Consider the following 219295-nt stretch of genomic DNA (forward strand, 5'->3'; position numbering starts at 1 on the left):
GAGTGTGAGTGTTCGCCTCCACCTCCTGGAGGACGCCAGACTCACGGCCCTGCGTTTATGTCGGCCGCGTCACTTCGTGCTTTGTGTCATATCCAGCGGGACGTTACTCTGATGCTCAGATGGCCCCGGCCACCTTTCCCATCAGCTCCCATGTCCCTCTGTCCTTTGCTTTCTGAGCCCTTCCGTCCTACCAGCACTGCCACACACTCCCCCTGCGTTTTCCCTGCCCCGCCCTCTCATCGGCCGTTTCTCCAGGGAGCCCCCTTTCCGGGTCCACCCTGGCTGAGCTCTCGGCTGACCTGCTCGCCGCCTGGCTCCTTCCCAGAATACCAGGCGTCCTGCCTTGCTCTCCAATATTGGGACGTACGTGGCATGTGGCAGGTTCAATGCACTCCATGAATGTTGCCGAGTAAGTGCGTGAACGGATGGATGGATGAGGCCGAGGTAGCGGGCTGGCACTGCACGGGGCTGGGGCGTCTCCAAGCCCACCAAAGGGACCCCAGAACGCCCTCCTCTGGTGGGAGGGGAGGGGCCTGTACCTTGTCCGCGTGGGACAGGGCCCCTCATCACCTCCTTTTCCTCCCTCTCCCAGCCCCTAGCACAGGAGCTGGGCCAGGTGACCCCATGGGGAGACTCCTGGCACAGAGTAGGTGCTCAGAAAATGTGCCCCGTCTCGCCCTTTGCTCCCAGGACAGAGCTCCGTCAGGCTCTGGCTGACTGTAGCCCCCAGTACCCCCCTTCGTGTCCCTGCCTGGCGGCTCCCGAACAGGACCCTGGGGAGAGCCCGCTGTCCCTCCCCACCCCCACCCCCAATGGCTATCTGCAGCCATCACCAGCTTCTGCAACGCGAGCCTCCGTGGCTGTGGCCCCGGGGAGCAGCTGCGTTCCTCCGGCGGGGATGGAGGCCCCCAGCCCCCCTGCCCTGCTCCAGCGCTGACTGGCTGCCCACCCCCCCCCCCCCCCCGCGGCCTCCCAGTTTCCAGAGCCCGCCTGAGATGGAATTACAGCCCCAGGCCCGCACCTGCGGCTGGCAGCGGTGCCTCCTGGCTCAGCCGGGCCCTGTCTTCCCCTTTCCTCCCAGGGCCAAGCGGGGTCCCAGTTGGGTAGGATGCCTGCCGTGTGCCCAGGGGAAGCGGGGGCTGTGGAGACCCCCCCGTGGGGGTGGGGCAGGGATCAGGGAAGCGTCCTCAGGGAACGACGCCTCCACAGGGATGAACAGGCCAAGGGGGGCTTAGGGAGGAAGGGGGGCGGCAAGGAGAAGACTTGGAGCCGCAGAGGTGGTGGGGTCAGATGATAAAGGGACCCTGGCCAGCCCAGTGGGGAGCCTGGTGCTACCATCCACGCTCAGGCCGGCCTCAGACAGCTGAGCCCTGGGGGCAGGGCCCGCGGTGGGGGGGGGGGAGCTGGGGCGGGCTGGTGGCCCCCAGAGAGAGGCCTGGTGGGGTGGGAGGTGAAGTGCCAGCAGAGGACAAGGTCAGCGGTCAGGCCAAGCTGTTCACAGATCCGCAGGGACAGGCACCAGCTCCACCCACAGCCCCCGGGCTTGCCCAGGCTGCGGCCCACCCCCCAGCTGGCCTGGCTGTGCGCTGCCACTAGGGACAGCGGCTCCGCCCCGTGGTGCCCCCCTGCTCTGCCCGGTTCCCGCGCCGCCCGGGGGGTCAGCCCCACGTCACCTCCAGCTTTCTGCCCCTGCCCTCTGACACCAGCCCCTCCCAGGCACACAGCAGGTGTGGCCCAGCCTCTGTCTGGAGTGAAGGTCAGGAAGGCAGGGCCCTGGTGCGGGCCTGGGGCTGAGGGGGCGGGGGCTCAGGAAGGGAGGGGGCTGGCATTTGGCAGTGGCATTTTGGAAGAACGGTTGCGGGTGAGCGCTTGGAATGGAACGGGGTGACAGTTGGCGGTGGCAGCTGGAGCGGCAGTGGGGCTTGGCAGGGGCGCAGGCCGGGAGGACAGTTGGGGTGGAGCAGCCGTGGGGTTGGCAGGTAGCCTCTGGCTCTGGAGGGAGCTCTCGGGGAGGCCCAGCGGGAGGGCAGGGCCAGCTGGCACCAGACACGGCCGAGCCAGGCCCAGGAGCAGGCTCCAGCCTCAGCCAGGCGGCCCCCAGCCCACGGGTGGGGCTCTGCTGCAGCCCAGGGCCGGCCCCCAGTCCACCCGCGGGGCCCGGCATGACGCGCAGAGGGCGGTTTCTGCGCGCAGCCCGGGCATCCTTAGTCTGCGTCTCCTGCCCTGCCCTCAGCCTCTCTCCCTCCCTGTCCGCTTCCAGCAGGGGCTTGGAGAGGACAGGGACAGGTTCTGGGCAGTTTCCTGGGAGGGGCAGGACTCCCGGGGCTGTTGCCATGGGGACGGCTGAGCAACACCACTGGCTGGAGGATAGACAGGCAGGTTTCCTGACCAGTGATTGCCCTGAAGACAGCCCTAGAGAACCCAGCTGGGGTAGAGGGGGAGACGCTGCCCAGGGGGGGGGGGAGGTGGCAGTGGGGGTGAAGGGCCTGGCGAGGGGGCTGGCCCAGGGGGACACTAGGAAGGGAGAGGTGAAGGGACATTTCTTCCCAAAGCGCCTCTGGGGCTCTGCCTCACAGGAGCAGACCCGGTGTGGGGCTGGGTCCCCTCCCAACAACTCTGCCCCCTGAAGCCACACGGTGTGGGGTGGAGGGCAGGTGGAGGGCTGGCTGAGCACATGGTGCAGGGGGCCCTGCCAGCCAGGCAGCTCTCGGAACTGAGCCTGCCCTTCAAGGGCCCGGGGTCTGCAGGTGGGAGTGAAGGCAGCGCACTCAGAGAGGCAGCCATCGGCAAGTACATCTGTGGGCCTGGCCGCTTCTGCACCTTGGCCCCTGGGTCCCCAGCCCTGGCCTCAGGGATGCTTAATCTCTCCAGGCCCCCAGACCCTCCCTTCCTCAAGGTGTCTCCTGGGCAGGCTCCAGACACGCTCACACATGTGGCTGGGGGTGAACTTCCAGAAGGACCAGCATGTGGCACGGACCACTGACCATCCATTTGTTCATCTGTCTTGTCCTCCAGCAAAGCGAGGGGCAGGAACCACGTCTGGTTCATCGTGGCATCTCAGGCACCTTATTCCCCAGGCCCTCCCAGACTCCCATCTGTTGGCTTTGCTGCCTCTGGGCACCGGGTGCCGTGGTTGAAGAGTGCCACTGAGGCCAACCCCACATGCTTGGTCCTTGCCTGTTGCTAGAGCCACCTCCGGGGCAGAGCTGCCCTCACGGAGGCCACACTTCTACTGATGGTGAAGGACCCACTGGCTGTCAGGTGCAGATCCCTCCTAGGGTCTATGCCAGTATCAGGGGTGAAGTGCAGTGCGTGTCACCTGCTCCAGGGTCCAGGGAACCCCAGCAAGAGTGGAGGCTTTTTGACCAAGCCTGGCGTCTGCCCGCTGGGCACTGGGCACTGATGAACGTGGGGCCCCTGGGTCTGTGCTGCCAGCATCTCCCCATCAGAGCAGATGCACCCAGGTGGCCCCCGGGAGTCCAGCCGCATGACCCTCCACTTCCTCCCAGCTCTGCTGAGAGGCCACACCTGCTACTATTGGCTCTTTTCTGCCTTCTTTTCTTTTCCCTTTCTTTTTTCTTTCCTTCCTCCCTTTGTCCCTTTCTTTTTTCCTCCCTCCCTCTCTCCCTTCCTTCCTATGATAGGGGGTTATTAGCTCCCAGAAGCTTCACTGTCTTCAGTCTTAGGCAAAGCTCGGTCAGAGCTCCCTGGGACGGTCCTTGGTTCCGCCTTTTTGGTCTATCAGCCTCATCCTCAGGCTGCTTGCCCTTCTGTTTGTTCTTGGAAGAGAAGAGAGTCTCAGTCCGCAGTCACTGGCAGGGCTGCTGGGGTCGGGAGGGTCGATTCATCATCATGCAGGGCAGGGGAAGGGGAGAGAGAGTTCCAGGACCCCAGGGACTCATTCCAGAACTCAGTAAGACTTTCTACCAAGACCAGAAGCCCTAGGCTAACAGGTGGGGTGAGCCCTGGTACTGGCTCTCGTGGGCAGGCCTCCTGAGCAATGGCTGAGCACCACTGCGTGCTCCACCAGGGCAGCCTCTGCAGCTCTCCGTTCTGCAGGGACCATGGACGCGGCATCCTAGCAATGCTGTTCTTCGTGGAGAGTGGCTGGGGGTCGAACCTTCTTGGTGGTGAGGGGGGCTCTCTCCGGGGGCGGGGGGCAGCCATCAGGGGAAGGGTCCTCCTCTGTCTGGCGGCCGCCCTCCTCAGTCTCCCCAGCATTCTTTGCTCCATGGGCTACAACTGCACTCCAGGCAGGCGGGTGGGGGAGGACCCCCGCAGAGAGTGCCCTCTGTCTCCTCAGGGAGGACAGAGTGACCGGCCAGACCCTCCTGGAGGCCGAGAGGCAGCCACTTCTGAGGATGGCTGTACCCAGCCCCCACCTGAGAGGGCCCAGGAAACGTGGGCCTGCGGTGCCAGACCCGGGGTCCTCCGGAGGAAAGGCCTGGGAGGGGCCCTGTGCCGGCAGGGCCAGCGCAGGCAGCGGGGAGTGGGGTAAGGGTGTCTGCACAGCCATTTCCAGGCGCCGGCTGCAGTGAGGGAGTGTCCCAGCCTTTCATCGCTGGCTGCCAGACCGCGGCCGCCCTTGTTCACTGAAGGAGAATCCACCCCCCCCACAAGCCTGCCCTCCCCCAGCAGCCCAGTGAATGCCTCCTTACACATCCTGAGAAAGCATCCATAATGGCCCGCCGCCTCCCACCTTCCCAGGAATTCCGCGGCGCTGGGCCCGTAGGGAGGTAGGGAGCAGACGGCCTGAGGCGCCTCCCCATTGGATGGCCAGGTCGTGCTCGACTCCCTTGCCGCGGCTGGCCAGCCACAGGCTCACCTCCCTTCCCACCGTCGCGTCCGGGAGAGGAAGCGAGGTGGCCTTTGCCCCCGCACAGGCCAGCCAAGAATGCGGGGCCACGCTTCCCATTCTGCCCGCCCGAGGACTGGAGGACAGCGGGGGCGAGAAGGGACGCGCAGGGCCCATCTCGGGCAGCACGATTCGAGATCGCTTGCGGGGGAAGCGGGGCACCCGCTGCTTCGCAGGACCCCGCACCCCCCAGACAGACCTCGCGGGGGGAAGGACCGACGCGCGCGCGACCGCCGACGCTCCTCAGTTGGCCAAACTCAAGCCCCGGTGGCAGGCACTGTCCCGTGGCCCCTGCCCCGCGGTGCGCCTCTCGCTGGGCGCGCCGAGGTCCCCGACAGCGCGGCCCCGAGCCCCTGGGCGCCGTGGGAGCGCTTATTCTCTGCACAGCGCGCAGCCAGCACAACCGGCGGGGAAGGCGCGAAGTTTGCGAGACACGCGCGGCGCGTCTGTGCGTTGGGGGGCGCGGACAGCTTGCGGCCCGGGGACCCCGCGCCCCCGAGGAACAGGCGCGTGGGCAACGCCAGGGGCGCAGTCCGGGCAGGGTTGGGTTGCCCTCGTCCCGACCCGCATCTCCCATCGGTGGTCTCCCGGCTGCTGGGTCCCCGTGGGAAGGGGCTCGGGCGCCTGGAGACCCCACGCCGCGCCGCCCCCGCCCCCCGCCAGCCCCGCAGAGGGGGCTTCCCACAATTCCGAGCGAGCTCCAGCCCGCACTTCCGCTGTCCGGCCGCCCACGGGGGGGCGGAGGCGAACCGACCCCCGCCGAGGCCCCCTCCGCCCCGCGAGCGGAGCCGGCCGACCGAGGGGCGGGGCGGTGGCCGGGCCGGCGGGGCGGGGCCCGGGGCGGTGGCCGGGGCCGGGGCCGGGGCGCGGGCCAATCAGCAGCGGCCGGGCGCGCGCCGGGGGGCGGGGTCAGGGTCCGCAGGCGGGGCGCGCGCGCGGGCGGCGGGGGCCGCGGGGTTGGAGCGGCGCGGGGGCGCGCGCCGGCCTGACGGACAGACGGACCGACAGACGGACACAGCAGCCGAGGCGAGCGCGCAGCTCGGACCCGCCCGGACGCAGCGCTCGCCCGGCGGCCGCGGCGATCACCCGCGCTGGTCCGGCGGCCGCGGCGCCCGCCCTCGCCCGCGCCCCATGGGGTCACAGGTAAGCGGCGCCGGCTCATTGTCCGCGGCCGGGCCGGCGCATCGCGGCGGGGCCGGGGCTCGGGCCGAGCCGGCTGCTCCGGGCCGGGGCCGCTCCGAGTCGGGCGCGTCCCCGCCGCCTGCCCCTCGCGCCCCGCCGCGCCCCGCCCCGCGGGGGCGCCCTCCCGAAGGCGGTCGGCGCGCCCGGCTGCGGCTCCGGGGGTGGCGGTAGCGACCCCCGCCCGGCCCCCTCCGGTCCCTGAGCTCCGGTGGCGCGGGCGGGGCGGGGCGGGCGAGGGCGACGCGGGGTCCCCGCGGGGCTGCGCGCGGAGGCGGAGGCGGCGGCGGCGACGGGGCTGCCCCGCGCCCCTCGCCCTCGGCGCCTCCTGCCGCCGCCGCCGCGGTCCCTCCCCCGTCACCTCCGAAAGGGGAATTTTCCAGCTGGTAATTTCTGCTGCGTCAACGCCCGGCCCCAGGAGGCAGCCCGGGGGCGTCCTGGCGCCCCCCGCCCGCTCCGCCCCGCGCGCCCCCCGCCCGCGCCTGCGAGCCGCACCCGGACCCGCCCGCGCCGAGTTTGCCAGGAGTCTGAACTGCGGGAGGTGGGCGCGGCGGCTCCCCGCGCCCCGCCGGGCCTTGGGGGTCATTGTCTCCCCCTGAAGCCGGGCACCGGCCTCGTCTCCATTTTAATTACGGGCTGAACCTGGGCGCAGGGGCCCCGAGGCCGGGCGGCTAGAGAAGCGCGGAGGGGACGGGGCGCGCAGAGCGGACGGGGCGCGCGGAGGGAGCGGGGTCCGCCGCGAGCAGCGTCTTTGTTTCTCTGTAAATAGACATGTCAGTTTCACAGGGTAGCAAGAGTCACTGTCTGACAACTCAATCCCGATGGCAAATGGGGGATTTTCTGCACCAGGAATAGGGTTCTGGCTAGTTGGGGTTCCTCCGCCCCTGCTAACAAATTCATTATTTGTAGGTTTAACGGAGCACGCACAATAGGGCTGGACGGAGGAGCCTGGGTACAAACCAAATGGGCAAAGAACTGATATTTTCTGACACCGAGGAAATACAAACAAAAGAAAGTTTGACCGAGATTCGCAGCGAATTTCCTCACGCTTTCCGTGTTCCAATCTCAGCGACGCGTTTGTCGTGGATTGCGGAGGCAAGATTGTTATCAGCATTGTTTACAGAAATGCTAATTAGGCAACGGGTTTAGCGAACCCGGCTGGGCGCAGACACCTGTGCGGAGTCCTCGCGTGCGTTTTAATTGTATCAGTTGTAGAATCTTTCATACTGCATTTATCATCAAAGCTAACTTCCCTTTTGGGTAGCAGAATGTGGATTTACTTTGTCGCTGGCCTGCGTGCTGCCTGTGAAAGCAGTGTTTCCACTCTACAGGAGTGGGAAGTAGTTTGTTCCCTAAAGGCAAATTTACGGAAGGGTTTTGCACATGAATAATGAAGTAAACAATAGAATTTTATCATAGTAGACTCGTTCTACTTGCTGTATTTCATGGTAGTTTTAGGTGCTGTGAACTGAAAACTTTGGGACACCTTGCTATTACAGAAAGGACTAAGTGAGGGGCGTACTGAGGCAGAAGTTGCTAGATTTAAGTAGGAACTTAGACACTATGTTCCCCTAAAAAGCTAGTAATTATTTTTATATCCTTTACTGAAGGGAAGGAGGTGTGTGTGTGGAGTTTACTCTGAGAGTTCTCTTTAGGGAGTGGTGGAATGGACGCATTTAGGCTAAACCCAAAATTCAGCCTTTCCTGGAGGCCAGCCTCCAGACAGGATTTCATTAGGCCTCATTGACATCATCCTGCATGAAAGAATTTTGTTTTGATGAGATAAGTTCTGTTCAGGTTTAGCTATTTCGTGTTTGAAAATGAGCTGTTTTTCCACGTCCAGTTTCTGATGTTCAGGACTGGCAGACTGTTGGCTGCAGGGGCTCTTGGGTGCTGTGTGTCCCTGCTCTGTCACCCAGGGTCAGGGGGCCACCGCCCTCTCCTCGGTCACACATTAGCACAGGAAGGTGAGGTCGACCCTGAGAATGGGTGAGACTCCTCCGGGGACCTGGAAGGACACCCTTTTACAGTCAGAAGATGTGTTATTTGCAAACACGTTAAACCAAATATTAACAAACTTTCCAACATTGTCCTTATGTGGGGTTTTTCAAATTAAGGGAAACTGGGCCACTGTGTCCCTGTGGTCTGTGTTTCTGGGGCAGCTGTGCTCCCGCTCTGCTCTCTACCAGAGGTCTTGGACCGGCTGAGGACAGCCCAGCAGAACATCTTCAGCAGGCTCCACGAGCCGTGAACTTGAACTCATTCCTCATTTTGCTGATGCTTTATGTGCCCAGGTGCGCTCTTGGCCTCTGTGTTGAAGTGGGTGGAGAGTTCTTGTGCCCTGGTCTGGGGGCTTCGTGTTCTCATAAAAACGGAGGATTTTTCTTCTGTCTGATTGAATGTATTCTACTTTGAAATCTGTTGAGTGATGGTAGATTGTCAAGAATTCCCTTGTGAATCTGCTCCCTCCCCTGAACAAAAAAGATTCTTCTTCTTGCCACAAGTGTGCTTGAATGGCCTAACTCCCAAGAATAAACAGATGATTGAAAAATCTCTACTGAGGCCACAAGACTCATTTCAGTCTTTGAAATACGGTTGTCTTGTCCTAATCCTGGCTCTCGTGTCCTCTGCTCTTGGCTCTGGCTTTGGTATGACCAGTACAGCTGGGGTCTTCAACCATGGGATCATTGGCGTTTTCCCTCTTTTCTGCCTTTCTAGCTTCAGTACTTTGTGTGCCTGACACGTGCGTACTCGGGCTTCGTGTTCTGGTTTGCTGTTGATGACAGAACACGTCCTCTGGTTCTGCTTGTAGATGGAGAAATCATGGAAAAGAAAAATAACTGTTTCTAACAAACTGAAAAGTTGTTCTAGTAAAGGATAAGGACGAGCTAGACCAGTCAGATCTGACCTTAGTGTGACTTATGCAAAGTTTTCCCTTCAGTATCTCTCAACAGTGCCATTTAACTCTTACTTAGATTTTTAAATGACTAAGTATTTTTAAATGCCATTATTTGGATTTTAAAAATTAGTGACCTAGGCACTTTAGAAAGTTGAGAAACAATGTTAACATATTTTTCAACAGCATTTACAGAGGTTTTGTGTTTTGACAGGTGTGTTTTTTGAGTCATGTTAGAGAGACATTCCCAGAGTTTCTTACTCATGACGATTTTTGACCTTATCAAGGGCTTGCTGTGGACCAGCCTTCAGGCCAGGTTGGGGACAGAGTTCCCACGGAGGGGCCGGTGACCCGTTGGGAAGGGTGGGGGGGCGGGGGCCTACAGGAACCACAGGTGACAGGTGCTAGTGAGAGCTCGGAGCAGGACAGGGTGTAGCCCACCTGGTGGGCTCTCTAAAGACTCTTGGAGGGAAAGGGTGTTCGTGCTGACACCTCTCCCGCCCCTGATGGGCCCATGGCTCCAGCCTCCGGTTCCGGTACGTGTGCAGCAAATTCTGTTCTAACTTCTGCTTTGCCGAGAGTGGGTAGCCAGTGAGAGGGCAGGACTCTTGGGGCCAGGCAGCTTTTGGGGGCTGATTGGCTGTCAGAATGGGGGCGAGAGGTGGTGTAGTTACAAATGACGTCTTCCAAAGCCCGTGTTTCAGCACAGGAATCACTTCCTGAACATCCACGCCCACAGACCACCCTTCGTCTTTGGGGAAAAGTCTCGGGGAAGCTGTCCTTTTCCTGGCCCCCAAGTGGCACCCCAGCACTGCTTGTCTGAGTGGACCAGGTGTGCAGCCCTCTTCTGAAAAGATCCACATTTGTGTATGAAGACTCTCCTGTCAGTGCCGCGTGGTGGCCTGAGGCCCCGCGTCAGACCCCTTCTGTGTAGAGCAGAAAGAAGGCACCTCTGTGTCTTGGGCTGCGAATGGACGGTTCGAGAATCTCAGGCATCCAGAGCCGCCTCTGTGAAGGTGCACACACGTGGGCGGCACGGCCCGGGCGGCTTTGGGCGCGTCACCCTCTGAGCGCGTGTCAGTCGGTGCGAGGGGGGTCTGCCCTGTGTCCTGCGGCCGCCCTGAACGCTGTCCACGGCTGAGCCTGGGGCAGGAGAGCACAGCGAGACCGTCGGTCAGCAGAACACGAGCGCTCCAGACCAGGCGCTCCCCGGCCTGCGGTGCGGGCGTGCTGCTCTCCGGACGGGCTCCCCGGGCCCATCCGCCCCCAGGCACAGAGGTGGCCGCACCGAGTTACACGGGGACGGTGTGGGCGCGGGTGCGGGCAGGAGGGCTTTCTGGAAGCACACTCACAGGACCCGCTGCCGGGCCCGCTGGGCGAGGGAGGGCACCAGGGCTCTGTGTGCACCGGAGAGTTGGTTACAGTGAGAGGGTGGACAGGGTGATGGAGAAGCCACCAGGAGGGTGGCCCAGAAGAACCGGGCGGGGGAGGGTGAGCGTCGGGGGTGCTGCAGACTCCCGGGGGGGGGGGGGGGGGGCCGGGGCGCCGGGGGGAGCTCGGGGGGGGGGGCAAGTGGGCAGCGCATCCGCCTCTGGTGCGAGCGGGTCAGGCCGGCGCCTAGAATGGGCCTTCGCCTACTGCTGTGGCCCCATCCAAGTCTGGAGCAGGTTTATTGTGTTTTCTCATCCCATCCCATCCAAAGTCATGTCGCTTCGAGCAGCAGTTTCCTTTTCCTTAGGAAGTTCAAAGACAGCTCAGAAACGACTCTGCTTCCTCCAGGGGCAGGAGCGAGCGGGCTCCGCGGGGAACGGTCCCAGAATCGCAGGGCCTCTGGCTGCTCAGCCCGGGTCCCCGCCGTCCAGGTCCTGGGCCAGCGACGTCCGCTGCGCTCCGGACGAGGTCGAGGCCGAGACGTCTGATGCTCAGACTCATGCGCGCAGGCGGCCGCCGCCCCTTCCAGGGAACCAGGCTCCTTGGCCTCGGACCCACCCTGAGCCCTGTCCTCTAAAGAAGCCGCCCGTCTGCGCCTGGAACCCGGTCCTGCCCAGCAGCCCTGTGGCGGCCGGCTCCGTGGCCCACACCCTCTCTCGCACCGAAAGTGGAGCAGGCTGGCCAGCCGGAAGTAATGGTGTTTTTCCATTGCCTCTGGTGATACAGAAACATTGTTATTTCATCGCTTTTATTTTGTATGAAGACTTTCCCTCCTCAACCTCAGAGTGTTTTGAAGAACTTTTCAGAAGTTCAGGGACCATGAATCATGACAGGCTCACTAGGTACCTGAAGAAAGTGGTCTTTAATGTTGGGTACCTTGACCTTTCCTATTTCTTTCTTTTTTTTTTTTTTTTGGCCACACCACGCAGCTTGCGGGATCTTAGTTCCCTGACCAGGGATTGAACCTGCGCCCTCGGCAGTGAAAGCACAGAGTCCTAACCACTGGACCGCCAGGGAATTCCCCCTATTCTTTTCTTACGATGTTGGCAGAAAGAGACCGGAACAAGGAGTGACAAGGTGACGGTGTCCTTGGACATCCCTTACCATTGAAGTCACTGAGCTCCACTGGACAGTGTGATACACACTTGGCTGTGGATGGGTGGTCTTTTAAATCTCTTTCCTTCTCTGGTCTGGCGTCTCCATCACCTGCTGCTTCTGATTCCTTTGTGGGGTGGAAATCCCAGCTGCCTGGACCCGGGAGCAGAGGGAGGGTAGACGTTCCCAGTGGTGGCAGTACCACGTGGCTGCGGGGACCGTGGTTCCTCTGTGATGAGCGGGGGGCTGTGGAGCTGGGAGCACTTCTGGGTGTGTGAGTGCCCTTGCGGGCCCGAGAAGCAGGTCAGGAAGGGTTAGTGCCAGGGGACCCGCCTCCGCTGTGGCTGGCAGGTCTGCTCCACTGAGGCTCGGGTGGTCCTTCGAAGACGGGGTGTCTTCCCCTGAGATCAGCAGACTCACCGAGCCTTGGAGAAGCAGCGCAGGGCAAGCGCCGGCTCACCCGATGCAGCCCGTGGGTCACACCGACCTCACGTTTACTTACATTTTTTTTGCCTCGTCTTAAGAAGCAGGAATATCCATGGAGTCGTGAGTTTGGTATCTCAGTTATATCTTTCTTGGTGCACACAGAAACGGACATGTAACTATTAGGGTAGACCATGATTTGTCCCTTTTCCTGCTGGCAGGGAACGTGCACTCCCCGTATCCCCCTCAGCCGCTCGCTGGGAGGGGACCAGCACCCTGGCCCAGGGTCCAGGGGTGAGACTGGACTGTGCGGATGTTGGGTGGGAACCCCTCATGCCCCATCTCAGAGGCCTTTCCTACCGTCTGACCGGGGAGCAGTTGGTGTAAGTTAGGCTGCTGTTTAAATGAGTTCCCTGGGGCTGTCAGAGCACAGGACCACCAGCCTGGCAGCTTAACACAATAGAGCTTTATTCTCTCACAGTCTGGAGGCCAGGAGTCCTAAATCAAGGTGCGGGCAGGGCCACCCTCTCTCTGGAGGCTCCAGGGAAGGGCCCTTCCTGCCTCTGGTGGCTGCTGGCAGTCCTGGGTGCTCATGGCCAAGACACATCCCTCCAACCTCCTGCCCTGGTCTCGTGGCCTTCACCCTGGTGTCCAAATTTCCCTCTCCTTACGAGGACACCAGTCACACTGAATTAGAGTCCACCGTAATGACCTAAGCTTAACTTTATTACATCTGCAAAGACCCTATTTCCAAATGAGGTTACATGCCCCTGCAGTTAGGACTTGAACATATCTTTTGGGGGGACGTGATTCAACCCACTACACCGTTACAGCTTGTATTTGCCTGACACGTTACCACATACATTTCTCAATCCCAGCGTTTCCTGAGGCCTCTTTGTGTGTCTCCAGCTGTCACCTCTCACTCCTGCCCTTCCCTTGCTGGTAGAGCAGACGTGGCCGGTGACAGCGGTATTGGTGAGTTCACCCTGCGGACCTGCACTCACCCCCACGCCTGCAGCAAGCAGGGCTCTTGGTCCAGGGACACAGCAGCCAACAAGGTCCTTGCTCTACTTCCCAGAGGGGAAAGGACAGGGCAGGCAGATGCCGACGACTGCCACGGAGAGGGATGCGGCAGGGCCCGGAGGGAGGGCGTGGGGCGGGGAGCAGAGGCAGAGCCCAGGGTACCCAACGGGGCCACTGGGGTGGGTACATGCTGCCGCCGCTCCAAAGCAGGACCCGACCCCTCCTCTGGACCCCCTCTGCACGGCTGGATACCCATGTGCCTGTCTGCCCCCCAGGTCGGACCCAGGCCTTTCTCGCCCCCAGGCAGCTGGTGAGACTTGTGGCCCCTTTTCTGGATGGCGTTTTTATTGCTTCCTGTAGGAGACACTGGAAAACAAAGTGTAGCAGCTATTGAAACATAGTCTCACAATCTAGAAAACTTTCTTCCACGCTGTAGTAACAAGAGGAACCTCACGTACCATCAAGTAAGGCCGTCGAGTGGCTGGTCTGAAGGCCTGATTCCTACAGTGAAGAGTGTGGAGGTGCCCCGTGGTGACCAGCGGCCGTGGTTGTGGGCAGGGCTGTTGTCCCTGGCGTGTCCTCCACGTTCACGGGTGAAGTCCCTCTACGGTGGGTCCCAAGGTCACCAGGAGCCTGGGGGCCCCACAACCTTGGGAGGCCAGGGTCCCTGCTGTCACTTTGGTTCACCCTCACGGTCACCCCCTGAATGAGGACCCTCGCCTGCTGGGGTGGGACGGGGCGGGTTGCACTAGGGGTGGCGCCTCTGAGATCTTTATTCTGTTTCGTGTTGTTTGTTGAAAAATCGGAGCTGTGGGTCCCACGTGGTGGTCTGGCTGGTGGCATCCTCTGACCGTCAGGAGCCCTGCCCTGTTATCCCGTGAGGGGTCAGTAGGGCCAGGCGGGGGGGACCCATGTGTCTGGTACTCAGGGTCCAAAGTGTGACGGTGACGTCTGCATCGGAATTTCTGACTTAAAAACAAATCACTTTCATATTTGCTGCCTGCTTTGAAAGATGCCTGCTTTGAAAGATACTTGTACCTTCCGTTAAGGAGATGTATATGTTTTGGGTTTTTTTCGTGGTTTTTTTTTTTTTTTTTTTGGTTGTGCTGCAAGGCAGTCGGATCTTAGTTCCCCGACCAGGGACCGAACCCGTGCCCCCTGCATTGGAAGCACAGAGTCCTGACCACTGGACTGCCAGGGAAGTCCCAAGGAGATGTATATGGAATTTTCAAGATAATTATCACCTATATAAGTTTTATTTGAAAAATTCTAGATTTGCCATTGGTTAATAAAGTATAGGAACATCTTGGAATTTTTTTAACATAATTTGTTTGGCAAGATTATTCCTTTCGAATATTTTAATGTTTGTTTGGAGCCATGAGCTATTTTTTTAAAAAATTAATTAATTAATTAATTTATTTTTCGCTGTGTTGGGTCTTCGTTTCTGTGCGAGGGCTTTCTCTAGTTGCGGCAAGCTGGGGCCACTCTTCATCGCGGTGCGCGGGCCTCTCACTATCGCGGCCTCTCTTGTTGCGGAGCACAAGCTCCAGACGCGCAGGCTCAGTAGTTGTGGCTCATGGGCCTAGTTGCTCCGCGGCATGTGGGATCTTCCCAGACCAGGGCTCGAACCCGTGTCCCCTGCATTGGCAGGCAGACTCTCAACCACTGCGCCAGCAGGGAAGCCCCCATGAGCTATTTTTACCTTAGTTTTTTCCCAGGTAAGTCGTTTTTATCCCTGGGTAAAAACCAGCCCTGGGTCTGAAGTGTGTGAGCTGGCCCCTCTAGAGCAGTGGCAGCTGATGAAATAGGTGTATGGATGAGTGATGGGAGCTTAAGTCTAGAATTTGTCTCGTGAGGAAAACACTGGGATTTTGGCCGAGCTGGCGAGGGAAGTGGGGTTTGCTCGTAGTTGTTGCCCAGTTTCCCAAGTCCGGAGAAGGTGAGATTCTCGGGTGTGTTCCTGTCCGCCGCCTGGACCCTGATACCAGCCAGCACAGAATTGCGCTGGGGCAGCCCCGGCCCCAGAGGATGACACGGCGGGTCCCTGCAGGGCTGTCCCCAGCGTGTGCTTACCGGCCGGCGGGTGTGTCCAAGTGGTCATGAGTCCAGCTCAAGGTCCTGGTGGGAAATGTCACGTGGCTGCCACCCCCCTTCCTGGAGTCACTCAGCAATGTCACCGTATTTAAGGGGACCTATAAGGCGGCACAGCATGCCTAGCCGCTTGCTCCTGAGCCTGCGCCTTCCTCCAGGCTCCCAGGAAACACTGGAGAAAGTGCTGGTTGTACCCAGGGCACCGGCGAGGGGTTCCCTCTGCCCCTCGGAAGTCAGGGCCGGGGGCAGGAAGGAGCCGCCTGTGTCCCCGGCGGCCCGCCCCAGGGCAGCCTGAGGTTCTGGATGAGACAGTGCGTCCCTGCGGGGTTCTGGGCCCTGAGGGGTGGCCCGTCCGCTGTCCTTTCAGGCAAGTGTGTGAAAGTCAAGCATGGACCCCCTGCCGTGTAACCCCAGCCCACCCGCGTTCGGGGCCCAGTAGGAGTAGGAAGGTCAGCGTGGGTTCTCTCTGATCAATGCCGATTCTGCCTCCTGGACGTTAGTCTGGTGTCATCCGGCCCCATGTGAGCGGGTGGTGGACAGGCCTTTGATCTCTGAGCCTGTGAATAAGGGACTGGCGTGGAGGAATGGGGTCATTAGAGCACACGTGCCGGGTCCGTGCTGCTCCGATTCCCACTTCTCATGAATTCTCAGCACCCGTGGAAAGCACATTTTTTTGCTCCTCTGAGTTGGGGCTTGTTCGTTCTCAGTGTGTTGGGGTTATTTCCTTGGGGGAGGTTCCAAAAATAGAATCGGGGTGAAGATGCAGCACATGCGTGACTCGGGGCACGAGTTCCAGAAGGACACCTTGCTTCACGGCACGGCCCCTGTGCGGACTTTGTCCTAACCCAGGGGTGCCCACCCCCAGCAAGCGTTGCCTGACCCCCACCCATGCCCTGTGCTGCACGGTTCTGTGGCAGGGAAGGCAAAGCCCCCGGGTGGGTGGGGGACCCCTACCCGTGGGCTGCAGCCACTTGTCACCAGGGCGGGCTGGGGGAACCCCTGTGTCCCCGAGGCCCTCCCCAGGTCAGTGGCAGCTCCCAGTTGGGACCTCGTGAGTCGGGGTTTCATGTCTTAAAGCACCTTGGAGCTGTCCCAGCCGCACTTGACAGAGAGGGGCTTCCCTGGGGGGGAGGCTATCCCTCCCACGCTGGAGGGGGGACAGGGTGCCCTCAACCTCCAGGCCCTCCCTGGAGCCCAAGCCCGGCCCCAGCCAGGGGGCCTCCCCCCAGGGATTCTCCCCAAAGGAGCCCCCACCCCGGGGCCCGCAGCACCTGCTGAGCTGGCGCCCAGCTGAATCCTAGTGGGTCCAGGTAATCCCCATGCTGGGGCCCGTTTCCCGCCAGGTCTGTCCCACCTTGGCCTCCTGCGTCCGTCACACGCCCCTGCCTCAGACCCTGTGGCCTGGCCTGTGCCCCCAGCTGCTGCTGCATCAGCCCACCCTCCCCCCCCCGCCATCAGGGGCCAGTGTGACCTCTTCACTGCTGAGGCCTGGTCAGGTCCGGGACCGCTGGGTCATTGACGTCCATGCTGTTGGAGGGCCGCGTGGTGCAGGTCCTCGTGGCGGACACACACTCTTCATTCACCCAGCAGCCGTCCACCCAGCCTTCATTTATTCAGCATCTAATGAGTGTTTACCGTCTGAAAGGCCTGTGCGGAAGTGATAGTGGGGACTTGGAAACGTCCGATTAGTGGCTGAAATTCCATCGGATGCCAGAGCAAACATTTGTGCTGGTCCAAGCCTGCGTGGTGCTCTCACTGCCGCTAGCCGGAAAATGATGGACCACGTTTCTGCCTGCCCCAGGTCCAGGCCCAGCGACCCATCAGTACTGGGTTTCCCAGGCAGCACCTTAGGTTTCCAGCAATGCAACTTTTAAGAAAAAAGAGACCTATAGGGCTTCCCTGGTGGCACAGTGGTTAAGATTCCGCCTGCCGATGCAGGGGACGTGGGCTCGAACCCTGGTCTGGGAAGATCCCACATGCCACGGAGCAACTAAGCCCGTGCGCCACAACTACTGAGCCTGTGCTCTAGAGCCCTTGAGCCACAACTGCTGAGCCCGCGTGCCACAACTACTGAAGCCCATGTGCCTAGAGCCCGTGCTCCGAAACAAGAGAAGCCACCGCAGTGAGAAGGCCGCGCACTGCAACGAAGAGCAGCCCCCACTCGCCGCAACTAGAGAAAGCCCGTGCGCAGCAACGGAGACCCAACACAGCCAAAAATAAATAAATAAAATAAATTTATAAACAAACAAACAGAAGAGAAAGACCTATTAAAGATTCCAGCAGTTACTTGATGTAAACAAATGTTGCAAAATGTTAAAAAAAAAAGAGTGGTGTTTCTGGTTAAGGGTTAGGTGGAAGTTCTCTGAATTATTCTTGTAACTTTTCCTTAGGTTGGAAAGTGTTTCAAAGTAAAAAGTTGAAAAAGACAACAAAAGATTCCATCCTATGGCTTAAGAACAGGCATTGCTTTTACATTATTTCCTATTTAGATTCTACGTTTTTCTTGGCGGCAGGGAGCACAAGTGTTAGTTAACATCTCCAGTCACAGTGTATCTCAGATTTAAAACCCTTGGAAAGCATTCTTCTGCCTTGTTAAGCTGATCAGCTTTCTTTTTAAGAAAAATTTACAAAAATTTTGAGTGGATGTGTGGCTTTTTCTAGGGCTTTTGTAACAGAGTGCCGCAAACTGATGGCAAACACAACAGAAATGTGTTCCCTCTTAGCAAGGGGTCCAGGGCTGTGCTCCCTCTGGGGGCTCTGGGGTAGGGTCCTTCCTGCCTCTTCAGCTCTTGGGGCCCAGGAGCCCCTGGGCTTGTGGCCACGTCCTTCCCGTCTCTGCCTTTGTCCCTCTGTGCATGTCTGTGTCCAGATTTCCCCCTTTGGTGACACATCAGACCCACTTGGGTCTTAACTTGGTTAAATCTGCCAAGATCCAATTTCCAAATAAGGTCGCATTCACAGGTACTGTCTTTTGGGGACAAAATTCACCCCACGATAGCGAGTGACTCTGTATCCACCCCCCAGCTTTGCTGTGAGCTGTGACTGACGCAGACCATTGGAGCCCACTTCCCAGCCACACCTGCGGTGTCAGCTCTGAATTGCGAGACCCACAGCATGTGGCACTGGGATGTCGTGGGGCGTGTGGCCAGTCGTGGCTGGTCGGGGGCACGGCCTCACGGTCCACCCTCAGGCCCACCCAGGGTCAAGAAGGTGCTGTCTGCTTCTACTTCTGTCAACAGTTAAGATGGAACATTTAAACAATATTTCTTGATTTTAAAACGTAAGATGTCAATGTCCCAGGTTTCAGGTGAAAAAGGTACTACTGTCTTTTTAACAAAATTAATTAGTTAATTAATTAGTTAGTTTATTTTTGGTTGCATTGGGTCTTTGTTGCTGCATGCGGGCTTTTCTCTAGTTGTGGCGAGCGGGGGCTACTCTTTGTGACAGAGCACAGGCTCTAGAGCACAGGCTTCAGTAGTTGTGGCGCACGGGCTTAGTTTCTCAGCGGCATGTGGGATCTTCCCGAACCAGGGCTCGAACCCGTGTCCCCTGCACTGGCAGGCGGTTTCTTAACCACTGCACCCCCAGGGAAGCCCGGTACTGTCGTTTTGTTGACCCCCAAGGGTGTGCACCGGGACTGTTCAGCGTCAAGATGTGGTCCCTGTGTGGAGAAGCTCTCAGATTCGGCGGGAAGGTGTGAAGGTGTCGGGTGACAGAGGCACCTTGCGAGCCTAGTGGGAGGATCCCCTGGAGGCTCCCTGGAGGAGGAGGCAGTGTCTCCAGCTGGGCGCTTGCATCCCTTTCGTATTCCACAGCAGGGATTGCCTTTGTCGCTCCACCTGTAAAACAAGCACGTTTGTATTGCCCGGTGCCCCAGCACAGCCCAAGGGAGCTGATAGTTCAGCTGCCCGTTATGATGAAGCGTGGTTTAGAGACAAAACGTCCAGAATGGGAGTCGAGTGTAGCAGGAGGTGCCTGGGAGCGCAGGTAAAGTGGTGACCTCTTCCTCTTTCTCTCCCCAGTCCCACAAAACAAATTCCCCCCACCAGCTTCCCACCAGCAGAAGTGACAGAGCTCTCGGGCCGACGCGCCCAGCTGGGGCCTTGGCTCTCACTTAGGCCTTTATGGGAGGTCTCCCCTGTCCCTGCCTGGCCTCTTCTGTTCTCTCCCTGCCCCTACACTTGTTCCCAGGGCCCTGGGCACCCTCCCCTGTGCCAGAACCCGAATCAGGACATCTGGGACCCCCCGGGGGGGCTGATCTCCCCTGAGAGTCCAGGTCTCCCCTCAGTGTGTTGGGCCCTGGGCTCTCGGTCTTGGTGGTTAGTGCCACCCTGAGGCCTACACTGGCACCGCCCTGGCTGGTTGCGGGGTCTTTCCCTGGCCCTGCCCCGTCTCATTGTCGCGTGCTCTCTCCCGCCAGATGCCCAAGGTGTTGTGCCGTCTCTGGGCTGCCTGTGTTTTGGCCACCGCTCGCTGCGCTCTGACCATCCTGAAACACAGGGGCTCTTGTGTCCCAGGGTGCTGGGGCCGACTTGTGCGGTTCTTCCGTGGGTCAGGGCCGCGGTCCTCTGGGCCTGGGCTGGAACGGCCTGGGCGGTGGCTCGGTGGCCTGGCACCTCCAGGGTCAGGGCTCGGCTGGGTCGCTGGGGTGGCTGTGTTGTCTCCATGCCAGCGCAGACCTGGAGTGCGAAGGTGGACTCTCTCCAGCCCCCTTGAGGATTGCTTAGCCCCAGGCCAGGGTCAGCGTGGGAGGGCCCCCCCCCCGCGCCGAGGCCCTGAACCCGGGAATGGCAGCTCACGGGGCCTTGGGCGGAGGCCAGCGCCACCTGCAACGTGCTGCTTCCTCCTGGGGCCCTCTCCCCCGCCCCACCCCCAGCCCCTACTCCCTTGTCCTGACTGGCTTGTGCCCCCATCTGGGACGCCTCCCCGATCCTGGCCCCTCCCCAAGCACGGGCGCCCTCGCGGCACCTGTGTGCTGCTCTGGAATCGCGGCTGGGGGGGCCTCGTCCTCAGCCTGGGCGCCAGCACCCAGCGCAGCTCCAGGCTCCTGGGCGCCAGCACCCAGCGCAGCTCCAGGCTCCTGGGCGCCAGCACCCAGCGCAGCTCCAGGCTCCTGGGCGCCAGCACCCAGTGCAGCTCCAGGCTCCTGGGCGCCAGCACCCAGCGCAGCTCCAGGCTCCTGGGCGCCACAGGGGCCGCTTCGGAAACGGCCTGGGGCAACGCCGGTATGTGGGTGAGACCCTGGGACTCTGTGGGTCCTTCCTCGCTGAGAGTGAGAGCTGGGCAGGCGGGGGGGTGGGGGAAGCCGCCCCAACGGTCTTGGAAGGGGGGGTCCCCGCGGTCACAGGACGCGTCTGGCCCTACGCGGTCAGGGTGCGCACCCTGAGAGCGAGGTGACGTTTACGCAGGTAGGAAAGGCGGGGTGGGGGGCACTCCAGCCTGGATGGAGGCGAAGGAACCCAAAGAGGGGGCAGCAAGGGAGAGGGCGGGGCGGGGCGGGGCGGGGCCCATCCTGCCGGCCCAGCTTTGCCTTCTGAGACCACGCAGGTCTCCAGCACCCAAGGGCGTCAGACTGTGGTCACCGGAGAAACTTTGGGCGAAGCCGCCCCCATCAGGCATTAAGGATGACTTCTGTTAACGCACGTGGGGTATTTCTTTCCAGGCAGGAGCTCAGTTTTAAATCTTAAAAGGCAACCATGAACACTGACAATACGATGTATATAAACTGTGGGTTGTAACATGATTTCCCATCGTTGGTGTCTTGACCTTGGGTTTTTCAGAACGTCGTAACCCTCGGGGTGAGGGAAGTAGTGTCCGTGCAGCGAGGGTGCCGGGCTGCCTGGGTCCTGCCCGTGGGCCGCGCGGGGTTAGGCAGCGCGGGCTCTTCTTGTCGGGAAGCATCAGAGTGCTTTTCATCTACGCTGAATCACCCCGTTGGCGTCAGTGGTGTTCCGTGGTAGATATGGTATGTCCTGGGGCTCCTGACAGAAGCCGGGGCTGAATGTCTTAAACGACAGAGATTTATTCCATCGCAGTCCCAGAGGCCAGAAGTTGGAGGGCAAGGGCCGCGCCCCCTCTGTCCCGGGCATCTCTCCAGCTCCTGGTGGTTCCTTGGCTGTGGCCTCATCTCTGTTGTCACATAGCCGTCTCCCTGTGTGGTGTCTGTGTCCCAGTGTCCCCTTCCTATAAGGACACATGTCACGTTGGATCAGGGCCCACCCTAACGACCTTGTCTTAACCAGTTACATCTGCAAGGGCCCTATTTCCAAATAAGGTCACATGCTGAGGTCTGGGGATTAAGACTCCAACTAGTGAGTTTGGGGGATACGGTGCGACCCACAGCAAAAGGCAATAGATATGCACGTTTGTAGTTGAACAAGAATGTTTCCATAAAAATAGATTCTAATCGACCTTGTAATGATTTGCTTACAACAAACTGCTCATCAGAGAGTGTGGTTGGATGGGTTTGCACACGCCTGGGGTCTCCATCCCTCGCTGTCCCCAGGCCCGGCAGCCCCTGACCTGCCTTCTGTCCCCTTCCCTGTAGGTCGCTTTGCAGGTTCCGGTTTCACGGCAGGGACTCCTGCACTGTCTCCTTTGTCCAGCTGCTTTCACGCTGCGTAGTTATCTAGAGATTCACCCGTGTCTTTGTGGAAGGGCCGTTTAGATGGGCTCGGCCGGTTGTGGGGGGTGCATGGAGGAGCGGCCTCGCGGGGCCTGCGGGGAGCAGCTTGGCTTCTGCAGGCCAGCATGGGGCGGCTTGGTTCTAGCACTAAAGGTATCTTGCTTCCGCTTTAAAACAATATTTGCCTGTTAGGTAACATTTGAAGGAAAATTTCAAGGAAGTGTAAATTGAGTGCAATGAAAATGCAGAAGTGAGAAGGGAGATGAAGTTGTGTTGGCAAGGAGGTTCTGTGGGTGTTGGAGGCACTTACCTGTTAGGGTTGGGTTTTTCTGGACTGAGACTTGGTGACTGGCCTGGGGGAGGGGCCGGCCCACCAGGGGCCCAGGTCCCTGTACAGACCTGGGGCTTGTTTGGGTGCAGCAGGACACACGTCCAAATTGCATCCACTGTTTTACATTCTTATTGAAACCAGTTGCCTTCCAGGTGGAGCTCCTTAGGTACCAGAGGAAAAAAATACCCCATCCAGCTCCCGGAATTACTACTTTGAACACACAGTGCAGCAAATGACATATACTCACAGCAGTCTCCACGTTTCATGGTTCTTGTGCATTTTGAGACTTGGCGATTTATTTGGCTTTTGCCCACGAAGCATCAGTGGTCTCATGGACGCGCTGGGTGAATAAGACACATAGCTCCTGCTGATAATTTGTGAAGATGGCTTTTGGTTGAGACCCCTCTACCTTCAGATGCTGTAGGGAAAAGGTTCGGGAGGTGCTCTGGGATTGGGGTGCCGGGGGCTCTGAACCCTGGAAGTGACAGACAGGGGAGCACCCCTGACACCCACATTGGGTACCTGCCGCTCAGAGAGGAGGCTGGCAGAGCAGGTCTGTGCTCACATCTGAGTGCGGCTTGTTTGGGGGAGACCTCAAAGCCCCCCTCACCCCTGGGTCACCGTGCTCAGCAGCCGAGACTTGTGTCTCTCGGGTCGTGGGAGCTGTCTCGCAACAGTGAGACTCGGGGGCCTGGGATGGTGGCGCCCAGCACGCGCTTGGTGGCTCCCCGTCGGCCGGACTCTGGGAATCTCCAAGCCTCAGTTTCCCTGCCTGGCAGCTTGGAGACCACCTCCGCCCTTCCCGGAGGCTGCAGGATTGGAAGTGGGTCCTGCAGCAGGCAGGCTGCCCACTGGGCAGGACAGACCCGCGGCTGCCCCCTTCGTCCCTCGCTGTGGGGTCTCTGGCATGGTCCCTGTGCCCCAGGTTACCCGTGTGAGGGCGGCCAGCCCCGAGCCCCGCACTGTGCAGGACGACGCAGCTTGTGGAGTTCGGTCTGGAACATGGATTCAAGTTGTTCTGGCACCGAAGTGGTCACGTTTCATAAGTGATTCTGTCCGAAACTGAAGTGTCTTGAGATTAGCAAGCTATAAATAAAATAGACAGTAGAGACCCCACAGGAGAAATAAAAACACTGGAGAGATGGTGTGGCTTCCAGGTGGCACGTGGGTCACTTTGGTGAAGTCTCAGGTGCCGGTGTGGCAACGAATGCCCCTTGGTCTCACCCAGCCTTAGCTGCTCCTGTCAGTGTGGCATCTGAGTCCCTGAGGACCGCAGGCTTCTCTCGGAGGGTCCCTTCCTCACAGGGCTGCCCGCGTGGACCCTTGGATGCATGAAAATGCCCTGTGATCTGTGCAGCAGCACAGGTAATTCAGAGATGACAGTCAGGTTATCAGATGTGTGTCCTGTGAACGGGTGTGGGTCCACAGGTGTGTGTTCCCTGAACAGCTGTGTGACCCACGGCCAGGTGCATCTTCACTTGACAGTAGCAGACGCTCTGCTACCCTTTCCCTCAAAGAAAAACTGTGGTGAGCGTGCTTTAGTCTGAAGCCTGCATCTTTCTTATCAGGCCCTCATATGACGTGACTACCCAGGATGCTTCCATTTTTAGGGTCACAGCTGCTGAAATGCAACTGGGCAGCCGCTCTTCTGCTGCAGTCAGGTGGGTGGGACCCTCATGACCTCTTACTGATGTGGAGACATTACCAACTTTGTAATGCAAATTCAGTTATTCCCCTAAAGCTTCCTGGATAAATTGGATAAATTACGTGTATCCTTAATACTTCCATAGCAGACTAATCTGTTTTTTTTTTTTTTTGTCTGCACCGCACGGCACTTGGGATCTTAGTTCCCCAACCGGGGATCGAACCTGTGTGCCCTGCAGTGGGAGCGCGGAGAGTCCTAACCACTGAACTGCCAGGGAAGTCCCCCCAGACTAATCTATTTTTGATTATCATTCCTTTAGATGCCTTTTCTTTTTAGTGTACAGGTGACTTTTTTCCCTAATGAAAATTGTGTTTTCTTGCGACAAAATCTCTGTGAAGTACATAACTGATTTTAAGCTGCTCTGATTGAATATTAACTTATTTTAGAACTTTCCATATGAGTTGAAATTATTTGAGAAATGCAAGCCCCCGAGGTAGTTGTTGCTTCTCTAAAATGGCACTGGCATTTTGCCCCTTTTCAGTGTTCTTCCTAATTCTTAGACTCTCTGTTTCACTGGCGAGTAAAGAGGCTTATTATTCATATAGGAAGCCAGGCGATGAGACATGTCTCTCCCTAACTTGAATGCAGGGTCCTTAGAGCTCTCGGTACCTCCCCCCATATTCGGCCGGAGCTCCGCCTGGACTCTGGGCGTGAAGCCGATGCTTTGAGTTTAAATGGTCGATTTCCTGGTTTGACGCGTGTTTTGGTTCCTCCCTCAGCGTCTGGCTAACCTGAGCCTGTAACGCCAGGTGTGCGGTGTGAAGCCACACCTGGACGGCCTGTCTGTCCCCCTCCCTGCCTCCCACGCCCTGGGGGAGGGGCAGACCGGCGGCTGACCACCCTCGGGGGTGGTCTGCGCACCCAGGGCCGAGCACCCCTGGTGTCAGCTGTGAGCCGAGGGCCCCCGCAGCCAGTTCTGAGCTTGCCTACTCTCCTCGGGGCCCGCCCGCGGGGTCAGGTCCCGCTGCTGTCACACGATTGATCGAAGCAGCGTGTTTCCTTCTGGTCTTTGAGTCGGGGGGCTGGTTGGAGCGGGGGGGGGTCTCTGTTCTCGCCTGGCAGGGCCGGTGCTGGGTGGGCTGTCGAGGGAGACAAGGGAGTGAAAGGCTTGGACCCTCCCCAGCCTCGTTCTCCCAGCCTGGGGACTGTGGGCGTTTCCAGGTGACCTCAGATGATGGTGCGAAACGTAAAGTCTAAAGGAAGGTGTTGCACAAATGAGGCGGCCCCCGCTCTCCGCCCTTCGCCCCCCCACCCCGGGAAAGGTGGACGGACGTCCGCACCTTTGACCAGCTGGAAAACGGTGTGTTTATCAGGGAAGACCTGTCTTCTGCAGGGCATCTTATGTGGTGAGCCTGGCCCCAGGTTTCGTACAGTGAAGTCCTAGCCCCCAGCGCCTCAGAACCTGACCTAGTTTGGATGTGATTTGTACTGAGGTAGTAGGATGGGCCTAATCCGATATGACCGTGTCCTTGTAGGAGGGGACACTGGGACAGACACGCACACAGGGAGACGGCAGAGGCAGAGGTGGGTGACGCTTCCACGAGCCAAGGACACTGAGGATTGCCGGTCACCGCAGAAGCTGACGGAGGCCAGGATGCATCCCCCGGCGGGGCCTTCGGAGGGAGTCCTGCCCGCACCTCGGCCTTGGTCAGGCTCTGGCCTCCAGTCTGGGCGGCACTGAAGTTCTGTTGTTTTGTCTGCCCAGTCGGGTGGCCCCGGGAAACTTTGGGAGCAGCAAAGATCTGGGGAACGAGTCTGGGGAGAGCACCGCGTGGGGCCCAAGTCAAGAAATGATTCGGGCGCTTGGGACCGCGAAGGGGGTTCTCATCGCCTTGGGTCCCTCCCCGCACCAGACACCTTCCTGGGGGCTGAGCTGGTCACAGGGCCTTCTCCCTCTGGGGCTGGCTCGGGCTGGAGTTTGGGAGTTTGTGGACGTCCAACTTCAGTCCTCGCTGTTCTAGAGGTTTTGTTTGTGCAGCATGTTGTTGTCGCTTTGTTTTTAAAGGGTGCTTCTTCAAGGGTGAGGGATGAAGGTGCCCCTGGGTTACTTGGCCTAGATGTTCTGGTTTTCTGTTTGGGGGAGAGAGTCGCTTCGACTGTGGGTGGGTGTTCTTCTCCTTTCTGGAATATTTGTTTGCTCGGAGGGTTGGCTGCAGCGTGTAGGATTCTGTTCAGAGCGCCGTGTGCCCGACGACAGGTGAGCCTCAAACTGGACGCTGGTTCAGGTGCCCACCGTCGAGTGCCCTGTGCCCGGCGGCCGCCCTCCGTGCACCCTCCTAACTCCCTCGGTGCGTGTGTCGACCGTGCGGGTAACCCTTCCGTTCTTGCCCCACAGAGTCCGTAGAAGAGACCACCCCGGGATCCCAGATGAACAACCGGCGGGAAGATATGGAAATCGCGTCCCACTACCGGCACCTGCTCCACGAGCTCAACGAGCAGAGGCAGCACGGCGTCCTGTGCGACGTGTGCGTGGTGGTCGAGGGCAAGGTCTTCAAGGCCCACAAGAACGTCCTGCTCGGCAGCAGCCGCTACTTTAAGACGCTCTACTGCCAGGTGCAGAAGGCGTCCGACCAGGCCACGGTCACGCACCTGGACATCGTCACGGCGCAGGGCTTCAAGGCCATCATCGACTTCATGTACTCCGCCCACCTGGCCCTCACCAGCAGGAACGTCATCGAGGTGATGTCAGCGGCCAGCTTCCTGCAGATGACGGACATCGTGCAGGCCTGCCATGACTTCATCAAGGCCGCGCTGGACATCAGCATCAAGCCGGACGCCTCAGACGAGCTCTCGGAGTTCGAGGTGGGCGCCCCACCCGGCAGCGGCGCGGACGCCCTCATCTCCGCCGTGATGGCCGGGAGGAGCATCTCCCCGTGGCTGGCCCGGCGCACGAGCCCCGCCAACTCCTCCGGGGACTCGGCCATCGCCAGCTGCCACGAGGGCGGGAGCAGCTACGGGAAGGAGGACCAGGAGCCCAAGGCCGACGGCCCCGACGACCTCCCCTCGCAGCCGCTGTGGCCCGGCGACGTGGGCTGCGGGCCCCTGCACGTCAAGGAGGAGCAGCTCTCGCCGACCCACTACGGGGGGAGCGAGCCGCCTTCCGCCGGGGACGCTGCCATTCAGAACTCCTTCTCCGAGCAGGCTGCGGGGGACGGCTGGCAGCCCACGGGCCGGAGGAAGAATCGGAAGAACAAAGACACGGTCCGGCACATCACGCAGCACGCGGAGGACGACAGCCGCGCCGGCTCCCCGCTGCCGTCTTTCCTCCCGACGTCCGGGTGGCCCTTCGGCAGCCGAGACTCAAGTAAGCCTTTCGTTTGTTACAGGCCGGGCTCAGGCGCCCTGGGGCCACGGACAGCCCAAAGGCGCTGTTTGTCGGTGGCCGCGGGGCCGCTCGTTTTGTCCATGAAGTGGCACCTCTCCAGGCTGACGCTGGTGGCTTCCCGCGGGTCACCCCCTTCTGTAGTAAATCGGTGTGAGTGCAGGGAAAGTGGCCGACGCGTCCCAGCGGGCGCGCCAGGGCCGCCGGCACACAGAGGCTGCTGGGCTGGGGATTTTCTGGAGCTGGAAAGGCGGGGTGACACCCGGAAGGAGCCCCAGCATGGGGTGTGGAGGAGCCTCTCGTAGGCACTGGGTGGGGTAACTTAATTTTTAAAGGTGTAAACGTGACAGCGTTAAAAAGATGAAGAAGTGCACGAAGTGACGCGACTCGGGTGGAAGGATAGGACAGGCCAGGCGTGTGGGCTCCGGCCATGGCCATTGTTGTCAACGTGGAAGAAACACCACGTGTGTGTGTTTCGTCCTGGGCACGTGAGGGCTCGTGGCCACAAGCTCCCCTCCCAGTGAGGGGTATTTCCTCGTTGCCAGCAAGTGCGGGTTCTGTGGTCCGCCCGCAGAGCAGCCGGTGGGCGTTACCGCGCAGGGGGGGAGCCCCTTCTGGACCCCGAGTCCGTCAGCCCTGAGGGCTCTCAGCTTAGCTTTGTTGACGCCGGCCTTCACCCTCTGGAGGATGGTTTTGTCTGTCTCCCAGGCTAGTAAACAAATGAAATGTTTCCTAGATGCCAGGTGCTCTTGCTGGCGCCGAGCATGTGATAACTGTGGCTGCACCGAGCTTTCCCGAGTGGCAGATGGGGCCACGAGGGCTGCGTTTGGAGTGAGGAGGGGCTTTGGTGGGACAGGGGTTGGTCCAGAGCAGGCTGGAGGCTTCTCGGCAAGTGACCACGTTGGGGAGGCCCCTCCAGGAAAGGGGTTAGAAGTCAGTGTGGGGGCTCAGAGGTGGACAGAAGGCAGTGAACCGTGGGCACAAGCCCTGAAAGGTGTCTCCAGTGCTAGGCCTGTGCTGGGGTTGGGTGGGCAACCCTGGGGCTCTTGATACACTAGCTTGATTATTGTGGTAAAACATACGTATCATGAACTTCACTCCTTTAACCACTTTTAAGTGTGTTGGCATTAAATACATCGCCACTATCCATCTCCAGAGCTTTCTCACCACCCCCAGGAGACACTGTAGCCTTTCTTGTAGGTTCTCATTCTCATTGCTCCTGTGTGTCCCCAGCCCCGAGCGCTGGGCCAGCCTCCTGCAGGTTCAGCCCAAGCTGGTTTCACCAGTGTCTCCCCCTCGGCAGGATGATTCTGTGTGAGGTGGCGTCCTTAGCGCTGTAGGACATCGGCAGTGCCCTGGCCTCCGCCCACTGGATGCCAGGAGCCGCCCACCCCTGGTCATGACGTTGCCAGTGTCCCTGATGGGAAGCCCCCCGCAGAACCGTTGAGTGTAACTGAACTAAGTCAAAAGAAGGTTAAGTTTCTGAGATGATAGAAAGCCCACCTGTCTCCCTGCCAGCGGTCGGCACGGTGGTCGTCTGTGTCTGCTCTCTCCGTGACGACTAAACGTCCCTTTAGCTCTGACTAAAGCCTGGAGAGCAGCGTCCACAGGGCCTGACTTAAGGAACCTTCTGGGTGGGTCAGGGCCGCAGAGCGTTCCCATCCTGTCCTACACCTGCTGCATCACGAGTCGTCCGGTGGGCTGCGGGGCTGGAGGCTCTAGGTCGGAGAGCCCATCAACACGTTAAGAACGAGGACGCGCCTTAAGCCTGTGGGTTTGATGTTTTAAATGCAGTTGTCGAGCAGAAGGTGTTTTTAGAATCCAACAAGTGATTTCTGCTGGTGTACTCTTGCTAATGTCTGAAATCCCTTGGGTTACCAAGGCAACTGCGAGATTTCCCCTGAGTTGCTAAGACAAGGACCCGAGGTGTGGGCTTGCGTGGGACGGCTCTGCCCGTCACGGTGGCCATTTATTCCTCTGCCCTGGCCCTGGGCTGGGGTTTGGAAGCGTAAATTGTGATCCCCAATGGAGGAGAGTTTGCTTTCATTAAAGATTTATTACATCTCAGAGGAGAGTATTGTTTTATTCTCATCCCGTTTATGGGAGAAAAGGCCCTTTTCCAAAGGAATGTGTCAGGTGGTTCCTGCGTATCCCTCAGGGCGCTTGACGAAGATGCCCCGATGCCCAGCCCTGCAGCAGGGCCGCCCCCCTGTCCCCTGTGTGTCCCCACCTCGGCGTCAGGGACTCTGGGGCCTGTTCGCATTTAAAAGTGATTCTTCCAAGCAGGCAGCCAAGTGCTTTCTAACCCAGTAGCTTCCAAGAAAACATCCATTGAAATGTACCTCCGGGTTACAGCTGTGGGAAACGGCGTTTACACGTGCAGGTGCGATGGACACAGGCCGGGCCCGTGGTAGCTGCCGGCTCCGGCCTCGGCCCCTTGTCTATGATCCCGAGACCGTGAGCCTCCGATGCGGTGGGTTGTACTCGTTCAGAAGCTGGTGCCAGGAGAGCCCAGGTGCCCCATCCGGACATCCCACACGTGTTCCGAAAAGCATCTGCAGAAATAAAGTTCTGAGCTAGAATAAAGCGTGTGCGTCTTGTGAAGGAACTGTTTATCCCTGAACCTCGGTAAGGGCGGACCCTGGCGTCCTGGGATTTTGAAGAGCACGTTGGAAGAGCAGAGCGGGTTCAGGGCTTGCAGGTGGCCCCCGGAGACCCTGGTGGGTGCTCTAAGCTCACAGCTGCCGTCCCGCTGGGACCAGGGCCCAGCCCTCCCCTGCCCAGGTCGGAGGGTCTCCTCCCTCGCAGCTCGATGCTGGGGCTGAAGCCAGGCCGGTAACCCCTCCCTTGGCTGTACCCCCAGATGTTTTCCTTACAGAAATGAGCGGAATTGCCTGGAATTCCTCTGGTCGACCTTGGGGCCGTGCTCAGGGGGCAGCTGCTGCCCCGACACCTCAGCAGTGGTCTTCAGGGGGCGGGCGGTACGTTGGGAACGTACCTGCTGCTGAGAAGGGAGGTGGGGAGGGGCCCTCGTGCTGGCCCAGGAGAGCGGGATCGCTGGGGACGGGGCCTGGGCGAGGGCGGGGCTCGGCCCTGAGACCCTTGGCCTGTGCCCCCCGGCCGCCCAGTCCTGGCCTGAGGCCGCACTTCCGAGTTACCACCTGGATTGAAGAGCCTCGTCACTGTGGCTTTGCTGAATGGCCAGCGGGGCTTCTTTTCTGATGAAATGGAAGTTCCTGGACTTTCTAGAAAGTTCAGTTCATGAAGACAGAGCCCCTGAGGTCTCTCATCATCTAGATGTGGAAGCCGAGGCTGGTCCCCCGGGGCCACCCCCCCCCCCCGACCCCGCCCTGAGGAGGAGCTGGAGGGTCTGGGTCTGGGTGGGTCAGGACAAGGCGGGGCCCCTGGGAGGCGACAGGTGGGCGCGGCCCACGGTCACTCTCGGGACCCCCAAGGCTCCGCTCGAGACAGAGGGACGGGGGTTGGCTGGGGCCCTTCTCTTGGCAGAGCTGTCTGGTAGCTTTTCCATGGCTCATTTGCTGCAGGGTGCGTCTCTGCTCTTCCTGGTCTCGCGGGCGCCCCCTGCTGACCTGACACCGAGGTCACCTGCCTTTGCTGCTTCCAGGCGGGTTCGCAGACATGCCACCACCTCGCTGGGTCCTGTTTTCATTTGAATTTGAGGGGTTTTGTCCTCTTCAACCGAGTGTGTGTTTTCTTCTGATGTTTGGACACTGTGACAGTGACGCCCCCCGGGTGCCGACTGGCGTGGGGACCGAAGCCCCGCAGGCACCCACCTCCCAGGGACAAGGAGGCTCTGGTTGTGTTGAAGTGCCCAGGGAGATGGTCGTATATTTTGTATTTGCTGTATATACGTGTATTTACATACATACACTTAAAAGCACAGCTTAGGAGCTTACATTTAAATGGAGATTCTAAAAGGAGTTGTGAAAGTAATTTTTAACTGTTCATTTGAAAACTTTTATGCTACTGCTTTTTTCAAACTTTTAAAAAATGGAAGCAGAACATGCACATTTGACTCTTCTAAGTCAAATCCCAGATGTTCAGCCGGCAAGGGGGGCATGACCCACCCCCAGACACCCAGACGCCCGTCCTGGGCACCACCTCCCCAGGCAGTGTGTCCTGACTCGGCCTCTGTGTGCTGGTTTCTCCCGGTCATCCTGCTGTTGAGGAGCCCCCGGGGGTGCCCGCCCCTTCCTGAGCCGTGGGCTCTGTCCTGACCTTGATGGGCCTGGCTGCCAGGACCCTCGGTGCATGCCTTCTGGTGCTGGTGGCATGTGTGTTTTTGGTGTAGACCTAGAGGTGTTTCTAGGGGCGTGTCCGTTTCCTGCTGCTATGACAAATCACCGCAGACCTAGTGGCTTGAAGCAGCCCAGCTGTATTATCTGTCGCCCAGATGTCACCGGTTCGCAGGGCTGGATCCTTCTGGGGGCTCAGGGGAGAATCCCAGCATTTTCCAGCTTCCAGAGGCGCCACGTTCCTTGGCCCGTGGCCCCGTGTCACTCGGACCTCAGCTCTGGTGCCGCATCCCCTTCTCTGTCTCTGGCCCTCATGCCTCCCTCTTCCTCTGAGATGGACCCTTGTGTGGACAGGGACCCCTGGACGGGCAGGGTGATCTCCCACCACACTTGCAAAGTCCCTTTTGCCACGTGAGGTGACATGTTCACGGTCTCGGAGATTAAGACCCAGATACCTGGGGACCATCATGGGAACACAGATAATAACGAGGTGTTTTGGTGAAAACTGCCATTCCCTTTCCTATTGTTTTAAGTATGATATACATTCAGTAAACTGCACAGGGCTTCCCTGGTGGAACAGTGGTTAAGAATCCGCCTGCCAATGCAGGGGACACAGGTTCAAGCCCTGGTCCAGGAAGATCCCACATGCCACGGAGCAACTAAGCCCGTGCGCCACAACTACTGAGCCTGCGCTCTAGAGCTCGCGTGCCACAACGACTGAAGCCCACGCGCCTAGAGCCCGTGCTCCACAACAAGAGAAGCCACCGAAATGAGAAGCCCACGCACCACAACAAAGAGGGGCCGCCACTCGCCGCAGCTAGAGAAAAGCCTGTGCACAGCAACAAAGACCCAATGCAGCCTAAAATAAAATAAATAAATTTATTAAAAAAATAAAATAAACTGCACCGATTTCAAGCGTACGGTTTGAATAATTTATTGTCTCTCTCCCTGCCATTTTATTGGGGGAAATATTCACACTTAGAGAAAAGTTGGAAAAACGAAAGTGAGCCTGCCAGCGCTGAGATTCTCCGCCAGCGCTGAGATTCTCTGCCTGCGCTGAGATTCTGCGCCAGCGCTGAGATTCTCCGCCTGCGCTGAGATGCTCGGCCAGTGCTGAGATTGTCCGCCTGCGCTGAGATGCTCCGCCTGCACTGAGATGCTCCGCCTGCGCTGAGATGCTCCGCCTGCGCTGAGATGCTCCGCCAGCGCTGAGATGCTCCGCCAGCGCTCAGATTCTCCGCCTGAGCTGAGATTCTCTGCCAGCGCTGCGATGCTCCGCCAGCGCTGAGATTCTCCGCCTGCTAACGTCTTGCTGCGTTTACATGTTTATGCATCTGACCATCCGAACCCGCCTCGTTCTCTGAATTTCAGGGGGCTGACACCGGCACCTCATCCCAGCACTCCGGCCAGCCTCTCACCGGAGCCCGCATTTCTGAGGCTGGGTCCCCACACCGTACATGTGCCGTTGGATGACAGACGTCCCCCTCAAGACATCCCCTCAGCCTCTGGACACCCCCCCACCCCACCCCGCCTCCTGCCAGCCTGGGGGTCGCAAGGGAGGGCGTCACACAGGGTGTGCTGTGCAGTCCGCTTGTGTCCATTTTGAGATGATGCGGATTTACAGTCACTTGTAAGAAATAATGCAGAGAGAGCCCGTGTACCTGTTAAGCAGCTTCCCCCAATGCTGACGTGTCAGCATCACAGCCAGGAAGCCAACCTGGCCCCGCACGGTCACCACCAGGGGACCCTGGGCTGCTTCCCTCCACAGCCTCGGGAACTTCTCATCTGTCCCTGGCTGTGATTTCCAACATGCTCTCAGGGTTTGCTCAGGCCGTCACGTGCGTCCACAAATCATCCTTTCACTGCCAGACGTTATTCCGTTCTCTGCTGTAACACACCTGCTGATGGACGTTTGGGTTATTTGGGTGATTTCTGGCAATTATGATCAAGCTGCCGTGAACGTCCCAGGACGAGTAGTTGTGTGATTCGTCCGCGTTCCTCCCAGGACTGGGCTGCTGGGCCGTCGGGTAGTGAGCGTGCAAGAAACCAGCGGTGTGTGCGATCTACACTCGTGTCAGCGTCCCGCAAACGTGGATTGGGTTCGTTTTTAAATCTTAGCCGTTCTGGAGGGCGTGGGGGCACCTCCTTATGGTTTTCTTTCTTTTTTTTTTTAACATCTTTGTTGGAGTATAATTGCTTTACAATGGTGTGCTAGTTTCTGCTTTATAACAAAGTGAATCGGCTATACGTATACATATATCCCCACATCCCCTCCCTCTTGCGTCTCCCTCCCTCCCACCCTCCCTATCCCACCCCTCTAGGTGGTCACAAAGCACCAAGCTGATCTCCCTGTGCTTTGCGGCTGCTTCCCACTAGCTATCTATTTTACGTTTGGTAGTGTATATATGTCCATGCCACTCTCTCACTTCGTCCCAGCTTATCCTTCCCCCTCCCTGTGTCCTCAAGTCCATTCTCTACGTCTGCGTCTTTATTCCTGTCCTGCCCCTAGGTTCCTTATGGTTTTCTGAGTGTCTTCTCAGGGGTTCACCAGCCTCCCCTGTCTTCCTTTGAGCGGTCTCTGCTCAGGGCTGTGCATGGTGGTGGGTTTGAGAGCTGGGCCGTCCAGCACCCTGTGCTGGCCGGGGTCCCGCTCTGATGACGAGCGTCGTTTCCTAGTTGCCATTGACCCCTCTTCCTGGGGAAGCGTCTTCTGCTGAGTGGAGCGTCCTCCGAGTGTCCTGGTGGCAAGTCCTTCGTCAGGTGTGTGCTCTGAAAACATTCTCTCTCAGCCTTTGGCTCGTTTCTTCCTGTAACGGTGTCTTTTGAAGAGTGTAGACATTTTAAATTTTGATGAAGGCCAGTATGTGAACTTTTTTCTTTTGTGGTTCATGCTATTCGGGTCTAATCCAAGGGACCTCTGCCTAAGGTCACAAAGGTTTCTCCCGTGGTTCCCCTGGAGGATTGGGCGTGACTGCAGGCCGGGACGCATGCTGATGTTTGCATGTGGCAGGCGAGGGGTCCGCCTTCACGGTCATCTTCTGCATGTGGGGTCCAGCTGTTCTGATACCACCTGCCCGTGGAACTGCCTTACTAGCTGTATATATTTTTTTAATTAAAGAGAATTTCTTGTATGAAGTGAAAACATTTTGGTAGTTAAAGAAAATGAGGTAACTTGAATTTAACTTGGATAAAAGAAGCACTTAAGAAATAATACACCCTAGACACATTAAGTAAGAAGGTAGATTTTGGACAAAGTGCATAATTACAGTTTTTTGAACTTTATTTTGCATTGTTCGTGAGGTCTAGCGGAAGTTAGGACTAAGGTCTGGTTTGAGCTGTAACTCGGGAGGGTGGAGTCCCGCGGGGAGACAGACTTGGCCCCGCAGTTTCCACCCGTCCAGAAAGTTCCGCTGTGTTGCTGTTTGCACATCTGTGTTCGCGGGGTGCCTGTTCCCTGGATGAGAGGCCGCCGGCTGGGCTGGGGCATCTGCAGGAAGCCTCTCAAAGGCAGCTTGGGAACATCTTTGAGAATCGTGAAGAGTGGAGATTTGGGGAAATCTTAGAAACCGAATGTCTGCTTTCGACCAGGCCCTCGTGGTGAGGGGGGCCCTGTCCCATCACCCCCGGCCCTGGACTTGCTCCCTCCTCTGCTGCATCATCTGTTTATTCCCCACTTTGCGGCTCACACAGCGTCTTCTAGTTTACTTGTTTAGAAATTCTGTTTATTTTAATTATAATCTCTTTTCTGCTTTTCAGCTAAAGGTTGTAAGTGAGTGAAATTTTCAAAATGTTATAATGTATCACTTAAAGGAAGAAGGCCCCCCCCCCAAACCCCTTTCTGCTCTAGAATCAATCTTTACATTTAGCACTTGGCACTTTACAGTTAGATGTTGATATTTTTCATCCTGGTTGCCTTGTTTATTAAAAAGAGGTCAGCCTGGGGAAGAAGCCCTGAGCGCCTTTTCCCCTGCCCCGGGCGGTCGGTGTGGGGACATTTCCTGCTGTCACACGCATGTGTGAAATGGCTACACACACTCTGTCCCCTGTCTTGGTGGCCGGTCTCCCCGTCCAGCCGCTAGCAGTGCCGCCCCCCTGCGGCACCATCAGGTGACCCGGAAGGGGTCCACCGCCCCACAGCTAACAGCTGAGCCCGTCGCACCTCATCTGGCCCCTGGTTTGTCAGTTTTTGTTTTTTTTTTTTTTTTTGTAGTTGAATTGCTGGCTCAAAGGGTCTGCACATTTTTAAAAAATATTTTATTATTTTTGGCTGCGTTGGGTCTTTGTTGCTGTGCGCGGGCTTTTCTCTAGTTGCGGTGAGCGGGGGCTACTCTTCGTTGTGGTGCGCAGGCTTCTCATTGCGGTGGCTTCTCTTGTTGCAGAGCACGGGCTGTAGGTGTGCGGCTTCAGTAGTTGTGGCACGTGGACTCAGTAGTTGTGGCGCATGGGCTTAGTTGCTCCGAGGCAACTAAGGCCGGGATCTTCCCGGCCCAGGGCTCGAACCCGTGTCCCCTGCATTGGCAGGCAGATTCTTAACCACTGCGCCACCAGGGAAGTCTCTGTCAGTTTTTTAACATCACCATTTAAGGTTTTTTCCTAAGTCACTGAGTCTAAGTTCGTCACAAAAGACTGTTCAGAGGCAAAATGTTAGATGAGATGTTTTCAGGGTTGTCACTTGGTGGATGAGCTCTAGCAGCTGAAGGAAGGAGCCCCTGGGGTCCTCGCTCAGGAGATGTCCCTGCCTGGAGGGGACTTGGGGACAGTCCTGTGACACACGGTGGCTGATGGCTCGGGCTGGAGGCCGTTCCTGAAGCTCAGGTCCGAGCCTGGCTTCCCAACTCTCCCGGCTCCTGCTGGGATCCACCTGAAAGCAGCACAAAATGAAGTCTGAGTTTAACCCGTGAATGTCAAGTTGCTAAAGAAAAGCCGTTGCTACTGCTAACGGGTAGGACAGCTGTATTGGTCCCAACCCCCCGCCCCCCCCCCCCCAGAGTATTTGGAATGGTTTTAGTTTTTTGATAACAATAATCTAGTAAGAGCCTATTTTGTGGCTTTAGGTAACATCAAACTCTTTATCTATGAAAGGATTTGTTGCAATGTTAACTATTGCTTTCAACTCCCTGTTCTGTTTGTAGAATTTCGTTTTTGACCTCATCGTCTTAATCCCTCCTTTTGAAGTCAAGCTGTGGTCTGCAAGGGCCTGGGAAGGACCTGCTCTCCCTCCTGGCGCCTGGCCGGTGCCCCCAGGCACCTCCCCTGCCCCCTGCCCCTCGCCAGGCTCCCAGCCTGTCTGCCCGGCAGGAGGCTCAGGACCTGGGAGGGCCCAGGGTCGGCCTCACACCCTCTCCCTTCTGGGCACTTTCCTCCGCTTTCTCATTTGAACAAGAAATTCTGGGGAAACTGGGTCTCCCTGCACCTCCAAAGTGGGTGCCAGAGTGAGCGCAGGAGCCCACCCGGGCCAGCGTGGGGCGCCCTAGGCCGTGCTGTGCGTGTGCCCGGCCCATCAGGATGACGTCGGAGAGTCAAGTGCCCTCAGCCCCTCTGGTCTCCTTCACGACTCTCGTCTTCAGAATGACCGGTTCCTTCCAAGCTTCGTTTGACTGGTGTCACCTCTATCCTGGGAGACGTCCCAAGTGCTGTTTCCGGAATTGGGGGCTTGAATTTCGACCTGGGTGCTCAGCAGACAGACCGCAAGGCTTGGGAGATGGAGGGTGCACTCAGGTGCTGGGAGCGTGTCCGCGTGTCCTTTCACGAGCTGCTCGGGGCTGTGCAGCTGGCTCTTCACCGGACCCGCGAGGGCTCTAGGTTAGGTCACTGAGTGACCGCAGGTAGCCTGACAGCCTCACAGGCGTGTCTGGTCTTGATTCCCTGGACGGTGGTACCTTTCCTGAGTCATAAATGTTCATGTGGGGATTTTTCAGTTGACGGCCTTCATTTCCTTCACGGTCACCCTGCATCTCGTGGACCCTCACCGCTCACCCACCAGCATCTTTAGGACGTCGACCCATGAAGTGTGTCTGTGGTTCGTGCTCGCCGGTCCCTCCCGCGTCTCGTCTCACGGCAGTTCTCAGTCGACAGACCCCAGACATCCTTCGAAACCCAACTTTTAGCTTTTCACATGTGGTTGGAATCTTTCAGCTAATCTCGATTTCTTTTACACACTTTTGAACTTAAACTGTTAATATAACTTCATTAAAATTTTGGTTTTGAAACCTGGTGTTTTTTAGTTTTCAGTCTGTTATGGGCTGAATGTTTGTGTCCCCTAAATTCGTATGTTGAATCCCTAACCCTGGTGTGGCTGTATTTGGAGATGGGGCCGGTGAGAAAGTCATCAGGATAAACGGAGGCCCTCGGCATCTGCGTCGCATTGGAGCTTGCCCTCCGTCTGCACACCCACCGAGGTGAGGACAGCGGGGAGGCGGCCGTCTGCAAGCCAGGAAGCAGCCTCCCCCAGGAACGGGGCCCTGCTGGACCCAGATCCTGGCCTTTCCAGCCCCGGAACTGAGACCCACTGAAGTCTTACAGGAGCCCGTGCAGACAGAGGCAAAAAAAGCCTTCATTTCAATTCGATTTAATCCCTACACTTAGTGGCTAGAGATGCAAAATCAGTACTGATATAACATTTAGGAACTGGCAGAAAAATATGAAAAGGCTCACAGTTTGAAAAAAAGAAAGTATCCTTCCGGAGCTTCGGTCAGCAGTAGCCCGATGCTACACCTCGACGGTGTCCTTAGTGTCTCGTAGTGTCCTTAGTGTGACCCATCCAGGTGGAGGCACCCAGGGTGTGCTGCCCTGCGGCACGTGACGCCCCTGGTCAGGGCCCCTGTGATCTCTCAGCCTGTTCCCCGGGGCCCCAGCGCCCCCAGGGCGCTCGACACCTGAGGGGCTCTCTGCTGAGGTGGGCCCTCCCCACACCCCAAAACCCAGTTCCTATGCACCTTGCGTGGACAAATGTGCACTTCCAGTTCGGGAGTGTCTGCGAACATCGGTCAGTGGCCACGTGTCCCCAAGGTGCCTGGGCCCCTGGCTCCTGGCACTGCCTGCCCTGGCTCTTCGGTTCTGATCCTGACTCCTGTTCAAGGACCGCAGTCAGAAATCCAGTCTCTTGCAATTATTGAACTGTTCTGTGAAAGCTGTCTGAGGCATTTTGGGTGAGTCTGGTGGATTGGCTGATGGTGGTTCTTGCCTCCGTGCCCTCTGGGTCTGCAGCTTCGAGTAATTTCCTCCAAAACAAAGGCGCACCACGAAGCAGGCTGGGTCTGAGTTTTCTCGTGTACCCATCAAGGCGGCTAAGGAGTGGCCGAGTCATGGAAGTCGCTCTGCCTCTCTGGGGGCCATCATGGGGCAGGCTGGCTGAGCCCCTTCAGGACAGAGGGGACCCTCTGTCCTCCTGCGTCTCATGGGGAGGCCCACCGGGCTCTCTCCCTCTTCATGTTCGGTTCAGCTGTCTGGAACCTCCTGCGTCTTTGCCTCGGTGCTCAGCACCACCCTAGCGTGCAGGTCTCTGCGGGGAGCTCGTGCGTCCCCAGGACCCCGCCGCCCTTGCCTTGCACACCTGGCTCCGCGGACCGGGTCCTGCGCTTTGTGAGCGGGCGGTCCACCCACCGCCCTCCGCTCACCTCCAAGCATGTGTTTGTGGGAGGAGCCATAGAACCACCACATGGGGCCACCTGTGGTGCCGCCTGGCACCTGCTGACCGCACTTCCCAGGTGCACGAGGCTGTGTCCGGGCGTGATACTCAGGCTGCTTCGGGGTCTCTTTGGTTTCCGCAGCCTTGGGCCCCGCTTCCCTGGGTTCTGAGGAGGGACCTGTCGCTTCCGGGACTGGGTCGTGAGCCCGTCCCACATTTGAGGCTGCCCAGCTTCCCCCCGCCACCAGTGCCTCCTCTGCCCCCCTCCCAAGACAGCCTGGGGGTGGGAGGAGAAGGGTGGCCCATCCCTTTTCCCCCGCCTGCCTTCATCTCCTCTCGGGAATGGTCTTGCTTTCCCATTTCTGTTTTGATTTCTCGAGTCACCACTTGTTCCCAGGGGGGCCCTGGCCAGACAGCAGCTCTCCCTGGGGTCCATCTGGCGCCGGCCCGTTCTGGGGGCACCTCCATGGCCCAGATGGTACAGGAGGCTCCTGGTCCTGCCTGTGCGGCCCTGAGCTAGAGGTTGTCACAAATCCTCTTGTTAGTAGCAGCTTTATTGAGACGTAATTCACACTGCTGACAACTCACCGATTTAAGGTGTGTGATTCGCTGGGTTCTAGTCTATTCACAGGGCTGTGCAGCCGTCACCACAGTCGACTTTAGAACATTTTCATCACCCCAGAAGGAAACCTGCACCCTTAACAGTCACCCCAAGACCCACCCCCTCCATCTCCCCCGGCCCTTGGCAGCTCCCAGTCTCCTTCTGTCCCCATGGATTTGCCTTTTCTAGGTATTTCACGTGAGTGCAATTGGACGGTAGTTGTCCCTTCCACCGGGCATGACGTGTTCGAGGTCCATCCGCATCGTAGCCTGCGCCAGCGCGTCATTCCTTTTTATGGCTGAATCATATTCCTCTGTGTTTGTCCTTCATTGGCAGCTGGGTGTTTGGGCTGCTCCACTTCTGACTGTTACGGGTGCGGTTGCTCTGAGCGCGGACGTGGGTCTTTCCCCTCCTGGACGTCCTCCCACCAGTGGAAATGCCAGGCCACGTGGGAACTTGGTGTCCACCCTTCTGAGGACCCGCCAAGCTCTTGCACCACGGCTGCGTCATTTTACGTTTTTACCAGCAGCCGGGGGGGGCTCCAGGGTCCCACGTCCCATTGGCACTTGTGGGTTGCAGCCGTCCCAGAGGGCCTGGGGACGACCTCCTGGTGCTGAGCTGCGTTTCCCTGACGACGAATGGCGCTGAGCACTGCTCACTGGCCATTTGTGTGTCCTCTTTGGGCAAATATCTGTGCACGTCCTTTGCCCACTTTTAAGCTGGAGTATTTGTCTTTTTGTGGAGCTGTAAAGTCCTCTGTAGTGTCTAGAGAGGCTCTCGTGTCAGGCGTACAGTTTGCAGATATTCTCTCCCACCCATCCTCTCACTGTATTGATGGTGTCCTTTGAGGCCTTCAGGGGTTTAATTTTTGACGAAGTCCAGTTTAATCTGCTTTAGTGCTTGTGCTTTTGGTGTCACAGCTGGGAACCCGTGGCCCAGTCTCAGGCCGCGGAGGTTTTCTAAGAGTTGTGTAGTTTGGGCTTTTTGATCCATTTTGCGTGTTGCCCCTTCTCTGAGAGATGAAAATACCCAGATGCTCAGCCCCGGAGCAGACCCCCGGTCCTGGGTGGGCGCCCACCCCGCCCCCGGGTTCTGGGTTGAGCCCCTCGCGAGGTCTTGGCTGTGACGTCACCGCTGTCCTGGGACCTCGTGGCAGGCCGGGATCGGGCTTGAGGCCAGGCCGCTGGGGTTCAAGACGCTCGTGGCTCCGGCTCCTCCTAAAACTTGCCTGCTTGCTGTTCGGAGGGTCCTGAGTCGCGGGCGAGGTCTCTAATATGTGTTTCCCTCCCCAGACGCGGACTTGACCGTCGCTGAAGCCAGCAGCTCGGACAGCCGCGGGGAGAGGCCCGAGCTCTACACGCACGTGGACGAGGGGCTCCTGGGAGGAGAAGGCAGCTACCCGGGAGCCCCCCTCACCCCCGAGAAGGACGACGCGCTGCACCAGGCCACCGCGGTGGCCAACCTGCGGGCGGCGCTTATGAGTAAGAACAGCCTGCTGGCCCTCAAGGCCGACGTGCTGGCGGATGACAGCTCCCTGCTGCTGGAGTACCTGCCCAAGGGCACCCACTCCCTGTCCCGTAAGTGCCGCGCGGGCGCTGCGCGGGGGCGGGGTGACGCGCCTCGGCCGCGACGGGACAGACGCGCTGAGGGCGCGTGCGTGCGTGTGGGTCGTGGCGGTCGAGGGGCCTTCGGAGAGGAGGCAGCGCTGTCGGGGCGCCGGGAGGGAAGCGGCCGAGGGCTTGTCCAAACGCTCATACTTGAAATCGAGGCATCCAGCCCTAAACCCTGATCGAGCTGGCACGTGCTGGGCCGTGCGGGCCTGGGACTGGGAGCCCCGCGCCCGGGAGGCCTTGGGACGCGGCGGGCTCGGGCTCCCTGTGCTGGCCTCGCCCCCTGCCTGTGCCGCCTCGTCCTGCCTGGGGAGCGTGGCCAGGCTGCGGAGCCTCGCTTTCCGCCAGGCACTGCTGCTGGTGTGTGAGATTTAAAGAGGATTTGGGGGTTGTGTTTACACCTTGAGTGTCTCCAGCTGAATTCCAGTTGCTCACAAGCAAATAGCAGAGTAACCTAAGGAGCGGATGAGGTACAGCGGTGCTGGCCGAGGGTCCCCCGGGCGCCGGCCTGGGCGGGTGCCCCTCCCCCTCGGCTGGGGCGCTCTGAGCGTCACCCACCCTGGGTGCCCGGGGCCTGGGGGCCTGGGGCGGTGTGCCCATGTCCCCGGCGTCCCGAGAGAAGCGCTCTGTTGGGTTGGTGTCTGTGAGGGAGAGTCGGGTGTGGCCCCGTTTCCCTCTTCGGGGCAGAGTGACACACCCCAAAGCAGGCGGCTCTGAGTGCAGAGGGCGTGGGAAGGGCTCCACCCCAGGGCCCTGCGGTCCAAGCGTGTGTGGCTGGCAGGCCTGTGTGGGGGTCCCTGAGCACCCCCGGAGGAAGCAAAGGAAAAGCGGCAGCCAGTGACGGGGGTCTGGGGAACGTGTCTTTCATTTTTGCTCTAATTTTAAAAACAATATTTTCACGAGCGCGAAAATACCCTAAGCATTTGTGATGAAAATTGCTTGTGGCTAATAAAGTCTGACCGTAGAGAACAGCGTCCACATTCTCTTTATTTATCGTGCCGAGTCCGAGGCAGGTGGGACTCCAGGGCGGTTGTAGGACTTGGCTGTGAAGTCAGACCCAGGGGTGGATCCCCCAAGGCTGTTGGACACACTTTAAAAAATACGTTTAGGCCTCGTTTTTTGCATCTGAGAAATGGGAATAGCGTCACTTACACAGTTGTTGTGAATGTGAAACGTGGGACACGTAAGTAAAGTGTGTTTGATAAACGCTCCACGATATTAGTCCATTTCCCGCTCAGCTCAAACCCTGAACTTGTCAGCAGAAACTGTTGGGTTTGTGATGAGCCGGTAGCTTGAGGAGGTGGTCCTAGGGTATCTGCGGTATCTGGGGTTTAGAATCGGCGAGTCCGCAGGTGAACGTCCTGCTGAGGGGACGGCTGGGCAGTTTCACGGACGTCGTGGAAGGAGCAGCCTGGGTGTGTAACTGCAGGGCTGGACACTGGTTCTGGCTCTTTCTGGACGCTCCCAGTTGGTGGGAGTGAACCCCACGTGTCAGAGGCCCTGGGAGGTGGCAGCGGCTCCTTTGTGGCTGAACCGCGTTGTCACGAGGGGGGCGGTTTCTCGGGGTTTCTCCTCCTGTCCCCGCGTCTGGCAGCCTTCTCCTCTGGGGTGGGCCTGATCCCCAGGCCTTTGGTGTTCTGTGCAGAACTGAGCTAGGGATGGGGCCAGGGGTCCAGGTGGCCCGAGGGCACCGGTTGCACCCGCGTTTGGTCAGGCCGTGAGCCGTGAGCCAAGGGTCTGACTGTGGGGGTCTGGGACGAGTGAGGCCCAGGGAGAGATGCTCTCCACCCCCGAGAGTGCCCCCTCCTCCGGCCCTGTCCCTGCAGAGGCCCAGACCCGGCCTGGCAGCACGTGGGGCAGCTGGGTGGAGTCAGAGGGTGAGCGGTGACCCTGTCGGGTGGTCTGTTCCCAGCGGACACGCAATCGGGCAGCCGCACCTGCCCCGGGCACGTCCCCAGGCCCCATGTGCACACACACCCCCCTTCGCAGTTCACAGGGAGCTGGGGGCAGGGGAGTAAAACCCCATGCGCTCTATTTTTAGTACATCCGTGACTAACCCGGGGTGAAGTCGACTGGTGGGTTTTGATATTTTGTTATTTCGATTATGTTTTAACCTCTTTGCTGTAAATACTCTAAATTTCCCACTTTTTTCATTAGTTCTGCCCTTACGAGAGGGTTGAGAAGTTGGCGGCTGGGAGCTGGTGACTTGGGCCGTGTCCAGGGGGCCAGGCATGGGCTCCCATGTTCCCTCGGGCAGAGAGGCTGAAGGGCTTGCTGGAGGAATGGGTTATTTTAGAACATTCTTTTCTGACATCCTAAGTAAAATCTGCCTGTTCTGGGCATACACTAAAATGAGGAATGGAAATATCCAGAGAAGAACTTTATTTTCCAAGATCGTGTGGTCACCTCCCTGTGGCAGGCGTTCCGTCCCCGGCGGGCGGGTGGGCAGGGCCCGCGAGCTGCCTTCCTGCGTTGAGCCGGGACTGGGCAGCCCCTGCGGAGTGCCCGTGGGCGCGTCTGCTCCGTGCTGTTCAGTTCACGGGCGCCGGCTTCTGTGCGCGGACGCGACAAAGCGTCAGGCTCCCCAGAGCCCCTGCATTCACCCCCCGCCACCGCTCTGCTTTCAGACGGGCCACGGTTTCCGTTCAGTTGCAGATGTTGTCAGGGGTCACCGGATGGGAGCGTGCGGATGGGCAGACCCCTCCTGGGTGCCGCCCAGTGGTGACGCAGGCCCTGAGCCCAGGCGACTCCCAGACCGGGGAGCACCGGGGACCTAAAAACACATTCGAAGGAAAACACTGGCTTCACACTGGGCACCAGTGCCGGCAAAGCAGAGTCGCCGCCGCCCGGGCTCCAGTGTGGAGACACCCCCAAGCTCGGTAGGTGCAGAGCCTGCCACGCTTCCTCCGGGGAGGCCCGGAAGGGACATGGGAGCCCTGCGCCGCTGTGCTGGGGGTCCCTCGCCCCTGGTCCGGTTCGAGGGCGTTGGGGGGGCTATTTCCTGACTCCGGCCCCCGGGCTCCTCAGGTTGTTAACAAGGTTTTTCCAGGGCCGGGCCTTTTGTTTTGTGACGTTGGGGGTCCTGTAGGGCCGACGTCCCAGTAGCCATGACTCGTGGTTGGAGGAACAGGGGGAGGGCACGTCCCCGTCGTGATGTCTGACGGTGGCAGCTGTGTGGCGTGGGGTGTGCTGAGCGGGGCTCTCGGCCCTGCTGGGTCGTCCTGGTCTCGAGGTGGCGAGCCCTGCAGTGTGTCAGTGTGGCCTGCCGGGCGTGCAGTGTTGCAGAAGAAAGGGGTGGTGGTCGCAGATGTTCAAATTAAGTGCATCAAACCCGCAGGCTGTGCAGAGCCGTAACCGAAGGTCCTTTCTGGAAGGTTCTGGAGCCTCCGAGAAAAACCGAGTTTCCTTGCTTTCCCAAGTCTGATAGCGTTTGGCTTGGCAATTAAGTTCCACAGATGGTTTCGTTGCTGGATCATCACTCTTTAACTGATTTCTCCATAAGAGGACTTTTGTACTTTTTGTTCTGATTCGGTTTAAGTTGATTCTTTTGCTCTTATTACGTTTGCAGCAGGAGGCTGGCATCCCATTGGTTAAAAGTCACTGTTCACTGAATAGAAACCGTGACCAGCACGTTCATGGCACACAAATGTAGCTGTTTCCCTGAGCTGTGTTTGTGGGTGTGTCTTGATCCGGGAGGGACCTTGAAAAATGCTGAGAGAACATGAGTAACTTTGATTTCACGGGAATGAAGTGGAGATGAAGCAGCCGCTCTGGTTGTTGGGGGCTGAGTGCCCGAGGGGCGGCGCCGTCCCCAGCCTCCCAGAAGCCCCGACCGTCCTGCGCACGTCGCCGCCACAGCTCCGGCGGCAGTCGGGGATTCCTCCTGACGGTGATGGGCGGCGCCGCCCTGTCTGGCTGGAAGGATGTGCTGCTACGGAGGAGAGCTCAGACCTGGGGTGGTGGCGGGCGGGGTCTGCCCTGGACCGGGGGGGCCGCCAGCTGCGGGCTTCCCCCGCCCAGTGTTTCTCCGGGGACGCCCCTGACATCTGTCGGGGAACAGCGGCAGCTGGGTTCGTTCTGATTGTGGCTGAAAGAGTATTTTCTTCTGGTGTTTAAAATGATCAAGGATTTTACTTGAGTCTGGCTTGATACTGGAATCTTAAGCAATCTCTTATGAAAGGGCATTTGATGGAAGTATTACCACCCTTTTAGGTAAATAGTCAGGTCGACACACCATGAAGGACTTTCCAGAAGATCCTTCCTCAAGCACAGGTGAGCGTGTGCCATGTCCACGCCACGGGTTCTGACTTTCTGTGCAGACACCCCGTTGTAATCATGTTGCTTCTGGGAGAGAGACCCCGCCCCAGACAAGTCACGTGTGGACACCCTGGCGCTTGGGAGTGGCGAGCTGATAGAAGCCCCCAAACACCCTCGCCCAGCGAGATCCGGGCCTCGCCACCTGGCAGCACACGGCTCACCGCAAGATGGCCAAGGACGGTGCTTCCTGAACTCTCTACAGCCCGCCAGCTGGTGTCCGTTCACACGGGTGAGACTCGTTTCCTGTGTCCCCAGGGCCTGGCGCCAACCCGAGTCACCTCCCTCCAGCCCCTCCACCCTCCTGCACTCAGAGCCCGGGATGCCCGCTCTGGGGACCGGCCAGACGGAGCCCAGGGAGCCGGCCACCTCCCCAGCCCAGGTAAGACGGGAGGGCGGCCAGCCACGTCGGTGCAGCCCCGGCCAGACGCCCGTCCACCGCGCATGTCCTCGCGGGCATGGCGCCCCAGAACCCGCGTGCTCGGCATGTCCTGGGCGAGCCTGTGTGGTCACAGCTGCTTTCCCGTCCACCCTCCGCTCCACAGTCCCCTCGGCCCCATGTCACTCAAGGTGACACAGGTGTCAGCTTTGCAGTAATAGTTGCAACGTGTTGTATGAAGTTAAATCGGTTTTGATATTTAAATTAAAATATTTTTTGGAGGCATTTCCCCCCCTAATATACAGACTCATACAGCAGCAAGTTAAAAACCCAGTTCCTCAAACTGAGCAGTGCCGGCCTGTCTCCAGCAGGTTTTGCCCCGGTGCCGGTGGCTGCGTGTTTGTCCCGAGGCGTCTGAGATCCACTTCCTGTGCCTCAGGTCACAGCTGGTTATTTAAAGACAGGTCTGTTAGGTTCCATTGTTTCCCTGAAGAAAAAAAATATTTAAGGAGGGAGAACTTGATCACATATTTTGTAATTTGAAATAAATCAAATGCTATCCCCGTGTGTTTGAAAACAGGATGGTTTTGGTGGGAGGGGCAGGCGTTCTGTTGACGTGGATTTTTCGCGCGTCCGTTCATCAAGAATTAACTGCAGCTTCCTTTCCAGACGCGTGGCGGTTTCCGTGTGGTGACTGGACGGGGACACGGTGAGTAGGGGGTGACGCGCGTCTGCACTCCGATCTTCCCAATTCCATCGCGTCCCAACGGCCTGTAACTCATCTGTCTCTCCTTCTAGGTTGATGTCCCTCGGACCGGGAGGCCTGGGCCGAGGGGCGGGCCCCTCCGGAGGTGGCTCCAGCAGGTGCCTGGGGTTTTTCCACGGGGTCCGCCGGCCCGGCCAGGATGACCAGGGTCTCCTTCTGGCTCATTGTGTGGCCAGGAGCACTTTCACGGCCTGGATGGACTTGCCCAGGGCTGCACCCTGAAGTCAGCCAAGGAGCCCCAAGGAGACGGACGCCTCCGCTGCGGACAGTGGTTTTGAGGCGGCCAGGCTGGAACAGGCCCTTGGCACTTGGGGGCGGACGTTTGCATGGGCCTCTCTGCTGCGGGCAGCCTGGCGTTGGGTCCAGGTGGCCAGCGGGTGATGGCAGAGCTGGCACCAGGCGTCGGTGTGAGCCTTTAAAACGGTCACTTCCCGAATCCTTTGCCGGGCCTGGTGAAGGCCTTTCAGTGCCCAGTGGTGGGCAGGTAGGACAGGTGTGCCTCCAGCCTCCAGGCAGTGGGGATTGTGTCGGATCTTGGAACCAAGTGGCTCTGACCCCGTTACTTTCCAGAAAGATGTGAGGATGAAGCCCAGTCTCCACAGCCTCGGTGTGCCCTGCCTGCCACATGTGAGGGAGACAGAGTTACCAAGCTGGCTTCTTTTCAGAAAGGGCACGTTGTCCTTGCTGGAGTCCAGCTGCCCTGGACGCGTTGGGCCCACGTCTGTGGGTGGCTGAGGATGCAGGGACTCCAGGACCCTTGGCCAAGCAGCAGGTGGGCTTAGGAAGGAAGCAGGCGGCCCATTCCAGGGTCCGAATTCCTGGAGTTGCCAGGCCCATTTCCACCCCCCCGTGGCCGTGGCCGTGGCTGTGGCCGTGGTCAGGGCGTGGTCCACGTGCAGCTCAGGCTGCCCACCTGCCCCAGTCACTCCAGTCTTTACAATCATTAGATGAGTTCTGAAGATGGAGAAAAGTTGGGCTTTGAGAGAGGCCCAGGATGCTTGTTGCCAAGGTGACCCCGCCGGAGCAGTGTCCCTGGGAGTTCAAAGACCTGTCGGTGGTGTCACTCCTTCTGAGAGGGTTTATTAAGTGCCTGTTTGCATATAAACAACATTTCTGAGAAAAGGAAGCTTTCCTTTCCTTTTTTTGCTGGTCACGGTGGGATCTTTGGCTGTTAGGTCACAGAGATTGTGTGTCCAGATGGGGTTATGCTGTCGCAGAATGCGCGTGTGCACCACCCACGTTACCTGCGCCCCCGGGGATGCGACCCTGTAGCTGCTTCCCTGTTACTTGCTCGCTTGTGGGACTTTTCCCTGTGTGGATGGAGCGTGACCTGTGCCTGCAAGGAGGCCTGCCCTGTGGAGAGGCCCCGCAGTATTGTGCAAAAAGGCTTTTTGTTAATTTTTTTAAATAATGAAGAAATTTCAGAAAGTTTCCGTTGTACCTAAAAGAAATAGGTTTGTTCATTGAAGCAGTATTTACAATATCCAAGATATGGAAACAACCTGAGTGTCCATCAGTGGATGAATGGGTAAAGAAAATTCAGTGTGTATACACACAAACACACACACACACACACACACACACACACACACACGGGATATTACTCAGCCATAAAAAAAGAATGAAATAATGACATTTGCAGCAACATGGTTGGACCTAGAGTTTATTATACTAAGTGAAATAAGTCAGACAGAGAAAGACAAATACTATATGATTTTACTTACATGTGGAATCTAAAAACAAAAACAAAAACAAACAAACAAAAAAAACAAACAAGCTCATAGATACAGAGAACAAACAGTTTGGTGATTTCCAGGGTGAGGGTGGGAGAAATGAATGAACTGTTTTGGTGCATTTTATAGTTTAAATGAGTTGAATTTCTTTTTAAGATAGAGAAAGAGAGAGAATATCTCTTCTTTTAAAAAAGATGTGTAGATGGTAAAGTGATGGGAACATAGGAAACATTTTAGGATAGACGGCCCCTGAGTTTGTTCTTAGTTCTAATATTATTTCCCTTAAAACAGTACTGTCATCCAGCATATGAAATTTTAAGCAAGTTTGTTTAGGTATTCCATTGCTTACATTTTATTGAATTTCTCATTGAAATATCCTGGCTCAGGAATTGATTTCAAAGAGTTTTTAAAAATTTATCAATATGTAATGTTAATCTTTCTTGAATACAAAGGATTGCAATAATAAAAGGTTGGTAATTTAGGTCTCTTTACAGCCACAAAACTTGCTCCTTGTCTACAAGTTCACTGTGGGCTTCCTGGCCTATTACCACTTTCACAAAATGTGACTGGGTAGCCTCACAAACTCGGGTACCAACCACGTGTTGTAGGGTGTGTCTGCATGCGTGTGTGTATGTGTGTAGAAATGGGGACTCCTACTTGCTTGGGGATACTAACTTACTGTTCAGACTGTATTTAAAATATATAAGAATCCAGTCTGGATCATTGTCAGTTTGGTGGTTGCACATAACTCAGGAGCTAAGAAAAGGCACTAATTTATTTTAAAGAAAGAATTCTGAAATAAAATTTCAAGTTCCAGTTTCAACCATGACTAGCTTGTATTGGGCTTACCCTCCAGGCAAAAACTACCTGAAAAGCTGGCCCCCCAAAACCACACACACATATACACACATGCACACACCTACATACACATATACACACATATAGACACAAATATACACACATATAGACACACACACACACACACACACACACATCCTGGGGAGCAATCAGTGCAGGTGGGACTTGAAGGCTGCAGTCCTTGAGGGAAGGAAGAATCTGTAAAAAAGAGTCCAGCAAACCTGCTGGAACTGAAAATACAATGTGTGAGGCTGGGATCCATTAAGTAGTTTACAGCAGTCTGGGTACCACCCGAGACAGGACGAGGAGACTGGAAGACAGAGCGATGGAGAGGATCCAGGCTGAAGCTTAGGAAAGAAAAGCATGGGGACAAGCAAAGACACACAGAGGAACAGTGAAAATGTCTAATACGTGTGTAATTGGGGTCCAGAGGAGAGAGGAGCGAAAATGGAGCAGAAGCAGTATCTGAAGAGACAATAGCAGAGAACGTTCCAAAACTGATGAAAGACATCAATCCACAGATTCAAGAAGCTCAGCAAACCCAAAGCAGGACGAACACTAAAATAAAACAACAACCAAAAAACAAAACTGGGCATGTTGTAGTCAAACTACTGAAAACCAAAGACAAAAATTAAAATCTTGGGCTTCCCTGGTGGCGCAGTGGTTAAGAATCTGCCTGCCAATGCAGGGAACACGGGTTCGAGCCCTGGTCTGGGAAGATCCCACATGCCACGGAGCAACTAAGCCCATGCGCCACAACTACTGAAGCCCGTGTGCCTAGAGCCCATGCTCTGCAACAAGAGAAGCCACTACAGTAAGAAGCCCGCGCACCGCATCGAAAGGTAGCCCCCGCTTGCCACAACTAGAGAAAGCCCACGCACAGCAACAAAGACCCAACACAGCCAAAAATAAATAAATAAATAAATTTAAAAAATATATAAAGGTTTTTTTAAAAAAAAATATCTTAGAAGCAGCCAGAGGAAAAAAGACATTAAGAGGAACAACATTGAGATTGACATCTGACTTTTCAGTGGAAACGATGGCGCTAGTCTCTGAGGCGCTGCAGAAATGCCGAGACCAGTATTCTATAACCAGAAGAAGTATCCCTCAGAGACCAAGGCTACATGATGACAATGTCACACAAAGAAACAAAACCGAGGGGATTCACTGCCGGCTGACAAGAAGTACTAAAAAACAGCCCTCTATAGAAAGATCTTAATCATTTAAGGCAATATTTACAGCTCCTTGTGGGGTTTTTGACTCAACTAGGAGCATAGCGCATGACACAAACAGCTCAAAGGGTGGGGGGGGCGCGGCGAGCGAGCTTGGCCGTTGGATGAGTCTTGCCTTCTCTACAAAGTTGCAGTGAATAATGGCAAAAATCATCACGTACAGCTCAAAGGCTTATGAAGAAAAAAGTGGAATAATACTTGATTAATTTGAAAGAAAGCAAGCAAGGAAGTTTAAAGGAACAAAAACCATAAAAGGACAGAATAGAACACACATAGGGAGATAGTAGACGTCACCCAACTACACTAATAATCCTGTTATTACCAATGGACTGAACACTGCAGGAAAAAGAAAAGATTATCAGCTTGCTTTTTAAAGAAAATTTGTTGTTTGTAGATAACATGCTTTGTAGATAAGAGCACAGAAAGGTTTCAAGCAAAAAGATAAAAAAGAGAAACCAAGGAAACACCAGCCTACAGAGGCTTATTGATGTCAGCTGCAAAGTAAACTGGGAGGGGTGTTGCTCTAAGGCCACTACACAATGACAAGAGAGTCAGTTCAGTGGGAAACGCAGATCCTGAAATGCATAGGCTTGCTTTTTAAATATATGGAGTGAAAGTTGACAGCACTAAAAGGAGAAAGAAACAAGTCCACAATTAGAGTTGAGGATTTTTAACAAATTTCCTCAGTAATTGATAGATCAGCATACAAAATATCAGTAAGGACGGAGAAGATTTGAACACAGTTTTCAAATATTAACCTTGAATTCCTGGAATAAACCCACTGAGTCACAAGATGCTGTTCTTTTTCTATATAGTTGGACTCAGCTTGCTATTTTGTTTAGGAGTTTTGCATCTTTTTTCAGAGAAGTATTGGCCTATAACAACATGGTTAACCAGGTCGTACATTGCACCAAACAAGTGCAGAACATTCCAAATGCACAGGAAACATTTACAAAATAGACCAAGCGGGAATGAAACACAGGTCTCAGCAGATCCCAAAGGACGAAATCATACAGAGTGTGCTCTCTAACCTCAGTGAAATTAGATTTAAAAAATTAACAACAGAAGGATACTAGAATAAGTCACAATGGAAATTATAAAATATTTTGAACTGAATGATAATGAAAATACAACATATCAAAACTTGTAGGATACACCTAAAGTGGTATTTAAGGGAAATTTATAGCTCTAGTTGCACTTATTAGAAAAGAATGAAAGTTCTAATTTGGGGGGTCAAGAAGTGAGAAAAAGAATAGCAAATTAAACCCAAAGAAAGCAGGAGGAGCAAAACAGAGCAAATATCAATGAAATAGAAAGCAGACGGACAATAGAAAAATGACCAAAGCCAAACGCCGGTACACTGAAAGATGAATGAAACAGACAAACTCCTGTCGCAATGATCAGTAAAAGAGAGGGAGGTTGATTGTCAATAAAAGGTATAAAAAAGATCATTGCTAAGATCCTACGGATGTTAGAATGATGATAAGAGAATATCGTGAACAATTTTGTGCTAATACCTTTGACAAGTTGGAGGAAATGGGCAAATTCCCTGAAAAACACGGTGTATCAAAACTGAGCAGAGGGGAGCCCCGTTGGGCACACGGGGCTGCCCCTGGTTGTCTGGTCGTGGGGTGGTCAGGCTGGGAGTGTGGCTCAGAGCGTGAGAGCTGGTAGAGGACAGCGTGGCTCTGGCTTGGTCGCCAGGAAGCTGTGCTCACAGGCTGGTTATTTATCATCTCTTGGAATGCCCCCCCCCCCCCCCCCCCCCCCCGGCCCCAGGAGGGCAGCCCTGCCGCGGTCACAGGGCCCCAGACGCCGCAGGCTACAGAGACTGGGAGCAGGGTCAGCGCAGACAGTGGAGGATCTGGAGGAGGGACAGACGCCCAGCCTGACAGCGGCCGAGGGGGCCAGGCAAGGAGGCCGTGGACGAGGGTCTGACTGGGCTGTGATGTGGGCCCCTGTCAGGGACACTGGGGCGGGCGGTCTTTCCAACACGGGGACCCGAGTAAGCTGGATGCCGGCGTGGATGAAAGAATGAATCTTGATTCCTGCCTCAGCATTAAGATGGGAATGACCACAAACCTAAACGTGTTTAGAAGGGGACGGTGGTGCTCGTGGTCATGGTGATGGGCAAAAGTGTCTTAAGCACTTCTTAAGAAGCACTCGTGATGAAAGTTTGATAAAAATTTTGTATTAAAAGAATTAACATATGGGACTTCCCTGGCGGTCCAGTGGTTAGGACTCGGCGCTCTCACCGCCGGGGCCTGGGTTCAGTCCCTGGTCGGGAAAGTAAGATCCCGCAGGCCGCACGGCACGGCCAAAAAAAATTTTTTATTAAAATTACTGATTTCTTCACTAAAAGACACCATTGTGAGAGTGCAAAGGCCAGTCGCAGACTAGAGAAAAGGTCTGCGGTAAATACATCTGACGGAGGACCCAGGTTCAGAAGCGTCCATAAAACTAAAACATCAGGGACTTCCCTGGAGGTCCGGTGGTTAAGACTTCGAGCTTCCGATGCAGGGGGTCCGGGTTCAATCCCTGGTCGGGGAACTAAGATCCCCTATGCCATGCGGTGCAGCCAGAAAATTTAAAAAACAAACAAAAAATACCCCCCAAAATAAAACATCAAAGGAAAAGCAACTCAGTGAAGGATCAGAAGACGTGACAAGCACGTCACAGAAGAGGGTGTGCAAATGACCAGGGGCTAGGTGTCGTCGGTGGCTGGGAGATGCCGATTCCACTGGGGCCCAGATGTTCTTCTCAGATGCGCGTCCAGCAGAGGTGAGAGCCTGGCCCACCGCCCGTCGCTGCCGAACGGGCACGGGGTCCTGTGGTCACGTGGATGACAACGCGGCAACGAGCAAGGCCACGCTGGCTCCGTGTTGAGTGAGCAAGGCCACACCTGGGTGTCAGGTCCCCCCAGACCGAGTTGTAGCCCAGCATTTGGTGATGGGGAGCCGAGCGGCCGTCGCCTGGGGTGGGTGGTACTGACCAGCCGCAGGCGCCTGGGTGTGCGGTGTCCTGTTCGGGTGGTGGTTCCTGGGTCTGTCTGCAGGTGAAAACTCACCAAGAGGTACATTTAAGGTGTGTGCACTTCACGTATGGTTCAAAACCTTCCGAAAGCAATTTGGACACATAGCTTCACTGTATTCTGACACACGATAAGTGGCAGCCACGTCAATTTATAAAAGGAAAAACAAAGTTTGGTCCATGTAAGAATCCCTTTCTGAAATGCACTTGAAGTGCAGTGTCTTGGGAATTACAATCAGGAAGAGTACGAATCCAGGACAGTGACGGATCAAAGACTTGAGTGCCCTTCTGGAGAAACCGCCCCTCCGGACTCACCTGCAACCTGCCAGTGCCTTCGGTTTGCTGGCAGTTCCTTGGTGTCTTGGGCGTTATCTTGAAATCGTTCTGGAACGTTCACTGGTCAGTGACGTTTACGACAGGTCTGGTTCTCTGCAGGGCTGGGCGGAGACGTGGCTTCCTCTAAGGCTGTTTTGCTGAGTGGTGTTCTTGTATGTGCATTTCTGCAAAATTGTAGCTCAGTGTTGCTGAACTTCATACTTTAGATAATCTGGTGCCAACTTCTGACGTCGCTTCCTCATTTTCAAGCTTGCCGTTCATCCTGGACACTTGGTTCCAGACAAAAGGGCTCCATTTTTAGGGCAGATTGGTAGAGAGTGTCTGTTTCAATTTGATGCTATTTGTGCTTTTTCATTTATTTCAATTACTTTTTCTCTATGTGGATTTTGAAGGCTTTATTAGTGTGTTTATGAGAGTCAAACTACATGATGTTGAAAGGTTTTCTAAGACATATAGACTGTAAACCACGAGGTATGGAAGTGTTAGCTTCTTTCCCATGTGAAGTTATTTTAATCATAACAGTCAATGAAAACTTTCCTCAGTACTGTTCATCAAAGTAGTGGGTTGCATGGTGCCCTCCACCCAAAAGACACGTGCACATCCTAATTCCTGGTACCTGTGAATGTGACCCTATTTGGAAAAAGGGTCTTTCCAGACATAATTAAATTAAGGATCTTAAGATGACATCACCTTGGAATATCCAGTTGGTCCTAAATCCAGTGATGGGTGTCCTTATAAGGGACAGAAGAGGAGACAAAGACACAGAGGAGAAGCTACGAGAAGACAGAGGCAGAGATGGGAGAGATGCAGCCACAAGCCCAGGGACGCCTGGAGTCACCAGAAGCTGGAAGAGGCAGGAAGGACCCTCCCCTGGAGCCTCTGAAGAGAGTGCGGCCCTGCCCACACCTTGACCTCAGACGTCTGGCCTCCAGGACAGAGAGGACCGGTGTCTGTTGCTTTAAGCTGCCCAGTTTGTGGATATTTGTATTAGCAGGAAACTAATACATTAAGAAAACACCAAAATTTGGGACTTCCCTGGTGGCGCAGTGGTTAAGAATCCGCCTGCCGATGCAGGGCACACGGGTTCGAGCCCTGATCTGGGAAGATCCCACATGCCACGGTGCAACTAAGCCCGTGTGCCACAATTACTGAGCCCATGTGCCACAACTACTGAGCCCACACGCCTAGAGCCTGTGCTCCGCAGCAAGAGAAGCCACTGCAATGAGAAGCCCGCGCACCACAATGAAGAGTAGCCCCCGCTCGCCACAACTAGAGAAAAGCCCGCGTGCAGCAACGAAGACCCAATGCGGCCAAAAAGAGAAAAAGAAAGAAAGAGAAAACAGCAAATTCCTCATCACGGGGTAGGTTCAGAAGCCTGCAGCTGTGTGCCCAGTGGAGGCGTGGGGCGGGGGTCACGCTCACATTCGTGCAGCTGAATTGTGTTTCTGGGGAAAAAATACAGCACTTATGTACAGAGATAAGTGTTTTTTTAACATGTAGGTCTGAATTGTTAAATGCAGGCTAGAATAAATCAGATTTTAATTTTATGTTTATAGAAGCAGAATAGAAAGCAGAAAATAACTCAAAAAATTTATTTGAAATAAAATAACCTAAAAGCTTGTCTCCTCACTTGCCTTTTCCATTGCAGAGCTGTGTTTCGTGCTGACATGAAAACCGGGCTCTGTGCTGGGGAAGCGGTGGGAGGCAGGTGTGGGGGGCCGTGCTGCCGCCTCGTCCACCAGGCAGGTCGGGCCGGGCCTGGGGGTCAGACAGGAAGGGAGGCGTAGAGTGGGGGCTGCCAGGGGCGGTCCGTCCAGACGTGCCAGGCTAGGTGCCCTTCCCTCTGTCCTGTCTTGGACCCCCACCCGGACCCACCTGTCTGCGGGCCCTCCTTGGGGAGGCTGGAGCCGCCACCTGGGAAGGGCTGCTTCCTCGCGGGTCCAAGATGCTCTGGTCGCCCCTGCAGCCGGGACCCCGGCCTACGGCCTTGCAGGGAGCAGTTCTGCTAACAGCGGTGACCGCCGTCTGTGTGCCGCGTACCGGAGCATGGCCTTGGCCCTCAGGAGGAATGAGGGTGCGTGGCCCACGGGGCCCGACGGCCGGCATGGCCCACTTCTCAGGATTTCTCTCCAGGGGCAAAGGTTCTTTTGTAGGCACTTTGTTGAAGCATTGTTCACAAGGGTAAAAAAATGGAAACACTTTACATGTTTGTTGAATAAATCATGGTGTATTCGCACATTTAAGAACTTACAGTTAAAAATCGTAGCATGAAAATGTGGTCACAGCCGTCACACTGTGAACTGTGGCCGCCTTGTGTGAAGGGATACGGGCGACTGTCCACGCCTCTCGCCTCTCGTCTGCCCCAGCTCCCAGCCACAGGCACGTCGAAAGCTCCTACACGTGAGAAAATGCGTTACTTCTTAGGACAGGGCTTGGATTCTCAGAGACACGTGGTGACTGCCCAGGCTTGGTGGGGACGTGGAGCCCCTTCTGTGTGCACAGACGCCGTCAGGCAAGCGGGCGGCCGGGCCTGGGGGTGGCATCGGTCATGAGCTGCGATGGGGTCCGCACAGCCGTCTTGCGGCCGTGGTGGCCTCCCCGGGTGAAGCTGTCCGGCCTGCGCGTGGACAGGGGCCATCCTGGGCGGTGTGTCCCTGGTGCCTGACGTCCGTGGGTGCGGGAGATGCCAGCGTGAGAGCTCTTGGGTCCATGAGAACGGCCAGGCTCCTGGCAGGCCCTGCAGACGGTCTCACTGACCCACGTTCTGGAAAAGGAAGAAATCTGGTTGCTTGATTATTTAGGCACCCTTTAAGATGTCTCAGGAGAAAATGTACGGCTTGTTTAAGAAGCAAAATAAAACGTTACACTCGGTGTTGCCTGGTGTGTTTCAGGGGTGGAGGTGCAGAGTGACCACCAGCCTCTCGATGCTCATGGGGACCTGGGTGTGTCCAGGGCCGTTGGGCTCCGTGTCACTGCACTGCACCTTCCAGTTGGCGCCATTTCCATGGCAACCTGCCCGGGGCTGGGTCTGAGCACCAGAATGGATTGGAGGCCTGGGGCATGCTTCATGCTTCGCGGAGACGGCGGCGAGGGCCCTGCCCCCATGTGATGTGCGGGGCGGCCCGGGCTTGGGGGAACTGGGCAGGATGGAACTGTCCCGTCGTTTGTCCAGTGACCTGGCCGGCTCCCTCGAGCGAGAGGGGCCAGCTTTGGTCACCTTAGCTTCCCCGGCTTCTCCCCACGCTGTGGGCTGTGTCACGTTGCAGCCTCTGTTTTCTTGTCTGCTTCCCTCTGGCACTTCTGGGGGCAGCTGTGACCGTGGCCAGGGCCTGCCAGGCACGGACATTCGGTGGCGTCTGACCAGGGGTCCCGCTGCTGCTGGTGTTCATTCCGCCCGCCTGCCTGCCTTTGGCCTGACCGTCGGGACCCTTGGTCTGTCCCCTGGGTGCTGGTGCTGGGGTGTGGCCGGCGAGCACTGTGGGTGGTGTGAGGGCTGGGGCCTGCTTCCAGATGCCCGAGAGCAGACATCTGCCCCGGGCTCCCTACCCGGGACAAAGTGCCCTCGAGCACTTGGGGGCTCCCAGCAACCCTGGTGAGCTTGGGATGACCAACCCAGGAGGCCTTAGGTCTGAGTCCTGGATGGATGCCCCTTGGCTCAAGAGGGGGTCACTGTGGTGTCCGCGGGGGCTCAGCATAAAGGATGTCACTCGGGGTGAGCTGCCCAGTGCCTGGGCAGAGCGGGACTGACCCCACGGACCCCAACTCCTGACCTCCCCCCTGAGCCCCCTGGAATGTGGCCCCGGCCCGGGGGCCCACGGTATCACTCCCTGAAACATGGGGAGGGACAGTGAGGCCGGACGCTTGCTGCGCATCAGGGGCTGGTGTCCTCTCGCTGGGCCGTGTCCACCAGGTGGCACCCCTGCCCTGGCTGCGGCCATGCGGACACGTGGACGGGGCGGAGACGGGTCCGCACTCCTGTTTCTGTTGATTCCGCGCATGCACTCGTGTGTTTTAGGGGCTGACACGGGAGGTACTGGCTGATCTGAGAAGCGTGCTTTCTTAGAACGTGGGAGCAGCCCTCTCTGCTCTGGGCCAGGCCTGACTGGAGGCTCTGGACCCCCAGCCCCACGGGGACACCTGAGCGCGGGCGGTGGGCGGGCTGTGCAGGGTCCGCAGGCTGACCGGCCGCCACCTATCTTGCAGTGAACGAGTTCACGGTCATCAGGAAGAAGTTCCGCTGCCCCTACTGCAGCTTCTCGGCCATGCACCAGTGCATCCTCAAGAGGCACATGCGCTCCCACACGGGCGAGCGGCCCTACCCCTGCGAGATCTGCGGGAAGAAGTTCACGCGGCGCGAGCACATGAAGCGGCACACGCTGGTGAGCGGGCGCAGGGCCGCGTGGGGGTGGCATGTGGTCAGTGGGGGGTCGGCGTGGGTCAGCATAGGGGTCATCACGGGGGTCAGCGTGGGGTCAGCACAGGGTTGGTCCAGGGCACGCTCTGCATGGGGCTGCGGTGTCCGGGCAGGATGGGGACGTGGGCTGTCCAGGATGCCACGGGAAGCCCTGAAGTGGGGCCCGCCTTGCGGTGGGAAAGACCAGGATAGCGGGGAGGCACCCCAACCCCACATCCCTCCTGAGCAGCTCTGCCCCCGGCCCCAGGTGCAGAAGGCAGGTGAGCACATCTCCCCCCAGCCCCACTCCTCAGCTTCCCCTTTGGGGCCCCCTCTGCTCCAGCCCGGCCTCTGCAGGTGCTCCCTTCCCTGCCAGGACCCTGCCCCCCGGCTCCTGCCACGTGGCCACTTCCTCCGTGCCCCGCCCTGCAATTGCTGTGGGACCCTGGCCCCTCTCCCCTGCAGCCCCTGGAAGGTTCTGACGGCCTGGCTCGCAGCTCAGGAACAGGTGCTGCGCAGATGAATTTGCTTGGCCAGGAAGTGATAGAAAAGGTCACCCTTGAAACAGGGAGGCAGATTCACCAAAACACAGCGTGAGGAACCCTTGGGTGGGTGAGAAACGAGGGAGGCCAGGCGGCTGGGGCATGGGTGGGGAGAGGACGCTGGGGTGATGTCATGAGTGAGGGGACCTCAGGGCCGCACGGGCTGGGCCAGACCCCCGCAGCACCCTGATCCGCTGACCAGCAGGAGGGGAGGAGGGGCGGAGGGGCCACATCCCCGCAGTGAGGGGGGCCGAGGTGAGACCTCAGGGGTGGCCCCAGCGGGGTGAGCCACGCGAGGGAGCGAGGGAGAGCCCACGGCCTGGGCCTCATTCGGGGCTGGGCTCCCCGGGGAGGCTCCCTGAGGCCAGGTGGAAAAGCTGGAGGGGGAGGCAGCCCTCGGAGCCAGGGCCCGGGCTGGCAGACTGCGGGGACGCCTGTGTCCCCCCGAGGGGCAGGTGTGCAGGGCTGGGAGGCAGCTGAGCCTCCCCTGACAGCAGAAGGGCAGCTTGTTCCTGCCCCGCCCGCCCCGGGAGGCTTAGCCAGGGCGCAGGGGGTGGGGGGGCCGTCTCAGCAGCCGCCTCCCCGTGGAGCCGAGTACTGGGTCGCCCCGGCGCCCACATCCTTCCCTGCCCATCCATGCGTTCATTCGGAGGAGTGCCCAGAGGACAGGCTCCGTGGCTCCCCGGGAGCTGTCCCCACCGCCCAGCCCTGCTGTGACCGGACTGGGGTCTTTGTTCTTTGCAGAGGGTCCCGGAAGCCCTGGGTTTAAAATGTAACAAATGAAAAAGACCCAGGAAGGGTCCCGGGAACCATGTGGTTTGAGGCTTTGTTTCTGGAATCAAAACCTGTGAGGCGGCCCAGCTCCTCCTGACGTCCGACCAGGGCGCACCCGGCCTCTCGCCTTGCCTAGGCTGGTTGGCAGCAGTCGCAGGTCCTCGTGGTCGGGTTTCAGGGAAGGCTGTGATGGGGCAGACGTTCACGGTGGTCTGCGGGACCGCTGAGCTGGGAAGCCGAGGGCGCTCGGCCAGGCCCGTCGGTTGGAGAATTCAGAAAGGCAGGAGGCAGCATTCGAGCAGCAATCACGGTCCCCCTGGGACCCCCAACCCTGCCGCCCCGCGGGTTGGGCACTCAGCCCAGCTCTTGGCTGTGCTGATGGCTTCCCAGAAGGCAGGTGCCTCGAGTCCCTCTCGGTCAACGCTGTCCTGGGCTCCCATCACCCGTGCCCCCAGGCCCCCCAGGCCCAAGCCGGGAGCCACCAGAGCCCTGGCCATCCCCTCATGGGGCAAAAGCAGGGGCGGGGCAGAGGTGAGTGCTCCGCCTTGTGTGCTGGGAGGTGTGGGGGCAGCATGACCCCCAGTGCAGATCTGAGCCCTGGGCAAGCCCTGGGCAAGCCCCGGTGGGGGGGGAGACACGGCCGGCCCAGTGCCCAGCAGCCCTCTGGATGGGGACGAGCTTTGGTGGCACCTGCAATTCTGTGCGTTCTGGCTTTGTGCAGCGGCCCCCGGCCAGGGCTAGGGGTCTGAGCAGCCTAGCAGACTGACTGCCACCCACCCAGACCTCACCTTCTGGGCCACTCAATCCTCCCCCTCCACTCAACTGACTGTACGTGCCCCCGCACTGACCGCCGTCCCCCGGCACTGACCTCGTCCCCCCGCACTGACCGCCGTCCCCCCGCACTGACCGCCATCCCCCGGCACTGACCTCGTCCCCCCGCACTGACCACCGTCCCCCCGCACTGACCGCCGTCCCCCACACTGACCGCCGCCCCCACACTGACCGCCGCCCCCACACTGACCGCCGCCCCCCCCGCACTGACCGCCGCCCCCACACTGACCGCCATCCCCCCGCACTGACCATCGTCCCCCCGCACTGACCGCCGCCCCCACACTGACCGCCGCCCCCCCCGCACTGACCGCCGCCCCCCGCACTGACCTCGTCCCCCCGCACTGACCGCCGTCCCCCCGCACTGACCGCCGCCCCCACACTGACCGCCGCCCCCCCGCACTGACCGCCGCCCCCACACTGACCGCCATCCCCCCGCACTGACCATCGTCCCCCCGCACTGACCGCCGCCCCCACACTGACCGCCGCCCCCCCGCACTGACCGCCGCCCCCACACTGACCGCCATCCCCCCACACTGACCATCGTCCCCCCGCACTGACCATCGTCCCCCCGCACTGACCGCCATTCCCCCGCACTGACCATCGTCCCCCCGCACTGACCATCGTCCCCCCCACACTGACCGCCGTCCCCCCGCAGGTGCACAGCAAGGACAAGAAGTACGTGTGCAAGCTGTGTAGCCGCGTGTTCATGTCGGCCGCCAGCGTGGGCATCAAGCACGGCTCGCGGCGCCACGGCGTGTGTGCCGACTGCGCGGGTGGCGGCGGGGCCGGGCCCCTGGATGGCGGCGGCGCCGAGGGCTCCCCTGAGCTGTTCGCGGGCGACGGGCCGTACCTGGAGGACCCCGAGGACCCACGCGGCGAGGGCGAGGAGGAGCTGGGTGAGGACGAGGACGACGTGGGCCTGGCCCCCGAGGACGCACTACTGGGGGACGACAAGGAGGACGAGGACTCGCCGCGGGGGCCTCACAGCCCTGCCCGGGGCACCGACAAGGACTTCACCTGGACCTCCTAGGCTGGGCCGGGCACTGGGCCGCGGCCGCCCCCGCCTGTGTGCGCCCCGGGCCCCCTTCACCTGCTCCCCCCCACCCCTCGAGGACACCCGGGGCTCGGAGGCGGGCGCTGCCCCAGCGCACGGGGCGGGTCTAAGCCCAGGGAGAGCCCTTGTCACCTCCCCCAGCAGGGGCGCGGGCCGGGCATCAGGGGATCCCAGGACGCACCGGTCTGGCGTCGGACGCACCGTGGCCTGTGACCCGGAAAGGGCCAGCGCTGGCTCGGGTCCCAAGTGTGGCCCCGAGGCCCGGGTCCGGGAGCTGTTAGGAGAGTTCTCCTGACCCTGGGCCCCGTCCAGGGCCCCCGCCTCCGCTCCCCCTTCTCAGCCGTGGGGTCACTGCTGGCGGCTGCCGCTGCCCCCCCGCCCTCGAGGGCTGTGCCGTCCGGTGGCAGCCTGCGAGATCCAGGTCTGGCGTCCAGAAAGCCCCGCGGCCCTCCCGCCTCTGGGCTTTGGTGCTCAACACACAGCAGCTGCCGACCTCGGCCCAGGGTGCCCAGGTGCTATCCCCCCACTGAGGCAGCTGGGCGGGGGGCCCAGGTGCTCCCACCGTAGGGGCCTCCTCTTTCTTTGTGTGCACTTCTCTGGGCTGGCTTGCCCCTCCGCCCCACCCGTCCTGCCGCGCCCAGGCCACTCCTGCTGACCGTTCCGGGCGGCTCACCTTCGCTGCTGCTAACACCGGATGGTGTCCCCGACGCCAGTGCTCCCCACGCCACCTGCGGGGGCCGCCCCCTCCCCGGGTGCTCAGTGCCCCGGTTCCGTGAGTAGCTAAGGGAACAGAGGCTGGCACGTAACGTGGTTCTGTTCGGTGTTATCTTTCCCGCTCGACGACACTCGCAGACATGTCTTTCCTTTGGTTCCTTCCCAAGCCCCCTCGCCGTCTTTTAAACGCGCTTACGACCCCCTTCTCTCTCTTTTTTCTGAGAAGCCGGGGCCCCGCCGTGTGCTGTGAGGACACTGTGGCCCAACCCCGGCCTGTCTCCCTTTCAGGCTCGTGACACATACATTCCATCCCCTCCACCCGCCTCGCTTGGGAGCCCCTGCGGGACACCGTGCCAGGGCCCCTTGGGTGCTGAGCTAGAGCCGAAGGAGACACTGGCTTGATTTTCTCTCTCCCCACAACCTGCAAGCCAAATGGCTTTACTGCATTTCTCCCGGGTCCCATCTACTCTTTCTAGGTGGAGAAAGGCAAATCCCACAGAACCCTCCTTAGTAAGTGGCTGGCTGCGTGGACACGGACGGGTGCTGTCCTTGAAGCCCTGCCCGGGGAGAAGTCGCAGCTTCATTTTTTGTTTTGCTTTGTTTTAAACATAGCCACCTTTCTCTCAGTCAGAAGAGGGCTGCCCTCCCATCCTCAGCTGGGGACTCTGCGAACTCCTCAACGCCGGCATCTTTAGGGAAGGGCCGGGCCGGGCCGGGCCGGGGGGCAGGAGCCCGGGGCGGGTTGGGGTGCCTCCGGGGCCAGCGCCCCCGTCTGCCTTTCACAGTGGGGCCCAGCTGAGCCCCTCGGTGGGGCTCCCCACTGTGTACCTTTCCCCCACTTTCTAACCCCTTTTATAAAGACTTACTTTCTTATCAAATGCATTTGGAAACCAGACCTTTGCTACCAAGCGTCTCTGGGTTTTGTATGGGGCCACCTCTCAGCCCGCCGCCCGCACCCCGGGCCACCTTTGCGCCACACTCAGGACCTGCTCGCTCCCGCTCTGGACCGTCCTGGCTGACTTTTAACGGGGCCCTCAGTGCCACAAGGGCATTTTCTTCCTCAAAACAATACCCTGGAAAACCGAGGGTCCCACCTCCCGCCCCCGAGCCCCGTGTGTTCACTATTCTCGTGTGCGGTTAACTTGAGAGCTGGATTTCAGAGATGCAGGCGAACACATCGCCTCCAGAGGCGTGGAGGGAAAGACGTGTAACGAAGGTTTCTTTTTTAACGTGATCTTTTTTTTTTTTTCAAATCTATGTTTAAACTAATAAATATTTTTTTATGAAGCGGAAAAGCGTGTAGATCACATCTCACATTTTGTACCTTTCCGTCTGTGTGCGTCTGTGTTTGGTGTCTGCAACGCCGATGTGGGACGCGGTCCATCGGGTGGCAAGGTCTTTGGGGGTGGGGGAGGGGCGGGGGAACCAAGATTTTGTATCAAGCTCTGGATCCTGACCGGGTTGTATGCTTGAACTCTGGGTTTGGGAACAGTCACAACACTGCCAGGACTGGATAGGGACCTCAACTGAAAGGACACAGCTACTGCTTCCAACTTTGCACATCTTCCTTTTTAAAAAAGAGAACTCTGAAAAAATGCAAAAACTGGAACTTTTTGCAATATTATATTAAAGATAATCTTATTTTCGCTCATTCTGTGACATGTGCAACTCTTAAGAAAGCCATACTTAATGGTGTTTTTATTTTTTAGATCCTATATTGTGTTTTGTATGTGGCCCTTTTTAGAACTACTTGTAGTGAGGGCGCTGTGTGTGTGCTTTTCTTAAATATTTATTTTTTCAACATGCTTTCAACCTGTCAACACAAAACAGACAGAAAAAGGGCAGTGTTTGAAGATTGTTGATCTTTTCTGGGGATAATCTATATTATATCGACTTTATATGAATTATTATAAACCTGTGTTTGTATTGGAGATGTGTTTCATATTTGGGGGAGTCTTTTGTAATTGGTCAGTGGACATCACGGCCGTCGCCTGCTTCCCTGGAGCCATCGACGGCCAACAGCACCTCCTCCCTAGTGGTCTTGAGATTTCTTGTCTGCCGGGCGCACTCCGGGCCCGCCTGTGGGTCTCCTTTCTGTGACGGGATTAGTTAGACTTTCTTGCAAAGCGATCACTTTCAATAAACTGGGAAATTGCTGCTTGAGCAGATGCCTCGTGTGTGTTTCAGACAGCGTCCCCTCCTCCGGCCTCACCCTGGGTAGAGGGGCCAGAGAGTAACCCCCACCCCCAGCCCTTTGTGGCCTGGTTGCTGGCCTCCTCTCTGCCCACCGCCACCCCTGCCCGTGGCGGGGTCCCGGCTCCGTGTCCCTCCCCCCAGGAGGCAGACACAGCTTTTGGAAAAATCCCGAATCTTTAATGTTACTCCTCGCCTGGTTCAGCCCAGACGTGAGACACCTGAGCTTGGCAAACACGGTACAAGTGTCCACCCGGGCCCTCAAACAGTCAGGTTAAGTGCGGGCAGGGGCGCCCCCTCCCCGACACCCCTCAAAGTGCATCGAGGATGGCCCCGTGTGGCCCCAGAGCAGGGCCCGTCACACCCCTGACAAGTTCAGGGCCGACAGGTGGGGGGCGGCCACCCCTGGGGACCCCAGGCCAAGGGGACAGCTGTGAGGTTTGGCATTAGTGCAAAAGGCCGAGAGGCTGGTTTCTTCAGAGGCACTTTGAGTGGTGGGGACCGTCCCCCACCGGTTAAAAAGAAGGCCCTGCAGCTGGGAGAGGCCCCGGCGGGCGGGGCTCAGTCCAGGAAGCGTTGGCAGGCCTTCTTCCAGCGGCAGGCCGTGCACCACAGGTCCCGGTGGTCCATACCATACACTTTCCGACACTTCTTGGCGTCACCTCGGGGCTTCCTGGGGGGACACATGGGGGGCATGGGGTGCTGTTGGGCCGGGAGCCTCCCTGCCCGGTGCCTTCCCCGGCCCCTTTACACACACGCACCTCGGGTTGGCACCGGGCTTGGCGGGCAGGGCTGGCGCGCAGGCCCTGACCGGGATGGGCTGTGGCTCCGGGTGGACGGGTGCCAGGCAGCCCTGAGAGGAGACACTGCTGTGGCCTCGCACCCCTCCAGAGCCACCCGAGGCCTCACCCACCTGGTAAGCGTGGTCACTGGGGCACACCTGGGGGGCGGGCAGGGAGCTCAGCACCGGGGGCGGGGGCAGGGCGGGCGGGCGCAGCAGGCTGGGCAGGGCCGGGGGCTCCAGCGGCTCCAGGCGGGGGAAGGCGGGTGGCACGGAGGCCGTGGGGGACCCTGGGGTCAGGCCAGACAGCCCATCGGTCAGCGAGTCCACACCAACATCCAGCTCCGTGTAGTAGAAGTCCTCCTCGCCGTCGCTCTGCTCCGGCTCTGCCTGCCGCCTGCTGGGGGGCGGGGGGTGGGGTGCGAGCTGACGCAGAGGCCCGCCTGGCGCCCCCCGCCCCGCCCCCGCCCCCGGCCCCGCCGCACCCCAGGTGCACCAGACGGATGTGTCTCTGCATCCCTGACGCCGAGCTCAGCACCTTCCCGCAGCGCTTCCACAGGCACTGGAACAGCCCCTGCAGCGAGCTCTGGGCGACAGGGGGCGGTCAGCCTCGGCGCCCCCCACGTCCACCCCGCTCCAAGGGCTGCCCTGGCTCACCTTCCTCTTCCTCAGGGCAGGCTCCCCGAACAGGAAGTGGGCTGCCTCAGGGGGCAGCGGGGGCGACGGGGTAGATGGAGAGGACTGGTCACTGGTCGGGCCCCAGCCCCCATCCCCGCTGCTGCCGCCGCTGCCCGGTGGCCGCACCGGGGCCTCCCTCCAGGGCTCCAAGCTGGGCTCTGCGGACACACACCGGCGCCAGCATCAGGACTTTTGGGGGCCACGGCTGTGCTGCAGACGCTGCTGGCTACAGGTCCCTGAGTGCAAAGAACCTCTTGGAGGAGGGAGTGGCCGGGAGGAGCTGACCACGGCAGCCCGGGGACGAGCCTCTCCAGCACAGAGAAGGAAAAACAGAAGAGTACGGGGTGGGGAGATGCCTGGCCAGCCAGGTGGAGATGGACAGGTCACAGAGGCCTGCAGGCCTGGGGCACTGCAGCTTTGGCCGCAGGGAGGGGCCATGGGGGTCCTGATGTCGCTTTAGGCCTCAGGAGATGCACTTAGAAGATGGTATTCCAGGTGAGCGGCTCTGCTCGCCCCACAGGGGCTGGGCAGCTTGTAGGGTCCTGGAGGGGCAGTGGTCCTGAGCCCTGCCGCCACCCCCCACCCCAAGCCAGGCCTCTAAGTCTCACCTGTGCTGAAGGCTACAGCCGGGGCCCCCAGCAGGAGGGGGCTGGTGGACAGGCTTGTGAGGGCTGCGGCAGCCATGACCTCGTCCAGCCGGGCTTTTCCTGGGGGGGCTCTGGAGGAGATGGTGATGGGGGGTGGAGGGGTGGGTAGGGCCCAAGAAGTACTCCAGGCCCGTCCCCGTCCCGGCACACGTGCAGGCCTGGGCACGTGTGTGCACCCAGCTCCCTCACTCCAGGAGCCGGGCAGGAGGCCCAGCTCCACCTCCAGCTCGGGTTGCCGAGCTCCAAATCCCCAGGAACCACCGGGAACAGGCCTGGGCTGGGGTCTTTCCAAAGCCCGACTTCTCTGCAGCCTGGGCTTTGTTCCACCGTGGCTCCTTCAGACCCTGTTGCTGGACAGGAGTCTGAGGCCCAGCCGGTGGGGCCAGGCCAGGCCAGGCCCAGCCCAGCCCTCCCCCCAATCACACATTAACCAGGGTTGTGCAACAGCAGCTGCGGGCCTAGCGCCAGACCTGGGAGGGCGGGAGCAGCCAGCAGTCAGCAGCAGCCAGGGGAGACTGGGCTCGAAGCACAAGCGGGTCCCTGGGCCCCAGCGGGCAAGGCCAGAGCCCGCCCCCGCCTGCGCAGCCAGCCCAGGGTGTCAGGCACCTGGGAGGGTTTCTCTCTCTGCAGACAGGGCTGGGGAGACAGCCATCGGGGGCCCCGGGATGCCTGGACGGTCGATTCCACGCGGGCCTCACAGCCTCTTGGGCACAGAGGCTGACAGGCGCCCCCTCCCAGTTCTGCGCTCTGGCCCTCAGGGTTTGGGGAGGAACAAGGCATACTGATACATCGGTCATTTCTGCTTAACTCCTCCAGGGCTGGGGAGCCGAAAGGCAAGGACAGAAACCCAGTGCAGGATGCTGACCTGCCCTCCCCCGAGGCCCCCCTCGCAGGGGTGGGGTCTGGAAGGCTCCAGCAGCCCGCGCCCCATCCACCACCCCTGCACACACAGGCGCACGGGTGCACATGCCCCCTCGGCCTGGCACGCGAACCCCGGCTCACCTATGCCCTGGCACCGGGATGTGCGCCGACGGCGTCGGTGGCCCCGCCGCCCCCGCCCCCGGGGCCCCGAGGTCCGCGGCCCGCGGCTCCGGCTCCTGCGGCAGCGCGAACTCCACGGCAGGGCCCTGCGGACGCGGCCGGCTCAGCGCGGGCATCGGCCGAGTCCCCACCCCCACCGCCACCCCGACCCGCTGGTGCCCGCCCCCAAACCGGCTGCGGCCGGTGCGGCCCCGCCCCCGGCCCCGCCCCCGGCCGCCGCGGCGGGAAGCGCTCCGGGCGCCGGCCCAGCCCCGCCGGACCCACGGACACGCGCGGCGACGCGCCGCCCCCGCCCGCCCCGCCCCGGGGCCCAAAGTTCGTGCAGCCCGACGCCATCTTCGCAGAGGGAACTTTGTCGGCGCCCCCAGCCCGGTACCTGCGGCGGCGCGGGCACCGACACGGGCGCGGCCGCGGGGTCCCGGCCGGCGGCGCGGAGTGGGGGGCGCCCGCAGCCCGGGCCGGGCGCCGAGGGGCGCTCGGCCTCCATGGCCGGCCGGGTACCGAGGCTGCAGCGGCGAGGGCGGACGCTCCGGACGCGGCCCCGGGCCGGGCCGGGCCGGGCTGGGCCGGGCTGGCCGGGCCACCGACCCCCGCCCTGGATCGGCCGCCGCCCGCGCCGCGCCGCCCGGAGGCTGCCGGCCGGCCCCGCCCCCTCCTCGCGGCCGGAGGCCCCGCCCGCCCCGCGTCCATTGGCCCGCCCCGCGCCCATTGGCCCGCCCCGCCCCGCGCCCATTGGCCCACCCCGCGGCCACACCCCGCCCCTGGCAGGCTGCTCCCGCGCTGGCTGCTCCCGCGCCGGTCCGGGAGGGGGCCCGGCTTGTGCCGCCCGCCCGACGGCCCCCGCCCCGGCGCCCCCGTCGCCGGGGCGGGCCGGCTTCCTCGAGGGGTGCCTGTGCGCGAGCTACCGGACCCGGGAGGAGGCCGCGTCTCCTTGGCGGGCTTCCCGGGAGCAGGTTATTCTTTAACGCACGACTGCCCACCTCCCGCGCCCCTTATGTAACTCCAGGGGCTGGGTGGTGGAGCCTTTCCTGTCGTTCAGGGTTCAGGTCCCACCCTGGGGTAGCCACCCTGCGGGCCGGCTCACCGCTCGGAGGAGCCCCTCGGCCTGAGGACCGCCCGCCAGGGCTTGCCTCCCTCCCCACTCGGTCTTCTGAGCCCGACCAGCCGGCGGCCCCAGGTGACAGGGCGCTGGCACCCAGCACCCCCAGCGGGAGGAAGCCCGTTCCCAAGGAGAGGTTTTCACTCCTTCCAGACCCCACCCCGCCAAGCCTTCCAGGCTTTCAAGAAGAGCAGGCTGAGGTATAGCAGTGTTCATGCTCCCTGAGCTGGGGCTTTATTGAGGTCGCACCCCACTCTGGAGGAAGGATCATCTGTACTTGGGTGTTCAGGGCAGAGGGGATGAAGACCCCTCCCCAGGCTTAGACAGGAAGCAGGGGGTCTCCATGCCCTGCACATGTCCTCTCCTGGTAAGAGTTGGAGCTGGGGGGTTCCAGGTACCCAGGAGCCCCCATCTCCTGGATGCTGTCATACACGTTTTCCAGGAGGCTCTTGTCCATGCCCAGGCCCCTGAGAGGGAGGACCTCGTAGGCCAGGTCACTCCCCAGAGCCAAACTCGCTTCCCCACCCTTGGGGTCTGGCTGGTCTGTGGAAGGTCCTGGGTCCCTCCTTTTAGGCTTGCTGACCCTGGAATACAGGATGTCCACCTGGAGAGAGGAAGCCAGTCCAGGGAGGGGTCAGCACCATCCACTCGGCCAAGGATCTGCCCAGTCCCACCCACCCTACCTCACACACTTCACTTCACCTGAGCAGCTGGGGTCGCCTCGACTTTCCCCTGCTCCAGGCCTTGGGGGCCCCGATCTGTTCCCTTGAGCTTCTGGACACACGCATACTCAGCCACCACGGGTATGGCCTCGGGACCAGGCCTGGCACAGCTGCTGGTCAGCTGTGCCCCTGCCCACACCCCAGAGGTGACTGCCAGCCCGGCCCTGGGGATGGCAGCCAGCCCCACATTGGAATAGGTGGCCTCAGGGCCGGTGGAGGGCGTGGCCAGGGGCAGCTCCTGGTGTGCGAAGGCTGCCGGGGGCCTGGTCGTCTTGCCTCTGGACGCCTCCAGCCATTGTGGGCGCAGATCCATGCTGGCAGGCCGTGGGGCTGAGGGTGGGGGCAGGGCAGAGATTACTTGGGGGTCCGGGGACGCCTGCCCACCGCCAGGCCCCAGCCCTTCCACCAGCTCACCTCTGCTGCAGGGCCGGCTGCGGTGCAGCTCATGCAGTTTGGTGTCCAACTTGCCGAGGGAGCAGTGGTGGGGTCGTCTCAGCAGTGAGTGGGGGCAAGGAAGGCTGGCCGGTCCCCTGCTGGCCCCAGGGACACCCTGACACTCACCGCTTCTGCTGGCATTACACTGCCCTGCAGCCCAGACAGCTGCCTCTGTGCCCGCTTCCTGGGTGCAAGAGGGTCATCAGAGCGGGGAGGCAGAGGTGCGGGTCAGAGGCCCGTAGGGACGTGTGTGTAGACAGCGGGTGCTGGGCCTGCCTGAGTCCCGCCCCCTCTGGCTGTAGAGCTGAGCCAGGCCCCACCCGGGCCAGGGATGGTCACACCTGTGGCAGGCTGTGCATGACATCCACAGCCAGAGGAGCAGGGCGAGGCGCCCTAGGCCCCAGAGGGCAGGAGGGGCCGAGGGTACCTGTGGCCTCATCCTGCGAAGCCGTGGATGGGCCTGGGGGCAGAAGACAGGGTGCTGGGGGCTGAGGGACTGGGCACCAACCTGACAGCCCCACTTCTGCACCTTGTGCTGCCGGAAGGTCCCCCACCCACCCCCGTGCTCTGACTCAGCACACAGGAAACCCCAAGGCTCAGCAGCCCCTCCCTCCTATGGAGGCCGAGGGGACACAGCCTCAGCGCCCACCCTCCCGCCTCTGCCCAGGGGCTGCTGGTGAGGGATGAGGCATGCTCTGCCTGGCCCCCATGAGGACCTGAGTTGGCAAGGATGACTCAAGTGATGGCCGAGCACGGGCAGTTGAGGAGGGGCAGGGCAGCTGGGACCTGGCCAAGGCCCCACTGTGGTCACTTAGGCCACACCTGAGAGCTGGGGAGGCCCCCAGGCCACGCCCCAGGCTAGCAAGCCACAGGCCACAGACCCACCTACAGCCATGTCCTACCCAGGCATGGCTCCTGTCCAGGTGATGCCCCCTAGCTGTCCACTACGGAGACTGGCCCCCTGAAGGGCTGGAAAGCTGGGGGTCAGCAGGCAGGAAGGGCTGCTTTGGACACTGACCACCCCACCCCTGGCTCTCCATCCCTCCCCTCCAACTGCCCCTGCCATCGGACGTCTGCTTCCTGGAGTCTTGGCACAGGTGCCAGAAGTGGGGGGCCAGCAGCATGGAGCTGTCTCCGAACGTGGGGGCCAGTCTGCTCAGACCCAGGGAGTGGGCTTTCCTCACCAGAGGGCCCAGGTCCCAATGCCCTGACCTGGTAGTGCCCAGTCTTCCCAGACCCCTGCCCTCAGCTGCCCTAGGAAGGCACCAAGGGGCCCGGGGCCCTGGCCAGGCTGGAAGCCAGAGCCGGCACTCACCAAGGCTGGGGCTGGTGCGCCTCCTCCGCCACCTAGGGTGGCGGGCAGCTTGGGCACCTCGAGCCGCGAGGCCTCTGTGTCGCCCTCGGCCCAGCTCCCCACCTCACTTCCTGCCCGTGCACCACGCCGCGTCTTCTCACGCAGCTGCCACGGCAGCCTCACCCACCTGCTGTGGCCCTGCCTGGGGTCTAGACGGGACTTGGCAGGGGTGTGCTGCGAGCTGGTGCTGATCGGAGGCCCTAAATCATGTTGTCTCCACCCACGATGCAGTGGGTGCGTGTGGGCGACAAAACAGGCGGGCACGGACCCAGGGTGCCAACACCCCCCACCCCGCCGGGTCCTCCTGCCTCAATAACGGCGCTCCCTCTGGGCCCCGCACAGCCACGGTCTCCTTCCATCACCGCAGCACCGGGCTCACCTGTCTGCGGGAGTCAGGCAACGCGGGGGGCACCCTGGGCTGTGGCCGCGTCTGGGAGAGCAGCAGGGATGCCCGTCCTCCCGGGCCCTCTGCCTCTGGGCGGGGTGCTGGGCAGGACCCTCACCCAGGACCCCCCCAGCCCAGCCCCGTGACACAGTGCAAAGACCCCTCCTCCTCAAAGGCCCCACAGCCAGCCGAGCCTCCACTAAAGGACACTGCAACAAAGTCACTTTAATGTCCTTGTTCAGGAGACAGCCCAGGACACTGGTAGGTGGGCTCAATGGTCAAGGAAGTGTCAAGAAGGGACCTGACAGGGACCCCTGCAGCCTGTCTCCTCTCAGCAGTGACCACACGCCTGAGGCCGGCAAGAAGGCCAACTGTGAGGGCTGGCCCCTCTTCTGGTGGCATCCTAGCTGTCGAGCGACAGCTGGTCTTCCTGAGGGCAGCGGGAACCGGGGTCCCTGAGCTCTGTCCATGCCACGTGTGGGGCCCTAGAACTCGGTCATCTTCTTGTGGGTGTCCGCCTTCCTCTGTTCCCTCTGCAGGCCCGCCTCCTGGGCCCGGAGCTGCCCCAGCTGCCGCTGGGCTCCCGCCAGCTTCTCCTGCAGCTGGGCCGCTGTCACGCTGTGCCTGGGGAGGGGCCCGCCATTCAGCACTGCCCATCATCCTCCAGCCCCTCCTCAGACCTAGCCCGCCGCCCTCGGGTCAGGGCGAGCTCTCACCCAGGCACCATGGGCAGGGCCCACACGTACCGGCCAGCATTGCGGGCAAGGGCCTCCTGGATGCCCCGGATGGCTCGCTGGGTCTGCTCGATCTTCTCCTCCGTCTGGAAGAGCTGCAGGCTCAGGGCGCGCTTGGCACTCCTGCTGGCGTGGTACACCTCCTCGCCACTCCTCCTCCCCGGGGGCGCCACCCCCGCCTCCAGGGCCCCAGGAGCCCCGCCTTTCAGCTTCTCGTTCAGGAAGTCAAACACACTGCGAGACGGTGGGCGGCCCCTAGGCCCGCCCCCTCTGCCCCGGCACTTTGGGGGCCTGCTGACGCCAGCCTGGCCGCCCCCGGTCCTCTTCTGCAGGATCTCTGCGCACTGGTCCAGCGACTTGCCTCGCGGCAGCACCACGGCGTGGATGGGCTCCACCCGGCCCTCCGCATGCCGGCCCAGACCTGGGGGTACACCGAGCTGGCACTGCCACTGGACTCTGGGGCCGTGCTGAGGGAGCCCTTCGCCCCCCCGTGCAGCACACACTCACCCTTGCCAAACTCGTAGCCCATCTTGGCGAGGAGTCTGGAGCCGATGCCCCGCGTGTGCACCTCCCAGCCGGCGAAGGCGGAGCTGCAGGTCCCGGGGTCAGCAGCACCAGGTTCCACCACTGCAAGCATCAGAGGGCAACAGCTTCACCCCGCTGCACGCGGGGCATCCTGGGCTCCGGCCAAGGTTAGCCCAAGAGCTCAGCTCTGGGCCAGGGCCAATCCCCGGCACCCCTGGCTCCCTGCCAGTTGCCCAGGGCTGTGTGGTGCGAACGACAGGCAGAGCCTGTGGCAGAGCCCAGCCCTCTCCACACTTCAGGGTCACGACCTGGTCACGTGGTGGCCCCTTTCCTATTCCCTGGAGGTGGGTGCCGCCGTTCCCCTAACAGAGAGCAGTACTTGCCTCTACCTGCCGGCTCAGTCCTCCCCTCCATCAGCATGGACAACTTGGCTAACAGATCCCAGGTGGACAGCCCCCTGGGGGAGGGCCAGACACTGCTAGTCAGTTCCTCTGTCCACCCGCCAGGCCCCCATGCCCTGCAGGAAACCGTCCATTCCTGTGCGTCCCATCCACTCCTGTGGCTCGCGTGGGACTGTCATCATTCTGGGTTTCTGCATCTGTAGGTCTCTGGACCTGCCCCAGACCCATCACGCACCCTCTCCTCTCCCCTGCCCGCTGTGGGGGCCTCGCGCCTGCCCCCCGCCCCGAGTGCGTCCTCGCACTGACCACAGAATGGGACCCCGCCAGCCCGGAGCCCCTCGGGGTGGCAGCAGCTGTACCTCGAGCATAGCTGGGCTCGTCCACGTCACTGCCGTCTGAGTCTGAGGACCCTGCGGGCTCCGTGCGCAGCGGGGGCAGGATGCTGTCCCCCTCCACCACGGCCTCTTTCAACAGCAGAGAGTCAAACTTGACCGTGTAGTAGCCGCTGTCCACATCTGGAGGGGCACAGAGGCAGCAGGGCAGTGGCCTCAACACATGGAAGGAGCCACTCTGGAAGCTGGGAGCAGGGTGGGGCCAAGGTCAAGGCGGGGCCTTGCTCCTCTTGGGCGTGGGGTGGGATCCCAATGCCCGAACAGAGGAGTGGTCAGGCAGGACTAATTTGGAACACATGGGGAGGGCTTCCCAGAAAGGACCCCGTCAGGGAGGCCCCGGGCAGCCTCACCAGTGATCCGCGCTGGGTACCAGAGGCCGTCCTGCCGCTTGGCCAGACACGCAGAGCCGGCCTGCAGGGAGCTCAGGTCCGGGTCCTGGAAGGGGCGCAGCTCATCCACAGAGACCACCTGCCCATGGGAGAACCTGCAGAGAGGGCCACAGGGATGCAGACTCAGATACGGACACCAGGGCCCCATGAGCCGGGAGAATCCAGTCTACCTGCCTGGACACCGCCTGGACAGGGAGACAGACACACACATCTACATCCATATCTGCTGAACACACGTGTACATATGCCACACACACCCATGCACACACACACAACACACACCCACGCGCATATACACTGAACACGTGTACAAACACGCAACACAAACACCCACGCACACACACAATATACACTGAACACATGCGTACACATGTATGCACACAACCCATGCACACGTGTGCACATATACACATCCATGCCCATACATGCATATGTATACACACATGCACAATACACCCACACACATACATATATGCATGCATACATGTGTGCACAAACGCATACGCACACATGCGTACATGTGCACACACATATACACATGCACACAAGTATGCACACGCACACACACTCATGCACACGTGCACATACAAACATGCATGCATACATACGCACACACACATATATGCACACACATGCACACTTACATGGTATACATAAGCACACACCTACACACGTATGCAATACACATGCACACGTGTATGCACATGTGCATAGATGTGTACATATGTGCATGCACATGTATGGACACACACACACTTGTGCTTGTGCTCTCACTCTCAGGATGGACCTGGGTACCCTGAGGACAAGATGCTTCGAGTTTCTCCCCAGCCTTCTGGGCTAGAGTCATGTACACACAGGCACACACACGGCTGGTAGACATCCTTGTGATGAGAGCTCCCTGGCGCCTCTCCACCAGATACAACAGGTCATCAAGGCAAGTGTGTCTGCGTGCTCTCACAGGACTGAGTCCTCCCCAGCCAATTACTGGTTGTAATAGTGCTGCCTTGACTTCTAGATGTCAGTGAAACAGTGAAACCAAAATGAAAACCGGGAGAGAGGGGGTGGGGGAGGAAGTGGGAACAGAGGGCTGCAACCTTTAACTTTGCCAAATAAAGACATGAAGCAACCACGCACACATCTCCTGCTGTGCCCCCATTTCAAGGAGGAAGCGGTTCTAACCCCATGAGAGTAAGCGAAGACGGGCACTCGCTCCGGACACACAGCCAGCCCTGCCGTGGCTGTCCTCCTAGGTGGAGCCCATGGGGAGAAAGGAGAGGAAACGAGGCATTTCAGTCACCTTCCACAAGCAGACAAAGGTGGCCTCGGATGCCTCCCTGGCGGGGTTCTGGCCAGTTCCTTCTCACCCCTGACTCTCCTCAAGCACCCAGGGTACCACCAACGGCCAGTGGCACCAGCAGCTGCAAAACTGGCCCACGTGTCCTGCAGTGGGCACAGTGCTTGAAGAGCCCTCTTCAACCAAGGAAAGAGGCCCAGACTCGGTGAATTTGGCCAAACACCCCCTCAACACACCCAGACACCACAGACGCCAACTAAACCTCCCTGCAAGAATCTTTGGTACTTGTAGAAGCCGTAAAATTTGGTGTCCCCCTTAACCCAGCAAGCGCTTCTAGGGAATGACCCTAAAACAATCATGAAAGTCTGTAAAGACTGAGCCAGAAGGATGTGACCCAAACATGAAAGACTCGGAAATAACCTAAGTTCCCAGCCATGGGGCGTAGTTAACGGCGTGTCCATGAAACGAATGTCAACCAAGAGCACAGGCAGCCTGATCAATGGAATGAAGTGCACCCAGGAAGAGCCTCTCATACAACAAAATTCACGCAAGACAGAGGAGGTGTTACCAACGAGGCAGGAAAACACACACTACGGATTTCGTAAGGAAAAAATTTAAAATTAGTTTCCCATACAAAAAACCCCAACATCACCCCACTCGATCATCTGCTTCACAATATTCACGAAAATACACTCCAGAATAAGTAAAAACTTGAACCAGAAAACAAGCATTTAGAATGAGTATACACCACAACTCAGTTTGGTTTATCCCAGGAATGCAAGGGTGGTTCAACAGGTGAAAACCATTCAATGAAACAGAGCACATTAATAGAAAACCAGTTCGTCAACAGATATAGAAAAGATACTTGAAAAAATCCAACACCCTTACTTGTTAAAAAACACTCAGGGACTTCCCTGGTGGCGCAGTGGTTAAGAACCCGCCTGCCAATGCAGGGGGCACGGGTTTGAGCCCTGGTCTGGGAAGCTCCCACATGCCACGGAGCAGCTAAGCCTGGGCGCCACAACTACTGAGCCTGCGCTCTAGAGCCTGCGAGCCACAACTACTGAGTCCACGTGCCACAACTACTGAAGCCCGCGCCCCTAGAGCCCGCACTCCACAATAAGAGAAGTCATTGCAATGAGAAGCCCGCACACAACAAAGAGTAGTGCCCTCTGGCCGCAACTACAGAAAGCCCGTACACAGCAACGAAGACCCAATGCAGCCAAAAATAAATAAATAAATATATTTTTAAAAAACCAAAACAACACTCAACCTGATAAACAGCAACTATGGAAAACCCACAGCTCACATCTCACTCAGTGGTGAGAGACTGGGTGCTTTCCCCCTAAGATCAGGAACAAGACAAGCATGGCTGCTCTTGCTACTTTTATTCAGTGTCGTATTGGAAGTTTTAGGCAGAGCAATTAAGCAAGAAAAATAAATAAAAGCCATCCAAATTGGAAGGGAAGAAGCAAAAGTGGGCTTCCTTGGTGGCACAGTGGTTAGGAATCTGCCTGCCAATGCAGCGGACACGGGTTCGAGCCCTGGTCTGGGAAGATCCCACATGCCGCGGAGCAGCTAAGCCCGTGTGCCACAACTACTGGGCTTGTGCTCTAGAGCCCGTGAGCCACAGTTACTGAGCCAGCGTGCCACAACTACTGAAGCCTGCACGCCTACAGCCCGTGCTCCGCAACAGGAGAAACCACCGCAGTGAGAAGCCCGCTGTTCGCCACAACTAGAGAAAGCCCGAGCACAGCAATGAAGACCCAATGCAGCCAAAAAAAAAATAAAAACAAAGAAGCAAAAGTACCTCTATTTGTCAATGACATAATTGTATATATAGAAAACCCTAAATAATCCACAAAAAAATCCTATTAGAGCTAAAAAATGAATTTGACAGTGTTACAGGATATAAAATCAACATACAAAGATCAGTTGTATTTTAATACACTAAAAACGCACAATCTAAAAATGAAATTTCATTTACAGTAGGATCAAAATGAATAAAATACTTAGAAATAAATTTAGCCAAGGCTTGTGAACTACAGAACATTGTCAAAAGAAATTAAAGAAGACCTACATAATTGGAAAGAGATCCCATGTTCATAAATTAGAAGACTTCATTTTATTAGGATGGCAATACTCCCCACATTGATCTACAGACGCAATGCAATTCCTATCAAAATTCCAATCTTCTTTTACACAGAATTGGACAAGCTGATTTTAAAATTCATATGGAAATGCAATGGATCTTGAATAGCCAAAAGAATCTTGAGAAGAAAAAAAAATGTTTGAGGACTATGTACTTCCTGACTTCAAAACTTACTACAAAGCTACAGTCATCCAAACAGTATGTACTGGCATAAACACATCCAGTCCATTGGTCTGGACCAATGGACTGGATGAGAGAACCCAGAAATAACCCCTCACACACATCAGTCAGATCTCATCATGGGTGTCATGACAATTCAATGGGGAAAGGACAGTTCTTTCAACAAATGGTATTGGGAAACTGGATACCTACATGCAAAAGAATGAAGCTGGACCCTTACACCATTAGAGCATGTGATTTACAAGGGAAAAAATTAAACTTTTCAACAATATTTTATGTCAAAATGGAGTAAGTTGTATGAAATATTCAAGGAAAGTAATACGAGACAAGAATCTTATACAGTAAGTCCCCTACATACGAACCTTCAAGTTGCGGACTTTCAAAGATGCAAACGTGCCACTGCATGCCAGTTGTTGTACTGTACTACTGTGCTTTTCAAGGTACTGTAAGATTAAAAATGTTTTATTTTTTGTGTTGTTTTTTATGTATTTTTTTTTATGTACTTGTGTGAAAAGTATTAAGAGCCTATTACAGTACAGTACTATATAGCCGATTGTGTTAGTTGGGTACCTAGGCTAATTTTGTTGGACTTATGAACAAATTGCACTTATGAACGCACTCTCAGAACAGAACTCGTTCGTATGTAGGGGCCTTACTGTATTCAACAAACCTGCTCTTCAAGTATAAAAGACACAAACAGAACATAATCAACATGCCAGATCTCCGGAAACATTATTCCTGTGAGCCCTTCCTGAAGAATCTACCAGAAAACGAGTCTCAGACAACCGAAATGCTAAAAAGACCCCAACAGATGGAATGATGGTAAGCATGAAATGCAAAGGTCCTTCTAGAACTAAGGTTGGGAGTAAAAGGGAAACACTGGCTGTAATGACCACAAGATCCAACAATGCAGATCTAGTGCAATCACAAAGACAGAGAGAGAATGTGGGTAGTAGTACATGTAAAAATGCTTTTAACAGTTTTCAATCATCATAATTGAAGAATGAATGTTGTTATTCTGAGTGTCCTGTGTGTGTAAAATGGGATAAAACAAATTAGTTATGGGTCCTTTGGAGCCCATCATTCCCTATGTCCTTGAGAACCAGAGTCCTGGCATAAAGAAAGAAATACAGATGTGATCCAGAAAAGGTTAAGTAGAAACACTGCAGTCCTTAATTTGAATTGGAAGTATCAGTATAAATTCACAAGGTATTTGTCCTTAAAAACATAAGTATGTGGTATGTGTATATATACACTAACATGTACATTAGTGTGTGTCCACCTATATTTCCTAGCTCCGTCTGCTGAAAAAGCCTACAGCAATGAACCAACTAGCAGCAAAGTGCGTCCCAGTGCCCCCACTGTGGGTTGTGAAATACCATCTCCCATTAAAAGAAACCAGGGCTTCTTGGAGACTTGGCTGCCTTCAGGTCTGGGGTAGGAAGAGTGCAGATGACTGTGGGAAACCCTGACTCCTGGGGCTGTGTCAAAAGGATGTGGGAGCCAACCTGAAGGAGCTCCCACTTGGCAAGGGTGAGACAATTTGAGTTTCAATAAAGATCAGAATCTCCGTGGACTGAAATTCATCAAATATATTTAAATCCATCAGTCCATAAGGATATTAAAATTTTTTTAAAAGCCAATTTATCACCTCAGGATGAAAGAGAACCAATTTGCTATCTTGGAAACCAAGAAAACAAAACAGGAAAGTCCGGCATTATCCTGCCTTTTCCATATGATCTGTACCACTAGGTAGCCAAATTGTAGACAAGGAAAGGCATCTCTCTATGACATTCGGCTAGTAAATGAACTGACAGAATTAAAGAGCTCTTTTTTGCAATCCACACTGTATCAGTGGATCTCGGCGTTGAGCACCGTTGGCAGCTATACATCAGGGGCCTCCTGACGAAAGCACAACACCTAGAGACATGCCCAACTGGGGGTCCTGAGTGTGACCAGGTCCCTGGATCCATATGCCAGCCTGCGGTGAACACAGGAACATGCTGGGCTGCACCAGGGAGGTCGATGACGATCAAAGGGTCTGGTCCGTCAACAGTGAAACTGTGAGGCCAGGAAAGGCGGGGGTGGGGGTGGGGGTGCAGACACAGCAGTCTTAAAAAGTGAGCAAGATTAAACTACAACGTTTACACCCCTGCCGCACCTGAGTAACAAGCAACAAAGAACACAAGGAAGTGATTATCATAAAAGTCGGGAGAGTGCTTTCTTTTGGAGGAGGGGGAAGGCTATGTTTGGGCTGAGGCAAACAGAGGGGCTCCTGGGGTAACTGGCAAATTTGTAGTTTTGATCTGAGCAGCGAGTACTAGGGTGTTACAATGATTCCTCATGCTATTTCTTTACTTCCTCTGTCTGATTTTATTTTACAATAACAAGACAAAAATTTGAAGTCCACTGTGTCCTTACTACATGTTAGCTACTGTTCAATATTCTTTTACTTCTATCTGCGCATCCCGTTCTCCCAACAACTGTGAGAGACAGCTTCATCTCTGTTTTACGGATAAGGATATTGAAACATAGAACGATGAAGTTAGAACAAATGTACGAAAAAATGCTCAATCTTGCTAATAATCAAGGAAATACAAGTTCAATCAAGATCACCTCCCCAGCTCTCAGTGGGCACGAAGTTGCAAGTAAGAGAACGTGACCGAGGGTGACTACGGAGCAGACCAGGCACTGGGAACCGCACGGCGCACAAGGACAGAAAACGCGCGTGTTCTCCACACTGCTACACATCGGGGACATTCTCACCAGGGACAAAAGATGTGCACTAGGATGGTCACAGCACGTTGTTTGTAATAAATAACAACTGGGAAACTGGACTTCCCTGGTGGCGCAGTGATTAAGAATCCGCCTGCCAATGCAGGGGACACAGGTTTGAGCCCTGGTCCGGTTAGATCCCACACGCCACGGAGCAACTAAGCCTGTTCGCCACAACTACTGAGCCTGTGCTCTACAGCCCATGAGCTACAACTGCTGAGCCCGTGTGCCACAACTACTGAGCCTGTGCTCTATAGCCCGTGCTCCGCAACAAGAGAAGCCACCACAATAAGAAGCCCGCGCACCTCAACGAAAAGTAGCCCCCGCTCGCTGCAACTAGAGAAAGCCCGTGCACAGCAACGAAGACCCAATGCAGCCAAAAATAAATTAATTAATTAATTAAAAAAACAAAACAAAACTGGGAAACACCAGAAGGAGACAGAATAAAATGTGGCATATTCATGAGGAAAATAACACAGCAGTTAAAATGCACAAAATAGTTCTATAAATATCAACGTGGACTTTTCTCACAAACACGCTCTGTGAGAAGAGCTGCAAAACGAAGCATCCTGCATGCTAACCATTTAATTAGAAAATAAGGCACAAATATGTCCTATTCACAGATACACGTCTATAAAGGTCTCATGTACACTAGAGAGAAACACACCACAGATGTGACAACGAGCCTCCCAAGAAGGGGAGGGGACTGCGACAGAGTGGTGGGTCACAGAGTGCTGCAACACTGTCTACTTTATCTTTAAAATAAAATTTTCAATAAGTAAATTTTTAAAATCCAAAGCAAATGCAAGAAAGTAACTATGAGACCCGGGAGGTGGTGAGGGGCATGTTCGTGGGCTGCTCGGGCCGGGCCTAAAGCTGACGGCAGGCGGCAGCGGAGAGCACGGCAGAGGGGAGCCGGCTGCCTGGGAGGCCCAGCGGCCACAGCAGCCACACGGCCTACCTGGCGGGCCTGCTGCCAGGGGAGTTAACACGCATGAAACCCTTGGAACAGTGCCTGCCCAGAGGACGCAGCACAGGGACACGTTAGTTCTCATCCCCACACAGGACATGGCACAGGGACGGGGAGGAACCCTCCAGAGGGACCAGTGGCAGAAAGGATGGAGGGCTCCCGCCTCTGCTCCTTGACTGTGTGCTGGGGATAAGGGTGCGCCCACCCTGTGGAAGCTGGAGGAGGCTGATGACTGATCTGCTGTGCACTTTCCTGTATGCACGCTACGCCTTTCACAAAACTTACAGAGAAAGACGGAAAAAAGGGGGAAATGTAGCAAGTAAGACTTTGGGCCCAGCAAGAATCTATAAAGAAATAAGACAACGGAAGAACTGAAGGAAGTTACCCTGGACTATTGGCTAAAAAAGAAAATCATCTACTGGAAATCTCGGTAAGTATTCTTTGCAGAGAAAAAGTAAAAAGAAACAAAGTTAAAGTCATGTGTTTAAGCAAAAAGCAACATCATTACAACTGTGGAAATTTGAATAGAAACAAAGTATTGCTGTTAAATTCCGTAGGTGTGACGACGACATGGAGATAGTTTTTAAAATAACACCCTTATCACTTAGGTTAGGGTGATATACTGAAGTACTTAGAAGTGAAAAGCCCAGTAATTTCTACAACTTGCTTTAAGGTAATCCAGAGGCAGGAAGAGTTGCAACAAGACTGGCATGACCTTGATGCACAATGACGCCTGCAGCTGGAGCGCGGGCAGCCTGTACGCTACTCCCTCTAACTTCATGTGTGTTTGACAACTTCTATAACAAAGCTTCTATAATAAAAGTAAATTTTAGAAGTTTCACTCTAAAGAATAAAACTGGTGATGGGAGCGGGGGTGGGGGTGGGGAGTCCATTCTTTTCAACATCAGCCCTTCCATACTTCTTCATCTACCCGAGGAAAATCCAAGTAAACACCTAAACAAGGACACTGCTAGAAGAATCCCCTGCCCCCCAAGTTCTCTTCTTGTCAGCACTCTGCTGGGCAAAGAAGGACAAAACTTCAAAGCCCAGACGGCCCACCTAGCCCCTGATCCTGTCTGCAATCCACCCCCCCCCACGCCCCCAGGGGCCCCAGGAACCCAGGCCTTACCTGCAGCTCTCCTGGAAACGGCACTTCCCCTCCAGGAAGAACGGGCAAGGCTTCAGGGACTTGTGAGTGGGGTAGAGATAGAGTACGCGCACGCCCGGGGAGCCGTCATCCGCCTCCTCGGTGCCCACGATCATGGCGTTGTGATACTCCAGGGTGCCCCAGGCACTGTAGTAGGGGGCGTTCACCTTCCTCCCACTCAGCTCTGCCCCGTCCTCGTCCTCCCTCTCGTCCTCCTCCCGCCCAGGCTCCGTGGGTCCTGGCCCGGTCTCTCTCATAGGAACAGTCTCCAGTTCCGCCTCGGGGGCTACTGGCACCTCCACTGCCTCCGCAATGGCGTTCTGGAAAGCCAAGTACTCAGCATCCTCCTGGGCTGGGCGCTCTCCATCCAGCGCCGCCAGCAGCTTGCTCTTCCTGACGGACACCAGGCTGGCCTCAGTGAGCTCGATCAGCTCCTTCAGGTCCCCCTGCAGCTGGCGCAGGTCTGCCAGCTCCGAGGGATCCAGGCCAGCACCCAGAGCCAGCTCCACCTGCTGCAGCTGCGCGTCGTAGGTCCGGAGGGCGGTCTGCAGGCTCTCCTCGTCCATCCTGTTGGGAAGGGCCGGGTCCCTGGGTCCTCAGAGGGGAGGCGTGGGAGCCAGAGCTGCGGGGAAGAGAAGCCGGATGAACCCGGGACCGGCCGTCCCCGCGAGGCCGGCACTGAGCGCTGGCCAACCGCCGCCCTCGGCGGACAGCCTGCGGAACCGTGAACCGCCCTGCCTCCCGTTTGGGCCGAGAGAAGTTTCCAGCTCCGAGAAAAAGAGCCAGAGCCAGCCCTTGGCCGCTGGCCTCACGGCCTCCGCTCCATTCCCGGGAGCTGCCGTCAAGTTCCTCCGGGGTCTCTGCGTCCCAGCCCAATGCCCCCGGCCGGGCCCACTCCCCGGGCCCCGCGCCGCCCGCCCCCGTTCGGCCCGCCACCAAGGGCCCAGGCCTCGTCGCCCAGACTCCCTCGCCCCCGGCCCGGCCCTCCTCCGCGCCGTCTCCCGGCCGCCGCCACAGACAGCCTGCCGGCCTCACCGGCCAAAGCCGCCCGGCGCCCGCTTCCGCCCCCGCAGCCGACAGGCACTTCCGCCCGAGCGCCGCCGCCGCCGCCGCCGCCGCCGCCGCCGGAAGTGCCTGGCGCGGGGGCCGCCGGGACGGCTCCGCCCCTCCCCGGGTGGCCAGCCGTCGTCCCGTCGGGCGCCACGCGGGGTCAGCGCGGGGTCAGCGTGGGGTCGGAGGGCCAGGTGCGCTGCGGTTCCGACGGCTCCCCGGCTCCCCGGCTCCCCGGCCCGGCCGGGCGGGCGCAGGTAAGTCGAGGCGGGCGAGCGGAGCTGGGCCCGGGCCCGGCGGCCGGTCCGCAGTCTGTCCGCGCCGCCCTCCACCCGCACACACGCGCCCCGCCTCTGAGAGGCGCCCGCGGCGAGCCGGGTGCGAGGCGGGCGGCGCGCGGGGAGACCCGAGCGGAGCGAAGCCCGAGGGAAGCCCGGGCTGGGGAGCGGGGGCCGCGCTCGGGGTGAAGCGGGGCGGGACGGGCCGCCCTCTGCCTGCGAGCGGAGCGCCCTGGCCGGGCCGGGAGTGGGAGCGAGGGCGCCGGGAGCTCCGGGCCGATGCGGGAGCAGTTGCGGAGGCGAAGGCGGCGGCGGCAGTGCCGGGCTGAGGGGAGGCGGGTCAGGAGGAGCCCCGCTCAGGGCTCCAGCTCTGAGCGGTCAAGCGGGCAGACAGACCCTCTGCCCGTTGGGGGGTGCTGGCGGGGGGTGCTGGGGAGGCGCGGTGCGGGCCGGTTCGCCCGTGACCGATCTCGGGTTCCCAGGGCAGGATGTACACGCTGCTGTCAGGTCTGTACAAGTACATGTTCCAGAAGGACGAGTACTGCATCCTGATCCTGGGTCTGGACAACGCCGGGAAGACGGTACGTGCGGTTCCGTGTCAACACCCTTACTCCCCCGCTGCCCTATGGTCTTGTTGGTTTTATGCTTTTAGCTGCATGTTCTGTACCCAGATAGGATCTGAACTTCGCTTAAGGCCATGGGACAGTTATCGCTAGCTACCTTGAAAGCAAAACTTTGTTTTGTTTTGCTTCGATTTAAAGGAATAGGCCCAAGTAGGAGTATTTGTGAAGCAGCCATGAGAACTCTCCCAGCTCTCATCTCACGCCTCTCTCTCTGTCTTTAGACCTTCTTGGAGCAGTCAAAGACGCGGTTCAACAAGAACTACAAGGGGATGACTCTGTCCAAAATCACTACCACTGTGGGCCTAAACAGTAAGGGCGTCCTTTAGGGCTGTGGGTTTGGGGGCAGAGCCCTGAGGATGCTGCGGTGTACGAAGGCCGAGGGTGAGGCCGCTGCTCCGGCTCCCATTGGCCCCAGCATCACGGAGCGCCGGCACCGCCTGCTCCTCCCGGGAGAGCTGGGAGCCCGTGTGTCAGGGACCAAGGCCACAGCCTCATCTGTCTCCTTTTCTCCCCAGTCGGCACTGTGGACTTTGGAAAGGCCCGCCTCATGTTCTGGGACTTAGGGGGGCAGGAGGAGCTGCAGTCTTTGTGGGACAAGGTAAGATGGGCGGATGCCACATAGACTCCCTGGCCTGCCTGTCGTGCCATCTCTCTAGCTGGCACCGTGGTCTCTTCCTCCCTTTCCTCAGAAGGCCTGGCACTCCCCTTCTCTCCTTCCTGTTGCTGTTTTCCGTCACCCACCTGGTTCCTGAGGCTCGCCTCCATCCCAGTTCCCAAGTCACTCTCCCCAGGAGCAGGGACAAACTTGGTTCCTTTTGGCTTAGAGATTTTGTTGCTAATCAGAACAGGACGAGACGAAGAATGGTCGAGGAGCAGACGTGGGGGAGACGCAACGCCTATTTGGTGCTCAGCTGCAGCACCGGGGCCTGAGTCTCACCTACTGCGTCCTCCCTCAGTCCTAGCTTAGGACCTGTCCTCCGTGGTGGCCCCTTCCCCATCAGGGGAGGGTGTCCTCCACGGTCCACAGCAAGTGTCTCCTCTTTCGAGGTAGGTTTGAAGCGTTTCTGAGACCTCAAGACTGGAGTCGGTCTTCAGCTCAGCCTGTGCCAGGCACTGGGGTCCAGTAGAGAACAGGGCAGGACAAGCCTCTTCCCTCAGCCCCCTCCCAATGGATTGGCGTGACGGGTTTGGTACAGCCTAGTGCTGGGGGCACAGACAGGCTCACCCTGATTCTGGGGGCAGATGTGCCCATCCCAGCACTTGCTGGTGGGTCAGTGCCCTGGTCTTGATTTCTGGTTTGACCCCAGCAGCAGGTACCTGGTCACTTTTTCCTTTTTCCTCCCAAAGTGTCCCCCCCATCCTGACCTCCAGCCAAGAGGACAGGTTCCATCCTGCAGCCAGAAGGTCACTGACAGACCCCCTGTGGCCATTTAAGTCGGACCAAGGCAGAGCCAAGCTAGGGGCTGTCTGTGCAAACTCTAGACTCACACAGGGAGTGTGAAACGGGTCCTGACATTCTGTCATAGGCCAGGGTTTCGGGGGCAGATGCTGCGGCAGAGGTTGGGGTGCAAGTGTATGGGGGGGGACGTGGGCCTGGGCAGGGGCAGGGTCATCTCAGATGCTGCCCCACGTCGCGTGAAGCTGGCTGGGACTCCATCCCTGTGGCAGGTCACCCCGGTGGGCTGCCCTGGGCGGCTGTGACGTGGTCAGGTGGCTCTTCATGGGTCAGAGTGGGTCTTGCAGGAGCCAGCAAGGGGATCTGCACCGGGTGCACTGCTTGTCACGGCAGCCAGGCCACGGCCGGTGACAGGTGCACCTGCACACACACGCCTCTGGTTGGGGACCGGCCCCTCCTGAGGGAAAGCCGGGTTGGTCGTGCCCCCCCATCCCCCCACCAGCTTCCACGTCTGTTGGTGGCGTGGTCTTGTTGCCGCATCACGAGGGGCTGAGCCCCGATCGCTGAGCCTGCCGTCTCGGAGGGACCCCGGGCTGCTCGCGTGCTCCGCGAGTCGGGTGGAGTGGGTGCCCTGCCGCCTGCCTGTGGCGTCAGGTGCCCCTGCCAAGGTGGGCGCCCTGCTGGCCCCTGTGAGCAGGTAGCATGGAGGTGACCACACCCCTAACCCCAACTCTGAGTCACCAGGAGGGGTGGAAAGTGGGGCTCCTGCTCCCCCTCTGGTTCTGAGACGCTATGTCGTGGCAGGCCCCCCACCCCCATGCCATCCGGCACGGTCTGGCGGATCTTCACTCGCGTGTCCACTGCTCTCCGTCTACCCCACACCTCCGCTCGTGCCGCACACTGCTGCTCACGGGTCTGTGCGCGTGCCAGCCTCAGGCCAGGTCTGCGGGCCAAGCAGACCACCTGGCGCCCTGCCACAGGGGTGACCTCTGGCCTCTGTCCCTCCAGGCCACAGCCGAGAGCCCTCCAGTGCGAGGCCACAGGTGACACTACCATCAGGGCCTGGGCACGGCGGGTGCCGCGGGCTCAGGGCAGCCCCTTGCGCTCCGGGTTTGGCTCACGCTCAGCCCCAGGGGTGCCGCTCCTATCCCTGCCGTTGCTGCCTGGCCGTCACCCGATGCCCGAGGGCGTGGCGGTGGACCTGGCCCCGTCTGCCGGCGCCCCGTCTGCCGGTGCCCGGTTGCACATGGATTGAAGTCCCCTGCCACCACAGGGGCCCCAGGGGCAGAGCGGTGATTCCCTCACTGGCTCGCTGCAATCCCCACGCTGTCCCCTCCTGCCTCGGAGGCCTCCACGGTCGGGCCGCAGCTCCTGGCCCTGCGTCACCCAGCAGGCTGGCCAGAGAGGCCCCGGGTGTGGGACACACGGTCTGCAGACCCGGAGGCCACCCATGTCGGGCTTCCTTTTCTGTAGCGAGTGTAGGTACAAAGGCTTGACTTGTACTGGGAGGGGGGGGTGGTGGCGGGGACAAGTTGGCGTCATGCCCTGTGGGACATGTGGGTGTTCCGGATTCCTGGGCTCACGCTGGGCAGGAGCTGGAGTGGGCGTGGGGGGGGGTCACCCGCTCTGCCAACGTGGGCATTTCCGTGCTCTTTTCTGATCGGGACAGGAGGCTGACTTGCCAGGCCCGTTTCGTGTGTCTGTCCTTTCCCAGGGGTGCTGCCGTTCACCCCCCATAGCTCTCCCCGTACCCTGGGCTCTGGTGGTTTTAAGTGTCGGGGTGGCTCCTGTGTGGCCGCTGCTGGCAGGGAACCCAGGGCCGGCCGCCCTCCCGGCCCCGGTCCAGCCTGCAGAGCTCCGAGCTCGCTGGCGCTGGCTCAGTTGTTGGTTCTGTCCCGCGCAGGGGACAGAGCTGCTTTGAATGTTCTGGACTCGCCCCTCGGTGGACTTTCCGTAGCTCCCCGATGGCAAGCCGCCGCTGCCCCCACCCCCAGGTCTGCTGAGACCCCGAGCCCCATCCCTTTCCCTCTGGCCGCCGTCAGGCCAGCAGGTGTGGTTGGGTCCTAGGAGCGGAGGCTGAAGTGGTGTTCGGAGCACAGCACCCGGCAAGTGGGCGAGGGAGGTGGCAACCCCAGCCCAGGGGGTCTGGGGCGCCTCTCCACTCTGCCCTACCTCCCCGCCCCCAGGAAGCACCCCAGAAGGGTCTTCCAGCTGGGGGCTGCCTCGAGGTGGCCGGGTGCCCGCAGCTCAGCACCCCGTTCTGCTCCCGCCCAGTACTACGCGGAGTGCCACGGCGTCATCTATGTCATCGACTCCACGGACGAGGAGCGGCTGTCCGAGTCCAAGCGAGCATTCGGTGTGTGCGGCTGGCCAGGCCCGGGAGGCGGGGAGCGGGTGGTCCCGTCTGCACAGCCCGCTCCCAGAGCTGGGCTTGTGGGGGAGGGCGGCACCATGTCAGGAGGGCCCCGGCCGAGTGCGTCCACACTTGTAGGGGGTCCGCGAGGGCTTGGGGACCTCTGGGCAGAGGCGGACAAAGGGCGCTCACTGCCGCCTCTCCGCTCGCCCCAGAGAAGATGGTCACAAGCGAGGCGCTGGACGGTGTCCCCATCCTGGTGCTGGCCAACAAGCAGGACATTGAGGTGAGCCCCTGGGCCCGGCGGGCCCCACTCCCAGGGGACAGGGTGCCTCTCCCAGGGGAGGGCCGCTGCCTTCCTCAGACACCAGAGCACGGCTGCCCCGGGGGCAGAGCCCCTCCCCCACCCCAGGCCTCTGGCTGCCCTGCTGCCAGGGACCGGGAGCCTCCTGCTGGGCAGACCCAGGTGAAAGCTCTGGAAAGAAAATGCAGAGGGACCAGGGTGGGAGTCAGCCCTGACCCCGATCTGTCTGCTGCCCTTGAGCACGGCAGCTGTGCCGGCCTCACCCCCTGGGACCACTGGCCAGTGGAGGTGCAGCGGCCGTCCGCGTGGAGGGGGCCCTGAGCAGGCCGGTGGCGCGATCCTGGAGCATCTCGGTCGTGGCTGCCAGGGTGCGTCTCGGACCACCGCCTGCTTCCCTGTAGACCTTCCCTGACACCTGCTCCTCTGAGGCTGCTCGCCAGGCAGGACCCCTCCTGGACAGAGTAGCCCCAGGGTGCCCCCCGCAGCTCTAGGAACTGCCCTGGGGTGGGGCCGGGCCTTGAGACTGATCCTCACGGCCTCGCCTCCCCCAGACTTGCCTCTCCATCCCGGACATCAAGACTGTGTTCAGCGACTGCGCCTCCAAGATCGGCAGGCGTGACTGCCTGACCCAGGCCTGCTCGGCCCTCACGGGGTGAGTGGGGCTCGCCCTGGGCGCCGGGGGCCACGGCTGGCCCCGCCTCACACCCGCTGTCTCCACAGCAAGGGGGTGCGCGAGGGCATCGAGTGGATGGTGAAATGCGTCGTGCGGAATGTGCACCGGCCGCCGCGGCAGCGGGACATCACGTAGGCACAGCTGGCCCAGGGCGCCCACCGCTCGTCCCGGAGAGCTCCTGCTGGCTCCGCGCCGCTGATCCCCCTGGGGGCTGGGTTGGCTTTGCCTTGTGGTGGTTCTACTTGCTTTGTTTTTCTTCTAAGACAAACTTTTTTCTGTATCCAGAAAAGCGTAGGCATCCGGAGGCTTCTTCTGCCGAGGGGAGCTGGGGCGGCAGGGACCCCACCAGACCCCCACATCGGGCCTGGACCCCGACCTCGAGGCCCAGTTTGGGGGCCCCGGGGTGAGGCCTTGGCAGGCCACCACTCGCTTTGGAGCTGCTGTCCAGCAGGCCTGCTGGCCTGGACCTTCGTGGGGCCTTGTGTGGCAGCTGCTTGGAACTGGGTTTTTCCAGAGGTGTGGGGCCCTTCACAGTGCCCAGGGTTGCTCCATGCATCGTGCCCACGGAGGGGGCTGGGGGGCCATGGCTGTCCTCAGCCTCTGTCCTCCCTGATCCTGGAGGCGGGCTGGGGGGCTGGTGTCACCTCGAGGGAGACCTGGGTTCGCCTCCGTCCTTGTCCCGATGCAGCCTCGGGACGGGGCAGGGGAGACCTGCCTGGGAGGCTGTGTGCCCCCGCCACTGGCTCAGCCACCTTGTTTTGATCCCCAGCAAGGACGGTGAAGCTAGGCGGTTGTGCTGGGGGTGGGCAGCCCCCCCCTGCCCCCCGCAAGCCTGCCTGCCACCCACCTAGGATGACCGCAGTTACCACCTCGGGGGTTGGGCTGGTGGTGTGCTGGGCCTGCGCTTCCAGCTGGCGGTCAAGGGCGGGGTCCCCCTTAGGGCTGGGGCGAGCCATCTAGAAATCCCTTTCCAGGCCTGTGTCCAGGAGCAGAGGCCCTCCAGGCAAGGCTGGTCCTCAGGACCCTCCCACACGGCCCCTGCAGGAGCTGCCAACCCCCCACGAGCCTAGCCGTGGGTGAAAGAAATAAAGACAATTGGAGTGGCTCCTGTCCACCGTTCCTCCAGAGGCCTGGTGGCTTCGTGTCTGAGGGTCACAACCCCAGCTGCTCTCCCTGATGGGGCCCAGGAGGAGATGCTGGGAAAGGGATGAGTCAGGGCTGGGGATGGGGACCAGCTGCAGCTGATGTGAGTCATGGGGGAGTGGGGGGCTGTGACCCTGCCTCCCCTGGGGCCCTCCCTGGGGGTCAGGCAGGGGGCTGCCAAGCCAGGGCTGGGAGTCGCCCTGGATTGATGAGTCAAGCCCTCATCCAAGCCTGCCCCAGAAGGGAAAAGCGACGTTTCCCAGAAAGCGAGTGAGACACGCTGTCCTACCGGGAGGTCTTGGCTGGTCCCTTGCTGGGAAATCCCCTGCTGCTTTGAGGGTGGAGCCCAAAGAAGGGGTAACTTGAGGGGGACGCTTCTGGTGCCCCAGGGCGCATGGGCTGGCGGGTTGACCACTCCGGGCTGGCTTCTGTTCCACAGTGAGAGCCCGGGGAGTGGGCGACCCTCCCTCCACACCGTCCTAACCACTGAGAGCACAACTGGGGCGGGGAGGATCACGCAGTGAGGCCTGGGGACGGCTGCCACCTGCTGTCCCCGTCTCCCACAACCCTCCCCCCATCGAGGGTCTGTTCCAGTGGTGGTGGTGGGGGGAGGCAGCAGGCCGCGCCCGGGCAGCCCGCCCAGGTGTCCCCTGCCAGGTGTGCCCACCGCGCGCCGGCCAGACACCACACTCGTTTGCCAATCGGCTTTATGAAAAATAAATTTAACGCCACAGGGGCCGGATCCAAAGCCTCTTTAGGTGCGACTTGGAGGCCGCCCACGCGGGGGGCTCGGGCCGGGAGCGAATAAATAACGGGGAGGGTGCTCAGCGCCTGCGGAGGAAGCGCTCGCGGACGCTGCGCTCCAGCCCGGACAGCCTGGCCGCGCGCAGCGCCCGCAGCAGCCGCGCCCCCAGCGTCCCGGGCCGCGCCTCGCGGAGCTCCGTGAGCTGCCGCCACAGCCTCCGCCGCAGCGCCGCGCGGTCCTCCCTTTGCGGCGGCGGCGGACTCCGCGTCCCGGGGCCCGCGAGCGCCTGCTGCAGCCGCTGGAGCCTCCTGGGAAAGATGTCCTGGAAAGCCACGAAGTCGACCACGGCGCGCTGGCACTCCTCGGTCCCTGCGGGAGGGAGGGGCGAGGGGGTACTCGGTTAACTGCCAGCGCGCCGTGCGCGTCCCTCCGCGCCTCGCGGAGACAGGACCGAGGGATCCCCGCGCGCTAACGGCGGGAGCCGTGCTGGAGGGTCCGGGGCGACCGCGGGAAACTCGGCCGGCAAGGAGGCGGGTCTCGTGGGCCGATGCCGGGGGTGGGATGCGACGTGAAGGGGACCCGCCACGTTCGCTGCCGTGCCCTCCCGCAAGCTGTTTAAACCCTCGGAGCCTGTTTCCCAACGTCGGCGGGAAACGGCATCATCCGTCAGCGCTGACGCCTTCAGCCAAGTGCATCCCCTAGGCTGCCCCCACCACGCTTCCGGAAGCCCTTCCCAGGAGCCCACCTAGGCCTCCGCGCCCCCCGCCCCGCTCACCCAGTGCCCCCGGCTCCAGCGAGCCGAGCGGGAAGCCCGTGCGTTGGTGCACAGGGCATCGTGGGACGGGGATCCCGGCACGTTAACGGCTAGGCCCAGGGCCGTGCAGTTGCGGTGGGGTTGGCACCGCTCCGAGCTCGAGCTGCTGGCGGAGAAGGTGCCCGGGGAGCACGGTTGGCACTGCGTGTTCTGGCTGTGGGTGCCTGAGGACGAACGGGGAGGCCGGTGTCAGGAGAGCCGGGTTGGCTCCGTTCGGCGGAGGGCCCGGCGCCGCGGCCCAGCCCTGCACCCACCGGGGGCAACCACGCCTGCGCCGGGCGGGCAGAGCGCGTGTTCCAGGCAGAAGCCCGCGTGCGCGAAGAAGCCGGGGAGACAGCGGCAGGCGCGGTTGTGGGTGGCCCCACACGGCCGCGCCTCCTCCTCGCGCTCCCCGCAGATAACGTTGCAGTAGCGGCAGCGCTCCAGGTAGTGCCAGAACTGCGTGTAGTGGCGCGGCGGGCACGCGCCGCACGTCGTGGGGCTGTCCCGGCCGCAAGGTCGCTGCACGAAGGTGCCCGGGGGGCACTTGTCGCACGCCAGCCACTCCCCCGTCTCCGCGTCCCGCCACGGGTAGGTGGGCGCGCCCGCCGCCGTCCCCCGCGCTGCGAGCGCCAGCAGCAGTGCCAGCAGCGGCCACAGCGGGGGCCTCATGGTCTCGCTGGAGTGGCAGCGGCCTCCCGGGCCGCGTCCTATAAGGGCTGGCTTGGCCACGCCCCCGCGGAGCCCCGCCCCGCCTGAGGGGAGCGGTCGGCCACCTGGGGGCCCAGGCTTTGACCCCTCCCTCCGCAGAGTCCAGTGCCAGGACGGTCCCGTGCGGGCCCCCAGCACCACGGGCAGCTCCTGACCCCGTTACCAGGCCCGGCAACCAGCGGGTGGAGGGGGCAGCGGCTCCCCCTCTGAACAAACCAGGTGCGAGGGCGGCTGCCCAGGCGCCTCCTTCCTTCCAGGCTCCCCCACCCCACCACCAAGGCCGGGCCACACAGGCTGCTTCCCAGCAGTGCCAGCAGCTTTATTAGAACCCTGGCCCTTGAGCAACAAGCAGGTCCCTGGAAGGTCCCCGGGACAGAAGGTGCAGGGCTCCCCTCCTTCCTGCTGGGGCTCCACCCACAAGCTGGCAGCCAGGGAAGTTCTGGGGAAGCACCTTCCAGTGGACCCACCCCAGACCCCAAGGTGGCCTCGGGGCCTCTCACAGGGGGCCGAGATCCTGCTGCCGTCTCAGAGGTTCCCCGCGGACACTGGACTGGCCTCCCCGTCAGGTGCGCTCTTGGCCAAGGGGTTTCTGGTTATCAGGCCTGGCCCACCCCCAGCCGACAGGCAAGTGTCCAGGCTGCGCCCCAGGCAGGAGCAGCCTCAGCCTCCGCAGACCCTGCAGCGCCCAGAGGGTCTCAACGTTCACTGGGGCTCCGGCCAGAAGACCTGCGTGAGGCTCTGCTTTCTGGTGGCAGCATGGCAGGCTGGGCACGTCCTAGAGACCTGTGGAGAGAGGGCGCTGGACACACCTGCCAGACCCCACTGCTCACCCCAGCCCCTCAGCCCACCATGTGGGGCAACGCCCAGCAGGCCACGTCCATAGGGGACACGGCCGGGTCCACAGGGTCTGGCTGCCGACCTGGAGGTGCTGTCGCCAACAGGCCCGGCAGCAGTGGAAGTCGCAGGAGGGGCACTGGAAGGGGACCACGTCCTCCGCCCTGCAGCCAGGACACACCAAGCCCACTGCAAGGGGGCTGACGTGAGCGCCACGGGCCTGCTCAGGCCGGGCCCCCACTCCCAATGGTCCCTGCAGCCCCTCCCACGAGACCTACCCCACTCAGACTGTGCCTGCCCGCAGGGGGCAGGGGGGGGGCCGGCCGGGAGCCCCCGCCCCCCGAGCCGGCCTCTGCGTAAGGAAGGAGGAGATCTTGCTCTGGGTCTTCCCGGGGGGTTTCTCTGGCTGCGAAGGGCCTGGAGACAGGAGGGAGTGAGTACGAGGGGTGCCTGGCACTTCCCTGCTGCCCACCTGCCCACCCTGCCAGGGCTGAGGGGGGCTGGGGCGACAGGGCGGCAGGAGCACTAGGCAGGCGGCCCTACCTGGCCCGCGAGCCCCGCAGACGAGGTCGGAAGGCGCAGCAGGGCTCCCCTCCCAGGGTCCTGGAGCCTGGGTGCCCAGGCCCGCGCACGTCTGCCGGAAGCGCTGCTTGTGGTGCGGGCGCACGAACATGCCGAACCCTGCTGGGAGCGCGGAGCATGGCTCAGGCGTGGCATCGCTCAGGCGTGGCCCTGCCGCCCACCCACTGCCCGCCGCCCACCGCACTGCCCGCCCCCCACGCGGGCCACTTGCTCTGCAGCAGGGACAAGTCCTCAGGCTTTGCGGTGGTGAGTGAGGCCACCACGGCCACCACCTTCTCGAAGTCGTCGTCCTGCTTGTAAGTGGTCAGCGCCGCCAGGAGCTGGCTGTAGCCTGTGGCCCCCAGGGCCCTGTGGGCATCGGCCAAGTAGGCACTCACAGCGGGCGGGTGCTTCTTTGCTCCAGGGGCTCCAGACCCCTCAGGAGGCCGGCGGCTGGGGTCTCCTGGTGGGAAGGTAACACACCTCAGTCCACCAGCTTCCCAGGAAACCACGCTGGCCTCCCCTGCTCTGGGGGCGCAGAACCACAGCGGCCCCCAGGAGGCTCCTCCCCGCCAGGCTCTTCCCTCTGCTCCTGGCTCTGGTCCAAAGCCTCTTCCGGGACCAGGCACCTGCAGGGAGCAGCCCGGAGGCCAGGTGGGGCCGGCCCTGGTTCAGGTGCTCGCGGGGGTCCAGCTGCCTGGCTGCACCCTGGGACACAGTCAGCTTGCGGTCAGGCTCCCTCCTTCCTGAAGAAACACGGAGACAAGGAGGCACCCAGCTGGTCCCTGAGGGTCCAGAGCATGACCAGGGAGGGGACGGGTCTGTCCAAGGGGAGACCGGGCCTCAAACCCTCATCGGCCAACCGCAGGAGGCCCCCGACAGCTGGGAGCGGGCAGGCCTCCTCCCTTGCCTTAGATGGGGGCCAGGCACAAGGACACCCCAGTCCAGGAGGGAGCAGAAGCGTGACTCAGGCTGGACTCGCCAACCCCAGGGGCCCCCTGTGATTCCCGTCCTTGGGGAAGGCTCGTCCAGAGATGGGCTCTTCCGTAACCAATGGGAACAGCGCCTCCCAGGCCCTGGACATGCAGGGCCCACTCCAGGTGGAGACAGGGGTGGACGGGGCTCCAGGACCCCTGTGCGTACACGACTCCCCAGGCACAGGTCCTCCTGGGAGGCCCGGGCCATGTGTGCTCTGGGGGCCCACACCTCCCCGAAGTGGGGCCCCCCGCATGGATCTGTCAGCCTCAGGAACAGGGAGGCTGGGCCACATGAGGACCCACTCCAAGGGTCAGGTGCCACCCCACACTCAGGGTCTGAGTTTGAGGGTCCCACCCAGGCAGGGCCGGGCTCACCGCTGGGGTCCAGGGCCGGCTGTGCTCCCTCCCTCCGGGGGCCATGCTCAGGCCGGGAGCTGCAGCCTCGGCCGGTCAGTTGGCGGCAGACCTCCTCAAACTGCTGCTTGTGGTGGGGCCGCACGAACTGATAGAAGCCTGTGGGGAGGGGCGGGGTCTGGGCCTGCAGGTCCCCGGGGCTGCGGCCACTGCACGGGGTCCCCACCCACACCTCTGCAGGTCAACCAGGGACCCTGGTGGCCCCCCAGCCCACGGCCGCAGCACGGCCCCCAGGGTGGGACCCTCAAGTGGGCAGCCTCTACCAGCCAAGGCACCTTGGAGCAGGCTGTGCTTCTTGGGGTCCTCGGCAAAGAGGGGGCCAAGGTGAGCGGCCAGGGCAGCGAGGTCATCGGAGCTCTTGTAATCCCGCAGGGCCTGGGTAAAGGTGTCGAAGCTGGCCTGGCTCAGCGCCTGCTTCACGGCCGCCATGAACAGCTTGGCCCCGCCCGTGTCCGCGCCGGCCTCTGGCCCCTCCTGCCAACACACAGCCGGTGCCCCTGTCAGGAGGCACCAACCCTCCCCGCCTGCAGGGGCAGCGAGCTGCTGTCGGGGGCTGCTGGGAGGACGCTTCGCTGGCCTGGCCCAGCTGGGGTCACCAAGGGCAGCCAGGAGGAGCTGGCAGGGAACCCCCAGCTTAGCTTCAGCTTAGATGGCCAGGCCCGCTGAGCACAGCAGAGGGACAGAGTGTAGGCTGGCCCTCCCCAGGCTGGCGGCTCCTGCTCCTCTGCTGAGGTCCCGGTGCCCACGGCAGGGGCCGCTGCAGCAGGTGCTCCGGGCTCGGAGGACCGTCTGCTCACAGCAGGGGATGCTTCTCAACATGCCAGGGCTTCCAACACCCCCGTGCCCTACTTCTGCTGCACACCCTAGCCCTGATCCCAGACCCTCGAAAAGGATCCTCCAGGCTCCCAGGCTGCCCCCCAGCTTGGCCCTCAGAGGCCCAAGCCCCTGGCACCTAGGCCACTTCCTCAGTGTCAGCCCCCTGGGCACCGCCTGGTTCTTCCCAGAAGCCAAGGGAGGCAGACAGAGGCACTGGCATTTGGGGCTTCCCGGAGCGTCTAGGATGTAACTCAGCTGCTCTTAACTGCTTTCATCCAAGGCTGGGAACACCACGTGCCTCACACGCAGGCACCTCACCATCCACGTTCGTGCCAACAGCCCAGCCTGGCCTGGGCCAGGGGAGCCAGCCTGGCTGCAGGCCCCACACCAGACCTGCCAGAGGGCCAGGCCTGGCTCCTGCCCAGCTGGGAAGACAACACCTTCTGTGGATGGAGCCCACGGGCCTGCGTGGACCCGATCCCCCCACCAAAAAGCAACACAAAATGAAAGGCCCACATCTGCCAAGTGTGCAGGACTCCAAAGTGTGGAGGGTCTGCCCTGAGGGGGGGCACTGCCCAGGGACCCCAGTAAGGGGGAGGAGGCGCGAGGCAGGCGGTGGCACTGCAGCAAAGGGCACACGGGAACCCTGTGCTGGTTCTGAGAGCTGAGTGGAGGTGAGATGTTCTCACGGTAAAATATCAAAGGAGAAGAGGGACGGGATCAGAGCAGGCCAGGCCCCAGCACAGCACGAGCCTGGCGGGTGGAGGGCGACAGTGGGATCCGCAGAACAAGCAGCTCGTCTGTGAGGAAGTGGATCCAGCCGAACACCGGTGGTGGGGTTGGTGCGGGCCCTGGGTCTGCTGCCCTCCCTCCACCGCTGCACCCGCCCGCAGGCCCGGCTGCTCCCTCCCCTGGGCCCCGGCTCCAGCAGGCGCCCTGCAGAGCCTGTCCCCCAGCGGGGACAGCTGCGTCAGGCCAGTGGGCAGGTTTGGCCCGCTCACACCTCACCCCACCCCGAGCCACACCGGCCGAGGCACCCACCAAACTTCCGCCGTCTGCGGGCCGCTCACATACCGGGCCGCCGACCAGCCTGACCTTCCTCCGCCTGCCACGCTGCTCCTCCGCTGGCCTCTTCTCACGAGGGCCCCACGGGGCGGAGTGGCGGGGGGCCTGAGGGCGACACAGGCGTGTCCGACTCAGGCCCTCAGGGCCCCAAAGCCCTGACACTGCCCTGGGCGGCAGGGCGGGAGAAGTACCCTCAGCCCCTTGCAAGGAACCAAGTGTGAGAGCAGGTCCCGGGCAGCAGCGTGGCAGTAACTGAAGGGCACCGGCGGGAAGGGAACGAGAAACGCGAGTGGGGCAGCTGCGCCCTGGGCCTAGAGGGCGGGACAGCGGGGAGCGGGCACTGACGCCCGGCGGGAAGTGGGGAGCTTCAGGTCAGCTGGGGAATTATGGGCTTCTGGACAAAGGCCCCAGGGCAGAAGGTCCTGCCCGCAGCTCAGGCTCCCAGAAAGGGCCAGGCTCCGGCACAGCAGGAGCGGGAAGTGAGCGGACCGTGTCCAGCACGGGGGCGTGTTGGGGGCCCAGCTGAGGGCTGGGGGCTGTGCCGGGGCGGGGCAGGCCCACAGCACCACCAGGCATCTGCTGAAACCCCCCCGTCCTCCCGACCAGCGGGGGTGCAGCGGTGAGCATGGTGGCGCCCGAGCCCAGGTGGGCCGAGCCATCCGTGTCCCTCCCCCGGGAGCCCGGGCCCCGCACCTCCTCCTCCGCGGGGAGGGCCTCCTCCCCAGGCCCCTCGGCCCGCAGCTCGCTGTGTTCCAGGGCGGCCAGCAGCCCCACGGGCCTCCGCTGGGCCCGGACGGGCTCCTGCTCGTACTCCACACAAAGGCTGCCCTCGGCATCCCCGGCGACCGGCGAGCCTGCGGGAGCACGCGAGGGCGACGGAGTCCACCACTGCCCGCTGGGGACTCTGGTCGTCGGCCCCAGCGTGCCACCAGCCTGCTGGAGGCGCCCCACCCTCCACCCTGTGGGGCCCCACCCGGCCATGTCGCCCAGCCACACGCACCTGTGCCTCTGCGCCTCAGGCTAGGGACGTGCACGTCCAGACTCATGGCCTTCCTGGTGCGGAGGGGGCCGGGTGACACGGCCACCGAGGCAGCGCCTTCTCCTTCGCCCAGACTCGGAGCAGCAGCTCGGGGGGCCAGCACGGGCATCTAGACGTTCACAGGAGATTGTGGAGGTCCCACCCTGCTCCTTCCCCTGGGTGGGACACGAGGGCACAGCCAGCTAGCGCTCAGACTCACGGTTCTCTGAGCGACGCGGAAGAACTGGGCCACATCTCTGATGACGTGGCCGAAGCTGTCATACACCTTGACGTGGGGACGCACCCAGGAGGGCAGCTGGGCTCTGGCGTCCGCGGAGCTGAACCTGCAGGGCGGTGGGGCCGTTATCCCGGGAGCCCCGCCTGCCCCGGAGCCCAGCTCCCTGGCAGAGTCACCAGAGGGAAGAGCCGGTGTCCGGGGCAAGGGCTCTGGCCCGAGAGTGCAGCGGTGGCGGGGGTGGGGGGGCCTGCACCTGTGGTCGCAGAGGAAGACAGCCCCGTAGTCATGGCGATGACGGATCACCCGCCCGATGGCCTGGTTCACAGCCCTGGACGCCTGCTGCCGGTACCAGTCGTGCCCGGAGAGGAACTGCGGGGCCGGGGTTGGGGGCTGGCTCAGCCACGGGGGCTTGAGCACCACCTGCCCACCCTCAGCCCCACAGCCTCTCACCTGGTCCCGGGCCCCATTCTGGCCCTTCATCTCATCCAGGAACTGCATCTTGAGGACAACTCGGGGGTCCATGCGGGGCGGGTATGGGAGGCCCGTGACGATCACTCCACGGCCATTCGCGTCTGCGAAGTCCAGCCCCTCGCTGGCCTGGGGGGCAGTGGGCACTCTTTTCCCCCATCTGCCTCCACTCAAGCCCAGGACCTTCCCTAAGGGCCCACCCGTGCCTGGACCCTCCCTGCCCCACGCCCCCCGGGATGCGCAGGGTGGGACAGACCTCCAACTTTGAACCAGGCTGTACCTGGGGTCCACTGCTCCCAGGACCCCATGACCAGCTTCTCATTCTCAGAAGCTCCTCTGGCCCACCTGCCCACGGCCCACACGTGGGCCCCAATGCCCACCCTAGGACCCCAGGGCCGGTCCCTACAGGACCAGGAGGGCCACACCCTCCTGTATCTGCTGGACGTGGGGCCTGAGGGAGGTGACCGGCCTCTCCGGCCCACGGTGCAGCCCCCGGGCCACGAGCCCTGAGCCCCCGCAGGCACAGGCTCCAGGCGGGGATGCGGAGCCAGGTGTGTGGGACCCGGACCTCGGAGGCCTCACCTTCCCCCGGCACACAGCCAGGAAGGCGGCCCCACTGGACCCGGGGGCGGCGACTCTCGTGTAGAAAGCCTCCATCACCTGGAAGGGGAGGCTGGTCAGCCCGGCCTGGCCCCTCGCCTTCTTGAGCAGGACCCCAGAAACCACCCTGCGAGATGAAGCGCCGTCCGGGCCAGGAGGCAGGCCAGCAGAACTGCAGCAGCATCTTCGTGGCACGGGCTCCCAGGCTGACCCAGAGCCAGCACCCAGTGCCTGCTTGCCGTGCCCAGAAAACCCAGGGGCCCCGGGGCTGGGGGGTGGGGGCAGACTTGCTGCCATCGTCCCCAAGCCCAAACTTCCTAAAGGGCCAGCAGGACCTTGGCCACACACACCCCAGGGCTGGCCTGAGCCCAGGGCAGCCTGCAGGGCAGGGGGAGGGAGCCCCGGTGACCCAGACCTCCGAGAAGCCTCCTTTGGTCCTCGGCTCCACGAACAGGGGCTTCAGGACCTCCAGCTTCCTGGCAAAGTCACGGGCCTATGGGAGCAGGCAGAGAGGGGACGCCCGTCACGCCTTCTCAAAGGCACGCGGCCGGCCCTGCCAGACCCTTGGCTGTTTGGGGCTCCCTCCCGCCCCCAGAGAACACTGGAAGGAGGGACTCACCCGCCAGAACGCCAGGCTTTTCTCCATGACGGGGTAGGAAGGGAAGAAGACCAGGAGCCCGTGCGGGACCACACGAGCGATGTTGCCTGCAAGCACCGTGGCCTGCGTCAGCAGGAGAGGATGTCCGCAGAGGGCCCCTCCAGCCCCTCAGGAAGACCAGGCAGGACGGGGAGCGGAGCGGGGGCGGGCGACCTCGGAACGGGGCAGGGGCCCAGGAACGGACAGCACGGGCACTCACCCAGCGCCTTCCCCAGGGACGACAAGCACTCGTCAGAGAACCTGCAGGGAACCAGGGGGCTGTTGCCGTGAGGGGCCTGGCACTCGGCCACCCACCTCGCCCACCAGGCCCCCTACCGTTTGTCAAAGGCGGAGCTCAGCTGGGCTCCGTCGGGGCCTTTGGGGACAATCCCCACCCAGATCTGGTGCTTGTCGATGACGTGTGGGTTCTCCAGGCAGACTGGGAAAGGGCTGGAGGGAGGCAGGGGGTGGCCCCTGTGAGATCCTGAACCCCCAGCATCCCGGCAGCCCAGGGCGGGGGGGCTGGCTTCGGGACCCCCGCGGTGGGGCCAAGGGGCAGCCCTTACATCTGCATCTCCAGGGTGAAGGAGGACACGGGGGCCAGCGTGCCGCTGGTGAGGATGAGGGTACGGACGCCCTGGCGGACCAGCTCACGCATGCTGTGGCCAGGGCTGAAGCACCAGTAGCTCAGCACCTTCCCTGCGGGGGGCAGGGGCACGTGTGTGAGGCCCAAGCCGCCGGCCCAGCAGCCATCGTGTGTCCCCCCAGGCGGTGCTGGGCCCTGAGGCCCAGGTGCACAAGTCTAGCCTGGGGGGCCTGCCCGCCCTCCCTTGGGGTCCCAGGAGCAGGAAGCAGACCAGAGAAGCCCGCCAGCATCCTGCGGCTGAGGGAGGGGGATGCTGAAGTCACTTCCAGAGAGGCCAGCCTACCCCAGCCCCAGACGTCCTTGTGGCTCAGTGAAGAGCCAGCCCCCCTCCCTACACTCCGGGTGGGACTGCCGAAGAGGGAGGGGCGCAGGCCCACAGCCCCTGGAGGCAGGAAGCCAGGGGCAACGTCCTACACACGTCCAGCCCAGCCAGGGAGGATGCCAGAGCACGGCCTGCGGGCAGACACGCCGGCCCTCCCATGCGCTCCCAGCGGCTCCGGAAACCGGAGATGGAAGAGCACAGCGGATGCTGGAAACGTGACTCTCGGATCCGACCGCGTCACAGGGCAGCAGGAACGCTCCCCAGAAAAGAGCAAACCACGTTCTGGGACCAGAGAAGCCTTTTCCAACTTCCGGGACGGGACCTGCCCCTCGGTGGGGAGGATGGAGGCGCGGCTCCGAGCCCACGCTGTCCTGGGCCAGCCCTGCACCAGCAAGGACAGGAGTGACCACAGAGCACGCTGGGGAGCCACGAGCCCGGTCTCGGGGCGCTCTGGCTTCTCTGTCCAGCAGGGGTCTGAGGGCCGACCCCTGTGGAAACTCCAGGCAGGCCCCGGGCCAGCGGGCCCTCGGAGGTCTTTCACTTTGACAGCTCTGACTCTTAGAGGGCAGGTGGGGCGTCACCTGGAGAAGGCTGGAGCGACAGGCGGCCGGGAGCCCGCAGCTGGACGGGGCCCCGCCCCAGGGGGAGCATGTCCCAGCCACCCGAGGTGCCGCACCTTGCTTTCTGGCCGCCGTGGCGTTCCAGGCATCTGACCGCTGAGCTGTCCTCCGGTGACCAGCATCAGGGTGGATGTGCACCTGGACAGGTGGAATGGAGAGGTGTCCTGGGCCCCACTCGGGAGCCCCCATCCTGGAGGCAGCCCCACCTTGTGGGACTGAGACCCCGGCCCAGGAGCCCCCATCCAGGAAGCAGACCCACCTTGTAGGACTGACACCCCGGCCCCACCATGGAACCGGGGCCTCCTTCAGCAGGGTCCACGCTAAACACGATCTGAACGGCAGAGATGAGGGACAAAGTCAGCAGGACACGCCAGAGGCTGCCACCCCTGCCGAGTCGCTCCCACGCAGGACAGATGGACACTCAGGACACAGCCACCACCTGCCCCTGCTTCCAAGCCAACAGCGTCCCTGGGGCAGGACCCCAGGCTGAGGAGCCGGAGCTGCCTGTCCCCTCCCCTCAGGGACCCCGCTGCACTGGAGACACAGCCGCCCTGCAGGCCCCTCCTCGGCAGCCAGTCGAAGCCTCTCACGGGGACCAGGCCCAGGTCAGCCGCCCGCCCTCTCCGCTCTCCCCCAGGGCTGGGTCAGGGGCTAGGGGAAAGGAACCCCGTTCACATCGAGAAGTAATAGGATGAAATTAATCCCTAAATAAAATAAGCGGAATTGTATTCTTAGCCAACGCAACAAGCCAAGAAAAAAACCACAAGAGGGATAAATATGGGGGCAGAAAATACAACACACTAGACGTTACAAACAACAGGACCATCTACTTAGAAAATCCAGAAAACCAAACAACAAACTTTTAGAACTGAAAACTTAGTAAGATAGCTTCACACAAGACCAACAAATAAGTCAATGCTTTTCTCACACACAAGCACCAGTGAGTTAAAAAGACCCCTTTCACAACAGCAACAAAAAGTATGTAACGCTATAGATAAAGCAAGAGACAGACGTCACTTCCTCCGGAACAGTCTGTGAGGTCGCCCTGGAGGAGAGCCGGACCTCTGGACATCACAGAGCCCCGGCTCTCCCCACAATAACCCGAACGTCCAAGGCATCCCGGCCAAAGCCCAAGAAGCTCCTCACAGAAAGGGAACAATCTGACTCTGACACTCGGCTGGTGGAAACAAGGCCAAGACACGTTCAAAAGGGACGGCGTGTTCCACAGCCCCGCGTCGTCACGCCACTCCCAGGCGCCTTCTGCTGGGTTAGAGGCTGAAGATGAGGCCACGACTTCCACCCAGCGTCCATGAAAACAGAGAAGACCGGCACCACCGGCGCGCAAGGGCAGAAGCCTCACCCACCAAGTCTTCCTACGAACAGGAAAGGCCTCGGGAGCCCAGATCAGCAGCCTGTTCTCAGCAAACTCCTGCCAGGCCCAGGGGGTGTGGGCGCATGGCCAGGAGGAGCTGTGGGCACCCCATGGCCCTGCACGTGAGGGCCCAGAAGCACGGCCTGGGGGTGCAGTGCAGCCTGTGAGGAGTAAGTTCCAAGGCGAGAGGAGCTTCGAGAAGCACTTTCATTGTCCAGACGGCAAAACACCTGGCCTCGCGATTCACCAAAGTGTCCGCCTGCAAGGGCGGAACCACACACACTGGACCTGATCCCGGAGCGGAGGCCACACCGCCTGGTGAGGCCCCTCTGGGGCCATGGCTTCCTCTGCAAAGCCCTGCGTTGTGGCCCCAGAGCGGCCCTCACACCTCAAGGGATGGGCAGGAGTGTCAGACAGCGGTGTGGCTGCCCTGTGTCCGAGTGCCAGGCACGGGCGGGCGGCGGGGGAGGAGGTGGCAGGCACGGGTGCAGCCGTAGCCCTGGGGGAGCCCGCTGCAGCCTCCCTCCCCGGCCGGGGCTCTGCTGCCTGCCCACGGCCAGCTCTGCACTCCACCCTGGGGGCTCCGTCCCATCTGTGAGGCGGGGATGGGGCTGGAAGGGCAGCCGGGGTCACGGAGAAGAAGAAACATTCTAGCGTGGCATCCTGCAGGCCCGGGCTCTGTCCCCCTCCTCCCATCACTTCCTGCCGGGGCAGCGAGCATCCCAGGCCTCTGCCCCCCGGGGCGGTGACCCACCGTTACTGCTGGGTCTCCAGGGAGTCCCGAGCCCCAGCTGCGGCCCCCCGGCCCTGCCCTGGAGGCCCTGCCCCTGCCAGGCGGGCCCTCCTCCGTGGCGCCCTCTGCCGTCCCTCCCCGCCGCCCCTCTCCCGCCCTCCACCGCCCTAGCCGGCTCCCCTGCCGCTGAACAGCCAGCAGGCCGGGGCGCCCTCGCTTCCAGGCCTGCACGGCCCCCTCCCCTCCCCCGACCCGTTTATGGAGCGGGTTCCTCCCTGCTCCATACTCTCTGGAACCCAAGCACCACTAACCCCATTGGTTTGGAATTTCCCTTGGCAGCTGCTCTAAGTAGCCCCTGGCGGGTGACTCAGCTTCCCCTGCTGCCCAAGCCGCCTACGGGCCACGCTCACTCACCAGCCTGTCACATCCCCTCCAGCTGGAGGAGTGTGGGCCGGCAGGTGCTCATCCCACACCCCCGTGATGAGCACCTGTGGGTGTGGCCAGGGGCCCCGCAGACGGCGCCCTGCACAGGCCGACCGCAGGCCCAGCGGGCAGCGTGGAAGGGGTCGTGCAGCCATGGAAGCACCGCGAGGGGTGGGGAGAGACAAGGAGGGGGCGACAGAGTGACGCGCTGCCGGGCAGGTCACCCAGGGCCTCGAGCCCACTGAGCCCTGCCTGCAGCCAGGCGCGCCCCACCGTGACGCCGCGCAGCGCGGGCAGCCATGCCCACGCCACACGGGGCCTCAGGTGCCCCGGTTTCCCCAAGGACCAGCGGCCGCGGAGTGGCCTCTGAAGAAAGGCCCAGTGAGGCGCAGGAGGGCTGGACCGCCTGGAACCATCACACCGGCCCTCAGCGGCCAGCTGGGCAGCACACAGCGAAAGGAAGGCGGGCCCTGGCCTGTCCACTTGAGCTGAGGAAGCGGCTCAGCTGGGCCCGAGGAGGACAGCTGGACGCACGGGACGGCACGTTAGGGGCAGGAAGTCGTCACGTCCAGAGGCCCTGAGGCGTGTGACAGCCCCCCTGGTCGCCTGGCCTGGGGAAGGTGGGCTCTGTGTGTGGCAGAGGAGGGGCTCGGTGAGCCCTGGAGGCTGCCCCTCCCCCCAAGCGGATCCCAAAGCCCAGACTGAGGCCGGCCTGGCCCAGAGGACGTGCAGACCACCCAGTGACTCCAGACAGCAGCCCCAGGCCCCACCTAATGGGTGTGGACGGGACACACTCACCCCTCGTCTCAACGCCCTCTGGGCGAGGCTGGCCCGGCAACGCAACAGGGGCTGGGGGACAGAGTCCATGCCCCCCACGCCGGCACGGGCTTCTGCATTAACTTTCCCCTGCAAAGCTGTGTCAGCAAGAAACTGGAGAAAAGGCGGCAGCTGGCTGGGCAGGAGCCGCTGGGCCTGTCTGAAAACTGGAGGGACCTACCAGACTCTCACCCTAAGCGGCCCCACTCCCCGCCTGGCCCCACCCTCAAGGCCTGCGGCGGGTGCTCAGGGCGAGAGGAAACCAGCCCTGCGGTGCTGACTTGAAGCGTGTGCTGGGGGCGCCTTGTCCTTCCCCAAGTCTAGAATCCACAGCAGCTCTGCAGAGCGAGGCCCCGCCAACTTCCATCAGGAAAGGAGAGGAGACACCCCGTCCACGCGGCAGCGGTCCCTACCTGGATGACGTCTGCCAGCTTCTGCAGCCCCGCCGTGCTGGTGAACAGCCCCGCACCTGTGGGGGCAGCGGGTGCTGACCGTCCACTGGGCTCTCCAGCCCCCGTGTCGGCTGAGGGGCGTGCCCTCAGAGGGCAGCTCACCCTGTCTTCCCAGTGGGTCTCCCGTGGGTCAGTGGGACAAGAAGAGAGGCTCTGCAGCCAGGTAAGGCTGGGGCTGCCCAGAGCCCAGGAGCATGGCAAGGCTGGGCGCCCCCGGTGAGACCAGAGGGCTCCGTGGCACAGCCTCTGGGAAGCAGTCCCATGGAAACCCTCTGGGCAGAAACAGAGCGCAGGAGATTTGGGGGAGAGGATGGTGGGGCCCACAGCTCACTGACCCACCCAGGCCCCTCACTGCTCTTTCTTAAAAGGGGCTAAGCAGGGAAGACCGCTCTTCATAGGACACATGCCACCAAAAATGCTAAGATCTCAACATCCGAATCAGAAAGGCAGCTCCATGGGCCAAGTTCCCGTCAGGCTGCGCCCTTGAGTAAGGCGTCAGCCACAGGGTGCAAGGCGGCGGGGGACTCACGTCCTGCCAGGTGTTGGATGATCTGGTCCAGGGAGTCAAGGATGCAGCCCTTGGTGTGAAACGTTATCTGGGCTTCGGCAAACAGCTCAAAGATGTAGCTACGAGGAAAGAGGCAGCTCAGGCCTGGCAGGAGATTAGGCTGCACTTTGGGAACCTAACAGCCAAAAGCATTTTAAGTTTCCTTCACCCAAGAGCAAGCTCTGAGCCTCCGGGGAGGCCCAAACCTGGAGGTGAAAGGCCTCTCCCTCAGGAGCCCCGTGGGGAGGACAGTGGCCTGCATGAGACCGGCATACCCAGAAACAGGCCTGGGCTCGGGGCTCGGGCCCCGCAGGGAGGCTGGGAGGTAGTCATCAGGGCCCCCCTGAAGTGGTGGCTCTGGGCAGGGCACCGAAAGGGCAGTTCTGGAGAGTCGGGGGGGGACGGTGTGCAGTGGAAGCTGCAGAGGAAGCCCTGCGGGTGTGGGAGCCAAGGAGGCGCCAGGGCCATTTGGGAAGCAACCGGGCCCTGCGAGGGCCTGAGCAGAGCGGAGCAGATGGGGCTCAGGGACAAGGCAGGCAGCCCAGCACTCCAGAACATTCCAGAACATTCCTTGCCTCGACAGACCTGGGCCTGGGTGCCAGCGCAGCTGGCAGTGGTGCACCGAGGAGGGTGATACCTGCCCTAGGCCACCATCCCACGGGGAACAAACCCCGCGACTTGGAGGCCTGTGGGACGTTCAGAACGTTCCAGGCGACTTTTCATCCTAACAGAAGGTGGCACGGAGGCAGGAGCCTCGTTCTAAAAGGCAACTGCAGTGCAGACAGAGGGGTGAACCAGAGGAGAGGGTGGCGGTGCCGACACTCTCAATGACCAAACCCTCCTGGGCCTCCAAGACGGAAAAAGACTCTCTGGATTGTGACCCAGCGACATTCTAGGCCACGTGGGGTGGAATGCCGCAGGGACAGAGCCCGGCACACCCGCCCTGCTAGGTCCCTCACCTCCCAGGCTTGGTGACACCGCCGTCACCTCCAGGCAGCTCCACGGCGTCAATGGCCCCCTCCAGGCGAAGCAGGATCGCTGTGGGGTTAGGGGCTCTCAGGGCGGGGCTGTGGGGGGCAGTCCACGGCAGGCGGGAGGGGGGCGCACTTACTCTTCAGCTTCGCGAGGTCCTCCAGCTCCAAGTTCAGCCCTGGGCAAGGGAAAGCACAAATGCACATGTCTGCATCCTTCTAATTCCACCACCCCGTCCTAAGGAACCAGGATGCTGGTGTGGAGGGCAAGACACTGACAGAAGAGGCTCTGAAATCCACACGGCTGGAACTCGACCTGGAAGCAGCAGCCTGTGCTGAGGGGGGGCAGTCACCTTCAGAGACCCTGTAGACATGCACATGAACGTGGTTCTGAGCTGCGTTTTCCTGATGACCAATGGGCTCCTTTTTACATGTGTATATTGGCCATCTGTGTATCTTTCAAGAAGTGTCTATTTATATCTTTTGCCCATTTTTCAATTGGGTTGGGTTGTCTTTTTGTTGAGTTGTTAAAGGTTTCCTCCCTATTCTAGATACCAATCCCTTATCAGATATGTTATTTGCAAAAAATTCTTCCTGTTCTGTGGGATGTCTCTGCTTTCTTGATGGTGTCCTCTGACGCACAAAAGTTTCTGATTTTGTTAAGTCCTGTTTATCTATTTTTATCTCTGGGTGCTTGTGCTGTTGGTGTTACTTCTAAGAAGCCTCTGCCTAACACAGGGTCATGGAGATTGATACCTGGCTGAATAACCCCACTCCTTAGGTGTGGGCTGTGCAGAGTGACCTCCGTCCAAAGAGAACAGTGTGGAAAGGAGGGGAACGAGTAACTTGGAGCCCCTGACAAAGCCGACCTCAGCTGGCAATCAAGGTCATAAGTCACGCGGAGTTGACTGCAGGGACCTGGATGCAGTACAATGAGTCGGGCCCTGTGCATCTGAGCCCTTCCTCCCCAAATCCCACACCCCCGTACGTCCAGGGGAGAAACGTCACACAAATCCAAACCCCAATGAAGGGGCATTCTACGCAACGTCAGAGCAATCCTCCTCCAAAACACCAAGGGAGGTCTGAGAAACTGTCATGGACAAAAGCAGCTAAGGAGGGCTTCCCTGGTGGCGCAGTGGTTAAGAATCCGCCTTCTGGGGGCTTCCCTGGTGGCGCAGTGGTTGAGAATCTGCCTGCCAATGCAGGGGACACGGGTTTGAGCCCTGGTCTGGGAAGATCCCACATGCCGCGGAGCAACTGGGACCGTGAGCCACAACTACTGAGCCTGCGCGTCTGGAGACTGTGCTCCGCAACAAGAGAGGCCGCGATAGTGAGAGGCCTGCGCACCGCAATGAAGAGTGGCCCCCGCTTGCCACAACTAGAGAAAGCCCTCGCACAGAAACGAAGACCCAACACAGCCATAAATAAAAAAACAAATACTTAAAAAAAAAAAAAAGCTGCTTTCAAAAAACAGCCATAAGAGAAACTTTAAAAAAAAAAAAAGAATCCACCTTCTGGGACTTCCCTGGTGGTGCAGTGGTTAAGAATCCGCCTGCCAATGCAGGGGGCACGGGTTCGAGCCCTGGTCCGGGAAGATCCCACGTGCCGCGGAGCAACTAAGCCCATGAGCCACAACTACTGAGCCTGCGCTCTAGAGCCCGTGAGCCACTACTACTGAGCCCACGTGCCACAACTACTGAAGCCCGTGCGCCTAGAACCCGTGCTCCACAACAAGAGAAGCCACTGCAATGAGAAGCCCGTGCACCACAACGAAGGGTAGCCCCCGCTCGCGGCAACTAGAGAAAGCCCGCGTGCAACGGAGGCCCAACACAGCCAAAAAATAAATAAATAAAATAAACAAATAAAATCAACATAAATGGCAAAAAAAATGGAGTATGAAATGAAATATAAACATAACAAATGAGCTTAAAATGAATAATATGACCACAGTGAAGCAGAAAGAAACAACCCAAGGAACCTCTGAAAGAGCGTTTTCATTCTGTGGTCACAGACCAACGACAAAAAGGACGTGAACAAACATTAAACCTAGTGAGTAGATGTTCATTTATCGTGGGTGGGCTGGCAATTCTCAAACAACTGTCTGTGGGTTCTAGGATCAAACAAGTAAGTACGATACTGAGAAAAAATGGAAGCTCGTTTTCTCACAAAAGGCGTTACGAACATGGAGAGGGAGGAAAGAAGAAGGAACCGCGTGGTTCTGGACTAAAACTGGGGCGGGCGAGAGCGTGAACTCACAATCCTACGCACACGGGTGTGGGGGTGAGCGCGTGAGCACGTGGGCCCACATGCTGACGCGGAGGCGGAGGTTAGTACAAGACCTCACACGGAAGATGGGAGGATGAGAAGACTCATCATTCTGCAGACATTATGGAAATCATTAATTCAGGGACGACTCATTACTGGATGCCACAAATGACTTAAGAATCACAAATGGAAAAGCAGTGACTTCACAGCAGAAACACCCAGCAGCCATCACGTAACCAGACTGAAGTTAACGTCACCAATGTCACCTGCGAGACGACGCAAGTCCGCGGTATTCCCACCAAAATGCAAAACCTGACTCCAACCATGAGAACACAGCAGACAACTCCAAACTGTAGGACAGTCGACGAAATAACTAGCCTTTCTCTTCACAGGCCCGGAGACCACGGCACCGGGCAGAGGGGTGGCTGTGTTTCGGGCCTTACCGAGGACAGCTGGGAAAATTCTAATGCTGCTGCCGATTAGACGAGAGTGCAGTACGGATGCTGGTTTTATGATCGGATTGTCAAAGAGAATGTCCTTGTTCTCAGGAAACACACGCTAAGACACGGAGTAAAGGCGCCAGGCCGGCAACCGCCTTGAAGGAGGCAGAGAAAGAGGGAACCTGTCCACTCAGTGGGGGGCTGGTCAAATGGGGCAGAGCATCGGCCGCGGGGTCTGGGGAAGGCACGCAGCAGCTGTAGCAAGTTAGCTGCGAGCTGGTGAGAAAACAGAAGATGACGGTGTCAGGACAGGACATAAGACATGAAACAACACCACGAGCCAGGTTTTCTAAAACTCAGAAATGAAGCAACAGAACTCAGACACAACTAGGAGAAAAAAACACTTGAGAAATAAAGATTAAATTAGAAGAACACAAAAGTAGATACATGCCACATCATCTTAAAAGAAACAGATGGTGAAAGGGGGGAATTTTTATAAGTCAAAGAAAAATAGAGACAAAAGGATTTGAGAGAGTGACAGGTTCTGAACTCAGGTGGAAGAGACACGACATGATCCCTGGAGCAGAAACCGAAGCCAAGGCCGGGCCCTGAGCACTGCCGTGTGGGACAACATCCCCCCCAGGTAAGAGGAGACTTGGAACTACAGGCTGAAAGAGCTCATCGTACATCGATCCGGAAAATCAACACTGAGACTAACTGCAGCAAAATTACTGGGCTTTAAAAAGAAAAAAAAGTCCTAGAACAACATCCAACTTTAAAAGTAAAAGACAATTTTAAAACAGCAAGGTTTATGACGCGTGTGACTGCCAATCAGAAAATCCATTCCTAGATACGCCCCTGGAGAAATGCTGACCTATTTACTCAGGTACATGCATTCGGGGTCGAAAGCAGCCGACTCAGAAATTCCCATCGCAGGTAAAGACGGTGACGCCAGGACGGTGCATCTATGAGGACACCTAAGCAGCAGAGCACAGCGGGCCAAGGGACCCGGCCCGAGACCCGTCCAGGACGTCTGCAGAGTCAACCTATTTTCGTGGTGCTGCTACTGCCGCTACTGCTATTCCTACTGATACACGATTTGCCTTTTTCCTTCTTTCTCTCACAAATATACAGTGTAGTTTCCCAGAGGCTGATACTGGTCCCCACACATGTCCGCGTTCTAATCCCTGGAACCCATGAATAGGTCAGCTCTGCGGCCAAAGGGACCTGCAGATGCAACAGAGTTGAGGACCCTGAGACGGGGCGATAATCCTGGATTATCCGGGGTGGCCCTAAATGGAACAGCAGGGTCCTTACAGAAGCAGAGGAGACCAAAGAAGCAGAGGTCGGAGACGTGGGGTCACAAGCCAAACAACGTGGCGCCTCTAGAAGCTGTAAAAGACCAGGAAACGGATCCCCCTCTGCAGACTCCAGAAGGAAGAGCACTGCTGGCCCATCCTGGGCTTCTGGGCCCCATGAGATAATACATTTGTGTTGCTTTAAGCTAAGTCTGGAAATTTCTTTTAGCAGCACTAGGAAATGAATACAGCCATGATGTGTAGTATCACATCAGCCCAAAGCAGGAACAGTTACGAGATCCAATTACCTTGTATTAAGCCAGATATTAAAGAGATTTGCAAAACTGAAATAATGCCACTCTTCTAATTTTTAAAATATAGTTATTTTTCCAAAAAAGTGTTATTTATGTTAACATGTCATGGATTGAATTGTGTCCTCCAGAAAGCTATGTTCAAATCCTAAACCCTGACCCCTGTGAATGTGACCTTATTTGCAGATATGGTCAGTCAGGATGAGGTCCTAGAGGACTCGGTTGGGCCCTCCTCCAGTGACAGGCGTCCCTATGAGAGAGGACACCGTGTGAAGACGGAGCGAGGCGTCTACAAGCCCAGGTCGGCCAGCAGCTGCAGAGCTGGGACAGGGAGGCCTGGTGCACATGCCCCGGGAACTCACAGGAGGAGCTGCCCCGGCTGACACCCAACACGTGGACGTCTGGCCCCAGAACTGAAAGGATAAACCTCTGTTGTTGAAGCCTCCCAGCCTCTGGTACTTTGTGAAGGCAGCCCTAGGAAACTGACACCTAACTGTTCCTTATTTAGTTGTTTAGTGTTTACTTCTAATACACTAATTATCCATAGACATAACTCACATAAACAAAGCTCAGTAAGTTTCAAGAACGTAAAGTTTAAAACATAAAGGGTCCTGAAGCCAACATGTTTGAGAACTTCTGTGCTAAACACACAAAGCCGTTTACAAACCCTCCCGTCCCCAACACAACCTGTGAGCGCGTCAAAGGAGGCCTGGAGACCCTCGCAGAGGGGGCGGAAGCAGGCGGCCTGGCGGCAGCAGGGGCCTCCGCGCCCTCTGGAGTCTGTCCACGTGTGTGACCGTAAAGGGACCGGGAAGCTGAGGCTGTTCACGCCCCGCCCCACACTCGCGTGAAGGACACGGCGGGACGTGGATGACGTCCACAGGGCAGGGCGCAAATGCTACGAACCTGCAGCAACTTGACGGTAGAAACGCTTGCTACAAAGTGGTCTGGGTGAGCAAAAGGTGGGTTCCTAACACTAACAAAGGCCATGCAGAACGTCTGGACAAACTAACTGCGTCCACCAAAGATTTCTACACACACTGCAATCACTGCTACGAAAGGAAAATGCGGGACATGACTCTCTGAGCGTCGCTCCTGTGGACGATGCCCGCAGGTCACTACAAAATGTTGTTGTGGCTGACACCCTTGGTTTTCACTTCTATGCAGTAGAGGCAAGTTCACACCCCCGGGGAAACGGTGAAAAGGACTTGAGAAAGTGCTGACTGGTTGGGCGGTACCCAGCCCCCCAGCCCCATCTGTGAGGCCAAGAAGACTCTTACAGAGGCTGGCGCTGCCCCTGAGGCCGACTTGAAAGAAGGGCCCTGGGCGGACGGGCCCCTGTCTGGTCTGCGGTCCCTGCCCGGAGCGCACCTGAGCCAGCGGAGTCCACGCTGAACTCCGGGTGGAGCTCGGTCTGCTGCGCCACCTTGGTCTGCTCCTGCAGCACCTGGTCTATCACGTCCAGTCCTGAAGCCACGTCGTGGGGCGTCAGGTCGAAGGACGCGGCCTCCTCACACATCTTCTCCTGTGAGCCCGAGCACACCCGTCACGGCGCTCCACGAGGCAGAGGTGCGGGGGCAGAGGGAGGGAAGCAATAGCCCCCCAAGCCCCACCTTGTGTTCTCAAGGCCGGGTCTCAAACTGGCCCAGAGGACGGATGTCTGGCCCAGACAGTGTTTGAAAAACAATTTTACTTGAGCTGCCTACATTTTATAGTTAGAAAATTCCCGTTAAACTCTAGCTTCTAGCTTCTCTCCAAGCCGAATCTGGCCCATGGGCGCACCGTCCCCATGGCAACAACTGCCTGGAACCCAGCGGGGCTGAGGATGCCAGGCTCCCCAGGTGGCCTCCTCCAGTGCTCTGGCCAAGGCCAGCACTCCTGGAGACGTGGTCCTTGGGCCCCGACAGAGGCCACAGGACGGGGGTGGCAGGGCGAGCGGGCAGCAGGGAGGCAGCAGCCGGGGACAAGAGGGAAGAGAAGGAATGGGATGGCAGGAAGGGCCTGGGGCTCTTGCGTGCAAATGGCAGGCCCAGGCCGGCAGCCCACCTTGCCCAGTTTTGCTTGGTCCTGATAGTGGGACGCGGGGGTCTGGACAGAAAGGCCCAGCTGTTGTGCGCAAGAAAGTGGGCAGGAGGAAGGGGGTGTCGGGAAGGCCACCCAGACACTCACCACGTTGTGAGCTTCGTCGAAGACCACGACCGTCCCCTTCAGGTCGATGCCATGTGCACGGCGGCTCTACAGCAAGAGAGGAGGACGCCAAGCTGGGGCTGCTGCTCCCAGGCGGCCTCGCGGGGTCCAGCTGGAGAGAGGGACGTGGACCCCGGCCGCGCGGGGTCCCCTCACTCCTACCAGGCCACACACTCCCAGAGCTCAGAACGAGTCACAGCCCCGGGCTGGTGAGGGGCTGGTCCCTCGGCGCCAGCCTGCGGCTCAAAGCGAAGGTCTGATCCCAGCACGGCTCTGCCGGCCCCTCCCGAGCCTGGGATACGCCCTTCCATGGAGCACCGTCAGCTACGCAGGCCGAGGCCTCACCTTGGTGTCCAACAGGTAGTTGTAGGGCATGAGAGATGTCGGCCTGCTGCTTCAGGGTCCGAGACAGGTAGTAGGGGGCACAGCCTGGAGGGGGAGGAGGTGCTGGGCACGGCGCAGGCTGGGAGGGCTCCCCGGGGCGCGCCGCGAGCTGGGGCCTGGGGCAGCGGGAGGGCTTGCCGGCCGCCCCTCACACCATCAGTTTTCAATCGTGTGAGTGGGTCCCCATTTAAAAATCTACAAAAACAAAACGACCAAGCCTGATGCTGGGCGGGTGGACGAGATGGTGAGAAGCGGGAGAGTCGGGCAGCGCCACCACGACTGGAGCCTGGGGCTACGCGGGGTCGCAGCCAGCGTCGTAGAGGAGGGGCAGTATGGGGGGGACAGCTGGGCGCCCCAAGACAAAGGCCCACCGGGCGGGGGCAGGGGCTGGGGCTGGGAAGGAGCGTCTCACTTCTTCCATTACTGCGGGAAAGAAAACACACCCGCCTCTGCACGTCGAGGAGGCCCAGCCCTGGGGGGTTACCTGTGCCTGGTCCCGCTCCTGACCAGGTCCTCGATGTCCAGGATGGGGCTGGCCAGCTCCTGCTCCAGGCTCTTCTCTGGGGACAAACGGGCCGGGAGTAAACACAGGCGCTCTGGTCCACTAGTCCCGGGACCACGGGAGGCACCCAGGATGGAATGGCTCCTGGCAACAGGCAGCCCCTGGGCAGGGCACCAAGCCTAACGCGAGTCCCAAGGGAGCCCTGCTCTGTGCCTTGGGCAGCTGCAGGCCTGCGGCTGAACACCAAGAGGAGACCCCGGGGTGGGGTGGGGTGGGGGCCGGCCCTCAGCCTGTCACCGCCAGACGCTCTCCAGGCCGGGCGGCTCCCATGAGCCCCGGGGCACCTGCCCTGCAATCAGGCTTCAGTCTGGCAGCAAGTCCCTTCCTCTCTCGCTTCACCTCCCACACAAGAACAAGCCCATAGTCTCCCTCTAGAAGGAAGCCAGGCTCCACACGGCCAGCAGCAGGAACACTGAGCTGTCACTGCCTGTGCTGCCCGGGCAGGGGTGCAGAGCCGGGGCCGGGCGGGCGGGAGGCGCAGAGCCCACCTGAGGCCCCGCAGCCCCGGGGCCCCTTCCTCAGGATGCAGCCCCGACAGGCCCCACTCCCTGCTGGCTGTGTGTCCCTGGGCAGGACGGGCCTCAAGAAGGGACATGGGCCCCCCAGCTGGGCCCGCAGGAATCGGCCAGGGAAGCGCTATAACCCAGCGACGCCCAGGCCTGTCCCAGCGGATGGGAGCAAAGGTCTCCTCTGATAAGCACCCAGAGTCTCAGGGCAGCCCCATGTGGACACAGGTCCCTGGCTCTCAGCTCCACGGGGGCAGGTACCAGACCCAGCCCTTAACTGCACAGACCAGAACACAGAGGCCCTCAGCAGTGACCGCCCCCAGGGTGCCCCCCCCCAAGACAGCAGGCAGGGGAAGGAAGAAGAGCCATCCACTCAGCAGCACCATAGCAACAGACCAGCCAATCGGCACGCTCCGCAGCAGGCCAGCCCCAGAGCTCAGTAACCTACCTGGGGCGAGGGGGGCTGGGGAGGGGGGGCGAGGAAGAGAGGGCAGTCAAGAGGAGACAGTGGAGAGGAGGGCAAGGGGGGCTGGGGAGGGGGGGCGAGGAAGAGAGGGCAGTCAAGAGGAGACAGTGGGGAGGAGGGCGAGGGGGGCTGGGGAGGGGGGGGCGAGGAAGAGAGGGCAGTCAAGAGGAGACAGTGGAGAGGAGGGCGACGGGCCCGGCCAGGCCGCACTGCTTGCTCCCCGCGGGCCGTGGCCAGGCAGGGCTCCCACTCTGCACGCCTCTCAGACCCCTCCTGGGGTCTCTGCCCACTCCTCTCCCCCTCCAAGGCCTGGGCACCTGCTGGAGACACCCCACTGCATCCCATGGGTCAGCTGGCAAAGGAGGTTGAGACGGCCAGGGTGCGCCGGTTTACGGGGAGTGGACGCCCTCGATGAGCAGGCAGAGAGAGCACAGCAGAGCAGGGGCAGGGACTGGGGAGGGGACAGAGGCCGGAGCCAGCAGGCCAGCTGGGGCAGCCCCTGCTCTGCCACGCAGGGCCTGGGGCAGCGGTGGGGGGGGCCTGCAGCCAGGGGCCCCACACGCAGCAGCTCCAAGGGTGCCTCCACCGTGGACGGGAAGCTCCCCCCAGCTCCCACCCCTCCCCTGGCCTCCCGGCCCCTCCCGCCTCAAGAACTCTCCAGGTGAGGTGAGGGGTGCTGCAGGTGAGGGGCAGGACCCTGCAGGTGAGGGCTGGTCCAGCAGAGAGGGCAAGCTGGCCACTCCAAGCTGCTGTGGAAAGGTGGCTGGAGCAGTTCACACCCAAACTGCTCTGGCCTGTGGCCAACAGGACACCTGGAACCCCCTTTGCCAGGGACAAGGACGGGGGAGGCAGCCACAGTGCAGCAAACGGGGGACGGCTCCGTCGAGCATCACGGGCCTGACGCCAGGGCCCGTGGGAAGGCAGGACTGAGGGCAGAGGGCCGAGTAGCGGGGGGACGAGGACAAGAGACCAGCCTTCAGGTGACCTGACACCCACAGGCCTGATGCTAACGGGGCAGCAGAGCTGGCGGCCAGCAGTCTCCAGCCCGGGGCCACGACAGCTGCCACAGGCCATCCTCAGCCTTACACTTCACTGCTGTCCTGAGGGTCCTTGGTGCCACCAGACCAAGGGACACCGCCAAGGGGAAGGCAGTGAGGAACGAGCCTGGGACCCTGGGTCCTCGCCCCAGAGGCCAAGCCGTGCAGCCCTACCCACAGCCGGCCCGCCGGAGCCCAAGCCGGCATCAGGCAACCCCCTCCATCTCTCCAAGGGCGCTGGGACTCCCAGTTCAGGCCTCTGGGACTGTACTGCTGTCCTGACCCGCTGCCTAGCACAGGCCTGGCCCACTGGGGTTGCCCAACCTGAGTAGACGGTGGCCTGTGGGTCACCAATGTGAACACTCCAGGGCCTGGCTCACTGCAGGGTCTGAGTCCCAACCCTGAGGCAGGAAACAGAGAGAACCCTGACCCCACAGAAGCGTGACCCCCCGCCCCCCCCCAAGGCCACACAGCCCTGTCTGGAAAGGCCACACCACAGAGAAGCCTCTCTGCCATCACCTGTGGCTCTAGAAGTCCTGACAGACACAAAGGACAGCCACAGGCGGAAAAGCAGGAATCTGGAGGCAAGGGCACCAGTGCCGCCCCACTCTGGGCCCCAAGAAAGTCAGTGACAGGAGACAAAGGGACCCCCCCTTCACAGGGCCCTGGGCACCTGCGGTCACACCACCACGCCGCACCTGGGCCGGCCGTTGTCACGAACACTGTGCTTTCCACTCTCATCCGTTTCTGGATGAGGCTGGAGGAGTCACTAGGAGGACCCCAGGGGCTCAGGGCACGTCACACCCACACAGTGACAGGATGCACCACAGAACCAGCAAAGGGAAAAACATGTGGAGGAGCTTCCAGAACCCCCTCCCTGGCTGACTCCCCCAGAATGAGCCGAGACCACGAGTGAAATGCTCTCCAGAGACCCAGCGCCCAGGGGGCACTGGGGGCCGCTCACGTGGGCACCCCTGCCTGGCAGGCGCCCAATTTCCAGCCTTCCAGGAGGGAGCACGTACTCTGCACAAACCACGCTGTTTGCACAGTTCAGGCCCTTGCTCGGCCCCACCGCGTGAGCTCCTCTGCACGCACGCCAATGTTGATCAGGAGACAGGGCTCAGGCACCTCAACAGCCCAGAGCGGGAGGCAACCAGGCTGGAGCGCCGAGGGGCAGGAGCCAGCAGCCCAGGAGGCCACTGAGCCCAGCCCCCAGAGGCGCCCAGACTCCACTCCCCCTGCAGCGCGCCCTCCGTGAGCAGGAGACACCACCCCAAGCCCTCTCACCTTCCACGTTGTTGTAGAAGTGACAGGAGCGACTTGCCACCTTCTTGCGGCACAAGTGGACCTGGGTGAGGACGAGGTCTGGGCTCGTGTGACGGCCGAGCGCTGCCCCAGCCCCAGCCAGGCACCCCCTGCCAGCTCCACCCGCACCAGCTCTTTACCCCTCTGTCCCCCAGGGGCACAGCTGGGGGCTCTAAAGCCCAGGCAGCACCCACGCAGCAGCAGCAGACCCACCAAGGCCAGGGTGGGCGCCCCAGGAGCCCACCTGCATGTGGTTACTCTCCTGCTTCTTCACCTCAGGATGGATACACAGCTGTTCCCGGGAGCCCAGCACACACACTCGGGGCCTGGTGGAGGAGACGGTTGGGGGGCCCAAGGATCAGAGCGGGGGGCCCCAGTGCTGTCCAGCGGCAGGAGCCACGTGGGCTGCACCGGGAGCCCAGGGAAGCTTGGCTCACACGCCCGCCCGGGCAGCCAGAGGGAGTGGCTGGGGCGGAAATCCACCCCGGGCTCGAGAGGGGCTTTCACCGCGGCATGGCCCGCTCTCAGTCAGCATCCAGGGCGAGCAAGGAGGCCAGGCCAAGAGACTGGGGCAGGCCTCGGGGAGACCTTGCCACCTGCATGCTCCCTCTCGGGGGAGGCCGGCGGGGAGGGGACACCAACTCCCCTGCGGCAGTGCTGGGGGCTCCGACATGGGGCAGGGCCTCCCCCCGCGCAGCTGCCCTGACCCACGCCCACAGCTGACACCCCGATGGCTGCGAGGAGCTCAGGGCATGAGCCTGAGGTCAGGGCGGCAGCCCCACAGCCAGAGCACAGCACGCGCCCAGGGTGGCGTCCAGGCAGAACACCCCCGTGACCCCGAGGCAGGGGTGGACGCCGCCTGACCCACCGGTAGGAGGTGTTCCGGAGCTCCCTGATGGCCTGAGTGAGCTGCGAGTGGGTCCTGGAGGCGTAAATGATCTTTGGGACGTCCGCGTAGCACGCTGCCCGGCACAAGGGAACAGGACAGGTCACGGCCCACGTGTGCAGCTAACCCGAGGCACTCAGCTAACTCGGCCCGGGGACAGCTAAGCATCGGATGCCCGATACTCGCTACAGGAAGGAGTGCAGTGGGTCTCTGCAGGGTCCTCACTTGGCCAGAAGGCTCTGACCCTAGGTTTACAGCCAGGACGGCGAGAAGTGACGTGGCAGCTACAACCCCCCTTCCTTCCCCGCCTCCCCGCCCGGGGCCAGGAGAGGGGCAAAAAGGGGCATCACCTGGGACATCTCCTTCCGGGACAGCGTTCCCCCAGGACGCCAAGGCGCGGTCAAGGAAGAGCTCCCCTGACGCCCTCTCGGCAATCCTGCGGGCAGAGACAGCGTCTCGGAGGTGCTCCCGCCAGGCCAGCGTGCTGCAGAGGAGACACAGGGTCTTCCCCGTGCCCGTGGGGCTCTCCAGAACGCCGTTCACTTTCTAAATGGGGTGGGGAACAGGGTCACGGGGAAGCAGGGGCAGGCTCCGCAGGCCACACAGCCCACCTGAGGCAGGTGGCTGAGTGACAGAGCGTCCCCCTGCTCTGCCCCCACTCAGCGGGGGACGTAAAATGCCGCAGGACCTCTCCACTCTCAAACCAAGAGCTGTAGATCAAACCAGGTCTCGTTAGCAAACAATTTACAGAGCATTACCCAAAATACCACGGTATTTTCCAGTCTAATATAAACAGGAAGATGACTAATTAGGTGTCAAGCCCCAGAATAGGAGTTTGATTCTGTATCCAAGCAGTTACACTATCTGAACGGAATCTGACGGCCTACACAGCTCTCAGCCGGTAGCCTGAGTGGAAACCTGGGCAGACACAGGCATGTCTGCAAAGCTGCCGCAGGAATGGGAACATGGGCCCAGCTACAGAGGCAGCCCTCAAGGGCTGGGGGCTTGGGCAGGGTACAAGAGGGCATGCCCAGCAACCCAGCAGAAAGCAAGCTGCACCCCCTGAGGTTTAACGACCTCCCCTAACGAGGGCTGGCGCCACCTGCCCCTCTGTGCGAAATACTTCCTCCAGCCCCTCAGCCGGCTGCTGCTCGTCGCTGGGCCTCAGCTGACATTCCATCTGCGCAGAGAGGCCCCCAAGGCCTCTTAAGCCTATCACCTTATGTCTTTCCTTTCCAGCACTCGTCACCGGCTAGAATTACCCTTTTTGTTTATTTGTTTAGCATCTCTCCTACCCCACCTAAAACATGAACCCTATTTATGGTTGACTCCCACATCTAGAAGGGTAGCTTCACCAGTAGGACCTGGCCGGTGTAAACAGGACGGTGCACGTACATTAGGTCTTGCTGAGGCTCTACCCACTCTGACCCATCCCCCGGGGACAAGTCCCTCAGTCTGCAGCCTCACCTTCTGCAGACACTCCAAGACCTTGCTCATGTACTCCTCTTGGCATTTGTATGGCTGGAAAGGGAAGTCCACTGTCACCCCATTCAGGGTTATCTTGGGCATGCTGGCCTACTCTCGGCCTCGGGCGGACACAGAGGATGGCTGAAACGCAGGCTGTGTGGGTCTGCGAGACAAACCCCCCTCTGAACATCTCAGGGTCTCAGCCACTCCAGGTAAGTTATGCCAGCCTGTGCCGCTGGGACACGTTCTCCACGGGAGCCCCTACGGCAGAGACGGGAATGACAAGACTGTTTTTAGCGACCCTTTCCCGAGCGCCAGGCCACTTCACCAGTCCCCTCAGGCAGTGCCTCCGCAGACAGGTCCGAAGGCGAGCCTGTGACATCCTGTCACAAGGAGCTCGGAGAGGTGTCGGCCCTGCCTTGTTCTCCCGCCCCAGGCAGCTCCACCGTGCTCCGGGAGAGGCGACAGGAGAGGGGCCAGATGCAGCTCCACGTGCTCCACCCGCAATAACACTGCATTGACCTCCGCCAGAGCTTGAAGGGCCACAGTTCCCAGCGGAGCCCCCCCCCAGCCTGGGCCGGTCGGGACCCCCCGCCCCTGCGGCTCCCAACCCTCCGCTCCACGGGCCAGCCCCATCCCTCCCAGGTGGGCAGCGAAAGAGCACGTGTGCTGCTCTGACCTGGGACGCGAATCCGTACGGCGCCCAGCAAACCACTCAGCCTCCCGAGGCCTGGTCTCGCCTGGACACTCGGACTAACAGCCCCGCGCTCCTAAACCCCACCGGGCCGCCCTTCCCGCGGGCCCGGCCCCTCCACGAGCGCGGAGCCGGGCACTACGCGCCCCACAATGCAGCGCGCCAAAATCGCCTGCGCGCGGCCCGAGGGCTGCGCGGGGCCTGCCGGGAGTTGCAGTTGCGGAAGCCGCCGCTTGGGCACAGGTTCCAGTGCCAAGGTCTCTGCGGGGAGCCTTCCACGACCGGGATCCCCAGGACTTTGCCCCAGTCCGTCAGACTCACCACCACCGCGTCCTCAGCCGGCAGCCGGTCCGACCTTGCGGGCTGAGGCGCGCAGTCATCCCTGAACGCGCTGCACTTCCGCCCCCAATTCCGGTCCGTTGCGCAGTGCTCCGGCCGGAAACTGGTCCCTTCCCGCGGGGTCCGCGCTCTGCTGGCGCGCGGCGTTCCACGTCCCACCCGCCCCTTCCGTTGACCCTGAGCCCGGTGACCAGCACCTCCTCGCCCGCGGGCACGAACCTGGGGTCCCGCCGTCTCCTCCCTCCCCACCAGGTCTCCATTCCACTTCCCGCCTGGGCCAGGCCCCCTCGGACAACTGCCCGGACAACAGCACAAGCCTTCTGACAGGTTTCCTGTGGTTTCCCCCCTTTTCTCGAAAGACCCAGAGGTCTTTTTAAGACTTGAGTCTGAGCTGATCACTCTCCTTAAATTTCGCAAATGGCTACCCCTTGCCCGTGACTCGGCTCCTGAGAGCCTCACCAGCTCCTCTCCTTACTGTCCTCTGGGTTCAGCCGCTTTTCCGGTGAATGTCCCCCACTGGTCAGGGCGGGACCTCTGAATCCCCAGCACCCAGCACCAGCTGGCAGTCAACAGGGAGGTTCCAGGGGTCTTCACAGCTCTGTGTGGTCAGAAGTGTTTGTCTATGGACGTCCCTGGTGGCGCAGTGGTTGAGACTCTGCAATCCCAATGCAGGGGGCCTGGGTTCGATCCCTGATCCAGGGAACTAGAACCCACATGCATGCTGCAACTAAGAGTTCACGTTCCACAACTAAGGAGCCTATGAGCCGCAACTAAGGAGCCCGCCTGCCGCAACTAAGACCCAGCGCAACGAAATAAATATTTTTTTAAAAAAGAAGAATTGTTTGTCTAGGTGACCCCAGCATGCCCCAAAGAGCACCAGGAAGAAATTGACGCTGAAGTGACAGCCCACAGTCGATGGCAAGGCTGATTTTAGAGGGTCTCGTGGGCTGTTTAATGTCCAGATGTTTTCCCGCTGATGGCACCTCAATGCCACATGAGTGTCTAGGCTGATGTGTGTGAGATCATGCTTGGGGAAGCCCCTGGCACACACTGGCATCCACCCACACCCACTTGTTCCAGTGAGGGGACAGTAGAGTGTCTATCTCAGCAGGGAGCTTGGAGAAGAGGAGACCCGGCCACACACTTGCTGAATGCTCACTAGGCACACCTTTCAGTACTACCATCCATGCAGGCATTAACACGATTGTCCTTCCAACGACCCCTGAGATAAGTGCTTTTATGATCCACTCCTTACAGGTGAGGAAAGGAAGCACAGGCTGGGGTGGTTAGTAGATTTCCCGAAGACGGCAGCAAGTCCCAGAGCCAGGAGTCCCGCTTTTCACCTCCACACCCCCCATCTTCTGAGAGTAATGGCATTTCCCCCACAAAAGTCCAAGGAAGGGAAGTCCAGGACCCAGAGACTTGGCAAACTCCTGGGCCAGAAATGGAGCTGAGGACCCTGGTCACACATTGTGCATAGGGACTGCCTGCCCAGGCTCCTATTAATTATAACACGTAAATGCTGTGGTACTGAGTCCTGAGAGGTGAGCAGAAGGGGAAAAGAAGGCTGGCCATAGCAAGCCCCCTCAGCAGGCACGGGGATCTCGATCAAGTCAACGAACTTGCACTGAGCGTCTGCTCTGGCAGGCTTTGTGGGACTCCCACGGTGGACCAGACCCCGTGTGGACCACAGGACTGATGTTAACCAGTCACATGCTTGCTGTGTGTGCACACAGAGGTCCTGAGCCCTCCTCATCTCTCTGTGTGTTCCCGAGGTTTCCCAGAGATCTAGTTCTGGCTCTAGGACTTCATTGCTTGTGGAGTCAGCACTTCTCTTGGCCTCGGTGGCTCCGTCCCTAAAATGGGAATGACGCTCCATCTGCCTGACTTCCCATCCCCATCACCAAAGAGGTGACATGGTCACTGCGGGAACAGCTCTGCCTTTGGGGGTATCAACCAAAACCCTGAGTCTGGCGGGGGGAGGGGCAGGACGCACCGACTCACCAAGTGTGCGACTCTCTCCTACACCACCTGGGGACTGACACCATTGTCTCATCTCACACCCGAGAAATGGAGGCCCAGAGAGGTCAGAAACTCGCCCTCAGTCACACAGCAAGTAGATGTCAGAGCTGGGATTGGCTCCAGTCTCCGTCTCGCTCCAAAGCCTTTGTTCTAGGCCTCTTCACATCAATTTACCCTCTTCTCTGCCTCAGGAGCTGCTCTCGGATGCCCCTGGAGGCCTTCCAGACCAGCCCCCACCCTCACCATCCATGACTCGCTTTGCCCTCAGCACAAGCCTGGGCGCACAGAAGGCACCGCCCAGCCTCCACTGGCCTCAGTGAAGAGCTCTCCTACCCCACTCTGATGTTGAGGCCTATCCCGTCCTGCTGCACCCACCCTGGGGAATTGGGGGCTGTTTCCGCCATCCCCCCGAGAGTGCACAAAGCCAGGGTGGGGGGGGGCACCGGCTCCAAGTGGTGAGCGGTGGGAGGATGGGCAACTGGTTGCAGCGCTCAGCTCTGCGTCCCAGGCTGATCTCTCCCCTCCCATCATCCCCTCCCATCATCCCCTCCCTCTGACGGCTGCAGCCCGTGCAGCAGCCAGGCGCTTTCTCTCTCTCTCTCTCTCTCTCTCCCTCCCTCCCTCTCCCCGCTACTCCCGCCTCCTGCCCTCCCTTGCCCCCTCCCCTCCCCGACACTGCAGCATTCGCCGACTGCAGCTCCAGCCACCGCCCGCGCCTCTCCGGCCTCCGCAAGCCCACCGCCGCCAGCACCATGGCCAGCACCATGTCCGGTAGGCACCGGGGCCTCGGGAGTCCTGGGGCTGCGGATCTGAGCAGAGGCTATTGTCTGGCCTCGCCCGCCGCTGGGCCGATTACGGAGTGTTTTCCCATCTCGGACCCCACGCTCTGCAAGGGCGCGGGCGCGCTCCGGGCGGAACCCGCAGGAGACGGGGTTCAGGGCCGCCGGGTGGGGAGACCCGGTGCCCATAAGGCGGGGATTGCGGCGCCAGCCTAACGGACTTGGGCCGCAGAGCAGGGGCTCCGCTCGGGGTGGGGGTATCGGTGCGGGGGTGCCCTTGCCCCTTGGGGCGCCGCTGTGCCAGGCCGGGAGCGACTGCCTCAAGGTGGCTCCGAGAACCCTGGGTGGGCGCGCTCGCGGGATGCGGGCAGGGTCCCTGGAGGCGCCCGGCGACCGCAGACCCTGGTCGGACCGCGCCTTCTCGGGGGTCAGAGGGAGCAGCGCGGGACCCTTTGCAGGAGTCCCATCCCGGGGCCGGCGGGGCCCGGGCTCTCCCTGCGCCAACGGAGGGGCCGGGGGACGGGAGGGGGCGCTGCGAGAAGACGGGAAACGGAAACCTGAGCCGAGCCGCGCCCGCACCTCGCGTCGCCGCCCCCTCCCCTCGCCGCGGCGGGCTCGGGACTACCCTCTGTGACACGGTGCCACCCGCCCCGGTCGAAAAAGCCACCGCCCTTTACGTTGCGGGTTTGGATGGGGCATGGGCTGCCGCCGTTTCCGAGCCTTTCTAGGATCGGGCGTCTGCCCCTCCCTCCCCCGCCGCTCCACCTCCCCAGCTGCAGACCCACCGCCCTCAAGGGCAACGACCCTCTCCTCCCGGGCCTGCAGCAGGCGCGGAGCTGCCGCGGAGGGGCGGGCACCGGGCGAGGCGGGAAACGCGGGACAGATACTGGACGCGGGAGTGCTGCCAGGCGACCCCCGGGGCAAGGACGCGGGGGTCGCTCTCCCCAGGAACGCTCTGCCCAGTCTGGCTTTCCCAGGACCGGCTTCACCTTTGCACTCTGTGCCCGAGATGGCTAGGCGGGCGGGCGGCCCCCGCCTCCACCCCGTCACCTCGCCCACCCTTCCTTCCGCCCTGGGGGCGGCTCTTTGCAATCCCCTCTCCCCAGCTAGTTCGACTCTCTCCGCAGCGCCCGCTTTGGCCTGAGGCGCCAGAGCTCCGCCCACCCACGTGTGCAACGCCCTGACCCCGCCCCTCAGGGCCGGAGGTTCTGGCCCCCAGTGACTTCCGCAGGAGCCTGGCAGGGGACCACGTGCGTCACTGACCACACACACCCCCAAATCCATCTGGGGGGTCTTACCCATCTGGACTTCATACGCCCCCTGCCCTCTCCCTGACATCCCCAGAGATACTGGGACCAGCAGGTGAGGGTGGCCAGTGCTGCCCCAGTCCCACACTGGGGCAGGTCTGTGCGTCCTCATTCACCATCTGTGCCTGAGCTGGGGGACAGTGGGCAGCCACTCCTGGGAGCATTTATCAGCTTTTCACCCCGTTAGTAAAAACCCTGCACAACAGGCCTCCTTCTCATCCTTCTGACATGAGCAGACTGAGGTTAGGTGCTGGAGGGACGCAGACGAAGCCACACCATCGATGGCCATCAGGGCTTGGGCCCAGACCCTCCAACCTTAGAGCTTCCTGGCACCAGACCCTCTTCTTGGCCAGACTTTGGGGCACTGCTGACCCATGCTTTTTCCCAGGATTGTTCTGGGTGTCCAAGTAGTTACCACTGGTGTCAAGAAGGAGACAATGGGACTTCCCTGGTGGCACAGCGGTTAAGAATCCACCTGCCAATGCAGGAGACACGGGTTCGATCCCTGGTCCAGGAAGATCCCACATGCCGCGGAGCAACTAAGCACGTGCACCACAACTACTGAGCCCACGTGCCACAACTACTGAAGCCTGTGTGCCTAGAGCCCGTGCTCCGCAGCAAGAGAAGCCACCGCGATGATGAGAAGCCTGCGCACCGCAACGAAGAGTAGCCCCCGCTCGCCGCAACTAGAGAAAGCCCGCGTGCAGCAACGAAGACCCAACGCAGCCAAAACCAAAAATTTTTTTTTAAAGAAAAAAGAAAGGAGGAGACCATGAGTGCAATTGGTCAGTTTTGTCCAGCATGGCCAGCAAAGACATACTGCAGTGCCAGCTGGAGAACTGCTCCTAGCTGACATCACATGGGGCTGGGCCTTCCATGTTCTGTCACCAGCACTGCTCTCTATAGAGTGCAGCCCATGTGTACACACACCTGTGCTCACCTGCAGCTTCTCCCGGCCATAACCGTTTGATAGGAGAGAGGTCTGGCCCAGAAGTGGCTACGTGACAGCGCCGGTAACTGTGGCCAAAATTGGTGTAAGTGAACCAGCTATGGCTTCTCTCTGAAAACACATCTTTGATTGGAGCAGACTTGCGTGCCTCAGTGGCCTTGAAGCGTCACCTCTTCTCTGGTCTGTGGCCGCGGCAGGATTGCTCTTGGCCTCGTCTTTGTGCACGGATTGCAAAGCTTTGCCCCTGCCTCTCCCTCGAGTGCCTCCTGATGGGCCACGTTCTGAGGACACTGCGTCTCGGTGTCCTTCCCAGGTGCTCAGTTCTCCAGGCGCTTTTGTAGACTTGCTCACGTTCATCCCCTTATGCGCCTCTGGCGAGCTGCAAGGCCTTGCACCTGCTACCTAGCCTCTCAGGGGCTCAATCTCCCCATCTGGGTGGCATGATAGTGACAGCACCTCCCCTAGGCTTGTTCTGAGGGTTGAGTGAGCTATTTCAGGAAACAGTGCTTGGCCTGGGGCCTGGCAAGAGGCGAGTGCCCAGTCCATGCCAGGCAGCATGACTGTTGCAGCCACATTTCCCAGAGAAAGGTGAATTCTGCTGGCAACTCCTGCCACGTTGGGCTCCCGACACTGATGGAGGAGACTCTGACAAGTGAGAGAGGGGCAGCCTGGGTGGCAACAAGCTCCCTCTGTTAGGAGGCAGTTAGCAGCAGCCTCCAGGGCCCTTCTAGGGGTGAGCGGGAATCTGTGGGCCCCCTTCCCTCCTAGTTCTGGAAGACCTCCCCACCCACCATGAGGCTCCCAACAGGAAAGTGCAGAGGCCTGGGCTCGTGACAGGGCTGCCATCCTGGCATGCTGTGTGACTTTGGGGGTGCCACTTGCCCTCTCTGAACCTCCTTCTCTGTAGAAATGAGGCTGATGAGGGTGTCTGTCTGGGCTGGCTGGTCTTGAGAGTCAGTCTGGAGGAAGGGTGTGATGTGCCCACCCCATCTCCCTTGGGCACAATTATTGTTGTTACCAGGTGCTCTAGGCTGATCTGGTGCCTTCTAACTCTTGCTCTTCTGAGATGTAATCATCCAAAAGGCCAATATGCATTTTTGCATGTTTAACATTTACTATGAAGGGGGGATAAAAGCAATCCAGTTCATGGTAGGGATTTGTTTTTAATGACTTTCTGAAGTCAGTGATGGGGAAGGAAGAGAAGGTCCTGGTGAGGAGAGAAAAGGGAGGGCATGCCTCGAGGCCCCGCTTCCTGGCTGGAGCTATGTCTGTGGAGAGGTCCGGGCCTCCACCTCTTCCCTCTGCAATGAGAGGAACTTTAAGCCCCTCCGGCTCTGAAAATACAGGCGTACCCTCCCGTCTTGCATGTGGCTGGGCCCAGCCCTGATCTCCAGCGCCGGTGCAGGCTGCCCCCTGCTCACTCTCTCCAAATTTGCCGGTTCCCCACCCGCCATGCAGTCCCCTCTAACCTGCAGCCAGACCACAGAGCAGGCCTCACTCCCAAGCCCCCTCCTGGGGAGTTGCCCCTTCCCACTAGGCTTCTTGAGGAAGGGTCTTCTGAGAAGGAAGGTCCTCATGGGCCACCAACCCAGGGGATCGCCACGACCACCAGACGCCAAGCTGCATCCCTGTTTGCAGCCGCAGGACATAGTCCCTCACTTCCCAGTTGGACACTTGTCCCCTGGGCACAGCCATGACCTCAGAGACTCTGATCTCAGTCTCCAGCCCCCAGCCCTCTCCCCTCTCTCCTGCCTACACTCACACCTGCCCAAGCTCCCCCTCCTGCCCCTGAATTGCCACCAGCCCCCCTCCAGGCTGAGGTGACAGTTGCCTGGAAGGGACCCCCTGTCATTTGTCTGTAAAATTCCTCTGTTATTAATTTGCAACCCTTTTCCTGGAAAAATCTCAGGCTTGAGGCAGAGAGGGCCTTGAGCAGCTGTGAGGCCCCAGGTTCCTGGCCTGTAAGGTAAACTCTGTCGGAGGTTTTAACACAGGATGAGAAAGGACTCTCTGAAAGGTCAGGGTAGGGGGCTGGTGTCTGTTGCCAGAGTGGTGGGTGCTGGCAGGGTTAGACCGAGGCCCCTCCTCCCTGGCCTCTCCCAGGACCCAGGTAGGCCCTTGACCAGACTCCCTCTCACTCCCTGCCCCACCTTCCCTTCTGAGCACAGGTCTGGCTACCTCCCCAGCCTCTCCGAATGTCCAAGTATCTCCTGGTCTGCTGGTCCTGGAGAGCTGCTCTGCCTGGTCCTACCTCCTCCAACTCCCAAGCACACGTCCTGGGAGGTACCCCTCAACCTCCTTTCTAAAGTTAACTTTTTTTTTTTTTTAATTTATTTATGGCCGTGTTGGGTCTTTGTTTCTGTGCGAGGGCTTTCTCTAGTTGTGGCAAGCGGGGGCCACTCTTCATCGCGGTGCGCGGGCCTCTCTTGTTGCGGAGCACAGGCTCCAGACGCGCAGGCTCAGTATTTGTGGCTCACGGGCCCAGTTGCTCCGCAGCATGTGGGATCCTCCCAGACCAGGGCTCGAACCCGCGTCCCCTGCACTAGCAGGCAGACTCTCAACCACTGCGCCACCAGGGAAGCCCCTAAAGTTAACTTTTAATGACATAAGTAATACACGAGTAGATTCTGCTTGTGAAAAAGCAAAATCGACAAGTCAGGCCAAAATCCCCTTTGAGGCCCACCCCTACCTGGCCCTCCCTCCCACGCTCCTGAGCCAATGACCAAGTCATGTGTCTTTGCCCTGCTTCCCCTCCAAGACCCCAAAGGCTCTCCCTGCTGCTTGCTCAGGATTCCTCTGTGCTCCCTTCACAACTTCTTGGGCTCTCTCCAGAAGAGCCTGGGTCATCAGGACATTTAGATCAAATATCATCATTCTCTGCACTGGTTGTTGGAGGACGCTGCTCACAGCAAGCTGTTCCCTCAGACAGGGCCGAGTCACTTCTGTCCTGTGTCCTGTTTCTACACCAGCACTTTCCCCAATTTTACGTTAAATCAATTTAAAAACATTATCTTGTGTGAAATTCCATCAGAAAGTTTCTTGTCCAGCCTGTCTGCCCCTTGGAAGAATGCTGTGGGTAACCGTGCATGCTCTTTCATGGAAGCCAGAGTCGCTCTCCATGGAGTGTCCCTCTAGAGACCTATACTAGCTTCTCCAGCCAGGGAGGCAGGTGCATGGGTCTGAGCCCCCTAGTCTTTGGGACCTACTGCAGTGGTGGAAAGAACACAGAGGAACTGGGGTTGCCCTGGAGGAGCTTTGAACAAGTCACCCAGCTACCTGGGCCCAGTGTCCTCTTGGCTGAGTGGGGGTGACAGTATTGGGCATACAGGATTGTTGCGAGCCAGTGAGACATCAGACCCATGTGTCTACTTTGGGGCCTGGCTCGCTATGAACAAACCACAAAGAGCTCAATTATTTGCATTCTGAGAGCGAGCGAGCATCTCCCCTTCCCTGACAAGGCTCAGGGCCTCAGCAGGCTTACCTCCTTTTCTGGTTGGGTAGTGTGGACACTGGCTGTGGGCGCTCACCCTGCAAGGCCAGAGGGCGGGCTGTGGTGCTGAACGGACAGCTCCCGTCCCTTTGGCTTTTGATGAGCAGCCAGTGCGTGTCTGGTGAGAACCTGATTTCATCCCACGGTGGGCACACTACAGGGTAAATGGGGGGTGGGCTGGGGGCAGACAGGAGGGTCTGAGGGCTTCACTTAAGTGCACAGCCCAAGAAAGTGCTGCCTGCAGAAGCTCTACATTTGTGCTGGCCCAGTAACCTCTCGACTGACCGGGCAAGTGTCCATGAGAGGGAAAGGGGAGGAAGGAGAAGTACGTGGAGGGGCAGAGGGAGGGGAGAGTCGGGAAGATACACAGTGACAAAGAATCACGGAGACGTAAAGATACAAAGAGAGGTAGTGACAGATGGAGAGCCAGAAAGACAGAAGGATGAACGGAGACACAGACAGAAATGCCAAGAGAGAGAAAAGGAGGGAGAGAGAGACAGAGACAGACAGAGAGGGGGGCCAGGGACTCAGAGACAGGAACAGAAAGACCAATGCAGGACACCCACAGGGAGGCGTGCCCAGGGAAAGACAGCCAACATCTGGGAGGGAGGGAGGGACATGGAGAGTCAGAGATGTGGGACACAAAAGATCAAGGTAAACAGGCTCCCAGAGAGGCGCATTGGGGGCAGCAACGGGGGCAGAGGCAGGGAGGCCTGGGCATCCGCGGAGGTGGGGCTGGAGGTGCGAGGGGATGGCGCCTGCTCAGGCTGGCCTCCCGCCCACAGCCTACAAGGAGAAGATGAAGGAGCTGTCGGTGCTGTCACTCATCTGCTCCTGCTTCTACTCACAGCCGCACCCCAACACCGTCTACCAGTACGGGGGTGAGTGTGCCCGGCCGCTGCCCTGCCAGGGCCTGCTGCCTCCTGACCTCGCTACCCCCTCCCGTGGCGTCGGTGAACCCCCGCTTGGCTGCCTCCTGGAGAGGGGTCCCTGCGGGGAGGGGCCGGTCCTGGGGGTCCCACGTGAGCAGCCTCACCCCTCCACTCAACCCTTGACTTGGGTGTGTGCTCGGCCCGCCCCCTCCTTGAGCAGCCCTCCTGAAGCCCCCATCTGCTTCTGCCCCGCAGACATGGAGGTGAAGCAGCTGGACAAGAGGGCCTCCGGCCAGAGCTTTGAGGTCATCCTCAAGTCCCCTTCCGACCTGTCCCCGGAGAGTCCCATGCTCTCCTCCCCCCCCAAGAGGAAGGACACCTCCCTGGAGGAGCTGCAGAAGCGGCTGGAGGCAGCTGAGGGGCGGAGGAAGGTAAGGGGCCACCCCTCTGGGTCCCCATGAAGACGGTCGGGGGCCTTGCTGGCCACAGACTGTGTCCCCAAGGTGCGGGGTGCTCCAAGCACTCGCTCGGCTGTGGGCCTGTAGCAGAGGGTCTCACGGTCCCGGGGCCACCTCCTGAGCCATCAGAATGACACAGGGGGGAGGAAGGATTCCTCAGTGGCAGCCAGCTAGAGGGAGAGAGGAACCAGATACTACCGCGAGGGGCACCCTTGGCCATGCTGGCAGGGTGGGGGGGTCAGGTGGTAGCCCCAGGAGGGGCCCTGGGAGAGGAGGCTGGGCGACAGCCTCCTGAGCAGGGGAGCGTGAAGGAAGGGCTTTCCATGAGCTGGGAGCTCAGGGGGCCCCTGGGAGAAGCAGGCCCCTCCCCACCCTTTCTCACACCAGCCCCTCTGAAACTGAGACGCGCAGAGAAGCACGTGCTCTCAGGAGTGCTGTCCTGGTGCCCAAGCCCACCGGGCAGGGGCAGCAGCTCTATCCCCCTTACCGCAGGACCGGTGAGCCCTGGGGACCCAGGCTTCTCAGGGTTAACTAGTAGTGACTGGCACGTAGCCCAGCAGCCTTCGGAAGGAGGCGGAGGGAGGCTGATTACCTCCGGGCGCCTCGGCTCAACTCCCGCGGCCACCAGCAGCCCCACCCTCCTCGTTCCAACTCGTCCCTTCCCTAGCGGCCCTGGGACCCCTCCACCGCCCCCGGCACCTTAGGGAGCTCAGAAGCCGGTGTGTATTAAGCACCTGCTTTGTGCTCAGCGGGCAGCCGTTTGAGCAAAGCACGGGGGAGGCTCCGCGACAGCCCACAGGAGCTTCCTCCGCACCTCCCACCTTCCCCGAGGGCAGCTCGGACTCGGGAGGGAGCGGGAGGGAGCGGGGGCGCCCGGGGCCCCGCGGGGAGGGGGCAGCTCTGCGGCCGAGGGTGGACAGGGAGGGCTTGCCTGGGGATGAGGCGGTCACCACAGCTGACGCAGGACAGTGTAGGCCCGCATTCCCCGAGGACGAGCCCGGTGGGCGGGAGGCGGTGGGCTCGGGCTGGGCGGCGGGGCGGGGCGGGGCGCGGGGCACTGGGCGGGGCGCGGACAGCGGCGCAGGGGGGCGGGGCGCGGACAGCGGCGCAGGGGGGCGGGGCACTGGGCGGGGCGCGGACAGCGGCGCAGGGGGGCGGGGCGGCCGACCCTCACGCTCGCCCGCCCGGCCGCCCGCGCAGACGCAGGAGGCGCAGGTGCTGAAGCAGCTGGCCGAGCGGCGCGAGCACGAGCGCGAGGTGCTGCACAAGGCGCTGGAGGAGAACAACAACTTCAGCCGCCTGGCCGAGGAGAAGCTCAACTATAAGATGGAGCTCAGCAAGGAGATCCGCGAGGCGCACCTGGCCGCGCTGCGTGAGCGGCTGCGCGAGAAGGTGCGCGCCGGAGCGGGGCCGAGGCCGGGGCGGGGCCCGAGCGGGGGGCGGGGCCCGAAGCAGGGGGCCCCCAGGAGCCCCTTATTTTGGCCTTTGGCCGGTCCCTGCCCACTACGCCAGCAGCGCTCCCGCAGTCCGGCCTCCCCGTGACGCCCCGTCCTACTGGGGCCAGCCAGGGTGAGGCGAGCCCCTGCCCAGGCCGGAGCAGCCTCCCTGCGAGCGGGACCAGGTTGGTTCCGGGGAGCCCCGAGCCTACACTCCCCGGGAAATTCCCTGAGTCACAATGCTCCGGTCTGGACACCACCCCAGGCTCACCGAGGGCCAGCCCCCACCCTCGAGCCGCACTTTCAGTCCGCGACGCGGGCCTGCCCCTGCACTCTGTTGGTCCTGGTCACCTCATTGGTCGCATCTGCCGCACCTGGGACCGAGCCAGTCTAGGGAGGAAAAGACCCCAGGGTCCCCAAAGCCCGGGAGCCGGAGGGCAGGGCCCCCAGAGCCCAGGAGGGGTGGGGGGGGCAGGACCCCGCCATTCCCGGCTGCAGGGCCCCGCCCACCCCGCCTGTCCCGGCAGGAGCTGCACGCTGCCGAAGTGCGCAGGAACAAGGAGCAGCGTGAGGAGATGTCCGGCTAAGGGGCCTTTTGGACACCGCGGCGCCTGGATCCCGAGATGAGACAAGAACACGTCTGGGTTTTGGTTTTGTTTTGTTCGACTTTGTCTAGATGCAGCTTTTGCTCCCGCTCCTCCCTCCCCTCCTGTGCTCCCAGCTTCAGCTTCTCTTTCCGCGTTCCGAGCTGTCCAGTCCTCGTGGCAAGGCCTTGACCACAGGCTGTCCCTGTGGAGCCCCCAGGGCGTGGCACACAGTCCCTCAGTTCAGGCCCCAGGCTGGCGGTGGCTGGCTCCCCTCTTGGCAGCACTCTTAGTGGACGTGGTGGCGACCTCAGTAAATCCAGCGATGGTGGCAGGAACACGCAGGTCCTTGTGCTGGGTTGTGCTGTGAGCACCTTGTCACTTAGGGCATGTCTTCTGAGGCAGCTCCTGCCGGCGGGCAGAGCCACCTCCACCTGGATGTCCTCCCCTGGGAGAGGGGCTGGGCACGCAGGAGGGGGCGGAGGAAGACAGACTTGGACAGAGAAGGACCTCTGGGCAGTGGGGGCCAGGTACCCTGTCACCGGCCAGCCCTGGGAACCCCGTGTGCAGTGGTGCTTTTTGGAACTGGTGGGTAGGAGCTGCAGCACGCTTTAACGTGGTGGCACAGGGGCCCTCTGAGACCCGCTGGCCTGAGGTTGGCACCCTCGGCTGGCCTGGGAAGCTTCGGTCATTGTCCTTGTCTGGAGCGGTGGTGGGGTGTGGCTTGGCCTGAGTTTTCAGGGCAGTGGGCGTGTTCCACCAGGGACCTGTGAGCGAGCTGCCGTGCTCTAGACGGTTGTGGGCAGCGTGGACACGTGCTGGCCCCTCCTCCCAGAAGGGCCCTCTTCCTTCTGGCCCAGCACCTGTGCGGGGAAAGCCAGCCTCCCGCTGTCCCTCCTCTCCTTCTCCAGGCTTTGCAGATGCCCTCGGAGGACCCCTCCTTATATCCTTTTGGAGTCTCAGTCCCCTCCCGTGTGCCCTCTGCTCTGGTCAAAAGATGCTCCCACACTGCTGCTGGCCACAGGGCGTTCAGGCTCACCTCTGGACAGGTGGCGCAGTGTGCGTGGGTGGCAGCCACAAGTGCCCCTCTGGGAGCCCTGAGTAGATACTGGGGGGCGGGGGACCAGGGCCTGAAGATTCAGATGTCGGGGGGCAGGGGACAGGGTTCCCAAGCCACCTCCTCACCTGCTCCATCCTTCCATTCCTGGCTGGTGGCCCACTCTGGCCAGCCTGCAGGTTGGAGGCCTGGCTCTATCTCCTGCCAAGACCCTCCTTGGCTGGGCTCCTCCCCCCCCTCAGCCTGGGGGGACCTCCAGACCCCCCAGCGCCAGCCTTTGAGGACGGCTACCCGCTTGGACACAGCAGCAGCTGCTTCTCCACGGCAGACCCGCCCCACGACTGGGTGCTTGGGGCCGAGTCCTCGCTGGCCAGCCTCTTGGTGGAAAGCATGAGGCGTTTCTTGCAGGCAGGACCCAGAGCCAGTGCCTCAGAAGCCAGATGATTGCAGCCCTCAGTGCCCCTGGCTTTCGATCTACAGAAACCTACGGGGACACTGCTGGTGACCTCCCAGAGCCAAGCCAGGGAGCACGGGTGGGTACTGATCCATTGCAGTGGGCTTCGGGGGAAGTTGGGACCTGTGCCCCCCTCCCGTTCCCCACCGAGACAGCCCCCAAGGGAGTGACAAGCCAGGACTGGAACCCAGCAGTGCCCACCGGTGGCTTTTGTGGGACTCGGAAAGGGGACTGAGGGTTGGATTTCTCGGAGCGGTGGCAGCTCTCTCATAGCAGAAGCCCTAGTGTAATACGAACCCATCTCATCCACGTAGTAAAAGTGAACTTAACAATTAAATGAACGATTAAAAAAAATGTGTGTGTTTAAGAAACGGTTGAACTGTCCCAGCGTGTGTCCTGCATCTGTGGGGTCAGAGGAGCTGCGAGGCCACTGCCTGTGCAAGCGTCCCCCTGGAAACCCCACCCCTGCGTGTCATCACAACTGCGAACAGTTCTCACAACAATGGCGATTTTAAGAAAAGAGCATATAAACAGCACGCAAGCCCACTTTCCCCTCCGGAGCCCCAGGAGACAGTGGGGGTGGGAGGGAGGAGGCTGGGACCTCTGCTGCAGGTGGGGCCACCCCAGCTCCCCCAGGGCTGCGCCCTCCTGTGGGCCGGGCTCTCAGCTTGCCGCTGCAGAGGAAGGTCAGGGTCTGAGGTCTGGGGCCTGCCCTTCTCACCATGGCTGTGGGTCTTGCTTGGATGGGGGGTGGTCCTAGAATCCCAGGGTGTGTCCCATGGCTCTGTGGACCCCGTTGGGCAGCTGACTGTTCACAGACACAGATCTGGCCCCAACATGGGGACCTGCAGTGGCAAAGAGACAAGAAGACGTCGTGACTCACATTGGTGGACACGTCTGTCCTAGGGGACCCAAACTTGCCCTTGGGGTGCCCGGCAGGGAGGGACCCCTCTGCTGGGGAGGAGGCATGTTTGGTAATGTCCACGCTGAGCCATGCTCAGGTCCACACATGGACCTCAGGTACAGGCCCCAGAGAGATGCCTGCTCCCCAGGACCCAGAGACCCACTCACCTCTCCCCAAACCCACAGCCCTCTCCTGGGGCAGTCCTAGCTACTTCCCCAGGCTCCAGGGAACTCTCACCATCTCCCCACCTTCCCCTGTCCAGGGAGAGGTGGGAAAGTCAGACCCAGGACACACAGCCTCCAGTAAGGTGGAGACATCAGAAAGCTGCAGGAGTGGAAGGAAATACATGGAAAATATTTTTATGAGGCGTGAGTTCTGCATGCCTGTCATCTGGGTTCACAGACACATGCTCACCACATAGAGGCGCACAGCCCTGGAATTCCCAGAAGAGCAGCTGATCAAGGTCAGGGCCTCTTACCTCTTAGGCGGCCCTGGTAAGGCATTGAGGGGCAGTCACCATATGGAGCCTCTGAGGTTGGGAGATGATGGGGAATCCTTTGCAGAAAAGCAATCACGCTTCTCCTTAACAAAGAGCAGCAAACAAATGGGGGACTCCTGGGAAGCCAGTTGGAGCTGTATTCGTAACCTACTGCTGTGTAACAAGTGAGTCCAAGCAGTGGCTGAAAACAACAAACATCGTTTCTGTCGAGTCAGGACTTCAGGAGCTGGGTGGTTCTGGCACAGAGCCTCTCAGGAGGCTGCAGTCAGGACATCAGTGGAGGTTGTCTGGAGGCTGTGTGGGGTTGGAGTACCCACTTCCAAGTCGGCTGGCTCACATGGGCGTGAACTAGTCACGGAAGCACAAGTGAGTCATTAAGAACAGCCTACCCTCAAGGTGGGGGGGTGGGTGAGGCTCCACCTTTGGAAAGGAGGAATGTTACAGACTCTGGGGACAGGTATTAAAACCACCTCAGACACTCTGCGTTGATGACCCTGTGAGTTCTGCACACAGTGGGTGCTGGCTCGGTGCCTGGGGGTGGCAGTGGGCCCGCACCGTGAAACAGGGTGTCCGGCAAGGCAGGCAAGATGGAAGCACAGACAGACGCCTGTCCCAGCGGGGCCTCCCTCCAGCCCCTCACGCATCCTCGCCGGGCAAGCTCGGGTGTGGCTGTGCAGAAGGGAAGGTGGCAAGAGTCGGTACACACTGCAGCTGTTTCTCTTTCTGCCGAGGAAAAATAATTGTGCTATTTGTCAGTTGTATTAGTTTTCTCGACTGCTTGTAATGTGTGCAACAAACTAGGGGCCTTGAAACCACAGAGGTGTCTCCTTTCAGTTGCAAGTCAGGTGTTGCCAGGCCACCTCCCTCAGGACTGGAGGGGAGGGGAGGGCCAGGATCAGCCCTCGCAGCTTCAGCTGTCGGGAAAGGCAGTCTCTCCGTCCCCGAAGGGCCCCTCACGAACGAACGGCACCGTTTCTTTTCAACAGATGGGGGCCCACAGAGCCTGTGTGGGGGGCTCCCTCCGGCTGTGAGATGGAGGCACCCCCCAGCGCTCAGCATGTCGGACTCCTCAGGAGGGGTCAGGTCCTTCCCGCAGCACCAGATGGGTGCGTGCAGGGCAGCAGGGTGGGGAGGACCCGGCGTGGGGACGATGCCCACGTGGAAGCCGACCTGGTCTCGTCTCTCCTGAGTAAAGCTTGTCCTGTCCGCTCGGCTGCCTCGCGCTCTCCTTGGCGACCTGGATGTCAGGATGCCAGGAACGAAGTGTTTGGACTTCTATCCCCCGCAGGTGGCTGGCGCTGTGACAAGCAGTGCCAGCCTCCACGCAGTGGGGACCTCCCCAGGGACTGGGAACTTGAGCCTGGGCTCTGCTGGACACCGGCTATCCTTGGCTTGTGGACGCAGCACATGTGTCTCTGCCTCTCCCTCTGTGTGTCTGTCCCTATGGGACACCAGTCACTGGATTAGGGATCCCCAATCCAACACGACCTCATTATTTAACTAATTATATCTGCAACAACCCTAGTTCCAAATAAGGACACATTCTATATACAAATCAATTTTCACTGCAAAGTAAAGGAGCTGTTACAGTGGAGGATTACTGGACTGAATGTCAATATTATGACATAGTATGAGTGTGTTTCATGTTTGGTAATTGCAATCATTGTTGCTTTTGTTGTGGCCATCCATGTACAACGCTTGGTGTCAGTCTATTTATCTCTTGTAAAAATAAAATACAGTGTGTGTGTGTGAAAAAAAAATAAAAAAAAAAAAAGGACACATTCTGAGGTCCTGGGACTTGTGATGTCACCACATCTCTGGAGGACACAAGTCAATCCCAGGCAGCAGCTGTAGGTATATAATTCGTAATTTTAAAACATCCATGCAGTAATTTGTGTATTCAACATGAGTTTCGTGAGTGCTTATTACATCTGTGTGTCTCACTCCAGAGAACAGTGATGGATTTGACACCCAGGCCCTGCCCTGTGAGAAACTGCATGTTAGTCAATAAAACCTTATGTTACATATGGTAGTTTATGATTTTTTAAAGCACATTAAAATGTTTTTAACCTTCACAAAGTCCACTATGAGGAAAATAGTAGGCATTATCTTATGACATTAACATTTTTTCTGGTTACAAACATAATACATGTTCACTGCATACTACAAAGTATAAACACAGAAATCTTGATCCACCAAACTCCTTCCCCTGGAGAGGACTTACCCCTCAAGAGGTGCTGAAGTGAGCCCGAGTTCAGACCTCTGAGACGCGCACAGTGATGTGTTCGCACTTCTCCTACGTCCTCACAAACGTCGCTTCAAACGTCGGACAATCATCTATTTCATGGATGTACTAGGATTTCTGAGAAAACTTCCCCAACTTTTTGGTTTCAGGGACCTCTTATAATCTTAAAATTTATGGAGGACCCCCAAAGAGCTCTGTTTATGTGGGCTATTCGGGTTGACAGGGACCACATTGGGAATTAAAACACAGAAATTAAAAAAACAGTAATTCAGGGAATTCCCTGGTGGCCCAGTGGTTAGGACTCTGCACTTTCACTGCTGAGGGTGCAGGTTTGATCCCTGGTCAGGGAACTAAGATCTCGCAAGCTGTGTGGTGCGGCCAAAAATTAAACAAACAAAAAACCCGCCAGTAATTCAGGAACTTCCCTGGTGGTCCAGGGGTTAAGACTCTGCACCCCCAATGCAGGGGGCCCGGGTTCGACCCCTGGTCAGGGAACTAGATCCTGCATGCTGCAACTAAAGATCCCGCACGGTGCAACTAAGACCCAGCACGGCCAAATACATATTTTAAAAAATCAGTAATTCAGTGGCTTCCCTGGCAGCACAGTGGTTAAGAATCCGCCTGCCAATGCAGGGGACACGGGTTTGAGCCCTGGTCCGGGAAGATCTCACATGCCACGGAGCAACTAAGCCTGTGCGCCACAACTACTGAGCCTGCGTGCCTAGAGCCCGTGATCCACAACAAGAGAAGCCAAGACAATGAGAAGCCCCCGCTCTCCGCAACTAGAGAAAAGCCTGTGCGTAGCAATGAAGACCCAACGCAGACAAAAATAAAATAAATAATTTTAAAAAACCAGTAATTCACTAAAAAATGATACACCCATTACATGTTAACATTTTAAAATGAAAAAGTGACGTTTTACTAAAAAAAATAATTAATGAGAATGGTTGAAGCATATGAGAAAAAAATCTAGCCTCACACAGATATATGGTTGGAAAAAGAAACTGTTTCAATAGCTTGGTCTTTAATACTAAACCAAAGCTAGATGAGGGGTGGTTTCTTAAAGATTGGCTGCACTGTGAATCTGAAACCATATCAATAAACCTTTCATACTCTTACACGGGTTGAATGGTCTGTCCTGAGCTTAAATACACCTTTTACCCGTGCACGGTTCCGTAATTCCCAGTGCGTGTGCCACCCTCCCCCAGGCAGGAGGTCCTGGACCTTGGGGCCTGCAGAGTGGAGGAAGGGAGGGACAGGTTATTGCTGGGTAAGCCAGGCCTGCCTCGGTCCTGCTTCCAGTCTGGTCAGGGGCTGTGTGTGGTGGAGCCGAAGTAGAGGGTGGGGCATGACAACCCCACAGCATCCTTGGGCCCGTGATGCCACTCAGTCTCTCCTGGTTTACTCTCCTCTGTAGTAAACCAAGAGTGGAAGCTCCCCTCCCCTTGGGAGCACAGGGGAGAAATCACCACCCCAGACCCCAGGAGGAACTAATCCATCCTGTCAGCCAAGCAGAGCCCAATGCTTCGGAGACAGAAAGGGTGAGCGCGGGTTCAAACGCCAGGCCTGAGGTCCTGTGGCAGAAATACGTGGAGGCCACACAGCAGTGGAAACTCAGGCTGGGGAGTCTGGGGCGCCCACAGCCTCCAGGGCCAGCGGCCACAGCTCACCCCAACTGTGCAGCAGCAGGACCTGGCCGGGTCTGCCTCCTGCATCCTTCTGAGCTTTCTCCCTTTAACATTCTATTTTAATTAATTAATTTTTAAAATTTATTTTATTTTTGGCTGTGTTGGGTCTTCGTTGTTGCACGCGGGCTTTCTCTAGTTGCGGCGAGCGGGGCTACTCTTCCTGTGGTGCGTGGGCCTCTCATTGCGGTGGCTTCTCTTGTTGCGGAGCACGGGCTCTAGGCGCGCGGGCTTCAGTAGTTGTGGCTCGCAGGCTCTAGAGCGCAGGCTCCGTAGTTGTGGCGCACGGGCTTAGCTGCTCCGTGTCACGTGGGATCTTCCCGGACCAGGGCTCGAACCCATGTCCCCTGCATTGGCAGGTGGATTCTTAACCACTGCGCCACCAGGGAAGCCCTCTCCCTTTGACTTTATGGGCATTTACTTCCGGAATGTAAGGACAGGGAAACTCAAATAAATGACATGCACAGACCAGACACACCTGCTCTTGTATTTACCAGATGATAAAATAACTGCACTGACATAGGCTCAATAGTTTAATCTTTAAAAACAGTGACTTTTTCATCACTTGCTTGAGTACACTCTATATTATTGAAAACAGAATGAAAGCGTAACTCTCCCAATTATAACAGCACTGAAATGAAGTTTGCTTGAAACTTCCCAGTCTGGGAAATGGCCTTCCGTGGTCTTCCTACCTAAGCACGAACACAGGTCCACGGCTTGGTCCTAAAGAAGGCATTGTTTTCTGCCTTCTCTGTCTCCTGAGAGGGAGCACCCGCAGACCCCGCAGCCTTTCACTGGGCACCCGAGTCTCCCGCAGGTGACAGCAGCCAGAGCAGCGACACCACACACGAGGAGACTTCGCACGCGCCTTCCCTGGTCTGAGCACAGCCAGCCTCAGCCACCCTCTGGGTCCCCCTGACTGCCCGGTGCAGGTGTGGAGACAGAGCACAGGGAGATGTGGGGATGTGGCCGACCCCACCACGGCTGCAGCGCTTCCTCCAGGAGTCCTGGGGCAGGAACAGGATGCCTCACAAGTGCCCCGGCCTGGGCAGGGCAGGTGACCCCACTCACCACCCCCTGGGCCCCCACTGCACCTTTCAATCAAACAGCAAGGCCTGTTTGTACTCGCTCCCAAGTCAAAGGAAAGCTGAGTGATGCTAACCTTCTCACGTTCTGGAAAACCCAGGGACTTTGCACTCCAGCCACTAAAAAGGAGCGTTTTCAGGGCGTTCCTAACCCTGCATCAGGGTGTCTTTTAATGCCTCTGTGATAGCGCAGGAACTGAACTTTAACTTCAGCGAACGTAAACTGAAATGAGCACACGTGGCCAGTGACTACAGCACAGGAGAGAGCGGCTGGGGGTCGACCCAGGAACACTGGGGGGAGCTGCGCGGATCGAGAAGTGAGAATGTTCAAAGCCGTTTTTAACACTTGCTACAAAAATAAACCATGATAATCGCAGGTTTCGGACTGTACGACTCCCGCAGCAGCCCTCCCGCCTGCCTCTGGGGAGACCCTTTGCACACGCGGGCAGGTCACTCACCTTTCTCGCCAACCCTAAGCGCGTCTCCCTACGCACCCTCTCCCCGGGAAGTCCGCGCCGAGCGTGTGTGTCCGCCAGTCCCGGCAGGTGAGCCAGCGGGCGGGGCGGGGCCGCGGAGCAGCCGCCCAGCTAAGGGGCCGAAGCACCCACCTCCGGACCCGCCCCCGCCCGCGCGCATGCGCGTCGGGCCCAGCCGGGCCTTATTTCTCGGTACCTCCCGCTTCCCGGCCGAGCGCCAAATAAATATCAGGGCTCGCCCTTGCCCGTGCGTGCGCGGCCCCGCCGCCTGCGTCACTAGGAAGCGCGCGCCCGGGCCGCCGCCGCCGCCGCCGCCGCCGAATCCCCAACAAGGAGCGGAGCCCGCGGCCGCCGCCGCCGCAGCCGCCGCCGCCGTCGCCGCCCGCCCGCTGGCGCCCGCGCAGGCCCGGCCGCGGCCCAGGTAAGCGCCCGCCGCCCCCCCCCCGCGGCGAGGCCTCTCGCTCCGCCGCGCGCCGCCGTCCAGTCAGGGGTCCCTGCGGAGCGTCAGGACGTTACGGCGGGGGGAGGGGAGCGGGGGAGGGGCGGCGGCGCGCGGCGGGCGTCACGGGCGTCAAGGGCCCGCGTCAGGCGCGTCGGCGGCGGCGCGGTCTCCATGTTGCCGGAAGGCGGCGGCCCGCGGGCGGCGGGCGGCGGGCGCCGGGGAGGGCCCTGGGCGGGGCTGCGTGGAGAGGGCCGCGTGGGTACCCCCCCCTTCCCGTGGGACCGCGTGAATTCTCGCCTCCCCTGGGGGCCGCGTGGCTAATCTCCCCTTTCCCGTGGGCGCCGCACGGATGCCCCTCTCCCTTGGGGGCCTTGTGGATACACCCCCTCTCGTGGGGGCCTGGTGGATGGCCCCCCCTTTCCCGTGGGGGCCGCGTGCGTGCAACCCTTTGGTGAGACCCGTATCTGCTTGAACAACCCCGTTGTAGGAACCAATCAATATGGGTCCATTGCCTGTTACATATTTGGTTAACTTTATAATTCATGTAGTCGAGCGACTCTTCCAGTGAATCAACGTTTTCTTTCTTTGCTAACACTGCAAATACAGTTTCAGTTACATGAGTCTTTTTTAACTTACAAAAATCTGTGCATAACTGAAGTATATAGCTTGATGAGTTAAGTATGCACCCATAAAACTACAGTCTATGCCATTAACCTGTCAATCACCTCCAGAAGTTTATTCCCGCTCTCATTAGTTTGTGATAAGAACGCTTAACTAGCAAAATTTTAAGTATACAGTACGATATTGTTAACCATAGGCTCTATGCTGTACCTTAGACCTCTAGGACTTAGTCATTTCGCATAACTGAAGCTTTGTACTTTTTGACGTGTCCCATTCCTCCTCCACCAGCTCCTGGCAACCACCATTCCACTGTCTGCTTCTCTGCGTTTGATTATTATAGATTCCTCATGTAAGTGGTAGCATGTAGTATTTTGTCCTGTGTCTGGTTTATTTCCTTTAGAATGATGTTCTCTACATTCATCCACGTTGTCACAAATGGCAGAATTCCCTTTTTTTTTTTTTTTAAGGCTAAGTTATATTTCATTGTATGTGTATACCAAATTTTTATTCATTCATCTGACCCGTGGACATTTAGGTTGCTTCCACATCTTGGCTATTGTAAATAACGCTGCAGTGAACATGGGGTGCAGGTGTCTCTTGGGTATCCTGATTTGTTTTCCTTCGGATATACACCCAGAAGTGGGGTTGCTGAACATATGGTAGTTCTATTTTTAGTCTTTTGAGGAGCCTGGGTACTGTTTTCATAGTGGCTGCACCAGTTTACATTCCCACCAACAGTGTACAACAGTGTGGGTCAGTCCGTTTAGGGTAAAACCAAATGGATTAAATAAATTCCAAATGTAACAAGATAAATTAAGCAGACTGTTCAAAAATTATTTCTTTGTAGGAAGTATAAAACTTTGGGAAGACATACTGGACAGGGGGGTGGGGATTTGTACATATACATCATACACTTAAGAGCCCAGTGCGTCCTGGCTGGGTGTGACGCAGGGTGTGGTCGAGACTGGGCAGCTAGTGCATTGCGCCCCCCTCGCCCCCCAGGAGGGCAGGGCCAGGAAGCCCAGATTCACAAGGAAATGCAGGACTAGAGGGACCACCTCCAGGGATGAATTCTTATGACATTTTTCAAGAGAAGCCAGAAATCTGGATTTTTAGAATGTGAACCCTGTAAAATTTGAAAAAGCTGGCAACTAATTAAAAATTTTGAAACACAGTGAGAATCAAAGAAATTGTGCTGGGACTTCTCTGGTGGTCCAGTGGGTAAGACTCTGCGCTCCCAATGCAGGGGGCCTGGGTTCGATCCCTGGTCAGGGAACTAGATCCTGCATGAATGCTGCAACTAAGAGTTTGCATGCCGCAACTAAAGATCCCGCATGCCGCAATGAAGATCCGGCATGCTGCAACTAAGACCCTGCGCAGCCAAGGTAAATAAATAAATATTAAAAAAAAAAAGTTGTGTCTGTGGGCCACTGCTTTGTGACCTCTGCTATGTTTCTAGTGGTATTTTTATCAAAGGAAAATATTTGTGTTTATTTGGAAGACATGGAAAGTCAGATCTGAATCCAGTGTACTGACTGCACACTCACATTTTTGTCCTGTTTTTGAATATTTATGCCCAAGAATGCTACTTTAGAAATACTTCCTCCTATCTTCTTTACCTCAAGGTTAATTGGGAAAGAAGAATTTTGAAAACTTGATGTTGGAGAGGCAGGAATTCGGTTTGTGTGTTCCCACTGCTTAGCGCTCTGTGCGGTTTTGAGATGTGGGGGTGAGGACAGCCGCCCATAGGGTGGGTCCCTGCCTTTCTGCAGCTTTGAGCTCAAGCGTGGCTTTCTGGCCCCCTTGGAGTCCACCCGGTGAAAGCAGCGGTACCTCGGTGAGAGCCAAGCACCACGGAGCAACGTTACTTTAAGGGCGATTTTAAAGTGGTCTTTTTTTTTGGCCGATGTGCGGCTTGCGGGATCTTAGTTCCCCAACCAGGGATTGAACCCGTGCCCCCTGAAGTGGAACCGCGGAGTCTTAACTGCTGGACCGCCAGGGAAGCCCCCCTACGTGTAGCTTTTTGAGGAACTGCCAGACTGCTTTCCAGAGCGGCCTCACCGTTTTGCTTGTCTGCTAATGGTGCACGGTGGTTCCAGTTCCTCCACATCCTGACCGCATGTACTTTCTGTTTGTTTGTTTACAATGACCGTCCTGATGGGTGTGAGGTGGTGTCTCCTTGTGGTGGTTGTGTGCATTTCCCTAGTGATTAGGGATGCTGGACACCTTTTCAGTGGCTTACAGGTTATTTGCATATTTCCTTTGGAGAAATGTCTACTCTGAGTCCTTTGCCCATGGTTTAAGTTGTTTTGTTCTTGTTGAGCTGTATCCTGGATGTGAATCCCTTGGCAGACACATGCTTTGCAGGCACTTTCTTCCAGTGTGTAGGTTGCCTTTTCAGTCTCCTGAGAGTGTCCTTTGATGCACAATCGTTTTTAATTTTAACGGAGTCTAATTTACCTGTTTTTTCTTTTGTTGCCTGTGCTTTTGGTGTCATATTCAAGAAATCATTGCCAGGGAACTCCCTGATGGCCCAGTGGTTAGGACTCTGCGCTCTCCCTGCCGAGGGCCTGGGTTCCATCCCTGGGCAGGAAACTAAAATCCCACAAGCTGTGCCTGTGCGGCCAAAAAAAAAACAAAAGAAAGAAAAAGAAAAAGAAATCTTTGCCAAATCCAGTGTCAGGAAGATTTTCCCCTGTGTTTTCTTCTAAGCGTTTTACAGTATTTGCTCTTATGTTTGGGTCTTTGATCCGTTTTATGTAAACTTTTGTCTGTGGTCTGCAGATGTCCAGTTGTCCCAGCTCCACGTACGGATGAGACCGCCCCCGTTACCCATTGAATGGTCTTGGCACCCTTGTCAAAAATCAGTTCGCCATATATGCCAGGATACAGTAGCATTTTTTTTGGCCCATTTAATTTTTTTAAAAGATTCGCAAATGGTAAACTTTTATGGTTGTTTGGTGTACAGTTCTATGCGTTTAACACCTGTATAGATTCATCGTGTAGCTGCCCCCGTGACTGGAATACAGAGCAATCCCGTCACCCCCAGAATCCCCCTTGTGCTGTCCTTTCATGCCGCATCCCCCTCCCCCAGCCCCTGGCACCAGTGATTTGTTCTCTGTCACTAGAGCTTCGTCTTTCCCAAAATGTCATGTAAGTGGACTCATACAGTCTACAGGCCCACCTTGTTTTATTGGGCTTCACTTTTTGTGCTTCGCAGATACTGTATTTTTTACAAATTGAAGGCTCGTGACAACCTTGAATCGCTCAAGTCTATCAGCGCCATTTTTCCAACAGCATTTGTTCATTTTGGGTCTCTGTGTCACATTTTGGTAGTTCTCGGGATTTTCGAAACTCTTGCGTTATTAATATGTTTGTTACAGTGATCTGTGATCCGTGATCTTTGATGTTACTACTGAGACTGAGGGCTCAGATGGTGGTTAGTATTTTTTAGCAATAAATTATTTTTTCATTAAGATATGTATGTCATTTTTAGGCATAATGCTATTGTACACATAATAGACTATAATATAGTGTAAATATAACTTTTATATGCACTGAGAAACGAAAAATGTCACGTGCCTCACTTTATTGTGACATTGACTCTATTGTGGTGGCTGATACCTCCAGGGTCTGCGTGTGTAACCCACTCAGCATGATTCTCTGGAGATCATCCAGGTTGTTGCACGTATCCAGTAGCTTATTTATTTATTTATTTTTATTGCTGAGTAGTATTCTTTTGTATGGTTTGTTTCTCTTTTCATCTACTGAAGGTCATTTGAGTTGTTTCCAGTTTCTGACAGTTATAAATAAAGCTGTCATAAAATTGTGTGTACGGGTTTTTAAAGAAACCCCAGTCTTCATTTCTGTGGGGCAGATACTTAGGAGTGGGGTTGCTGGGTCATGTGATAAGAGTACATGTAACCTTTGAGAAACGTCCAGACCCTTTTCAGAGTGGCTGCAGCAAGCAGCTGGGTGTGAGCATTCCAGTTCTCCACATCCTCACTGTCTTTGTATCGTCAGCTTTGTGTTGGTGCTTTTTAAGTTGTTCTAATAGGTGTGGTCGTATTGTTATGGTTTTAGTTTGCATTTTCCTGTGGGTTACTGATGTCAAGCATCTTTCTATGTGTTTACTGTTTTTTCTTTTAATATTTATTTATTTATTTATTTGGCTGCACTGGGTCTTAGTTGTGGCATGTGGGCTCCTTTAGTTGCGGCATGCGGGATCTAGTTCCCTGACCAGGGATCAAACCCAGGCCCCCTGCACTGGGAGTGCAGAGTCTTAACCACTGGACCACCAAGGAAGTCCCTCTGTGTGCTTATTTGGACTTCTGTTTTGGTGAAGTGTCTGTTCAAACCTTCCGCCTACTTTTATTTATTTATTAAAAAAAAATTTATTTGTTTATTTGGCTGCATCGGGTCTTTGTTGCATCGTGCAGGCTTAGTTGCTCTGCGGCATGTGGGATCCTAAGTTCCCTGACCAGGGCTCAAACCCGCGTCCCCTGAATTGGAAGGCGGATTCTTAACCACTGGACCAGCAGGGAAGGCTCCACTTCTGCCTGCTTTTAAATTGTGTTGCTGTTGCTGAGTTCTTTGTATGTTCTGCATGAAAGTTCTTTGCCCGACATGCGATTTGCAAGCATTTTCTTCCACCTGTAGCTTGTCTTTGCATTTTCCACTATATTCTCTATTCGTTGTATTGTAATGTACATACTTCATTTTGGGGCAGGTTTATGTTCACAGCACAGTTGAGCAGGAGCCCCCAGAGTTCCCATGTACCCCCCTTCCCAGCCTCCCTCAGCACTAACATGCTCACCAGAGTAGTATGTTTGTTACAATCACAAACCCCAGTTGACCCGTCATCAACCAGAGTCTATAGTTTACATTGGGGTTCACTTTTGGTGTTGTACAATGTATGTTTTATTTTTATATTTTTTAATTAAGACTTAAGTTTTCAGAGCACTTTTAGGTTTCCAACAAAATTGAGAAAGAGTTCTAGAGACTTCCCATGTACTCCCTGCCCCCACACGTGCATGGCTTCCCCCATTAATGAAATCACTCAACAGAAGGGTACTTTTTTTACGAAGGATGAACCTGCATTGACACATCAGAACCATCCGAAGTCCATAGTTTACCTTGGGGTGCCCTCTTGGTGTTGTACATCCCGTGGGTTTTGACAAATGCGTGATGGTGCAGACCCACCATGACAGTATCACACAGAGTAGTTTCACTGCCCTAAACATCCTCTGTGCTTCGCCTATTCATCCTCCTGCCCACCCCCCAACCCTCTGGCAACCACTGGTCTCTTCAGGCTGGCTTCTGTCACTTCACAGTGTGCATTTAAGGGTCTGCCATGTCTTTTTTTTTGTAATAAATAAATAAATAAATTTATTTATTTATGGCTGCGTTGGGTCTTTGTTGCTACGCGTGGGCTTTTCTCTAGTTATGGGGAGCAGGGGCTACTCTTCGTTGTGGTGCACGGGCTTCTCATTGCGGTGGCTTCTCTTGTTGCGGAGCACGGGCTCTAGGCATGTGGGCTTCAGTAGTTGTGGCACGTGGGCTCAGTGGTTGTGGCTCATGGGCTCTAGAGCGCAGGCTCCGTAGTTGTGGCGCACGGGCTTAGCTGCTCCATGGCATGTGGGATCTTCCCGGACCAGGGCTCAAACCCGTGTCCCCTGCATTGGCAGGCGGATTCTTAACCACTGTGCCACCAGGGAAGTCCCCGCCGTGTCTTTCTGTGGCTTTGTACCTCACTTCTTTTGTCTCTGGATGACCTTCCAGAGGTCATTACATGGAATACCCAGCTTGCTCACGCATTCTCATTTTGAAAGACTTGATTTTTCTGTCTGCTTAGAACAGTGTTCTCCCCCTTCAGAGGGATATAGAAGCGGGACCACCATGTAGGCCCTGGCACCGTCCCCTTTGAAGCTGTAGGTGGTCTATGTTTGCGCACATTGAATCCCACCAGCAGTGTTGAATGTTTGCTTTCAGCTGTCAGACATGCCTAAAGAACTGAAGGGAACAGTCGTTTATTGTGTTTATCCAGATATTTACCATTTTGGTTGCCTTCCTTCATTCCTGAAGTTCCAGGCTTCCCTCTGCTGTAATTTCCTTCTGTCTGAAGTACTGCAGTAGGTCTGATTGTGGCCAGTTCTCTTAATTTTCCTTTATCTGAAAATGTCTTTATTGTGCCTTCATTTCTAAAGGATCTTCTCACTGTTGTAGAATCCTGGGCTGAGGCTCTTTTCTTTCAGCATGTTAAGAATGTCCCTGCCTCGGGCTCTGTGGTTCTGAGGAGAGAGTCCCACAGGCCTTCAAATTGTTGTTCTCATGTGGAAATACATACCTTTTTATCTGCTGCTTTTGGAATGTTCTTACGTTGTCGTTAGTTAGTTTTCGGCAGTTTGATTATGTTCTGGGCGTAGATTTCTTTGAGTTTATCCTGTTTGAGGTTTGTTGAGCTTCTTGAATATGTAAGTTTGTATTTTTCACTACATTTGGGAAGTGTTCAGCTATTATTTTTTCAGAGTTTTTTTAGCATCACACGTCTTTCTTCTTTCCTTCTGGGACTCTGGTGATACAGATGGCCAGCTTTTTATATTGTTCTGCATTCCCTGAAGCTCGGTTCATTTTGTTTTTCCATCTACTTTCTGTTGTTCAGATTAGATCGTTTGTACTGACCTATCTTTATTTTCATTGCTGTATCTCTTTCCACTCTCATCTCCATTCTGATATTGAGCCCACCTGGTGGATTTTTTTATTTGTTATTATATTTTTTAATTTTCAAATTTCCGCTTGGCTGTGACTTCACTTCCTGCGGCAGCCCTTTCAAGGACTCCACTTGTGAAGTGCTCCACTTGTGAAGCAGGAGCGCCCGCAGCTCTGAGGTCACTGTGGATTCCAGTGGTCGCCTTGGACTGGGCTTCTCTTGGGTAATTTTTCCCTTGAGAATTGGTCAGACTTTCCTGGTTCTTTGTGTGTTAGATAATTCTGGATCATATTCTGGATACTTTGAATATTGTGTTGTGAGATTCTGGCTCTTGTTTAAACCCCGTGGAGGATGGAGCGTTTTGTTGTAGCAGGAAATGGACCTGGGTTGCGGGTTCTGAGCCCCCTCTGTGGGCAGGCGTGGTCCTGAATCAGTTCAGCCTTCCAGCCTGTGCAGTGTTCTCTGGATCTGTCCCATAGGTGCCACCCAAGGCCACTCTGAGACCTGGGTGGGGGTCGACCCTGGAGGTCAGTCCTCGAAAGCTTTGGTTTGCCATTTAGGATCAGGTCCAAACACGGACAGGTGAGGAATGACCCAGGCCTTTGCACACAGCTGGGGGCAAGCCCTTTCCGCCTCCCTCCTCTCCGCAGTCTCCTGCATACTCTCTGACCCCCAGAACCCCCTTCCTTGTGCTTTGGCTAAAAGCCAGGTCTCTTACGTGTCCTCTGTGCTGCGATGCATCAGTACCTGGTCTGCCCTGAGCCAAGCGCCAGAGGATGGAGAGCAGGAGAGCAGTGGGGTGCCTCTGGGTCCCCGGAGTTTTCGGTGCCTGCCTGGCCGTGACCGTCATGGAGTTTAGAGGGCCTGGGCCTTGCTGGAGGGCAGAGCCAGCAAAGACAAAATAATGCCTGGGAGGGTCTCCCAGACCAAAGACAGGATTCATCTCCGAGGGCTTTCTTTTGTTTATTTTTGGGTCGTGCTGCAGCATGTGGGATCTTAGTTCCCCCGACCAGGGATCGAACCCATGCCTTTTGCAGTAGAAACGCAGAGTCTTAACCACTGGACCGCCAGGGAAGTCCCTCCGCGGGCTTTCTGTGCACAGCCCTGAGTTCAGGGCGTGGGACCCACCTCCAGAGGCGTCTGCCCACATTCTGGTTCCTTCCCCGTCCCCCGCAGGTGACCACTGGGCTTTCAGGCCTGTCATGGCTCCGAGGTTCTTCCAGGGCTTCCTCTCTCAGTGCTCACTCCATCCTTGCCAGAGCCCGAGGCCCTGGAAGAGCCCTTCTCTTGCATGGCTTCTGTCAGAAGGTAGCGAGGTCCCCGTGCAGACCCTGTGCCCCCCTGTTGCCCTGCAGGCCCGGTGCCCTGGCGCCTCCTGTCCGCTGAGCCATGGCCACCCCCGATGTGAGCGTCCACATGGAGGAGGTGGTGGTGGTGACGACGCCCGACACGGCGGCGGATGGCAGTGGCGTGGAGGAGGTGAAGACCGTGCTGGTCACCACCAACCTGACCCCGCACGGGTGAGGATGGGCACCCGGCCTGGGGGCAGGGGGCGCCAGGGGACGCAGAGCCGCCACCCGGCCAGGAGCGAGTAACGCTTCCCTGACTCTTCTCCCGCCACCAAGGTCACAGCTTCGTGTCCCTAAGTGCACGGTAACTTCTCCTCTGACAAGAGCACAGTAGGGCCAGTTAGGAACTGGGTTTTCCAAGGGAAGCCGAGGAGCAACGCCTGTGGGGTCAGCAGCGCGGTGACGGACAGCGCATGGCCCTGAGCCCGCCGCGCCGTGACCTCGGGCTGGACTGGAAAGTCGGGCAGGGATGGCAGCAGAGCACGAGGCTGGCTGTCGCTGGGGGTGTTAATGTCTCCTCTCTCCTCTCCTCTGTTCCCAGGAGTGACCTGACGGAGGGTAACATGGAGACGGAAAACGCCGCGGCAGCTGCTGCAGCCGCGTTCACAGCGTCCTCGCAGCTCAAGGAGGCCGTGTTAGGTAGGGAGCCTGCCTTCTCGCGGCAGCGCCTGCAGGCAGCTCTGGAGGTGGCTTTTCCGAGGGGACGGTCCTCCCATCAGTAGGGGGCCAGTCAGAGGTTGCCGAGGCTCTCCTGTGGGCTCTTCTTCAGCGGTGGCGCCACAGAGGCCCTGGCTCCAGGGTCTCCAGGTGTGGCCTTGGCCTGTGGCTGGCGGGGAGAGCTTGGTTTTGCGGTTCTACTTAGTGTAGCTGTCAGTGAGTGGCAGTGAAGATGATTTATCACCTTTGGTCTTTTCCTGTTGCCTAACACTGAAGGCCTCAGAGCTCTTCCGAATGTTAGGAATAGGTTTTCTCTGGAATTGTGCCGGGTAAAGTTTGTTTCCTTCAGTGGCCCTTTACTTCGGGCTGATGAGAAATGTCCCCGCCCACCTTGGTCCTGCCTCAGTCCCTCCTGGATTTCAGTTTCTGGTTTCTAGGTTGGTAGTTAATGTTGTGCTTTTGCAGGAAGTGCTTTGGAGAAGTTATAACTGATTTTCTATGTTGCCCCTTTCCCTGTCGACACACCTGGTGAGAAGTGAAGATGGCTGAAGAGGAGGAGAGCCTGGAGGCCGAGATCGTGTACCCCATCACCTGCGGGGACAGCAGAGCCAACCTGATCTGGAGGAAGTTTGTGTGCCCCGGCATCAATGTGAAGTGTGTTCAGGTGAGGGTTCTGATGCAACCAGGGCACAGGCCTGCGTGCCGGGCTGCAGGGAGGGGCCCCCAGTACCGCAGCTGTGAAGCAAACAAAAGAAGACCCCTACGGCAGGGGGTGTGACCTGTGGGGGGCAGTTCAGAAGGCAGAAATCCCGTGCTTGGGAGAGCAGAGGAGAAGGAAGGAGCCTTCAGGGACAGACAGGATTGTTGCTGGGGCACACGGAGAGCCTCAGGACAGAGATTCTCTGTTCCTGGAGCAAAGCTGTGGAGAGAGGCTGGGAAGGCAGCTCTGCTGACGTTGGGATTGGCAGTGACTCTGCTGGGCAGGTTGAACGAGAGGGATGCTTTGCAAAGACTCCTTAGCAGCCATGAGTAAGATGGAGGGGAGAGGTCTGCTCTTTCTGCAACACGGTAGTTTAGGTACCCAGACTCACCTTGTGCTGAAAACAGCCAAAAATGCCACTTAAGATATTTTCGTAACGCATCTTCTAGATGCCTCCTTAAGCTGGCAAAAGAGGAGGAAATAGTCATGCCCAGGGCCTGAATAAAGGTGGATTATAGAGGGAGGCCAAGCACCAACCCTGGCTTTTGTCTGAGAGCCTTTCCCTGACACTGGTTTTCTCAGCCTCATGGGGCTGGTGATGAGAAGGTGAAGCCCAGGGCTCCCCACTTGGGTGTGTTGTTGCGGGTAGAGATTGTCCCTGTGATGCTGCTACTTCCAGAGGCCTCTACCCTCAGTGTTGGGGTTAGAGAGTATGCTAATCACATACTCCCCGTCCCCTGTGTCCCCCAGGACATGGAAAACTCCTGTCTCATGCCTTAGCACCGGGTGGAAGAGAGAACCCTCTTGAGGATTCACATGTGGCCTGTATAGTGTGAACACCTTTAGCTAAGAGTTTAGTCGTAGGTTGTTCCTGGCTGGCAGCTCCCCCAGGAATCTGACAAAAGCAAATGAACAATCCTTTTTGGTAGAACTCATCTTTATCTCAGGTTTCAAGTAATTTTGGCAGACAAAGTTCCAAGAAAAGGAGCAGCTCACAGTAAAACAAAACAAAACAAAACACTGAGCACACAGGAAATAAAGCACCTGAATGAGTGCACACAGAAACCACAGACAGCAGAATCAGACCCACAAATGCTGCAGGGTGGAATTTTGAGACACAGAATATAAAATAATTATGTTTAATTTACTTCAAGAAATAAAAGAGGGCTTCCCTGGTGGCGCAGTGGTTAAGAATCTGCCTGCCAATGCAGGGGACATGGGTTCGAGCCCTGGTCCGGGAAGATCCCACATGCCGTGGAGCAACTAAGCCCATGTGCTACAACTACTGAGCCTGTGCTTTAGAGCCCGTGAGCCACAACTACTGAGCCTGCGTGTCACAACTACTGAAGCCCGTGTGCCTAGAGCCCATGCTCCGCAACAAGAGAAGCCACCACAATGAGAAGCCCATGCACCGCAACGTAGAGTGACCCCTGCTCGCCGCAACTAGAGAAAGCCCACGCACAACAATGAAGACCCAACACAGCCAAAAAAAAAAATTAATTAATTAATTAATTAAAAACAACAACAGCAAGAAGCTACAGGGACTTCCCTGGTGGCACAGTGGGTAAGACTCCCAATGCAGGGGGCCCTGGTTTGATCCCTGGTCAGGGAACTAGATCCCACATGCATGCTGCAACTAAGAGTTCACATGCCACAACTAAGGAGCCCGTGAGCTGCAACTAAGGAGCCCACCTCCCACAGCTAAGACCCGGTGCAATCAAGTAAATAAATAAATAAATATTTTTTTAAAAAAAACAAACTAGAAGTGAAAAACAATTAAAATTGAACACTTAAGTGGATGGATTTTACAGCAGATTAGACACAGTTGAAGAGATAATTAGTGAAATGGAAGATAGAAGTGAAGAAGTTATCCAGACAATCATCCCCCAAAATGTCATGAGGGAAAATGGAAGCACAAGAAAGTCTAATGCATCTATCTGAATTCTGAGAGGATAGAGCGTCTGAGAACTTTCATAACCAAGGAAAGATAGCAGCCCACAGTTCAAGAGACTTAACAGATCCTAAACTGAATGAATAAGAGGAAACCAACCACATTTCAAAATCTACATAGGTGCCAGCACAAAGGACCTTCCGCTGGCTCCTGGGACACTTTAGCATCAGAATAATGAATGATAGTCATGGATTATGATTCAAGTAAAAACAAGAATCTATGGGCCCATATTTATTGCAGTGTATTTCATGTTATTTATTTACATTGACACAAGGGAGAGGTTAAACTCTTACACCAACTAACAAATGTAGAAGGGGTGCTGGAGCCAGAGTGCCACAAGGGGGTGCTGAAACTAGTCAGGGGAAGCTGGATGAGGGACAGTTGGGTCTCCAGGTACCCCCATCATTGAGGTACCGCTTACAGAGGCAAAGCAGGAACGGCAGGGGGAAGCCTGCAGATCGCTCCCTGAATGTGATGACGTTTGGCCATCAGTATCGGGACCAGCCTTCATCCCGGCCTCCTGATCGAATGGGCAGGGATTCTGTGGCATTTCCGACAAAAACCCACAACCCGACTCTACTCGGGAAAACGTCAGACAAAAACTGAGGGACACGATTTTTGTCTACAAAAACACTGACCTGCATGCTTCACAGATGTTGAGGTCAGGAAGACACCATCGGGCCGAGGAGCTGCTCTGGGTCAAGGAGGCAAGACGCAGTGGTCAGTGCAGCGCGAAGTCAGGCCGTGTCCTGCATCAGAGAAAAGTTGCCACAAAGGCCGTTATTGGGACAGTTTGTGAAATTGGAATACTGCCTATGGATCAGATAATAATACATTAATGGTAGTTTCCTGATCTTGAGAGCTGTGTGTGGTTATGTAGGAACCTTGTTCTCAGGAAATAGGTGTGAAGGACTCAGGGCGGCTACCCCGCGAGTGTTTAGAGATGGGCCCTGTGTGGAGAGTGAGGCTGGGGAAGGGGCCGCTGGGGCTCTGTGTACTGTACCTGCAGTTATTTTGTAAGGTTGAAATCACAGCAAAATTAAAAGTTAGAAGCAAAAGAGATGGAATAACGAGAGCAGTGGAGCAAGACCCCCCTGGCAGCTGAGCTCTAAAGGCTCCCCAGGAGCCGGGCGACCGGCGCAGGGCGGGTCTCCTTGTGCCAGGAGAGGAAAGCTGCACACGGTGACGTCGTCTTCAGAAATTAGGGGAAACAAAGACATTTTCAGGCAAAACTGTGTTTGCCACCAGCAAGTCGTAACTAAAGGTATTCTAAGAAATGATTTCAGGCAGAGGGAAAGTGGTTCCAGAGAGGAGCTTTTAGGTGGCCGGAGGCGTGGAGAGCGGAGGAGGTGGGTGAGTCTACGGTGATGGGCTCTGCAGCGCTAGTGCGCGTCCCAGGAGGCTCCGCATGCTCTGTGGTGGGACGGTCGGAGGGCTGTGAGTGGGGTCAGCTGGCCCACCCTGACAGTGGGCACACCTGCCCAACCAGCAGAGGAGAGCCTGGTCCCCCAGAGGGAGGCGGGATGGGGGGGCACGCAAGATGCAAGGGAGAGACAGGCCGGCAGGTGGTGCTGCAGTGTCCGGGTGCGGGCAGGGCCAGAGGTGATGGCCAGAGAGGGTGTCACGTGGTGGGGGCAGAGGCCGGGCCCAGTGTGGACTTCCTGGGCTCGGGCAGCGGCCAGCAAGGTCCTCCGGCTCTGACTCTGCCTGTCTGCCCGGGCTCAGGCCTGGCTCCCGCCCAGCTGACTGAGGGCATGAAGTGGCTTCCTGACTCAGAGAGAAACAGTGCAGGGCTCAGGCAATTAGGACAGCTGCTCCCATCAAGAGGGGCCTCCCAGGCTGGTGGTGTTTGCCGCGACCAAGTGCACTGGAGATACAGGCAGACCTCGGAGACACTGCAGGTTCAGCTCCAGACCGCCTCAGTAAAGCCCATGTCGCAATAAGAAGAGTCACACACACTGTTTTCCTCACACATGTAAAAATAACGTTTACACTAGACTGTACTCTGTTAATGGTGTCATAGCAGTGTGTTTAAAAACTATGTACGTACCTTAACTTGAAAGTACTTTATTGCTAAAAAATGCTAGCCATCATCTGAGCTTTTGGAGTGGCAGTAGTAACATCAAAGATCACTGCTCACACATCACTGTAACAACTATAGTAATAACGAAAAAGTTTGAAATATTGCGAGAATTACCAGAAAGTGTCACACAGACCTGAAGTGAGCAACTGCTGTTGAAAAGCGGCGCCGATAGCCTTGGTCAAAACAGGGTTGTCCCGAACCTCCAATTTGTGGAATATGAGTGTCTGTGGAGCGCTACGAGGCACGTGCGGCTGAGTTGAGGTGCTTTTGCTCCAGTGGCATGGTAACCTGGGCCCAAGCTGGCACAGACTGCAGGGCGCCCGAGAGGCAGCCGCCCGGGAAGGGGACACCCTGGGAAGGGGACGCCTGGGACGGCCCGCACCCTGGCCGGGGCCCAGCTGTGCATCCAGGCCACAGTTGGAGCTTTCGTTTCTGCCTCTGCTGAGACCAGTGACTTATCCATCCCCAGCCTGCTTGTTTTTTCTTTTTTTTCTTTTTTTTAAATAAAGCTGTGTGCGGGCTTTCTGTAGTTGCAGAGAGCGGGAGCTACTCTTCATTGAGGTGCATGGGCTTCTCATTGCGGTGGCTTTTCTTGTTGCTGAGCACGGGCTCTAGAGGCATGGGCTTCAGTAGTTGTGGCACGTGGGCTCAGTAGTTGTGGCACGTGGGCTCAGCAGTTGTGGCACGTGGGCTCAGTAGTTGTGGCTCACAGGCTCTAGAGCGCAGGCTCAGTAGTTGCTGTGCACTGACTTAGTTGCTCCACGGCACTTGGGATCTTCCCGGACCAGGGCTCGAACCCGCGTCCCCTGCACTGGCAGGCGGATTCTTAACCTCTGCGCCACCAGGGAAGTCCTTTGTTTTCTAAGTAAATGCAGGTTTATGTTGGTTCTTTGGTTCCAGTAATTGCTTGTTTAATAAGACTGAATAGGATACTTTACCTTCTCAGGCCACTGTTGGGGGAAACTAGCAGACCTGTGAGGAGGGGGTCAGTTCCCTGACATTGAAGTGGACATGTGCTCCTGGGCCGTGAAGGGTGCCGTTAGGGGTGGGCCAGGCCGGCTGAAGGGACATTCACAGCTGACCCTGTGCACTGTGTCTCCTGTTACTTGCTGTGATACATGTGTACATTATTTGTGGAATAAGTTACGCGTAAGGAGGTTTGCCAGTTGCTGTCTGGAGGGAGGGAGAGAGCGCTGTGCCTTTCTGAGTGGTGTGGGGTCCTGGGGTCCCAGGCATTGGGTGTGTGGTTGGGGGGAAGCGCCGAGCACTTAGCTCCCTCCCCGCTGGGGGCCAGTGTCTGACTACCCGCTGGGGCAGGAGGAGGCCAGCTCCCCGCTCCAGGCCCTGTGCCCGAGGGTCCGGCTCTCACGTGGCGGTTCCTTCCTGAGTCCTGAGTGTCAGCTTGAGAGCCGGCCCGCGGCTCCACCACATCTGCCCTGCCGTCCACCCCCTTTCCCAGGCCAGCTCTGGGGGGCGGAGGTGTCAGGCGGGAGGGAAGGGCGGTGGGGAGGCTCTGTCCTGATTTTGCTCTGCTCTCCCCCCACAGTACGATGAGCATGTCATCAGCCCCAAGGAGTTTGTGCACCTGGCCGGCAAGTCCACGCTGAAGGACTGGAAGCGAGCCATCCGCATGAACGGCATCATGCTCAGGTGGGCGGGGCGCGGGGCGGGGCCGGAGAGAGGATGGGGCGGGGCGCGGGGCCGGAGGCCGGATGGGGCGGGGCCGGAGACAGGATGGGGCGGGGCCAGAGACAGGGTGGGGCCGGGGACCGGCGGGAGGGACTGGGCAGGGGTGGGCCGGCGACCCTGTGTCGGGGGGCACTGTGGCCACTGCTTTCTCTTTGTGTTTTGCGTTTTGAAGATGAGGGGCATTTTCTGCATGAGGATTGTGGACAGCGTCCCCGGGGCTGGGCCGCCCACACCCCTGCCAGCACGTGACCCTGTCAGACTTGCAGGGGTTTCTGTCTTGTTTTTGTTTTGTTTTTTTAAAAATTAATTAATTTATTTTATTTATTGTTTTTGGCTGCGTTGGGTCTTTGTTGCTGCATGCGGGCTTTCTCTAGTTGCGGCGAGCGGGGGCTACTCTTCGTTGCGGTGCGCAGGCTTCTCATTGCGGTGGCTTCTCTTGTTGCGGAGCATGGGCTCTAGGAGTGGTGCGGGCTTCAGTAGTTGTGGAGCGTGGGCTCAGTAGTTGCGGCTTGCGGGCTCAATAGTTGTGGCTCGTAGGCTCTAGAGCGCAGGCTCAGTAGTTGTGGTGCACGGGCTTAGTTGCTCTGCGGCATGTGGGATCTTCCTGGACCAGGGCTCGAACCCGTGTCCCCTGCATTGGCAGGCGGATTCCCAACCACTGCACCCCCAGGGAAGCCCTTTCTGTCTTGGTTTGATCACCACCAGTCCCTTACCGAGGCACCTGTGACTGTGTCACCAGGAGGACACCGGCTGTGAAGCTGTCTGCGCGTCAGGACAGCGGCCAGGCCAGCCTTCTTCTTCCTGAGGCAGCACCTACCCCAGTGTGCCTCCCGCCATCACCCCAGACTCGGGTCCCTGTTGAGAGCCTGTGCTTCTTTAAGCTGCTGTGCGTTAGTCTGTCCAGCTGTGCAGACGTTGTCCTTTCTGGAGGCCAGTCTGCCGGCAGGGGTCCTGTCCGGACTGCTTGTGTTCACTGGCAGCGTTGGTCTCCTCCAAGCTGGACTGCTCCTGTGACCTGTGACAGTCGTGGCGTTGACGCTTTCAGGGGGTCTTGGCCTAGAGCCCCGACTTTCCTGTTTTTAGAGTCAGTCCTGCTGGCCTGTGCCCCATCGCTGCCCTTGTCGGTGGCGGGGTCTTGGTGAGGCGTCCACTCACCTTTCTCCCTGTACACTTCGTCTTCCCTTTGAAATTAAGTAGGAATTGGTGGGAAGCTTCAGGCCGGCTCTTCGCTACTTCACACCGACATCAGGTCCTAGAATGTCGAGGGTCTGGAGTGTCCTGCTCAGACTCTCCCATAGGGCCCTCTGCGGTGCCCGTTCCACCAGCCGCCCTGGTGGCTGTGGCCTGTCATGGGTGGCTCTGAGCTCCTCCCTTCCACCTGTGAAACGGGAAGGGTGATACCCCTTCCAAGAAGGCTGAGGACTTTTGCGTTTATACCCCCAGGAACGTTAATGCCTAATTTCCACGTTTTAACATTTCCTGCTTTGGTGGTAATGGCTTGCCCCTCTGAAGTGGCCCCTGCTGCATGTCTGTCCAGAGACAGCCATGGTTTTTCATGGTGTCCAGAGTGGCGGGATCTGGTTGCTTTGCTGCTGAAGGGGCCCCTCTCCTTCCTGTGTTTATTCCCGGGAGAAGTGGCTTCTTGCTGTCCTTGGGCATGTCTGCTGCCCTGGGTGCCTGCAGCCCGTGGGAGCCCTGCCACTCTCCCTGGGGAGCCCCTTCCTTCCCCCGGAGCAGCTTTGCACCCTCCCATCAACCCAGCTCTTTCCTCTCTCAGCCCCACCTACCGCCGGGCGTGAGTATCTGGGTGGTGCGGCTGTGACCGTTTCATTGGAAGAGCACTGCCGGGAGGTGCCATCTGCTGCACTCCCCGGAGCCAGCGTGTTCACGCTGCCCCAAGGCCGAGGTGGGCGGCAGCCCCAGAGCCGTCCGATCCTTTCGCGGGTTGAGGCAGGCCAGTCGAGATGCAGCGAACTGAAGTCCAGGACCTCTGGGAGAGGCCAGAGAGGAGGGCCTGGGGGGTGTCCCAGCAGGCAGGGTACATGTGGTGCCTTCCTGGTAAAACTGAGGCTGGGAGGTGACACAGCGAGAATCCGGAGGCGCTGGTGCTGTTGGTGCTTCTGGAGGGTCTCGCTTTTTGGGCCACGCACCAGGCGGGTGTGCCGCCGTCAGCACCTCTTTTGGCCCTGAGTCCCCCTGCGGGGCTGGCGGGCAGCAGAGCGTCTCGGAGAGGCCCAGCCCCTCAGAGCTGGCCGGCACCTCTGGACAGCCACCTCCCTGGGGGCACCAGCCACCTCCCTGGGGGCACCAGCCACCGTGGTCGCCCTTCCTGTGGACAGAGCCACACGCAGGCGTCCCCACGCCAGCTGAGAGAGCTATGCTGGGGTGTTGGAGAAGCCGGCCCGGGAGCCCCGGTGGAGCCCGCCTCCGCAGACACACCACTCTGGGCCCGCCCCGGGGCAGGCCTTCTGCGGCTGACACCCCGCCCTCCTCTGTGCAGGAAGATCATGGACTCCGGGGAGCTGGACTTCTACCAGCATGACAGGGTCTGCTCCAACACCTGCCGCAGCACCAAGATCGACCTCTCGGGGGCCCGCGCGTCCCTGGGCAGCCCCACGCCTGCCGAGTACATCCCGCTCACGCCCGCCACGGCCGACGGTACGTGCTGGGCCGCCTCTGCTGCCGGCCACAAGCGGGGCCCCCTGTCCGCTCAGCTGTCCCCTCCAGGCCCCAGGGGTCAGCAGCCACCGACTCCTCCCTCACCGAGGAAGTCTAGCTGAATTGCTCTTCCGTCCACAGGCAAGCCTGAAGCTCTTGCTCTTTTTAAGCCGTTTTTATTATAAAATACCGTGATTCCTATGAACAATAACAGAGCAAACGTCCAGTGCCCACCCCCAGCTCTGACCAGATCAGGGAGCGCCCCACACGCCTGGTCTGCCATCTGTCCTTGCCCTGGGGCCACTCCCCGTGGCACTTGGTTCCGGCTCGTGCACTTCCCTGCAACTTGAGATTTGTTGGTGTGTTTATGATGTTCTGTGTTGGCATCTGTTGCTCTAACTGGTAGAAGGACTAAACATTTCCTGGGATTCTTTCCAGATTTTTGAATACAGAGATTCTTTTTAAAACAAGTTAGCATGAAATCTGGTCCCAAGTTCCCTGTTCATGGTGCCCATTGGTAACTTGGTGGCGCTACCTTCCCTGTGACGGGAATTGCATTGTCCCTAAGTGGTTGCTCCACAGGTCAGTCTGGGCCTGCTGCCGTGGGGCCAGGGACTGTCCTCATGGCTGACCAGACGGTGGTTGGTCGAGGGGCCTTGCCCTGTACTTGGGAGGATGGAGAGGGAGGCTTGGGGGCAAAGTGAGGTCCTGGGGTTCACCCCAAATGAGTCCCTGCACCCTACCTGCACGGGCTGGCAGCCGGCCCAGTTGGGAGTCCCTCCCAGGAGCTCTAGGAACGCGCAGGCTGCCGGCAGTCAGGGCTGGCCCTGGGACTGCACTACATAGCGTGGGAGGGGCTGGGTCACGGCAAGGCCCCCGCCCCCAGGAGACACAGGGAGACAGCACTCCTGGTGGGCCGGTGGCTTCCGTGGGAACAGGGCCTCCTCCGGGTCACTGGGTCCAGACTCTCTGTTCTGCCTTGTAAAAGGCGGCCTCAGTGACAGATCTCCAGGAAGGCTCCGGGCGCTGACGCTCCAGTCAGAGCGCCGTGTCCGGTAAAGGCCACGTGGGGTTTGGGATTTAGCTCTTAGAAGTCTGTTGTCCCTGGGTGGCTTGGATGGTCTGTCGCTTTGCTTAAACTCACCTCCGTGGTGGTCTCTTCAGCCAGAGTCCTCAGAACACCTGAGTTGCCTCTCGTGGAGTTAAAAGCTCTGTATCAGCCCAGACTAAGAAAGAGCTATTTCAGGCATCTAACATCCCCAGCACGACGTCTTTGTCAGATGTGGAAGAGGCCGGCGTGAGGTCGGAAAGCTTACCCAGAGGTTAGGTTTCCAGGCTTGTTTCTAAGCCCCAAATGGCCAAATCCAAACTGGGTCCAGGATTCTGCAGACACTAGAGTCAGAGGTGAACCAGCTTGGGTGGCTTGCATCTCTCAAAGTCCTGCTTCTGATTTACAAAAATGGAAACATGGTAGCTGCTGAGATGGACGCTTGGTGTCAGTGAGACAGAGACCCCAAGAGCAGGCCAGGCAGGAAGGCTGGCCTGTGGCCCCTGGCCAGCAGGCTGTAGAAGCTCGTGACCGCGACAAGGACAGCAGAATGTTGAGGACACGTGGACAGGTTCGAGGAGGCATGTTCCAGCTCCTTCTTTGTACATGTTTAACAGTGAATTTAGAACGCAAGGCACGTGTGTGCTCTCTTGTGCTCGTGCACCTCAGTCAATTGTGTGAAAATGCGGGTGGGGGCGGCGAGTCAGAGCTGGGGTGGGTGGTGGGTGGGATGCTGGCCTGTCGCAGGCGAGGCTCACTGGGCTCCTCTTGGTTGCAGTGAACGGGGCTCCTGCCACCATCACCATCGAGACTTGTGAGGACCCTGGGGACTGGACCACAGCCGTCGGAGGTGCGGGCCTTCCTGGGCTTCTCACGGCGGGGGCGGGGCCTTCCTGGGGCTTGTCAAGGTGGGGAGGCGGGGCCTTCCTGGGCTTCTCACGGCAGGGGCGGGGCCTTGGGCTTGTCAAGGTGGGGGGGCGGGGCCTTCCCATGGCTTGTCAAGGTGGGGAGGCGGGGCCTTCCTGGGCTTCTCAGGGTGGGGGCGGGGCCTTCCCTCGGCTTTTCACCGAGGGGGTGCGTTTGGGCGGGGCTGCGATCTGCAGCTGGCTTCGCCTTTGCGGACCGCTGGGCGTCCTCTTGCAGGAAGTGCAGGGCCGACCCACTGGACTTCCGCGTATGGTTGTGGGGGACACTGCTGACCCTCAGAGCCGTGTCCTCCTGGCAGTTCTTTGCTCCTCCGTGTGGGTGGAACCGGCGGTGGGGCTGCCTGTGCAGGACTCCCCATCTCTGAGCCTCTCCTTCCCTCACAGATGACACGTTTGCCTTCTGGAGAGGGCTGAAGGACGCAGGCCTGCTGGACGAGGTCATACAGGAGTTCCACCAGGAGCTGGTGGAGACCATGAAGGGTCTGCAGCAGCGGGTCCAGGACCCTCCCCTGCAGCTCCGAGGTGAGCGGTCTTTCTCTACCCTGGTCTGTGGGCCCGGAGGCCTCTTCCTGCTCGTGGTGGTGGCGGTGGTGGGCGGCTTCAGGACGCCCGTGGGTGCAGCCTGCCCCTTCCGGTTCCGAGCTGAGCCCAGCAGCATTGGCGGGGGTGGGCAGTTAGCCTGCTCCCACCAGGTCCCTCCTTGCCACGGGGACGAAGTTGAGCCCGGGAACCAGGAACCTGCTGGGCCCAGTCCCTCATCTCACCGGGTGGCATGGAGTGCCCCAGACCCTGCTGTGGGCCGGCCCGTTCTCACCGTGTGCTCGCCCTGCCCTTGTAGACGCCGTCCTCCTCAACAACATCGTGCAGAACTTCGGCATGCTGGACCTCGTGAAGAAGGTGCTGGCCAGCCACAAGTGCCAGATGGACCGCTCTCGGGAGCAGTACGCCCGCGACCTGGCAGGTACGCTGGCCTTGCGCTGTGACCCCCACAGCTGCGCGGGAGCTGCGGAGGCACGGGGTCAGTGACACCGCCGTGACCCCAGCCAGACTTCCCGTAAATTCACCCTCAGCCCCACGGTTCGCCTGTGAGGTGGCGCCTTCCTGGGGAGGTGCCTGTGGCCACGCGTGAGACAGGCTGCTTACGCGCTGTGCCCTCCTTATCTTAATACGTCACCAAGGCAACTTTCCTGCGAGCGCTAGGATGATTGGAACACAGTACAGAGAACAGGGAAGGCCTGTCCCCACGTCGGGCAGCGCAAGGCAGCTGCTCAGGATGACTCTTTTTCTTCCTCGGAGTGGTGGGTCCCCATCAGAGCAGGCCCCACAGAGAGTGTCACTGCAAGGGCCGTGGGGGGACAGGACAGAGCGTCGCCGTGAGGACACGAGGGTCAGGCCCCAAGTCAGCGCAGGCCCTGCTCCGGGCAGGTCGTGGGTGCCGCCGTGCCCCGCGGTCACGCCCTGTCCCCGTCCCCACAGCGCTGGAGCAGCAGTGTGACGAGCACCGCCGTCGGGCCAAGGAGCTCAAGCACAAGTCGCAGCACCTCAGCAACGTGCTCATGACGCTGACGCCGGTCTCCCTGCCACCCCCCGTGAAGCGGCCCCGGCTCGCCAGGGCCACGTCCGGGCCGGCCGCCATCGCCTCGCAGGTGCTCGCCCAGTCCGCCCAGATCGCCCTGACCCCCGGCGTACCCGTCTCCCAGCTCACCGGCGTGCCGCTGGGCAAAGTGGTGTCCACCCTGCCCTCCCCCATGCTGGGCAAGGCCATGCCCCAGGCTGCTCCGGCAAGCTCCCCCGCTTCACCGCTGCTTGGGGGCTACACGGTGCTGGCCTCCTCGGGCACCACCTTCCCCAGCACGGTGGAGATCCACCCGGACGCGTCCAGCCTCACGGTCCTGAGCACAGCCGCCATGCAGGACGGCAGCACTGTGGTCAAGGTGGTGAGCCCGCTGCAGCTGCTGGCCCTGCCCGGCCTGGGCCCCACCCTGCAGAACGTGGCCCAGGTGTCGCCCGGGGGCAGCACCATCGTGACGGTGCCCACGGGGGCCGTTGAGAGCGCCGTGGCCGCCCCGGGACCCGAGGAGCACACGGCCACCATCGAGGTGGCCGCCATGGCGGAGGGCCACGAGCACAAGTAGCCGTCGGCGGGGGGTGAGGCCCCTCGTGGGCACAGGGCTGGCCGCCTCTCCTCAGGCCGTGGCTGGCCGGGAGCACAGCGCTGGCACCCGGCGGGCCCCGCGGGGCTGCTGAACCAAAGAGAGGAAACGCCAAAACAGACGGAGCGGAGCGGAGAGGAGCGGAGCGGAGAGGAGCGGAGCGGAGAGGAGCGGAGCGGAGAGGAGAGGAGCGGAGCAGCAGCCTGAGACTCGGGTCCCCGGCTTCTGAGCCTCCTCCCCTGTCTTCTCGGGAAATATATATTTCCATCTGTTGCTTATTAATACTGTTTACATGTGGGGCCTTGGTCAGGAGCCAGGTCGGGGAGGCCGAGGGGGCCCAGGTGCAGCTGGCAGCAGAAGCAGGGCAGGGAGCAGGGCCTCGGCCCGCCGGCTGGGGGAGGCCGTTACTAACACATGTCTTGGGAACTGTCCCCAAGTGTGGAAACCCATGGATCCTATGGATTTGGTTTCTTCCCACAGTTTTCTGTAGGTTTAGTGTGGCCAGCACCCTGTTCTCCCAGCTCTGGAACAGGCATCAGTGGTGCTGCAGGTCTGCAGGTGGCTCAGGTGGGGCTGCAGGGCACCCAGGGGTCGGGCTGAAGACCCCGGGGCACCTGCCTGGCCAGAGGGGCCGAGGGGCCTGAGCAGCACAGGCTGGGGCGGGGGGGGGCACCCCGCCCCCACTCCTGCCTGGCAGGTGCTCAGGGGCTCAGGGGCCATTGCACATGCTCTGGGGGTATTTTTAAGTGAACTCCTTAGTAGGCTTCTAGGAAGAGTCAGGTTTATAGTGTTTTCAACCTAAACAACGCTGAGTGCCTAGCTTCCCGATCTGTTCTGGGTTCCAGAGTGTTTTGTACACAGGGACTGTCGGGAAGGCCCCCAGGGGAGCGAGATGGTGGGCGTCCCCTGCGGCTTTGGCCTGAGGAGGGTGCGTGGAAAGAACAAGCAGGGGCTCTGGAGGGTTCACTCCCAGTTGGGACGCGCCTCAGATCAGGGATCGTGATCCCCTGTGTTCAGCGTGCTGGTGGGGCCCCCTCCTGGAGGCGGGCTGCACCCCACCGGCCGACACTGGTGCCCCAGGGCGTTCGGGGCCAGTGCTGGGTGAGGTGGGGGCACCCAGATGCTCGCGGGAAGGATGTCCGTGGGCCAGCCGGCCCTCTGCCCTTCTGGTTGTGGACTCAGGAGGAAGACCAGGGAGGAGCCTTCCTGCAGGCCTTGAGCCACTGCAGCAGAGGGTCCCCACGGGCACCCTGGGCCTCCTGTCTGTCACCTGTGGAGACCCAGAGAGAAGCCACTGCCCGCCTCGCACTTTGAAGGGAACTGGGCTCCGTCCATCCATCCATCCGTCCTTCCGTCTGTCCGGTGGCCCGGACCCCGCCTCAGCGCCCTTGCCCCGCATCAAGCACCGAGGCTGTTTTGTTTCTGGCGTGTCTGGTTGGCCGCCGTCTCGGGCCTGCTGGTCTCAGCGCGATGTCACTTCCTTGTTCGCCACACGCTCCTCTTCCAGGCGCGTCTCTGATGCGCGTGCGGTGTGAGCCCGTGGACCAGGCGCCCCGGCCCGTCCCGAGTCCGGCTCAGACCGCATCAGCACGTGTCGCTCGTGAAACTGGGTGTCTTGTGCTTGGAGCCTCTCCGGTCAGACCTGCCGCCTCTCGGAAGCCGCCCCGCCCGCGGGCCACGTGGCACCGGGAGGAAAGTTGGTTTCAGAGGCACACGGACGGAAGCCACCGACAGCTGCTCGTGCAGACGCCGGCGCCTGGCGGGCCCTGAGCCCGGGGTGTGGGGAGGGGCCCACTGTCCTCCAGGAAACCTCAGCCCGCTGTGGGGTTGGGCCGTCTCGCTGTGGCCACCCGCCGCTTCCCCCTTCCACCCGCCGGGCGTGTGGGAAGGCAGGACCGCATCTGTGGGGCTCGGAGGCAGCCTGGGGAAGGGAGGCGTCTGAGTTCTACTTTGTATGTTGTTTTGCAAGTATCTGCTTGGTACTTTGATTTAAAATAAAAACGTTTTTCATAACTTGTGTGTGTGTCTGGTGATGAAAGGCTGTGAGTGGGTGGGTGACATGGAGCGCGCCCCCTGGGGGCGGTGCCTGCCCCCTCCCCAGCCTGCTCTGGAGAGGGTGGTCCGGGGGCCCACGGCCCTTCTGCTGCCCTGAGGTCGAGCGGCTGGCCTTCTTCGATCTCCCCCGTGTGCAGTGGACTTGCTTGGAGTCACCGTGACCAGCAGACCACGGCCAGTGGGCTGTGCTCTGCGTTCTCTCACTCGTGAGGGTGGTGGGGCTTAGCTGATCACGGGCAGCGGTGAGGCCTCTGGGTCCTGGAATCAAGCGTGGGCTGCCGCACTGATGGGCCACGGCCTGATGACCCGTCCACGTGGTGGAGGTCGAGCCGCTCGTCAGGAGCGGGTGCGTGGCTGGTGTGGGAACGGGGCTCCCTGGACGTCCGGGTCGGAGGCTCCTGCCGGCGCCCAGGGCTGGGGTCTTCCCGCCCGCCGTCCCCAGCACCCGTTCTCTGCCCCAGGGTCATCACCCTCAAGCCCCGACAGAGAACGGGCAGAGGGCTCGCCTCGGGGCGGTGCTGACGCCGGGGAGGCTGTGGGGGGAGGGGAGCCGGTGTTGTTTGCTGGAGGGGTGGCAGGGGGCATCCTTCCCCACCGGTTTGGGGGACACGTTGGCTTTCTCTGGTCGGTCCTGATCGGAAGCTGCAGTGGCTGACCGAGCTGACCGCCTAGGCGGGTCCTTGAAGAGGCTGTGGCTCCCTCTGTGTCTTCGGTCTCTGGCATCTCCACACAGCCCTTTCTAGGGGTCACGTGACCACCATCCCCCTTCCCCACTCCTCAGGAGGAAAGCCGCTGGCCACGCCGCAGGGTCCTCCTCGACCGTGGCCGTGGCCGAGGCGTCTGGGGAGACTCTGCAGCCCAGGTGGGCGGCTGCCCACCTCCGCCCACTCCCACCGGCTGCTCCCGTGTCCTCAGCTGTGGGACCTGCCCAGGACCCCACTGACTCCTCTGAGCCTGGCTCCTGTGGCCTGAGAACCACCCAAGGGGGCATGTCGGGAGTGGAAGGTGTCCAGGGCCGTGAACAGGGCATGGCCACTCCAGGGGCAGAGCGCACTGAGGGGCCCTGGGCAGTGTCAGCGCCTAGGCAGGCAGGAGAGACCACGTGTGGAGAGTGGGCAGTGGGAGGGAGGGAGCAGGCCCGAGGCCGGAGCGGAGCAGTCACCGTGGCTCAGTGATGGAGGGGCTGTGTCTTGGAGGTGAGGTCTCAGGAGGCTGGCCTGAGCAGCTGGGTGGATGGCGGTGCCCCCAGAACTATGTCCTGGGCCATCAGATCTGGGGTGCCCACAGATGCCCCAGGGACGGTGGGCCCCGGTGAGCCTGCATGGGCGGGGGCGGGGCGGGAATGCAGCTGAGAGCTTGTTAACGCCTGGTTCTTGCAAGAGAGGGCGTACACGGAAGCACCCCAAAACTCAGAAGGGTGGATTTCCAGCAGGGACCGTTGCAGCCAGCGCCCGGACCCTGACTCACGGCACCTGCTGCTTCCTTCTCTAAGTTCCAAACTGATAGTGGACCTGGCGTCTCACTCATCCTCGGCCTGTGTGCGCTGGTTCCTGCAGCCTTGGGCTGGATGGTACCCCGGCAGGGAGAGCAGCGCCGGTGGAAAGCAGGGTCCAGAAAGGGTGGGGGTCTTGAAGGCAGGGCAGCCTCCTGGTGGGGGCACCTCGGGTCACCTTTTCTCCTCCAGCGATTTGCATAACACCCTCAAAAACCAGTTCTTTGATCCTTGAAAGCATACTGAAGAGAGTCACGGGTGCAGGTGTAGCCTCTTGGCACAGCCGGGGGCGGACAGAAGGACCCGTCCCCTCCCAGGGGCTGGGGCACGAGGGCACCGTCCACCTCAAGCGAATTCCTGCCCAGTGTGGCTGAGCACTCCTGTGGGCAGAGTGGCACAGGAGCCCCAGGGGGCAGGCGCCATCTGTTCGCAGCAGGGCTCACCAGACGGGCCCGGGGGGTGGGGCCAGACGCCTGATGTCCTCAAGAGGGACCCCGCCCTCTCCCACGTGGTCTCCATCTCCCAGTGTCCCTCCAGCCCCCACACAGCCCTGCCTGAGGTCCTCCGTCTCGGGGGCACCAGCACCCCTACGTGATGACATGTATCCGCCAGCGGGTGCCCATACAACATCGATTCTTGTAAATGGAGACGTGTGCTTGAAAACAAAACGTGTATTTTCTCTTGGCTGGGTGAGTTTCGCATCTATTGGATCAAGTTCTTAACTGTGCTGTTTGGCATTTCATTATTTGTGTTTGTTTTTTGTTCAGCTTGATCCATTGGTTTCTGAGCGAGATGACTTACAATCTCCCTCTTGGTTGGTGCGTTGGTTTGACATCCCTTAAATAAAATACTTTAAAATTTATTATGGGGCTTCCCTGGTGGCGCAGCGGTTGAGAATCTGCCTGCCAATGCAGGGGACATGGGTTCGAGCCCTGGTCTGGGAGGATCCCACATGCCGCGGAGCAACTAAGTCCGTGAGCCACAACTACTGAGCCTGCGCGTCTGGAGCCTGTGCTCCGCAACAAGAGAGGCCGCGATAGTGAGAGGCCCGCGCACCGCGATGAAGAGTGGCCCCCGCTTGCCGCAACTAGAGAAAGCCCTCGCACAGAAACGAAGACCCAACACAGCCAAAAATTAAAAAATAAATTAATTAATTTTTAAAAATTTATTATGTATTTATTTATTATTCTTATTTATTTATTTATCTATTTTAGGTTCCCAGCAAAGTTGGGTGGAAAATACAGAGACTTCCCATCCCCCATCCCCCATCCCCCATCCCCCTCCAGCTGGCACAGCGTCCTCAACAACCCACAACAGTGGGATATTTGTTAAAGCCAATGAGCCTACGTGGATACGTCGTCATCACCCAGAGTCCGAAATTACATCAGGGCCCACTCTTGGTGGTGTACGTTCTACGGGTTTGGACAAATGTATGATGACGTGTATCCACCTTTACAGTATCATACAGAGTAGTTTCACTGCCCTAAACATCCTGCTCTGCCCCCAACCCCTCCCCCCAACCCCTGGCAACCCCTGATCTTTCTACTGTCTCCATAGTTTTGTCTTTTCTAGAATGTCATAGAGTTGGAATCATATAGTCTGTAGCTTTTTCAGATTGGCTTCTTTCACTTAAATGCATTTAAGGTTCCTCCACATCTTTTCACAGCTTGATACCTCATTTCAATTAGTGCTGAATAATGTTCCACTGGCCGGATGGACCACAGTTTATTTATCCGTCACCTGCTGAAGGGCATCTTGGTTGCTTCTGAGTTTGGGCAACTATGAATACAGCTGCTATAAACATCTGTGTGCAGGTTTTTGTGTGGACATGAGTTTTCAACTTCTTTGGGTAAATAACATGGAGCATGATTGCTGAATCCTATGGTAAGAGTATATTTAGTTTTGTGAGAAACCACTAAGAAACCACCTAAGTGACTGCAACGTTTTGCGTTCCCACCAGCAACGAATGAGAGTTCCTGTTGTTCCACATCCTCACCAGTGTTTGGTGTTGTCAGTGCTCTGGATTTTGGCCATTCTAATAGGTGTGTTCATGGTATCTCATTGCTTAAATTTGCATTTCCCTGATGACATATGATGGGGACATCTTTTCGTGTGCTTATTTGCCATCTGTATATCTTCTTTGGCGAGGAGGTCTGTTAAGGTCTTTTGCCCATTTTTTAAACCATGATTTTCCTTTTCTCATTGTTGAGCTTTAGGAGTTCTTTTGATTCATCTTTTGCTTGTGGATGGATGTCCAGTTGTTCCAACACTATTTGTTGAAGAGACTGTCTCTTCTCCATTGTATTGCATTTGCTTCCTTTGACAAAGATCGCTTGACTATATTTATGGAGATCTACTTCTGGCCTCTCTGCTCTGTTCTGTTGATCTGTTTGTCTGTTCTTTCACCAGTACCCACTGTCTTGATTCCTGTAGCTTTACAGTGAGTCTTGAAGTCGGGTAGTCAGTGCTACAACTTTGTTCTTCTCCTTCAATGTTTTGTTGGCTGTTCTGGGCCTTTTGAGCCCTCTCCACATAAACCTTATATTCAGTTTTTCAACATCCACAAAATGGCTTGCTGGGATTTTGATTGGGATTCCACTAATCCTATAAATCAAATTGAGTCCTTTATATACTTTAAGGTTAGGTTACTAGGTTAATAGTTGATATAGCTTCTTGGTTATTGTTTTTCAAACAGGTGGTAACACACTTAGTGTTTGTGAAATCACTTTAGAAGATCGTGTTTTCTTAAACATGAATACGATAGATAGACTACAGTAGAACAGAATGGAACATAGTAGGACAGAATAGAATAGAAAGTTCAGAGTGCATCACATGTTGTAAAAGCAGTACTTTCAGAAGGTATTGCCAATCTTTCTAAGGGTTCTAAGTGGTATCTCGTTGGGTTTTTATGTTCATTTCCCTGGTGACCAATGACTCGAGCACCTTTCTAATGTGCTTTTTGGTCATTTGTATTTTTCTATATGAAGTGTCTGTCCAAATATTTTGTTCATTTTAAGAAAACTGGGCTTTTTTTGGTGGGGGGGGGGTGCCACACCACGCGGCATGTGGGATCTTCGTTCCCCGACCAGGGATTGAAACTGCGCCCCCTGCAGTGGAAGCGCAGAGTCTTAACCACTGGACCGCCAGGGAAGTCCCAAAATTACTGAGTTTTAAGATTAAAAGAATACAGTTCTTCATCAGATATGTGTATTTTGAATATTTTCTTTCCGTCAGTGGCTTGCCTTTTCTTTTTTCTCACTGGCATCTTTTGAAGAGAAGAAATTTTTGATATTTATGAAATCCAGTTTATCAACTTTTTTGTGCTTTTCATGTATTTTAAAGAAATATTTGCCTACCCCAAGGCTGTGAAGATTTCTTCTGTTTTCTTCTAAAACCCTTGTGGTTTAGCTTTGACATTCAGATGATCCCTTTTGAGTTAATTTTTGTGCAGGGTGAGACGGGGCTAGAGGCTCATTTTCCCTACATTTTTCCCTCCGTTTATCCATTTGTTTGAGCACCATCAGCTGGGAAGGCTGCCCTTTCCCTGGTTTGGCGCCCTTTTTAAGACCAGTTGACCGCAGGTACAGGGGTGGGTCATCCCAGACCCTCCCGTCCCTCCGTCCAATGCTCTCCTGACACCGGCAGTGGCTCTGTCTGGCGCTCCACATGTTCTGGATCCCAGCAACCCAGCATCTGCCACAAAGACCAATCCCCTCCTACAGCTGCAGGTCCTGGAGGCACCAGATGGGCCGCGCAGCCAGGAGCGGACCTCCCCTGGGCGGTGGCAGGCGGGCTGCACGCTGAGGTTCGAGACTCAGAGGCCAGGAGTGTGGACGCTAACCTCTGGCCTCAGGAGCCTGTGTTTCCAGAGAGGATGCGGGCTCTGGCCTCGAGGCCCTGACTGGAAGCCCGATCTCAGTGGACGGTGCGTGCTGGCCTTGGTCTGGAGTCCCCGTGGTTGGGGACGGGGCGGGGGAGGGCCAGGTCAGCCAGGGCTGCAGCCCCTCCAGATCAGCCGACCCCGGACAGGAGAGCCCCCGCTTTGCTGCCCGTGCAGACTGTCCTCCGGGCTTGGGAAGCGCCCCGCCCACCCCGCCTTCCTCAGTCCTGATGAGGCCCCTCCCTCGGGTCATCCGCAAGAGGGGGGGAGTGGGCCACCAAGGGACAGGCGAGGAGCTGACCAGCTCACTAGGTGCTTCCTCAGAGGAGCGGTCAGGCCTCAGGTGAGGGAGGGGTCTGATCTGGGCAGCGGCAGCGTGGGGGGCCCCCCACGGCGCCTCCCCCGGGGACAGCATCTTCCCCAGGGTCACCCTCTGCCCGGGGGCTGGTCTGGGGCTCCAGGCAAGGTTCAGGGTGGAGGTGAGAACCCGCGGCGAAGAGGCGTCGTGGAGTCAGGACAGAGAGCACGCGGCTGGGGTGAGCCGCGGTGCCGACCCTTCCTGGGGTGAGACCTCGTGGTCAGATCCCCCACCCTATCCCCATCTGCAGTGGGATGCGGCCCCCATGACCCTCTCCCCGTGACCCCACAGGGAAGGACGATTCTAAGAGGTCCTCCCCACAGGCTAAGCTGGGACCCTCCCGGGATGCTGAAAAGATCTGAGACCCTCCCACCCACAGACACAACAACCTGCTTGCCCAGGGCCAGGTGTGACCTTCCCACCAGCTGGGAGGGTCCCTGGGTGTGACCTTGGGAGGGTCCTTGATGGCCCTTAAAAGCTCTGCTGGGGTGGGTGTAACCAGAGGCTGCTGGGACCACCAGCTGAGGACCAGACCCCCCTGTCACAGGTAAACAGGCCTGGGCTCCAGGCTGGGCCTCCCCACCCGCGGTGACACTGGGGGCTATCGGGGGCTTTTCCAGGGGTTTCAGGCTACGGCAAGGGCGGCTGAGGAAGAGCTTTACCCACTTGGAAATATGCTGGGTGCAGAAGTCCGGCTTTACCGGGGTGTTAGCAGATGCTTTGTTTACTTTTTAATTTAACGTAATTTCAAATGTACACAGAAGTTGCAAAAATTGTGCAAAGAACTATATGCTCTATCTAGATTCACCAGTTGCTTCCATTTTGTCCCATGTGATTTGTCACATGCATAAACTTTTATTTCTGAACCGTTTGAGAGTAAGTTGCAGGTGCCCTGCCCTTGACCCCGCACATTTCATTATTAAACCAGGGAGTTCAGCACTGTTGCCGTGATTATACCTTTGCCCAGCCCACACTCAGATGGTAACTGTCTAATAATTTCACAGATGGATTCACGTGTCTTCCTGACTGACATCCCCTCTGGAGCCCGAGGTACAGTCAGGTCTGTACCTCCTCATCTCTCCACGCTGGGCCGACTCCTCAGTCTTTGTCATTCACGACCTGGACATCCTGAGAGGCGTTTGCAGAGTCTGTGTGATGTTTCCTCCTGATTGGTTGAGGTCTGCATTTTTGAGGCTGTGTCCCCGGCGGTGCGTCATGCCTGGGGCTCATGAAGTCAGGCTGTCCTGTCTCTTGGGACACTGATGGCTTCTGAACCTCTGATGGCTTTCCCTTTGTAATTAGTAGGTAGCTTGGGGAGATAATTTGAGACCACACGGACGTCCTGCTTCACTTACCGCTATGATGGCTGCATACACTGTCCTTTCCTAGACCTCTGCATTTATTCCTGAGCAGAGTTTTGAAAGGACGGCTGTGTTCCTAGCAGAGAGGGATGTGGACGAAGGGACCCAGCTGGGAGGCTGCTTAGGATTCTAGACTTGGACGCGGCATCTGGTTCTGGATCAACTTGCTGATGGGTGTAGGGAGGGAGGAGGGATCCAGGATGCCGTGTGTGATGCCTGCTTGATGAGGAGGGGAAGGGTCTGAAGAGGCCGAGGACTTGGTGCCCCAGTACTCTGTTGAATAGAAACGGCGAGTGTGGGCTTCCCTGATGGTGCAGTGGTTAAGAATCCTCCTGCCAACGCAGGGGACACGGGTTCGAGCCCTGGTCCGGGAAGATCCCACATGCCGCGGAGCACCTAAGCCCGTGTGCCACAACTACTGAGCCTGTGCTGTAGAGCCTACAAGCCACGACTACTGAGCGCACGTGCCACAACTACTGAGCCTGTGTGCTGCATCTACCGAAGCCCACGTGCCTAGAGCCCGTGCTCTGCAACAAGAGATGCCACTGCAATGAGAAGCCCGTGCACCGCAACGAGGAGTAGCCCCTGCTCGCCACAACTAGAGAAAGCCCGCACACAGCAACAAAGACCCGACACAGCCAAAAACAAACAAATAAATAAGTAAATAAATAAGTAAATAAATAAATAAAAGAAACGGCAAGTGTGGGCATCCCTCTCTTGTTCCTGATCTTAAAAGGAAAGGCTTTTCACTTTTCACCATCGAGTTAAGTGTGGGTTTGTCACATATGGCCTTTGTTATGCTGTGGTATAGCCCTTCTATAAGCCCAGCATTTTAAATGTGCTGTTGAATTCAGTTTACTAATATTTTGTTGAGAATTTTTGCATCTATATTCATCAGGGGTATTATTGGTCTGTAATTTTCTTTTCCTGTGGTGTCCTTATCTGGCTTTGGTATCAGGATAATGCTGAATTTGGGAGTGTTCTCTCTCCTTCAGTTTCCTAGTTCTCGTCTTTGTAATAATTTTCCTGCCTATTCTTGCTTGTTTATGTTGTGCTTTTCCAAATGAACTTTAAAATCAGCTTATCAGGGACTTCCCTGTGGTGGTCCTGTGGGTAAGACTCTGAGCTCCCAATGCAGGGGGCCCGGGTTTGATCCCTGGTCAGGGAACTGGATCCCGCATGCATGCCCCAACTAAGACCCAGAGCAGCCAGAATACATAAATAAATACTAAAAAAATAAATAAAATAAAATCAGCTTATCTGCCCTCTAATTCGTCTCAGCATTTTTATCGGAATTGCATTAAACTCTTAGATCCATTTAGGAAGGATGGACATCAGATGTATTACATCTCTTTATCCATCCCACTGTCAGAGGTGTTCTACTGTGGCTCTCGGGAACTTTTCGGTTGTCTTGCATATTTATTGTTAGGCTCATCCGCAGGTCTTCTGTTTCTGCTGTTATTTTTGGAACGTTTTCCTCTAGCTGGATGTTTGTATACGTTGAGGCTCCTGACGTGACAATTCATGGCACTCAGCCAACTTCCTGACCTAATGGGAATCTTCCATTGCCGCCCCTCCCAACAGGACGCCCACATGGGTGGACGTGGATGGGCTTTCTGTGGGAGGGTGGGTGTTGGTATATCAGTCATCTGTTGCTGTGCAAGACATCACCCCGAAAGGTGGTGGCTTAAAACAGTCATAACCACTTCGTCTCACTGCCTATTACCGCACGGTGGGAGTGGTTAACTGGTGGCACAGTCTGGGGGTCTCTGTGGTGGAGCTGGGAGATGCATCTGACTCCGGTGTCTCCCAGGAGAGCCAGGAGGAGCACGGGGTCCCTGACACGTCCCCGTATCTGCTGGTTACACGGCCGGCCCTCCCCTTGTCCAGGCAGCTCTACAATCTAGGAGGTGAGGCTGGATGAGGTCACGGCAAGTAATGGTGGGTGATGCCTGGCACAGGCCAGACATCTTTGGTGCATTTTAGGGGGGTAGATATAACCTCAGAGTCTCCCTGGGTTAGAGGGCAGGTCCCCTCCCACCCAGGCTGGCTGGTGCCATTGAGGAAAGGGCCCCTTCCTGGGCGGGGGCCGCCCACCTGCTCTGCTAGGAGCACCTTTCCGCATGCTCTGTTTTTCTGGGTTTCTCTCCCCGCAAACCTGCAGCCCTTTTAGCAAGCTGCCCAGGGTCACACTCTCCCTGCCCTCCGGGGACCCCGGCGGGGCCTGACTGGAATTCTGCTGAGACCCAGGGGCTCTCCCCCCGTGGACCAGCGGAGGGATCGCGGGGCGACCCCAGGGGCGGAGAGACCACTGTGGTCTGGGGCGGCCCTGGGACCGGGAGAGGGGGCGGTGGAGTGGGGGGCATGAGGTAATTTCCACACTCAGAGGTTTGAGTCACCCAGGGCCACAATCGCTCAGGGGAGAGTCAGCGACCTCCGGACTCTGGTCCTGACCCGGCTCCCCGCCGCCCCCGTTTATGGACATCAACCCGGGCTGGGGTCGCACCGCTGGCCCCCTCCTGGAGGTGGACTCAAGTTTTCCTTTGGAGCGGCGGGTTCTCGGACTCAGGGCTGACGCCCCATTTCCTTTTACAACGCCATCTTTGTGTCGCCGTCAGTTCCCTTGCCCGGGGGAGGGGCGGAGTGCGTCCGAGCCCCGGCCCGGTGTGCATGGCCCCGCTGACCTGGCTCTTCAGTCCTCTTGTCCCGGATTTCTCATCGCAGGTGAACAGCCCAGAGGACCAGCTGAGCCTCAGATTCCGCCCCACAGAGCCAGGCCAGCATCAGAGACGGCACTGCCAGGGTCGCAAAGCCACCGAGGAGCTACCTCTGGCCGGCCTGTGCGCCCAGGTGGACCTGTGTCCAGTGCTGCTTCCGCTGCACCCAGCGGCTTGATGGAAAAGACCTACCTCCTGAGCAGGGTGGAGCGCAGCTGCCCCAAGAGATCCCGCTGGCCCGCCTGAAGCCAGCCGCCAGGAGCAGGGTGCGGTGTGAGGCAGACCGCCCGCCCACGATCCCGCGGCTCACGCGGCCAGGTCTGCCGCTCCTACAGCCGGGGCTCGGCTGCCGGGGCCACCCCAGCCAGCGCCCCTTTGCCAGGAGCCCCGAGGAGGCGCTGGTCTGGACCTTTGAGCGTGAGCACTGCGGCAGCCGTCTGGGGCTGAAGACCCGGGTGCGGGGCAGCGGGGCCCGGGGTGAGCTGCGCGCCTGGCCGAGGCCATCCGCGCGGAGTGGGGGCCCGCTTCCTGCAGCTCTGCTCTCCCTGCTTCCAGCGCCGCCCGCCACGCCTCAGCCCCGTGGGCTCCCGGGGCTGCGGCCCCAGGCACGGAGCCTGCCCCTCTCTCCTTTCCCACGTGAGCACCAGGGCCGCCGGAAGCCGCACGGCGTGGAGGTGTGGCCACGTCTCCCGCACGGCCAGCCGCTGGCCTTCTGCAAGTCGGTGGGGCGCGGGTGGCTGTGCGGGCAGGGGGCGTCCTGATGCCAGGGCGACCACAGCGCCGTGGGGGTGGCCGTGTGGGAGGCTGAGGGGCTGAGTCTCCATCACAGGGAGCTGCTCACGCCGCGCGCCCTCACTGGGGATGGGCACACGCACCCCCACGGCCAGCCCCCCGGCGTCCAGCTGTACTGCCCCGCCTGCCGGGCCACCTGCGGCTCCGGGAAGGCCTTCGAGAACCACTGCTGCCCCCTGGAGCATACACAGATGCTGGCCTTAGACATGGCTGTGCCCTGGAAGCACCGCAGCCTGCCTGCCGGGCTTTCCATGCTGGGGCTCTGCCCGAGGTGAGGATGGGGCGGCGGGATGCGCCACCTTCACCTTGAACCAGGGTCCCCTGTCCCCTCTGTGTGCCCAGCACCTCCCCAGCCTCTGAGGGGTGGGGAAGGGAGGTCTAGGGAAGCCGCTTGTGCCAGGCGCCACCTTGCGGAATTTATTCTTGCCCCCCTCCCCCGGCCCCCAGGCCCAACCTCTGTGAGTTTGGGGACGTGTGCATCAAGGCGCATTCAGAGCAGGAGCTGCAAGAGTGGACCCAGCGCGCCGGGACCGTGGCGCTGAGGGAGCACACAGCCTGGCGGGAGGGGCTGCTGCCTTACCAGGCCCGGCCGCTGGCCGAATAACAGCAGAGCCGCAGTGAGGTCCTGCTGGTAAGTGGAGGCCGAGAGAGTGCGTGGGGGCAGGGCTGGGGCCAGGCTTCCCTGTGTGCCTGGCTGAGGCCGCTGAAGGCGTATCTATGCACTTCAACCAGCCCCTGGCGCATCAGGCCCAGGAGAAGCAAACTCAGCACGCCTGGACCTTCACTGAGGTGAGGGGTCAGCACAGCCGGGGGTGGGTCAGCTGGGGTCTGGGCTCTGCAGTAGCCTCTCCTGAGGCTGTGATTAGGCTGCCCTGCGGGGTGATTCTGGGGGGGTATCTGGTGCAGAGAAGGAGGGGCCAGGCTGGTCACCCTGAGGGCCCCACGCAGCACCACCACCTCGCTCAGCATCCACAGGGGCTCAGTGACCCCGTTTTGCAGAGGGAGCCCCGAGGTTCAGAGGTTCAAAGAGGCCAAGGACCCTGCTGGTGTCACAGCCCGGAAGCAGGAGGGGAGGGAGTGGTCTGTGCACCAGCCTGGACCCTGATGGCTGGGACAGGGTCCAGGGGTCACCTCACCATCGTCTTCTCCCCCAGGCACCCCTGCTACACGTGGCCCTGCTCAAGCAGGCGCCGGGAGCAGACTTCTCACTGGCAGCCCCCAGCCTCTCTCCAGGCCGGGTCTTCATGCTGGGGAAGCGCTTCTGCACGCCCGGCTCCCAGCCCAGCTCCGGGTTGGGGTGCGTGTGCAGAGCTCTTGCTTCGGCACCGTCCAGCAATGGGTGGTCTTCCACTTCTGCCCCTGGCCAGTGCTGCTGAGGTAGCTGGAGCTGCAGCTGGGCCAGGCGCACCCCTGGGGGCTCTGGGGGACGCCAGCGCCTGGCCTTCCGGAGGAGCTGGAGCGCTGGCACGCTGGCAACTGCCACGTGGGGCCTGGCGTGGAGAGGACGGCCAAGTACAAGGTGCCTGCTCTGGGCCTGGAGGTCTGTCCCGGCGGCCCCGACCCGGGCCCATCTGCGCCGCCAGCTACCGGCAGAGGCTGCACCAGCGTCTCCACGAGGAGGAGGCGGCTCTGCAGCAACTGGTGGCCGAGTGGGTGGGGCCGGCGAGCGGGCGGGGGCCGTGGAGGGCCAGCCAGGCCACGGCTCTGGTCACTGACCCGTGACCTCCCCACCAGGCTGAACCTTCGGGCCGGTATCCCTGCAGACGGCGCTGGAGACGCCAGCCCTGGGCATCCTCTTCCCGCCACCGGGAGCGCTGTACGCGCAGGGGCCCATCCCCTCCCGGGTGCCAGACACGGACGAGGGCTTTCCGCTGGGCTGAGCGGTCAGCACAGCCCTCGTGGCCCCCGTGCCTGCGCCTGACCTCAGGGTGCTTGAGGCCCCCGTGGAGACCCGGGCCGGCTCGGAGCAGGCGCCGTGGCTGCTGCCACCCACCCACTACTGCGCATCCCTGGGGCTGCAGCCCGAGACCAGGCGGATCTTAGAAGTCCAGTTCCAGGTGGACCTGCTGGCCTTCCCCCCCTTGGCACCAGGCCATGGACGCATTGCCCGAGGAGCAGCTGGTGCTGCCCAACCCGCTGGCCTGTGCCCTGCCCTCCGCCCGTTCTACCCGCCCTGCCAGGCAACAGCAGGCAGAAGCTGCCCGTGGCGGTCACCACGGGGACCAGCCCAGGGGGCACGCAGCCCATCGCCCCGCTGCCAGCTGCTGAGTCCCTCATGCCCTTCCTTCTCCCTGCCCCCCGCAGGGCAGCAGACATCTATATCGCCTAGCATTTCCACAGCCACGCCAGCAGCGGTCACCCCAAGGCCACTCCACTCTGGGTGATGGACACGGGCTGCCCACTGAGCCAGACAGACGCGGCCACGCTGCGCTACTGTTGCCTGACCAAGGACTGCCGGGCCTTCCGCGTGCCGATGTGGGCCGAGCTGGAGCGACACCGCGTCGTGGTCGCCACCGCGTCCCAGGCCCGCAAGCTCAGGGTGCCCGCCAGCTTCTCCCACATCCTCATCGACGAGGCCACCCAGATGCTGGAGTGAGAGACGCTCACCCCACTATGCTGCGCCACGCCCGGCATCTGCCTGGTCCTGGCGGGGGACCCCATGCAGGCCGCGCCCAGGCTCTCCCGCGCCACGGGGGCCCCACGGCAGGACCCACGCTGTTGCACCGCCTGGTCCAGCACTACCAGGAGGGGACGCACACGGCTGCCGAGAGGAGCCAGGTCACTGCGCCCGGGAACCACCGCTGCACCGAGGCCATCGTCAGCTTTGTCTCCCGCCACTTCTACGTGGCCGGGGGCAGCCCCATCCATGCCAGCGGCAAGATCCTGCACCACCCCCAGCACTAGCCTCTCACCTTCTGCCACGTGGCGGGCAGTCCGGAGCACGACATGTCTACGACAACTTGGCTGGACACGGCCGAGGTCGTGCAGGTCGTTGAGAAGGTACAGGAGGTCTATGACACCTGGCTCCACTGCTGGGGCCCCCAGGAGCAGAGGGCCATCTGCGCGGTGTCCCACGGTGCTCAGGTAGGCAGTGCCCAGGTAGCCCCAGCTGCCCGGGAGAGCCTCCCTCCCCCACTCCCAGCGGGGAAGCTTGGCAGAGGACAGGGTACCGCCTCCCTGCCCCGTGGCCTGGTGGACCTGTGTGCCCCCAGGCTGGGCCTCCTCGGTCTCAGTTTCCCCTTCTGTACAAGGGGCTGAGGTATTCACCTCCCAGGGCATGGGGGCCAGGGTCCCGTTTTTGTCGGGGCTGCTGTCCTTTTGGGGCCCCTCACTGCACACTGAGAGCTCACCTGGGCCTGCTGACCTGGCCGTGTGTCCCCAGGTGAGCATGCTGAGGCAGGAGCTGAGGAGGAGGGACCTGGGCCAGGTCTCTGTGTGCAGCTTGGAGATCCTGCCAGATGGGTGCTTGGTGCTGGGGAAGTGGGCCCCCTCCCCCTCCCAGCCCAGCCTGACCATGTGACCATCCCCCTCCCAGGGCACCCACCCTTGTGAGTGGGGGTGCTGACCATGGTACACACCCACCGGAGCCTGCTGAACCCGGGGCACCTGCCCTGGAGTTCTTCACGGACGCTCGCATGCTCAACACCGTCGAGAGCATGCCGGTCCAGGGGGTCCTGGACCGGCATGAGACCTGGTGTCCCTGGGAAGGTTTGGGGTCAGGAAGGGAGTCCTGTTAGGGCTGCTCCTTGGTCTTTGGCCATCCCTGACCACACTGGGTGCCGTCTGTGGGGCTCACTTCATTTTTTAAAAAAAATTTATTTGTTTATTTTTGACTGTGTTGGGTCTTCATTGCAGTGCGCAGGCTTCTCATTGTGGTGGCTTCTCTTGTTGCGGAGCATGGGCTCTAGGCACGTGGGCTTCAGTAGTTGTGACATGCAGGCTCAGTAGCTGTGGCTCACGGGCTCTAGAGTGCAGGCTCAGTAGCTATGGCACACGGGCTTAGTTGCTCCGCGGCATGTGGGATCTTCCCAGACCAGAGCTCGAACCCGTGTCGCCTGCATTAGCAGGTGGATTCTTAACCACTGCGCCACCAGGGAAGCCCCTTTTTTAAAAAAATACACCAAAAGCCAGTGTCTTTTACTGGAACAGGGTCCTCAGCCCACACTCAAGGAGGCCTCCCTGGAAAAGGCGGCCTTTTCTCTGCCACCACTGCCCCGTCTAACTCAGACCCCCAGCCCTGTGTCCTTCAGGGGCTGGCGCCCTGGGAGGGGAACCAGACGACAAGACCCCTGCGGGGGTGCAGGGCTGTGATGGAGGTGCCCCAGGCGGCTGTCGTGTGCTCCACCCAGATTTCTGCAGCCCCCTCACACCCTCAGGCCTGCTCCCAGGTCAGGGCCTTTGGGACAACCTGCCCGGGTGTGCATTTCTTTGCAGGACTGAGGAACTTCACCTGCCCCTCAGGGTGCATTTTTGTCCTGCCTTCTGTGGAAACCTCTGCCCCCGACCCCAGCCCTTCCCGAGGCAGCTCTGACCTTGGAAGCCGCTCTCAGTGCAATTCCACTTCCCCATGGCCTCTGTGCAGTGGCGATAGCCCGGTGAGCCCTGCTCCAAAGGGCACTTCTCTTCTAGGGCAGCCACAGAGGCATGGGGAATTCTAGTGTCTCTCGAAAAAGCGCTAGAACAGAGGAGGAGCAGATGCCCCGAGGCAGGGAGCCAGTCCCTCATCAACCTGAAGTCAGAGAGGGCTTCCGGGAGGAAGAGGCGTTGAAGCCCCGAGGGCGCGGCGCAGGAAGCGGGGCTGGACCGCGGTCAGACAGCTGCGAGGTGGGGCCGCGGGCGGAGGGCGGGGCCTCGTCGCAGTGAGGGCCAAGCTTTTAAGTCTCGGGCGCGATTTGAAGCCTGCGGCCGTGTGTACCAGGCAGCGAACGAGTCCAGCTGAGAGAGAGGCCCGCGAGGCACAAAGCCGCGGGCACGATGGGGCGGGGCGGACGCGGACCTGTGCCCCGGCCTCCATGGCCACACCGGGAGGGCGCTTCGGAGCCGCCCACAGCCGGGTACCTGCGGCCGGCACCGCCTTACCCGGTGAGGGCGCGAGGCGGGGCCAGGGGAGGGAAGCGCTGACCCCGAAGTCCCCCGGACGGCGTGCCACGCCCCGAGACGCGCGGGCAGCTCCCTTGGCGAGCCCTCACCCCAGCGTGCGGGTCTCTGGACCAGTGTGACCCCGCACAAACCCACATCTCTGGTCCCCTGGCCAGCTCCTGCCCTTCTCCCCTCCCCAGACTTCTGTCTGCCATGCCCCACCCTCTGCTGCTCCGGACATTTCCGTGGAGCAAGCACGATGACTCTGCCCTGGACCCCTGGGAGCCTTGGGACAACTCCATCTGCAGGACATCCAGGAGGGAGCCCCTCAGCCATGCGCACACAGGCGGCTGGAGAGGCCTGGGAGGGGAGCCACAGGCTGAGACCATACCAGCCCTGCAGAAGACACTGGCCATAGCTGGGGTGGGTGGTGCTGGGCCTTTCTGACCCAGTTAAGGTCCCCCCCTCACCAAACCGCTTCTCAGTGGGGAACGGGCCCTGTTCCTGACCCCTTGCCCTGGCCACACCTTATCTTCTCAGGGGCCTGCTGTCCTAGTGACCATCACGGTGTGCGTGGTGGTGGACGGAAAGCTGGTTAGCAGTGTACTGAGGGTGGCTCTGGGCCTCTTCCCGTGGACAGCCCTCCTCGGCCGTAGCCAGGGTACACGGTGCTGTCCCTCCTGGACCTGAAGGGCCAAGCTGCTGGAGCAGGTAGACGCCGAGGACTGCATCACCTTCAGGAAGTGAGCGAGCTGCTGGCCGAGCTGCGGGTCACGTGACCACACTGGCGGGCAAGGACAGACTCTCTAGGTCGCCCGTCTGGGGCTGGACACCAGGAGCTGGTGGGGAGGGGCGATGGGCTGTAGGGAGGCCCCCCCCCAAACAGAAGGTATGCATTTGTGTGGATCTGGGGGGGGTTACCCTACCAGGCTCCCTTGCTAGGACCCTCACCCACCTCACAATGGGGGTGCTTCAGCTTCTTTTGGGGAGAAGATAGTACTTTTATTTTCATTAAAAAAATAATAATAAAATGTCCTCTTGGCCTTGGGTCCCCTGGCCTCAATGAAGCTGGGGCTGATAGTACTGGGGCCTATCTGTGACTGCCCCCAGCGGGGTCTCGGCAGGACTTGGGGGTACTGCCCTCCCTTGAGGAATCCCAGCGTAAGAGGCAGGAAAGATGGCCAGAGCCTGTGCCCAGGTGTCACAGCTGGTTACTGTGATGGGGATGGGGGAGATGGACGTGGGAGGGGCTGGGGCTGCCACCTGGCAGGCCTTGGAGCAGCTCTCCTCATTGGTAGTGGCAGCTACGTGCCAGGGCTGAGGCTTCTTGCTCCAGGGGTCAGTGTCCTGGAAAGGCCAGCCTGGGACTCCCCCTAGAAAAGGAAGCAGGAGCTGGGGGGGGCCAGGGACTTGTGGGTGGGCTGGGCTGAGTCAGGAAAAACACTCATGTGGCTGCCGCCTCCTTTAAAAAGTAAGTAGGTTTGTTTCTTCAATTGTCTATGTGTGTTTATACTCCTCTTTATTAGTGGATAAGTACTAGAAAATCATTTCTAGGAAGGTGTGGTCAGGGCCGGGCCTAGCTTGCCTAGCCTACGGGGGGGCGGGCCCTTCAGGGGGCCTAGGCCTGGTCTGCAGGGTGAGGCTGTCCAGCCAGGGCTCGTACACCAGTGTGTAGCCTTCCACCCTCTTGATAGTGAACTTGTAGGAGCGGTTGGGCAGCAGGTTTCGGACGTCAAAGGTGAAGGCGGCCACGGGGAAGATGCCGCACTGCAGGCACTCCTGCTGTGTCTGTGGGTCCAGCAGCTCGTAGCACAGCTCAAACTGCTCTGGCACGGCCGGCTGCAGGGTGACAAACCAGCGCAGGCTGACCCAGTCCTGGTGGGCCACCGACTCCTTGCGGTCGAACGTGACGGGCATCTTGGTGCTCAGCGTGAGCTGGATGTCGGGGATCTTGGTGGCGTTGACGTCAGACACCAGGCGGTGTTTGGCGTGCAGGCGCCCTGGCACCATCGTGGCCAGGAAGCTGTCCGTGGCGGCCGCCAGGTCTGCCAGCCGCTGCTCCACGAGCCGCCAGCCCGCCAGGAAGGGCTGAGGGTCCGGTGACTCGAGCAGGGCGTCCAGCTCAGAGCGGCCATGGTCTAGCTGCTGCAGCAGCTCCCCGAGCAGCTGGAGTTGGATCTTGGTCTGGGCCGCGCCCACCTTCTTCATGCGCTGGAACTTCTGCGGGTCGATGAACTGGAACGTGGTGGGCAGCACCCGCGGGTTCTGGTCGCCCAGGGCCAGGTGCTTGGGGAGGAGCTCGAGGTGGTAGGAGCACTTCTTGAGGAGCTCCATGTGGGCGTGGTGGCGCTTGAGCAGCTGGGGGCTCAGGGCCGAGGTCAGGAACTTGCGCAGAGCGTTGCGGCGCTCCGCGTAGGCCCGCCACGTCTCGGGCTCCAGCAGCTGCCGACCCTCGGCCTCCTCCGCCTCCTCCGCCTCCTCCTGGTCCAGGAAGCACTGAGGGCCATCCAGCTTCATTCCGTCCGGGTCCAGGCCTGTCACCTGCAAGTTCATGGTCTGGGAGCAGCGGGTGGAGGGCAGGGTATGAGCGGGACGGTCAGACTGGCCTCTGCCGCCCACCCAGGGGCTCACTCGGGGCAGTGTTTGTGTGGGGGTGACTCCAGGCCCACTGGCCCCCATGCTGGGCCCTCTAGCCTGCTGGGGGGGCCGGGGAGGACTTTGTGGGGAGGGCTTGTCTCTCTGGAAAGAGGCTGCTTGGAGGGCCGCGTGAGCAGGCTGCAGATCTAGATAAAAGTGGACACCGTGGGGCCGACACGACACTCTACTGATGGTCGTTTGTGATGACGCAGGGCGGGGCTGAGACGGGGGCTCTGGGCCAGGATGGCCGAGCTGTGCAGCCGTGTCTGAAATGGGGTCACGCCGCTCCCTGGAGCTGTTGACAGGATTCAGTGTGATCCTGTCTGAGCAGCACCAGACCCCAGCTGGGGACACCCCTGTCCTGCACACCCTCCATGCCCCACTACAGGCGCAGAGCAGACGACCGGGGCCAAGCCCAGGAGGCAGGGCAGCTGCCGGCCTCAGCTCTGAGAAGTAAACATGCCAGTTCCTGGTTACCGAGCCCTGCTGTGTCCTGGGGCCTCAGGACCTCCATGAGCCCACTGAGCCCATGAGAAAAGCCCCTGAACGGTTACCCTGCCTCACAGATGGGGTGCCTGAAGCTAGAACAGTTCGTAGCTTGCTCTCCATCCAGGCTTCTAGCCCAGCCGTAGACCCCAGAGCCTGAGTGTCCTTCTGCACCCCTCCCCAGCCTGGGTTCCCAGCTCTGAGTGTCTGTGGGAGGGGCCGGTGCACCCCACAGCTGGGCATAGCTGTGCTCCCAGGCTGGCAGGCCCTGCCCACAAGGCTGGGGCTCCTTGGAGAAGGGACCAGCATCCCCAGCTGCTGTCCCAGGTCCCAGCCACCCCCAAGGGCAGTGAGACAGACTCCGTGGCTTCAGGGGTTGGATGAATTCCAAACGGGAGCTGAGAGGCTGAGTGACTCGCCCAAGGCTGCTCTGCTAAGGGGCAGAGTGAGGTTGGGACCCAAGTTGGTCTCCCTTCCCAAATGCCAGGCCTTGACCTTCCTGGGCAGAGGCGGCACACCCTGGTCCTGGACACTGCAGACAGGGTATCTGGGCTGAGGTGCAACAGAGACCAGGACCCAGGACTCCTGCCCTAAGTCCTGCGGTGGCCGGAGCCTGGGGCAGATTCAAGCTGCCTCTGGAGGGAACTCTAGCTCCAGACCTGGCTACAGGTCAGAGGTGTTTCCAGATGCCCACCGTCTCTCAGGTGGAAAAGGCAGAGGGGCTGCTGGTGAACTCCTCCAAAGAAGCCTCCTGTCCTGGCCCTCCTACCCAGACCTACACCCTCCTCGCCTCCGAGACCCCCTACACTCCCCCGGCCCCAGTCCCACTTGCCCCCAACCGACCCCCACCCGCGCCCACCTGCCCACCTCTGCCACACTGCCCTAGCCCTCCGTCCCCCCAGCCCGCCTCCCCGCGCCCACTTGCCCTTCGTCCTGGAGCGGGCAGAGCAGTGCTGCCGACTGTGCGCAGGGCGGGGGTGCCCAGCCTTGCGCCGCGGCGTTCCGCGGGTTGCCATGGGGACCGCGGGCCTTTGTGACGTCCCGCCCCCCGGGGGTGGGGGGCGGGGTGGGGCGAGAGAGCCCAGGGCGTGGGGGTCGGACGCCCTCGACCTGAGGGGCTGCGGGCAGATCGCGCGGGGCTCGCTCCCCCGCCCCAGGACCCGACTGAAGGAACCGAGTCTCAGCCCCGGGCCCGCCCCCAGGTTTCAGCTCAGACAGACCGTCCAGAGGCTTCGCTCCCTTCCCTGGGAACCTGGGGTGTCACGGCCCGAGCCCCGGCCGGGATGCCTCCTCAAGCCAAGGGACGCCACTTGCCTCCACCCCCTTGCAGGTCAGTGGTGGGGACCCTTCCAGACTAGGGTGTCTGTCCCTGAGCTCCCCTCCCATTTTATTCCGTGGCAAGGCCTGCCCCCCAGGGCACGCCCACCACTCCCGGTAACCTCACTCTTGGGAGGAGGCTTTGCCGGGCTAAGCGCCCAACAGCCTGTCCTCTGGGTGCAGGCCTGGGAGGGAGTGCGTGGGTGCCCTGGGCGCTAACTCTGTAAGTTGTAGCTGTTGTTATGTCGTTATTTAGGGGTCTGAAACGCAAGAGTTGGATTTGGAAAGGGGGTACTATCTGAAGGTTGAAGGGGAGGCTGGCACCTGGAAAGTGGTGAGAGGAAGCCGCCCGCAGCCCTGCGGCCCACCCACAGAGAGGGGGTGGGCGGCAGAGCAGTCTCCCCTCCTGCTCTGGGTCAGGCATGTCCTGGACCTCTGCCATCTCTGGCCCCATCTTTTTTTTTTTTTTTTTTCTATTTCTTTTTTTTTTTTTTTTTTTTTTTTAATTTTTATTTATTTATTTATTTATTTATTCATTCATTTATGGCTATGTTGGGTCTTCGTTTCTGTGCGAGGGCTTTGTCTAGTTGCGGCAAGTGGGGGCCACTCTTCATCGCAGTGCGCGGGCCTCTCACTATCGCGGCCCCTCTTGTGCCGGAGCACAGGCTCCAGACGCGCAGGCTCAGCAATTGTGGCTCACGGGCCTAGTTGCTCCGCGGCATGTGGGATCCTCCCAGACCAGGGCTCGAACCCATGTCCCCTGCATTGACAGGCAGATTCTCAACCACTGCGCCACCAGGGAAGCCCTTTTTTTCTATTTCTTGTTCCTCAGCCAAATTTTTAAAATGCAACTTTCAGTTTTGAGATAATTGTGGGTTCACCTGCAGTTGTAAGAAATAACACAGAGATCCCAAGCACCCTTTGCCCATTTTCCCCAAGGGGAACACCTAGCGGAGCTGTCCTACAAGATCACACCGCGAGAGTGACCTTGACAGTCAAGACGGAGACGTCTCCTTCCCCACAGGAACCTCCCCGCGTCGCCTTCTACAGCCCACGAGACTCCACCCACAACGGCCCCACCCACCTAGACCCCGCCCATAGCCCCGCCCCGACGCCGGTTTTGGGAAACCCTCTTCCAGGCCCCGCCCCGACGCCGTCCTGGGACAGATCCCGCCCCAGACGCACGCGGCTCGGAGCGGTTGGGGACCAGTCCTGCCCGCGAGACACGCTAGAGGTCGAGGAGAGCAGCGGCCGTCGTGTGGCCGGGGCTGGAGGGCCACCCTGCGCTGGTGTGAGCACCGCAGGGAGCGTGCGGGGGCCTCTGGAGCGACTCTCACCCGCCCACCCTGCGCCAGCAGGGGCGCCGCGCCGCCCCTCCAGTTTCTCCCCGTCGGGGTCCCCGAGCCCCGCTGCTGCACCCTCTCCGTCCCCTGCAGGGCCTGGCGCGCCGCCGGGCATGGAGCCCTTCCTCAGGAAGCAGCTGACGTTCCTGTCCTTCTTCTGGGACAAGATCTGGCCGGCGGGCGCGCCGCGGTTACCGGACCCGGACTCCGACGCCGACGTGGAGCCGGAACCCGCGGCAGCGGAGCCCCCCACCGCGGAGCCCTGCAACCCCCGGCCCCCGCGCAGCTCTTCAGGGCGCTGACTTCACGGCGCGGAGCGCGGAGGAGCTGAGTGTCAGCCGCGGGGAGAGGCTGCACGCCCTCAGGGAGGAGGGCGGCTACATCCTCGCCCGCAGGCTCGCGGGCTGGCCCAGCACGGGGCTGGTGCCCATCACCTACGTGGCCAAGGCCGCCCCTGAGACGCTCTGGAACCAACCGTGAGTACCACCCGCTCTGGGGAGACAGGAGTAAGCCAGGATAGAGTCTGGGGACTGCACGTCCAGCGTCACTCCTCCAGGCCCTGCCTCACAGTGGTGAGCAAGCAGAAAGGTGTGGTGCAGGGACGGTGTGCCTGGGCACCTGATTCCGCTAGGAGGGCATCTGATTCCGCTAGGAGGGCACCTGATTCCGCTAGGAGGGCACCTGATTCCGCTAGGAGGGCACCTGATTCCGCTAGGAGGGCACCTGATTGCGCTAGGAGGGCACCTGATTCCGCTAGGAGGGACAGCGGCAGTGCCTCTGGCAGGAGTGGTTAAGCAGAGCCGCCAGCTGGCTGGCTGGTGTGTGTGCGTGCCGCACTCGCCAGGCCCTCCTGCTCGCACCCAGGGATTCAGCCCCGGCATCCAGCAATCTTTGCGGACGGGTCGTTCCTTGGAGGGCAGGGGACTGGGGGCTGGGATGCAGTTCTGAGTGAGCCGGGGAGGACATGAGTGCGCAGCGAGGCCATCCTTGTGCGGTGAGGGGGCGAGGGGGTGACCCGGCGGTGGAAGGGGTGATAAGCCGGGTCAGAGAGAGGTCCACACTCGCCTGGCCCCCTCCCTCCTGCTCTGGGCCAGGTATGGGGCAGACATGGCCCTGGCCTTTGAGATTGCTCCCAAAGAGGCTCGTTTGGGGGGTGGATACAGGTGGGGGAGCCCACCCATTCCCCTGAGTGCCCTCGGCCCCTAGGGCCAGGGCAGTCTACAGGTGGGGAGAGGCTGGCACAGGCACTTGTCTATTTGCATGCCAGTCTGTGATCATGGGGGGAAGCAGAGGCTGGGCACTCTTCCAGAGGAGGTGACCTCTCGGCGCAGGCTCAGGGTCCGCAGGACAGGGTAGCCTCCCGGCACAGCTGTGTGCCCGTGCTGAGCAGGGCCCTGCCATGTGGCTGTGGACACAGTACATGGGCCTCAAACGTTTGATCCACACCCTGGGCGTGGTCCTTACCTGTCTTTCTCCTGATTGTCTTGGCCACTGTAATCCCTGGCTTCTATTTATTTATTTTTGGCTGTGCTGGGTCTTTGTTGCTGTGCGCGGGCTTTCTCTAGTTGCAGCGAGCAGGGCTACTCTTCGTTGCGGTGCATGGGCTTCTCATTGTGGTGCCTTCTCTTGTTGCGGAGCACGGGCTCTAGGCGCGCGGGCTTCAGTAGTTGTGGCTCACGGGCTTAGCTGCTCCGCGGCATGTGGGATCTTCCCAGACCAGGGCTCGAACCCGTGTCCGCCACATTGGCAGGCGGATTCTTTTTCTTTTTTTTTTAACATCTTTATTGGAGTATAATTGCTTTACAATGGTGTGTTAGTTTTTGCTTTATAACAAAGTGAATCAGTTATACATATACATATGTTCCCATATCTCTTCCCTCTTGCGTCTCCCTCCCTCCACCCTCCCTATCCCACCCCTCTAGGTGGTCACAAAACACCGAGCTGATCTCCCTGTGCTATGCGGCTGCTTCCCACTAGCTATCTATTTTACATTTGGTAGTGTATATATGTCCATGCCACTCTCTCACCCTGTCACATCTTACCCTTCCCCCTCCCCATATCCTCGAATCCATTCTCTAGTAGGTCTGTGTCTTTATTCCCGTCTTGCCACTAGGTTCTTCATGACTTTTTTTTTTTTCCTTAGATTCCATATATATGTGTTAGCATACTGTATTTGCTTTTCTCTTTCTGACTTACTTCACTCTGTATGACAGACTCTAACTCCATCCACCTCACTACATATACCTCCATTTCGTTTCTTTTTATGGCTGAGTAATATTCCATTGTATATATGTGCCACATCTTCTTTATCCATTCATCCGATGATGGACACTTAGGTTGCTTCCATGTCCTGGCTATTGTAAATAGAGCTGCAATGAACATTTTGGTACATGACTCTTTTTGAATTATGGTTTTATCAGGGTATATGCCCAGTAGTGGGATTGCTGGGTCATATGGTAGTTCTATTTTTAGTTTTTTAAGGAACCTCCATACTGTTCTCCATAGTGGCTGTATCAATTTATATTCCCACCAACAGTGCAAGAGGGTTCCCTCTTCTCCACACCCTCTCCAGCATTTATTGTTTCTAGATTTTTTGATAATGGCCATTCTGACCGGTGTGAGATGATATCTCATTGTAGTTTTGATTTGCATTTCTCTAATGATTAATGATGTTGAGCCTTCTTTCATGTGTTTGTTGGCAATCTGTATATCTTCTTTGGAGAAATGTCTATTTAGGTCTTCTGCCCATTTTTGGATTGGGTTGTTTGTGTTTTTGTTATTGAGCTGCATGAGCTGCTTGTAAATCTTGGAGATTAATCCTTTGTCAGTTGCTTCATTTGCAAATATTTTCTCCCATTCTGAGGGTTGTCTTTTGGTCTTGTTTATGGTTTCCTTTGCTGGCAGGCAGATTCTTAACCACTGCGCCACCAGAGAAATCCCATCCCTGACTTCTAGATGGAGGGGGCGCCAGCTGGGGAACCCTCGGGGCAGAGACGCCTCTTCCCAGCCCCAGCACCAAGAGGTGATATGCTGGCTGAGAACAGGCCAGAAGCTGGTTGGTGAACAGGGCTAGCAAAGCTAGGCTCAGCTGCCCAGACCTCGCCCCGACGCGGGCCCCTGGTCTTGCACCAAGCTCGGTCTCTGCCGACCAGCAGCAGGTCTCAGCTTCACTCAGGCCACCTACAGCATCTTGGGGGCCCCTCAGCGTTCCCACAGTCTCCTGGGGGATTTGCATCTGGGGGAAAATCTTGATTCACAGGAAGGTGCCTTCTCAGAGGACTCCAGGCCACCGCCCCACAGCCAGCCCTTCTGATGGGTAGGGGCCTACAGTCCCTCCAGGTGGAGGACGGACCCCGAGAGCAGCTCCTGGAGGCGGCTGGCAGGGTCCTGGGGGAGGGGAGGGGCTGCTGGGAGGAAGCGCTCATGACAGCGTGTCTGGGCTGAGATGCGAGGGCTGCCACACTCGTGGTGTCCTCAGGCCCAGATACCTGGCTCCCGTCCACAGGCCGGCGGGCCGGGGAGACCCCTCAACCCCCACTGAGAGGCCCACTGCTCTCCAGCTGCAGGGCCCCCGGTCTTGTCACCCACTGCTGCACACCCCGGGGACAGGCTCCAAGAACGTCGCGGAAGGCGAGGTGTGCGCGGGGGCTGGGCCCTGCCCCCCAGGCCCTGAAGTGGGTCCAGGGGAGGGGTGGGGTGGGAAGCACTGCTGTCCTGGGAAGGTCCCCTGTAGCCCCTTCCCATGGGAGAGGCTCTCCTGGTAGAGGGTCCCAGACAGCAGGCCTGGCTGCAGGAGGAGCCCGGCAGCCGCACGGGGCTGTGCCTCCTGCCCCCAAATCAGTGTGTTCCCAGCCTGCCATCCAGCCAGGGCTCCTCTTGGGGGACCCACGTCCACAGGTCCTTGACACTTCCCCGCGTATCTGCTGATTTCCCCCCCAACATACCCCAGGCCTGTGCCGCTCTGCCCCCCATCACCCCACCCCTTCCTGCCTCCAGCCTCAACCCAGCCCCCTAACTGACTCTGGCCCCTTCCCCGTAGTCCCCCAGGGTGGGCACAGGCCTCTGTGCCAGGGCAGGCCTGTCTCTGCCCCTGATCTGCCAGGCCCCACCCTCGCCCCAGGCTGCAGCAGTACCCGCCCGCCAGCTTTGCCTACCTGGTCCCCTCTTTGGGGGGTGCCCCCACCTTGTGTCCAGTCCCCGATGACTCCAGAGGCTGGGCCCTGTGGGCCGGGGCAGGTGTCGATCCCAGACTGGGTCCCCAGTACCGGGAGCCAGGTGTTGCTTCTCCCTGTCACCTGCGTGGAGTGGGCCTCTGGGGCCTGACCCATGGTGGGCAGGGCTTGCTCGGGGCTGGGCCGGTGTGGGGACCGCTGTGCCTGCCCTTTGCAGCTGGTACTTCAGTGGCATCAGCCGAACCCAGGCCCAGCAGCTGCTCCTGTCCCCCACCCAACGTGCTGGGGGCCTTCCCCGTCCGGCCCAGCGAGAGCAGCCACGGGGACTACTCACTGTCAGGTACCGGGTGCCCTTGACCTTGGGGTGGTTGCTTCCCAGTCAGTGCCAGCCCCCAACCCACCTCGGGCCCGACCATATGCATCACCTGGTTGGGGTGGCGGGAGGGTCTGGGCAGGCTGCAGCCAAGATGTGGCCTCCGTCTCTGTGCCCTCCCAGTCTGGGCCCGGACCAAAGTCCACCACTACCGCATCTCCAAAACAGCCAACGGCAGCCTCTACCTGCAGAAGGACCAGCTCGTCCCCAGCCTGGAGGAGCTGCTGGCCTATTACAAGGCCCACTGGAAGCTGATCCAGAACCCACGGCTACAGCCCTGTGTGCCCCAGGTGGGCCCATGCCCACCCCCCTGCCAGGTTGCCCCTCCTGAGAGGCAGTCCAGCACGCGTCCAGCTGGCCCGCTCCGACCCTGGGTGCTGCCCGGGGGGGACCTGATGAAGCCTGGGAGCACCAGGTGCCCCGTGACTCCTCCGTGCTCTGGTCGGTCCCTGTGGGTTATGTTTCTTGTTTTAAATTAATTAATTAATTAATTTTTGGCTGCGTTGGGTCTTCATTGCTGCACGTGGGCTTTCTCTAGTTGTGGCGAGCGGGGGCTACTCTTCGTTGCAGTGCGTGGGCTTCTCGTTGCGGTGGCTTCTCTTGCTGCGGAGCATGGGCTCTAGGCGCGCGGGCTTCAGTAGTTGTGGCGCACAGGCTCAGTAGTTGTGGCACGTGGGCTCTAGAGCACAGGCTCAGTAGTTGTGGCTCGCGGGTTTAGTTGCTTCGCGGCATGTGGGATCTTCCCAGACCAGGGCTTGAACCCGTGTCCCCTGCATTGGCAGGTGGATTCTTAACCACTGTGCTGCCAGGGAAGTCCAGGTGTTATATTTCTATGGGATTCTCTGGGGTGGGGGGAAGATGAGGCCTGTAGGATGCCCTCCCACCCCGCCCAGCCCTGTAGAGCGGCCAGGAGGGGAGGGCAGGTTGGGGAAGGCATCTGGGGAAGGTGCCCACGGCAGCCCCAGACCAGTGCGGAGGCTGTGGGAGGAGATGCCGGTGGGGATGGCGCCACACCTGCGCTGGAGCCGTGGTGCCTGCACCTGTCCCAGGTGAGCAGTCCTGCCGGGGGGCCGGGCAGCCATCTGGTTCCTCTGGTCTCTTGGTGACAGTCCGGACGGGGATAGTAATGAGTGTTTGTGGATGGATGCCTGCCGCCAGCAAAGGTGCCATTAGGTCTGGAAGCAATGAGGGCCAGGCCTCCGGAGGTCAGCACCTGGGCCCCCTGCCCCGGCCAGCACCAGGGTTGAGCGTGTGCTGGGGCGCAGGGGCAGAGAGCCAGAGGCCTGGGACCCCAGGAGCAGCTGCCCACTCTGCCTAGGGAGCCACAGGCAAAGGCCCTGAGTGCCCCCCACACCCGCAGAAGCCCCCTGAGCAGGACGAGTGGGAGCAGCCCCACTCTGAGTTCACCCTGCGGAGGAAGCTGGGTGAAGGCTACTTCGGGGAGGTGTGGGAAGGCCTGTGGCCGTCAAGGTCATCAGACCAGGTGGGTGGGGCCCCCTGGAGCCTGGGGCAGTGGCGGTGGGCAGCAGGTGGAGGGGAGAGTTCCAGAGCGCTGCCCTGTCCCACAGCTGACGGACGTGAAGGTTGCCGACCTGGCCCAGGAGATCCAGATGCTCGTGAGCCTGGGGCACGAGTGCCTCATCCGGCTGCACGCGGTGTGCTCCGCGGCCGAGCCGGTGTACATCGTCACCGAGCTCATGCGCAAGGGCAGCCTGCAGGCCTTCCTGGGCAGTGAGTGTCGCGGTGGCCACACCTCCTGGCCGGTGGGGACGGGGACACTGCCCCTTCTCATGCGGGCCTTTGACGGTGCTCCAGGCCTTTTTACTGAACCCCGATCCTCCGAGGCCGAGATGGCTGTGGTGGGCTCTGGCCACAAGTGAGGTCAGGCCAGGTCCAGGCGCTGAAGCCTCTGGATCACCAGCCCTGTACTAGGTCATCGTGGACCCAGCCCAGCTCTGGGCACCCCCTCTCGACCTTGGCCCATTTCTGTCCCTGGTTGGGGACCCGGCCCGGCTGCCATGAAGCAGCCTGCATGGGGTGGGGACAGCACAGTGGCCACTGAAGCCCTGGTGAAAGGTGCCATTCTTGCCCATCTTAGAGCTGAGGACACTGGGGTGTGGAGGGCAGAGACTGGGGCAGATGCCTGCCCCCTGACTGTCAGCCCCAGCTGCAGGCCCCGAAGGCCAGGCCCTGAGCCCACCCCTCCTGCTGACCTTTGCTGCCAGGTGGCCGAGGGCCTGAGCTACCTGGAGGAGCGGCGCATCGTGCACCGGGGCCTGGCCGCCAAGCACCTGCTCGTGGGTGACGACCTGGCCTGCAAGGTGGCTGACTTTGGCCTGGCCCGGCTGCTCAAGGTCAGTGCGTCTACTCCCCACGCAGCAGCTCGAAGAGCCCCGTCAAGTGGACGGCGCCCGAGGCAGCCAACTACTGCGTGTACTCACACGTCTGGTCCTTCGGGGTCCTGCTCTGCGAGGGCTTCACCTACGGCCGGCGCCCCTACCAAGGTGGGCCTAGAGGCAGCACGGGGTCGGAGGCAAGGCATAGTCCAAGGGAGGAAGTGTGGGAGCCCGAAGGAGGAAGCAGCCCCTGCCCCGGGGGTCGCTGAGCCTGGAAGGGGCACCGGGCCTGGAGGCTGAGTGCTTGGCAGGGTCACCCTGGAGGGCTCCAGGGTGACCCCCAGGCAGAGAGGGGCAGCCCCTGCCCAGCCCCTCTCCCGCTCCTCCCCAGGAATGAGCAACCACGAGACCCTGCAGCAGATCTCGAGAGGGTACTGGCTGCCGCGCCCGGCCGCCTGCCCAGCCAAGGTCTACGCGCTCATGGTGGGGTGCTGGAGGGGCCTCCCCGACGAGCGGCCGGACTTCGCCACGCTGTGGGGTAAGCTGGGCGCCCCGCCCTCACGTGACCCCTCCCTCACGTCCCCCCTGCCCAGGCGACCCCCTCGCGGGACAGTGTTTGCCGTCGACACGCCCTGGGATGCCTGATGCCCAGAACTGATGCCAGCCCGTGGCGCCTCTGGCCATGGGCCTCACGCCCTGACGCACGCTGACACGCACAGCTTGTGTGCACGAGGCAAACACACGCAGACTCCCGCTCAGACAGGCGAGGGGCTGGCATCTTCTGCCTGGATGTCCCTGGAGAGGGAGGATCTCAGCAGAGAAGTCCAGGTGGAGCCCGAGTTTGCTCTGGCCTCGGGGAGACGCTGGACGGAGAGGCCTTCTGCCCGTGCCTGCCGCCCTGAGCCCCAGTTTTCTCCGAAGTCCCGGTGTGGCCTTGTTGAAGCGGCCGGTGCTGGGGCTCAGGCAGGCCCGGGGCGCCAGCCCCATGCGGCACAGGCTGGGCACGGACGCTACCTCCCATGGGCCTCAGCCCCCGAACCAGAACAGGAGCTGGAGTTGACAGCTCGGCCCACCAGCTGGTGGATCATGGCCGAGGAAGAGCTGGCCCCCATGTGGCCCAGGCCCCCACCCCAGGGCATCTTGTCACCCAGATCTGGGGACCCAGAGGAACACGACCCCTGGGCTATTGGCAGGAAGCAGCGGAGGCTGCAGAAGCCACGTGGACAGCCTTTCCCATCCCCCTGGGGCTGGAGCGGTGGGGCGGGAGTGAGCAGGGTCAGTCCACAGGAAGGTCAGACTGGTGGCTGGGTGACACTCCAGGGCCCAGGGCGCTTCTCTGCAGGTGGACAAAGGTCAGGGGGCAGAGTGCCTCAGACGCGGGGTCCCGGGCGCTGGCCTGGCTGTGCAGGGTCGGCATGGGGGTGGGCGTGGGTGCCGTGGCGTGCGGGCATCCGGGCGACAACCGGCTCTCCTGGGAAAGGAAGCAGCCAGTTTCTGGGGTGTGACTGCTCCCACGAGGCTGATTTCAAGCCACGTCACGGCGTCACCAGATGTGGAGCTGGCGGGACGTGCACTCTTGGCTCCACTGCCCCCTGCCGGCTCCGGTCCCACGAGATGAACCGTGGAGGGCGGGGACTGGGCAGGTGGGGTCTGCCTTCAGGGTTCCCTACCCCCGTCCTGGGAGCCCCAGGCTGGCAGCTGTGCCCCAGAGGCCTGTGCATGGCCGCCCAGCTCCTCAGTCCCTGGAGGGTCAGCTCTGCCCTGCAGCAGCCAGTTAGTCCTCACCATGACCACAGGTCCCACCGGGGGGGCTGGCACCGGGCAGGGAAGCTGGGACCCTCAGCTGCAGATAAGTGACCCCCCCGCCGGGGCTGCTCAGATGCTCAGAGAACAGAATCTGTGTAGGGTTGGAGAAATTGGTGGCGGGGGGGTGACACCTCGGGCAGAGGCAGCCCAGAGGGAGGAGGTGAGGACAGGCCACTTCAGGAAGGCCCCCAATCACCCTGGTTGTAGATCAGAGCCTTGGACACCGTCCCCCTGACCCAGGCAGATGGGGGGAGGGGGCAGGAGGGTTTGGCCTGAGCCTTCTGGGACTCCGGGCAGCCAGGCCTCAGCTCTGACTTGGGCTACAGCCCCTGAACCCCTCTATCCTGTCTTGGGAGAGCTGAGGGGCCGGAGGGTGAGGGCTGGAGCTGGGCTCCCGCGGTGCTGGGCGGTTCCCAGACCAAGCAACAGGGTGGGACTCGGGGATCGAACACATTGAAGGGCTCACTCTGTTTCCCGGGGACTGGGGTGCGTGGGGAGCAGAGCTGGCAGGCATCCTGCGAGGGGAGGAACGTGCTGGGCGGGGTGACAGGAGAGCCAGGTGTGCGTGGGGGTCACTGGCACATCCCTGGGGCGTGTCATCAGCACAAGCTGAACAGGTTTGGTGCTGGTGCCCTGGGAGGGATCAGCCTCGGATCCCTCCCGCTTCCCCGTGTGGTTCAGGCAGGACCTGGCACGTCTCGCCGAGGCCCCCGCGGACACGGCTCACAGGTGGGACCCAAGGCCCGAGGGGGCCGGAGCGTTCTGGCCGTTCTGGCCGGCGGTGAGGGGTGCGCGTGTGGGGGTGAGGGAGCCCGACGGATGCCGAGCCCCTCCCCGCCCAGCTCCGCCCCTCCCCTCCGGGCCCTGCCCCTCCTTGGTCAGCGGGTTGCCCATATGCTCACGAACTTGTTAAGTACCTGTTGCTGATCTCAGAGTGAGGCAGGTGGTGCCGTAGTCTCTTCTCACTGAAAGGGAAAGCGCCAACAAGAAGGGTTAGTACACGATTTCCCCTGGTCATCCTCCTCACAGCCCTTCTTTCGGGGGCAGAGTCCCTGGCACCCCAGCTTCCCGCTGGGGAGGAGGCGCCTGGGCCTTGGGGGAGCTCCTTTGGGGGCGGGCAGAGAGGCAGCCTGAGTCCCGGCTCAGTCCCGGCAGCCCTGGGAGGTTGGGGAGGGTGTGCCTTGCCCTTCACCCTCCAGCTCTGAGTCCCACGCCCCCTGGCTGAGTGCCCCCGTCTGATTGGTGACCCCACCCTCCTGGCACTTAGGTCTGACCATGTGGGCAGGGGCACCTGAGTGGCCGCTTGGGCAGGTTTCCCCCAGCGGGTGGGTAACAGCAGCGCCCAGACTGACCTGGCCCAGGGGGTGGGAAGACAGGTGGCCTTTGGTGTAGAGCCTAGGGTGCTTGGGGAGGTCTGGGAGGGGCGTCTCTGGTGGCACAGGTGTGGCTGGCACGGCTGCCTTGTCACAGGGAACTGAGCGGCGGCTCAGTGGGGCGGGGACGGCCTGTCGGGTTCAGCCCTGCCCACGTGCTGCTCCCAGCTGGACCAGAGAGGCGGTGAGGCCAGGTGGCCCAGTTCTGCCACTGCCCTGGCCATGGGGTCCCCGGGCCAGGCTCCCCTGGGCCCCAAGTATGTGGGCCTCTGGGACTTCGAGGCCCGCACAGCCGAGGAGCTGAGCTTCCGGGCAGGGGACCTCTTCCACGTGGCCAGAAAGGAGGAGGAGTGGTGGGGGACCGTGCTGCTGGACGGGGTGGGCAGGGCCCTGGCCGAGAAGGAGACGGTGGGGCTGGAGCCGTGAGTGTCCCCGCGGCCCTCGTGGGTCACTCCAAGTTGCCCGTCCCTGGGCCCTGCAGGGCGTCTATCGGGACAGAGCTCTGTGTCGCTGTGGCTGGGCTCCGGGCGCGGGCAGGGACCCTGGGCTGCCAAGGAGGGGTGGCCCGTGGCTCCATCTCCCTGCTCCCCCAGCGGGGCTGGGCCTGCCATCCTGGCCTTGGGACCCCTGGCTGGGCTTCTGCTGTGTGACATCTGGGGATGCGGGCTGCAGAGGCCCCGGCCCCTCCTCCGCGCCGGGACCCGGAGAAGGGCAGCCAGCTGAGAGTGAGGCCGAGGCAGAGCCTGGGCCTTTCGGGCAGTGAGGCTTCGCTCACCTTCCAAACACCCGAAACCAGCCTGCTGGCCTAGTCAGAGGGAGCGGGAAGGCCATTGCGACAGGCCCGCCCGGGTGTGGGCCACAGACCTGCTGCCCGTCCCAGCACGGCTGCCCATCGCTGGCAAGGTGGCTCCCAGAGACAACTGTGGGCCTGAGGGCTGCCCAGCAAGCTTGGGCCACAGGCGCAGCCCAGCGTGCGTGTGTCCACGCGACCCCAGGTGGTTCCCTGAGCTCTGGACGGGAGGGTCCGGCGGAGGGCCCATGGCCCCCCGTGTGCCTGTGCACCCCACTGATGGAGCACCTGCTGTGTGCCGGAGCTGACACGGGCAGGGTCCCCCCTCCTGGGGGGAGACACGTGAGCACGGCGCAGACAGGACCATTTCAGGCAGGGCCCCCGACAGTGATAAGGCAGGGGCCGGCACTGCCAGTGCAAAGGCCCCGGGCCCTGGGAACCCAGCACATTCGAGAAGTGGAAGGAGGTGGGGTGGTTGGCGGGGGATGGAGCAAATGGGAGAGATTCCAGAGGTGCTGGATTGGTGGGGGTGGCCCGCGGACCCCACGGGGCTCAGTGCTGGGCAGTGGTCTTCCGTGCAGGGACCCATGTTCCAACGGGGCCTGAGGGAGCCGAGGGTGCAAAGGGTGGGGCGGCTGACAGCAGAGGTCCCCTGGGAAACTCCGCAGGCCCAGCCGTGCCCTGGCGCTGGGAGCTGGGGTGTGAGAATGCCTGTGGACATGTGTGGGTGCATGTGCGTCCCCAGGTCCCACGGTGCTAGAGCGTGGCGTGCCTGTGGCCCGGGTGCAGAAGGTGGCCACAGAGCCACATCCGGGGTTGGGGAAGGTCGCTGTTCCCACAGGATGGGGGGCTCTATCCCCACAGTCGGGGGACAGTCCGGGAAGGGTAGTGGGAGGGGCCTTCTCCACTTCTGGGTCACCAGGGTCTTTCCTGGGGTCCAGAACTGGCCACTTGGGACATTAGGGGTTGGTGATGGGCAAAGAAGGGCCTTTGGGTCAGTGAGTGTCGGCGGGCAGCTGTGGGCCGGGGTTGGGGGCACGAGGAGGCAGAGTATCAGGCGCGGGCCGGGACTCCGTGGGGGGCACAGGCGGGGGTCCGTGCCGCTCAGGGTCCGCCCGCCCCGCAGGTGGTTCTTTGGCCGGATCTCACTCGGAAGCCCTGCACCGACTGCAGGCCGCGGACACCGAGCTGGGGGCCTTCCTGATCCAGGTCAGCGAGAAGCCGGGCGCCAACTGCGTCCTCTCGGGTACCCGCTTCCCGCCCCTGCCTGCTCCGCAGCCCCACCTGGGCCTGACTTTGGGGCTCCTGGTCCCTAAACCCTTCGTGCATGCAGAGCCCGGCCCCTCTGGCCTGTCCCCTCCGCTGCGCTGTGACGTCCAGGCCCTGCTCTGGGAGCTCTGACCCTCAGTGGGTGCAGGCCCCGTGGCCTGGGCGCCTTCCCCGGGGTCTGGCCGGTTCTCTCCTCTCTGCATCGGGGGCACCCCTGCCAGTGGGCCCCTCTCAGCGCCTGTTCACAAGTGTCCCCTCCGTCCAGTGCGGGACCAGCAGACCGTTCGCCACTACAAGATCTGGTGGCAGGACGGCCAGTTGCACCTCAATGAGACTGTGTCCTTCCCCAGCCTGCCCGAGCTCGTGGACCACCACGAGGCCCAGAGCCTGTCCCACAGCCTGTGGCTGACCTTGCCCCGCCGAAAGGTAGGCCCCCTGCCCCCCGCCAGACCCTGTCCTTGCCCCTGCCCCCTACAGGGACGCAAACCCTCGGGTGGAGGTGGGTGTGGGTCCTGACCCCCTGACTGGCTGGGGGACCCCTGGGGACACTCAGCCCAGGGACTCTGGCTACGTGGGAACCGTGGTTGTGCAGAGCCGGGCGCGGGGGGACGGTGGGCAGGGGACGTGCCCTCCTTTGCCCACTCTCACCCTTGGGCCAGCTAGAGGTCAGCTGTGCTCCCGCTACGTCCTGAGTCTCCCTGGCTGGTGGGAGCTTGGGCTCCGTGCCCCAGCGAGCAGCTAGACGGGAGTTCTGTCTGAGTGGCACTCAGGCCAGTGTCACTGGCCCAGAGCAGGTGCGGGGGAGGCGGGGGGTGGCGTTTGTCTGCAGGACACAGCAGGGGTCAGCCAGGCTCGGGGCAGCCCCTGGGAGAGCCTGGCCACGTGCCGGACGCTGGGACCCTCCCAAGCAGGACGTGGCCCTGCATTTGAGGCTAGAGCAGGGGCTGACTTGCGGAGGACGGGTGCCCCCGCCCCGTGTCCCTGCAGCATGAGCCGGAGCCCCTGCCCCACCGTGACGACTGGGAGAGGCCGCGGGAAGAGTTCACGCTCTGCGGGAAGCTGGGCTTCCGGCTACTTTGGGGAGGTCTTCGAAGGGCTCTGGAAGGACAAGGTCCGAGTGGCCATCAAGGTGATCGTCCGAGGCGAGCGGGCTCCAGGCCAGGGACTTCTGGCTTTCCTCACGGGCGCGGGGCCGCCCACCAGCCCTGGGCCCTGACGCCCCGCCAACCACTCGCCGCCCTAACTTGGATCACCTGTGGCACCTACCGCAGTGTCCGGGTGGCATTCTCCTTTCATGCTGTTACCTAAATGCATTTATCTTAAAAGGGAATTTTAAATTCTTAACATAAATGGAATGAAATCCATTAAAATAAGTAGGTCACTAGAAATCTGAAAAGGTTCATCTAAAATCTTCTTGGGACCCACCAGAGGTTGGGATCGTCCACTTCAGGAACCAGGGGCCCCGGGGTGCAGGGGAACACACTTGGGAGGGGGTGCTCCAGCTCCACGGCTGGCTTGGGCAGGCGTAAACCACATGGGGGTGTCTGTGGTCCCCGGGGGGTGGGGGGAGCAGCTGGTGGGCACAGCGGGCCCTTGGTGTGAACAGCGGGGACCAGGCTGTGTCTGCCCTGGCATCCTGGCTTGGGAGCTGGGGCGTCGGGGAGGGCGCCCACATTTCCTGAGCCGCTGCTGCGTGCGGGCGGGGGGGTGGGTGGGCCTCAGCTCCTTCGAGGGCCGCACCCAGCGAGGCCGCCCGCCTGCCCCGACAGCTGACCTTCTGCGTCAGCGCACGTTCCAGTCGGAGATCCAGGCCATGAAGAACCTTCGGCACAAGCACATCCTGGCACCGTACACTGTGGCGTCCGTGGGGGACCCCGTGTACATCATCACAGAGCTCCTGCCCAAGGGGAGCCTGCTGGAGCTGCTGCGGGGTGAGCGGGGTGGGGGGACCAGAATGACTCGTGCCCGCTGGAGGGAACGGGAAACAGGCACAGAAAGAGAAAGAAAACCCGACCCCCACCCCACCCCGCATACCATTCACCAGACAGCCTGGGATTGCGCATCTGCCTTTTCTGTTTTAAGAAAGGATTTAAAATATCTTATGATAAATGTACCATCCATTCATTGCAGGAATTTGACAAAATACAGATAAGAACAAAGACAAGAAGAGCCACTCATCATTCCTACACCTACAGTGAACTGAGGCCATTTTAATCAAATGCTTGGCGCGGCCTGCCCACCCCTCCCACTTCTGGAACACACAGGCCTGGTTCTCACTGCTGTTCTCTCTTCCTAGAAGGCGCTGTCCCTCCTTCTGGTGTTTGTCTGCTTACGCACCCACACTTGCACACACACGCTCGCACACCACGTATCTCGCTGATGCACAGACCTCATCATCTATGACAAGTCCCGTTATTTCATTTAACACCCAAACTGGACAATCGCAGCCAATTCGTGGAGGCGATATTGTATGCAGATGCAGCCCAATTTCAGAGACGCTGAAATGGGAAGAAATGTGCACCGTAGGATAAATGACATCCAGTATGCATATGTGTCTATCTGGGGGTATGTTTTATTTTTAACATCTTTATTGGAGTATAATTGCTTTACAGTGCTGTGTTAGTTTCTGCTGTATAACAAAGTGAATCAGCTGTATGCATACATATATCCCCATATCTCCTCCCTCTTGCGTCTCCCTCCCACCCTCCCTATCCCACCCTGGGGGGTGTATTTTTTTTTTTTTTAAAGATTTATTTTTTAAATTAATTTATTTTATTTTATTTATTTATTTTTTATTTATGGCTGTGTTGGGTGTCCGTTTCTGTGCGAGGGCTTTCTCTAGTTGCGGCGAGCGGGGGCCACTCTTCATCGCGGTGCGTAGGCCTCTCACTATCGCGGCCTCTCTTGTTGCGGAGCACAGGCTCCAGACGCGCAGGCTCAGTAATTGTGGCTCACGGGCCTAGTTGTTCCACGGCATGTGGGATCTTCCCAGACCAGGGCTCGAACCCGTGTCCCCTGCATTGGCAGGCAGATTCTCAACCACTGCGCCACCAGGGAAGCCCTGGGGGGTGTATTTTAATACGGCAACATTTGCAGTGCTTTTCACTTGATCACTGCAAGCAGTTTCCTGTATCACTAATTGTTCATCAGAAATGAAATCCTGACGGTCTGTGCACCACCACGTGGGTGTGCCACGTCCACTTAGGCGCCTGTTGTTGTTGAAACCTTTTGAGGTTTTTAACCGTGTAAATAATGCTGTGATGAACATCTTTGTACATACGTCTTTGAGTTCCTATTGCTTCAGTGTGGATTCCCAGAAGGAAATTCCAAAGGGTATGTATGGACTGTGGTAGCTCTGATACCTAACAGCCCTCCACAAGGGCTGCAGTGGGTCCACAGTTCCAATTTTAAATCAGGCCATCTGCCCTTTGTCCCAGCCCCACCCCTGAGCGCAGGAGTCTGCAGAGAGGACTTGGCCCTGGCTGGCCCCACTCACCCTGGCCTCCCCTGGCCTCTGCAGACTCCGATGAGAAAACCCTGCCCATCTCGGAGCTGGTGGGCATTGCAGCACAGGTGGCCGAGGGCATGTGCTACCTGGAATCGCAGAATTACATCCATGGGGACCTGGCTGCCAGGAACATCCTCGTGGGGGAAAACAACATCTGCAAAATCAGGGACTTCGGGCTGGCCAGGCTCATCAAGGTAGGGCCAGGGGAGGGCGGAGAGCAGAGGGTGCAGGGAGCTGGAGGTTCCCGTGGGCCTCCCGCCCTCAGGTGACATGTGGGCTGTGGAGCCCGAGCTGGGTCTTTTTTCTTTTTTTTAATAATTTATTTCCTCTTTGGCTGCGTTGGGTCTTCGTTGCTGCACGCGAGCTTCCTCTAGTTGGGACGAGCGGGGGCTACTCTTCGTTGCGGTGCGCGGGCTTCTCATCGCGGTGGCTTCTCGTTGCAGAGCACAGGCTCTAGGCGTGCGGGCTTCAGTAGTTGTGGCAAGTGGGCTCAGTAGTTGTGGCTCGCAGGCTCTAGAACGCAGGCTCAGTAGTTGTGGCGCACGGGTTTAGTTGCTCTGCGGCATGTGGGATCTTCCCGGACCAGGGATCGAACCCGTGCCCCCTGCATTGGCAGGCGGATTTTTAACCACTGCGCCACCAGGGAAGCCCCCGGAGCTGGGTCTTAATGGGATCAGGAGGCTCCCGGGAGGGCAGTGCAGGCACCTGGACGAGTCCAGGAGGACAGCTCTGGGGCCAGCTCAGGTGCCCAGAGGCTGGGGGCAGGGAAATCCCTGCTGAGTGGGTGGGCAGCACAGCAGGGCAGGGCGCACAGGCGGCAGGGCCTGGGTGGGAGCGGGCCCAACCCTCACTTGCCCTTGGCCAGTGTCCTGCTTCTGTGCTCAGCCTGGCCCAGCAGGCAGGTGATACCAGCACCTCTGGGACTCCCAGTCACACACTGAGAAATTGAGGGGTTCCTTTAATCGTGATGCCCCAGAGCTAAGTGTCAGCCATTCCAGTGTGCCCAGCGTCACGCCAGCTTAGCTGCTAGCCCACCGCCCCTCCCGGTGTCTCCTCGCAGCTCACTTCTGGAGAAACTCTGCCCCTTGTCCTGGGAAGCTCTCTGCTGGGTTTTGCGACTATGGTCCTCTGGGGCGGGGCCTGTTGGCATCTGGGGCGGGTTCTGCCTGCTCAGCTAAGGCAGCACAGGTCCCAGGAAGCCCTGATGCAGTGTGGGTCCCGACCGCACACTTGCCCACTAAGCCCCGGGCTCCCCGAGCCTGTCCACGCCGCGGGGAGGGAGGGTGCAGGCGGCCCCCAGGCCCGCCCCCAGCATGTCTGATCGCAGAAGAACGTCTACCTCTCCCACGACCACAGCATCCCTTACAAGTGGACCGCCCCCGAGGCACCCTCCCGAGGGCATTACTCCATCAAATCTGACATCTGGTCCTTTGGGGTTCTCCTCCATGAGATTTTCAGCAGGGGTCACACGCCCTATCCAGGTACTGGGCGCCCAGTGTTGCCGACTGCGGGCAGGGCGGGAGGGGGCCGTCACCTGGACACGGCCCCTGCACCATTCACTGGGTGCCGGATGCCTTCCAGGCATCACCGTCCAGAGGGAGGGCGTTAGAAGTGAGTGCCAGGGATGCAGAGGGCGAGGGCACAGCCCAAGGCTTCCTGGGCGGGTGGGGGGGGGGCGGCACTGGCCTCCCCGCCTCCACAGCCCCTCTCGTCCTGCCCGCCACAGGCATGTCCAAACCTTCCTGAGGGTAGAGGCGGGCTACCGCATGCCCTGCCCCCTGGAGTGCCCGCCCACCACACACAAGCTGATGCTCTCGTGCTGGCACAGGACCCCGAGCAGAGGCCCTGCGTCAAAGGGCTGCGGGAAAAGCTCTCCAGCCTCAGAAGCTGCTCTGAGTCGGCCGCCTCCTTGCCCCTGCCTGAAGGCCAGGCCAGCCCTCGTGAGGGGCCTGAGCGACCTCGGATCACGGGAGTGGGCTGACCCAGATTTACTGAGGATTTGCTGAAGGTACCGACAGCTCCCAGAACCAGCCGGACACTCCCAGGAAGGGGCTCTGGCAGCCCTGGGCCCGCCTGTTGCCCGGTGCAGCCAGGAGCCGGGACTGCCCCTTCGCCTGACACCAGCTCCTGGAAAGTGCTGGGGCCTCCGCAGCCAACACCTGCCCTAGGGCTCCAGGAGCCAGGTCGCCCCTCTTTCCTAAGGGAGTGGACCTGTCCCTGGGCCTGACCCAAAGCCCACCAGCTGTCAGGACCAGGGCTGAGCCTCCCTGGCCGTGCGTGGTGCGGACCTAGGCTTTGGCTGCACTCCCTTTGCCCTCTGGCCTTGCCTGAGACCTGGATATAAGGGGGCGTGGACCCCCAGTCCTCTGTGGAGACAGGGGCACTGACGCCTACTCCCTGGGGCCAGCTGCTGTTCCTATCCAGCTGCCTCGGCAAACAGCAGCTGCCACCAGGGGCTCTGGGGGCCACGTCTGGACACTGTGACCCAAAGGACTGGGTGGGGGTCAGGCTAACCGTGCCTGGACACACTGAGGGCAGGCAGGACAGAAGGTGCAGCCTTTGGGGGCCACTAGCCACCCAAATGCCTTGCGACGGACTCCTATGACTTAGAGCGGAGCTGGGGTGGCCAGCTGAGCCCAGCCCGCTCACCGGTGGAGACCACCCCCTAGGCCCCGCCCTCACACCAAGCCTCTGTCCACTCCCTCACTGAACTGCCCTCTCCTGACCCCCAGGCCCCGGTCAGTCTCCGCCGGCCACTGAGGCATGTGGACGCCACCAGCCTACCCTCCACGCCTGCCCCCAGGAGGCCAGCAGAGGATGAGACCACTCCCCAGCCGTACACAGAGCTCCTGAGTAGGACTCTGCCCCAAGCTGGGCTGCCCTGGGGCGGGGGGCCCGCTAGGGCCTCCCACACCCCATTCCCCTCACCCTTAAAGTTTTGGCTGCCCGGGGCCACAGACCCCCGGGGTTGGGGGGCCCTGCCCAGAGTGTGCCTTACAAGAGGCTACAGGAGACGATGCCCTTACTGGAAGGCACGTGGGAGAGAGCAGGGCGTGTGAGCTGCTCCACACCAGGTTGAGGACGGTCTTCTCGAGGTCTTTCGAGGGTGCCGGGCCCCGCGTCTGAGGGCTCCGGACCCACGCCAGAGACCCTGTCTCCTGCCGTGGCAGCAGGGGCCGAGGCGGGCTCACTCAGAGGACCCTGACCTCAGTGGCTGCCCCGGGAGCTTCTGGGCCCGCTCCTGGACTGCCCGCTCTCCCCGGCTCCCCAGAATAGCAAGGCGCCACCCCTTCTCAGATACAAGGCTCCACACGCACCGGAGCTGTCTGCCCACGTGAACCTGAGCCAGACCTCAGAGGTTCATGCCATGAGCTCCATGCCACCCCCTAGGGAGGGACCCCAGGAAGGCCCAGGGAGCAGGGCCAGCTCCCCATCGCCCAGGAAGTGAGCAGGTTGAGGGGCTGGTGACTTCTCCCACGGGGGTGGGGGTGGCATGGAGCTCACACACACACATCACGTGGCTGCTGGCTGCTTGGAGTTTATTTTCTACTTGGCGCGAGGCACAGGTTAGGGGGTGCCGGGAAGGCTCTCATGTGGCTTGGATAGTAAAGAGTGGAGTTCTCTCAACTTCCTTTTTGGTGTTTTGCTGTTTTGATATTAAAAAGCCAACTGCTTCTGTTGGCTGCAGCCTGCTCACTCTCAGGGAGGGGAAGGAGGGGGGGCTCTGACGAGCCTAGCGCCTCGGGAGGAAGCCCGGCAGCTGGTGGTGGCCACTCAGGACGGGGGCCTGGAGTTGGTTTGGCCAGGCTGGCCGCCAGGCTGCTGCTTCCCCACGGCTTCCCGAGCCAGGTCACAGGTGATAGTGCCGGTGGAGGCCTGGGCTGGCTCTGAGCTGGGGGAGAGCACGTGGTCAGAGGCTGCTACCACCTGCCCCTTCCCCACCCCCCCCACCGGCCCCCAGGAAGGCAGACTCACTGCTCTGGGGACTCCAACACTGTGGCCATGAATGGGAGCGTGGACTTCCCGAAAAAGAAGCTAGCCCACCAGTGTCCCGGGTCGGCTCTGGGGAGACCTGAGAGAAGCAAAGTGAGGCCAGGGTGCTGCTGCCCGCCCCCTCCAGTCAGTCCCTGGGGACAGCCAGGGGCGGATCTGCGCTCACCGGGGTGGCGGGGGATGCCTTCCCCAGGGTACTCGGCACTTCCGCAGGAGCTGTTACTGGAAGTGGAGCCCAGGCGGCCTGGAGAGAAGAGGCCAGGTCAGCTCCACAGGGCACTGAGCCCCCAGCCCACCGGACCAAGAGCTGGCTTTGCCTGCAGCACAGGGCCGGTGCCAGGGGTCCTTAGCCGCTCACTCCCCACTCGGATACGGATTCTCAAGGAACTGGAGCTGACACCACAAGCTGGGTGGGGGAGCCCGGGTCAGACTTGGGGGGTGGGGCGGGCAAGGGGCTTACTTACGCCGGTAGTAGTCGTGGGTGGCCACGAGCGAGCCGCTGGAGGGGATGGCTGCCATGCTCTTGCTTGTGGGCTGGTGGAAACCTGCGCACGCGGGGGTCGGGGAGCCCCTTCGGTCACCGCTGCCTCTCGAGAAGGGCACTCCCCACCCGGACCCCAGGGTCAGCCGCGTGGGCTCTCGGGAGGGGCGGAGGCCGGGTTTGTTTACCGAGCCGAGGCGGGGCTCCGGAACTCCGGGACCGCCCTCTCCGTGCGGGCGGCTCTAACCAGCCCGAACAGGCCGCGCGGGACAACAAAGGCGCTTTGTGCGCGGGGCCGGCGGCCTGGGGCTCCGGGAAGCGGCCCTGCCTGCAGCCGGCGCGCTCCCAGCTCCGCGCCCCGGGCCCTGCCCGCCGCCCCCTCCCCACCCTCGCCCTTCGGTCCTCCCGGACGCCGGGCGCTCCGCCCCGCCAGTCGTCGCTCCCATTCGGGCCGCTAGACCCCACCCACGCGCCGCCCGGGCCCTCACCTCGGCGGCGACCCCTCGCGGGCCTCGGCGCTCGATCACGGACGGCGGGGACCGGGGCGCTAGGCCACTGAGCCCATCTGCGAAGGAGACCACGGCCGACGGCTCCACGACCCAGACGCGCGGGGCGCGCACGCGCGGACGCGCCCCCTTATATAGCGGCACCGCCCCGCGCCCTGCGAGCCCCGCCCCGATCCCCGCCCCGATCCCGGCCCCGCCCCAGCCCCAGCGAGGCCCCGCCCCTGCTAGGCTCGAGTCCCGCCCAGGACCCCTGCGAGGCCTATTAGGCTCCGCCCCAAGCTCAGCCTGGCCCCGCCCCGCCCTGCCCCGCCCCCGTGGCCTGGCACTAGGTGGCCGCCCCTGGAGGAAATCCAGCCCTGCAGCGTCCGTCTGACTTGGGCTGCCCGGGCAGCGCATCCCAGCCTGGCCTGGGCTTGGGGTGGTTAAATAACCGCTGCCCCAGTCCTAGAGCAGGGCCTGTCTCCCTCCCACCTCTCGTCCCACCTTCCCGGGCCCTGGCAATCGTTTTGGACCCAGGCCCGCTGCTGGTCCAACCTGTCTCCACCTTTCCAGCTCCGTGGAGGCGGCGGGGGTGCCGGACGGTGGCCCCTGCACTTCCGGTCTGTTTCTGCCGCTGCCCACAGTCCTGGGCTGAGCCCCGCAGGCCCAGCGCCTGCAGTGTCCTTCTGCTCAGGCCTTCTCTGCCCAGGATGGGGCACTCCCCACTCTCACCCATATTGCGGGGGCATCTGCTTGCGTGTGCCCAGCCCTCAACCAGACGTGGGCCCCCGCCAGCGGGTGCCCTCCCCCAGCTGTCGGCCTGGGTGGTACCCAGAACGAGCTGTGTGCCTCTAGCTTTCCAGCCGTTCAGGGACCTCATTGCAGGCGGGAAGCTGGGGAGCCCACCCATGTCTCCCTCACAGCTCTGGGGGTTCTGGAACCCACTCCCCGTTCTCAGCTACAGCTTGCATCCAGCTGCTTGCAAGGCGTGGGTGGGGGAGGAGGGAGAGAGGAAAGGAAGGCAGGCAGAGGGGGAAGCTTATGTCAGTGGGTGGGGTAAAGACCTCTGTTTGGGGATGTCTCCAGTAGCTGGAGGTGAGGCCCCCAGTTTTGGGCAGCCCCAGAATGTTCCCTGCAGTGCCTGGGCCCTGCCACACCCTGGCTCTTCAACCAGGAGGAGGACTTCCTTTCCAATGTGGAAATCAGCCTTCCCCCCCCCAACCCCCAGCCTCCCTCTGTAGGGAGGGGAAGTCCCCCTGTCCTCTCCCTGGCTCTTTGGCACTAGGCCCTGGCTGGGCAGTCTTGTCCCTGGTGGCTGGGAGGGTCTCAGGAGATCTGTGGCGGCTTCGGTGGGGGGCCATCAGGAAGATCCCCTAACCCCCTGGGCTGGGCCCTCCATGTCCTCACACCCCCTCAAGGACCCCTCCAGGATTCCTGAACCTCAGTCCAACTTCTCATTCAGGAGACGGAGAAACCGAGGCCCCAGGAGGGGAGCGGCCTTGCTGCCCCTGGATGTGACCCTTTATTGGGCTGGGTGGGGGTCAAGGCTGCTGACCTCCTAACTGCGACCTGGCTTGGGTCGCAGCGTGGCCAGGGGACTCTGGAGGAGGTGCAGCTACCTGGCCCAGGTGACTCTCATTCCTTCTTGACCTCCTCTGTCTCTTCCTGGGGTCCCCATGGACTGGGCCCCTGCCGGTCACTGGGAAAAGGACAGTTCCAGCATCTCTCCCTGCCACCCATCCAGCCGCATCTTTCATGGGCTTCCAAGATAACCGTGGTTCACAGCGAGGGTCAGCTGGATTGCTCATACCTGTGAGACAAGACCCTGAAGGAGAGGCACGTGGCCCCCCAAGCCCTCACCCCAACCTCCCTTCACAGCCAGAGACCTTTGCTTCCCAGGGTCACCACAGGCACGGCCTGGCCGTCTTCCTGCCCTCCTCCAGGGCGTTAATTCTGGATGGGGACTTTACTGCAAATCAAATTTAATTCTTAAGGGCCATTTGCCATCCCCCACTCTTCCCATGCTCACCAAACCCTGAACCTGGTCGTGGATCAAATGTACCAGGGCCCTGTTGCTGGGTTATTGGCCATTTGGGTCCATGTGGGCTCTGGCCATCAGCTCTGCTCAGGGCCTCAGGGGCCGCCCACGGTGCGGGGCAGCCTCTCCCCTCTGGTCTCAGCTCTGCTGCCAGCCCCTGACCACATGCTCAGCTGGGATGGGCAACAGAGCGCCCTCACCCCAGCCCACCGACTTGCCCGGTTGCACGTGTCTACCCTTCCTGCCCTCCCCTGAGACACACCACCAGTTGGAAGCTGGCAGCATCAGGGTCGTCCCCAAGTGGGGGGCAGCCCCCAGTGAGCTTGAAGCATGATTGGGTTGGGTGTTGTGTGGCTTGAGAAGGTGGTGGGTTGCCAGCTCTGGCCGCGTCCTGGGGAAACTGAGGACAAGGGCACCGCCTTCGTGGGTTTGTAGGGACACAGGAGCCAGGCAGAGGCGCTGAAAGGGGTCTCTGAGTGAGACGGGGGCCCTGACTGGACCGTGCGCTGTTCTGTTCACCCAGTGCTCGGGTTGGCTGAGCACCTACTGTGTGCAAACGGCTTGGCCGGGCACGGGGAGTGGTGGTGAGTCAGATAGGTGCCCCTTCCAGCAGAGGGGCCAGCCCAGAAGGAGGGTCCCCACTCAGTGAGGGGGGACAGGAGAGGGGTTGTAAGGCTTCAGCTGAGAAGGAGCTGGGGAGGGGCCCAGCGCTCAGAGCTGCCGGGCAAGAGCAGGGGGGCTGCTGGCCTTGGACGGGGTGGGCGGCCAGTGGCAGGACCTGCGACGGGAGAGGCAGCCAGGCCTGAGGGGTCACTGACAGGGCAGATTGGTCAGTGTGGTTGACACCAGGAGGATGGAACGTTCCAGCAAGACCCAGGCTTGTCTTGCTCTGAGGGACCCTCAGCCACAGGGCTCTCTGCCCCTTCCGTGAACTCCCGTGTCCCTGTGGTCGGCGGCTGAGTGTGTGGGCATCTTGTGGGGTGCCCCTCATGCATGCCTCCAACAGGACTGGGGTGCCAGGGCCCGAAGCTGGGGAGACCAGCATGAGGGGCCTGCCCAGGGCCATGGACCGCTCATATGGTCAGGAGGGGGGTAGGGTTTGGCGAGGTGCCCTGTCCAAATCCTGGGCCTGGTGGTCACTCAGGAGGGGACACAGCTTGGGGAATGAGGGTTGGTGCCATTCCGGGGGCCCAGGAGGCGTGCCGAGTACTCCTGGGGGAGGGGGAAGCAGCAGTGTGAGAAGTGGGAGGCCACATGGGTTGGGACCCCTGGGGTAGAGCCATCCCATGGCGGGGTCTGAGCAGAGAGCGCTGAGACTTGGGGGCTGCTCTGGAGAACAGGGTCAGCTTAGGGGCAGGAGGGCCACCAGGGCTTCTGCTGGGAGGGGCTTGGGGAGGGAGGCTGGTGCTGGCCTTGCTGCTGTGGCTTCCAGCCATCCAGAGCCATGGGTAACCCGCCATGAGGCAGGCAGTGCAAGGCCAGGTGTGCCGCGGGCGGTGAGCAGGGAGCCCCTGCCCTCTCCGGGCTCAGTCCCCAGGGGCTGAGAACGTGCTATCTCAGCGCTAGTGCAGGGAGGTGCAAAGGCCCTGGGGCTGGAGGGAGCCCTGGTGCACTGGGCTGCGGGTATGGGGAGGTTGAAGTCAGGTTCTACCTTCTGGAGGGGAGCAGAAGATGAGATGTCCCAGGGGCTCCCCAGGGGGTGGGGGGTGGGGGAGAACATGTGGCACCTGTGTCACTCTGTGCCGGCCTCACAGCCTGGGCCATCCCGCCCCCGGGGCCTCCGCAGCCTCTCCTCCGCATGGCTCACAAACAGTGCCGGGCCCTTGGGACGGCCCCGACACAACCACACCCCCATCTGTTCCCCGTGGGGCCCAGGCTGCTGCCTCCCTGGGGCTCCCTGGGCCTGGCTCAGGCCTGGGCAGCTGCGGAGGAGGGTGGAGTACCGGGAGGTAGGGTCAAGAAGCCACGGGCCCCTCCACCCCAGGCAGAGCTCAGCTCCCGGGTGGCCTAGAAGCTTTGGACCCTGGCGGGAGAGACCTGGAGGAGTTCTCTGGCTGCCCCCTGCCCAGCTCGGAGCTGAGACTTCCTGGGGGCTGTAGCTCCCTCGTCCACATTCAGAGCTTGGTGGCCCTCAACTCCGTTCCATTCTCTCCACCCCTGTTCCCTGGCTTCGGCCAGCAGGGCCCTCCTTAGCCTGATCAGGCCATGTGACACCCCTCGCTGGGCAGAGCCCGTGAAGCCTGTGCCTCCGGGGCTGAGGGCGAGGCCAGCCATGCCCTGGGGTCACCCTTGGCCGCCAGGGTTTGGGACCCTGGGCCGGCAGGGCACGCGGCTGTGACCTGCTGTGGCCACTTCCTGTCTGGGATTCTCTCCTGTAGAAGTGTCTTGCGAGCAGCTGCTGCGGCAGAGGTTGGGGTGCAGGATGTGTGTTGGTGACCTGCACCTGTGGGGGGAGCCGGGAGGACGCAGGACTGGGTGAGGGGTGGTGTCAGCTCAGGCAGCTGGCCCAGCGGGGCTGCGGCGGGCCCATGGGGAGCCCCGGAGCGAGGAGAGACGTCAGGGTGACCTGCGTCAGGCCCCAGGCAGCCAGCGGGGGAAGTGAGCCTTGGGGTGTGGCGGCCCAGGCTGACCCTGAAGGAGGGGCGGTGGGGGCCGTGTGCTGACCACTCCTGGCCGGGCGGGGAGGCCTTCCCTGAAGGAGCCCTGGTGGCGGCGTCTCCCACCTGCCCGGGCCACCGTCCAGCAGCCTGCCCCTGTCCGCCTCACCCTCAACCTCGCCAATGACTTCAAGAGCAGATAATCCAAAAAAAGGGTTTGTTTTTAAAATTTATTTATTTATTTACGGCTGTGTTGGGTCTTCGTCTCTGTGCGAGGGCTTTCTCCAGTTGCGGCAAGTGGGGGCCACTCTTCATCGCGGTGCGCGGGCCTCTCACTATCGCGGCCTCTCTTGTTGCGGAGCACAGGCTCCAGACGCGCAGGCTCAGTAGTTGTGGCTCACGGGCCTAGTCTCTCCGCGGCATGTGGGATCTTCCCAGACCAGGCCTCGAACCCGTGTCCCCTGCATTGGCAGGCAGATTCTCAACCACTGCGCCACCAGGGAAGCCCCTGTTTGTTTTTTTTAAAGCGAATGTGTAAAGGCTGCATTTACTAAGCCAGGAAGGTGGGGCTCTGCCAGTCACTCCCCACAGCTGGCGTCGGGGACCTGGAGCAGATGGGGGCACGTCCTGGTTGGAACGGGGAAAGGGGTGAGGGGTCTCGGCCTCCATCTGGTCCACCCCAGCCCATGCGTAGATGGCATGCGATGACCCCCAGAGGGGCTGCACCCCGGTCTGGTGTCCTCGGAGGCTCTGGGTTGACCTCAGGGCCCTTGTCTTGCTGGCCACCCCCAGGGGTGGCTCCAGCCTTGGGGAAACACAGGCTCGTGCCCTGCCGGCCCAGGTTCCCAAACCCCGGCGGCCAATGGTGACCCGCGAGGCCTGGGCAGGGGCTGCTCCGTCTTACGGGTGGGTGGTGACAGGGTCTGGGACAGGGGCCAAGCTCAGGAGAGGTCAGCCCTTCCCTTCCACTTGCCCCAGGGGGTGATGGCCCGTGTGCTTGGAGGCTCGTGCAGGGCTCAGGGTGGGCAGGCTGGGCGCGGGGTCAGGACGCAGCACGTGAGCCTCCAGCCACCTGGGAAGTGGTGACAGGAAAACCGTCGGGAGGGCTGGAGATGGCCACACACAGGACGTCTGCACTGCGGAAGGGGCAGGTGGCTGATGGCCATGGGCTCCCGAGGCTGGGGGGGCAAGGCTTGGGCCTGGGGTTCGGGTCGCGGCTGTGCAGCAGGGCCTCCTGCTGTTCCCGAGCCCCATCCCCTCCCGCCAGGATCGGGGTGGTGACGGCACCTTCCTGACAGGTGTTCTGTGAAGACCGGACGGGAGGGGCCCGGTGCTGCTCAAACCCAGGGGCTGCTGCTGTCACGGTGCCCGTGTGGTTGCTCTGGCCGCAGGCGTTTGGGGGTGAGGTGAGGGCTCTGGAAAGTCCGAGCAGGGCTGGGGCCCTCGGGGCTCCTCCACCTGCTCCTGGAGAATGGGGCTCCCCCCCAGGACCACGGCCCGGACCACCCCTTACCTTCCGGTCGGAAGACCTCTTCCCTGGTGGCAGTGACCGCCGGGCTCTCTAGCAGGAGCTGGGCCTCTGTAGGTGAGGTCACCATCTGCAGAAGAAATAAAACTACTGACTAATGTTTAATGAACGCCTACTATGTGGGGGCACCTTGTGCGGCCAGACGATTCCTCAGGGAGCAGCGGCCAGCATCCGCCGTTTCCCAGCGTCCTTGTCGGTAAAACGGGAAGTGCCAGGACCTGGCGCATAGCAGGTGCTTAGTGAAAGTCACTATTTATAGCACTTTTCACTACTGGAAATAACCTAATTGGTTTTTTTGCTGGTTAAGTAAAATCTAGGAGGGCTGAGCTTGCACCTGTTCAGTCCCCAGTGGCTAAGAAAGAAGCAGCGCTGTTGTGGGTGTTCAAGAAATACAGTTGATGAAAGGGTGAATTGTGTAGTAAAAGACATTACAGATTTCCAGCATGAAGGAGTGAGGAGGTCAGAAAGACTCTCTCCCCAAAAAGCAAATACAAACCTGGGAACAACTGTCAGAAGCAAGCATTTCAGTGCCCTGGAATTCCACCCAAGGCATACAACAAATCAGGGTTTATTCATCAAGAATACCGAACTTCAGGATAAGATCTAAAATTACTCGGCGAGGGAATTCCCTGGTGGTCCAGTGGTTAGGACTCCAAGCTTTCATTGCTGAGGGCCTGGGTTCGATCCCTGGTACTAAGATCCTGCAAGCCTCGCGGTGCAGCCAAAAAAATTAAAAATAAGTAAAATAAAATTACCCGGAGCAAAGCACCAGGAGAACCTCAGCTGGCCTGAGAAACAGCACCCAGCCAACAAACACTGACTCTGGGGTGGCAGATGCTGTAATGACTGACAAAGGCTTTAAAGAGGCTGCTGTAAAAATGCACCAACACACAAGTGTGAGCACTCGTGTCAAATGACGGAGAATGAGCTTTGACAAACACATTCATGATCAAAACCATGCAAACGAGGAATAGAAAAGGACGTCTTCAATCTTGTAAAGAGCATTGCTTACACCAGCGAACTCCCAGCAGGTACGGCCAACACCATGCTTGATGGAGAAAGACAGGGTCCTCCCACCAGGACTGGGTAGGGAGCAAGGATGTCCACTTTGGCGATGAATATTCAGCGTCTACTGGAAGTCATGGCCCGTACAATGAGGCAAGAAAAAGAAACAAAAGGCATACTGATTGCAAGTGAGAAATAAAACTGTCCCTCTTCACAGACAACGTGGTGGTCTGTCATCAAGGAATCTATAAAAAACCTAATTGAGTGACTGAGATTAGCAAGATAACAAAGTCAATGGGCAAAAATCAATCATAGCCCTACATACTAGGGATTTACAACCAGAAGCAGAGATTTTTTAAAATACCATTTATAATAGTGACACTCTGACATGAAACACTTAGCTATAAACCTAATAAAACACGTATAGGATTTGTAGGCCAAAAATTAAAGCTAATGAAAGAAATCAAAGAAGGCCTAAGTAAATGAAGACCCAACACAGTAAAGACATTGGTTCCCTCCAAACTGACGTATAGATTTAGTGCAATTCCAATAAAAATCTCAGCAAAATTTTTAAAAAGATGTAGATCCTAAAATTAACACAGAAAGACAAATGAACTATGATAACTAAAACATTTTTGAAAAATAAGAATATAGAGAAATTGCAATACCCAAATCTTTTTATTGAGGTAAAATTCCCATAAACTAAAACTAACTATTTTAAAGTGGGCAATTTAGTGGCAACCATTTAATACATTGACAATGCTGTGTAACCACCACCTCTATCTAGTTCCAAAACATTTCATCCCCAGCCCAAAAGGAAACCCTGTATCCCTTAAGGAACACCCCTCCCTCAGCCCCATTAATCTACTTTCTGTCTCTATGATTTTACCTATTCTGGACATTTCATATAAATGGAATCATACAGCATGTGGTCTGGTCTTTTGTGTCTGGCTTCTTTCATTCAGCCTACTGTTTTCAAAGTTCATCCATATTGTAGCATGCAACAGTACTTTCTTTTTTTTACCAAAATATTTTTTTTTTTGCAGTAAAATACACATAACAGTTTAACCATTTTTGTTTTCCTTTGGCCGTGCCGCCGGCTTGCAGGATCTTAGTTGCCCGACCAGGGATTGAACCCGGGCCCCGGCTGTGAAAACAGAGTCCTAACCACTGGGCTGCCAGGGAATTCCCATCTTAACCATTCTGAAGGGTGCAGTTCAGTGGTAATAAATACATTCATAATGTTGTGCAGCCATCAGCACCAACTGTCTCCAAAGCTTTCATCTTGTAAAATTGAAACTCTGTCCCCATTAAGCGATCATTCCCCATTTCCCCTCCTCCCAGAAACATCATTTTGACTTTCTCTTCGTATGATTTTGACTAATCTAAGTATCTCGTGTAGGTGGGATCACACAGTATTTGTCTTTCTGTGACTGGCTACCTGGCATAATGTCCTCGAGGTTTACCCATGGTGTAGCTTGTTTCAGAATTGCCTTCCTTTTCCAGGCTGAATAATATTCCGTTGCATGCATAGGCCACATTTTGCTTATCCATTCATCTGCTTATGGACACTTGGATCCACTTCCACATTTTAACTATTTTGAATAATTCTGCTGTGAACATGGGTGTACAAATATCTCTTTGAGACCCTGCTTTCAGTTCTCTAGGGTATATTCCCAGGAGTAGAGTTGCTGGATCATATGGTAATTCTATTTTTAATATTTTTGGGAACTACCATAGTGTTTTGCATAGTGGCTGTACCATTTTACATTCTTACCAACAGTGCACAAGTGTTCATATTTCTCTACATTCTCTCCAACGTGGTATCTCATTGTAGTTTTGATTTGAATTTCCCTAATGATCAGTGATGTTGAGCCGCATTTCATGTGCTTCTTGGCCATTTGTATATCTTCTTTGGAGAAATGTCTGTTCAAGTATTTTTCTCATTTTTGAATTAGGCTGTTTGTTTTCTTGTTGAATTTTAGGAGTTTTAAATATATTCTGGATATCAATTCCTCATCAGATATCTGCTTTGCAACTATTTTCCTCTATTCTGTGGGCTGTGTTTTTACTCTGTTTACAGTTTCTTTTGAGGTGCAAATTTAAAAATTTTTTCACGAAGTCCAATTTGTCTATTTTTTTTTCTTTTGTTACCTGTGCTCTTGGTGTTATATTCAAGAAATAATTGCCAAATGCAATGTCATGAAGATTTTTTTCCTGTTTTCTTCTAAGAGTTTTATAGTTTTAGGTCTTACCTTTAGGTCCTTGATCCATCTTGAGTTAATTTTTGCATATAGTGTAGGTAAGGGTCCAGCTTCATTCTTTCGCAGGTGGGTAGCCAGTTTTCCAGCACCATTGGTTGAAAAGACTCTTTTTTCCCTGTAGTCTTGGCACTCTAGTCAAAAATCATTTGACCATATATACGAGGACTTAGTTCTGATTGTAATAATTTGAATCCTCTCTCTTTTTTTCTTAGCCTATCTAGCTAAAGGAAATTTTGTTGATGTTTTCAAAGAACCAACTTTTGGTTTCATTGATTTTCTCTACTGTTTTTATATTCTATATTACATTGATCTCTTCTCTAATCTTACTATTTCCTTCCTCCTGCCAGCTTTGGGTTTAGTTTGTCCTTCTTCTAGTTCCTTAAGGTGTAAAGTTAGGTTGATGATGTGAGATCTTTCTTGTTTATTTTGTTTAAACTTAAAAAAGATTTTTATTTATTTATTTATATTTAAAAATTCTTGGCTGCGTTGTGTCTTCATTGCTGCGCGTGGGCTTTTCTCTAGTTGTGGCGAGTGGGGGCTACTTTTCGTTGTGGTGCGCGGGGTTCTCGCTGCGGTGGCTTCTCTTGTTGCAGAGCACGGGCTCTAGGGACACGGGCTTCAGTAATTGTGGCTCGTGGGCTCTAGAGCTCAGGCTCAGTAGTTGTGGCGCATGGGCTTAGTTGCTCCACAGCATGTGGGATCTTCCCAGACCAGGGCTCGAACCCGTGTCCCCTGCATTAGCAGGTGGGTTCTTAACCACTGCGCCACCAGGGAAGTCTGAGATCTTTCTTGTTTTTTAATGTAAGTGTGTATAGCTATAAATTTAACCCTTAGCATTATTATTTGCTATGTCTCATAAGTTTTGATATGTTGTATTTTCATTATCAGTCATCTCTAAGCATTTTCTAATTTTCTTTGTGATTTCTTCTTTGATCCATTGGTTGTTTGAGTGTGTTGTTTAATTTCTACAAATTTGTGAATTTTACTTCTGTTATTGATTTCTAACTTTATCCCACTGTGGTTGAAGAAGACACTTTGTATGATACCTATCTTAAAAAATCTACTGAGATTTAATTTGTGGCCTTAACACATGGTCTATTGTAGAAATTGTCCCATGTGCACTTGAGAAGAATGTGTGTTCTGTTGTTGGGTTGGGTGTTCTGCATGTATCTGTTACATCTAGTTGGTTTAGCACGTTAATTCAGTCCCCTATTTCCTTATCTTCTCTCTGGTTGCTCTGTCCATTATTGAGACGGGAATATTGAAGTCTCCATTAGTGTAGAACTCTCTATTTCTTCCTTCAATTCAGACAGTTTTGCTTCATATATTTTGATGGTCTGTTATTAGGTACGTAATGACTAATGATGTTGAGCATTTTTTCATGTGCCTATTGACAATTTGTGTAT

General features: G+C 59.5%; 12 protein-coding genes across 26 annotated transcripts; 5 read left to right on the forward strand and 7 right to left on the reverse strand.

Annotated features, from left to right (window-relative positions):
* The first annotated feature begins 5852 nt into the window (after positions 1 to 5852).
* Positions 5853 to 63393, forward strand: ZBTB46 (zinc finger and BTB domain containing 46). Of its 2 annotated transcripts, none has more exons than XM_036827036.1 (5): positions 5853 to 5998; positions 25990 to 26958; positions 40753 to 41037; positions 57922 to 58097; positions 60914 to 63393. In XM_036827036.1, exons 2-5 carry the CDS (start codon positions 26022 to 26024, stop codon positions 61286 to 61288), a joined length of 1773 nt encoding a protein of 590 aa, XP_036682931.1. In that variant the 5' UTR covers positions 5853 to 5998; positions 25990 to 26021; the 3' UTR covers positions 61289 to 63393. The 2 variants fall into 2 exon arrangements, with proteins under 2 accessions (XP_036682931.1, XP_036682933.1); XM_036827038.1 differs by lacking the exon at positions 5853 to 5998 and adding an exon at positions 25570 to 25851.
* Positions 63394 to 64377: 984 nt separating this feature from the next.
* Positions 64378 to 67980, reverse strand: SLC2A4RG (SLC2A4 regulator). Of its 6 annotated transcripts, none has more exons than XM_036827261.1 (8): positions 67743 to 67977; positions 67328 to 67452; positions 66287 to 66396; positions 65658 to 65836; positions 65486 to 65586; positions 65160 to 65400; positions 64981 to 65072; positions 64378 to 64892 (listed from the first exon to the last, which is right to left on the reverse strand). In XM_036827261.1, exons 1-8 carry the CDS (start codon positions 67851 to 67853, stop codon positions 64781 to 64783), a joined length of 1071 nt encoding a protein of 356 aa, XP_036683156.1. In that variant the 5' UTR covers positions 67854 to 67977; the 3' UTR covers positions 64378 to 64780. The 6 variants fall into 6 exon arrangements, with proteins under 6 accessions (XP_036683156.1, XP_036683157.1, XP_036683161.1 ...); XM_036827262.1 differs by having other exon boundaries at positions 65160 to 65397; positions 67743 to 67974; XM_036827266.1 differs by lacking the exon at positions 65486 to 65586 and having other exon boundaries at positions 65160 to 65397; positions 67743 to 67980.
* Positions 67981 to 68671: 691 nt separating this feature from the next.
* Positions 68672 to 71438, reverse strand: LIME1 (Lck interacting transmembrane adaptor 1). Its single transcript, XM_036824246.1, is given in 5 exon segments — positions 68672 to 69069; positions 69168 to 69517; positions 69602 to 69742; positions 69745 to 69833; positions 69967 to 71438. Coding segments are annotated over 5 exon segments (960 nt in total). The 5' UTR covers positions 70062 to 71438; the 3' UTR covers positions 68672 to 68784.
* Positions 71439 to 71566: 128 nt separating this feature from the next.
* ZGPAT (zinc finger CCCH-type and G-patch domain containing) lies at positions 71567 to 83420 on the reverse strand. 2 transcript variants are annotated; one of them, XM_036824241.1, is made up of 7 exons: positions 83356 to 83420; positions 82303 to 82942; positions 73764 to 73897; positions 73381 to 73536; positions 72603 to 72722; positions 72108 to 72181; positions 71567 to 71985 (listed from the first exon to the last, which is right to left on the reverse strand). In XM_036824241.1, the coding sequence occupies exons 2-7, from the start codon at positions 82884 to 82886 to the stop codon at positions 71587 to 71589; spliced, it is 1467 nt and encodes a 488-aa protein (XP_036680136.1). In that variant the 5' UTR covers positions 82887 to 82942; positions 83356 to 83420; the 3' UTR covers positions 71567 to 71586. The 2 variants fall into 2 exon arrangements, with proteins under 2 accessions (XP_036680136.1, XP_036680135.1); XM_036824240.1 differs by having other exon boundaries at positions 71569 to 71985; positions 72108 to 72516.
* Positions 83421 to 83497: 77 nt separating this feature from the next.
* ARFRP1 (ADP ribosylation factor related protein 1) lies at positions 83498 to 89277 on the forward strand. Of its 4 annotated transcripts, none has more exons than XR_005016339.1 (8): positions 83498 to 83627; positions 84131 to 84229; positions 84493 to 84580; positions 84787 to 84869; positions 87854 to 88023; positions 88236 to 88306; positions 88876 to 88976; positions 89045 to 89081. XR_005016339.1 is itself a non-coding variant. In XM_036824243.1 (8 exons), the coding sequence occupies exons 2-8, from the start codon at positions 84137 to 84139 to the stop codon at positions 89130 to 89132; spliced, it is 606 nt and encodes a 201-aa protein (XP_036680138.1). In that variant the 5' UTR covers positions 83498 to 83627; positions 84131 to 84136; the 3' UTR covers positions 89133 to 89277. The 4 variants fall into 4 exon arrangements, 2 of the variants coding, with proteins under 2 accessions (XP_036680138.1, XP_036680139.1); XR_005016340.1 differs by having other exon boundaries at positions 87942 to 88023; positions 88241 to 88306; XM_036824243.1 differs by having other exon boundaries at positions 87942 to 88023; positions 89045 to 89277.
* Positions 89278 to 89424: 147 nt separating this feature from the next.
* On the reverse strand, positions 89425 to 92376 carry TNFRSF6B (TNF receptor superfamily member 6b). The gene is given in 4 exon segments (XM_036824242.1): positions 89425 to 91254; positions 91661 to 91702; positions 91705 to 91863; positions 91954 to 92376. Coding segments are annotated over 4 exon segments (888 nt in total). The 5' UTR covers positions 92351 to 92376; the 3' UTR covers positions 89425 to 90964.
* Positions 92377 to 92496: 120 nt separating this feature from the next.
* RTEL1 (regulator of telomere elongation helicase 1) lies at positions 92497 to 121001 on the reverse strand. Its single transcript, XM_036824239.1, is given in 39 exon segments — positions 92497 to 93172; positions 93309 to 93412; positions 93502 to 93544; positions 93546 to 93640; positions 93767 to 93904; positions 94017 to 94247; positions 94414 to 94530; positions 95137 to 95274; positions 95451 to 95649; positions 97066 to 97161; positions 97750 to 97910; positions 98057 to 98204; positions 98295 to 98418; positions 98566 to 98681; positions 98763 to 98909; positions 99363 to 99440; positions 99796 to 99873; positions 100000 to 100085; positions 100238 to 100278; positions 100354 to 100467; positions 100584 to 100716; positions 101662 to 101743; positions 101865 to 101936; positions 105363 to 105418; positions 105931 to 106028; positions 106908 to 106986; positions 107060 to 107098; positions 112605 to 112758; positions 113403 to 113468; positions 113766 to 113799; positions 113801 to 113841; positions 113843 to 113849; positions 114289 to 114364; positions 117663 to 117723; positions 117925 to 118006; positions 118549 to 118642; positions 118917 to 119112; positions 120034 to 120294; positions 120713 to 121001. Coding segments are annotated over 38 exon segments (3807 nt in total). The 5' UTR covers positions 120136 to 120294; positions 120713 to 121001; the 3' UTR covers positions 92497 to 93091.
* Positions 121002 to 123681: 2680 nt separating this feature from the next.
* STMN3 (stathmin 3) lies at positions 123682 to 133301 on the forward strand. The gene is made up of 5 exons (XM_036827346.1): positions 123682 to 123859; positions 130399 to 130494; positions 130741 to 130916; positions 132144 to 132335; positions 132907 to 133301. The coding sequence occupies exons 1-5, from the start codon at positions 123841 to 123843 to the stop codon at positions 132964 to 132966; spliced, it is 543 nt and encodes a 180-aa protein (XP_036683241.1). The 5' UTR covers positions 123682 to 123840; the 3' UTR covers positions 132967 to 133301.
* An 8440-nt stretch (positions 133302 to 141741) lies between these two features.
* On the forward strand, positions 141742 to 164627 carry GMEB2 (glucocorticoid modulatory element binding protein 2). 5 transcript variants are annotated; one of them, XM_036825878.1, is made up of 11 exons: positions 141742 to 141789; positions 142720 to 142780; positions 150496 to 150660; positions 151031 to 151128; positions 151683 to 151810; positions 157427 to 157530; positions 160070 to 160227; positions 162054 to 162125; positions 162586 to 162723; positions 163040 to 163162; positions 163678 to 164627. In XM_036825878.1, the coding sequence occupies exons 3-11, from the start codon at positions 150530 to 150532 to the stop codon at positions 164334 to 164336; spliced, it is 1611 nt and encodes a 536-aa protein (XP_036681773.1). In that variant the 5' UTR covers positions 141742 to 141789; positions 142720 to 142780; positions 150496 to 150529; the 3' UTR covers positions 164337 to 164627. The 5 variants fall into 5 exon arrangements, with proteins under 5 accessions (XP_036681773.1, XP_036681776.1, XP_036681774.1 ...); XM_036825879.1 differs by lacking the exon at positions 141742 to 141789 and adding an exon at positions 142028 to 142261; XM_036825881.1 differs by lacking the exon at positions 142720 to 142780 and having other exon boundaries at positions 141771 to 141789.
* A 19008-nt stretch (positions 164628 to 183635) lies between these two features.
* On the reverse strand, positions 183636 to 197703 carry FNDC11 (fibronectin type III domain containing 11). Its single transcript, XM_036826000.1, has 2 exons — positions 197476 to 197703; positions 183636 to 184644 (listed from the first exon to the last, which is right to left on the reverse strand). The coding sequence occupies exon 2, from the start codon at positions 184639 to 184641 to the stop codon at positions 183679 to 183681; it is 963 nt and encodes a 320-aa protein (XP_036681895.1). The 5' UTR covers positions 184642 to 184644; positions 197476 to 197703; the 3' UTR covers positions 183636 to 183678.
* SRMS (src-related kinase lacking C-terminal regulatory tyrosine and N-terminal myristylation sites) lies at positions 187751 to 201194 on the forward strand. Its single transcript, XM_036826003.1, is given in 15 exon segments — positions 187751 to 188135; positions 188138 to 188167; positions 188170 to 188347; positions 192261 to 192312; positions 192314 to 192383; positions 192540 to 192706; positions 193777 to 193886; positions 193957 to 194147; positions 194590 to 194631; positions 194634 to 194770; positions 194773 to 194920; positions 195144 to 195290; positions 199848 to 199930; positions 200256 to 200416; positions 200978 to 201194. Coding segments are annotated over 14 exon segments (1650 nt in total). The 5' UTR covers positions 187751 to 187984; the 3' UTR covers positions 200400 to 200416; positions 200978 to 201194.
* A 5822-nt stretch (positions 201195 to 207016) lies between these two features.
* Positions 207017 to 208614, reverse strand: PPDPF (pancreatic progenitor cell differentiation and proliferation factor). The gene is made up of 5 exons (XM_036826002.1): positions 208461 to 208614; positions 207956 to 208036; positions 207658 to 207735; positions 207474 to 207570; positions 207017 to 207390 (listed from the first exon to the last, which is right to left on the reverse strand). Exons 2-5 carry the CDS (start codon positions 208008 to 208010, stop codon positions 207273 to 207275), a joined length of 348 nt encoding a protein of 115 aa, XP_036681897.1. The 5' UTR covers positions 208011 to 208036; positions 208461 to 208614; the 3' UTR covers positions 207017 to 207272.
* Between the last annotated feature and the right edge of the window lie 10681 nt (positions 208615 to 219295).

Source organism: Balaenoptera musculus, chromosome 15 (assembly GCF_009873245.2).
Source record: "Balaenoptera musculus isolate JJ_BM4_2016_0621 chromosome 15, mBalMus1.pri.v3, whole genome shotgun sequence".
NCBI classification, from domain to species: Eukaryota; Metazoa; Chordata; class Mammalia; order Artiodactyla; family Balaenopteridae; genus Balaenoptera; species Balaenoptera musculus.

What these genes read in the sequence shown, in the direction of transcription:
- ZBTB46 (XM_036827036.1), top strand. Translation starts at nt 26,022, where the DNA reads ATGAACAACCGGCGGGAAGATATGGAAATCGCGTCCCACTACCGGCAC. An exon ending in GGGCACCCACTCCCTGTCCC is followed by an intron (nt 41,038 to 57,921) that starts GTAAGTGCCGCG and finishes CCTATCTTGCAG; the next exon opens with TGAACGAGTTCACGGTCATC. An exon ending in ACATGAAGCGGCACACGCTG is followed by an intron (nt 58,098 to 60,913) that starts GTGAGCGGGCGC and finishes GTCCCCCCGCAG; the next exon opens with GTGCACAGCAAGGACAAGAA.
- SLC2A4RG (XM_036827261.1), bottom strand. Translation starts at nt 67,853, where the DNA reads ATGGAGGCCGAGCGCCCCTCGGCGCCCGGCCCGGGCTGCGGGCGCCCC. An exon ending in GGCTGTAGCCTTCAGCACAG is followed by an intron (nt 65,837 to 66,286) that starts GTGAGACTTAGA and finishes GTGTGTCCGCAG; the next exon opens with AGCCCAGCTTGGAGCCCTGG. An exon ending in ATCCGTCTGGTGCACCTGGG is followed by an intron (nt 65,401 to 65,485) that starts GTGCGGCGGGGC and finishes CCCGCCCCCCAG; the next exon opens with CAGGCGGCAGGCAGAGCCGG.
- ZGPAT (XM_036824240.1), bottom strand. Translation starts at nt 82,886, where the DNA reads ATGGACGAGGAGAGCCTGCAGACCGCCCTCCGGACCTACGACGCGCAG. An exon ending in CGAGCCCAGCTATGCTCGAG is followed by an intron (nt 72,723 to 73,380) that starts GTACAGCTGCTG and finishes TGATGCTTGCAG; the next exon opens with TGGTGGAACCTGGTGCTGCT. An exon ending in GGGCTACGAGTTTGGCAAGG is followed by an intron (nt 72,517 to 72,602) that starts GTGAGTGTGTGC and finishes GTGTACCCCCAG; the next exon opens with GTCTGGGCCGGCATGCGGAG.
- ARFRP1 (XM_036824243.1), top strand. Translation starts at nt 84,137, where the DNA reads ATGTACACGCTGCTGTCAGGTCTGTACAAGTACATGTTCCAGAAGGAC. An exon ending in TGGACAACGCCGGGAAGACG is followed by an intron (nt 84,230 to 84,492) that starts GTACGTGCGGTT and finishes CTCTGTCTTTAG; the next exon opens with ACCTTCTTGGAGCAGTCAAA. An exon ending in TACCACTGTGGGCCTAAACA is followed by an intron (nt 84,581 to 84,786) that starts GTAAGGGCGTCC and finishes TTTTCTCCCCAG; the next exon opens with TCGGCACTGTGGACTTTGGA.
- STMN3 (XM_036827346.1), top strand. An exon ending in CACCGTCTACCAGTACGGGG is followed by an intron (nt 130,495 to 130,740) that starts GTGAGTGTGCCC and finishes TCTGCCCCGCAG; the next exon opens with ACATGGAGGTGAAGCAGCTG. An exon ending in CAGCTGAGGGGCGGAGGAAG is followed by an intron (nt 130,917 to 132,143) that starts GTAAGGGGCCAC and finishes CCGCCCGCGCAG; the next exon opens with ACGCAGGAGGCGCAGGTGCT.
- GMEB2 (XM_036825878.1), top strand. Translation starts at nt 150,530, where the DNA reads ATGGCCACCCCCGATGTGAGCGTCCACATGGAGGAGGTGGTGGTGGTG. An exon ending in CACGCCCGCCACGGCCGACG is followed by an intron (nt 160,228 to 162,053) that starts GTACGTGCTGGG and finishes TCTTGGTTGCAG; the next exon opens with TGAACGGGGCTCCTGCCACC. An exon ending in CCCTCCCCTGCAGCTCCGAG is followed by an intron (nt 162,724 to 163,039) that starts GTGAGCGGTCTT and finishes CTGCCCTTGTAG; the next exon opens with ACGCCGTCCTCCTCAACAAC.
- FNDC11 (XM_036826000.1), bottom strand. Translation starts at nt 184,641, where the DNA reads ATGAACTTGCAGGTGACAGGCCTGGACCCGGACGGAATGAAGCTGGAT.
- PPDPF (XM_036826002.1), bottom strand. Translation starts at nt 208,010, where the DNA reads ATGGCAGCCATCCCCTCCAGCGGCTCGCTCGTGGCCACCCACGACTAC. An exon ending in CACCCACGACTACTACCGGC is followed by an intron (nt 207,736 to 207,955) that starts GTAAGTAAGCCC and finishes TCTTCTCTCCAG; the next exon opens with GCCGCCTGGGCTCCACTTCC. An exon ending in AGGCATCCCCCGCCACCCCG is followed by an intron (nt 207,571 to 207,657) that starts GTGAGCGCAGAT and finishes TGCTTCTCTCAG; the next exon opens with GTCTCCCCAGAGCCGACCCG.